Below are 288,358 nucleotides of genomic sequence, written 5' to 3'. Positions count from 1 at the left end.
GCTCCTCTCTTCTCTAGGCTCAGGCCTTGAGACTTGGCCTCCCTGCAGAACAGAGCCCGTACAGAGCCCCTGCTCCAAGTCTTCTTCTCTCTCTTTTCTCTCTTCTTCTCCCTGACTCCAAGATGGTGCCCACCTTATATACTCCTCCTTCCAGTGCACCCTGGATCTACTCTTCCCACCCACACACTACCGGGTTCTCCCTTTCTAGGTGTTCCTTCCCCCTCACTCCAGCTAGGGACAGGGGCAGTTGTGCTCACTCTTGGGAGCATTGTCGCCCTGCCCCCCGGAAATGTGGTGTAGTGCATGTGGGTGTTAGGGTCCTGAGCCACACTCCATCCTTACCTGGAAGTGAGATATCACACCTCTGGGTGAGATGCAATACCTCTGTAGCGACCGAACCCTCGGGGCGCTACACATGTATATAGAAAGCCCCATGGCCTGTAAAGATGATAGGTGTATCCATCCATCAGATGTAAGCTTCACGTGAAATGAAGTTCATATCGCAGGGACGATGTGTACTTCCATAAACAGTCGTAACTCCCATACTACAGATGTCAATAACATTGCAAAGAGAGAAGAGTTCCCTATAGTGAGACAAATATAACAGTTAAAATCAATCTCAAAGTGACTAAAAGACACAGTTAAAATAAATTAAACAGACCCTCCGGCTCTCTAGGCCAAGAAAGACTTGAAACTCACACTCTCATTGAGCCCAAATGGAGCTACTGCATCCAGGACAGTTATCCATTGTGTTTCCTTTTGTAATAATTTTTGATTTACATTGCCCCCTCTGATTCCTAAGTGGATATGGTCGATACCACATACTATTGTGCCTTTAGGGTCTCCCTTATGGACATCTAAGTAGTGTTTTGGAATGGTTTTCAATAGTTGCGGGTCAGGGCATGTAATTGAATTTTTGATATCCCGGATATGTTCCTGGATACAAACTTTTAGTGGCCTCGTGGTCAATCCCACATAAATTAATCCACAAGGGCAGGTTAAATGGTACACCACTGCCTCATTCTCACAGGATATGTGGTGTACAATTTTGTATGTTCTATTGTTTCTAGAATTACAAAAGTCCGAAGTCCTAGGGACATACTTGCAGATCGAACATCTGCTACAGGGAAAACTTCCCCAAGGTGGGCCTTTGCTTCCGAAGATGAACTTATTCCCTGGTGGCATGTAGTGACTCCTGGAAAGCAGATTCACTAATGTTTTAGATTTACACGAAGTGATAGTTGGATGAGAGCTGTCAGATTGTAACGTAAGTCCTTATCCGTAAGGAGGATAGGCCAGTGTCTAGAGATAATTGCTTTCATAGCTGACCAGTTGGCGTTAAACGTAGAAATAAATCGAGGGGTCGAATTGGATTGAGTGTTTCTTTTTCTACAGTACGGTTGTTGTGGTTTGTTCAGCAAAATTTGTCTATCAGTATGTAAAGCCCTAAGGAATCCTCTGTTGATGTCCTGATGTCTGTACCCTCTATCACAAAATCGTGTCGTCAGTTCCTGTGCTTGGTCCAAGAACTTGTTCTAATTAGAACAGATACGACGAGCTCTCAGGAACTGACCTATAGGTATGGAATTTTTTAATTTTTAGGGGTGAGACGAGGCATAGTGCAACAGTTGAGGTCTCCTTTCGGAAAATATCCGTCTCCAGGCTACCATCCAAGTTCCTGGAGATAAGTAGATCTAAGAAATCGATCTGCTTCAGACTGTACTTCCATGTAAGTCTAACATTCAAATCGTTAGTATTTAGACAGGCCAAGAAGTTCTCCAATTGCGACGTGGAGCCCTGCCAGATGAAGAATACATCGTCGATGTAACGCGACCAGAGGACAACCGCTTCATGTCCCGGAGTGTTCAGGACCGTATCCAAGTAGACAGAATGAATCATCAAAATAAACAACTTTGTCATATATCTTACCAGAGACATTTGCTTCTTTCCCCTTCTGGATTGATCTTTAACCCTTAATTTATGGGTAAAATTTGTACTCAGTGAAGACAGATTTTCTCATTACTGAAATGGGAGATGAGTATTGGTGCTTTTAAAATTCTATGGAGTCCAGGGAGGAGCTGGAGGCAGGCAAAGACGTTTTGCTACTAGTTCTCCTCAAACGACAGTTACAGTTTTCCATAGAACTTGATGAGCACCAACTGTCATCTCCTATTTCAGTAATGGGAAAATCTGAATTCACTGGACACAGATTATATTCGTGAATTGAGAATTTTCAGAATGAATGATTGGTCCAGAAGGAGAAAGATACAGATTTCTCTAATAAGATATATTACAAAGTTTCTTTTTCATGTGTCCCATCAATGAAGATAAGAATTAAAATTACAGTTCACCTTTGAATATCATTTTAAATATTATATACAGATATTTTACGCAAAAAGTTGAGTAACTTAAATACGTTCCATTACATATTGTATACACTGGTTATATCGGCTAGAGCGGCGTTTATTGGTCTGTTGGTTGGTTACCAAACTTGCCATTATTAACAGTGCTGACAAAGTCTGCTTTTTTTCTTTTTACAAAGGTAGAAGTAGAAGCAAATCAAGTATCTGATTCCTACTATGGCTAATAATTGACCCATCACCTTTATCTCTTACATAACTGATTCTTTAAACCAATCAGAACTTTATATAGAAGTCTCTTGGCTTACACAGATCACAGAATAATGTTTCATTTTTATATTTTAACAAGAAGAGGGCTGAACATATCTATTTTCAGCACACGTAAGATTTGCGGACCTTGTGTTTAAAATGGGGTTAGATCCAATCAAGAAAAGTTGGAAAACCTCAATTTAAAAAAAACACAATAGGAAGACACTGGCTTCTTAGTGTAACAGAAACATGGATGTGGTTACTGATATATCTTGCACAACACTTTTATTTATCTTACACAACCGATTCTGAAAAGATCACGTCAATTCATTGGCTTATGTCAACTAGAACTGAATGGAGGTCTGTATGGCAGGTGTACTCTGTAGGTATATGCCATTTTTTGCATAGATAATGCCCTGTGCAATGGTCCAAGGACAAGGCAGAAGTGCTTAGGTCCTGCACAGTGGAAGAATGTAATTAGCACAACACAAATAATATAACAAGTGGTTTCTCCAGATTCAACACAAAATACCACTTTTATTGACCACTGCAGTCTCAGAATTACACAACCCACTGAATAAAATCCCTCAAGAGAGCACATATTTGTCTCAAGCACACATAATGCTACTAATGGAAAGCTTCTTTATTATGTCATATATTGAGATAAGAAAACATCAATTACCTGGACTGGCTAGGGTTTTGTTGGCTGTGATATTTGATTGCATGTTATAAATATGTCTGGGATAAAGAAAACCAGTCATCAAGATTTTACACCCCAGACTAATGGCATGCATATACAGGAGCTTTAATGCTTTGGATATTCCTTGTGAACCGGTGCATACTGATTTTAATATCTCTACAAAAAAGATGGATTTTTACATAGTTACATAGTTAGTAAAGCCGAATAAAGACTTGCGTCCATCAAGTTCGACCTGTTAGTTCTGTAATTGCTAAAGTTGATCCAGAGGAGGGCAAAAACCCCAAATGATTTGGCCAATCTTCACCTGAGGAAAAATTCCCTCCCGACTCTGAAACCAGCAGTCAGAATAAATCCCTGTATCAACCTACTATTTTATTCTATTTTTAAGTATATGCAGAAATCTGCCTGGTATCTAGAAAAGCATCCAGTCCCCGCTTGAACTGGTTTAGTGAATCCGACATTACCGTCTCCTCACTCAGTGAATTCCATATTCTCACTGCTCTTACCGTAAAGAACCCCTTCCTATGCTGGTGCTGAAACCTTTTCTCTTCCAGTCTTAGTGAGTGCCCTCTTGTTACCGTAATATCCCTCCTTTTGAACAAATCCCGGGCAAGGTCTCTATACTGTCCCCTAACATATTTGTACCATTTATTATGTCCCCCCTCAACCTTCTCTTTTCCAGGCTAAATAGTCCTAGTTTTGCCAACCTCTCTGGGTATTGCAGTCCCTCCATTCCCCTTATTAATTTTGTTGCCCTCCTTTGTACCTTTTCAAGCTCATTTATATCCTTTCTATATATTGGGGCCCATAACTGAGCACAGTATTCCAAGTGTGGTCTGACCAGTGCTTTGTACAGTGGAAGAACAATGTTCTCCTCCTTTGCAGCTATACCTCTTCTGATACATCCCATTACCCTGTTTGCCCTTGACGCACCCCCTGGGCCATATTCTTTAGGGGGAATATCCGGAGCCGGATCAGATGGGGGTTGTAGTCTTCCGAGTGGCTGTGACCCGGTCCGTGCCCAGGGTGTCAAACTCAGTTGTATGTGGCAGTCCTACAGATGTTATTAAGTTCTTTATTGTCGACTACGCCACCCGTTGTATTACGGTCACTATGGCCGCCGCTGCAGCAGGGTCCACTGAGGCTGATGGTGTAGGTGCAGCTTGTGATGGTATAACCCCCAACGGGTGGGGTATAGCCTCAGGGGGTCAGGTGCAGAGGATGGGGGTTGTGGTGGTGCAGCATAGATGTTAAAGGAAGACAGAGTCGGGTTATGCAGTTAAGGGTATTTACTCACTGCTGATGTTCCGGTCACTCCAGCTTCAAGTGACCTCCCGAGCCGTGCTGCATCCACCAGGTCCTGGATCCAGCCAACCCCCAAGCGAGTCCGGAGCGTGACCCTGAGCTCTCCTTCTGTCCTTTCTCTGGCCGTCCCCACTAGTGATCCACCCAGGTCCAGCTCCCTCGGGCCTTCTGTTGGGAGACCCTTGGCCTTGGGTTCCCTGACCCTCCACGTGGTATGCCTTCGGGGTGGATGTGGTGGGTGGCCGTGGCAGACGCTGCCCACGGCCTCCGGTCTCTGGCTAGGGTGTGTTTTTGCCCCCACCAGCTTGGGTTCCGGTACCCTAATGCCAACTCTTCACCCGTGGATTGGATTTGGGGTCTCAGAGTCCTCTCTTCTGTTTCCCCCTCTGGGTCTCTCTTGCTTTCTCCTCTCTCTCTCTGGGGCTGCTCTGCTCCTCTTCCTCTGCTCTGCTCTGACAAAAAGGATGACAGACTGACTGACCCTGTTCTCTGATGGTGCCCACCTTATATACACCCTCTATGTGTGAGCTCAGGTGACCAGCACCCAATGAGCTCCTATCTTTACCCAGGCTGCTCCCCCTATCTGCCCCTACACTACTTGGGATGTTCCACCCCCCTCCCACTCCAGCCAGGAACAGACTCGGTCGTACCTGCACATTTCTAAGTGGGAGTACCGTCGGTCTGCTCCTCGGAAATGGGATGTGTGTAGTGCATGCAGCCTACCGAGCTCAGGTCCACACTCCATCCTTACCCGGGAGTGGAATATCACACCTCTGGGTTGAGGTGCAATACCCCTGTAGCAGCCGAATCCTCAGGGTGCTACACCCTTACAGCAGCTGCCTGACTTTGGGCACTCCAATTTAGTTTGCTATCAATCAAGATGCCCAAGTCCTTCTCCATCTCTGAATTCCCCAATGATTTCCCATTCAGTGAGTACTGGTGACTTCCATTTTTCCTTCCCATATGTATGACCTTACATGTCTCCTCGTTAAACCTCATTTGCCATTTAATGCTCCACCTACCCAGCTTATCCAAATCCCTCTGTAGGTCTTCACTATCCTCTTTTGTATTAATTGTTTTACATAACTTTGTGTCATCTGCAAATATTGATATTTTACTATTTATCCCGTTGACTATGTCGTTAATAAAGATATTAAATAACATTGGGCCTAGTACAGACCCCTGTGGTACCCCACTAGTGACGCTTACCCAATCTGAGTATATTCCATTTATAACCACCCTCTGCCTTCTATCCTTTAGCCAGTTAGCTACCCACTTGCAGACATTTTCCCCCAGCCCCATCATTCTCATTTTGTATACCAACCTATTATGTGGCACGCTATCGAACGCTTTTGAGAAGTCGAGATACACGACATCCACTGGTTCCCCCTGATCTACTCGAGAGCTAACCTCCTCGTAGAAGTCAATCAGGTTTGTTTGGCAGGAGCGATTCCTCATGAATCCATGTTGGTTCGGGGTTAATAGATTATTAGCATCAAGATGCTCCATGATTGCCTCATTAATAAAGCCTTCAAAAATTTTGCCCACAACGGACGTCAGACTCACCGGCCGATAGTTTCCGGCGTCACTTTTCGCTCCCTTTTTGAATATTGGCACTACATTCGCCTGTCGCCAATCAAGTGGTACAGACCCAGTCTCAACAGAGTCCTTAAATATAAGATATAACGGTCTGTCTATCACATTACTTAGTTCCCTTAGTACCCGTGGGTGTATGCCATCAGGTCCTGGTGATTTGTTTATTTTAATGTTACTGAGGCGTTTCTGTACCCCAGCTTGGGTTAGATTTGTCATACTTAGTGGAGGATTAAGCTTGTCACTTCTCATTTCTCCTGTTAGTTCTTTTTCCTTTGTGAAAGTTGCCGAAAAAAATTTATTTAATAGATTAGCTTTATCCTCATCTTTCTCTATGATTTTGCCTTCATCACTTTTTATCGGTCCAATATTATTCGATTTAATCCTTTTACTATTTATATACGTAAAGAACAGTTTGGGATTTGATCTACTTTCCCTAGCAATACGTCTCTCTGTTTCCTCCTTTGCTATTTTTATTTGTTTTTTACAGGTTCTCGTTTTTTCCTTGTAACACATTAGTGCCTCCTTACTGTTTTCCTGTTTTAATCTCTTGAATGCCTCTTTTTTGCTATTTAACGCCCCTTTTACGTTCTTGTTCAACCATATTGGTTTCCTCTTATTTCGGGCCCTTTTATTCCCATACGGTATATATCTCTCGCACTGAGTATTCAGAATTCTTTTGAAGGTTTCCCATTTACTATTCGTATTCCTTTGATTAAGAACTTTGTCCCAGTCTATAAGTTGAAGGCTTTCTTTCAGCTGATCAAACTTCGCCCTCCTAAAGTTTAATGTTTTTGTTGTTCCCTTATTGATAACCCTACTGAAGGGCATTTTGAAATTGATAATATTATGATCGCTATTACCTAGGTACCCACCTATCTGTACCTCAGTTATTCTATCAGGCCTATTAGTCAATATTAAGTCCAACACGGCCTTCCCTCTCGTTGGTTCCTGCACTAGTTGGGAGAGATAATTATCCTTGATATTTGTCAAGAACCTTTTTCCTTTCTGCGATCTACAGGTTTCTGTTTCCCAGTCAATATCCGGGTAGTTGAAGTCCCCCATTACAATCACTTCATTATGTTTTGCTACTTTGTCTATTTGTCCTAATAGCAGATTCTCATTCTCCTCTGTTATATTGGGTGGCTTATAGCAGACCCCCAGTAATATTTTATTATTATTTTTTTGCCCCCTCTATCTCTACCCACATGGACTCGACCCCCTCTTCTCCCTCTCCTATATCTTCCCTTAGTCTGGGTTTTAGACATGACTTTACATATAAGCAGACTCCTCCGCCCTTCCCCTGTTTCCGGTCCCTTCTAAATAAACTATAATCTGTTAAATTTACCGCCCAGTCGTAGCTATCGTCTAGCCAAGTCTCTGTTATACCTACGATGTCATACCTCTCCTCCGATATAAGCGCCCGCAGCTCATCCGCCTTATTGGTCAGGCTTCTTGCGTTGGTCAGCATGCAAGATAAAACTTTGGGGTTATTTAGCATCCTATTCTTCTCTAACGATCTAACTGTACTATCCCCACCCCCCTCTCCACCCTCATTATATTCACTTCTCCCCTTCCCCCTTGCTTGCCTCACATCCCACCTATTTCCTTGGTTTCCCCCCCCCGTCTCTAGTTTAAAAACTCCTCCAACCTATTAGCCATCTTCTTCCCCAGCACCGCTGCACCCTCCCCATTGAGGTGCAGCCCGTCCCTACGGTAGAGCCTGTAGCCGACAGCGAAGTCGGCCCAGTTCTCCATGAACCCAAACCCTTCTGCCTTGCACCAACTCTTTAGCCACTTATTCACCTCCCTAACCTCCCGTTGGCGCTCCTGTGTGGCTCGCGGGATTGGTAGTATTTCTGAGAAAACTACCTTGGAGGTCCTTGCCCTAAGCTTCCTACCTAGATCCCTGAAATCATTTTTAAGGACCCTCCATCTACCACTCACTTTGTCATTGGTGCCAATGTGGACCATGACCGCTGGGTCTTCGCCAGCCCCACCCAGTAACCTGTCAACCCGATCCGCGATGTGCCGGACTCGAGCGCCAGGGAGGCAGCACACCGTTCGGCGATCCCGGTCTTTGTGACAGATTGCCCTGTCTGTCCCCCTAATAATAGAGTCACCCACTACCAGGACCTGTCTAGCCTGCCCTACACTTCCCCCCTCCCCCTCATTACTGGAGCATACACTCCCCCGGCGGTCAGAGGATCTGTCGTGCTCCAATAATGCCGGTTCTGAACCAGCCTTCCTATACTTCTTCCCTCTATCCCTTCTAACTGTTACCCAGCTCCCTGCCTGTTCAGCCTGCGCTTCCCCACTAAGCTCCACCCCCAGTGTTGACCCATTGAGTGTCTGCTCGGTGAGCAGCAAACTCCGTTCCATGTTGTCGATGCTCCTCAGTACCGCTATCTGAGCACTTAGATCCAGGATTTGGGCTTCCAAGTGCACGATATGCTCACATCTCTCGCAGCAGTATGGATCCCTGAGCGGTAGCTCAGGGAATGCATACATTGCGCAAGATGTACACTGCACGGCTCCGGCCAACATGGATGTCATTCTAAATATGGGGATACAGTCAGTATATATGTACAAGTACAAAACACAATTATTTATATATAGGTGTATGGACGGGGATCAATTAGGGATGTGCAAGTGTATCGATTAGATATCGGCACAGGATCAGTTAAGTATGGACGGGGGATCAATTAAGTATCAATTAAGTATGGACTGGGGATCAGCTGAGTGGGTCAGGTGGATTAATTAAGTATGGACGGTGTGTCAATTAACTATGGACTGGGATCAATAAGTATGGACTGGGGAAATAATTAATTGTGGACTAGGGAATCAATCAATTAATTATGGACAGGGGGTTTAATTAAATAGGATGGGGGGTAAAGCAAATAAATAGGTATGGACGGTGGGTCAATTAACTAAGGACTGGGGATCAATAAGTATCAATAATATCAATAAATATGGACTGGGGAAATTAATTGTGGTCTGGGGAATCAATCAATTAATTATGGACAGGGGTTAATTAAATATGGTGGGGGATAAGGCAAATAGATAGGGACTGGGGATGAGTAAAAGTGGACAAGGGGAATCTATTAAATAGGACAAGGGGGATCAATCAATTATGGGCTGGGGGGGTCAATCATTTAAATGTGGTCAGGGGGATCACTTTAATATGGACGGGGGGTGGTCGGGGATCAATTAAATGAGGACGGGGGGGTCAATTTAATGTGGTCAGAGGGATCAGTTAAATATGGATGGGGGTGTTCAGGGGAATCAATTTAAATATGGACGGGGGTGATCAATTAAATATGGACGGGGGGGTAATCAATTAAATATGGACTAGGGAATACAATACAATTACAATACAGATACAAATACAATACAGTACAGTACACACTTGGGTTCAGTAGGGCCGCTTATCGCGGCCTCCTGCCCCTCACTCACCTCCTCTAGGGACGCTGCACGCTATCACAGCGCGCTTGTCCCTCCGGTCGCCTCTTACCGGTCCTCCTGATCACCTCCTGGTCACCACCACCTGTCACCCTCCGCTGGCCGGCACTGCACGCTGCCACAGCGCTCTCTTGCGCTCGTCCCTCCGGTCGCCTCCTACTGGTCCTCCCGGTCCGCTCGGTCACCTCCGCCTGACTCTCCTCCCTTCCCAGGAGCTCTCTCCACACACAGCACAACTCTTGCAGCACACGGCAGGCTCCGCCTCCACCACTTCCTGTCAGGCCTCCTCCCGCTTCCTGTTTTATTTTTTAACTGTTTGTGATCGCTGGAGAACCCTTTTTTCTTTTTGCATTAATGCTGAGTAAATCCTTACCTTTCTTGTACAAATCTGTTTTATTGTTTTAGAGTAATCCATAGGTGAAATTGTGTGCTAATGAGATGCAATTGCAGTGGGCGGGTCCTGCACTGACAGCTCCCCTGCTTTTATCCCTATTACCCACCCTCTGCCTACCTCTTTCTCTGATTGATATGTTACTGTAACATGAGTGACCGGTCAGTCACAGACAGGAGGCAGCGGGTGGGAAATAAGGAGAGAAGTAGGAAAACTGTAAGTGCAGGGCCCGCCCATTGCACTTGCATCTCATTAGTATGTAATAGTTGGGAAGGGCGTAGCCTTCCCTTGGCACTGAGATAGTTAAAGGAAGTGTTCCTGAAGTCAGACCTCTCTGAACTGTTGGTAGACCAAGCTAAGGGGTTAGCTTTAGTGGTCCAGTCAGTAGAGTAGAGGGGGAACTTAGTGCCCTGATCAAGCCTTGAGTGACATAGAGCTTGTTCCTGGCATAATTCCTTGTGGGCTGCAGTACCTGAAAACAGCCACAAGATGCCACTGTCCTGGGTGCAGATGTCAGGTTGAGTCTGCTAGCAGTGTTACAGACAGTGATGAGTTAATGCTGTGTGATGACAGCTCACTGAGGGTGGGCACATTAGGAAAATCTCTGTTTAGTTTCCAGAATCAGGAAGTGATTCTTCAGTAAGAGATAGGACAGAGAATCATACAGGCAGCCTGAGTATATATTGGCTGCTAGGGTAGATGGGAGCTCCATACCCTCAGACAGTGGGATCACCAGTGTGAAAGTCTCCCTACGCAAGAGCAAGAGTCCTGTTAGCCGGCCGGAGAAACTCATCAAAGGTAGTGAGGACCCGGGGGCACTTCTAGTCTGCAGGAAGTAGAGGAAGATAAATAGGACTCCAGGCTAAGATGTGGGGGAGAGATATCGGATCCCGATCACTGTTGGTATTGCAGAAGAGTCTCTTGGGCCAGAGATTAGAGTCACAGAGAAGCTTCACTCAGAGAGGGAACCAGGGCTGAAGAAGTTGCCAGCGCCTGTGAGAGAGATAATAACCTGTCGGGCCTTATCCATTATATCTGCCTGTAAATATTGTACATATTCCTCTTCCCCAAGTAAAGTTCAAGTTCTGGTTAAGAACCTCGTGTCCTCTGAATTTATTGCTGCCCTGGTCCCAGAAGAGAAATGCCTGGAGACAGCCGCGATCGGATGGTTTGAAGTAAGTGGAGATCCCCACATACACAGCCACATTTCAGAGGGAGGACACATATTGTCTGTAGGGTGCCAGAGCGAGAGGGGGCTACAGCTCGCCCACGACTACTTCGCTGGGGCACCTTACAAGTACACAATTTCAACTATGGATTTCTCAAAACAGCAAAAGCGATTTGTACAAGATAGGTAAGAATTTACTCAGAATTAAAGTGCCTTTACATGCATGACATTATTCTGGAACATAAAATCCTAATGACAGGTTTTCTTTAATAGAGTAGAACAGAAAAGTAAAGATCACCGCCTTGCACAAACAAGGAAGAGGATTAAAAAAATAGCAAATTAATTGAATTTTTCTAAAGATACACTTGAAAGTAGAGTTCACAAACTGCAAAGTTATAGGAACACAGGCTACACTACCTGGACATGGCAGAAAGCGGAAGATATCACTGGCTGCCACTAGATTCCTGAGGAGGCTGGTGGTGAAAAACCCTCAAGTGACTGCAAAAGACCTGCAGCAAGATTTAGTGTGAAGGGACACAGAATAGAGACTGTGTAGTGTTTGTATGTGAGTGGGGAGGTGGGCAACATGGAGGGACAATATGCCGATGAGGGGGAATGTGATGAGGGGCACAGTAAAGAGACTGGCCACTATAGGGGAGGCATAGTGTGACAGGACAGTGTGAAGAGGGGGCCCAGTATGGAAAGGAGAGGGCATGTACCAAAAGATGGACAGTGTGTGGGTCATATTTTGTGCAGGGAACACAATGAGGAGCAGTTATTTATCCAGGGGCACAGCATTGGTGCTAATTTTATTCAGGAGCATTATAATCATGCTGCTATTTTTAGGGGCATCTTGTGGGGATGTTCTGCAGAAGACCAGAGAAGATGGAAGTCTGAGGAGATGAGCTCTGATGTGAAAAGTCATTATGGCGTCTGGACAAGATGAACGCAAGAAAGAACGATTCCAATAAGAAATGACGTCATGGAGAAGGTACCTAGATGTAAATGTTTATTTGTGATGCTAATTCTCATTAGTACTGTGGTTCCTGTATGGTCCGCAGTCTGATGATGACTGATACCAACAACTCCCAGCATCTCCTTACCATTGTTTAGGACATATTGGGAGTTGTAGGTTCATGCGATACAAATGTATTTGAGTCTGACAGGACAATTACAATTAATGTACCATGAACTGATGGTGGTTCTGGTGATGTATTCATATACTAATCATGGTTCAGGTGGTTTACTCATTTAATGATTGTGGTTCTGGTGATGTATTTCAGTACTGATGGTGGTCCTGGTGCTGAATTCAAGTACAAATGGTGGTCCTTGTAATGTAGTAATAGTAGTCCCGATGATGTATTCATGTACTAATGATGATCCTAGTGATGTATACATGTACTAATGGAAGTTCTGGTGATGTATTCATGTACTGATGGGGGTTCTAGTGATCTATTTCTGTACTGCTAGTGATTCTGGGGATGTATTTTTGTACTGATGGTGATTATGATTATGTATTTCTGTACTGATGGTGGTTCTGGTGATGTATTCTTTTGCTGTTATTGGTTCTGATTCTGTACACATGTAACAATCCATAACGTGTGGTCACACGACGACTGCTCAGACTGCATGGGGGGGACACTAAACTGAACTATTGCCCCAGGTGCCAGAAGAAACTAGATACATCTATGAGCTATGCTGTCCAAAAAGCAAAAGAAAACATTTCTCTAGTATGCATAAACCATAAAAAAAAGTCATAGAAGTTTAGGGGTTCTGTTCTGTGGAGCGATGAAACAAAACTGGAACTTTTCGGGCCTATGAATCAGTGATATGTCTGGAGAAGGAATGATGATGTGTTACGGATCCGGATGGTGGAACCACTGTGCCATGGTACAAGGAGGGACCAGAGGGGCGTAACTAAGGACCAACCCGGACTGACCCTGGCTACACGGTGGCTCAGTCGACTCCGTGGACCAAGGAAGGACCGAGAGGGTGGACCAGGTGCCACTCTGGGACCGACCTCGTGTGAGAGCAGGCGACTCCCACATTACTGGCGACAGGTGCGGACTGGCACGACAGATAGACTCAGTAGTAGGCAGACAGACAAGCACGGCAGGTAGACAGGCTGGTGGGCACAGCTAATAGGCAGGTGGGCACGGCTGATAGACAGGCTGGCGATCACGGCTGATTAACTGGCTAGCGGGCACGGCTAGTAGACAGACTGGCAGACACGGCTGGTACGCAGGCTGGCGGGCACGGCCGATAGACAGGCTGGCGGGCACGGCTGATAGACAGGCTGGCAGGCATGGCTGATAGACAAGCTCTCAGGCACAGCTGATTAACAGGCTGGCGAGCAGCACGGGGACCTGAGAACTGACAGAAAGGTTAGGAGACCAAACTAACACGTTGCACAGGCACCTCCATATTGGGGGAGGTGCCTTATATATTACCTGTCCTCTGGCCATTGGCCGGGGACATCTTAGGACGGCGCGCACGGCCACTTTAAGAGACAGGGATCACGTGCGAGAGTGCCCTAAGCACAGTGCCCGGGGATATGTGCGCAGTACGCGCATCCCGGACACAGCCAGCGTGGGAGACGAGCGGCAGCGCGGAAGACACCTGGCCGGGGCCGCGGCGGTAAGGGGATCGGCATCTCTGCCGGACAAGAGGCAGCCTGCGCTACATGATGCATATGTTTAAAATAACATCGTGCCTACAGTAAAACATAGTGATGGCTTGTGTCACACTGCCACAGAATACTGGAGGTAGGGGGCCTAAGCTGACCCTAAGCTGGGGCCCTGACTAATCCCTCATCCTGGAGGTACTGTTAAAGGTACAGAGGTCCAGGCCGCCAGCGTAACCCCTACCTTCTGAGGATCCCTGCACCTAAGTAATCTAGTCCTGAGAAGGACCCCGATCACAACAATAGGGAACCAGAAATAATATGCCCACACACAGTATTTAGACGAACGAGACAGTACAAGGGAAAAACCAAAACCACCTTGCATACAACTTCTAAACAACTACAACAGAGGGAACACCAACGGGAAAGGAGATAAATGATAAAGCGAGGAAAGGGAAAACACACTTCCAAATACACTTATCTCAGCAACTCCAAACACCACGATCCGCTCTGTAAGTCTGAATGAAAAGCTTTCACCGACACCTCCCAAACAGACCTGCAGGAATATAAAGGAGTCTCACTAAAGAAGCATTGATTGCAGCTGGGCGAGGCTGGACCTCAGCTAGCCCAGAGAGAGAGAGAGAATTAACTCCTACACTGCCGAGAAAACACAAAGCACCAACAAGTCAGCTGCGAGAAGTCAGGCTGTGTGCTCGTGACGATCTTCGTGGCAACACACCCGTGACAGTACCCCCCCTTCTACGAGGGGCCTCTGGACCCTCAGGGCCAGGTTTATCCGGGTGAGTCGTGTGGAAGGCCCGAACTAATCGGTCTGCGTTAATATCCGACGCAGGAACCCACATCCTCTCCTCAGGACCATACCCCTTCCAATGAACCAAGTACTGAAGGGACCGGCGATTAAAGAGTGAATCAATGACCCTCGATACCTGGAACTCCAAGTTACCATTGACAACCACAGGAGGGGGAGGTAAAGGTGACGGTACCACCGGCGCCACATACCTCTTAAGCAATGATCTGTGAAACACGTTGTGAATTTTAAACGTAGGGGGGAGGTCAAGATGGAATGCCACCGGATTAATAACAGAACTGATTCTGTACGGCCCGATGAACCTGGGACCCAGTTTCCAGGAGGGAACCTTAAGTTTAATATTCCTGGTAGACAACCATACCTGATCGTTCACACTTAGGTCCGGACCAGACACTCTCCTCCTATCAGCCATACGTTTGTATCGGTTCCCCATAGTATTCAGATTCTTCAGCACCCCTCTCCATACTGAAGCGAGAGATGAGGAAAATCGTTCCTCCTCCGGAACCCCCGAAGAGCCCCCCCTACTGAAAGTACAAAACTGGGGGTGAAAACCATATGCCCCAAAAAACGGGGACTTACCAGTGGACTCGCTCCGCCTATTATTGAGAGCAAACTCTGCCAGAGGTAGGAAAGAAGCCCAGTCCTCCTGGTTCTCTGACACAAAACACCGAAGATATGTCTCCAAGCTCTGGTTCATACGTTCCGTCTGACCATTGGTCTGAGGATGAAAAGCCGACGAGAATGACAAATGCATCCCCCGCCGTGCACAAAACGCCTTCCAGAACTTGGACACAAACTGAGACCCCCGATCAGACACCACCTCGGAGGGTACCCCGTGAAGCCTCACAATCTCCCCAATGAACACCTGCGCAAGAGTTTTAGCATTAGGGAGAGCCGGAAGAGCGATAAAATGTGCCATCTTGCTGAACCTGTCCACTACAACGAGTATGACCGTTTTACCCGAAGACGGAGGGAGGTCAGTAATAAAGTCCATAGACAGATGAGTCCAAGGACGCTCCGGGATCTTCAAAGGTAAGAGGGCCCCAGACGGACGGGTATGTGAGGTCTTAGAGCGCGCACAAACCCCACAGGACGCGACAAAAGTTACCACCTCTTTATGTAAGTTAGGCCACCAAAACCGACGCGAGAGGAGATCCACAGTTGCTTTACTCCCCGGGTGTCCTGCAAAAACTGAGTTATGGTGTGCCTCGATCACCTTTTGTCGCAACTGATCTGGAACGAACAGTCTCACCGGAGGTCCAACAGGGGCGTCTCCCTGAGCCTCCAATATCTCCTCCTCCAGCTCAGAGCATACTGCCGAAACCACCACCCCCTCCTGAAGAATAGGAATCGGGTCGTCCGTATTCCCGGCCCCAGGGAAACTACGAGATAAGGCATCCGCCTTTACATTTTTAGACCCAGGACGATATGTAACGACGAAATTAAACCTGGTAAAAAACAATGACCACCTAGCTTGTCTGGGATTCAGACGTTTAGCGGACTCCAGATATAGCAGGTTCTTGTGATCGGTGATGACGGTGACCGGATGAACTGCCCTCTCCAAAAAATGGCGCCACTCCTCAAAAGCTAACTTAATGGCCAAGAGTTCCCTATTGCCGACATCGTAATTCCTCTCAGCGGACGACAATTTTTTAGAGAAAAAGGCGCACGGACGCCACTTACCAGGGGACGAACCCTGTGACAATACTGCTCCCACCCCTACCTCGGAAGCGTCTACCTCTACAAAGAATGGCTGAGACGCATCAGGTTGAATGAGTATGGGTGCCGAGGCAAAACATTTTTTCAAGGAGGAGAATGCTTGACAAGCCTTGTCAGACCACCTAGAAAAATCCGTCCCCTTTTTAGTCATGTCTGTGAGAGGCTTAACCATGGACGAGAAATTACGAATGAACTTCCGGTAATAATTAGCAAACCCCAGGAAACGTTGTAGTGCCTTAAGATTCTCCGGCCGATCCCACTCAAGAACTGCCCGCACTTTCCCAGGGTCCATACGAAAACCGGACGCTGAAACCAGGAAGCCTAAAAACTGGAGTTCCTGTACGGCGAACACACACTTTTCCCACTTGGCATACAGTTTATTATCCCGCAAGATCTGTAACACCTGTCTAACGTGCTCCTGATGAGACACCAGATCCGGCGAGTAAATTAAGATATCATCCAGATATATGACAACAAACTGTCCCACCAGGTGGCGAAAAATATCATTAACAAAGTGTTGAAACACCGCCGGGGCATTAGTCAGACCGAATGGCATGACAAGGTTCTCATAATGCCCCTCCGGAGTGTTAAAAGCCGTCTTCCACTCATCCCCCTCCTTCATCCTAATCAGATTGTACGCCCCCCTGAGATCCAACTTAGAGAACCATTTGGCGCCCACGATCTGATTAAAGAGATCGGGAATAAGTGGGAGCGGATACGGATCTCGGACCGTAATCCGATTAAGTTCACGGAAATCCAGGCAAGGGCGTAGGCCTCCATCTTTCTTCTTAACAAAGAAGAACCCCGCGGCCACCGGAGAAGATGAAGGTCTAATATGCCCCTTAGCCAGACTTTCAGAAATATAATCCTTCATGGCCTGCCTCTCAGGACCAGAAAGGTTATACAACCTAGCTTTAGGTAACTTGGCCTCAGGGAGCAGTTTTACAGAACAGTCATACACGCGATGAGGAGGTAGTTCCTGACACCCATTCTCCGAGAATACATCCTCAAAGTCCGCCAGAAATGGAGGTAAGACCCAAGGAGTAACCGCACCGATGACCGTGTTCATGCAGTTTTTATTACAGAATTTACTCCATTGGCTTATCTCTCTGGTTTGCCAATTAATAACCGGGTTATGCTTAGCTAACCAAGGAAGGCCCAACACTATAGGAGTGGGAAGACCCTCCAACACGTAGCAAGACAACAGTTCTTTATGTATTGCCCCCACTTGAAGTTTTACGCCATGCACAGCTTGCAAAAAACTTCCCTGACCGAGAGGTCTGGCATCGATCGAGAATATGGGGATGGGTTTAGCCAACTCACTCAATCGCATACCTTGAACCCGGGCAAACCGAGCATCAACCAGATTAGCCCCGGCCCCACTATCCAGAAGAACAGATATCCTCTCAGTTCTCGTACCCACCACCACCTCCGCCGGTACGAGAAACTGAGACGAACCTAGGGACGAAATACCTACTCCCAGATTGCCGTCCACCACACAACCTGGGATCAACAGTTTTTTCGACGACTCTTTACTCTGCAAGGGACGGGATGGACACCCCCCAATAAAATGTCCTTTTTTCCCGCAGAGAAAACACCTTCCTGTCTTATGGCGCACCACCGGTCCCCTTCCCCGAAATGATGTCCCTCCTAATTGCATAGGCTCCTCCGGACTGACCAGGGGAACCACCATATGAGGGGACCTTGTAGGAGGTGGAGACATTACAGGGGGTAGAGTTATCCCGCACCTCTCCCGAAGCCGTCTGTCAACGCGAATAGCAAGGGCCATAGCGGCTTCCAGTGACGCGGGAGAGTCATACTGTGCCAACACATCCTGTAATTTGTCGGATAAACCATGACAAAACTGGCTCCTAAGAGCCGGGTCATTCCACTGGGTGTCCGTGGCCCACCTACGGAACTCCGAACAGAATTCCTCCGCCGGACGATCTCCCTGCTGAATCCTACGTAACTTAGACTCAGCAAGGGAGATCCGATCTGGGTCATCATATACGAGTCCCAGAGCAGCGAAAAACCTATCCACTGACTGGAGAACCGGGGAGCTTGGGGGAAGAGAGAACGCCCAAGATTGTGGGTCCCCTTGTAGGAGCGAGATGACAATTCCCACCCTTTGTTCTTCACTGCCCGATGACCGAGGCCGCAGCCGAAAGTACAATTTGCATGCCTCCCGGAAAACAAAAAACTTGTCCCGCCCCCCAGTGAACCTGTCAGGGAGAGCTACTTTAGGTTCTGGTCCGGCTTGCTCCAGAGGATGCAAAACCTTGGACCTAACGTCCGCCAGCCCCATGGACAAACTCTGCAACTGCCGAGCTAGACCGGCTACTGGATCCATGGTAGCTGGAGAAAAACTAAGATGGTCGGTGAAAATGTCACACTGCCACAGAATACTGGAGGTAGGGGGCCTAAGCTGACCCTAAGCTGGGGCCCTGACTAATCCCTCATCCTGGAGGTACTGTTAAAGGTACAGAGGTCCAGGCCGCCAGCGTAACCCCTACCTTCTGAGGATCCCTGCACCTAAGTAATCTAGTCCTGAGAAGGACCCCGATCACAACAATAGGGAACCAGAAATAATATGCCCACACACAGTATTTAGACGAACGAGACAGTACAAGGGAAAAACCAAAACCACCTTGCATACAACTTCTAAACAACTACAACAGAGGGAACACCAACGGGAAAGGAGATAAATGATAAAGCGAGGAAAGGGAAAACACACTTCCAAATACACTTATCTCAGCAACTCCAAACACCACGATCCGCTCTGTAAGTCTGAATGAAAAGCTTTCACCGACACCTCCCAAACAGACCTGCAGGAATATAAAGGAGTCTCACTAAAGAAGCATTGATTGCAGCTGGGCGAGGCTGGACCTCAGCTAGCCCAGAGAGAGAGAGAGAATTAACTCCTACACTGCCGAGAAAACACAAAGCACCAACAAGTCAGCTGCGAGAAGTCAGGCTGTGTGCTCGTGACGATCTTCGTGGCAACACACCCGTGACAGCTTGGTGATGCTCTGGGGCTGCTGTGCTTCCTTTAGTGCTAGAAACCAATAGGACAATGATCCCAAGCATATCTCAAAGTCTACCAGGCTGAGATTCAGAAGAAGTCCTGGAAGATTCTGTGGTAGTCATCGCAGTCACTTAACCTGAATGCCATAGAAAATCGTTGATGGGATTAGAAGAAGGCAGTTGAAGCAAGCAAACTAAAGAATATTAGTGAACTGGAGGCCATTACCTATGAGGAGCTGGCTAAAGGTCCCCATGTACATTACACTAAGATTTTCCAAACTCACCGATATTGCCAAGATTGGACGACAATCTACTATGTCTGGGTACCTCCTCACTCTCCCTGGACAGATGATGTCAGGAGAGATAAGAGTTGGTTCCTAAAAACATTTAGGAACCAATTCATGAAGGTCTTTTCGTCAGTTTTCTAGCATAATACACCTTAAAATATTGCAAAATGTTTATGCATCTACAAGATAAGTGACATTTTTGCAGCTTTTGGTGTTTTTACACCAGTTCCAGCTCGCTTCACCAAAATAGGCAGAGCTGGAGCAAGATGAGACACGGTAAAGCCTGTCCGCCTAATTCATCAACATTTCACCAGAAATGACTGAGGTGCATGCCAGTTGTAAAGTTTTCCTTATTCATTAAGTGGCATGCACCTCTTTGTTTATCCTAGGGTATCACAAGAAAGAAGACAGACATCAAGTCAGCAGGGACAAGGAGCAGCATGGCAGATGTGACAACCTACATGGTGAGCTGCAACATGTGCTACATGTTCACAGATCGACCAGAAGCTGAAACCAACTTCACCTGCCAGAAGTGTAGACTACTGGCTCTTTTAGAAGAAAAGGTGCGGGGACTGGAAGAAAGAATTGCGACATTAAAACTCATCAAGGAAAATGAAGACTTCCTGGACAGAACAGAAGCGTCACTACTGGTCACGGAAAGTCAAGGAAGCATCAGAGAACCTCCAGAGGCAGACAAGTGGAGGCAAGTGACAAAAAGAAGCAAGAAGACCATGGAGACACCACCAACCACACAACTGAGAAACAGATTCCATGGACTTGTGGAGGACGAAGATGGCACACCTAATGACGCGCCCCTGGGGACTGTGTCGCGCTGCGTTGCGCACGCGGGAGCTTACCCGGAGCCGGATCTCTTGAGGGTTGTAGTCTCGTGGCGGTGACCCGGTCCGTGCCCAGGGAGTCAAACTGAGCGGCAATGTAACAGCGGTAGATGTAGGACGACTACGCCACCCGTTGAATGCAGCTATGGAGCTGCCGCTGCAGGACAGTCCGCTGAGGCCGGTGGATGGATGGTGCAGCGTAGATGGTATAACCCCCAACGGGAGGGGTATGGCCTCAGGGCAGCAGATGTGGATGATGGGGGTAGCAGGAACCACTCAGAGACGGTGCGGTGTAATTCAGGGTCTTTACTGGTAACAACGATAGACCCTCCCGGAGTACTTGCTAGTGAACGGGGCCTGGTCAGTCCTTGAGCAGATGGAATCTCCCCTGGCCAGGCGGAGTTGTAGGCCTCCCAAACTGACTGTACTCTTCTGGCTACCTTGCTAGAAGCGGATATAAGTAGCCCACGTCCCTGAGTGTACCGTGTGGTGCTCACCCGTATGGCCGGTGACTCGGGGCCTTCTAATGGCTTCCGCTCCACGATGGCGGTGCTGGTCCCACGCGTGTGACCGTGCCTTCGGGTTTCTGGGCCTGAGGACCTGAAATCCCCTGCCGGTCGGCTTCTGCTGCTGGGTAAGAGTTAGTCCCCACAGCCTCGGACGCCGGGTCCGGTAAGAAAGCTTCTCAGTCAGGGCGAGCTCTGCAGCTGCCAGCCCCTGACTCGTAGTAGTATTGCTTCTGCTGTTTCTTGTCTCTACTCTCCTTGACTGCTAACCCTGCTTCAGCCCCGGGTTTATATAGGGGAAGTTCTTCCCCTCCCAAGACTGGGCAGGAGGTGTGGCATGCACAGGATCCCTGACCAAAGGACCTCCCACCTGCTCTCAGACATAACATTACATTACTGTGGAAACCAGACCCCTGGGGTGCCACATTCCCCCCTAGTAAAATTTAGTACTCCGGGACTAAACACATTTTAGAAAAACATAACAAGATATAACAATAACAATACAATAAGAAACACATAAAGGTGGTCACGGCATGTCCGTAACCGGGTGCAGTCTTTGAAGAAAGCAAGGTGTCCATTTCACCAAAACAGGGAGACGTAACCAGGTAGGGGTCTGTCCTACCCCGAGTCCTTAACAGTCTCTAGTCCATCCTGGGTTACGCTCCAACTATGTACAAGGATTCCCGGTAAATCCACCAAGGATTCCTAAAAATAACTGGAAACACAAAATTATACACAAGCACCAATACACAGATAAACATAAATAAAACAATTTATACACTTCAAATCCTCCAGCGTGCGAGTAACTGGCCTCTAGTGGCCCTAGTGGACCTACGGAGCTGACTGTCTGGCCCTGAACTACAGGGTGTAGGAGCTGTCAAGGGTAAACTGGGCAGCTGTCTACCGGCTCTTTGTCTCACTAGGGGTACGGCAGGCTCACTATAAGCAGAGGGTTGATCCTCCTGTTCTGCTTGTGTGGAGTCTTCTGCCTCCTGGACCGGCTGTTCTTCCAGCTTTACCTGTTGCTCCGTAGGTGCTTGGGATGCTGGTTGGAGGAAGGTGAGTACGGGTACCACAACTGCACCATTGACTTGAGTCCAAGACCGAGGGAAGTCCCCGAGCACAGTACTAACCATATCTTCCCTTTCCTCTACGGGTCGATGGTCTTCTTGTTCCTCTTCAGGGTTCCTAAGTTGTTCGGGACACTTCTTCAGGTGGTCCCGGGATACAATGGCTGTGGTTTCCCCTCCGTCTTTACTGATGGTACAAACCTTCGGGTTCTCGTGGCTTGAGGGCAGTACGGTGTACGGGTCCTTCTCCCACTGGTCATCCAACTTGTGGAGCCGTCTCTTCCTCTTCAAGACCTGCTCTCCGGGTACCAGGGGAACAGCGGGAGCATACTGGTTGTAAGTTTTCTCTTGTCTTTCCCTAGCCTGACAGAGACTTCGCTCCACGCTCTCCTGTACTCTCCGGTACTGCTGCTGCCTCTCTGTGTCCCAGTCTGTTTCTGGTGAAGTGTCCTCGGGTGTCAGGACTCCCATTTCCAGGTCAACAGGTAACTTACCAGGTCTTGCCCTCATTAGGTAAGCCGGGGTACAGTTGGTGGAACCTACCGGGATGTGGTTGTATAGGTCCACCAGATCGGGCAACTTCTCAGGCCACAGACTGCGTTCTTCCAGGGGCAACGTTTTTAGAAGATCCATTACCACCTGGTTCATTTTCTCACAAAGTCCATTAGTTTGCGGATGGTAGGGTGTCGTCCTTATCTTCCGGCAGCCATACAGATTGCAGAATTCCTGGAAGACCTCCGCTTCAAAGGCAGGTCCCTGGTCCGTCAGCACTTGGTCCGGGTACCCGTGTGGACGGCAAAAGTGCTGCTGGAAGGCTCTAGCTGCTGTTTGAGCCGTTAAGTCCTTGACGGGGACGACAACCAGAAACCGGGAGTAATGATCCACGATGGTTAACGCGTAGACGTAGCCACTTCTGCTTGGGGTCAGTTTTACATGATCCAAGGCTACCAGTTCCAACGGTTGCCGGGTGACGATGGACTGCAGGGGAGTCTTCTGGCTGGCACGGTCCTTCCTTCTCAGGTTGCACGGGCCACAGTCTCTGCACCACTTCTCGATGGTTCCCCTCATGCCTACCCAGTGGAACCGCTCGCGCAGCAGGAACTCCAGCTTCTTCCACCCGAAGTGTCCAGCTCCGTCGTGGTATGCCTCCATCACCATGGCTGCGTCTCTTCGTGGCACCACTACTTGCCAGAGTAATTCATGCGTCCGGGAGTTAACCATTCTGCGGCACAACTTCCCTTTGTAAAGGAACAGTCGACTCTTCTCTGCCCATAGTTGTTTGGCTTCCTCCGGAGCGTCTGGTTCAAGGCGAGCCTCCGGCCGAGTCAGCATCTCCTTCACCAGTCGGACGGCAGGGTCGCTGTCTTGCGTTTCCGCCCAGTTGTAGTGGGGTAAGGGGTTCAACGTAGCAGCCTGCTTACTCCTTACCCGGTGGGAATACTGGATAGTCCCATGACGGTGGAACGCAGGGAGTTCAACTTCTTCCAGTCCCTCCGGATCTTCTCCTCCGTCCGGCAGGTTGGGCATCCTGGACAGGGCGTCCGCGTTGGTATTGGAGCGTCCTGCCCGGTATTTGATTGTGAACTCGTAGTTGGACAGACGGGCCATCCACCTCTGCTCCAGGGCACCGAGTCTTGCCGTGTCCAGGTGTGTCAACGGGTTGTTATCCGTGTACACGGTGAACCGGGAAGAAGCGAGGTAATGCTTAAAGCGCTCGGTGACTGCCCATACTACGGCCAGGAACTCTAGCTTAAATGAGCTGTAATTCTCGGGGTTCCTTTCGGTGGGTCGCAGTTTTCGGCTGGCGTAGGCGATTACTCGTTCCTTCCCCTGCTGGATCTGGGACAGTACGGCTCCTAGCCCGATGTTACTGGCGTCGGTGTAGAGGATAAAGGGCTGGCTATAATCCGGGTACGCCAGGATTTCGTCCCCCGTGAGGGCCATCTTCAGCTGGCGGAAGGACTCTTCTTCCAGCTCCTCCCATTTGAAGGGCGGCTTCTGGTTCTTGGCCTTCCGGGACTGGCCTATCAGGAGGTCCTGCATAGGTGCTGCCTTTTTGGTGAAACCGGGAATAAACCTTCGGTAGTAGCCTACCAACCCGAGGAACTGCCGCACTTCTTTTACGCTGGAGGGGCTTGGCCATTCCTTAATTGCGGTGATCTTATCAGGGTCGGGAGCCACTCCGTCAGCGCTCACCACGTGTCCCAGGTACTGCACCTTTGGTTTCAGGAGGTGACACTTGGAGGGTTTCACCTTTAGGCCGTAACTTGCCAGAGCTTCGAACACTTCCGCCAGGTGTTTCAGGTGGTCCTCATACGTCTTGGAATATACGATGACATCGTCCAGGTACAACAGGACCGTCTCGAAGTTTCTGTGGCCCAGACAACACTCCATTAGTCGTTGGAAGGTTCCCGGTGCGTTGCAGAGTCCGAACGGCATGCAGGTGAACTCGCTAAGTCCCATCGGGGTGGTGAATGCGGTCTTCTCCTGGTCCGCCTCTGCTACAGGAACCTGCCAGTACCCGCTAGTGAGATCCAAGGTAGAGAAGAAGTTAGCAGATCTTAAAGCAGCCAATGACTCTTCTATCCTTGGTAAGGGGTACGCATCCTTGTGTGTGATACGATTGATTTTCCGGTAATCTACACACATCCTCATGGTGTTGTCTTTCTTTCGGACTAAGACTAGTGGAGCTGCCCAGGGGCTACAGCTATCCCTGATCACCCCAGCCTCCTTCATGTCTCTAAGCATCCCCTTGGCGTGTTGGTAGTGGGCAGGGGGTACGGGTCGATACCTCTCTTTTATAGGAGGATGGTCTCCCGTGGGGATGTGGTGTTCTACCCCCTTGACTCGCCCGAAGTCTAACGGGTGTTTACTGAACACTCTCTCGTACTCCTGAACCACCCGATAGACTCCTTGTTTCTGGTGTGCGGGAGTGGAGTCAGTACCCAGATGTAGTTGCTGACACCAGTCCTCCATGTTTTTCTTAGAGCCGTTACCTTCCTCCGGGTGAGATGGAGGCAAGGGTTCCACAGATTGTATAGAATTTTGGTTAATGGTATATAATTTGGCTAGCGTGGCATACCGGGGCAGGTACACTTCCCTCTCCCCGATATTTATTATGCGAACGGGCACCCTCCCATGGCGTACATCAACCACCCCCCGTGCTGTCAAAATGGTGGGCCTACTGTCCGAGTAAACTGGTTCTACCATTGCCTGGTAATCTCTACCTCTCAGACCAATAGCTGCCCGGCACCAAATCATCATTTCACTTTTTGGGGGCATGGCAATAGGAAAAGGGTCACACATTCTTACGCTACCAATCTCACCGCCGGAGAGTTCCACCTGTTGCCGTCGCATCAGTGCCCGGATCTCTTTCTGGAGCACCCGCTGCTCGCCGGAGCTGGCGTTCTTGGCAACCTGCTGTAAAAGGAAAATCACCTCTGCAAGACAATTTTCAATTACATTAGTTCCTAGAGTTATTTTTGGGTGACTCTCATGTTTGTCAATATCTACAATGATCAGTCCCTGTGCTGCCAGTTCGACTCTACCGATTTTGATGGTCACCTCTTTAAATCCGATCTGTGGCACGGGCTGGCCATTGCTGGCGATGATACTCAAGTCGTCGTCAGGGTAGCGGGTAATATCCGAGTCATTCCAGTACTGCTTAAAGAGCACGTACGGGATGGTGGTGACCTGTGACCCGGTGTCCAGTAGGGCACTCATGGGAATGCCATCCAGTACCACAGGCAAGACTGGACGTCCTCCCACATATCTGTCGCGCCAGTTCGATGGGCCTGGTGATCTTTTTCCTGGGGGTTGGCCCTCTACCCCAGGTTGTGCCCGTTTAAAGAACAGTACCTTGCCATATGTCCAGGTTGATTGCAGCGGCGGCAGATGGGTCGTCCGTCCTCGCTGTATCGGTCACTGGGTCTTCCTCTGGCCGGTGGGGTCCTCCTTGGTCGACGCCACGGGATGTCCTCCGGTCCGGATGCCAGCTGGATCTTCCCTGGGGTGGAAGCCTGTAAAGACTGCACAGTTCGGGTTAGCGCAGCAACGCTCTTAGCTAGCTCTTGGACCTGACGGTGTTGGTCTGGAGCCGGGTCATTGTCCAAAGCCTGCGCATCAGCTCCCACAGGCCCTGCCGACAAGGGCGCCGCCTCCTGGTGGTAAGTGATAGCAGGGCGCTTGTGGGTCACAACGCCACCCGGTGCCGGTTCTCGGATCACCCGGATGGCTCTGTCCTTGAACTGTGCAAAGCCCAGATGGGGATCCTGTAAGGCCATTGCCCGCAACTGGGTTCGGTGGGTATTACAATACAGTCCCTCTATAAACTGTTCGGTCAACAGCCTGTCCTCGTTTCCCACTCCATCAGGGTCGGTCTGCTTAATGGCCCTCAGGGCCTCTTGTAGGTTTAGTGCATAGTCCCTTATACTCTCATGCGCTCGCTGCTTGCACCCGTAGAATCTAAGCTTAATCTCGGCTGAGGTGCGGGTATCAAAGGTGTCCTTCAGCCGGGTTAGTATCCCTGCGACAGTCTTCCTCCCAGGTGGCCAGGATTTTACTTCCCTTTTGGCTGCCCCGGTTAGTTGGGCCACCAGGATGCTCACTTTTTGCTCTTCTGTGAGGGGGTACACCTGGAAGAGGCTATCCAGCTTTTCTCTAAAGTCATGCAGGGTATGTGACTCCCCTGAGTACTGGGGTAGCCAAGCTGCTCCCGGGATATAGGGCATGGTGAAGGGCATAACTGCAGCAGCGGTAGCGCTGGCGGGGGTTGAGGCAGTGAAGCTCTCCTCCGTATCCGACATCTTCCTCCCCCCTAGTGGACCGTGGCCTACCTTGCGATGATCCTCTTCCGTAGGCCGCGGCTCCGCAGTGGATCGTCAGGGTTGAGGACCTTCCGTCGCGCTCCTGTGACGTCGGCGTCTGCTGGGCTCCTTCCAGGACCTTACGCAACGTCCGGACGTGAGGCGGGGCTTCAGTTCTCGCGCGCTTTCGGAGTCCACGCCCCTCTTCTTCCCGCGCGGCGTCCTCAAGATGGCGTCCAATGGCGGGAAAACTCCACGGATGGCGGGAAGAAGGCAGAAGATGGCGCTGGATGGCGGGAAACTTCACCGATGGCGGGAAGAAGGCTGAAGATGGCGCCGGATGGCGGGAATCTTCACCACAGATAAGTTTGAAAAGTCTCTTTTTCAGGCACGCAGTACCCGGTGGTTGCGGGCACGAAATCCTGCCGACTACGCCAAAGTTGACGCGCCCCTGGGCCTGTGTCGCGCTGCGTTGAGCACGCGGGAGCTTACCCGGAGCCGGATCTCTTGAGGGTTGTAGTCTCGTGGCGGTGACCCTGTCCGTGCCCAGGGAGTCAAACTGTGTGGCGATGTAACAGCGGTAGATGTAGGACGACTACGCCACCCGTTGAATGCAGCTATGGAGCTGCCGCTGCAGGACAGTCCGCTGAGGCCGGTGGATGGATGGTGCAGCGTAGATGGTATAACCCCCAACGGGAGGGGTATGGCCTCAGGGCAGCAGATGTGGATGATGGGGGTAGCAGGAACCACTCAGAGACGGTGCGGTGTAATTCAGGGTCTTTACTGGTAACAACGATAGACCCTCCCGGAGTACTTGCTAGTGAACGGGGCCTGGTCAGTCCTTGAGCAGATGGGATCTCCCCTGGCCAGGCGGAGTTGTAGGCCTCCCAAACTGACTGTACTCTTCTGGCTACCTTGCTAGAAGCGGATATAAGTAGCCCACGTCCCTGAGTGTACCGTGTGGTGCTCACCCGTATGGCCGGTGACTCGGGGCCTTCTAATGGCTTCCGCTCCACGATGGCGGTGCTGGTCCCACGCGTGTGACCGTGCCTTCGGGTTTCTGGGCCTGAGGACCTGAAATCCCCTGCCGGTCGGCTTCTGCTGCTGGGTAAGAGTTAGTCCCCACAGCCTCGGATGCCGGGTCCGGTAAGAAAGCTTCTCAGTCAGGGCGAGCTCTGCAGCTGCCAGCCCCTGACTCGTAGTAGTATTGCTTCTGCTGTTTCTTGTCTCTACTCTCCTTGACTGCTAACCCTGCTTCAGCCCCGGGTTTATAAAGGGGAAGTTCTTCCCCTCCCAAGACTGGGCAGGAGGTGTGGCATGCACAGGATCCCTGACCAAAGGACCTCCCACCTGCTCTCAGACATAACATTACATTACTGTGGAAACCAGACCCCTGGGGTGCCACACTAAGGATGAGGAACTACCAGCAAGCAAAAAAGAAAAGAGCACCCAGAAACACCCAGAAGCGACAAGAAAAAGGACAGCCAAGAAGGGAAGAAGAGTGGTGGTGGTGGGAGACTTACTACTGAGAGGAACAGAAGCAGCTATCTGCAGACCGGACATAACCGCAAGAGAAGTATGCTGCCTCCCAGGGGCGAAGATCAAGGATGTTACCGATAGGATACCGAAGCTCATCAGTTCCAAGGATGTCCACCCATTTCTTCTGATACAAGTTGGCACCAATGACACGTCAAAGAAGGACCTACCGACAATCTGCAAGGACTTTGAAGCATTGAGGAAGAAAGTAAACGAACTGGATGCGCAGGTAGTTTTTTCTTCTATCCTACCAGTAGACGGGCATGGCATCAGGAGATGGAACAGGATCCTTGATGTGAACAACTGGCTGAGACGATGGTGCAGACAACAAGGATTTGGATTCCTGGACCACGGTGTGAATTACCTCTATGACGGACTCCTTGCCAGAGACGGACTACACCTCAACAAACCCGGGAAACACACATTCGCCAGGAGACTCGCAACACTCATCAGGAGGGCGTTAAACTAGAAGAAGAGGGGATGGGAAGAAAAACGCCGGACACGAACATGCAACCAGAGAACATACTAATGAAAGATATGAAGTGCGACAAAGAAGGTCCAAGACAAGATGCTTGGAAGGGAGGTAAGAAAATTTCTAATACAATCCACAGGGAGAAGATTGGAACAAAACAAAATCGTGTAAACTGCGTGCTAGCAAATGCCAGGAGCCTGACAAACAAGATGGATGAACTGGAAGCAGAAATATCTACAGGTAACTATGACATAGTGGGAATAACCGAGACATGGTTAGATGAAAGCTATGACTGGGTAGTTAACTTACAGGGTTACAGTCTGTTTAGAAAGGATCGAAGAAGTCGGAAAGGGGGTGGAGTCTGTCTATATGTAAAGACGTGTCTAAAGCCTACAATACGGGAGGATGTATGGGAGGGAAATGAGGAGGTCGAGTCCTTATGGGTGGAGATACATGGGGCAAAAAACAATAATAAAATTATCATAGGAGTCTGTTATAAACCACCAAATATAGCAGAAGCCACGGAAAGTCTATTAATGAGACAAATAGACGAAGTAGCAAAAAATAACGAGGTGATTATTATGGGGGACTTCAACTACCCCGATATAGACTGGAAAACCGAAAGCTGTAGATCTCAGAAAGGAAGCAGGTTTCTGTCAATTATCAAAGACAATTATTTGTCACAACTTGTGCAGGAACCAACTAGAGGGACGGCCCTTTTAGACTTAATATTAACTAACAGGCCAGACAGAATAACTGAGGTGCAGGTCGGGGGGCACCTGGGAAATAGTGACCACAACATTATACAATTCCACATGTTCTTCAGTAGGGTGCCCAGCAAGGGAGTCACAAAAACACTGAACTTCAGGAGGGCAAAGTTTGATCAGCTAAGAGATGCCCTTCACCTTATAGACTGGGATAGTATCTTCAGTAATAGGAGCACGGATAGAAAATGGGAAATTTTCAAAACAGTCCTACATAGTCACTGTAGAAGGTACATACCTTATGGGAATAAAAGGGCTAGGAATAGGAGGAAGCCAATGTGGCTAAATAAGGAAGTCAAGAGGGCAATGAAAAACAAAAAAAGGGCTTTCGGTAAACTTAAACAAGAAGGCAGCGAGGAAGCGCTAATATCTTATAGGGAAAAAAACAAAATCTGTAAGAAACAAATAAGAATAGCAAAAGAGGAGACAGAGAGACTAATTGCCAAGGAAAGTAAAACGAATCCCAAACTGTTCTTTAACTATATAAACAGTAAAAGGATTAAAACTGATGGAGTTGGCCCATTGAAAAATAACCTGGGTAAAATCATAGAGGGCGATGAGGGTAAAGCAAACCTACTCAATAGCTTCTTCTTCACTGTTTTCACAAAAGAAAACAATTTATCGGAGGAAATGCAGAGTGATAAAGTAAACCCTCCGCTATATATCACCCACCTAACCCAGGAGGAAGTTCAGAAACGCCTAAATAATATCAAAATAGACAAGTCACCAGGCCCAGATGACATACACCCCCGGGTACTAAAAGAATTAAGTAATGTGATAGACAGGCCGCTGTATCTTATATTCAAGCACTCTTTATGGACAGGGACTGTTCCACTAGACTGGCGCCAAGCAAATGTGGTACCAATATTCAAAAAGGGGTCTAAAAGTGACCCTGGGAACTATAGACCAGTCAGCTTAACATCTGTTGTGGGTAAATTGTTTGAAGGATTTCTTAGAGATGCTATTGTAGAATATCTTAATGATAATAACTGTCTAACTCCATATCAACATGGATTCATGAGGGATCGCTCCTGCCAAACAAACCTGATCGCCTTCTACGAGGAGGTGAGCTCACAGCTGGACCGGGGAGAGTCAGTGGATGTTGTATACCTTGACTTCTCCAAAGCGTTTGATACCGTGCCACACAAAAGGTTGGTATATAAAATGAGAATGCTTGGTCTGGGGGATAATGTGTGCAAGTGGGTAAATAGCTGGCTGAGTGATAGAAAGCAGAGGGTGGTTATCAATGAAGTAAGCTCAGGGTGTGTCAGGGTTACTAGCGGGGTGCCTCAAGGGTCTGTCTTGGGCCCTATATTATTTAATATATTTATTAATGATCTAGTGGAAGGGTTGCATAGTAAAATAGCAATATTTGAAGATGATACTAAACTTTGTAAAGTAGTTAATACAGATGAGGATAGGGCACAGCTACAGGAGGATTTAGATAAATTGGGGAGTTGGGCCAAGAAATGGCAAATGGGGTTCAATGCCGATAAATGTAAGGTCATGCACATGGGAAAGAAAAACAGCAGTCACCCATACATATTAAATGGGAAACCGTTGGGGAAATCTGACATGGAGAAGGACCTGGGCGTCTTGGTTAATAGCAAATTAAATTGGAGTGCCCAGTGTCAGGCAGCAGCTGCGAAGGCAAATAGAGTCATGGCATGCATCAGAAGAGGAATAGGGTCATATGATGAGAACATTGTTCTTCCTCTGTATAAAGCGCTGGTAAGGCCGCACTTAGAATATTGTGCACAGTTCTGGGCTCCGGTGCTCAGGAAAGACATATTGGAGCTAGAGAGGGTACAAAGGAGGGCGACTAAGGTAATAAAGGGAATGGAGGGACTAGAATACCCAGAGAGGTTGTCAAAATTAGGCCTATTTACATTGGAAAAGAGAAGGCTTAGGGGAGACCTCATAAACATGTATAAATACATCAGTGGGCAGTACAGAGATCTCTCCCATGACCTGTTTATACCAAGGATGGTGACAAAGACGAGGGGGCACACTATGCGTCTGGAGGAAAGGAGGTTCCTGCACCAGCATAGAAGGGGATTCTTTACGGTCAGAGCCGTGAGACTCTGGAACTCTCTGGGAGAGGAAGTGGTGATGTCCAACGCACTTAATGAGTTCAAGAGAGGCCTGGACGCCTTTCTTGAGAACAATAAAATTACATCTTATGCTTAGTTAATTAATCCAGGGGTTTAATCGGACTGCCAGATTGGTGTCGGGAAGTGAATTTTTCCTCAATGATGTAAACTGGCCTATACCGCATGGTATAGGAATAGCGGAATAGCTGCAGTGCACAAGAAATAGGCTGAACTGGATGGACGCTTGTCTTTTTTCGGCCTTATAAACTATGTAACTATGTAACTATGTAACTCTTGAAGAGGACCTTTCACCAAATTTTTTATGTTGAACTGGACACGCTATGTAATTGTGACTGCAGCGCAGAATAAAATGTTTTTGTTTTAATTTTTTTTTCTTCGCCTCTCCATTGAAGATATATTAGCAATCAAATTAATTATCACCTAATGAGTTAACTCTTTTAAGTCCAAGGGGTCCTGATCAACACTCAAAGGAAAGTAGAACTTAACACACAATACCTTAAAGCATGTTCCTCCATGTGTGAGATGTATAATGACAGATAGCCCTGATCTTCTGGTCTAACCTCCTGCATGATTAGAAAGCATAGATGACTTACACCCTTCAGATAAGGTCCCTGTGCATGGTGTGGTAGGGCAGTTCAGTTTAGCTGTATCACATTACAAACCATTGCATCAGCTTTTCCTACCCTCCTAGCATGGTGACCTCTGCTGTACTCCTCCTTCCCCACACTGCCTCTCCAAAGATGTGTCAGTAATCAGTTATGTCTTCTTTGCTCATCTTGTAATTGTTCTGCAGTGATATCAGAGCAGGTTGTCATTACATCTCACACAGGAATAGTCCAGAACACACTACTCTTATATGAGATGTAATGACAGCCTTGATCCCACTGCAGAGTGAGTACAAGTTGCTTTAGTACAAAATACATTAGTGTGATTACTGACAGACTAAGTAATCAGGAGAGCGGATAGAAAGGTTTGTAATGTGACACAGCAAAATTCAGCTGCACTGCCTCCTCCCCCACACTGACTTATACAGAAGGTTAGACCAGGAGATCAGGGCTGTATCATTACATCTCACACACTGAGAAACTTGTTCTAAGTTGTGGTGGAGGTACAGTACAGACCAAAAGTTTGGACGCACCTTCTCATTTAAAGATTTTTCTGTATTTTCATGACTTTGAAAATTGCACATTCACACTGAAGGCATCAAAACTATGAATTAACACGTGGAATTATATACTTAACAAAAAAGTGTGAAACAACTGAAAATATGTCTTATATTCTAGGTTCTTCAAAGTAGCCACCTTTTGCTTTGATGACTGCTTTGCACACTCTTGGCAATCTCTTGATGAGCTTCAAGAGGTAGTCACCGGAAATGGTTTTCACTTCACAGGTGTGCCCTGTCAGGTTTAATAAGTGGTATTTCTTGCCTTATAATTGGGGTTGGGACCATCAGTTGTGTTATGCAGAAGTCAGGTGGATACACAGCTGATAGTCCTACTGAATAGACTGTTAGAATTTGTATTATGACAAGAAAAAAGCAGCTAATTAAAGAAAAACGAGTGGCCATCATTACTTTAAGAAATGAAGGTCAGTCAGTCCGAAAAATTGGGCAAACTTTGAAAGTGTTTTTTTTTTTTTTTTCCTTTGCTACCAGCTTATGATTAGTCAGCATCACACAGGAGGAAGAAATACACTTCCCCAGTGAAAACTGTCTGATAACATTCACTTAGACATAAAACGTTAACTTATTAGGTGTCAAATATTTTGATTACTAATATTTCCGGAACGGAGAGGCAAAATGTAAAAAATAAAACATGTTTTATTCCACTCTGCAGCCACAATTACATCCTGTGTACAGTTCAACATGAAAAATTTGATGAAAGGTCCTTGTTAATGAAATATGTACACCTTACTACAGCATTCACTTCATTAAGACTGGAGTGCAAAACATTTCAAAAAACCTAAAAAAAAACTCTGTGTGCACATAGTTACAAAATTTTAATTAAACCAAACTGTAAAACTTATTTTTAGCCTTAAATGCATGTATTTCAGTAAAAAAAAATATTCCAAAAGTGGACAAACTCTTTAAGATTCCTCAAGAGTTCTGCAAGTTGTTGTCTATACAGGGTTGTCCAAAAGTAGGTGGACAGAAAGTGTAATAAGGTTATGAAGGGGGAGATTTATCAAACATGGTGTAAAGTGAAACTGGTTCAGTTGCCCTTAGCAACCAATCAGATTCCACTTTTCATTCCTCACAGACTCTTTGGAAACTGAAAGGTGGAATCTGATTGGTTGCTAAGGGCAACTGAGCCAGTTTCACAGAGCTAGTTTTCACAGATAGATCTCCCCCAAATCTGTTTTCTTTTCAGATAACACATAATGGCAAATAATTTAAATACAGATCAAAGAAAATGGATTTTAACAGAGTATGGGAAATCTCAAAATGCTGAAACCGTTAGAGCAAATTGGGTTGAAACATTTGGTACTCATGCCCCAAAGAGACAAACCATTTACCACATTCGTGGCAAATTCAATGCCACTGGCTCAATCCTTAATGCTCCAAAAACTGGTCGACCCAAAACAGTCTGTACAGAAGATAATAAACAGCTTGTTGCTGAAACATTTGTTCAGAGTCCAAAAAGTCCACCAGAAGAGCCTCTATGGAATTGGGAATTTCATGAGCTTCTATCATGCGAATCCTGAAATCTATTGGGTGGAAAGCTTATCGTCCACGTCTAATTCATGGTTTATTGGAGGATGATCCAGACAGGCGGCTGCAATTTAGTGAGATTATGCTTAAAGAACTAGAAGAAAATCCAGTAATTTTAGATAACATTATGTGGAGTGATGAAGCTTCTTTCAAATTATCCGGCCATATTAACAGACATAATTGTATTTACTGGTATAATGAGAACATGCATTTAACATTAGAGCAACAACTAAATGAGCCTGGTGTCAATGTTTGGGGTGGTATTTCAAGTTTTGGTGTTTTAGGACCATTATTTTTTGATGGAACAGTCACAGGAGATAAGTATCTCAAAATTCTAATGAATCAAGTTGTTCCCCAGTCACAGCAACAGCCTAATTCAAATGACCTTTATTTCCAACAAGATAGGGTCCCTCCACATTATTCAAGAGTAGTCCGCGAGTATCTTGATGAAACATTTCATAAATAAATGGATTGGCCGAAGAGGCCCACTTGATTGGCCGGCACGTTCACCAGACTTGACCCCAATGGATTTTTTCTTTTGGGGAGTACTCAAGGACAAAGTTTATAGTCGAAAACCAAAAAGTGTCAGTGATTTGAAAAATTACATAAGAGATGCATTTCAAGAAATGAATACCCAAAGAGACTTGTGCAAAAAAGTTTGTTGAAGCATAAGAGGCAGACTTCAAAGCTGTGCAAATTGTAATGGAAAACAGTTTGAGCACCTGCGTTGATAAAATTTAAGGGCTTTTGTATTACATAGTTACATATAGTTACATAGTTTATAAGGCCGAAAAAAGACAAGCGTCCATCCAGTTCAGCCTATTTCTTGTGCACTGCAGCTATTCCGCAGCGTTGATCCAGGGGAAGGCAAAAAAAAACCATGCGGTATAGGCCAATTTACATCATTGAGGAAAAATTCACTTATTGTTCAGAATAAAATTTAATTGTCAATGTTATGCATGTGTTAGTAAATATAATTTTATATATAAATCAAAATAATTGTTATTATTTTCTGGCCACCTACTTTTGGACCACCCTGTATATGCATCACATTTGCAACAGGTCATAACAGCAACAGGTGATTTACTACAGTGTTGCTTGAAAGTTTGTGAACCCTTCAGAATTTTCCATATTTCTGCATAAACTTGAACTGCACTAGATTTTCACACAAGTACTAAAAGTAGATAAAGAGAACCAAATAAAATAAAAAAGTCTAATATATTAGACTATTGTCATTTTTTTAATGAGGAAAATTATCCATTATCCTGTCTTTGAGAGGCAAAATCATGTGAATCTTTAGGATGAGTAGATAATCTGAAGGTGAAATAAGAGTCTGGTGTTTTCAATCAACGGGGTGACCACTCATGTGAGTGGGTGACTTGTTTAAATTAAAGAACAAGGTTCTATCAAAATCTGCCCCCTCAGTGAGGATACACACATTGATCCTAGCTACAATCAACAATACCTCTATGAAAAAGAAACAGAGAGGGAAAAGTGGCAGCACTTACTCTGACAAGTATGAGCTACTTCCGTAGGAAGGTGTGTTGATTAGGCAAGCTTTACAGAATCACAGCCATCAGCTGTTGGTTGTGGCGTGGAAGTCCTCAGCCAGCCAGACCGAGCGCAAAAGTTCAGCTGTTGATGCGTGCTGTTACCTTACGTCCAGCTGAGTCTGTAGAAGAAGGACGGTGTCCTTCGAAACGCGTCAGTCTTTTTTTGTGGCCCACTGTACATCTCATACTTTGGGCTGTGACGTCACAGTGCCACGCCTCCACCAGCTCTGCGCTCACGCGGCCAAGCTTCCGGCCGGAGCACGCCGCGTTTGTACCAGCGCTACAGAGTGGGTAAAAGGCACGTTTTCGGGAGGATGCTCCCGCTTTACCCCGTCGGCTCATCAGTACAGACCCAGCTGGACGTATGGTAACAGAGCTCATCAACTGCTGAACTATTGCGCTCGGTCTGGCTGTCTGAGGACTTCCACGCCACAACCAACAGCTGATGGCTGTGATTCTGCAAAGCCTGCCTAATCAACACACCTTTCTATGGAAGTAGCTCATACTTCTCAGAGTAAGTGCTGCCACTTTTCCCTCTCTGTTTCTTTTTCATAGAGCTATTGTTGATAGTAGCTAGGATCAATGTGTGTATCCTCACTGAGGGGGCAGTTAGAAGTAGGATATCCATTTGGGTTGCACTTACATTTTCCTTTTTTTGTATTTATCTACATCCATCTAGTCAGAGCCACCAGCTCTGAGTGTACTTAGCGCGGTAGTATTTGTGGTTGTTTTATTATTATTATTATTATTATTATTATTATTATTATTACTACATTATGCAGGCAGATACACTCAGAGCCTGCTTACTACCAGCAGCTTTTTTATCCTGTGTGAAGCGCCAGTGTGTTTTTTAGTTTTATATATTCTATCAAACTCTGCTCTTCATAACATGTTTGAGAAAGTGTATCATGGACCAAACAAAGGAGATTTCTGAGTACCTCAAGAAAGAGTTGTTGATGCTCATTAGGCTGGAAAATCTTACAAAACCATCTCTAAATAGTTTGTACTAGGGATGAACGTAGAAGAGGAAAATTCCAGCATTCACCATGATATCAAATATTAAAACATGACTTTTAGTTATGTTTTTTTTAAAATATGTAAGAACAAAACATTTCAATAAAATCGGGGAGACAAAAAAAGGGGGAGATGGGTGGGGGAAAAAAGGGACACAAGTCTACACGTTTCGAGCGTTTTTTGTCTCCCTGCAGTTTTTGATGGAGGCATTTTTTCCACACTTGGTGAGCTGAACTTCCCCTTCCTCCTTTTCTCCCATTTTTCTTTTGTACTAGGAATGAGCAGACCCGTGGATGTCCGGCTTTGTCTGGTTCTGCTGAACTTTAAAAAAAGTTCGCTTTGGGTACCAGAATGGCACCCAAACTTGATCCTGAACCCCATTCAAGTCAATGGGGGGCCCGAACAATCTGGCGGTTCCCATGCTGTCCTCTGTGTGACAGCTTGGGGAACAGCGGCTCTGACCAGCGATAACCTTACTGAAGTCACTGCTGGTGACAGAAGCTGGGTATCGCGGTTTTGACGCTGTCACACAGACGACCGCAAACGAGCCAGCGGCTGTGACCAGCGGTGACAAGGTTACTGCCTGTTAGGATACTGGCATAGTACTGCTGCAAACCAGTGGCTGAAGGAGCATGAGCAGGAAAAGCAAGCGGTAGTACAAGGTCTTGGAGTTCAAAGGAGTTGTAGGAAACAATCCATAGATAAGTGAGAACAGTCTGGGTAAGAATGTTCAGGAGCTGGAGTCTGGAACTAGGCTAATAGCTAGACACAATACTCAAGCAATGAGTTAGAGATCCATGCGCCTTTAAGTAGGCCCAAACAAGAAACAAGTTGGATCCAACAGGTTCAGAATCTGCCATAGTAAAGGGCAATTGCAGAACATAACAACAGCCTCCAGTGGTAAGGATTGGGATTGTCGCACAATTATTAAAGTGAACAATAGCAAACACTAGTGGTCAAACTGTAGAAGCACAACAGGTGCTGGCTGATGACTACTATTCTCATCAGAGTCTCCTGCTCTTGCTGAAAGCTCCTAACCATGAACAATTCCAACGGATTAATATCAGCCAGCAGCTGTCTGGTTTTCCTTAGCTGGTTATTAAAAATAGGGGGGGACCACATAAATTTTTTTTTTCATTTATTTATTTATTACTAATAAATAAATAAATGAAAAATACTAATAAGTTAAAAAAAACTTTGTGGGTCCCCCTTATTTTTACTAACCTGCTGAGGAAAAGCAGAGGTTACCTGAGTTCACAGCCACCGGGTCTCGCAGCAGCTGTGAGGCCTGGAAACCTTAAAGTAGCCTTTAAGGGAGACTTTAAGGTTACTGGAGTTTCCAGCTGTTGGAACACATGGAGGCTGTGAACTAAGGTTACCAGAGTTCACAGCCTCCATGTGTTCTAGTAGCTGGAAACTCCAGTAAACTTAAAGTCTACTTTAAGGGTTCTGGGCCTCACAGCTGCCAGGAGACCCGGTGACTGTGACCTCTGATGACCAAAAGGGCCTCAGTTCACCACAGTTCACAGTGGCCGGTTCTCACTATAGCAGCATGAGTGTCAGACTGATGAGTGCCGGATTTGCGGTCACTCATTAGTCTGCCACTCGCGCTGCCCTCATGAGAACTGGCCTCTGTGAATTGATGTGACGTCAGTGAGGTTACCTCAGTTCACAGTGGTGCTGCCCTCATGAGAATCGGCCTCTGTGAACTGAGATAACCATACTGACATCACCTCAGTTCACAGCAGTCGGGTCTCATGGAACGCAGCGCGAGACCTGGCAGTGGCTGCTGCTCCTGTCTATGGAGCTGCGTTCTCTGAATGGAGCTCCATAGACTGGATGAAGAAGGTTGGGATCGTCGTGGGACCTCGATATTATGGATTATGGGGAACCCAGTGGATTATTATTATTATTTGTTTATTTATTTATTTTAAATGGGGGAAAGAGGAAAGTTGAGAAGTTTTTTTCAAATAAAGATATTTTTTCAGTGTGTTTTCTTTGCTTTTTACTTACTGGGTTAGTAATGGAGGTGTCTAATAGAAACTTGTCCATTACTAACCTGTGGGCTTGATGTCACCAGACATTACACAACTGACATGAACCGCACAATCCCATTACCCCAATTGCCACTGCACCAGGGCAATCGGGAAGATCCGAGGTTAAGCGCCAGAATTGGTGCATCTAATGGATGTGCTATTTCTGGGGCAGCTGAGGGCTGGTCTTATTAGGCTGGGAAGAGGCCAATATGCATGGCCCTTCCCAGCCTATTAATATCAGCACCCCACTGTCTGCTTTCCCTTGGCTGGTTATTAAAAATTGGGGGGACCCCATATAGTCTTTTTCATGTACTTATTTATTTATTAATGTTTTCATTCATTCATTTATTCATTTATTTATTAGTAATAAATAAATAAATGAAAAAAATGGTGGGAGGGGTCTCTCCTATTTTTAATGACCAGCTAAGGGAAACCAGACAGCTGCAGGCTATATTAATAGGCTGGGAATGTTTATGGTTATTGGGCCATTCCCAACCTACATATATCAGCCTGCAGCAGCCGCCAATTCTGGGGCTTAGCCTTGGCTCTTTCTGATTGCCCTGGTGCGGTGGCAATTGGTGTAATTGTTTTTGGTTTTGATGGCAGCAGCTGGCTGACACCAAGCCCAGGGGTTAGTAATGGAGAGGTGTCAGACACCCCCATTACTAACCTAGTAGTAAAAATAAATAAACACGTAGAAAAAAATACTGTATTTGAATAAAGACTCCCCCAAACACCCTCGTTTATCCATTTATAAATAAAAAATAAATTCAGGAAGTTCCAACGGTAATCCAATAGGGAAATGTCCTCCGACGCCCATCGAATCCTATGGAGTCTCATTGTGAGAAAGTTCTCATAACGAGACTTCATAGTTCATTCCCTTTCAGCGGCAGACACGGAAATTCTCACGCTCCTGCCTGCCGCTGGAGTGGCTGCGATGTTGCCAGAAGTGTCCACACTGGAAAAGCTTGTTGATTGGCTGTGCTACAGCCTTTCAGCAAGCCTTATTAGTCTGCCGAACCCGAACAGTGACATGGACGTACAGTAAGAAGTCCGTGTTCGGTACCAGACACTAGGAGTCCAGTACAAACCCCGACCTTTAAAGTTTGGGTTCGCTCATCGCTAGTTTGTACTCGACCAATTCATAGTCAGACGCACTGTGTACAAATGTAGGAAATTCATGATGATTAATACCCTCACCGGGAGTGGTCGACTAACAAATATCACTCCAAAACTAAGGCATATAATAGTCTGAGAGGTTGCCCGAAGTAACCTCTAAGCAATTAAAGACTTCTTTCACATTAGTTAATGTTAATATTCATAGATCCACCATCAGGAGAACACCGAACAACAATGGTGTGCAAGATCAGACCAAAATAGAGGTTTAAATGAAAAGCATTATGTTTTATGAAAGTAAAACCCTTGAATACAGCATAAAAATCTAAAAACATCATGCCACACGGTGCCATCTATACACAGCGGGAGGCTGCACGGCGTCCCTCCAGAGACAGCGGGAGGCCGCACAGTCTCCCCCGAGAGACAGCGAGAGGCCGCACGGCGCCCCCCCCCCAGAGACAGCGGGAGGCCGCACGCAGTCACGCACACACACAAACATATACAGACATAAACGCATAAACACATTTGAAACACAAAAATACATATAAACAGACATCACACAATGATATCTTGCTGCACACACACACTCACTCACTCACACACACACACACTCACTGACTCACACACTCACTTACCATCTCCCGGCTCGGCTCCCGTCGTCCTGCTCCTCTCCGGTGGTAAGTAGCAGTGCAGGGCGAGCACTGCGTGACATCACCCTAGCAGACACGGCCGCGCACAGGGCCGTGTTTCCTAGCTGTGACGCGGCTGGGCCAGCACACAGGGAAGTTAACAGGTGCAGTGCTGGCCCGGCCTAAGAAGAAGCAGCGGCCGTGCGCAGCTGCTGGGGGAGCGGTTTGGGGGCCCCCCGCCTCTGACTGCCGATATGTGCCGCGGCGCCGCACATATTATAATGAGGGCAATCTGGCCATGGGCCCCCCGGAGCCCCGGGGCCCCAGGCGGTAGCCCAGATTGCCCTCATTATAATCCGCCTATGCTGTCAGGGATAAAACGTCCCCATTTTTCCTCTACGTGCGTTTTGCAATGTTTGGACCCAAACAATCAATCAGTGATCACCGATCCTGTGGTTCTCATGGATCGGTGATAACTTGCTTTAACCAAAGAACCCCTTTAATGCAAACTACCGTAATTCTACATCCCAGTTATAGTATGTGCACAGTATATGTGCAGGAGCCGCCTGTGATTTACAGTCGACGCTCCACTATAACGGGGATATCGGCTAACAGTTATTTGCATATTGCTGTAGGGTGGGCTCTGAGGAGCAATTCCTCCTGAGGGCCCCAGACACCCCAATCCGACACTGCTAAGGTCAGTGCATATTCTAATAATTATAATTTATATACTCAGCCCACCCTATCTGCTAGTTATAGGGGTTTTTCACCCAGTGCACATTTTTTGTCAGCAGTGCAGCCCGCTGACTACTTACAGTGTCATGTTGGGATTTGGTTTTACCAGGTCGTTCAGCCAGTTGTCACATGACCATAAGTATGTGATCTGCAAACACATTCTCATCACTTCTCATCCAATTCTCTTACATTTCTATTGAGGGAAGCAGATGAGAATGTGTTTGGCACAGTGAGGCCTCGGTCACACTAGTGTATAACACGGCAGAGTGCTAGCCGATGTTTTAACGGATAGCACCGATGTTCAGTAGGCTGTGCACATCTGCGTTATTCTCTAAAGACAAAATTGGTCTGAAATTTGCAGCAAGCTGCGAGTGGCTCTGGGATTCGGATCACCCGTTCAAGTCTATGGGTCCGTGTGAAATATCGGACTGCACTCAGACGTCATTCAACTACAGTCTGATGTAATCGGACACAGATAATGAAGGAGATGGAGAAATTCAGCTCTCCGTCTTCTCCGCACCTGTGATACGACGCTTATGTGCAAGAATCAGATCACAGTAAACTGACACTGATCAAACTCTGATCAGAGTGTGATCAATGTCATTACCATAATCGATCTGATTATCTGGCAATCATCGATCGTGTGAACGAGGCCTTAATGTTATCACCACATAAAGAAAAAAAATAAAGGGGTTGTCCCCCTACTTAAAACGGCCAGTCCTTCAGCCAGTTTTGCACCAGGAGCTTGTTTGGCCAAGAAGATATGATTTATATAGGGACTGATTGTCCAGCACTTATAGAAATCATATGTTCTTGGACAAATAAGCTCCTGGTGCAAAACCGGCTGAAGGACTGGCCGTTTTTAGCAGGAAGAAATTGTAATCATCATCAGCCCCAAAAGTCAGCCACCAGCCAATTCTGGTCCAGAGGAGGGAAACATGAATATTTAAAGGGTTTGTGCACTACTTTAACACTAATAACCTATCCTTAGGATAGGTCATCAATGTCTGATCGGTGTTCGTGCGACACCTGGCCCCACCGCAGATCAACTGTTCTCGGTGCCGTTAGGAACTGCTCAGTTACAGAGCTGCACAGCTCCATGTACTGTATAGTGGCCATAACTGGGTACTGCACATCCGCCCCTTATTGATTGAAATAGGTGACGAATGTGCAGTACCCAGCTGCGGCCACTATACAGTAGACAGAGCTGTGCTGTGCCATAAAGGAGCTGTGAGAACAGCTGATCTGAGGGGGTGCCAGGTGTCACAGCCACACACATCAGACATTGATACCCTATCCTAAGGATAAGTCATCTTTTAATTTACTAAATTTGTCTCTGGGCTGGGATAGAACATGAACTCACCCAGTGACCCAGATTGCTGCAGATTGGGGCAGCAACGACAATACACTGCGGATGACTGCTGGTCTGGAGCGGATTAGGCGGCCACCAGGGGCGTACATAGAAATTATGGGACCCCATAGCAAAAGTCCGAATAGTCCTGCACATAATAAGATGGCCCCCACATATAGTCCTGTACATAATATGATGCCCCCACATACAGTCCTGCACATAATATGATGGCCTCACATACAGTTCTGCACATATTTAAGATGGCCCCACATACAGTCCTGCACATAATAAGATGGTCCCACATACAGTCCTGCACATAATATGATGGCCTCACATACAGTCCTACACATAATAAGATGGCCTCACATACAGTCCTGCACATAATATGATGGCCTCACATACAGTTCTGCACATATTTAAGATGGCCCCACATACAGTCCTGCACATAATAAGATGGTCCCACATACAGTCCTGCACATAATATGATGGCCTCACATACAGTCCTACACATAATAAGATGGCCTCACATACAGTCCTGCACATAATAAGATGGCCCCACATACAGTCCTGAACATAATATGGTGGCCTCACATACAGTCCTGCACATAATATGATGGCCCCACATACAGTCCTGAACATAATATGATGTTCCCACATACAGTCCTGGGGTCATAATAAGATGGCCCACATACAGTATTGCACATAATAAGATGGCCCCACATACAGTCCTGCACATAATTAGATTGCCCCGCATACAGTCCTGCACATAATAAGATGGCCCCACATACAGTCCTGCACATAATATGAGGGCCTCACATACAGTTCTGCACATAATAAGGTGGCCCCACATACAGTAATGCACATAATATGATAGCCTCACATACAGTCCTGCGCATAATAAGATGGCCCCAAATACAGTCCTGCACATAATATGATAGCCTCACATACAGTCCTGCACATAATAAGATGGCCCCAAATACAGTCCTGCACATAATATGATGGCCTCACATACAGTCCTGCACATAATATGATGGCCTCAATTACAGTCCTGCACATAATAAGAGGGCCCCACATACAGTCCTGCACATAATAAGATGGCCCCACATACAGTCCTGCACATAATATGATGGCCTCAATTACAGTCCTGCACATAATAAGATGGCCCCACATACAGTCCTGCACATAATAAGATGGCCCCACATACAGTCCTGCACATAATAAGCTGGCCCCACATACATTCTTGCACATAATAAGATGGCCCCGCATACAGTCCTGCACATAATAAGATGGCTCCACATAGTATGATGGCCCCCACATAGTATGGCCCATATAGTATGATGGCCCCCACATAAAATGTCTCAACATAGTATGATGGCCCCCCATAGTATGGCTCATATAGTATGATGGCACCCACATAGTATGGCCCATAAAGTATGATGGCCCCCACATAGTATGACCCATTATAGTATGATGGCCCCCACATAGAATGGCCCATATAGTATGATGGCCCCCACATAGTATGTCCCATATAGTATGATGGCCCCCACATAGTATGGCCCATATAGTATGATGGCCCCCACATAGTATGTCCCATATAGTATGATGGCCCCCACATAGTATGGCCCATATAGTATGATGGCCCCCACATAGTATGACCCATTATAGTATGATGGCCGCCACATAGTATGGCCCATATAGTATGATGGCCCCCACACAGTATGGCCCATATAGTATGATAACCCCCACATAGTATGGCCCATATAGTATGATGGCCCCCACATAGTATGTCCCATATAGTATGATGGCCCCCACATAGTATGGCCCATATAGTATGATGGCCCCCACATAGTATGACCCATTATAGTATGATGGCCGCCACATAGTATGGCCCATATAGTATGATGGCCCCCACACAGTATGGCCCATATAGTATGATAACCCCCACATAGTATGGCCCATATAGTATGATGGCCCCCACATAGTATGGCCCATATAGTATGATGGCCCCCATATAGTATGACCCATTATAGTATGATGGCCCCCACATAGTATGGCCCATATAGTATGATGGCCCCCACATAGTATTGCCTATATAGTATGATAGCCCCCACTTAGACCTATCTGCTTAAGGGTCACTTCCATGAAACCTCAGTGCATGGTCAGATGCTTTCTCTGCATCAACAGACAACAAACCAAGCGGTTTCAAGGAGGACCTAGCATTTGCTATAAGTGATAGAGTTTTGTTCACATTATCTCGCACTTCTCTTCCCCGTACAAACCCCACCTGATCGGAGTGGATCATTGAAGGGAGTAAGGGTGTAAGTCTATTGGACAACATTTTGGAGAATAGTTTGATATCAATATTTTATAATGAGATTGACTGGTAATAGGAAACAATAGATGTGTCTTTTCTAGGCTTTGGAATTACTGTAATACAGGTTTCGAGGGACTTTAGGGCAAAGAGATAGGAGTCAGAGCTGATCACCCTAGTAAGAAACGGAGTGAGTTGTCCCCGAATGACTTATAAAACATTGATGAAAAAACATCTGGACTAGGTCTCTTTCCTGCCGGGTGTTCTTTATAGCAGTGTCAATCCCGGTCTCTGAAAATTGACTCTCCAATTGTTGAATGGAGTCTTCAGCAAAAAGGAGGGAGAGTGGTATCAGCAATATTTCCTGTCAATATGTGTTTGTAAGATCTGAGGATCTAGATCTGAGAATTTTTATAGAGGTTACAGCAGTATGCTTTCATTAAATCTAATATTTCTATTGGATTGTATTTCCCATTAGGGATATATGTTATTTTATTGCACGGGTGTAAGAGACTTGATAAAGGGCGACTGCATTTATCAGAATAGTCATAATGAAATCTCTTGTATTCATTTTTATATCTCAAGAATTTCTCATTCAAAAGGGATCTAAGCTCCTTCCTATACTTTGTTAAATCCCTAATATTGCAATAAAGGTCATTTTTATGTACCAATTCAAATTCAGGAATGACAAGTACTAGTTTGACCTTGGCTAGGTACATACCATCCTGCAATAGTGTACAAGGTAGAGAATATTTTAAGCTAACGAATAGCATATCTACCATCAGTACCCATGCAGGTATCTACAACTGAATGTATCAAAGATTTATGCAGTGCAATAGAGACCCCCCTCCACTGTAAATCCAAGTTGGCTCTGTGAAACCATTTTGTGTAGTATCGATCCCTAATAGCAGGAACATGTTCTGTTTTAAAATGTGTCTCTTTAAGATGCAGTTATTGCACCTTTTGTTTATGCACACCATATAGAATCTGAGATTTTTTGGGGGATATTGAAGCCAATTGCACAAGTCCACAAAAAATGATGGGGAGGAAAGAAAAAAGAAAAAAGAGGAGAAGAGAGGGGATAGAGGTAAGTAAAGGTTGTGGGAGAGAAAGAAGAAAATAAAAGGATGTGAAATTGTGGAAGAAAAAAGTATGGAAAGTGAGAAAGGAAGAAGATAAGGTACCTGAGCAAGTTAGGTCTACTGAATTGGGGGTAAGTGTAAAGAAAAAAAAACTATACTACGAACAGTGAGGTATAGATCAGGATTTCCATGGAGTGAGCCTCCCTCTGAGCCGAACCAACACCATCCAATAAAACAAGTTAATAAGTAAATAAATATTAGAAAAATGGCAACTGTAGCATAAAATTAAGATATAGAAACTCTACTTACACGCTATGAAATGGTAAAGCTATAACCTATAACAAACCATAAGATGTCTTGCTTGTAAGATAGAGTGAAGGATTTTTATATTATCCCTATCAGGTCTGCATGATGATCCACTATCCAGTATGTGAGTAACTGATCTTGTATCCCACAATGATCCACAATGATATTTATGTAACAAGATCTCTGATAAATTGTTATAGTGCAGATCCCAAAGAGTAATACAAATAACTACCACAAGTTACCATTGTTTTAACATAATGCACATCTGAAACAGAAAGAAATCATCATCACAAAGGATACTATGTGTAATTACTTGAAACTGTGGTTACATAGAACATCTATCTGTCCCTTCATAGCTATGTAGGTGGGGAAAAATTGACATTGGAAATGGGATCAACTGTTTTCTCTTGCTCTAGTATGAGCTTGGTCATTTCTCTTTCTGGATTCCTTTTGTTTTTATGGATGAAATAGAAGTGGTACATCTCCTTGAAATCCATTAGGTAAATGAGGCCAGTCCAAGATCGTGACCAAAGAAATGTTGTATTGTCTTACCCTGATGCTGTGCATTGCCCACTAAATGTACTGTGATATTATGGCATCCTTTTGTTGTTATCCATGTACTCGGCATATCACATTTCTGGGGTGGTCCAAATCTAGAAGTTTAGGTCCCAATGATCTGGCGCTTGGTCAAGCTCCAAGGGAGATTCTAGTGTCTAGGGTAACACTCAATATAGAGTTGAAAAGATGTCAAAGTGGTTTGCTTGAATTGATTAATTAAATTGTTTCAAGAAGACCCCAAATTCTCGTTATTTCAGCTGCTTATTGTCACTGGTGTGTCAGATGTAACAGACAGTCGTTCTGCAGCTGGCTGCAGAAGGTCACTTCGTTTGGCATTACAGACGCCTTCTTAAATCTGTCTTACTTTAGGACCCAGCGGCTACCTCAGTCCTGCTCTGATTGACACCCTGGTCTGGGTGTTTAAATATTTTCAGTTTGCTGCAGGGAGGGGCTGGTGATATTCACATGTTCCCTTGTGTAGGCTTGGAGCTATTGCAGCCGGCTTACTTCCTCTTTGGTGCTCTGGAGGACGTTTGGTGTAATCTCTCTGAAGTCTGCTCAAGCTCAGTTTCTCCCCCCTGTGTTTGTCTCCCTTGTTGTCTTTAGTTTATAGTGGGGACTGACCAGTGCTCATCCCCCCTTCGCTATGCAGGACCTAGCTCCAGGGATATACAGGGCTTAGGTTTCCTGTGCGGCGATTGGTGAGGAACCAATATCGGGTCGGTAGGGGAGACAGGGTGATATTAAATCAGTCTAGGAGGTCTCCACTAACCCTTTCCCTAGAGTCTGGGCTCCCTTCCTCTCATTCCTTCATGTTGCACTTTGTCTTTCCTACACTGTGCATGACACTTCAGTTTTCTGCATTGTCCAGATTGTCCAGCAGATCGGCAAGGTATTGTATTTGGTATTTCCAGTTTAGGAAAGCAAAGAAACCAGCACCTCTGTACTCAAAAGCTTCTCAATATGCCAACATGCCACCTCTCCCAAAGACACTAGGTGCTTATCCGGAAAACAACCAAGTAAATATTTTAGTAAAGAGAAGGGATAGCACTCACCGGTCCATAAAAACTTTCTCCTTTATTGAATCACATTAAAAACGTGAAGCAGGGGAGATTGCGGTACACATAAAAGACGATGGCCGTTTCGCGGTAGTTTGCGCTTCTACGGGTCACCTTTATGTGTACCGCAATCTCCCCCGCTTGACGTTTTTAATGTGATTCAATAAAGGAGAAAGTTTTTATGGACCGGTGAGTGCTATCCCTTCTCTTTACTACAATTGTATTTGATATCAATGCAACGACAATTCGGTATCATGAGGGTCTATTTTGACAGATAAAGTAGATGATTCTACCTCTGTAATCCTTTTGCCCAATATTTGTATTTTTGTACTTCAGCTCTCAAGGATGACAGTTCAGTTCTATATGAATTTTCTAGGTCGTGAAACATAGTGTTCCATGTCCTCCCTTGTAGGGATAGATTAATCCAAGCACTAAAGACCCAGAGATCCATCATAGGCCCGGTGCTTTGTGCCCCTTGTTATCAACGATTTCACTTGTTACTCCATTGGTATGTAGCCTGTCAGGGGAATCCTGAGGACCACCACTTTGTAGTTGCATTGAGAGGACCGTACCGTCTGAGGATGTTCCCACCAAAGGAGCCCTGTTCCCTACACCAACAGAAGCCACAAAGGCGTTGGTTGCAGGATATGGGCTTAGTGATTATGTTCCCTTTACCTTAGGGTATGTTCCTGTTTGTTGGGTACAAGGAGATGCAGCCTTTCCTGTCATTTCCATTAAATGCTTCTCCGTTAGTGCCATTACAGACAACTGTTGTTCTACGTAAGGGGTATTTATCCCCTGTTCCCATGCCTCTGTTGCTGCGGTATCTTGCCTCTGCAGCGTGGACAGTGCCGCATCTTCCACTGTGTCCAAACGACCCGGGATGTAGTCCTGGGAGTCTCCTTCCATCTGGGCAACAGTCGCGACGTGTGTTCCTGTCTGTCGGGTCATGGCTCCAGCCACTTCCAGGTGGCCTAAATAGGGCAGTGGGGCATCCACCATGCTGGTAGTCAGCAAGGGTAAATCTGGTCAAAAAATATTCAATAACTTGCGGAGGTAATCCTGTAGTAGCAGAAGAAGTACTTTGGGTTCCCTTTGTCTTTTTCACACCCATTTGTCGTGTCTATGTTGCTGTTTATGTCGATAGGACAGCGGTTTCTTTGCCTCAGGGATGGGATGAACATGCGTCTCTACTCTTCCTTGGCCAGGCCACACCCCATGGCATGGTAATATGTTTATGGGTTAAATGTGTTGAACTTGTGGAGCAGGAGCTGTATTTAATGGTGTTCAACCCAAACTGCTAAAATTGCATTGAACTTGATTGAAGACGAGGTTTATTCTGTTAGCAATATTTTGCAGTCATAAAGAGTTCCCAGCAGATGTTTTGTAATAACCTTCTTTACTTTCACTTGGAGATATGTATGACAGGGAATCTGCTGGCTCAATGCCTGTCACAGCATGCACTGCCTCATCCTCTATGTGCGTGACAGTCCAACTGCTTTACAACATGATATGATTGGGAAAGTCACCCTTCTGATGTTTATTCCCAAAACTTCTATTCAAAAGAGATGCATAAACATGCCCAAACTTCTCAAATTTAACTTGTCTCTGGAGCAAATAATCTGTCTGTGTCCAATCGAAGCACAAACAAACAAGAAAAAAATGACAAAATATGTACAAAACAACTAAAGCCTGCGAACTTGTGAACAAAAAGCTTCACTGTAAGGTCAGTCTCACATGTCATGTTTCATTGTCAATGTTGGTTTGTGTTCCTTTGGCCCACCAGAGAAATTATTCTGATGGCATATCCCCTGCTTATATGGCATACATAACATGTATTCTGAACACCATCGCTCACTGGACTCATATGCACACAAACATATTTTATTTCAATGAATAAAATGTGAGGTTTACTGAATCTTTTCCCACAAATTGTATATCAAAATGGCCTGCTCCTCTTGCTCTATACCATCCTGCCTGCAGATCAGATACCATTTTCAATATGACAGGCTCAATTTAAGCAGAAGGAAAGCAGACAGAGCCAGACTGGCCATTGGGCAAATCTTGCTAATGCCAGATGGGCTGGTTCGGCTTTGGGCCACATTGATTGTGACACCGTTAACAATACCACCACGGCTTTCTGCTCCTTCACTTACTCTAGAAGGATGCTGGATACTTCCAGCCTGTGAGGTCCTGCAGGCAGCACCTTGCAGGAGACATTGGGTGGTGTGATGACATAATTGCATCACATCAGCTCACTGCAGGACAAGATAGAAGAGAAGACGGAAGTTGCGGTGCATAGAGAGCCTGAATTAGGTGAGTATAAGGGTTTTTTTTTGTTCTTTTTCTTATATTCTTGAGCCTGGGAGGTGGATGGTGGGTACATCATACAGTATGGAAGACTATGCAGTCATCATAATGTTTGGGAAGCTGTGGGGGCAATGTTATATGGGGGCTGTGGTAGACCGTGTATAGAGAGCTGTGCGGCCATCATAATATATGGAGGACTGTGGTGACCATCGTACTGTATAGGGGGCTATGGTGGAAATCATGCTGTGGTGACCATCATACTATGTCGGGATCTATTGGAGCCATCATACTTTGTGTGGAGGGCTGTGAAGCTCATCATGCTGTATTGGGTGCTCTGGAGACCATCATGCTGTATTGGGGCTGTGAAGGTCATCATGCTATGTGGGGGTCTATGACAGTCATCATACTGTGTGGGGAGCCTTGGGGGCATGTCATACTGAGTGAGGGGCTGTGATAACCATCTTACTGTGTGGGATTTGTGGGGCCATCATACATTGTTGGTGGAATTTGGAGACATCATACTATGTCATTCATACAGGCTGACTGGACCCCTGATTTCTGATCGAGTATGGCTTCAGGGTGCGGTTTACAGAACAAAGGGAACAAAACTATTACATGTTATATTTAATCCAGAACGATAGGCAGTGTTTCTAAAAAATATACAAAAGATTTTACAAAGAAGACAAAACAATACAGCATATACAATTACATAAAATAAACAGAATTAACAAAAGAAACTTACTACGCTGATCACAGAGATGATCCGGCTTAGCGAAAGAGAGCACTTCGATTGTAAACGTCCAGTGAACAGGATCATGCATACACTGATATGTATCTCTCTGTAGGAACACAGATCATAATTCACCTTGTCTTTTTATCAGCACTTAAGTTACACCCACACACCGAACCTTGAGTACCTCACGTGGGCCGGGTCGTGGGATGTTCTCAGCCCTTCAGGATTTTATGAAATTTCCAACAGTAATAATATCTCCACTTCTGATGATCTCAAAAGTTCAAGATCGCCACCATATTTTTTATTGGGATTTACCGTTACCCAGAGACCAAATATGACATGGCTGTTGTCAGCGATCTACTCACTATTGATTTGGGCCTTATAAGCAGGTATCACCATTATGAGAAAATATGCATGTTCTTTCCTGATTAATCCTGAAGTTGAAGATGTATGTCCCAGCAATATCGGATCTATACAAACCCCAATATTCATAACTTTGCACCGATGCCCGTGTGTCTGGTTGCAGGTGTAACATTTCCCCTGAAGGGAACAAAAGTTTCTTTTCACCTCAGGGTGTCTTACCTGGGGACAAAGTAGACTTCTCCACCTCCCTATCTATGCGTAAACACATGTCACTTTTGTTATCTGAACCTCAGAAGATCTATCCTGTCTAATTACCTGTACTCTGTAGGGAGTCTTGGCTTCAAAGGGAACTTCAATGGTTAACTCTTCCTATCTTAATTGTTCCCCCCCAATTATACGTAATTTACTCTCTTCCCATATGTTAAACTGTGTAATTCTGCTTCAAGGATTGTAAGCTTCTGTCCTTCTACTGGAAATTCTGTGTGAGAGGAGGGGGGTGGGTGAATGCCCCCTCACTGGAGTGAGTTATGGATCTTACTTTTTTCTATGACACTCAAGATCAGGAGCATTATTATAAGGAGGTAGACTGAAGGATTGTTATCATTATAGGGGGAGCACAGGAGGCATTATTATAAGGGGTACAGAAGGGGCACTGTTATTGTGTGGGGCACAAAAGGAGGGAACTATTACCATAGAAAGCATAGAAGGTGCATTATTACTGTCTAAAACATTACTTAAACACTATATGGTTTGTGTAGAAGTGGGGAATGAGAGGAGGGGGCTGGAAAACAGTAATCCATAGATGTCTCTGTGTTACATTTTGTAGAGGCAAGTTATAGTTGGAAGAAGAGGTCATGGCGGTGTGGGCCGAATGGAATAAAAAAATTGGAAAATTAATGAGTACGATGATTGAGAACGTCACTGGTGAAAATATGTACAGTACACACAGAGTGTATTTGGTCTGCAGAGCACAGTGGTTTTGGTTAATGATCAGTATGGCGGTATTATCACTATATATATGCTGGTAATATATTGTTATGGTCTAATTGTATTTGTTATATTGCATTATTATTGTGGTATTATTATTAAATCTTATATAGGGGTATTATTAGAAATATTGGTCTTGTAGTAAATCTTGCTTTCCTCCAGGCAGAGTAATATTAGGAATAGAGACCCCCATCTGGGGAAGGGGCGGGGATAGCATGGGCCTGTGTGCTTTTCAAATGCCAGGGCTGAATTTCAGTCCCAGTCTGTCCCTGGAAGCAGGGATATAATTGTGCCCTCTGCATCTGATAAAGCTTGCGTCACAAGGGACTGGTCTCTGTTCGCAGTTACATACACTGCTCAAAAAAATAAAGGGAACACTCAAATAACACATCCTAGATCTGAATGAATGAAATATTCTCTTTGAATACTTTGCTCTGTACAAAAAAATCACACAAAAATCATCAATGGAAATCAAATTTATTAACCAATGGAGGCCTGGATTTGGAGTCACCCCCAAAATTAAAGTGGAAAACCACACTACAGGCTGATCGAATTTTGATGTAATGTCCTTAAAACAAGTCAAAATGAGGCTCAGTATTGTGTGTGGCCTCCACGTGCCTGTATGACCTCCCTACAATGCCTGGGAATGCTCCTGATGAGGTTGCGGATGGTCTCCTGTGGGATCTCCTCCCAGACCTGGACTAAAGCATCCGCCAACTCCTGGACAGTCTGTGGTGCAACGTGACGTTGGTGGATGGAGCGAGACATGATGTCCCAGATGTGCTCAATCGGATTGCAGGGACTGCTGACACACTCCAGCCACATGAGGTCTGGCATTGTCCTGCATTAGGAGGAACACAGGGCAAACCGCACCAGCATATGGTCTCACAAGGGGTCTGAGGATCTCATCTCGGTACCTAATGGCAGTCAGGCTACCTCTGGGGAGCACATGAAGGGCTGTGCGGCCCTCCAAAGAAATGCCACCCAACACCATTACTGACCCACTCCCAGACCGGTCATGCTGAAGGATGTTGCAGGCAGCAGATTGCTCTCCACGGCGTCTCCAGACTCTGTCACGTCTGTCACATGTGCTCAGTGTGAACCTGCTTTCATCTGTGAAGAGCACAGGGCACCAGTGGCGACTTTGCCAATCCTGGTGTTCTGTGGCAAATGACAAGCGTCCTGCACGGTGTTGGGCTGTGAGCACAACCCCCATCTGTGGATGTCGGGCCCTCATACCACCCTCATGGAGTCGGTTTCTAACCGTTTGTGCAGACACATGTGACGCACCCCTGGGCCTGTGTCGCGCAGCGTTGCGCACGCGGGAGCTTACCCGGAGCCGGATCTGTTGAGGGTTGTAGTCTCGTGGCGGTGACCCGGTCCGTGCCCAGGGAGTCAGACTAAGTGGCGCTGTATTAGCGGTAGATGTTGGATGACTACGCCACCCGTTGAATGCAGCTTTGGAGCTGCCGCTGCAGAGCAGACCGCTGAGGCCGGTGGAAGGATGGTGCAGCGGGGATGGTATAACCCCCAACGGGAGGGGTATGGCCTCAGGGCAGCAGGTGTAGATGATGGGGGTTGTGATGGTGCGGTAAGGAGGCACAGAGACGTGGGATGCAGTTTCAGGGTTTTTACTCACTGGTGTTGCTTCAGTCACTTCGGCCGGGAGTGACCACCCGAGCCGTGCTGCGTCCACCAGGTGCGGGACTCGGCCAACCCCCAGGCAATTCCGGAACGTGGTCCTGAGCTCCCTTCTCTCTCTCTCTCTCCGGCCATCCCCACCAGGGATCCACCTTTGTCCGGTTCCCTTGGGCCTCTATATGGTAAAACCTTTTAAGGCTTTCCTGACCCTACTCGTGGTGTACCTTCCTGGTGAATGTGGTGAGGGTCGTGGCAAAACTTGACCACGACCTCCGGTTCCTGATTAAGGATGTTTTGCCTCCGTCAGTTTGGGATCCGGTGCCCTCTTCTGCCAACCCTTCACCCTTTTTAGCTCACTCGTGGGATCTCAGGGTTCCCTCTTGGTCTTATGCCTCTGGGCCTTTCTTCCTCTTCCTCTCTGCTTCAGGCCTGGCCCTGGAGCTGGGCCCAGCCGGAGCCACAGCTCCCTGTCAGCCCTCCTGGCTGAACTCCTCCTCAGAACTCTCCTGACAGACTGACCCTATCTCTAGATGGTGCCCACCATATATATTCCCTCTATGTGTGAGCCCAGGTGACTAGCACCCAATGGGCTCCTACCTCTATGCCCAGAGCCCCTCCCCTATCTGCCCCTACACTACTGGGATGTTCCTCCCCCCCTCCCACTCCAGCCAGGGACAGACGCTGTCGTACCTGCACATCTAACTGGTGGGAGTACCGTAGTCCTGTCCCCCGGAAATGGGATGAGTGTAGTGCATGCAGCTGTCTGAGCTCAGTCCCACACTCCATCCTTACCCGGGAGTGGAATACCACACCTCTGGGTGAGGTGCAATACCCCTGTAGCAGCCGAGTCCTCGGGGTGCTACATTCCCCCCTGGTAAACCACAGCACGTCCTCGGGCTGTAAAAGAGTAAAACAATATAAAACATACAAAAATTTTAAAGTGCACTTACATATAAAACACATTAACTTTCAATATAAAACATTCTCTTATAAAACACACTCTTGATCTTCTGGCCACGGGACACGGGGTGGTGACCAGGTAAAGTGCAACAGTCACAAAAAACAGTTCCTTATAAAACCGGTAGGGGGCGCCTTAGGAAGCGCAACTATTTACAGGGTGGCCGCTCTCAGTCCTCGGCCAGTGGGGATAAAGGGATGGCTGCTCACAGTCCTCAGCCTGGTTAGGGATAGGGACACACGGGAACAATTCACTAGTCCCAACGGGGACCATATTTTAATTAGCAGCAGTTCTTGTACCCTTACGGGTAACTATTTACAGTTCCGCTTTACCGTACTTCAGTAACGGCGTCCTCCTGCTCCTTCCTGAAGGTAATTTTCAGACCCGTCCGGGTCCTCTTGTTCTCCTCCATACCGCAGCTCTTCTTCCGTCAATCGGTGCACATGAAGGGCGTACGGTCCTTTGGCACACTGATGCCGGGTGAAGGTGACCTCGTCACCCAGGTAAAGGTCACGACCACGGTGTCCCTCCGGCAGATGAGACTCGACATCCCTGCGGGTGACAAAGACGTCGCCGGGGGTTCTGTGATCCCTAATAAAGCCCCAACCGTGCTCCAGTTGGAACTTGATGACAGTCCCGGTGGCGCGGGGACCGTGGGCCGCACGGCGGTCTCGCCGGGTCCGGCTTTTCTGCTCCGCGCTCTGGACCTGCAGCCGCTCCTCGTGGATCTGCCTCTCTCGCCGTTCCCTCTGAAAGACCTCCAGCTGCTGACGGCAGCACTCCGCACGCTGGGCTGCGGCCGCCCGGGTCTCTTGGGTGAACCCCATGAGGTTTTCGCCGGTGGGGTCCCATTCGAACTGCGCCTCCTCCAACAGGAGTGGGGTGATCTTGGCGGGCGCCGGAGCCGGGATCAGGGGCTCACATAGGGGTCTTTCCTTCCGGAGTCGGAGATTGAGGTACTCCGGTGGCCACTCAAAGGGCTGCCCATCCGGGCAAGTATGTTGCGTGAACAAGTCTTCACCCAAGGGTAGCACTCTGGAGGTCGAGGGCGCGGTGGTGGCAACGGCGCCCAGATTCACCAGGCCTTGCGACCAGGCCGGCGGCACCCTGAAGGTGAAGGGCGCTGTGGAGACTGCGGCGCCCGGGGGTTCTCGATCTTGCGACCAGGCCGATGGCTTAGTGGAGGTAGAGGGCGCTGTTGGAACTGCGGCGCCCGGGGGTACTCGACCCTGCGACCAGGCCGGTGGCGTTTACTGCTTGGCAACGCTCTGGATTGAGGCGCGTGACGTCACAGAGGGCGCGGCCGCGGCTCCTGCCGCTTGAGGCCTAGTTTGGAGCGGTGACGGTGCAGCAACGGGCTCGGTAAGGGGAATTTCGGGCTCTGCGACGGGGAGCTGGGGCAGGCTTACGGCTACTAGGCTTGGGGTGGTGACGTCCCCTTTACCTGCTTCCATCTCTTCAGCTCCTTCCACGGCGTCGTCTCCGGCCTTCGTCCCTTCTGCACCATCTTCAGGGGCAGGCGTGCTCCTCGTTGCGGGTGGCGGCCTTTGCTGGCGGGTTCCAGCTTGCAGGGCCATTTCTCTGCTCCACTCGGCCAGCACTTCTTGCTGCACTCGGGCCATCTTCCGAGCCAAGCCCTCCAGTGCGGTCTGTGCATGCTCCCGATCTCGGGGAAGCTGTGCCAGAATCTGCACCAGGCCTTCGGGGGTGGCGGCCTGCAACAGGCTCCTGACCACAGGGTCGGTGCTGCCTGACTCTCCCTCCATCTCCGGGTGCGATCTCTCCAGACTCCTCCAGGCTGCACCCATCCTCTCTCTTTTGTTCTTGATCCGCCCATACTGAGGGCGGTCCTGGGGCAACTTGGTGATTGTCAGTTCCAGGGGCAGACCCCCCACTCTGATGGACATCTCTATCATTGCAGTCTCTGCTGGTGGGGGCGGTCTTTGCTTTTGGCGCTCTTCTGGGACCAGGCCCACGATGGGAGGTGGCCTCTTGCCACCCTCTGGCACGCCCATAATGGCGTTCGCTCTGCCAGGGCGGGAAATCATCTCAGATGGCGGGAATCGTCTCCTAATGGCGGGAAACTCCGTGGATGGCGGGAAAAGGCTGCAGATGGCGGGCAAACGGCGGGAAACGATCCGAGATGGCGTCCGATGGCGGGGACCCTCTGGAATTGGCGGGAGACTTCTTCTTACGGTAACTGTGAACTTTTCTTCAGGCACGCAGTACCCGGTGGTGGCGGGCACGTGATCCTGCCGACTACGCCAAAAGTTGACGCACCCCTGGGCCTGTGTCGCGCAGCGTTGCGCACGCGGGAGCTTACCCGGAGCCAGATCTGTTGAGGGTTGTAGTCTCGTGGCGGTGACCCGGTCCGTGCCCAGGGAGTCAGACTAAGTGGCGCTGTATTAGCGGTAGATGTTGGATGACTACGCCACCCGTTGAATGCAGCTTTGGAGCTGCCGCTGCAGAGCAGACCGCTGAGGCCGGTGGAAGGATGGTGCAGCGGGGATGGTATAACCCCCAACGGGAGGGGTATGGCCTCAGGGCAGCAGGTGTAGATGATGGGGGTTGTGATGGTGCGGTAAGGAGGCACAGAGACGTGGGATGCAGTTTCAGGGTTTTTACTCACTGGTGTTGCTTCAGTCACTTCGGCCGGGAGTGACCACCCGAGCCGTGCTGCGTCCACCAGGTGCGGGACTCGGCCAACCCCCAGGCAATTCCGGAACGTGGTCCTGAGCTCCCTTCTCTCTCTCTCTCTCCGGCCATCCCCACCAGGGATCCACCTTTGTCCGGTTCCCTTGGGCCTCTATATGGTAAAACCTTTTAAGGCTTTCCTGACCCTACTCGTGGTGTACCTTCCTGGTGAATGTGGTGAGGGTCGTGGCAAAACTTGACCACGACCTCCGGTTCCTGATTAAGGATGTTTTGCCTCCGTCAGTTTGGGATCCGGTGCCCTCTTCTGCCAACCCTTCACCCTTTTTAGCTCACTCGTGGGATCTCAGGGTTCCCTCTTGGTCTTATGCCTCTGGGCCTTTCTTCCTCTTCCTCTCTGCTTCAGGCCTGGCCCTGGAGCTGGGCCCAGCCGGAGCCACAGCTCCCTGTCAGCCCTCCTGGCTGAACTCCTCCTCAGAACTCTCCTGACAGACTGACCCTATCTCTAGATGGTGCCCACCATATATACTCCCTCTATGTGTGAGCCCAGGTGACTAGCACCCAATGGGCTCCTACCTCTATGCCCAGAGCCCCTCCCCTATCTGCCCCTACACTACTGGGATGTTCCCCCTCCCCTCCCACTCCAGCCAGGGACAGACGCTGTCGTACCTGCACATCTAACTGGTGGGAGTACCGTAGTTCTGTCCCCCGGAAATGGGATGAGTGTAGTGCATGCAGCTGTCTGAGCTCAGTCCCACACTCCATCCTTACCCGGGAGTGGAATACCACACCTCTGGGTGAGGTGCAATACCCCTGTAGCAGCCGAGTCCTCGGGGTTCTACACATGCACATTTGTGGCCTGCTGGAGGTCACTTTGCAGGGCTCTGACAGTGCTCCTCTTGTTCCTCCTTGCACAAAGGAGGAGGTAACGGTCCTACTGCTGGGTTGTTGCCCTCCTATGGCTCCCTCCACATCTCCTGGTATCTGCTTCATGCTCTGGACACTTGTAGCACCCTGAGGATTCGGCTGCTACAGGGGTATTGCACCTCAACCCAGAGGTGTGATATTCCACTCCCGGGTAAGGATGGAGTGTGGAACTGAGCTAGTAGGCTGCATGCACTACACACATCCCATTTCCGGGGAACAGACCGATGGTACTCCCACTAGAGAAATGTGCAGGTACGACAGTGTCTGTTCCTGGCTGGAGTGGGAGGGGGGTGGAACATCCCAGTAGTGTAGGGGCAGATAGGGGGAGCAGCCTGGGTAAAGTTAGGAGCTCATTGGGTGCTGGTCACCTGAGCTCACACATAGAGGGAGTATATAAGGTGGGCACCATCTTAGATCAGGGTCAGTCTGTGAGACGTCAGTCAGTCAGTCAGTCTGTCTGAGAGCCTGAGAAGCAGAGCAGAGGAGAAGAGAGAGAGACCCAGAGGCGCAGAGGGGACCCCAAGAGCCCATAAGAGAGCTAATAGGGTGAAGGGTCGGCAACAGGGTACCGGATCTCAAGCTGGCAGAGGCTACAGCATACCTTAGTCAGGAACCGGAGGTCGTGGGCAGGATCTGCCACGATCACCCACTAAATCCACCCGGAAGGCAGACCAAGAATAGGGTCAGGGAGCCCAGAGGAGGCTTGACCAACAAGAGGCCCGAGGGAGCCGGACTTAGGTGGATCCCTGGTGGGAACGGCCAGAAGAAGGGAGAGACAGAAAGGAGCTCAGGACCACACTCCGGAGTTGCCTGGGAGTTGACCGAGTCCAGGACCTGGTGGACGCAGCACGGCTCGGGTGGTCACTGCTGTACACAGTGACCCGAGCAACACCAGTAAGTAAAACCCTGGAACTGCATTTTATGCCTCTGAGTCTCCTTGCTGCACCTTCACAACCACCATCCTCCACGGCTGACCCCCTGAGGCTATACCCCTCCCGTTGGGGGTTATACTACCTAAGCTGCACTCACATCATCAGCCTCAGTGGACTCTGCTGCAGCGGCGGCCGTATTGACCGCAATTCAACGGGTGGCGTAGTCGACACAAAAGAACATCTAGTAACATCATAAGGACTGCCACACACTGAGCTTGACACCCTGGGCACGGACCGGGTCACAGCCACTCGGAGACTACAACCCCCATCTGATCCGGCTCCGGGTATCCCTAACATCACTGGCCCAGGGGGCGCGTCAACTTTGGCGTAGTCGGCAGGATTACGTGCCCGCAACAACCGGGTACTGCGTGCCTGAAGAGAAGTTCACCGTTACCTTAAAAAGAAGTCTCCCGCCGGTTCCGGAGGGTCCCCGCCAACAGACCCCATCACAGGTCGTTTCCCGCCGGTTGTCCGCCATTTGCAGCTTTTTCCCGCCATCCATGGAGTTTCCCGCCACTGGGAGACGATTCCCGCCATTTCCGAAGATTTCCCGCCTTGGAAGAGCGGACGCCATTATGGGCGTGCCAGAGGGTGGCAAGAGGTCACCTCCCATCGTGGGCCAGGTCGAAGAATGGCGCCAAAAGCGGAAACCGCGCCCACCAACAGAGACTGTGATGCTGGAAATGTCCATCAGCGTAAGAGAACTGCCCCTGGAACTGACAATCACAAAGTTGCCCCGGGACCACCCTCGATGTGGGCGGAGACAGAACAAGAGAGCAAAGATGGGTGTCGCCTGGAGCAGTCTGGAGAGAGCGCACCCGGAGACAAGACGTCTGGAAGAGAGTCCAGAGAGAGCCTACCCGGAGATGGAGGGAGAGTCAGGCAGCACCGACCCAGTGGTCAGGAGCCTGTTGCAGGTCGCCACTCCAGAAGGCCTGCTGGAGATCCTAGCACAGCTTCCCCGAGACCGGGAGTGTGCACAGACCGCGCTGGAGGGCCTCGCACGGAGGATGGCCCGGGTACAGCGAGAGACGTTGGCGGAGTGGAGCCGAGAGATGGCCCAGCAGACCAAAACCCGTCAGCGGAGCACGCCGCCCGAGACGAGGAGACAGACCGCCTCTGAGGATGGCGCAGGAGGAATGAAGGCAGGAGACGGCGCCGAGAAGGGAGCTGAACGGACGGAGGCAGGTAAAGGGGACGTCTCTACCCCGAGCCGGGAAACCGCGTGCCTGCCCCAGCTCCCCGTCGCAGAGCCCGAAATTCCCCCTGCCGTGCCCGTCGCTGCATCGTCACCGCCGCCGACTAGGCCTCAACCGGAAACCGCGGCCGCGACCCCTGTGACGTCACGCGCTTCGACCCTGAGTGCGGCAAAGCAGGAAATACCACCGGCCTGGTCGCAAGGCCTAGTACCTCCGGGCGCCGCAATACCAACAGCGCCCCCTACCTCCGCGGAGCCACCGGCCTGGCCGCAGGGCCGAGTAACCACGGGCGCCGCCGTTCTTACGGTGCCCTTTGCCTTTAGGGTGCCCCAAGCCTGGTCGCAAGGCCTGGTCGACCCGGGCGCCACTACCATCAACGCGCCCTCAACATCTAGAGTGCCGCACCTGGGTGAAAATCTATTTGCCCAGCATACGTGCCCGGATGGGCAGCCCTTCATATGGCCACCGGAGTTTCACCATCCCCGACTCCGGAAAGAGAGACCCCTAGACGAGCCCCTGATTCCGGCTCCGAAGCCTGTAAAGAGGACCTCGCCCCCGCTGGAGGAGGCACAGTTCGAGTGGGACCCCACTGGAGAAGACCTCATGGGGTTCACTCAGGAGACTCGGGCGGCCGCAGCGGAGCGTGCAGAGTGCTGCCGCCAGCAGCTCGAGGTCTTCGAGAGGGAGCGGAGAGAGAGGCGGGTCCGGGAACAGCAAGCGCAGATAAGGAGCGCGGAGCAGAAGAGCCGGACCAGGAGGAATCCCCGTGCAGCTCATGGTCCCCCTTCCACCGGGACTGTGATAAAATTCAACATGCAGCACGGATGGGGCTTAATCAGAGACCATCATACCCCCGGCGACGTCTTTGTGACTCGCAGAGACGTAGAAAGCCATCTGCCGGAGGGACATAGAGGTCGTGACCTGTACGTAGGGGACGAGGTCACCTTCACCCGGCACAAGTGTGCCAAAGGACCCTACGCCCTCCATGTGCATCGCCTGACGGAGGAGGAGCTGCGGTGTGAGGAGGAGCAAGAGGACCCGGACGGGTCTGAAGAATCTAAAGAAGGAGCAGGAGGACGCCGTCGTTGAAGTACGGTAGAGAGAGACTGTACATAGTTACCCGTCAGGGTATAAAAACTGTTCTAGTTAAAATATAGTCCCCGTTGGGACCAGCCAATTGAACTGATGCCCGTGTGTCCCTAGTTCCTAATACTTGGCCGAGGACTGAGAGCGGCCATATCCCCTTGTATATAGTTGCGCTTCCTAAAGCGCCCCCTACCGGTTTTATAGAGAACTGTTTTATTCCAAGAGAGACTGTCGCACTTTACCCGGTCACAAGTTGCACCGTGACCGGAGGAACCAGAAACAAGAATGTTATTTATATGAAAAGTTTATTGCTGATATACAGTCATATGAAAAAGTTTGGGCACCCCTATTAATCTTAAGCTTAATGTTTTATAAAAATTGGTGTTTTTGCAACAGCTATTTCAGTTTGATATATGTAATAACTGTTGGATACAGTAATGTTTCTGCCTTGAAATGAGGTTTATTGTACTAACAGAAAATGTGCAATCTGCATTCAAACAAAATTTGACAGGTGCATAAGTTTGGGCACCTCACCAGAAAAGTGACATTAATCTTTAGTAGATCCTCCTTTTGCAAAAATAACAACCTCTAGTCGCTTCCTGTAGCTTTTAATGAGTTCCTGGATCCTGGATGAAGGTATTTTTGACCATTCCTCTTTACAAAACAATTCCAGTTCAGTTAAGTTTGATGGTCGCCGAGCATGGACAGCCCTCTTCAAATGATCCCACAGATGTTCAATGATATTCAGGTCTGGGGACTGGGATGGCCATTCCAGAACATTGTAATTGTTCCTCTGCATGAATGCCTGAGTAGATTTGGAGCGGTGTTTTGGATCATTGTCTTGCTGAAAGATCCATCCACTGCGTAACTTCAACTTTATCACTGATTCTTGAACACTATTGCCAAGAATCTGCTGATACTGAGTGGAATCCATGCGTCCCTCAACTTTAACAAGATTCCCAGTGCCGGCATTGACCACACAGCCCCAAAGCATGATGGAACCTCCACCAAATTTTACTGTGGGTAGCAAGTGTTTTTCTTGGAATGCTGTGTTTTTTTGCCACCATGCATAACGCCTTTTTGTATGACCAAACAACTCAATCTTGGTTTCATCAGTCCACAGGACCTTCTTCCAAAAAGAAATAGGCTTCTTCAAATGTGCTTTTGCATACCTCAGCCGACTCTGTTTGTGCGTACTTGCAGAAACGGCTTCTTTCGCATCACTCTCCCATACAGCTTCTCCTTGTGCAAAGTGCGTTGTATAGTTGACCGATGCACAGTGACACCATCTGCAGCAAGTTGATGCTGCAGCTCTCTGGAGGTGGTCTGAGGATTGTCCTTGACTGATCTCACCATTCTTCTTCTCTGCCTTTCTGATGTTTTTCTTGTCCTGACACTTCTGGCCTTAACAAGAACTGTCCCTATGTTCTTCCATTTCCTTACTATGTTCCTCACAGTGGAAACTGACAGGTTAAATCTCTGAGACAGCTTTTTGTATCCTTCCCCTGAACAACTATGTTGAATAATCTTTGTTTTCAGATCATTTGACAGTTGTTTTGAGGAGCCCATGATGCCACTCTTCAGAGGAGATTCAAACAGGAGAACAACTTGCAAGTGGCCACTTTAAGTAGCTTTTCTCATGATTGCATACACCTGGCTATAAAGTTCAAAGCTCAATGAGGTTACAAAACCAAAAAAAGTGCTTTAGTAAGTCAGTAAAAAGTAGGCAGGAGTATTTAAACAAGAAAATGATAAGGGTGCCCATACTTATGCACCGGTCAAATTTTGTTTGAATGCAGATTGCACATTTTCTGTTAGCACAATAAACCTCATTTCAAGGCAGAAACATTACTGTGTCCAACAGTTATTACATATATCAAACTGAAATAGCTGTTGCAAAAACACCAATTTTTATAAAACATTAAGCTTAAGATTAATAGGGGTGCCCAAACTTTTTCATATGACTGTATATATATGATGTTTTCTATGTTTATGTTTATGAAAAAAAAAAATTGTATGTTTTGGATGTTTATATCTTACAGCCCGAGGACGTGCTGTGATTTACCAGGGGGGAATGTAGCACCCTGAGGATTCGGCTGCTACAGGGGTATTGCACCTCAACCCAGAGGTGTGATATTCCACTCCCGGGTAAGGATGGAGTGTGGAACTGAGCTAGTAGGCTGCATGCACTACACACATCCCATTTCCGGGGAACAGACCGATGGTACTCCCACTAGAGAAATGTGCAGGTACGACAGTGTCTGTTCCTGGCTGGAGTGGGAGGGGGGTGGAACATCCCAGTAGTGTAGGGGCAGATAGGGGGAGCAGCCTGGGTAAAGTTAGGAGCTCATTGGGTGCTGGTCACCTGAGCTCACACATAGAGGGAGTATATAAGGTGGGCACCATCTTAGATCAGGGTCAGTCTGTGAGATGTCAGTCAGTCAGTCAGTCTGTCTGAGAGCCTGAGAAGCAGAGCAGAGGAGAAGAGAGAGAGACCCAGAGGCGCAGAGGGGACCCCAAGAGCCCATAAGAGAGCTAATAGGGTGAAGGGTCGGCAACAGGGTACCGGATCCCAAGCTGGCAGAGGCTACAGCATACCTTAGTCAGGAACCGGAGGTCGTGGGCAGGATCTGCCACGATCACCCACTAAATCCACCCGGAAGGCAGACCAAGAATAGGGTCAGGGAGCCCAGAGGAGGCTTGACCAACAAGAGGCCCGAGGGAGCCGGACTTAGGTGGATCCCTGGTGGGAACGGCCAGAAGAAGGGAGAGACAGAAAGGAGCTCAGGACCACACTCCGGAGTTGCCTGGGAGTTGACCGAGTCCAGGATCTGGTGGACGCAGCACGGCTCGGGTGGTCACTGCTGTACACAGTGACCCGAGCAACACCAGTAAGTAAAACCCTGGAACTGCATTTTATGCCTCTGAGTCTCCTTGCTGCACCTTCACAACCACCATCCTCCACGGCTGACCCCCTGAGGCTATACCCCTCCCGTTGGGGGTTATACTACCTAAGCTGCACTCACATCATCAGCCTCAGTGGACTCTGCTGCAGCGGCGGCCGTATTGACCGCAATTCAACGGGTGGCGTAGTCGACACAAAAGAACATCTAGTAACATCATAAGGACTGCCACACACTGAGCTTGACACCCTGGGCACGGACCGGGTCACAGCCACTCGGAGACTACAACCCCCATCTGATCCGGCTCCGGGTATCCCTAACAGCACTGGCCCAGGGGGCGCGTCACACTGTGCTGACAGACACCGCTACCCTTCTTGCCACAGCTCGCACTGATTCGCCATCCTGGATGAACTGCACTACCTGAGCAACTTCTGTGGGTTGTACTGTAGACACCGCCTCATGCTACTGTACCTCTAGGGGTGAGAGCAATGGCAAAATGAAAAAGTGACCAAAACAACAGCCAAAAAGGATGAGAACAGAGAAATGGTTTGTGGTCACCACCTGCAGAACCACTCCTTTATAGGGGGTATCTTGCTAATTGCCAATCATTTCTACCAGTTGTCTGTTCCATTTTCACAACAGCAGGAGAAATTGATTCACAATCAGTGTTGCTTCATAACGGGACAGGTAGATTTCACAGAAGTGTTATTGACTTGGAGTTACATTGTGCTGTTTAAGTGTTCCCTTTATTTTTTTGAGCAGTGTAGTTACATAATTAGATAATGTGGTTGAAAAAAAGACACATGTCCAGCAAATTCAACAGAGGAATGTGAAAGGAGAGGGAAATGGGGTTAAGGCAGTAGTGCAGCTACAAGAGCGGCAGAGGGTGCGGTCGCCGCAGGTTGGCCCCTCTGAGGTTGGCAGATTGCCGATACAGTTAAACTTTGTGGTACATTAGGGATACATAGTCTACCGGTCTGTAGGCTGCAGGTCGCTTTAGTTCTAGAACAGCAAGGAGACGTACAGGATGAGTCCCTGGCGTACATGATGACGCCATCGCTCTAGGACACTAACGTCCTCTGCGTGCCCCGGCGCAATGCTGTCACTGCGTTGGTCTGTCATGCAGCTGTGTGCTGGCGGACTCGTCAGGACTCGGGAATGGGTGAGTATGCAATTTTTTTTTATTTTAATAGCACTTATGGGGACTACTGGGGCCATCATAATACATGGAGGGGCTCTTGGGTTCCATCATGCAATGTGGGGGGCTACTGGGGCCAGCATGCAACATGGAGGAGCTTTCCGAGAGTTATCATACAAAGTGGTGGGTCTACTGGGGGTCAGCATACAACGTGGAGGGGCTACTGCGGGCCATTATACAAGTGGAGGGGCTACTGGGGGCCAGCATACAACATGGAGGGGCTACTTTAGGCCATCATACAATGTGGTGGATCTACTGGAGGCCAGCAAACAACGTGGAGGGGCTATTGGGGGCCATTATATAAGTGGAGGGGCTACAGGGGGCCAGCATACAATGTGAAGGGGCTACTGAGGTCCAGCATACAATGTGATGGGGCTACTGGGGGCCAACATACATTGTGAAGGGGCTACTGAGGTCCAGCATACAAAGTGAAGGGGCTACTAGGGGCTAGCATACAACGTGGAAGGGCTACTGGGGGCCAGAATACAAGTAGAGGGGCTACTGAGGTCCAGCATACAATGTGAAGGGGCTACTGGGGGCCAACATACATTGTGAAGGGGCTACTGAGGTCCAGCATACAAAGTGAAGGGGCTACTAGGGGCCAGCATACAACATGGAGGGCTACTGTGGGCCATCATACAATGTAGAGGGGCTACTGGGGGATAGCAAACAAGTAGAGGGGCTACTGTGGGCTATAATACAAGTGGAGGGGCTACTGGGGGCCAACATACAACGCGGAGGGGCTACTGGGGGCCAACATACAACATGGAGGAGCTACCTGGGGCAATTATACAATATGGAGGGCTACTCTGGGCCATCATACAAATAGAGGGGCTACTGGGGGCCAAAATTCATAGAGGGGCTACTGGGGGCCAGCATACAACATGGAGGAGATGCTAGAGGCCATTATACAATCTAGGGGTTTCTGTGGGGCCTCATACAATGTGCAGGGGCTTCTGGGGGCCATCATACAATGTTGGGCGCTACTAGGAGCAATCATACAATATGGAGGGCTACTGGGGGCCATTATATAACGGGGGCTACTGGGGGCCATCATACAAGTGGAGGGGCTACTGTGGGCCATTATACAAGTGGAGGGCTACTGGGGGCCATCATACAATGTGTAAGGGCTACTGGGAGTCAACATACAATGTGGAGGTGCTACTGGGGGTTAGCGTAAACCTTGGAGATGCTACTGGGACATAAAGTGTGTGTGGTGCCTACTGGGGCCCATCCTGCTTGCTTTCACCTTCCTGACCAGGCCAATTTTTTGAATTCTGACCAGTGTCACTTTATGTGGTAATAACTCTGGAACACTTGAATGGATCCCAGTGATTCTGAGATTGTTTTTTTGTGACATATTGTACTTCATGGTAGTGGTAAAATTTCTTTGATGACTTGCGTTTATTTGTGAAAAAAATGGAAATTTGGCAAAAAAATGTAAAATGTTGTACTTTTCATAGAAGTTTATAACGTTGAGCCGTTAAAATAATAAAAAAAAAATCTAATTTTTTCCCACAAAAATGTGGTTTTAGCCTCAAATCTTTTAATTTTCACAAGTATAGCAGGAAAAAATGGACCCCTAGATTTGTTGTGCAATTTCTCCTGAGTACGCTGATACCCCATACGTGGTCGAAACCTACTTTTGAGTCACAGTGCAAAGCTCAGAAGGGAAGAAGCAATATATTGGAGTTCAGATTTTGCTGGACTGGTTTGAGGGTGCCACGTTACATTGGTAGAGCCCCTGGGGTGCCAGAACAGCCGAATCCCCCATAAGTGACCCCCATTTTACAAACTACATCTCTCAATGAATTCATCTAGGGATGCAGTGATCATATTGACACCACAAGTGTGTGACAGCATATTATACCATTGGACAGTAAAGAAAAAATAATTACATTTTTACCACCAAGATTTTGTTTTAGCCCCAGATTTTACATTTTCACAGTGGGAAATAGGTAAAAATGGCACCAAAATTTGTCCCCCAATTTCAGCTGAATGTTGAAATACCCCATATGTGGCTGTACAGTACTGCTTAGCCACACGGCGAGACTCGGGAGGGACGGAGCGCTATCTGCCTCCTGAAGCACAGATTTTCCTAGAATAGTTTGCGGACTCCATATACAGAGCCCCTAAGTGCCAAAAGAGCAATATCCCCCCTCAAGTGACCCCATTTTGGAAATTATACCCCTTTGGGAACTTATCTACAGGTGTAGTGATCATTTTGACTCCGATTTTACCCGCATAGGACATTAGGGGAACTTAGGGACAGACAGAGGTTGGTGTCAGGAGGTGTCCCATTCCCCGCGGCCTACCATTAGGGCCTTCCTCTCCCTCTTTTTCATCCCGTTGTACCCGTGTGTTGTGCCGTCTGCCAGACATTACCCGTATCCGGTCGTAACAGCTGGCTAGTCGGAATTGCGGCAATGTCAGAGAAGCAGAGCAAAACGGCGCTGGATCCCAAAAAAAGGGGGAGTAGGCGAGTATATTACCACACTCACACTACACACTATACACATATTTAATAAAAATATATATATAGATGGGAGTGCTTCCTGAACTAAAATCTCTGTACTAGGACTGGTATTAGCACCATACAGTGACCATATAATAGTAATATCAGTCCTAAGCCAGTGCTCTGCAGACCATACTGTATATAAAGTATGTGTGTATGATTGTTGTCATTCATTTTCCCTTTTCTTTTTCATTTGGCCCATCCATCAATAACTTGTCCCAGCAAAATGTAACACAGAGACATCTTTGGCTTCCTGCTTTTCCACCCCCTCCTCACATTCCACCACCTCTACACAAATCATATAGAATTATAACCAGTGCCCTAGTACCCTCCTTTTGTGCCCTACACAATAACAAGGCCCTTATACAGTAATAATGTTCCCTCTGTACTTCCTCATAATAGTAATGCTCTCCTGCGCCTCCTTACAGTTAAGCAGATAAAAAACGCACATGCAGTTTAAGTGCTGTAAGGTGGCTAATGGTCGCATAGTCGATGGGAGGTATGTGTCATAGAGATGTCTGTCCTCTGTGATGTAACCTGGAGTGTTTCTCTAGTGCACGTAAGCACTGAGAGGTTCATTTGGTGCACCTGGGACCGGGTTATGGGTAGCTTGGAGAGTTGGGTAAGTCCAACTATCAACATACCTCACCTCTGGGTGTGGTTAACAGCCTTTAAAATGGATGTCATGGTTTGTGTGTTTGGAGAAGGCCTCCTGTGTGCTTTTTCGCTGGACTGAGCCAGTGAGCTGAACGCTATGCAGCCTGTGTGCCCACAGGAGTAGCTTAAGCAGAGACTTGCTTAATGGACATTTTACTTGTTTTGCCTGAACTAAAGGCTGTTTGTATTCCTTTACTTTTGCCGGGTTTATGAGGTAATAAACCAACATGAAGATTTAAAGGAACATGCCTCCTGTTTGCCTCCCATCTCACCCAAGTGAGTAAAATCCCTACAGTGCGTTTCAAAGGCAGAAATGCCTAAAAAAACGCAAGTAATCCGCACATGACTGTATCAATAAGGTTTAGTTAAAGACAAATACTAAGAAGTATGAAAGCCAAAGCAGCTCTTAAAAATGACATACCAACAAGAGGCAAAATATCAAAAGAGTCAAAAACACAATAAAAATGCATGTAAAACAAACACACACAAAAACTCAAAGAAAAAATGCAAGTAACCTAATTTACTTAATAGGTTCAGAAATGATGTAGAAAATCTGCAACATCAAAAACTCACCAAAAGTTTATTATGGGAACGTAGGCTTATAGGAGAATTTTCTGATTATTGTATTCTTCTTCTTTACAGGCAGATTGTACTGATACATAGAGCTATATCTGTATGTATCGATACATTTCTAGGTAACTTTATTCTAGAGCTAAAATACAAGTCGGATAATTTTTCTTCCTATGAAATAATAAAAAATAATGACAGTAATTACGTTTTTTCTCTGGGCTGTCTGCTGAATGTCTCTCATTGTCACCATTACACTATTACTCTCTGATTTTACCTCCTGACAGTGTAGAAATTGTAAAAGGGTGTGGCTGGGGGTATGGTCAAAACTTGCCACAGCGCACTATGCACACTGCATAATTTGTCCCTCTATCTCTTCTATAAAGTCAACAGGTGGTCTCTCCTACCATAACCTGCATACTTCACTGACTTGAGGACCTATAGATTTAGTCAAGTGATTACAGGTCCTGCTCACATACAACATAGCAGCACAGCACATATTATCTGTGATCGTCATCGTCAGTGCTACATTAAAATGTAAGCAGAATGCAGTAACTTAAAGGCACAGTGTCAAAATAAACTTTCTATATAACAAACCGCCCTGTTCATTTTCACTTTCCACCTGCGTTTTAGATGGCACAGAAGGTCAATGATCTAAAATGTAAAGCAAAATGTTAGGACTTGAGCTATTTGGACAGTCTGGTTTTCTTTGTGTTCATTCTGTGGCAATGGAAATATGCACAGATATACTCTCTATAGCACACGGTGAGGGGCCTGAAGAAATGTGGGTGGGATGACATTTACCAAAGGCCTATCATTTTAGAGATTGTGTGATGTCTCAGTAGCTTGAGCCCACTGATCAGAGTTTTTGAGGACTCGTGCAGATGACTATATTATTGGTCCAAATGCGATCCGACAAAACATCAGATCTCATCAGGACCAATGTTAAGCTATGAGGCCGTGCACATGTCTGATCCTTTTTTTTTTTTTCTCGGACAGAGTCTGTCCGAGGGAAAAATCATAGCATGCTCAATTTTCATCTGATATCCGGATTGCATTCGGCCATGCAAGACAATGAGTGCGTGGAAAGCATTGGACTGCACTTGGATGACATCTGAGTGCAGTCCGATTTTCACAGACTGACAGAATGGAGAAGATGGAGAAATTTTCATCTGAGAAAATCGGATCACACTATGACCAAAGTCTGATCAGAGTTTGATCTGAGTGTGATTAGCATAATAGACCCGATTCTCTCGGATGAGAAAATATACTGTTGTGTGACCCTAGCCTGAATGTGAGCTTTTAAACGGGTCTGTTTAGCTTTCAGACAAATTAATAAATTAAATAAGAATTGGGTGATACCATTCCCCTTGTCAATGGTGAGCATCTTACTAGTGCTGAGTGCTAGGTGTTAATATCCTTATTTCATTAATAAATGCAATTGTAATATTTCTGAAATTTCCACAGGTTCATTTTTTATATTCAGTACATCATGTCCTTGCCATTTATGATTAGTAAAAGCTCTGCACATCAGGAAGCTTGAAAGAAAGATTTCCTGATAGGAGGTAAACGTATCTAATTAAAGGCAACACCAGCGTGGGTTTATAATTTCTAAGTCTAGATAATGAGCCTGCTGTTAGCTTAATATACCTGCTATTAATGATGAAGCAAATGTATTTATGGAATATTTATTTATTTCTTACAAACAAATTAAATAAAGGTACATCATATTTTCAAATGATTACTAATAAAAGATGGACAGCTAGAAATCTGAGAGATCAATAGATAGATAGAAAGATGAAAATCATTTAAGGTTAATTAGGTTTATTGATGAGCATATGTGATTAGAAGGGGTACATTGTGTCACCCTGGCCTGGATGCCACTAAAATCAGCTAACTTCTTTTCTACTTTGGACCTTACTAGCGGATACTGGCAGGTTCCTGTGGCAGAGGCTGACAAGGAGAAGACCGCCTTCACCACCCCGATGGGACTGAGTGAGTTCAACTGTATGCCTTTCGGGCTCTGCAACGCACCAGGGACCTTCCAGCGGCTGATGGAATGCTGTCTAGGGCACCGAAACTTCGAGACGGTCCTCCTTTACCTGGACGACGTGATCGTCTATTCGAAAACCTACGAGGACCATCTAAAGCACCTGGCCGAGGTGTTCGAAGCCCTGGCAGGCTACGGCCTGAAGGTGAAACCATCGAAGTGTCACCTGTTGAAACCAAAGGTCCAGTACCTAGGGCACGTGGTAAGCGCGGAAGGAGTGGCCCCCGACCCTGACAAGGTCACGGCAATCAAGAGCTGGCCAAGCCCCTCGAACATCAAAGAGGTGAGACAGTTTCTCAGGTTGGTAGGCTACTACCGAAGATTCATCCCCGGGTTTACCAAGATGGCAGCTCCAATGCAGGACCTCCTGATCGGACAGTCTAAGTCCAGAAGTCAAAAGCCACCCTTCAAGTGGGATAAACCGGAAGAGGAGTCCTTCCGCCAGTTGAAGATGGCCCTCACGGGGGATGAGATCCTGGCCTACCCTGATTATGGCCAGCCTTTTATTCTCCACACGGACGCCAGTAATGTGGGACTGGGAGCCGTACTGTCCCAAAACCAACAGGGCAGAGAACGGGTGATCGCGTACGCCAGCCGGAAGCTGAGGCCCACCGAGAGGAACCCGGAGAATTACAGCTCCTTCAAGCTAGAATTCTTGGCGGTGGTGTGGGCCGTGACGGAACGCTTCAAGCATTACCTGGCCTCCGCGAAGTTCACCGTGTACACGGACAACAACCCGTTGACACACCTGGACAATGCAAGACTGGGTGCCCTGGAACAGCGGTGGATGGCCTGTCTCTCCAACTATGACTTCGTGATCAAGTACCGGGCAGACAAAACCAATGCCAACGTGGACGCCCTATCAAGGATGCCTCACTTACCTGAAGGTGATGAAGACCCAGAAGAGCTGGAGGAGGTAGAATTCCCCGCGTTTTACCGGTATGGAGCCGCTCAATACTCTCACCGCGTGAAGGAGGAGGATCTAACAACTGTGATGATCAACCCCCTACCTCACCACAGCTGGGCCGAGACCCAAGATAGTGACCCTGCTGTCCGCCTGGTGAAAGATCTGCTGACCCAGGAAGATGCCCGCATAGATCCGGATGCTCCAGAGGAAGCCAAGCAGCTATGGAAAGAGAAGAGCAAGCTGTTCCTCTACGAAGGCAAGTTGTGCAGAAGGATTGTCAACCACCGGACGCACGAGCTGACCTGGCAAGTCGTGGTCCCAAGGCGGGATGCAGCTATGGTCCTGGGGGCTTACCATGACAGAGCGGGACACTTCGGTTGGAAGAAACTGGAGTTACTACTAAGAGGAAGGTTCTTTTGGGTCGGCATGAGAGGAGCTGTAGAAAAATGGTGCAGAGACTGTGGCCCTTGTCACCTAAGGAGGAAGGACCGTGCCAGCCAGAAGACACCCTTGAGGCCCATCGTCACCACGCAGCCTCTTGAGCTGGTAGCTCTGGACCATGTCAAATTGGCTCCCAGCCGGTCCGGATACATCTATGCCCTGAAAATCGTGGACCACTATTCCCGTTTTCTAGTGGTGGTCCCGGTAAAGGACTTGACAGCCCAAACAGCGGCCAGAGCCTTCCAGCAATACTTCTGCCGTCCACACGGGTATCCGGAACAGGTCCTGACAGACCAGGGTCCAGCGTTCGAGGCTGAAATCTTCCAGGAGTTCTGCAACCTCTATGGCTGTAAGAAGATTCGTACAACGCCTTACCACCCCCAAACCAACGGGATGTGTGAGAAGATGAACAATATAGTCATTGATCTCCTGAAGATGTTGCCCCTGGAGGAACGCAGCCTGTGGCCAGAAAAACTGCCGGACCTGATAGACCTATACAACAATATCCCGGTGAATGCTACAAACTGCACCCCGGCTTACCTGATGCGAGCCAGACCAGGTAAGCTGCCCGTAGACCTGGAGATGGGAGTCCTAATACCTGAGGACACCTCCCCGGATGCGGACTGGGATACGGAAAGGCAACTGCAGTACAAGAAGGTACAGGAGAGTGTGGAGAGGAGCTTGGCCCAGGTGAGAGAAAGGCAAGAAAGACTCTTCAACCAACACGCCCCTGCTGGTCCCCTAGAACCTGGTGAGCAGGTCCTGAAGCGGAAGAGAAGGCTACATAAGTTGGACGACCAGTGGGAAAGGGAACCCTACACCGTACTGCAGTCTGACCACGACAACCCAAAGGTGTGCGTAATCACCAAGGACGGAGGAGAAACCACTAGTGTCGTCTCCAGAGACCACCTCAAAAGATGCCCCGAGCAACTCCGTAGTGCAGAAGAAGATCAGAGTGACCTTGAACCCGCAGAGGACAAGGAAGAAATGATCAGCACCGTTCTCGGAGAGTTCCCTCAGTCCTGGACTCGCATAAATGATGCCATAGTGGTACCTGTCCTGCATTTCCTGCGACCGGCACAGCAACAACCAACACCAGAGCCGGAAGGTGAAGAGGAGCAAGCGGTTCCAGAGGCAGAAGAGCCTGTACCAGCAGCCCAGGAGAGTCAACCCTCTGCTGACAGTGAGCCTGCCATGCCTGCGGTAAGCCAAAGGACCCGCAGACAGCTGCCTGCCCTACCTGTACACCCAGCTGGTAGCTGGACCCCTAACGCTAGTGGGGAAAGCCAGGTTGGTCCACCACCAGACAGTAGGCTACGTAGGTCAACCAGGAGCACAAAGGGGCAGATACCCGCTCGCTGGAGAATATAGGGTGCACTAAGATTGTAAATGACCCTGTTGCCAAATGTTGAATTGTTTGCCAAGTTACATGCTTGTTTGGTAATTCTGTGTTTCAGTTTCTTGCAGTTACCGTAAGGATTCAAAGGTTATGGACTTTTTATAACCAGGACCTTGTATGGACTGCGTTCGGAGCCTAACCAAGGAATGAACTAAGACTATGAAGGACTTGGGGTAGGACAGACCCCCACCTGGTTAAGGCTCCCCGTTGGGTTGGTGATATGGACACCCGGTCACAGGCCACACTGTGACCTTAAGAACTCAATTTGTGCGTCGTCTGTCTATTAATGTTTTATTGTTATGCATATTGTCTTTGTTTACTGTTTAGTTCCGGAGTACTAAATTTCACTAGGGGGAATGTGTCACCCTGGCCTGGATGCCACAAGTGTAATTAAAGCTGTGTCTGAGAGCAAGGGGGAGGTTCTCTAGTCAGGGGAACATTAGCATGCAGTACCTCCTGTCTCAGGCCAGTAGGGGGAGCAGGCTGCCCCTATAAAAGCTGGTGTTGGGGGCAGGGTTAGAGAGAACTTGATGGCCTGTCTCAGCACTGAGACTGGTCCCAGAGCAGAGCAGGGACAGACAGTTGCACTGCACCTAAGAGGAAGTGTGGCAGGAGGAGAGCCACAAGCCAGAGACAAGAGGCGAAGAGAGCCTGTCTTGGCAGAGAAAGGACTTAATTTACCAGACTTTGGTGTCTGAGGCTGGAAGGATTCCACATTCTCCAGCAGATAACCAGTCCACAGGGGACTGTATATTCCTTGGCCTAAGAAGCCTGGAGGCCCTGCCACAACAGAAGGGACCAGCAAAGCCGTACAAGGCTGGGAGCAGAAAGGAACCCACGTCGCAGGCCATACAGGCGAGAATACACGGAAAGCTCGGAAACGTGGGCTGTTACCCTATAACGAGGAGATAGCCAGAAGGAGCGCAGAAAGCACGGTAGGCCTACACCCTCACCCTGACCAGGGCCAATTTCCCCGTTGCTCTCAGACATCCAGGTCCCCTCCTAGCTGGGACTGTTTGTGGGTCAATTTACCTGTTCTAGTAAAGACCCTGGACTGCAACCTGTTGTCTGCGTGCTCCTTGCTCCTCCAGCACTATCAGCACTGGGACTCTCACTACCATCACTCCCAACATCCATTATACTGCCCTGGGGCTGCACTCTTCCCGTGGGGAGTCACACTACCCTAGCTGCACACCTCATCAGCCCCAGCGGTCTGCATGCAGCGGCGGTTCCTAATAACCGCAATCCACGGGTGGCGTAGTCGGACATTATCAATAGAGCATAGCAGACTACCATTGGTCTGACCACCCTGAGCCACGGAACCGGGTTGCCACTACTACTCCCATTGTTTCCCTACCGCCCGGATCTGAGTGCCCCACGGCCCAGGGGGCGAGTCAACATTAAATCTGTCAATCATTTTTATAATCATTTTATAATCTGTTTCCCCCATTTCCTGACAAAACAAATTGAAGTCATACAATTTAAGTTCTGTTTCCTGAACAATAAGAATATATATGATATATCTGAAATATATTTGGTATGGCTAACAGAAGGCAACAACATAATTGATTATCTTAATATTCCATCTCTCATCTCATCTGCATTTATCCATCCTGGTCTCCCGTCCTGTCCACCAATGATCTCTGGATTTCTCATTGGAATTCTTGGCAGCGCAGAAAAAAAAACATTCTCCTATTTCTTCTATTGTGGATCTTCATGCTGATCTGTAGCAGCAATATAAAGCATATTGTGTGTTGTGATATTGACTCGCCCCCTGGGCAGTGGGGCACTCGGAGCCGGGCAATAGGGAGACGATGGGGGTAGTAGTGGCAACCCGGTCCGTGGCTCAGACCAGTGGCAGTCCTTTATAAGTTTTAAGTAATGTCCGACTACGCCACCCGTGGATTGCGGTCAGTGCTAACCGCCGCTGCAGTGCAGACCTCTGGGGCAGATGTAAATGTGCAGCTCCGAATAGTACAACTCCCCACGGGAAGAGTAGGGCCCCAGGGCAGTGTATGATGGATGATGGAGGGGATGATTCCGACCGCGTTAGCCAGGAAACGAAGGCCTCTTAAACAGTTCAGGGTCTTTATTAGAACAGGTAAAATGACCCAGAAACAGGCCCGGCTAGGAGGGGGCCTGGATGTCTGAGAGCAAGTGGGAGGCTGGCCCTGGTCAGGGTGAGGGTGTCGGCCTACCGTGCTCTCTGTGCTCCTTCTGGCTATTTCCCTTCTGGTAATGTAACAGCCCACGTTCCTGAGCTCACCGTGTCCTCTCGCCCGTATGGCTTGCAACTTGGGTCCCTTGCTACTCCCGGCCTGGTACGGCTCTGCTGGTCCCTTCTGCTGTGGCGGAGCCTCCGGGCTTCTTAGGCCAAGGAACATACAGTCCCCTGTGGACTGGTTATCTGCTGTAGAATGTGGAATCCTCACAGCCTCAGACACCAAAGTCTGGTAGATTAGTTTCTTTATCTGCCAGGACAGACTCACTTCGCCTTTTGTCCCTGGTTCGTGGCTCTCCTTCTGCCTCACGTCCTCTTAGGCTGCAACACAACTGTCTGTCCCTGCTCTGGGACACCTCTCAATCCAGAGACAGGTTGTCCAGTTCTCCCTAACCCTGCCCCCAGTTCCAGCTTTTATAGGGGCAGCCTGCTCCCCCTACTGGCCTGAGACAGGAGGTATTGCATGCTAATGTTCCCCTGACCAGAGAACCTCCCCCTTGTTCTCATACACAGCTTTATTATATTTGTGGCATCCAGGCCAGGGTGACACAATATCACAACCTGACCAGGAGATCAATTGATCAATTTTCTGTATCGTAGCGTCCTTGCTACTTGGATAAGTAATATTGCACTATCGTTTTTTCCAGTTCATTCTTATTGAATATTCCATCTTTATCACTTTCTGTTTTCAACCAAGTTCTCATAAGCGTACACATAGAAGATCTGTGTCTCAAATTCTCAAATTATGTGTTGCAATGATATAAGAAACATGCTTGGTTGAAATCTGATGTTCACAATAGATAAACAAAAATGTTGGACCTCTCTAAACATATAGTCCCGATTTTTTTACTGCCTTTGCACATGTTTTTTTTGGGCTAGTTTTCTGTGTTTTGCACCTTTTTAATGTTTGTACCCAATGCATTATTCTATTTACATCTTTTTTTTTAAGTCAGTTTTATATGAGCTCACGGTTTTGTTTTTTTCCCCCAAAATTTGATGCAACTCCTGTCTAGTTTCCCTTAGTTTATTTTTGAATACACCAGTATTTTGGTGTAAATTTTGCGCCACTTTTTTTTCTCATCAGTTGAAAAAATTGATGAAATTCTGACCAAACTCTGATGACACTGACTAAAATTTGTTAAAACTCTGATGAAAATCACTGATGAAACTCGGTCTGTTTTTCTAGTACGTTAACTGACATCTAGATAAAGCCTAACTAAATCTAGAGGTTTGAAGGGGTTGTCCTCCACTACTAGGGCAAACCATTCTTGAACTAAATGTTTGGCCTGGATAAAATAAAAAAACCTATACTCCCCTCTGGTGCTGGTGCTGTTTCAGCACTCGTGGTCCCGGAACTCTGGTATGACACATGGTGCCAAATGCCCAATCAGCGCTGGCATCACTGTACGTACTGTAAGGTGGCTAATCGTCACGTAGTTGACGATGGGAGGTATGTATCACAGAGATGGCTGGTCTCTGTGATGCAACCTGGAGTATTTCTCTAGTGCACACATGCACTAAGAGGTCTAATTGGTGCACCTGGGACACAGGTTACAGGTTGATAGGAGAGAATGGGCAGGTCCAGCAACCCACATACCTCACCTCCAGGTGTGGTGACCAGCCTATATAATGGAGGTTGCTGTTTGGCACATGGTTTGCTTGTGTGTTTGGAGGGAGAAGGACTCCTGTGTGTGGTTGTTTCCAGACTAGGCCGTGTACTGGATGCTACAGCAGCCTGTGTGACCACAGCGCTGGCTAACCAGAGTGTTAGGGGTTGGGAATTTGCTGGATTCAAAATGGGTCTGACGCGCCCCTGGGCTTGTGTCGCGCTGCGTTGCGCACGCGGGAGCTTACCCGGAGCCGGATCTCTTGAGGGTTGTAGTCTCGTGGCGGTGACCCGGTCCGTGCCCAGGGAGTCAAACTGAGCGGCGATGTAACAGCGGTAGATGCAGGACGACTACGCCACCCGTTGAATGCAGCTATGGAGCTGCCGCTGCAGGACAGTCCGCTGAGGCCGGTGGATGGATGGTGCAGCGTAGATGGTATAACCCCCAACGGGAGGGGTATGGCCTCAGGGCAGCAGATGTGGATGATGGGGGTAGCAGGAACCACTCAGAGACGGTGCGGTGTAATTCAGGGTCTTTACTGGTAACAACGATAGACCCTCCCGGAGTACTTGCTAGTGAACGGGGCCTGGTCAGTCCTTGAGCAGATGGGATCTCCCCTGGCCAGGCGGAGTTGTAGGCCTCCCAAACTGACTGTACTCTTCTGGCTACCTTGCTAGAAGCGGATATAAGTAGCCCACGTCCCTGAGTGTACCGTGTGGTGCTCACCCGTATGGCCGGTGACTCGGGGCCTTCTAATGGCTTCCGCTCCACGATGGCGGTGCTGGTCCCACGCGTGTGACCGTGCCTTCGGGTTTCTGGGCCTGAGGACCTGAAATCCCCTGCCGGTCGGCTTCTGCTGCTGGGTAACAGTTAGTCCCCACAGCCTCGGACGCTGGGTCCGGTAAGAAAGCTTCTCAGTCAGGGCGAGCTCTGCAGCTGCCAGCCCCTGACTCGTAGTAATATTGCTCCCACTAAGCTTCTGCTGTTTCTTCCTATGCTGCTTCTCTGTCTCTACTCTCCTTGACTGACTAACCCTGCCTCAGCCCAGGGTTTATACAGGGGAAGTTCTTCCCCTCCCAAGACTGGGCAGGAGGTGTAGCATGCACAGGATCCCTGACCAAAGGACCTCCCACCTGCTCTCAGACATAACATCTCTATCACTGTGGCAACCAGACCCCTGGGGTGTCACATTCCCCCCTAGTGAAATTTAGTACTCCGGGACTAAACATATTTTAGAAAAACATAACAAGATAAAAACAATAATAATACAATAAGAAAAACATATAAAGTTGGTTACGGCATGTCCGTAACCGGGTGCAGTCTTTGAAGAAAAGCAAGGTGTCCATTTCACCAAAACAGGGAGACGTAACCAGGTAGGGGTTTGTCCTACCCCGAGTCCTTAACAGTCTTTAGTCCGTCCTGGGTTACGCTCCAACCATGTACAAGGATTCCCGGTAAATCCCCCAAGGATTCCTACAAATAACTAGAAACACATAATTATACACAAGCAACAATACACAGGTAAACATAAATAAAACAATTTATACACTTCAAATCCTCCACCGTGCGGGTAACTGGCCTCTAGTGGCCCTAGTGGACCTACGGAGCTGACTGCCTAGCCCTGAACTACAGGGTGTAGGAGCTGTCAAGGGTAAACTGGGCAGCTGTCTACCGGCTCTTTGGCTCACTAGGGATATGGCAGGCTCACTGCAAGCAGAGGGTTGATCCTCCTGGTCTGCGGGTGTGGGGTCTTCTGCCTCCTGGACCGGCTGTTCTTCCAGCTCTACCTGTTGCTCCGTAGGTGCTTGGGATGCTGGTTGGAGGAAGGTGAGTACGGGTACCACAAGTGCACCATTGACTTGAGTCCAAGACCGAGGGAAGTCCCCGAGCACAGTACTAACCATATCTTCCCTTTCCTCTACGGGTCGATGGTCTTCTTGTTCCTCTTCAGGGTTCCTCAGTTGTTCGGGACACTTCTTCAGGTGGTCCCGGGATACAATAGCTGTGGTTTCCCCTCCGTCTTTACTGATGGTACAAACCTTCGGGTTCTCGTGGCTTGAGGGCAGTACGGTGTACGGGTCCTTTTCCCACTGGTCGTCCAACTTGTGGAGCCGTCTCTTCCTCTTCAAGACCTGCTCTCCGGGTACCAGGGGAACAGCGGGAGCATACTGGTTGTAAGTTTTCTCTTGTCTTTCCCTAGCCTGACAGAGACTTCGCTCCACGCTCTCCTGTACTCTCCGGTACTGCTGCTGCCTCCCTGTGTCCCAGTCTGTTTCTGGTGAAGTGTCCTCGGGTGTCAGGACTCCCATTTCCAGGTCAACAGGTAACTTACCAGGTCTTGCCCTCATTAGGTAAGCCGGGGTACAGTTGGTGGAACCTACCGGGATGTGGTTGTATAGGTCCACCAGATCGGGCAACTTCTCAGGCCACAGACTGCGTTCTTCCAGGGGCAACGTTTTTAGAAGATCCATTACCACCTGGTTCATTTTCTCACAAAGTCCATTAGTTTGCGGATGGTAGGGTGTCGTCCTTATCTTCCGGCAGCCATACAGATTGCAGAATTCCTGGAAGACCTCCGCTTCAAAGGCAGGTCCCTGGTCCGTCAGCACTTGGTCCGGGTACCCGTGTGGACGGCAAAAGTGCTGCTGGAAGGCTCTAGCTGCTGTTTGAGCCGTTAAGTCCTTGACGGGGACGACAACCAGAAACCGGGAGTAATGATCCACGATGGTTAACGCGTAGACGTAGCCACTTCTGCTTGGTGTCAGTTTTGCATGATCCAAGGCTACCAGTTCCAACGGTTGCCGGGTGACGATGGACTGCAGGGGAGTCTTCTGGCTGGCACGGTCCTTCCTTCTCAGGTTGCACGGGCCACAGTCTCTGCACCACTTCTCGATGGTTCCCCTCATGCCTACCCAGTGGAACCGCTCGCGCAGCAGGAACTCCAGCTTCTTCCACCCGAAGTGTCCAGCTCCGTCGTGGTATGCCTCCATCACCATGGCTGCGTCTCTTCGTGGCACCACTACTTGCCAGAGTAATTCATGCGTCCGGGAGTTAACCATTCTGCGGCACAACTTCCCTTTGTAAAGGAACAGTCGACTTTTCTCTGCCCATAGTTGTTTGGCTTCCTCCGGAGCGTCTGGTTCAAGGCGAGCCTCCGGCCGAGTCAGCATCTCCTTCACCAGTCGGACGGCAGGGTCGCTGTCTTGCGTTTCCGCCCAGTTGTAGTGGGGTAAGGGGTTCAACGTAGCAGCCTGCTTACTCCTTACCCGGTGGGAATACTGGATAGTCCCATGACGGTGGAATGCAGGGAGTTCAACTTCTTCCAGTCCCTCCGGATCTTCTCCTCCGTCCGGCAGGTTGGGCATCCTGGACAGGGCGTCCGCGTTGGTATTGGAGCGTCCTGCCCGGTATTTGATTGTGAACTCGTAGTTGGACAGACGGACCATCCACCTCTGCTCCAGGGCACCGAGTCTTGCCGTGTCCAGGTGTGTCAACGGGTTGTTATCCGTGTACACGGTGAACCGAGAAGAAGCGAGGTAATGCTTAAAGCGCTCGGTGACTGCCCATACTACGGCCAGGAACTCTAACTTAAATGAGCTGTAATTCTCGGGGTTCCTTTCGGTGGTTCGCAGTTTTCGGCTGGCGTAGGCAATTACTCGTTCCTTCCCCTGCTGGATCTGGGACAGTACGGCTCCTAGCCCGATGTTACTGGCGTCGGTGTAGAGGATAAAGGGCTGGCTATAATCCGGGTACGCCAGGATTTCGTCCCCCGTGAGGGCCATCTTCAGCTGGCGGAAGGACTCTTCTTCCAGCTCCTCCCATTTGAAGGGCGGCTTCTGGTTCTTGGCCTTCCGGGACTGGCCTATCAGGAGGTCCTGCATAGGTGCTGCCTTTTGGTGAAACCGGGAATAAACCTTCGGTAGTAGCCTACCAACCCGAGGAACTGCCGCACTTCTTTTACGCTGGAGGGGCTTGGCCATTCCTTAATTGCGGTGATCTTATCAGGGTCGGGAGCCACTCCGTCAGCGCTCACCACGTGTCCCAGGTACTGCACCTTTGGTTTCAGGAGGTGACACTTGGAGGGTTTCACCTTTAGGCCGTAACTTGCCAGAGCTTCGGACACTTCCGCCAGGTGTTTCAGGTGGTCCTCATACGTCTTGGAATATACGATGACATCGTCCAGGTACAACAGGACCGTCTCGAAGTTTCTGTGGCCCAGACAACACTCCATTAGTCGTTGGAAGGTTCCCGGTGCGTTGCAGAGTCCGAACGGCATGCAGGTGAACTCGCTAAGTCCCATCGGGGTGGTGAATGCGGTCTTCTCCCGGTCCGCCTCTGCTACAGGAACCTGCCAGTACCCGCTAGTGAGATCCAAGGTAGAGAAGAAGTTAGCAGATCTTAAAGCAGCCAATGACTCCTCTATCCTTGGTAAGGGGTACGCATCCTTGTGTGTGATACGATTGATTTTCCGGTAATCTACACACATCCTCATGGTGTTGTCTTTCTTTCGGACTAAGACTAGTGGAGCTGCCCAGGGGCTACAGCTATCCCTGATCACCCCAGCCTCCTTCATGTCTCTAAGCATCCCCTTGGCGTGTTGGTAGTGGGCAGGGGGTACGGGTCGATACCTCTCTTTTATAGGAGGATGGTCTCCCGTGGGGATGTGGTGTTCTACCCCCTTGACTCGCCCGAAGTCTAACGGGTGTTTACTGAACACTCTCTCGTACTCCTGAACCACCCGATAGACTCCTTGTTTCTGGTGTGCGGGAGTGGAGTCAGTACCCAGATGTAGTTGCTGACACCAGTCCTCCATGTTTTTCTTAGAGCCGTTACCTTCCTCCGGGTGAGATGGAGGCAAGGGTTCCACAGATTGTATAGAATTTTGGTTAATGGTATATAATTTGGCTAGCGTGGCATACCGGGGCAGGTACACTTCCCTCTCCCCGATATTTATTATGCGATCGGGCACCCTCCCATGGCGTACATCAACCACCCCCCGTGCTGTCAAAATGGTGGGCCTACTGTCCGAGTAAACTGGTTCTACCATTGCCTGGTAATCTCTACCTCTCAGACCAATAGCTGCCCGGCACCAAATCATCATTTCACTTTTTGGGGGCATGGCAATAGGAAAAGGGTCACACATTCTTACGCTACCAATCTCACCGCCGGAGAGTTCCACCTGTTGCCGTCGCATCAGTGCCCGGATCTCTTTCTGGAGCACCCGCTGCTCGCCGGAGCTGGCGTTCTTGGCAACCTGCTGTAAAAGGAAAATCACCTCTGCAAGACAATTTTCAATTACATTAGTTCCTAGAGTTATTTTTGGGTGACTCTCATGTTTGTCAATATCTACAATGATCAGTCCCTGTGCTGCCAGTTCGACTCTACCGATTTTCATGGTCACCTCTTTAAATCCGATCTGTGGCACGGGCTGGCCATTGCTGGCGATGATACTCAAGTCGTCGTCAGGGTAGCGGGTAATATCCGAGTCATTCCAGTACTGCTTAAAGAGCACGTACGGGATGGTGGTGACCTGTGACCCGGTGTCCAGTAGGGCACTCATGGGAATGCCATCCAGTACCACAGGCAAGACTGGACGTCCTCCCACATATCTGTCGCGCCAGTTCGATGGGCCTGGTGATCTTTTTCCTGGGGGTTGGCCCTCTACCCCAGGTTGTGCCCGTTTAAAGAACAGTACCTTGCCATATGTCCAGGTTGATTGCAGCGGCGGCAGATGGGTCGTCCGTCCTCGCTGTATCGGTCACTGGGTCTTCCTCTGGCCGGTGGGGTCCTCCTTGGTCGACGCCACGGGATGTCCTCCGGTCCGGATGCCAGCTGGATCTTCCCTGGGGTGGAAGCCTGTAAAGACTGCACAGTTCGGGTTAGCGCAGCAACGCTCTTAGCTAGCTCTTGGACCTGATGGTGTAGGTCTGGAGCCGGGTCATTGTCCAAAGCCTGCGCATCAGCTCCCACAGGCCCTGCCGACAAGGGCGCCGCCTCCTGGTGGTAAGTGATAGCAGGGCGCTTGTGGGTCACAACGCCACCCGGTGCCGGTTCTCGGAGCACCCGGATGGCTCTGTCCTTGAACTGTGCAAAGCCCAGATGGGGATCCTGTAAGGCCATTGCCCGCAACTGGCTTCGGTGGGTATTACAATACAGTCCCTCTATAAACTGTTCGGTCAACAGCCTGTCCTCGTTTCCCACTCCATCAGGGTCGGTCTGCTTAATGGCCCTCAGGGCCTCTTGTAGGTTTAGTGCATAGTCCCTTATACTCTCATGCGCTCGCTGCTTGCACCCGTAGAATCTAAGCTTAATCTCGGCTGAGGTGCGGGTATCAAAGGTGTCCTTCAGCCGGGTTAGTATCCCTGCGACAGTCTTCCTCCCAGGTGGCCAGGATTTTACTTCCCTTTTGGCTGCCCCGGTTAGTTGGGCCACCAGGATGCTCACTTTTTGCTCTTCTGTGAGGGGGTACACCTGGAAGAGGCTATCCAGCTTTTCTCTAAAGTCATGCAGGGTATGTGACTCCCCTGAGTACTGGGGTAGCCAAGCTGCTCCCGGGATATAGGGCATGGTGAAGGGCATAACTGCAGCAGCGGTAGCGCTGGGGGGGTTGAGGCAGTGAAGCTCTCCTCCGTATCCGACATCTTCCTCCCCCCTAGTGGACCGTGGCCTACCTTGCGATGATCCTGTTCCGTAGGCCGCGGCTCCGCAGTGGATCGTCAAGGTTGAGGACCTTCCGTCGCGCTCCTGTGACGTCAGCGTCTGCTGGGCTCCTTCCAGGACCTTACGCAACGTCCGGACGTGGGGCGGGGCTTCAGTTCTCGCGCGCTTTCGGAGTCCACGCCCCTCTTCTTCCCGCGCGGCGTCCTCAAGATGGCGTCCAATGGCGGGAAAACTCCACGGATGGCGGGAAGAAGGCAGAAGATGGCGGGAAACTTCACCGATGGCGGGAAGAAGGCTGAAGATGGCGCCGGATGGCGGGAATCTTCACCACAGGTAAGTTTGAAAAGTCTCTTTTTCAGGCACGCAGTACCCGGTGGTTGCGGGCACGAAATCCTGCCGACTACGCCAAAGTTGACGCGCCCCTGGGCTTGTGTCGCGCTGCGTTGCGCACGCGGGAGCTTACCCGGAGCCGGATCTCTTGAGGGTTGTAGTCTCGTGGCGGTGACCCGGTCCGTGCCCAGGGAGTCAAACTGAGCGGCGATGTAACAGCGGTAGATGCAGGACGACTACGCCACCCGTTGAATGCAGCTATGGAGCTGCCGCTGCAGGACAGTCCGCTGAGGCCGGTGGATGGATGGTGCAGCGTAGATGGTATAACCCCCAACGGGAGGGGTATGGCCTCAGGGCAGCAGATGTGGATGATGGGGGTAGCAGGAACCACTCAGAGACGGTGCGGTGTAATTCAGGGTCTTTACTGGTAACAACGATAGACCCTCCCGGAGTACTTGCTAGTGAACGGGGCCTGGTCAGTCCTTGAGCAGATGGGATCTCCCCTGGCCAGGCGGAGTTGTAGGCCTCCCAAACTGACTGTACTCTTCTGGCTACCTTGCTAGAAGCGGATATAAGTAGCCCACGTCCCTGAGTGTACCGTGTGGTGCTCACCCGTATGGCCGGTGACTCGGGGCCTTCTAATGGCTTCCGCTCCACGATGGCGGTGCTGGTCCCACGCGTGTGACCGTGCCTTCGGGTTTCTGGGCCTGAGGACCTGAAATCCCCTGCCGGTCGGCTTCTGCTGCTGGGTAAGAGTTAGTCCCCACAGCCTCGGACGCCGGGTCCGGTAAGAAAGCTTCTCAGTCAGGGCGAGCTCTGCAGCTGCCAGCCCCTGACTCGTAGTAATATTGCTCCCACTGAGCTTCTGCTGTTTCTTCCTATGCTGCTTCTCTGTCTCTACTCTCCTTGACTGACTAACCCTGCCTCAGCCCAGGGTTTATACAGGGGAAGTTCTTCCCCTCCCAAGACTGGGCAGGAGGTGTGGCATGCACAGGATCCCTGACCAAAGGACCTCCCACCTGCTCTCAGACATAACATCTCTATCACTGTGGCAACCAGACCCCTGGGGTGTCACAGGTCCAGAACCTTCTGTGGTCTCCCATTCTGGTCCAGCCAGGGCTGATGCTACTCAGCATCATCATCAGTCCCAACGCCTAGCTGGTCCACGAAAAATACAGGTAGTCTCTTGGGTCTTTGTTCCTAGCAACATGAAGGATAGGTTGCGGAGGGAGACAGGGCTGTTAAAGCCTAAGTCCAGGATTCTCTGTACTGAGCATGCCCGTAACATGGCGGACCATGATTGGTGGTTTGGGAGTCAGCTGATCCGGTGACCTGGCACCGCCTGATTGGTCGCGGGTGACGTCACCAATGGTGCGATGGTGGGCAGGGCTTAATCTTTAAAAAGCCCGCCCACAAACATGGCGGCGCGCTCTGATCATTGAGCTGCGATGGTGTTGTGTGGACGCTTGGTCTCTTGGGCTCTTGGGCTCCACGTGTGCTTTAGTTTCTGGCAGGCAGGTTTAGTGGAAATAGGCAGGCTTAGATGAAATAGGCAGGTAGCTTCATCTGACAGTCTGGCTCCGACAAAGGGGTCGCCTTACACCCCGAGCAGTCTGCAGACACCCTATTCCCGGTACCACCTGTAAGCCACGTGGAGAGATACTCCTCAGTCCGGTAGCACGCCGGCTGGGAGCACGTATTCGCAGGCGTGAGTCACACACGCATCCTAGCGCCAACTGTGTAGTCCCTGTGCTGCAACAGGGCTACAGATACATTATTTATCACACATCTCCCGTGCAGTTAACGGAGATTGTGCGAATCCCTATTCCTGCTCCGGTGTGCTGTAACACGGAGGGGATTGTTATTTAAGTTGGTTGTTTTACCTTCTCACCTGGAAGGTGTTCGGCCGCAGTCCACCAGGCTGCATCGCGGACCCCGGGTTCGGTTGCTTTCCATTATTTAATAAAGTTATTTGCAACCGTCCCCTTAACAGTATCAGAGCGCCAGGGTCTTGCCGAACATGGCTGACAACCAGCTACTGCAGCACTATATACAGCAACTTGAGGCCAGACTTAGGACTCTGGAACAAGCTGACCCGGTAGCTGATATCACTGCAGTAGCTACCCAGGCGGCTTATCAAGCAGCCAATCTGGTTAACTCGGCTGCGGTAAATGCTGCGGCAGCTGCAATTGCTCCATTACCCCATTTTGCTCTCCCGGAAAAATTTTCTGGTGACAGCAGATTCTGCAGAGGTTTCATTAACCTATGCTCCATTCAATTGGAGATGATGGAGGCACGGTTCCCCTCCGAAAGGGCCAAAGTGGGTTATGACATCTCGTTACTCTCCCACAGGGCTCTGGAGTGGGCTACTCCTCTGTGGGAGCGCAATGACCCGGTAGTGGCTAATGCGGGTCTCTTTCTTAATGCCCTAAAGAGTGTTTTCCTTGGTCCTCATCTCACGCATGATACGGCTCTTAAGCTTCTTGCGTTGGTCCAGGGTTCGGTCACCGCCAGCCACTATGCCATCCAGTTCAGAACCTTAGCGGCTGAATTGGATTGGTCTGAGTGGTCTTTAATCCCAGTGTTCTGGAAGGGTCTGGCTGGGCATATTAAAAATGCTCTATCTACCAGGGAGATTCCAACCTCCCTGGAGGAGTTAATCTCTCTCGCTAACCGAATAGATTTGCGTCATGCTGAACACAAGTTAGAGCTGGAGGTCGCCAGACCTCAGTGTTGGTTGGCACCATCCTTCTCTAGACCCATTTCCAAACCCGCGACTCCCGACCCGGAGCCTGAGGCTATGGATATATCCCGAACTGAGTCTAGCTCTTCTCGTTCCCAACCTGCACATCTCTTGGAGTCCCCCGTTATTAAGGGTTCCAAGCAGTCGGGAAAACGAGTGTGTCTAACCACCGTTGGAGGAGGTGTGTTAGATTCTGGGGCTTCTTCCTCCAAATTATTGTATAAGGTGACATTGTCCTTCGGAGCATCCGCGTTTACAGCCAAGGCGTGGGTGGATTCTGGCGCCGATGGCAATTTTTTGTCATCTATGTTTGCCCAGAGGCATGCCATCCCTATAGAGTTACTGCCAACACCAATGAACATTAGGGTAGTCAACGGTTCACTCCTGGACACGCAAATCACCCACCAGTCGATTCCCCTCACTATGTCATTTCCTCAGAGTCACCGGGAGGTTATCTCCTTTCTTATTATTCTCGGTGGATTAGATGAGGTGTTATTGGGTCTTCCATGGTTACGTTGTCACACTCCACACACTGACTGGAATACGGGGAGAATTTCTTCCTGGAGTGAGAATTGTGTGTCTCAGTGTATGGTTACAGTCACCCGGAGGGTAGTCCTGACCCTTTTACCGATGTGGCTCCCGGCACAGATCCTCTGTCTGTCCCCAAGACCCAGGTCTTGTCAGATTATGTCAAAAAGAACCCTCGGGTAGACCTTTTGTCCCAGTCCATGGATACGGCTGAGGACAATGATGAGCCCAGGCTCACCGTTCCTTCGGGAAGTATGCGGAGGGTGGCTCCAGTGTTCTTAAAGCAGGTTCCATTGGGGAGGTCGTTCGTTCCCCCATATCTACAAAATGAGGTGCTCTCCTGGGCTCATACCCCTAAGATAGGAACCCGTTTTGGGGTCAAACGTACCACAAAGTCCCTTCAACGGTCCTATTGGTGGCCCCGGTGGCGGCAGGACGTTAAGGAATATGTTCTTGCGTGTGCCTTCTGTGCGAGAGATAAATCATCCCGTCAAAGTCCGGCTGGTCTTCTCCACCCGATACCCGTGGTGGACTCCACAGATAGTGAGTCGGCTGACACTCTTCATCGTCCTGCTCCCTTATTCTATCCGGGCGACAGAGTGTGGCTCACGGCTCGCAATACTAAAGTACTCAGGGAATCTGCTAAGTTTGCCCCCCCGCTTTATTGGCCCTTTCAAAATTTTGGCCAAACTAAACTCTGTAATGTACCGGTTACAGTTACCACGACACCTGAGGAGTCACGACACTTTCCATGTGTCGCTCCTTAAACCCGTTCACCTGACAAAACTCGCTGAACCCCAACCTGTTACAGACACCAGGGGTGATAATCTCGAGGTGCAGGCTATTATGGGGTCTAAGATGGTTCGTGGGAAAAAAGGTTACCCAGTACACTGGAGGGGCCATGGATCTGAGGATCATACCTGTGAACCGGTGGATCCCATTTTTGCTCCCCTGCTCGTTGAGGAAAATGAGCATCAAGTGGAGGGGGGATAATGTTAGGTGTTGGGCGTTTGCTGGATTCAAAATTGGTCCAGAACCTTCTGTGGTCTCCCATTCTAGTCCAGCCAGGGCTGATCCTGCTTTGAGCAGGGGGTTGGACCAGATGACCCAGGAGGTCCCTTCCAACTCTACCATTCTATGATTCTATGATGCTGCTCAGCATCATCAGCAGTCCCAACACCTAGCTGGTCCACGAGACGTACAGGTTGTCTCTTGGGTCTTTGTTCCTAGCAACATGAAGGATAGGTTGCGGAGGGAGACAGGGCTGTTAAAGCCTAAGTCCAGGATTCTCTGTACTGAACATGCCCGTGACATTGCGGACCATGATTGGTGGTTTGGGAGTCAGCTGATCCGGTGACCTGGCACCGCCTGATTGGTCGCGGGTGACGTCACCAATGGTGCGACGGTGGGCAGGGCTTAATCTTTAAAAAGCCCGCCCACAAACATGGCGGCATGCTCTGATCATTGAGCTGTGATGGTGTTGTGTGGACGCTTGGTCTCTTGGGCTCCACGTGTGCTTTAGTTTCTGGCAGGCAATTTTAGTGGAAATAGGCAGGCTTAGATGAAATAGGCAGGTAGCTTCATCTGACAGTCTGGCTCCGACAAAGGGGTCACCTTACACCCCGAGCAGTCTGCAGACACCCTATTCCCAGTACCACCTGTAAGCCACGTGGAGAGATACACCTCAGTCCGGTAGCACGCCGGCTGGGAGCACGTATTCGCCGGCGTGAGTCACACACGTATCCTAGCACCAACTGTGTAGTCCCTGTGCTGTAACAGGGCTACAGATACATTATTTATCGCACATCTCTCGTGCAGTTAACGGAGATAGTGCGAATCCCTATTCCCGCTCCGGTGTGCTGTAACACGGAGGGGATTGTTATTTAAGTTGGTTGTTTTACCTTCTCACCCGGAAGGTGTTCGGCCTCAGTCCACCAGGCTGCATCGCGGACCTGCTTTCCATTATTTAATAAAGTTGTTTGCAACCGTCCCCTTAACACAGAGACTTTTGCTAAAAGGACTGTTTACTTTGCTTATTGCCTGCACTAAAGGCTGTTTGCTTGCATTTTACTTTCTGGCCGGTTTATGAAGCCAATAGATCGTATTGGACATATAAAGGAACATGCCTCCTGTTTGCCTCACATCGCACCTGAGTGAGTACAATCCCTACAGTATAGATTGAACATGAAGAGGAAGTCAGAGATCAGCTGCAGCCCGGACTTCCTCTTCATGCTCAATCCTTACAAAGGCAGGGACAGTGACGCCAGCACTGATGGGGCACCAGCACGAGAGGTGAGTATAGTTTTTTTTATTTTATTGGGGCAAAACATTTAGTTCAAGAAGGGGTTGTCCTAGTAGTGTGTGTTGGCACCAGTTCTGGCTGTTACTACCTGAGCTTGGCTATCGGATAAGCCAATCTCCTTTGATAATTCTGCCAGGCATATGAGAGTAGGCACCATGATATATTGCTACATCCATCCAGCTCCTTCCCAACTAGGATGTACCAGTACGTTCAATGCGGGAAGAGGTTATAGTTATATGTAGAAACAAGTCCAGTATTACTCAGGTGCTCACTTATACATTTTTCCAACTTCCTTCTACATACATTTTTTTTACCACAAGGTCACTCTAAAACATAAATGGCCCCTCACACGTCATAAGTGCTAAAATGTCTTCCAGAGTATTCATTAAATTTCTTTTTTGACCAATAGGAATATGTATGAAATCACTAGCGGACACAGACAGAAGAGACCCCTGTGCAAGAACAATATATGGGCCCTTTGCAGTCCAATAGCTCCTCATAATGCACAATTCCTCCTGCTTTAGAGGTGGTAGTGGCCCTCTTACCTCTTGTTCTCCAGTGGGGCTGCACAGGTTGCACCATTGATATGTCCGCCCCTGTATGACATACCAGTATGTGATATTGTTGACAGTAGACAACAACATAAGATTGTGCACCTATAAGAGCCATGGCGACAATCTCAATTTGTCTGTTGCAATGAAATTAGAAATATGTTTGGCTGAAATGTGGCATTGTTAACCTGGCTAGAGCTAGAAAATGCCTGATGTCTTACATGGCTTTGAACTCATCAAAAGTCATTGTGCGATTTTTGCATTCTGGAGGAGTAAACTCAACAAAGCGTGACTCATAGCGGCTGAATATGGCACCCAATAAAAGCTAAGGCACCAGTTGGCATAGAGCTGTCATTTACTTTGAGCCTGACACCATTATCACACGTTCGCCATTCACGGACCGCAAGGTCCAGACTGGCCGGACCTCTCCAGATCTGAACTCAACATCAACAGATTTGCCTATGAAGCTGTTGAGTTTGGGTCAAGAGACTGACGGCAGGTTTGAACACTGCGATTCATACCTGGACCATGACTGTTGGATGAAACTTCAGAGATAATAGCTTTCAGTGCTACAATGTGCCATTTATACTAGTAATTTTTTATTATGTGGCACAGGGGTTTTTGGGTTCCCTTGGGCACCAGGGCATAGGTGGGAATACTGTGTCTTTGACAACTATAACTACATTGCTCGTCTCAATGCCTCTTTAAAGGGAATCTGTCAGCAAGTTTTTGCTGCCCCGTATGAGAGCAGCATGATATAGGGGCATAGACCATGATTCCAGTAATATGCCACTCACTGAACTGCTTGCTGCAGTTTTGATAATATCTTTGTTGTATCTGATGCAGATCTAGCCGTTCTTTAAATGCTGAGCTCTGTATAACTTCACCCACACCACTAGTTGGCAGCTTACTGTGTAATAGGCAGCAAGCACAGAATAATTGGTGGGGGTGGGGTTAATCAGAGCACATGAATATGGAGGACTACATGGCAGCAGGTTTACTAGTCTTCTAGTGATGATCTCCTACTGATAAAAGTGAATTTAGCACAACTATAGCAAGCTGCCCAGTAAGTGATAAATCACTGAAATCAGGGTCTCTGTCTCTACATCATGCTGTTTTTAGAATAGGTGGCAAAAACCTGGTGACAGATTGCCTATAAGGCTTTGTGCCCACGATGCAGAAATGAAGCAGAAAATTTATGCAGCATTTCTGCATCTCCCTGGCAGAAAAAACGCATGCAGATTGTGCATGTGTGGCACCCCAGGGGTCTGGTTTCCACAGTAACGGCAATGTTATGTCTGAGAGCAGGTGGGAGGTCTCTTGGTCAGGGATCCTGTGCATGCCACACCTCCTGCCCAGTCCTGGGAGGGGAAGAACTTCCCCTATAAAACCTAGGGCTGAGGCAGGGTTAGTGAGTAGAGAAGAAGTAGAGACAGAGAAGCAGCATAGGAAGAAACAACAGGAGCTCTGTGGGAGCAGTACTACAAAGAGTCAGGGGCTGGCAGCTGCAGAGCTCGCCCTGACTGAGAAGCTATCACCGGACCCGGAGTCCGAGGCTGTGGGGACTAATCTTTACCCAGCAGCAGAAACCGCCCGGCAGGGGATTTCAGGTCCTCTGGCCAAGAAACCCGAAGGCACGGTCACACGCGTGGGACCAGCACCGCCGTCGTGGAGCGGACGCCACTAGAAGGCCCCGAGTCACCGGCCATACGGGTGAGCACCACACGGTACACTCAGGGACGTGGGCTACTTATACCCGCCTCTAGCAAGGTAGCCAGAAGAGTACAGTCAGTTTGGGAGGCCTACAACTCCGCCTGGCCAGGGGAGATCCCATCTGCTCAAGGACTGACCAGGCCCCGATCGCTAGCTAGTACTCCGGGAGGGTCTATCTTTATCACCAGTAAAGACCCTGAACTACACGCATCGTCTCTGAGTGGTTCCTGCTACCCCCATCATCCACGTCGGCTGCCCTGAGGCCACACCCCTCCCGTTGGGGGTTATACCATCCCCGCTGCACCATCCTTCCACCGGCCTCAGCGGTCTGCCCTGCAGCGGCAGCTCCAAAGCTGCATTCAACGGGTGGCGTAGTCATCCAACATCTACTGCTAATAGACTCGTCGCTCAGTTTGACTCCCTGGGCACGGACCGGGTCACCGCCACGAGACTACAACGCTCAGCAGATCCGGTTCCGGGTAAGCTCCCGTGCGCGCGATGACGCGCGACGAAGGCCCAGGGGTGCGTCAACTTTTGGCGTAGTCGGCAGGATCTCGTGCCCGCAACCACCGGGTACTGCGTGCCTGAAAAAGACTGTTCAAACTTACCAGTGGTGAAGATTCCCGCCATCCGGCGCCATCTTCTGTCTTCTTCCCGCCATCCGCGAAGTTTTCCCGCCATCCGGCGCCATCTTCTGTCTTCTTCCCGCCATCCGTGGAGTTTTCCCGCCGTTGGACGCCATCTTGAAGATGCCGCGCGGGAAGAAGAGGGGCGTGGACTCCGAAAGCGCGCGAGAACTGAAGCCCCGCCTCACGTCCGGACGTTGCGTAAGGTCCTGGAAGGAGCTCAGCAGACGCCGACGTCACAGGAGCGCGACGGAAGGTCCTCAACCCTGACGATCCACTGCGGAGCCGCGGCCTACGGAAGAGGATCATCGCAAGGTAGGCCACGGTCCACTAGGGGGGAGAAGGATGTCGGATACGGAGGAGAGCTTCACCGCTTCAACCCCTGCCAGCGCCACCGCTGTTGCGGTCATGCCTTTCACCATGCCCTATATCCCGGGGGCAGCCTGGCTACCCCAGTACTCAGGGGAGTCACATACCCTGCATGACTTTAGAGAAAAGCTGGATAGCCTCTTCCAGGTGTATCCCCTCACAGAGGAGCAAAAAGTGAGCATCCTGGTGGCCCAATTAACCGGGGCAGCCCAAAGGGAGGTAAAGTCCTGGCCACCTGGGAGGAGGACTGTCGCAGAGATACTAACCCGGCTGAGGGACACCTTTGATACCCGCACCTCAGCCGAGATCAAGCTTAGATTCTACGGGTGCAAACAGCGGGCACATGAGAGTATAAGGGACTATGCCCTGAACCTACAAGAGGCCCTGAGAGCCATTAAGCAGACCGACCCTGACGGCGTGGGAGACGAGGACAGGCTGTTGACTGAACAATTTATAGAGGGTTTATATTGCAATGCCCACCGAACCCAGTTGCGGGCAATGGCCTTACAGGACCCTCATCTGGGATTTGCACAGTTCAAGGACAGAGCCATCCGGGTGCTCCGAGAACCAGCACCAGGTGGCGTTGTGACCCACAGACGCCCCACTACCACTTACCACCAGGAGGCGGCGCCCTTGTCGGCAGGGCCTGTGGGAGCTGATGCGCAGGCTTTGAACAATGACCCGGCTCCAGACCTGCACCATCAGGTCCAAGAGCTAGCTAAAAGCGTTGCTGCGCTAACCCGAACTGTGCAGTCTTTACAGGTTTCCACTCCAGGGAAGATCCAGCTGGCATCCGGACCGGAGGACATCCCGTGGCGTCGACCAAGGAGGACCCCACCGGCCAGAGGAAGACCCAGCGACCGATACAACGAGGACGGACAACCCATCTGCCGCCGCTGCAATCAACCCGGACATATGGCAAGGTACTGTCCTTTAAACTGGCACAACCTGGGGTAGAGGGCCAACCCCCAGGAAAAAGATCATCAGGCCCATCGAACTGGCGCCACAGATATGTGGGAGGACGTCCAGTCTTGCCTGTGGTACTGGATGGCATCCCTATGAGTGCCCTATTGGACACCGGGTCACAGGTCACCACTATCCCGTACGTGCTTTTCAAGCAGTACTGGAATGACTCGGATATCACCCGCTACCCTGACGACGACTTGAGTATCATCGCCAGCAATGGTCAGCCCGTGCCACAGATTGGATTTAAAGAGGTGACCATTAAAATCGGTAGAGTCGAACTGGCAGCACAGGGACTGATCATTGTAGACATTGACAAACACGAGAGTCACCCAAAGATAACTCTAGGAACTAATGTAATTGAAAATTGTCTTGCAGAGGTGATTTTCCTTTTACAACAGGTTGCCAAGAACGCCAGCTCCGGCCAGCAGCGAGTGCTCCAGAAAGAGATCCGGGCACTGATGCGACGGCAACAGATAGAACTCTCCGGTGGTGAGATTGGTAGCGTAAGAATGTGTGACCCTTTCCCTATTGCCATGCCCCCAAAAAGTGAAATGATGATTTGGTGCCGGTCAGCTATTGGTCTGAGAGGTAGAGATTACCAGGCAATGGTAGAACCAGTTTACTCAGACAGTAGGCCCACCATTTTGACAGCACGGGGGGTGGTCAATGTACGCCATGGGAGGGTGCCCGTTCGCATAATAAATATCGGGAAGAGGGAAGTGTACCTGCCCCGGTATGCCACGCTAGCCAAATTGTATACCATCAATCAAAATTCCATACAGTCCGTAGAACCCTTGCCTCCATCTTCCCCGGAGGAAGGTAACGGCTCTAAAGAAACAATGGAGGACTGGTGTCAGCAACTACATTTGGGTACTGACTCCACTCCCTCACACCAGAAACAGGGAGTCTATCGGGTGGTTCAAGAGTACGAGAGAGTGTTTAGTAAACACCCGTTAGACTTCGGGCGAGTCAAGGGGGTAGAACACCACATCCCCACGGGAGACCATCCTCCCATAAAAGAGAGGTATCGACCCGTACCCCCTGCACACTACCAACACGCCAAGGGGATGCTTAGAGACATGAAGGAGGCTGGGGTGATCAGGGATAGCTGTAGCCCCTGGGCAGCTCCACTAGTCTTAGTCAAAAAGAAAGACAACACCATGAGGATGTGTGTAGATTACCGGAAAATCAACCGTATCACACACAAGGATGCGTACCCCTTACCAAGGATAGAGGAGTCTTTGGCTGCTTTAAGATCCGCTAACTTCTTCTCTACCTTGGATCTCACTAGTGGGTACTGGCAGGTTCCTGTAGCAGAGGCGGACCGGGAGAAGACCGCATTTACCACCCCGATGGGACTTAGCGAGTTTACCTGCATGCCGTTCGGACTCTGCAACGCACCAGGAACCTTCCAACGATTAATGGAGTGCTGTCTGGGCCACAGAAACTTCGAGACGGTCCTGCTGTACCTGGACGATGTCATCGTATATTCCAAGACGTATGAGGACCACCTGAAACACCTGGCGGAAGTGTTCGAAGCTCTGGCAAGCTACGGCCTAAAGGTGAAACCCTCCAAGTGTCACCTCCTGAAACCAAAGGTGCAGTACCTGGGACACGTGGTGAGCGCTGATGGAGTGGCTCCCGACCCTGATAAGATCACCGCAATTAAGGAATGGCCAAGTCCCTCCAGTGTAAAGGAAGTGCGGCAGTTCCTCGGGTTGGTAGGCTATTACCGCAGATTCATCCCCGGTTTCACCAAAAAGGCAGCTCCTATGCAGGACCTCCTGATAGGCCAGTCCCGGAAGGCCAAGAACCAGAAGCCACCCTTCAGATGGGAGAAGTTAGAAGAAGAGTCCTTCCGCCAGCTGAAGATGGCCCTCACGGGGGATGAAATCCTGGCGTACCCTGATTACAGCCAGCCCTTTATCCTCTACACCGACGCAAGTAACATGGGGCTAGGAGCCGTGCTGTCCCAGATCCAGCAGGGGAAAGAACGAGTAATCGCTTACGCCAGCCGAAAACTGCGACCCACCGAGAGAAACCCTGAGAATTACAGCTCATTTAAGCTAGAGTTCCTGGCAGTGGTGTGGGCAGTCACCGAACGCTTTAAGCACTACCTCGCTTCCTCCCGGTTCACCGTGTACACGGATAACAACCCGTTGACACATCTGGACACAGCAAGACTCGGTGCCCTAGAACAGAGATGGATGGCCCGTCTGTCCAACTACGAGTTCACAATCAAATACCGGGCAGGACGCTCCAATACCAACGCGGACGCCCTGTCCAGGATGCCAAACCTACCGGACGTAGGAGAAGATCCAGAGGGACTGGAAGAAGTCGAACTCCCCGCGTTCCACCGTCATGGGACTATCCAGTATTCCCACCGGGTAAGGGGTAAGCAAGCTGCTACGTTTAATCCCTTGCCTCACTACAACTGGGCGGAAACGCAAGACAGTGACCCTGCCGTCCGACTGGTGAAGGAGATGCTGACTCGGCCAGAGGCTCGCCTTGACCCAGACGCTCCGGAGGAAGCCAAGCAACTGTGGGCTGAGAAGAGTCGACTGTTCCTTTATAAGGGGAAGTTGTGCCGCCGAATGGTTAACTCCCGGACGCATGAACTAATCTGGCAAGTAGTGGTGCCACGAAGAGACGCAGCCGTGGTGATGGAGGCATACCACGACGGGGCTGGACACTTCGGATGGAAGAAGCTGGAGTTCCTGCTGCGCGGGCGGTTCCACTGGGTAGGCATGAGGGGAACCATCGAGAGGTGGTGCAGAGACTGTGGCCCGTGCAACCTAAGAAGGAAGGACCGTGCCAGCCAGAAGACTCCCCTGCAGTCCATCGTCACCCGGCAGCCGTTGGAACTGGTAGCCTTGGATCATGTAAAACTGACCCCAAGCAGAAGTGGCTACATCTACGCGTTAACCATTGTGGATCATTACTCCCGGTTCTTGGTTGTCGTCCCCATTAAGGACTTATCGGCTCAAACAGCAGCTAGAGCCTTCCAGCAGCACTTCTGCCGTCCACACGGGTACCCGGACCAAGTGCTGACGGACCAGGGACCTGCCTTTGAAGCGGAGGTCTTCCAGGAATTCTGCAATCTGTATGGCTGCCGGAAGATAAGGACGACACCCTATCATCCGCAAACTAATGGACTTTGTGAGAACATGAACCAGGTGGTAATGGATCTCCTGAAAACGTTGCCCCTGGAAGAACGCAGTCTGTGGCCTGAGAAGCTGCCCGATCTGGTGGACCTATACAACCACATCCCGGTAGGTTCCACCAACTGTACCCCGGCTTACCTAATGAGGGCGAGACCTGGTAAGTTACCTGTTGACCTGGAAATGGGAGTCCTGACACCCGAGGACACTTCACCAGAAGCAGACTGGGACACAGAGAGGCAGCAGCAGTACCGGAAAGTACAGGAGAGCGTGGAGCGAAGTCTCTGTCAGGCTAGAGAAAGACAAGAGAAAACTTACAACCAGTATGCTCCCGCTGTTCCCCTGGTACCCGGAGAGCAGGTCTTGAAGAGGAAAAGACGGCTCCACAAGTTGGACGACCAGTGGGAGAAGGACCCGTACACCGTACTGCCCCCAAGCCACGAGAACCCGAAAGTCTGTACCATCAGTAAAGACGGAGGGGAGACCATAGCCATTGTATCCCGGGACCACCTGAAGAAGTGTCCTGAACAGCTACGGAACCCTGAAGAGGAACAAGAAGACCATCGACCCGTAGAGGAAAGGGAGGATATGGTTAGTACTGTGCTCGGAGACTTCCCTCGGTCCTGGACTCAAGTCAATGGTGCAGTTGTGGTACCCGTCCTCACGTTCCTCCAACCAGCATCCCAAGTGCCTACGGAGCAACAGGTAGAGCTGGAAGAGCAGCCGGTCCAGGAGGCAGAAGACTCCACACAAGCAGAACAGGAGGATCAACCCTCTGCTTATAGTGAGCCTGCCGTACCCCTAGTGAGCCAAAGAGCCGGTAGACAGCTGCCCAGTTTACCCTTGACAGCTCCTACACCCTGTAGTTCAGGGCTAGACAGTCAGCTCCGTAGGTCCACTAGGGCCACTAGAGGCCAGTTACCCGCACGTTGGAGGATTTGAAGTGTATAAATTGTTTTATTTGTGGTTACCTGTTTTTCTTGTTGCTTGTGTATAATTATGTGTTTCTAGTTATTTATAGGAGTCCTTGGTGGATTTACCGGGAATCCTTGTACATGGTTGGAGCGTAACCCAGGATGGACTAAAGACTGTTAAGGACTCGGGGCAGGACAGACCCCTACCTGGTTACGTCTCCCTGTTTTGGTGAAATGGACACCTTGCTTTACTTCAAAACTGCACCCGGTTGCGGACACGCCGTAACCATCTTTATGTGTTTTTCTTATTGTATTATTAGTGTTTATACCTTGTTATGTTTTTCTAAAAATATGTTTAGTCCCGGAGTACTAAATTTCACTAGGGGGGAATGTGGCACCCCAGGGGTCTGGTTTCCACAGTAACGGCAATGTTATGTCCGAGAGCAGGTGGGAGGTCTCTTGGTCAGGGATCCTGTGCATGCCACACCTCCTGCCCAGTCCTGGGAGGGGAAGAACTTCCCCTATATAAACCTAGGGCTGAGGCAGGGTTAGTGAGTAGAGAAGAAGTAGAGACAGAGAAGCAGCATAGGAAGAAACAACAGGAGCTCTGTGGGAGCAGTACTACAAAGAGTCAGGGGCTGGCAGCTGCAGAGCTCGCCCTGACTGAGAAGCTATCACCGGACCCGGAGTCCGAGGCTGTGGGGACTAATCTTTACCCAGCAGCAGAAACCGCCCGGCAGGGGATTTCAGGTCCTCTGGCCAAGAAACCCGAAGGCACGGTCACACGCGTGGGACCAGCACCGCCGTCGTGGAGCGGACGCCACTAGAAGGCCCCGAGTCACCGGCCATACGGGTGAGCACCACACGGTACACTCAGGGACGTGGGCTACTTATACCCGCCTCTAGCAAGGTAGCCAGAAGAGTACAGTCAGTTTGGGAGGCCTACAACTCCGCCTGGCCAGGGGAGATCCCATCTGCTCAAGGACTGACCAGGCCTCGATCGCTAGCCAGTACTCCGGGAGGGTCTATCTTTATCACCAGTAAAGACCCTGAACTACACGCATCGTCTCTGAGTGGTTCCTGCTACCCCCATCATCCACGTCGGCTGCCCTGAGGCCATACCCCTCCCGTTGGGGGTTATACCATCCCCGCTGCACCATCCTTCCACCGGCCTCAGCGGTCTGCCCTGCAGCGGCAGCTCCAAAGCTGCATTCAACGGGTGGCGTAGTCATCCAACATCTACTGCTAATAGACTCGTCGCTCAGTTTGACTCCCTGGGCACGGACCGGGTCACCGCCACGAGACTACAACGCTCAGCAGATCCGGCTCCGGGTAAGCTCCCGTGCGCGCGATGCCGCGCGACGAAGGCCCAGGGGTGCGTCACATGCATTTTCCCTGCAGAATACATGCGGATTCACATGCGTATCCACATGCGTTAACGCATGTGTTTCCGCATGCGGACTGACAAGCACTTTCCAGGCGATAGCATCACTTGGAAAGTGCTTGACAACTAGGTCACACTGTATAAATCCATGCAAACGGCATGCATTTATACAGTGTGACCGTAACAATAAAAAAAATAAAGCTATACTCACCCCCGATGCCCCGGCGTGTGCTGCAGCGCTCGTCCTGGCTTCCTCCGGGTTGCCGGCATCTCGCGAGACAGCCTGCGGTCACATGACCGCGACGTCATCTCAGGTCCTGGAAGAAGAAGCGCTACAGGGGCCGCCGGACAGGTGAATATAAACTTTATTTGTTATTTTATTCTTTTTTTTACAGGTACAATGGTACCCAGGTCTGGATGAGAGTCTTCTCTCCTCCAGAACTGGGTACCATCCGCACATTGAGATGCATATTATCCGCTTGTACAAATGTACAGACACGGATTCTATGCGTCTCAATGCAAGTCAATGGCCGCGCTTCCGCTGCGCTTCCGCAAAATTAATGATCATGCTGCGGATTTATGAGCGTTGCAGAAACGCTGCGGAAAAATCCGCAGCATGTGCATTGACATTGCGGAATGCCATTGGGGACCATGGGGTGCGGATTACCATGCGTTTTTGATGCGTTTTTTGAAACGCATGAAAAACGCATCGTGTGCACGCAGCCTAACACTTTGTATTATATGTTTAGTAACAACTGTTTGTTAGGATAATACTGGATATAATAGTAGATAGGCAAGGAAATATATAATCTTGCACTTTCAAAACAATTTTTATTTATTACAAGTAACCTTTTGGTCAGGTGAACTTTTTTCTTCACTTTTTAAATTAATTTTAGAGTTCTTTTGGAATTCATTTATTTTTAACGCTGGTATCAAATGTTACCTTCCCTTGGATGTTACCTTGAAAATAAAAGCCTGAACTTCTCTCAGCAAATGTTCAGTCGTTTAATAAGCTTACACGTGCTGCGGGTGCAGAGCTGGTAACTTTCCATTAACCTCACAAATGTCTAGAAGTGGAAAGCTTTACAGGCTCCATTTGAAGTCCAGTATCCTTAATATTTATATGAAAGAAATCCAAAGCAGGCCAAACACATAAAGTTTATTATACCTCTATTTATGCAGAGCTAGTGTCATTAATCCAATCCAAACAGCTGGTGACAAGTTGAAACAGAAAAAAAGGACTCAATGCTTTAAGTTGGAATTAGGGCATTGTATAGAAAACAAATCCTTAAGGGGCTGACCATTTTGGCCAAACTCTTTATAGTAAATGTGTTCGATAAGCTGATCAGATCAATGAAATGAAAAGATAAACTGTAATCTATGGGGGAACCTGGCAGCAACTGCTCTGTAGTGCCAACATAGGAGATATGAAGCATTACATTAGTATTAGAACTCAAACTGCCTGGTGTTTATAGGGAGAAGAGATTTTTTTTGGAGCTGCTTTCTGCTATTGCTAATACATGAAGGTACAATGAGGGTCCGTTCTCTATCAACTCCGACATAGTAGGGTGACGCGCCCCTGGGCCTGTGTCGCGCTGCGCTGCGCATGCGGGAGCTTACCCGGAGCCGGATCTGTGGAGGGTTGTAGTCTCGTGGCGGTGACCCGGTCCGTGCCCAGGGAGTCAAACTAGACGGCAGTCCATTAGTAGTAAATGGTTGATGACTACGCCACCCGTTGAGTGCAGCCAGGGGGCTGCTGCTGCAGGGCAGACCGCTGAGGCCGATGGTGGGATTGTGCAGCGTGATAGTATAACCCCCAACGGGAGGGGTATGGCCTCAGGGCAGCCGACGTGGATGATGGGGGTAGCAGGAACCACTCAGAGACGGTACGGTGTAGTTCAGGGTCTTTACTGGTAACAACAAAAGACCCTCCCGGAGTACTTGCTAGCGGATGGGGCCTGGTCAGTCCTTGAGCAGATGGGATCTCCCCTGGCCAGGCGTAGTTGTAGGCCTCCCAAACTGACTGTACTCTTCTGGCTACCTTGCTAGGAGCTGATGTAAGTAGCCCACGTCCCTGAGTGTACCGTGTGGTGCTCACCCGTATGGCCGGTGACTCGGGGCCTTCTAATGGCTTCCGCTCCACGATGGCGGTGCTGGTCCCACGCGTGTGACCGTGCCTTCGGGCTTCTGGGCCAGAGGACCTGAAATCCCCTGCCTGACGGATTCTGCTGCTGGGCAGGAATTAGTTCCCACAGCCTCGGACTCCGGGTCCGGTAAAAAGTCTTCTTAGTCAGGGCGAACTCTGCAGCTGCCAGCCCCTGACTCCTTGTAACTGCTGTTTCTTCCTATGCTGTCTCTACTTCTTCTCTTCTTCTACTCACTCACCCTGCCTCAGCCCCAGGTTTATATAGGGGAAGTTCTTCCCCTCCCAAGACTGGGCAGGAGGTGTGGCATGCACAGGATCCCTGACTAAAGGACCTCCCACCTGCTCTCAGACATAACATTACGTTACTGTGGCAACCAGACCCCTGGGGTGTCACATTCCCCCCTAGTAAAATTTAGTACTCCGGGACTAAACACATTTAGAAAACATAACAAGGCAAAACATTAATAATACAATAAGAAAACACATAAAGATGGTTACGGCGTGTCCGCACCCGGGTGCAGTCTCTGAAGAAAGCAAGGTGTCCATTTCACCAACACAGGGAGACGTAACCAGGTAGGGGTCTGTTCTACCCCGAGTCCTTGACAGTCTTTAGTCCATCCTGGGTTACGCTCCAACTATATACAAGGATTCCCGGTAAATCCACCAAGGATTCCTAAAAACAACTAGAAATACAAAATTACACACAAGCAACTATAGACAGGTAAACATTATAAAATAGCTTAAACATTTAGATCCTCCAACGTGCGGGTAACTGGTCTCTAGTGGCCCTAGTGGACCTACGGAGCTGACTGTCTGGCCCTGAACTACAGGGTGTAGGAGCTGTCAAGGGTAAACTGGGCAGCTGTCTACCGGCTCTTTGTCTCACTAGGGGTACGGCAGGCTCACTATAAGCAGAGGGTTGATTCTCCTGTTCTACTTGTGTGGAGTCTTCTGCCTCCTGGACCGGCTGTTCTTCCAGCTCTACCCGTTGCTCCGTAGGTTCTTGGGATGATGGTTGGAGGAAGGTGAGTACGGGTACCACAACTGCACCATTGACTTGAGTCCAAGACCGAGGGAAGTCCCCGAGCACGGTACTAACCATATCTTCCCTTTCTCCCACGGGTCGATGGTCTTCTTGTTCCTCTTCAGGGTTCCTCAGTTGTTCGGGACACTTCTTCAGGTGGTCCCGGGATACAATGGCTGTGGTTTCCCCTCCGTCTTTACTGATGGTACAGACCTTCGGGTTCTCGTGGCTTGAGGGCAGTACGGTGTACGGGTCCTTCTCCCACTGGTCATCCAACTTGTGGAGCCGTCTTTTCCTCTTCAAGACCTGCTCTCCGGGTACCAGGGGAACAGCGGGAGCATACTGGTTGTAAGTCTTCTCTTGTCTTTCCCTAGCCTGACAGAGACTTCGCTCCACGCTCTCCTGTACTCTCCGGTACTGCTGCTGCCTCTCTGTGTCCCAGTCTGTTTCTGGTGAAGTGTCCTCAGGTGTCAGGACTCCCATTTCCAGGTCAACAGGTAACTTACCAGGTCTCGCCCTCATTAGGTAAGCCGGGGTACAGTTGGTGGAACCTACCGGGATGTGGTTGTATAGGTCCACCAGATCGGGCAACTTCTCAGGCCACAGACTGCGTTCTTCCAGGGGCAATGTTTTTAGAAGATCCATTACCACCTGGTTCATTTTTTCACAAAGTCCATTAGTTTGCGGATGGTAGGGTGTCGTCCTTATCTTCCGGCAGCCATACAGATTGCAGAATTCCTGGAAGACCTCCGCTTCAAAGGCAGGTCCCTGGTCCGTCAGCACTTGGTCCGGGTACCCGTGTGGACGGCAGAAGTGCTGCTGGAAGGCCCTAGCTGCTGTTTGAGCCGTTAAGTCCTTGACGGGGACGACAACCAAGAACCGGGAGTAATGATCCACGATGGTTAACGCGTAGACGTAGCCACTTCTGCTTGGGGTCAGTTTTACATGATCCAAGGCTACCAGTTCCAACGGTTGCCGGGTGACGATGGACTGCAGGGGAGTCTTCTGGCTGGCCCGGTCCTTCCTTCTCAGATTGCACGGGCCACAGTCTCTGCACCACTTCTCGATGGTTCCCCTCATGCCTACCCAGTGGAACCGCTCGCGCAGCAGGAACTCCAGCTTTTTCCACCCGAAGTGTCCAGCTCCGTCGTGGTATGCCTCCATCACCATGGCTGCGTCTCTTCGGGGCACCACTACTTGCCAGAGTAGTTCATGCGTCCGGGAGTTGACCATTCTGCGGCACAACTTCCCCTTGTAAAGGAATAGTCGACTCTTCTCCGCCCATAGTTGTTTGGCTTCCTCCGGAGCGTCTGGTTCAAGGCGAGCCTCCGGCCGAGTCAGCATCTCCTTCACCAGTCGGACGGCAGGGTCGCTGTCTTGCGTTTCCGCCCAGTTGTAGTGGGGTAAGGGGTTTAACGTAGCAGCCTGCTTACCCCTTACCCGGTGGGAATACTGGATAGTCCCATGACGGTGGAACGCAGGGAGTTCAACTTCTTCCAGTCCCTCCGGATCTTCTCCTTCGTCCGGCAGGTTGGGCATCCTGGACAGGGCGTCCGCGTTAGTATTGGAGCGTCCTGCCCGGTATTTGATTGTGAACTCGTAGTTGGACAGACGGGCCATCCACCTCTGCTCCAGGGCACCGAGTCTTGCCGTGTCCAGGTGTGTCAACGGGTTGTTATCCGTGTATACGGTGAACCGGGAAGAAGCGAGGTAATGCCTAAAGCGCTCGGTGACTGCCCATACCACGGCCAGGAACTCTAGCTTAAATGAGCTGTAATTTTCGGGGTTCCTTTCGGTGGGTCGCAGTTTTCGGCTGGCATAGGAGATTACTCGTTCTCTCCCCTGCTGAATCTGGGACAGTACGGCTCCTAGCCCGATGTTACTGGCGTCGGTGTAGAGGATGAAGGGCTGGCTATAGTCCGGGTACGCCAAGATTTCATCCCCCGTGAGGGCCATCTTCAGCTGGCGGAAGGACTCTTCTTCTAGCTTTTCCCATTTGAAGGGCGGCTTCTGGTTCTTGGCCTTCCGGGACTGGCCTATCAGGAGGTCCTGCATAGGTGCTGCCTTTTTGGTGAAACCGGGAATAAACCTTCGGTAGTAGCCTACCAACCCTAGGAACTGCCGCACTTCTTTTACGCTGGAGGGGCTTGGCCATCCCTTAATTGCGGTGATCTTATCGGGGTCGGGAGCCACTCCGTCAGCGCTCACCACGTGTCCCAGGTATTGCACCTTTGGTTTCAGGAGGTGACACTTGGAGGGTTTCACCTTTAGGCCGTAACTCGCCAGAGCTTCGAACACCTCCGCCAGGTGTTTCAGGTGGTCCTCATAAGTTTTGGAGTATACGATGACATCGTCCAGGTACAACAGGACCGTCTCGAAGTTTCTGTGGCCCTGACAGCACTCCATTAATCGTTGGAAGGTTCCTGGGGCGTTGCAGAGTCCGAACGGCATGCAGGTGAACTCGCTAAGTCCCATCGGGGTGGTGAATGCGGTCTTCTCCCGGTCCGCCTCTGCTACAGGAACCTGCCAGTACCCGCTAGTGAGATCCAAGGTAGAGAAGAAGTTAGCAGATCTTAAAGCAGCCAATGACTCCTCTATCCTTGGTAAGGGGTACGCATCCTTGTGTGTGATACGGTTGATTTTCCGGTAATCTACACACATCCTCATGGTGTTGTCTTTCTTTTTGACTAAAACTAGTGGGGCTGCCCAGGGGCTACAGCTATCCCGGATAACCCCAGCCTCCTTCATGTCTCTAAGCATCCCCTTGGCGTGTTGGTAATGTGCAGGGGGTACGGGTCGATACCTCTCTTTTATGGGAGGATGATCTCCCGTGGGGATGCGGTGTTCTACCCCCTTGACTCGCCCGAAGTCTAACGGGTGTTTACTAAACACTCTCTCATACTCTTGAACCACCCGATAGACTCCTTGTTTCTGATGTGAGGGAGTGGAGTCAGTACCCAGATGTAGTTGCTGACACCAGTCCTCCATGTCTTTCTTAGAGCCGTTACCTTCCTCCGGGTGAGATGGAGGCAAGGGTTCCACAGATTGTATAGAATTTTGATTAGTGGTATATAATTTGGCTAGCGTGGCATACCGGGGCAGGTACACTTCCCTCTCCCCGATATTTATTATGCGAACGGGCACCCTCCCATGGCGTACATTGACCACCCCCCGTGCTGTCAAAATGGTGGGCCTACTGTCTGAGTAAACTGGTTCTACCATTGCCTGGTAATCTCTACCTCTCAGACCAATAGCTGCCCGGCACCAAATCATCATTTCACTTTTTGGGGGCATGGCAATAGGAAAAGGGTCACACATTCTTACGCTACCAATCTCACCGCCGGAGAGTTCCACTTGTTGCCGTTGCATCAGTGCCCGGATCTCTTTCTGGAGCACCCGCTGCTCGCCGGAGCTGGCGTTCTTGGCAACCTGCTGTAAAAGGAAAATCACCTCTGCAAGACAATTTTCAATTACGTTAGTTCCTAGAGTTATTTTTGGGTGACTCTCATGTTTATCAATATCTACAATGATCAGTCCCTGTGCGGCCAGTTCGACTCTACCGATTTTGAGGGTCACCTCTTTAAATCCGATCTGTGGCACGGGCTGGCCATTGCTGGCGATGATACTCAAGTCGTCGTCAGGGTAGCGGGTAATATCCGAGTCATTCCAGTACTGCTTGAAGAGCACGTACGGGATGGTGGTGACCTGTGACCCGGTATCCAGTAGGGCACTCATGGGAATGCCATCCAGTACCACAGGCAAGACTGGACGTCCTCCCACATATCTGTCGCGCCAGTTCGATGGGCCTGGTGATCTTTTTCCTGGGGGTTGGCCCTCTACCCCAGGTTGTGCCCGTTTAAAGAACAGTACCTTTCCATATGTCCGGGTTGATTGCAGCGGCGGCAGATGGGTCGTCCGTCCTCGCTGTATCGGTCACTGGGTCTTCCTCTGGCCGGTGGGGTCCTCCTTGGTCGACGCCACGGGATGTCCTCCGGTCCGGATGCCAGCTGGATCTTCCCTGGGGTGGAAACCTGTAAAGACTGCACAGTTCGGGTTAGCGCAGCAAAGCTCTTAACTAGCTCTTGGACCTGATGGTGTAGGTCTGGAGCCGGGTCATTGTCCAAAGCCTGCGCATGAGCTCCCACAGGCCCTGTCGACAAGGGCGCCGCCTCCTGGTGGTAAGTGATAGCTGGGCGCCTGTGGGTCACAACGCCACCCGGTGCTGGTTCTCGGAGCACCCGGATAGCTCTATCCTTGAACTGTGCAAAGTCCAGATGGGGATCCTGTAAGGCCATTGCCCGCAACTGGGTTCGGTGGGCATTGCAATATAAACCCTCTATAAATTGTTCAGTCAACAGCCTGTCCTCGTTTCCCACCCCATCAGGGTCGGTCTGCTTTATGGCCCTCAGGGCCTCTTGTAGGTTTAGTGCATAGTCCCTTATACTCTCATGCGCTCGCTGCTTGCACCCGTAGAATCTAAGCTTGATCTCGGCTGAGGTGCGGGTATCGAAGGTGTCCCTCAGCCGGGTTAGTATCTCTGCGACAGTCCTCCTCCCAGGTGGCCAAGATTTTACTTCTCTTTTGGCTGCCCCGGTTAGTTGGGCCACCAGGATGCTCACTTTTTGCTCTTCTGTGAGGGGGTACACCTGGAAGAGGCTATCCAGCTTTTCTCTAAAGTCATGCAGGGTATGTGACTCCCCTGAGTACTGGGGTAGCCAAGCTGCTCCCGGGATATAGGGCATGGTGAAGGGCATAACTGCAGCAGCGGTAGCGCTGGCGGGGGTTGAGGCAGTGAAGCTCTCCTCCGTATCCGACATCTTCCTCCCCCCTAGTGGACCGTGGCCTACCTTGCGATGATCCTCTTCCGTAGGCCGCGGCTCCGCAGTGGATCGTCAGGGTTGAGGACCTTCCGTCGCGCTCCTGTGACGTCGGCGTCTGCTGGGCTCCTTCCAGGACCTTACGCAACGTCCGGACGTGAGGCGGGGCTTCAGTTCTCGCGCGCTTTCGGAGTCCACGCCCCTCTTCTTCCCGCGCGGTGTCCTCAAGATGGCGTCCAATGGCGGGAAAACTCCACGGATAGCGGGAAGAAGGTCGAAGATGGCGCCGGATGGCGGGAAAACTTCGCGGATGGCGGGAAGAAGGTAGAAGATGGCGCCGGATGGCGGGAAACCTCCACGGATAGCGGGAATCTTCACCACTGGTAAGTTTGAACAGTCTTTGCTTTTCAGGCACGCAGTACCCGGTGGTTGCGGGCACGAAATCCTGCCGACTACGCCAAAGTTGACGCGCCCCTGGGCCTGTGTCGCGCTGCGCTGCGCATGCGGGAGCTTACCCGGAGCCGGATCTGTGGAGGGTTGTAGTCTCGTGTCGGTGACCCGGTCCGTGCCCAGGGAGTCAAACTAGACGGCAGTCCATTAGTAGTAAATGGTTGATGACTACGCCACCCGTTGAGTGCAGCCAGGGGGCTGCTGCTGCAGGGCAGACCGCTGAGGCCGATGGTGGGATTGTGCAGCGTGATAGTATAACCCCCAACGGGAGGGGTATGGCCTCAGGGCAGCCGACGTGGATGATGGGGGTAGCAGGAACAACTCAGAGACGGTACGGTGTAGTTCAGGGTCTTTACTGGTAACAACAAAAGACCCTCCCGGAGTACTTGCTAGCGGATGGGGCCTGGTCAGTCCTTGAGCAGATGGGATCTCCCCTGGCCAGGCGTAGTTGTAGGCCTCCCAAACTGACTGTACTCTTCTGGCTACCTTGCTAGGAGCTGATGTAAGTAGCCCACGTCCCTGAGTGTACCGTGTGGTGCTCACCCGTATGGCCGGTGACTCGGGGCCTTCTAATGGCTTCCGCTCCACGATGGCGGTGCTGGTCCCACGCGTGTGACCGTGCCTTCGGGCTTCTGGGCCAGAGGACCTGAAATCCCCTGCCTGACGGATTCTGCTGCTGGGCAGGAATTAGTTCCCACAGCCTCGGACTCCGGGTCCGGTAAAAAGTCTTCTTAGTCAGGGCGAACTCTGCAGCTGCCAGCCCCTGACTCCTTGTAACTGCTGTTTCTTCCTATGCTGTCTCTACTTCTTCTCTTCTTCTACTCACTCACCCTGCCTCAGCCCCAGGTTTATATAGGGGAAGTTCTTCCCCTCCCAAGACTGGGCAGGAGGTGTGGCATGCACAGGATCCCTGACTAAAGGACCTCCCACCTGCTCTCAGACATAACATTACGTTACTGTGGCAACCAGACCCCTGGGGTGTCACAAGGGCTTTTGGGTTCACACAGTTTATTAAAATATGAATCAATATATTATATATTTGTTACTAACGTGAACTGCAAAATTATAACCTCTTAGCTTTGCTTCCACCACAGAAGCATGAACACAGGTCACCAATGCAAGACATATGTGAAACCGTATTAACCAGAATTTCAAATTTACAGTGGGGGAGGTGAATTGTTCAGGAATAGTTTACCTAAGACACTGGCAGTGCATTGAGTTTGTATGACACTATATGCTTTTACACTATGGGGTCTACCATTCAGTTGCTCAGGGCATTGTTCAGTTTCACACCTGCCTGGGCCACAGGTATTGTTCAATCTCACACATAGCTCAGCTAATGTTTACACTTTACACATCACTAAATTAAATACACTGTACTAATAAAAACTACTATCTCAGTGACCAAGATAAGATGGTAAAATCACAAAAGTTAAGTGAGCTTCACATACTGCTGTACTTGCTTATTTTCACTAAAAACTCTGCAAAACCACTCAGCAAAACCTGATAGCTATGTTCACACTAGGCGTTTTTTCAGCATTTCTGCACTACCCAATACTTCCAATGGGTGAAAAATGCTGAAAAATGCCGAAAAAACGCTTAAAGAAGTGACATGCTCTATTTTGCAAAAAAAACATGCAAGGCACAAAATCCTGAAAAAAAAACTGATGTGTGAACTAAGAATTCTGGACTCTCATAGACTTTGCTGGTACTGCAAAACGCAGCTGAAATTTTGCATAAAAAGCGCGTCAAAAAACGCTGAACAAACATGATGTGTGAACATAGCCTTAGTCTGTGCACAATTTATCAGCTCTGGCCAAATTTAAACAGTGAACGGAGCTGAACTGCACAGCTCTGTCCACTGTGTATTGGCAGCCACCAGGGAGTGTGACTTCGCTTCTATTCTGTTAAGTGCTAGGTGTCGCACCTCCACTGATCCATTCATGACCTAACCTATATCATTAGCCTTGACAATCCCTCTAAGGGCGCAGTCAGACAGCCGTATAAATCAGACCAATATCGGAATGCAGTACACAAGTGGTCAGTGGCTCTCCTGACTCGAGCATGACAACTTCATGTATTTCTATGCAACTGCCATGCTCCGGTCAGGAGAGCCACCGGCCAGTCCGTGGACTGCATTCCGATCTCAGTCCCTTACCCTGGGAATCACCTTTAATTGCTCTTGTATATTTTTTAGGTTTTCCTTTTTCAACATTTTTTTCAAAATATCATTGTAGCCTACAAAATAATTATTTTTGCTCCTGATTCCAGTCTAAGGAGCCTTCAAAGATAGCAAGATAACCCTTATCATATAGACCAAGGACCCGATTCATTAAGAGTTGCAATTTTCTCGCCAGTCATGATGGAGAGGGCGTGTTGGAGTCAGACGCTCCTGATTCATTAATTCATCAATGAATCAGGAGCGTCTAACCAACGGCGTCCCCCTCCGTGCGGCACATTGGAAATCTTACTCCAGTCCCTTATTCCTGGCTGGACTTAGATTTCTGGAGTAAGGAATGCCACAGTTCGTCATGAATCAGATGAGCTGTGGAATTATTCCCTTGTTTAGAAACTGGTGTGAAACTCCAGAATTCTGGCAAAATTGCGGTGATGAATCGGGGCCAAAGTGCTTATCAAGTCCAAAAAGTACATTTCGACCCCTGAAAGTTGGATAATTAAGTTCATAGATATGTTGTATTAGCTGCTTTGAATAATGTACAGCCACCATGACAGAGCAGAAAAAGAAGAGCACTTTTCATTTTGTAGAATGGAAATTTAAATTTCTCATTTGTCCATTCACTTTGCAGTTTGTTGATAAAAATAAACTCTAAACACTACCACCTTTTAAAACATTCTTACTTTGCAGCATTTTTTATACTCCTGCTTAAAACTTTTACACAGAACTGTATGTAAAAATATTTTTTCTATGTTTAAGGTATAAAGATATTATAAAGTACAAGATGTAACCTGAGAATACATCACTAAAAGAAAAAATAACATCACAACATGAATATGTAGTGTCAGCATGCATTAGATGAAGGCTCCAGGAAAGCTAGAAACCTATGTTGAGGGACTCATTTTCTGTAGAAAATGGAAAGGAAAAAGGGAACAACAGAAAGGTAAAAAGGAAATGAAGGACTATGTCCACCTTCACAACCGATTAGTCCCAACGCATCTGTGTCACCCTGGCCTGGATGCCACAAATATAATAAAGCTGTGTCTGAGAGCAAGGGGTAGGTTCTCTGGTCAGGGGAACATTAGCATGCAATACCTCCTGTCTCAGGCCAGTAGGGGGAGCAGGCTGCCCCTATAAAAGCTGGAACTGGGGGCAGGGTTAGAGAGAACTGGACGACCTGTCTCAGGATTGAGAAGTGTCCCAGAGCAGAGAGGGACAGTCGTATTGCACCCTAAGAGGAAGTGTGGCAGAAGGAGAGCCACAAGCCAGAGTCAAGAGGCGAAGTGAGCCTGTCTTGGCAGACAAAGAACTCCATTTTACCAGACTTTGGTGTCTGAGGCTGTGAGGATTCCACGTCCTGCAGCAGATAACCAGTCCGCAGGGGACTGTATGTTCCTTGGCCTAAGAAGCCCGGAGGCTCTGCCACAACAGAAGGGACCAGCCTGAAGTAGAAAGGGACCCACGTTGCAGGCCATACAGGCGAGAATACACGGAGAGCTCGGAACCGTGGGCTGTTACCCTACCAGGAGGAGATAGCCAGAAGGAGCGCAGAGAGCACGGTAGGCCTACACCCTCACCCTGACCAAGCCCAATTTCCCAATTGCTCTCAGACATCCAGGTCCCCTCCTAGCCGGGACTGTTTGTGGGTCAGTTCACCTATTCTAGTAAAGACCCTGGACTGCAATCTGTTGTCTGTGTGCTCCTTGCTCCTCCAGCACTAACGGTACTGGGACGCCCTACACCATCACCCCCATCTTCCATTATACTGCCCTGGGGCCGCACTCTTCCCATGGGGAGTCACACTATCCCAGCTGCATACATCATCAGCCCCAGCGGTCTACCTGGCAGCGGCGGTCCGCACTGACCGCAATCCATGGGTGGCGTAGTCGGACATCACTTAAAACTTATAAAGGGACTACCACTGGTCTGACCACCCTGAGCCACGGACCCGGTCGCCACTACTACCCCCATCGTTCCCCTATTGCCTGGATTCGAGTGCCCCACGGCCCAGGGGGCGAGTCAAATCTAAACCATACTTCCCAACTTTCCAAGAGGAAAAGAGGGACATATTGTCATGTCATGCACATCGCATAGCAAAAATGATTTAGGCCATGCCCTTAATGACACCCCCTTGTCAAACCCATTTACCATTTCATTCTCCCCTGGCCACATAAAGAACATGTTAAAAAGTGATGAATGAACAGTGTATAAGCAATAAACACTGTAAAAACAAAAATCAATGGCCGAATTGCATTCTTTTCACCATTTCATTCAACTTGGATATTTTTCCCATTTTTCCATTGTATGGAAAAGTGGATTGTGTCACTGAAAACTACAACTCATCCTTCAAAAAAAACAAGCCCTCATATGGCTATGTCAATAGAAGGTGAACTGGTATATAGAGATGTATCTCAATGTACTCATACATTGTGCCTATAAAGAAGAAGAAAATCATTTAGAGATGCAAGCAGAGAAAATTTACATGTTCTTGACAATGAAGCCTGTGGCTCACACTGCTAAAGTTTCTTCCTCCCCAGCAAGAGATTGTGTGTTCAAATCCTGTGGAAGACCAAATATCAGAAAATCAGTGAATATAAAAAGTAGAGACTGATGTCAGCCCCTCCCCAAGGTCATTAGTCATAGGAGTCACAATAACAGGAGTATCTTAGCCTGCATTGCCAGAGTTGAAGTCGGGACATAACGCCAACCTCTCAGGACACTGGGACATCTTCCCAAGTTCAGGACTGTGCTGCTGGATTTAGGATGGTTGGATTGCATGTCTAAAGTGAGAAATTAAGCAATAATAACTTATCCTATGCAGACCATGTGATTCCATGGTAACATACAACTGACAGTCCTTGTGCAGTCTAATTATGCAGTGATATGCCTTCTTTTAAAAAAAAAAAAAAAAATCAGGTAGTTTTTATTGAACATTTAACAAGAAATTACAAACCTGAAAAAATCATAACATTAAAAACAATCTTAACCCTCCCTCCCCCACATTCCCGACACTTAGAACCCTAAAGATCGCATACCAAATAAATGTCCAATTTCTTAGCTTTCTATCCAGGAGTACTACATTCCTCTTTTCATTGTCCTCTAGGAAAAAGGATCCAAAAAATCCCCCAGTTACACGCACACCCACACACACACACACATATATAGAGAGAGACCTACCTCAGGTGATTCGTCACCTGACAATACATATACATAAGGCTTAACAACTGTTCCTTATATGTGAATGACATGTATCTTTGGTATCAGATGTAGCGATAGTGGATGGGAGATAAACCTGGAGTAATGCTTTAGTACATATAGGTCTAAAAGGGGTTACTTGGCCATGTGTCATGCAAGGTGTGGGAAAGACTTAGTGCAACACAAAGGGAAGAGGGAAAGGGAGCCCAGACACTAGAGAAAGGAGGGAGTAGAGACCTCCTAGACTGATCTAATATCACCCTGTCTCCACTAACGTCCCTATATTGGTTCTTCACCAATCGCCGCACGTGGATCTCGCCGTGTCTTTCCCTGGTGTTAGGCCTTGGCTAGGGAAGGGAGGGGGATGAGCGCTAGTCGATCCCCACTGACAACTAAAGACAACAAAGGGGAACAAACAAGGGAAGATAGCTTAGCTTTAGTTTACTTCAGAGAGATCAACACCTGTCCTCATAGCTCTAGAGAGGAAGAAGTAATGCACTTGCCCCGAGCCTTCACAAGGGGTAATGTGAGTATCGCCGACACCTCCCTCTAGCAGACAGCAGGCATTTATACAAGCAGGCCAGGGTGTTACTTAGCCAGAGGAAGGTAGGTGGGTCCTAGAGAGACAGCCTCTAAGAAGGTATCTGTAATGCCAAACGTAGAGATCTCCTGCAACCAACTGCAGGGCGATTGTCTGTCACTTCTAACACACCGGTGACACCATGACAGGTTGCTTATGGGCAGCTGAAGAGTTGGGAGAAACAGCTGCTCGCAATATCTCCACCCATGGGTGTGGTTAACTTTGTTAAATGAGGCCTGTTTGTTCCACACAAATCAGTGTGTGTGGAGGTTGCAGACCTCGTGAATTAAGTCCTTTTCTAAAGGACTAAGAAGCTGGACTCTAAGCCAGGCGGGCTAATCAGCACTATTGTATGGACTTTTTGCTTTATGTTGTACTTTGTGCAGGAAAAGGGCTGTATTTCAGTTTGTTGTGATGTGGTTTATGAGGCAATAAACCAGCCGGACCTTTTAAATAGAAACGGTTCCTTTTATATCTCATGTCGCTCCCAAGTGAGTAGCACTGTTACACGGAATATACATAGTACCCTTAGCCATATACCATCCAGCATCCCGCATGAAACCCTCATTTTACTTGAAGACCTTCCACAGAAAATATTTGGATCTGAAATTCATTTTAAACAATGATACACGTATCTGCTTCAACCTGCTATGCGCGATGACTGATCAATTGGTGACGTAGCTTAGTAATAGCCAGGACCACAACAGATTCAAAGGAACCAGGCCAAGGGAGTTCAGCCCATAAAGCCTCAAATTTAAGTGAGGTTCCACTCTTTTGAAACACAAATCTTTTAAGACGAAGCATAGTTAATTTTGGGCATTACTTCCTGTACTGTAGGACGAGTTTAGTATTTCCAATGTAGGACAATTAGATTCCTAGCTTGATAAAGGGTCATATGCCTTTCAATCTGACTTTTACTTCTTGCCAATGCAGAAAAACATGTTATATAAAGTAAGGAGCAAAAATAATTTAATGGCTGGATTAGACTATAATGGGTTTGTTTGTTTTCTGTTACCATGGAAACAGTTTTGTCTACATAGGAGCTATAGAAACAAAACTTAAGGAAATTTTTCATACAGAGGTTTTGCAAAGTTGACTCATTATTCATTTTAGAGGAAACAAGACACTAAAACAGACTGTGGACACTATTTGACTGTAGGCATTAGAGCAATATTTGGCTGTAAAAAAAAAATAGAAAAGGAAAAATCTGTGTGAAGGCCCGGGGTCTTCCATGGGCATAATACTACTCAGACACAGAGTGAGGGTAAAACAGCATGGCAATATTTTATTAAACCACCAAACAGACAATAAACACATAGAACAATCCCAGCAAATACCCAAGGTGATGCAAGTTACAGAGTCTCACCCTTCCGCTGGCCCGCCAGGAAGAGAGCATTGAGATATGTGGCCAGGTGACCTGATTGTCCCAACCTGGTTTTCCTCATAACGTCTCTGAAACTTCAGCGATATTCAATGGAATAGATCTGTATTCCTCTTGAAGGAGCCATGTGTTCTGGTTGCTGTCCTGAAGAGTCTCTGTTGGCTCTCTCTTTGTAAAGTCTGACTGCTACAGAGACCTATGTCCCTTAAATAGTTCACAATTGTCTTTTCAAGCAAACATCCACAGGTAAAGGATTAGGGGTGATATTATTCCACAGGGCTAAAATATCCACAGCTCAACTCCCAATGTTGGCTGGCAAACACCCTACAATGGTATTTACAATATATAGCAAACATCCATTGTTCAGAGTTCCTGTATTGCAAAATTGGCAGACGATATTTTGTAAGAGCTGATATAAGATGTGAATAGCAGATATTCATCAATTACTAATATCACCTCAAGTGATCAGCATTCAGGTTTATACGAACAATAGTCTGTGTTGAGCAACCAAAGAAGAACACAAGTTCAAAAGTCAACATAACAATAAAGGTGTATGGTTCTTGACCTGTGGAATGTACAGTACAGACCAAAAGTTTGGACACACCTTCTCATTTAAAGATTGTTCTGTATTTTCATGACTATTAAAATTGTACATTCACACTGAAGGCATCAAAACTATGAATTAACACGTATGGAATTATATAGTTAACAAAAAAGTGTGAAACAACTGAAAATATGTCTTATATTCTAGGTTCTTCAAAGTAGCAACCTTTTGCTTTGATGACTGCTTTGCACACTCTTGGCATTCTCTTGATGAGCTTCAAGAGGTAGTCACTGGAAATGGTTTTCACGTCACAGGTGTGCCTTGTTAGGTTTAATAAGTGGGATTTCTTGCCTTAGAAATGGGGTTGGGACCATCAGTTGTGTTGTGCAGAAGTCTGGTGGACACACCGCTGATAGTCCTACTGAATAGACTGTTAGCTGCTTTTTTCTTGCCATAATACAAATTCTAAGTAAAGAAAAACGAGTGGCCATCATTACTTTAAGAAATGAATGTCAATCAGTGGGAAAAATTGGGCAAACTTTGAAAGTGTCCACAAGTGCAGTTGCAAAAACCATCAATCGCTACAAAGAAACTGGCTCACATGAGGACCGCCCCAGGAAAGGAAGACCAAGAGTCACCTCTGCTTCTGAGGATAAGTTTATCCGAGTCACGAGCCTCAGTAATCGCAGGTTAACAGCAGCTCAGATTAGAGACCAGGTCAATGCCACACAGAGTTCTAGCAGCAGACACATCTCTTCAACAACTGTTAAGAGAAGACTTTGTGCAGCAGGCCTTCATGGTAAAATAGCTGCTAGGAAACCACTGCTAAGGACAGGCAACAAGCAGAAGAGACTTGTTTGGGCTAAAGAACACAAGGAATGGACATTAGACCAGTGGAAATCTGTGCTTTGGTCTGATGAGTCCAAATTTGAGATCTTTGGTTCCAACCACCGTGTCTTTGTGCGACGCCGAAAAGGTGAACGGATGGACTCTACATGCCTGGTTCCCACCGTGAAGCATGGAGGAGGAGGTGTGATGGTGTGGGGGTGCTTTGCTGGTGACACTGTTGGGGATTTATTCAAAATTGAAGGCATACTGGACCAGCATGGCTACCACATCTTGCAGCGGCATGCTATTCCATCCGGTTTGCGTTTAGTTGGACCATCATTTATTTTTCAACAGGACAATGACCCCAAACACACCTCCAGGCTGTGTAAGGGCTATTTGACCAAGAAGGAGAGTGATGGGGTGCTACGCCAGATGACCTTGCCTCCACAGTCACCAGACCTGAACCCAATCGAGATGGTTTGGGGTGAGCTGGACCGCAGAGTGAAGGCAAAAGGGCTAACAAGTGCTAAGCATCTCTGGGAACTCCTTCAAGATTGTTGGAAGACCATTTCCGGTGACTACGTCTTGAAGCTCATCAAGAGAATGCCAAGTGTGTGCAAAGCAGTCATCAAAGCAAAAGGTGGCTCCTTTGAAGAACCTAGAATATAAGACATATTTTCAGTTGTTTCACACTTTTTTGTTAACTATATAATTCCACATGTGTTAATTCATAGTTTTGATGCCTTTAGTGTGAATGTACAATTTTCATAGTCATGAAAATACAGAAAAATCTTTAAATGAGAAGGTGTGTCCAAACTTTTGGTCTGTACTGTATGTCTGGCATAATTAAGAAGAAAAGCTGGGTTGTTACAATACGGATTTTTCTTTATAGATGTTATTTGAGAGACTGTTTTTTAGATTTTTGTTTACTGCCCAACTAGCATGCTCAGCTGCACAAAGGCCCTCCACCTTCTAGGTGCCGGTCACAGACCTTCAATTAATATGCACATGTTAAAGATGCTCAAATCCTGCAGAAGAAATAAGAACAAAGCCACATCAGTACATTTGCACTATATTATAAATTACATGTATACTTGTAGCTCTGCCATCTTGTGTGAAGGTAAATTTGGTTGGAGAGGCAATCAAGTTAAAGTCGTTTGTTGCTTTGTTGCTTGATGCTAGAGATCAAAGTGCATGCATAGTGCGGGTATATAAAAAGGACACTTGGGAAATGTTTCTTGGGTTTCCGCCACCTATCCTGACTGACAGCTGGAATGGTGATCTTGCAGGTATGTAAGTTTCTTATGATTAGACTATTTGCATAGGCTCACACATGCCACCTTTCCTATACAGTGGTCCTTGAACTGTTTTTAAACCCTTCAGAATTTTACATATCTCTTCATAAATTTGAACTAGAACTACAATATATTTTCACACAACTCCTAAAAGAAGATAAAAAGAAACAACAATATTAAACTGTAATTTTTTTAATGAGGAAAATGATCTAATCTCACATGTCTGAGTAGCAAATTATGTAAATCTTTGCTTTCAGTATCTGGTGTGACCCCCCACCCCCCTTGTGCAGCAATAACATGCAACCAACTGTTTCTGGTAATTGTTGGTTAGTCCGGAACATTAGCTTGGAGGAATATTGCCTCATTCCCCTCTACAAAACAGCTTCAACTCTGTTATGTTGGTGGGTTACCCCCATGACTTGCTCAATTAAGGCACTTCTACGACATTTCTATAGGATTAAGATCGGGACTTTGATTTGGCCATTCCAAAACTTTATTCTTTGACCATTCGTTTGTAGAATGACTTGTATGCTTTGGGTCCTATCTCCAACATGACCCACTGTCTCTTTAGATTCAACTCATGGAAAAATGTCCTGATATTTTCCTTTAGAACTTGCTGGTATAATTCAGAATTCATTGTTCCATTAATAATAGCAAGCCGTCCTCGCCCAGATGCAGCAAAACAGGCAAAAACCAGTGTGTTTCACAGATGGTATGAAGTTTTTATGATGTAATGCAGTGTTTTTCTTTTCTAATTTAAACTAAAAAGCTCTATTTTAGTCTTATCTGTCCACAAAACATTGTTACAATAGTCTTCTGGCTTGTTTGGGGGATCTTTATAAGCTGGAGACAGACAGCGATGTTTTTTTTTGTAGAACAGTGGCTTTCTCCTTGCAGTCCTGCCATGCACAACATTGTTTTTCAATGTCCTACTGATGGTGGACTCATGAACATTAATATTATCTATTTTGACAAATGCCTTTAGTGGCTTAGAGGTCATCTTGGGTTCCTTTGTTACCTCCTGGACTATTATACACCTTGCTCTTGGAGTGATCTTTGTTAGTTGATCACTCCTGGAGAGGGTCATAATGGTCTTGAATTATTTGTACACAATCTGACTATAGATTGATGGCATCCAAACTCTTAGATGGTTTTGTAACCTTTCCTAGCCTGATGAGTATCAACTAGTTTTCTTCTGAGGTCCTCCAAAATCTCCTTTAATCATGCCATGACAGACTTTCATAGATCCCTTTCTTTAAATAAAACAGATCACTCACTCAACTGGATTGTCATCCCATTGATTGAAAACAGACTCTATTTATGGAGAAATATGGAAAATTCTGAAGGGTTCAAAAACTTTAAAACACCACTGTATGTGGCTGTCATATGGGGCAAAGTGGGGTCAGGGTCCCAGATGAAAAATTTGCTTTACTTATCTTCAGTTGTGGATTATTTTGCCTCAAGGCCTCCACGAACGTAATTTGGTTTTAGGATAGATACGTTTCCTGCACAGAAACTTCTGCAGTCTATATTCAACACTTCTACCAGGGACATGTCCAAGATGATAGTAATAGCTGACCCTTATATTTCCTTTCTTTAGTGGGGTTAAAGGGATAGGGCAACCAGGAGAGTAGTAGTAAACAAAACTACATTACAGTATTAAAAAATGAAGAAAAAAAAATTAAAAATGGGAAGAAAAAAAAGATTTTATATATGTTATATTTTTTTAGATATTTTTCTTTGGTCTGTCTACACTTCTCTAGATAGAAGGTAACACACTCTAAATAATGTGCAACTGTATTGTGTTATATAAAACTCTGGCAGCGAGAACAGATGTTTCTAAGTTTCTTCCAAAATTGTAATTCCTGTTTAGATTTCAAAACTGACAAATCAAACTTTTGTGCAATGTAATACTAGTCGGCTAAGCCGCCATTTACAACATATTCATTCCATTCTTCGAATTAAAAATGTTCTGTTTCTTTAATCAGAAGAATGGAGGACTATACATTCACTTAGCATACTATTTTAATGGAATAGATTTCAGTATATTTTCCCGTGAGCGTCTGGTTACGGCTCTGGCATGTCTGTAGAGACACTTCCTTCTGGAATACTTCATATCTACATGATCTGCAGGGAAAACATACAGTGGAATAGATATAAACAGTCGTATGCAGAATGTGCAGAAGATGAATACCTTAAGATTTAGCGTGTCAGTAAAAGATGATATAATGTTGAGGTTTTCATGGTAAATCATAACATTCATGTTTAAGTTCAACACACTTCATAGGCAGTAGGCTCTTTAAAGCTTAATTAATGATCTGGGGGAAACGCAAAGCTAAAAGACACACAGCCTGATTATTATGTATGTACTCTGCCTTGGCTTCCCACTGCTAAGCATTCGGAATAGTGGACAGACTGCTGTGACGGGTGAAATGGGCTCCATTTACTACATAGCGTTAATGGATCAGAGTTCAAAACTGAAAAATCTGATTCAATGTCTAAAAAATAAGCAACAATATGGACCTAACTTACTAGCATTATCTGGCCACTCATTAAGAAACAACCTACTTGTACATAGCGCTTTTGTATATATAGATTATTGTGGGTTCGGAGATTAGAAAGGGACAATTTTAGAAACCCTATTATGGTAAAACCTGGAGGGAGCAACATTAATTTACAGCTTCATTTCATACTATAATATACAGCTTCAATCTCTGATGAAATGATAGGGAAACCTTAATGTAGATAATTTCATTCCTAATGGCCAGGTTGAATGTGGGCCCTAAAGTGCATGTCCTATCCTCATGATAAGAGTGATTCCACCTGCATACTAACCTTAAAAGGCACTTACAATTGCTCATTTTGCCTTTCTACCCAGCCAATTCTTCACTTTTCTCTGCTCTATGTAGAAACAGGAAGTCTCTTGTCCCTGCAAACATCATTCCCCTCTTCAACTCCTAACCCAGTTGCTCCGCTCCTCCCCCTTTTTAGAAACTTTTGCAGCGACTTATGACTCATACAGGGAAAATTGACCTACTGTTCCTACATAGAACTTAGAAGGATTCAGCTAGTCAGTTTTTAATCTTGTGATGTCATAGACATAGACAGAATAATTAACTGGTTAGAAAGGCAAAATGAGCAACTGTAAGTACACAATGCTATATAATATGATGATTGCAATATATTAAGAGGAAAAAAACTTTGATGGGAGGAGTGCTTCTTTACGAATGCTACACAAATCTACTAATTTTAGCAAATACTAAACTCAACACCAATTAAAGATGTCGTCTTGTTAATGTTTTGCAAGCCTTGTTGAACTAGGTACAAAAAATATATAATTTATAAATAAACTCATTCAGAGCCCAGATGAGATCCCTAATCTCATTCGAACCCCTAAGAAGAACTCTAGAATTAATTCAAACCTCAGACCAGAACCAAAAAATTAGTTAGACTCTAGACTGGCTCCTAAGGGCCTTGCCTATCTTATATTTGGATATCCCATAACTTTATTATTTGTGGGGGTCCAAACTGTTTTTCCCCAGCAATCCTGAAAATTAAGCATTTGTTTAGCAATGCATCTCATTCACTTTTTTCCTCATCACACCCATTCTTGACAAATGAGTTCAGCACAGTGCGATAGTAAAAAAAAAATGAAAATGCATTAACTCTTCAAAGGAAACACTGCTTTCTTTCAAAGAATCTATGATGGCAGGTCTGGAGTTTGGACAGGTGGTGTCCAATATCAAAGCTGAGGACTGTTGCACTAGACTGCCAGACATATAGAGAAGAACTAGAGAGAAGGGGCACCTGTAGTTTTGTATATGGGTGATGGCTTAGCGATTAGTTGACTAACCTTTATAATTTCATAATGACTTACTGTAGACACAATTTTCCACATTCTTACAGGAGCAAAAGCTAAATTTTGAAATACAAGCTGCTGTTCTAACAAGTGAAATATTATACAAACTAAGAAGTTGGGATCCCTCCCATTCACAAACGCCATGATCTTTCAGCTTGAGCACACAGTTCTATTGAAGACTACATCTGGCTTGTCAACATTAACTTGGAGGTACTGAAAGTGTCGGACTGGGGTGCCAAGGGACCACCAGTAACATTGACTCTGGATGCCCACTGTTCAGCTACTTGCAAATATTAAGGTACCCTCATTCACAAATTTACCTATGGTTCTATATAATAATAAACTTGGTAGTTTGTTAATTGAATTACAAGATGCTTCCCTTGTCTGTGTCTTCATTTTATGGATCATCAAGTAGATAAGTAAAGCCCACTAGGGGTGCAACAATCAAATCAATCTAAGTAGGGGTAAGCAGGATCAGATTTCATAAATAAAATATAACTTTTAATATTCAAGATTAAAATATGGGTAGCCAATACCTCGCAATGATATACAGTATACACACATTAAAGTGATAAAGTGAACCAGTTCTCAATTAAAAAATGGTTGGATCGTAGTAGGGAACGTAGTTTTACCTGTCTGACTTTATTTCCCTTTTCTCCCTCCCGCATGATGTTTTTGCTGATTGAAAACTTCTAATGGTAAGATCCAACCATTTTTTAATTGAGAACTGGTTCACTTTAACACTTTAATGTCTGTATATGTCATTGCGACGTATTGGCTACCCATATTTTATTCTTGAATATTAAAAGTTGTATTTTATTTATGAAATGGATCATGAAGGGATCATCTCATGAACCCCACAGATACAGGCGTACAGTACAGACGAAAAGTTTGGACACACCTTCTCATTTAAATTTTTTTCTGTATTTTCATGACTTTGAAAATTGTACATTCACACTGAAGGCATCAAAACTATGAATTAACTCATGTGGAATTATATACATAACGAAAAAGTGTGAAACAACTGAAAATGTGTCTTACATTCTAGGTCTTCAAAGTAGCCACCTTTTGCTTTGATGGCTGCTTTGCACACTCTTGGCATTCTCTTGATGAGCTTCAAGAGGTAGTCACCGGAAATGGTCTTCCAACAATCTTGAAGGAGTTCCCAGAGATGCTTAGCACTTGTTGGCCCTTTTGCCTTCACTCTGCGGTCCAGCTCACCCCAAACCATCTCGATTGGGTTCAGGTCTGTGACTGTGGATGCCAGGTCATCTGGCGTAGCACCCCATCACTCTCCTTCTTGGTCAAATAGCCCTTATACAGCCTGGAGGTGTGTTTGGGGTCATTATCCTGTTGAAAAATAAATGATGGCCCAACTAAACACAAACTGGATGGAATAGCATGGCACTGCAAGATATAGTCATGTACCCATGCTGGTTCAGTATCCCTTCACTTTTGAATAAATCCCCAACAGTGTCACCAGCAAAGCACCCCCACACCATCACACCTCCTCCTCCATGCTTCACGGTGGGAACCAGGCATGTAGAGTCCATCCGTTCACCTTTTCTGCGTCGCACAACGACACGGTGGTTGGAACCAAAGATCTCAAATTTGGACTCATCAGACCAAAGCACAGATTTCCACTGGTCTAATGTCCATTCCTTGTGTTCTTTAGCCCAAACAAGTCTCTTTTGCTTGTTGCCTGTCCTTAGCAGTGGTTTCCTAGCAGCTATTTTACCATGAAGGCCTGCTGCACAAAGTCTCCTCTTAACAGTTGTTGAAGAGATGTGTCTGTGCTAGAACTCTGTGTGGCATTGACCTGGTCTCTAATCTGAGCTGCTGTTAACCTGCGATTTTTGAGGCTGGTGACTCGGATAAACTTATCCTCAGAAGCAGAGGTGACTCTTGGTCTTCCTTTTCTGGGGCGGTCCTCATGTGAGCCAGTTTCTTTGTAGCGCTTGATGGTTTTTGCAACTGCACTTGGGGACACTTTCAAAGTTTGCCCAATTTTTCGGACTGACTGACCTTCATTTCTTAAAGTAATGATGGCCACTCGTTTTTCTTTACTTAGCTGCTTTTTTCTTGCCATAATACAAATTCTAAAAGTCTATTCAGTAGGACTATCAGCTGTGTATCCACCTGACTTCTGCACAACACAACTGATGGTCCCAACCCCATTTATAAGGCAAGAAATGCCACTTATTAAACCTGACAGGGCACACCTGTAAAGTGAAAACCTTTTCCGGTGACTACCTCTTGAAGCTCATCAAGAGAATGCCAAGAGTGTGCAAAGCAGTCATCAAAGCAAAAGGTGGCTACTTTGAAAAACCTAGAATATAAGACATATTTTCAGTTGTTTCACACTTTTTTGTTAAGTATATAATTCCACATGTGTTAATTCATAGTTTTGATGCCTTCAGTGTGAATGTACAATTTTCAAAGTCATGAAAATACAGAAAAATCTTTAAATGAGAAGGTGTGTCCAAACATTTGGTCTGTACTGTATACTGGTTGGAGAATTATAATGAGAATGTAGTTCTGCATCTAAATACGTTACTGGCTCATGATCCCCACTGAAGTTAGCCCAACCACATTTGTAACAAGAATAGTTTATAGAGCTAAATACAAGCTACATGAGAGGTTAATTCTGACACACCACACATGGTTTTAGTTTTTACACGATACACTAGGCCAACCAATTTATTATTTCTTCCTTATCAAGAAAGCTCGCCTGCTCTGATGTTATTTATTTCTATTGTCATTGCCAAGCCAAGTAAGCCTTATTGGATAATTAGCTAATTCAGTGTAATGTGAGCTTAAGGACTACAAAGTGTTCTGTCCAAATCATGTTTCTATGAAAATTTCCATAACTTCCAAGGAAATCTGACATTCCAGGGACATCACAAAATATCAGTATTAGGCCGGGGTCACACGAGCGATGATTCTCTTATGCGAGAGAGTCGACTCGATTATGCTAAACACATTCGGCTCAAACTCTGATCAGGGTTTGAGCCAAGTGTCAGTTTACTGTGATCCGGTTCTGTCACATGAGAGAATTGTATCACAGGTGTGGAGAAGATGGAGAAGTTAATTTCTCCATCTTCTCCATTGTCTGTGTCAGACTGCACACGGATGTTATCTGAGTGCAGTCTGATGTTTTACCCACACCCATAGGATCACGCGCACTCATATAAGTCTATCTGCGGAGCCACTCGCAGCATGCTGTGATTGTTTTCTCAAACCGAATCAGCATGAGAAAGAAAACGCAGATATGCACTGCCCCATAGTATAACATTGGTTCGAGTGCTATTCGATAAAAAATCATATAGCACTTGTTCGATGTATACGCTCGTGTGAATGCGTCCTTACACAACAAAACAGCCACAAGTTTGCAATTATTGCATTCAGTGAAATAGTATTACTGGGGGTGTACTTATAGATAGAATTCAACACTTGTCCTAGTTGAAAAACTATGAAGGATAATGTGTAATGGGAGGTGGCATCAGCCTTATTATGGCAGATGGATGTCATAAAATGCTTGGGACCCCCATAAGGGATGGTCCAAAGATGCTCTTGAGTTCACCAATCACAATAGTGTATATACAGTATATTGCACATTGTACTGATGTGGAAGTGAACTGAATGTTTCATACCAGTAAATGTGGACATTGCTTGTAAGTTGATGGTTTATACACCCATATTGTGTTACTATATTGCTATATGCCCTATGCTAGTGAAGTGAAGTGAAAGCAAGCATTGTAAGCAATGTTGGGTCTCCTGAGTTATGTGTGTGCATGTAGTATTGGCGCCACATAGGCTCTGTTCTAAGATGAAGCTAGGTTATATGTTAAAAGATATGGACCTGTGTGTAACGGTGGGGGTAGGGGTGAATGTGTCACATTTAGACAAAATGCACAAATCTTTTTGTGTCAGTGTGGGTGGTTCTGTGTGTATCCTGACTGAGTGGTTTCAGACCCTTGTAAGTCTTTTTTTTTATTTATAGAAGAATACACTACAGGACACAAAACATAAGAACAAAACTGCAGAACAAAACGAGACGACAAAAACCCGACACAAATCACAGAAAATAGAAGAAAAAGAAATCAAACAGAAAGGGGAGAAGATTCGACCTAGGTTTCAGACGCTTGTAGGTGCTTCCTGAGTATCTGGTTGCAGATCCCCCTTCACTGCAGCTTACTGTAAGTTGATTGGCTGTGGACCACTTCTAGGACAATTGTTGTCATAGAATCATAGAATGTTAGATTTGGAGGGGACCTCCAGGGTCATCTGGTCCAACCCCCTGCTCAATGCTATTGGCTGCAGTGAATTCTTGTGATGGTGGATGGAAGCCACATTCTTAACAGCAATTGTGACCAGAGCCAGCAGTGTGCACAGTGCAGTTAGAGATGCTAGTGAAACCAATGACACTTCCCAAAGCTGAGTCATAGTGGAAGCCCTCTAGGCATTTAGTGCAGTGATGGTGAATATGCAATTTGATGGGAGTGGAGTAGAATGGGCATAGGAGTGGTTAAGTAGTTGAGGCTGCATTACAGACAAATGTGAAGAAGTACAGGGGGCCGATGTCTGTGGGAGAGGTATCTCTGAAAAGTCAATACCCAACCTAAAGGAGATAATGTCTAGGCTGAGGTAGTGAATTTGTATGGTTGCAACACATCAAGGGATAGTTTTATGCAAGTAGGTGGCTTGAGTGAGAAATGCTTTGTCTCCAGGCGGTCATCGAAGTAGGAATACAGGCCTCTGCCACAGCATAATCCGTGCGCTGGGTAATGCATCAAGTTAATTTTGATCCAGTGAAACAGTAGCAAATGGATGGCAAGTGTGATGAGACTGAAGAGATCCAGATAATAGGGACATTTGAACTAAAACACTTACGTTATGTTCACACAGAGTTTTTTGAGGGTTTCTTAAGTGGATTTTTGCCAAAATTCTACTGAAAAGCTATTTCAAAAACTGGTGGAAAACTCAAAACATTCATTTTTATGAGAAGTTCAGTTTGCTCTTCATATATGAGTTTTTTGAGCATTTTTCCTGAAGGTTTTGAAAAACACCTGTTGGAAAAAAATGTGCATCCAAAAAGAAACCGCTCAAAACTAGGCATTGTCCAATCAAAAGGCTGTAGTGTCTTCTTCCAAAACTGTTCAAAACAGCTTCAGAAAACACTTTAGCAAATGAAAAACTTCTCCAAAAACTCCTCCAAGAAGGAGTGTTACCTAAAGAAGTTACCCCTTGAAAAACCTACCATTTTTTAAAGCCTCAAATAGCTCTGTGGGAGCACACATACGTACACTCTACGTCTTATTCAGGCAGCCAAAAAACATCTTTCAAGCTGAAGACACTTCAGGAAACTTTACTTTTCTCTGGTATTGGCGTTTTGAAAACTTCATGTGTCTTTAGTTATTGTTTTTTGGTAGTTTCCTGAGCGATTTTTAGATGTTTTTGACCACCTACGTTTTTTCTGAGCGTTTTCAGGGAGTCTTTTTTACTGGCATTTCCCGGACTTTTTTTTAGCTTCATTCCATAATGAAGAAACTGCTAGAGATTTCTCAAGCAAAAATCAGTGACATAACGCTTTTCATGCCAGTTTTGAAAAGGGGGCAAGGTGGAGTGCAAGAGGCCTGATTTAGTAAGAGGTGCAAGCCCCTAAATGAATCAGGTGAGGAGTAAAGTATCCTGGACCTCCATATGCGCCTCGCCACAAATCTTACTCCAGTTGGTGACTGGAGTGAGCTTTTTGGTGTAAAGAATGCCACTTCTTCCCATATACTGAGCACCTCTGGCCATTATGTTTCAGCTTTGCAAAAATGGCTGAAAAACTTCCAAAAGTCGCAATGTTTTTGCGCAGCTTCGCATTACGCAAACATTTTGAGACTTTTTAAAGCCTTTATGCCAGTTTTCTGGAGTAAACGCTTTGATGAATCTGATGAATCGGGGCCTTAACCTAGCATTTACAAACTGTATTTGCTAAAGGGATATGGTCAGCCATCTAGCAGCCCCAGAATGGTTGTGTCCAGGCAGAGTAGTCAGATTACAATTTCATGTTCTGGTTCTGTAGGCCACACAAGAAAACAGAGGCAAAGAAGATCAGACAAGAACAAAAGGCAGAAGAGTGTTCAGAAGAGCCAATAATCTTAGATTTGGAAGGGGTCGAGCAGTTGAGAAATTGACTTGTGCTTCATTAAGTTCTTTTACAGACTTTTTGTTCTCTATCCAAAAGAAAAAAAAAACAACAGGATGAAATATGTTTGTTCTCACAAGCTTAGGTCAGATGTTATATAGCGTGAGTCACTGAGATGGAAAAAAAAAATTGTATGAGTTTTATAGTGACCTACGGTTACCTATTTGTTTATTCACGTTTATATCCAGTATATTGCAGTTAGAACATTTGTTCTCGCTACAGGTCAGTCCTCTCACCTCCCAAAAAAATTCTGACTCCAGGTCTGTGATATTGTGAGTCTGGAATTATGTGGTTGACATCACTTGGAGAGGTAGCCGCCTAACCCCTTAGATGCTACTAGGTGGCCGACCTTAACTTTTAAAATTAAACAGTTTGGAGATTATAGATATCTACAAATTGTGCCAATACTACATTTCCTCTGCAATGGCAGCTGAACCCCGTTGCTCTTATATTAAAGGGGTTATCTGTGGTAGGACAACTCCCTTAAAGGGGTTGTCCCCATTCATAATATGTTTGCCTCAAAGTTTGTTCATTAAAGCAAAAAACAAACTCACAGCAGTTTACTTACCCTCCCTGATGTGTGTCTGGGGTGGCTTTGTTGACTGTGTTTTGCAGTGACGTCACATTGACGGTTCTGCAGCCAATCACTGATCAAAGTGTCTCTGCTGATGTAGACAGCATGAGTCTCTGAACTTAATGATTGGCTGCAGCACCAGGGGCAGGACCAGAGATTTAGCTTTCGACCCGCAGACGAACTGAGCCAGCAGGCAAAAAAGATCTCTGAAGAGGAACAACCACATAAAAGGAAACCTGTCATAAAGATTTTACACCTCAGATGCATTGATTGCAGAAATTCGTCTTGTAGAGTTTGAGAAATCCAGTGTTGAAATTTTATGCAAATGATCCACAAGGGGTTGGACATTGCACTTGCAGCTCTCCTACTCTCCCCCACTATTCATTGCCCACCACCTGCCTCTTGTCTCTGACAGGTCACGCTTTTTTCAGTGACCTGTCACTCCTAACGTGTCATTCAGAACATATAAGGCAGGTGGTCATGTCCCGTGTGGTGATATCATGTCAAATGTACAAGAGTGAGCTGTCCGTCAGACACAGGAGGTGGGTGGCAGGAGGGAAATAGGGAGGGAGGGCAGGGGAACTGCAAGTGCAATGTCCCACCCTGAAGCATTTGCAGGTTATTTCCATATAATTTCAAAGTTCCTTTTCTCAGAAACGAGAAAACTGATTTCTACAATCAAAGTAAAGATTTAATTAACAAGGGAAAGCCTGTAAATACACGCTATTAGTTTGAGGTGTAAAATCCACATGACAAGTAAAGAAGCCATGTCAAATTGCATCAAACCTTTTTTTTTTTCAACGTGTCTGGTATTACAGCCAAACCCCATGTAATGATAACTGGCTGAAAGATGTTCCTGCTCACAATGAGGACGAGCAGATTTTCATGCACTTTAGTGACCAGGCCAAATTTTTCAAATTTGACATGTCCCTTTATGTGGCAATAACTCTGGAATGTTTCAACATATCCCAGTGATTTTGAGATTGTTTTTTCGAAACACATATTTTATGAGAATGGTAAGTTTAAATCGATATGTTTTGCATTTATTTATAAAAATATTCAAAATGTGACACATTTCTAAAGATTAGCAATTTTCAAAGTTTTAATGTTTATCCCTTTAATCCAGACAATCATACCAAACAAAAAAAGGTAATAAATAACATTTATCTCGTGTCTGCTTTACATCAGCACCATCCGTAAAATGTTCTTTATTTTGTTAGGACGCTGAAGCTTTAAAATTGTAGTAGCAATTTTTCATTTTTTCAAGGAAATTTACAAAAATTATTTTTTTAGGGACCTATTCAGTTGACTATGAAGTGACTTTGGGCGACCCATACATTGAAAAATGCCCAAAAGTGATACTATTTTAAAAGCAGCACCCTGCAACCTATTTAAAACTGCTGTCAGCTAAGTTATTAACCCTTTGAGTAATTTTCAGGAATTAATGCAAAGTGGCATGACAGATAAGAAAAATGTTATTTTTACCACCTAAATGTTGTTAACTTCTGAACAGGCCGCTATAGCCGGCAGACCCTAAGGCCATTATTAAGCCATTATTAAGCCATGAATTGACATGGTGACCATCAGGACCACACAACCATGATCTCAGGATGCCGATGGAGTTAAAGAGGGAGCCCATCTAGATGCTGTAGTCATACTGTAATCATCTAGATGCTGTAGCCACTATTGATGGCAGCATGTAAGGGGTTAAACGGTCATGGTCGGTGCCAACACTGATCGTGACTGATGCAGCAAGGTGTCAGCTATAGTGTACAGCTGCTGCATTTTGATCCTTTGGGGGGTGCTATTCACTTAAATCTCAGGTCAGTTTTAAGTCGTATTGGTGGTCACTAAGTCTATGTTTGTTAAAAATTGTAAGTGTGGCTGTATTATAGCGCCCCTAACTATCAGCACACACTCACAGCGGTGCTATTACAGTTAAAGGGGTTGTTCCACGAACAAAGTACATTTTAATCAGTGGATCTTGGAATAACAATTTTCACTATTAAATGTGTTAAACAAAAATGTTCCTGTGCTGAGATAATCCTATAAATGTGCCCCTGCTGTGTACTGTGTAATGGCTGTGTCTGACTGTACAGGAACATGGTCTGATCATACCACATCTCCTGGGCAGGGGAGGGAGCAAAAGAATATACTGACATTACAGCACCGGATCGCAAATTATTCTTTTTGCGAAATAAAACATTTCACGGCCTATTTTTAAGCAATGTTTTACCCCAAAGAAAGAATTATTTGCCATCCTGTGCTGTAATGTCTGTATACATGTGTACATGTTGTAGAGAAATTCATGTTTTTCATAATATGTAAATGAGATGTTAAGATCCCTGGTTGGGACAGAGATCTTCCTGAGAGTGCATTTCAAAAACTTGAGCCATGCCTGTTTATGTAATTTTATCACCTTGCAGCTTCTGTGACATCAGTCTACTTTCCTAAAATCTTGGGCATGCGCAGATCGCACCCTCTCTTTGCTTCTATGTATAATTATGCCCAGTGGTGTAACTAGAGTCCAATGGGCCCCGATGCAAAATTTGGACCTGGCCCCCACCTGCATATTCTTCAGATGTATGAGCCTTTGTAGCATTCCCGATCCTGTGAAGACATACGTGTTTGCGCTCTTATGTAACAATGTCCCCCATCCTGTAATAATGTTCCCCATCCTGTGCCACTTTCCTGTAATAATGACCCGATCCTGGGCCCTTTCTTTAATAATGTCCCCGATCCTGGGCCCTTTCCTATAATAATGTCCTCCATCCTAACCCCTTCCTGTAATGTGCCCCTTCCATCATGGGCCTTTTCCTGGTATAACGTCCCGCATCCTGGACCCCTTCCTGTAATATATGTCCCCCATCCTGGACCCCTTCCAGTAATATATGTCCCCCATCCTGCCCCCCATCCTTAAACCCTTCCAGTAATATATGTCCTCCATCCTGATATAATGTCCCCCATCCTGGGCCCCTTCCAGTAATATATGCCCCCTATCCTGGTATACTGTCCCCCATCTTGGGCTTTTTCCAGTATTAATGTTCTTGTTCTGCAGCTCCCCTCTAACAAATGTTAAAAAAAATAAACTATTCTACTCACCTTCCCCCACTCCCATGACGTGCAGTGTCCTCTACCATGTCATCACTACAAAAGCTGTTTATAGAAATGTGCTCACTTCCCCTATTTATTGTATAATCATATCTAAACTTAAATATGTTTTCATCTTATTCTCTCAAGTGTTTCCAAACCGGATTTACACCATGTATGTTCAGGAATGAGATATGTCATAATCACTGTACATCATATTCTGCACCCACCTGGGTTAATACAGTTATAACTACTTCTGTTAGTAATCTGGCTAATAAAAAAACACTTTGAGAAGATCAGTTTAAAGAAGCGCTAAAGCGAAGTTTATGGTGTGTATAAAAGTTACAGTTTATTAGAGGAGCTGCAAAGAAACCCAATAGTAGAATATAATAATGCTACTCTATTAGAAAATTCATAGACATCTCCCCCATTCAGGGCTTTTATCTATCAGCGACAGTACAGCATGGCTACAAAGAGTGTCATCGACTTAGGGGGACCTAACACGTCCATGGATTACACAGAAGCCCAATAGATTTAAATGGAAACTGAGTAATTCATTTTACTTGCAGTGATGTTGAAGGAGAACCCAAAATGTTCTGCTGGATTTACTTATAAATTACACCTGGGTACCTAGTCTAAGCAGCATGACAGCATGGAGGACAACAGCTCTATTGGTGGACTAAACAAAAGTAAAAATGCTCTAAGGCTATGTGCCCACGATGCAGAAATGCTCCGGATTTTTCCTGAGCGTTTCTGCATCTCCCTGGCAGAAAAAACGCATGCGGATTGTACATGCGGATTGTACATGCGTTTTTCCTGCCAGGGACATGCGGATGTGAAGCGTTCTTCACATGCGTTTCCGCATGCGGGTTGACAAGCGCTTTCCAAGCGATTTTAGCATCACTTGGAAAGTGCTTGTCAACTTGGTCACACTATATAAATTCATGCAAACAGCATGGATTTATATAGTGTGACCGTAAAAGAATGTTTAAAAATAAAAAAATAAATCTATACTTATCTTCCGATGGCCCCCGGAGTCTTGCTTCCCTCTGTCCTGGCTGCAGGCACATCGCGGTACACTGAAGGACCTGCCGACGCCAGCGTCGCGTGACCCGTCACATGACTGACATCAGCCCAGGTCCTTCAGTCCATCGCGATCTGCCGGCATGACCGGACGAGCGCACCGGTGGCCGTCAGAATATAAGTATATATTTATTTTTTATTTTATTATTTTTTTTTTACAGTTTTCTATGGTACCCGGGTCCAGAGGAGAGTCTCCTCTCCTCTTGACCTGGGTACCATCCGCACATTGAACGCATGTATTCCGCATGTGCTTATTTAGTGAAGCAGAATGCATGCGTTCTAATGCAAGTCAATGGCGGCGAAAACGCAGCGCTTCCGCAAAATAATTGGTAGTGCTGTGTTTTTTTCCGCAATGATAATCTGCAGCGGAAATTTCCGCAGCATGTGCACACATGCGGATTATCATTGGGGAACATGGCAGGCCTTCTATCATGCATTTTTAAGTGTTTCTGCAGCGTTTTTGCTGTTGTGGAAACGCTTAAAAAACGCATCGTGGGCACGTGCCCACGATGCATTTTTTAAGCGTTTCCGCAGCGGCAAAAACGCAGCAGAAACATGCCCACGATGCATTTATTAAGCGTTTCCGCAGCGGCAAAAACGCTGCAGAAACGCTTAAAAGACGCATGGTAGAAGGCCTGCCATGTTCCCCAATGATAATCCGCATGTGCTGTGCACATGCTGCGGAAATTTCCGCTGCGGATTATCATTGCGGAAAAAAACGCAGCACTACCAATTATTTTGCGGAAGTGCTGCGTTTTCGCCGCCATTGACTTGCATTAGAACGCATGCATTCCGCTTCACTAGATAAGCAATGCGGAATACATGCGTTCAATGTGCGGATGGTACCCAGGTCTAGAGGAGAGGAGACTCTCCTCTGGACCCGGGTACCATAGAAAATTGTAAAAAAAAAGAATAAAAAAAAAATAAATGTATACTTACCTTCTGATGGCCCCTGGTGCGCTCGTCCTCTCATGCCGGCAGATAGTGATGGACTGAAGGACCTGCGCTGATGTCAGTCATGTGATGGGTCACGCGACGCTGACGTCGGCAGGTCCTTCAGTGTACCGCGATGTGCCTGCAGCCAGGACGGAGGGAAGCAAGACTGCGTGGCCATCGGAAGGTAAGTATAGATTTATTTTTTATTTTTACCATTCTTTTACGGTCACACTATATAAATCCATGCTGTTTGCATGGATTTATATAGTGTGACCAAGGTGACAAGCACTTTCCAAGTGATGCTAAAATCCTTGGAAAGCGCTTGACAACCCGCATGCGGAAATGCATGTGAAGAACGCTTCATTTCCGCATGTCCCTGGCAGGAAAACGCATGTACAATCCGCATGCGTTTTTTCTGCCAGGGAGATGCAGAAACGCTGAGGAAAAATCCGGAGCATTTCTGCATCGTGGGCACATAACCTAACTTGTCATCATATTCATAAGGAGCAACATGTCATTCAGCTGGAGGAGGATAGGGAAAAGCGGGGACCTGCCTTGGACTAGTCAGCTGAGACACAGCTCCACGGTCAGTTTTTCAAAGCATGGTTACTCTGAAACGCTGCAACACTGGCCTCTGATTCCTGCTACCCGCAGCTTCGGCAGCATTAATTTGATGACAAAGTTACCTTTCCACTTGTTCATTGAAATTATTAAATTAGACAGATACACTCACAGTGGCTAGTTTAATTGATTGAAAGGGGTTGTCTAAACCTTTTTTTCCATGGTGGCCCTATGTCCCCTGCCTCCGTCCTGACTTCCTGCCTGCTGGGGTGGTCAGCACACTTCTGATTTATTCACAGTTTGGTCAAGTGGCAACTTTGAGCCATTGGCAGGAACTATATTCTCTCTGATGCTGCAAACTAAGGCAGCTTTGCCTCCTCCGTATTGGAGGAGTGCAGTGGCACTGAAGATGGCCGGATCCGGCTAGCTTCAGAGAGGTTCTTGCAAGCTCTATTGGAAAGAGCTAATGTGGCACCCCAGGGGTCTGGTTTTCCACAGTAACAGCAATGTTATGTCTGAGAGCAGGTGGGAGGTCTCTTGGTCAGGGATCCTGTGCATGCCACACCTCCTGCCCAGTCCTGGGAGGGGAAGAACTTCCCCTATATAAACCTAGGGCTGAGGCAGGGTGAGTAGTAGAGAAGAAGCAGAGAAAAGAAGCAAATATAGGTAGAAACAACAGGAGCTCTGTGGGAGCAGTGTTACAAAGAGTCAGGGGCTGGCAGCTGCAGAGCTCGCCCTGACTGAGAAGTTATCACCGGACCAGGAGTCCGAGGCTTTGGGGACTAACTCCTATCCAGCAGCAGAAACCGACCGGCAGGGGATTGCAGGTCCTCTGGCCCAGAAACCCGAAGGCCCCGAGTCACCGGCCATACGGGTGAGCACCACACGGTACACTCAGGGACGTGGGCTACTTATATCCGCCTCTAGCAAGGTAGCCAGAAGAGTACAGTTAGTTTGGGAGGCCTACAACTCCGCCTGGCCAGGGGAGATCCCATCTGCTCAAGGACTGACCAGGCCCCAATCGCTAGCCAGTACTCCGGGAGGGTCTATCTTTGTCACCAGTAAAGACCCTGAACTACACCGTACCGTCTCCGAGTGGTTCCTGCTACCCCCATCATCCACGTCGGCTGCCCTGAGGCCATACCCCTCCCGTTGGGGGTTATACTATCACGCTGCACAATCCTACCACCGGCCTCAGCGGTCTGCCCTGCAGCAGCAGCTCCTTAGCTGTACTCAACGGGTGGCGTAGTCGTCCAACATCTACCGCTGATACAGCGCCACTTAGTCTGACTCCCTGGGCACGGACCGGATCACCGCCACGAGACTACAACCCTCAAAAGATCCGGCTCCGGGTAAGCTCCCGCGTGTGCAACGCAGCGCGACACAGGCCCAGGGGCGCGTCACTTGTATGTGCTGTGCAACTTGCTAGACCAGTCACCGCTGATAGGCTGCAGTGGTGGCCAGTAACCCTGGCAATGAACAGTAAACAATAGAATTAAAAATCCTTTTGCTCTTGAGAACAGATAAAAAATGTAATAACAGGTAAATTGCAAAGTTAATTCATGAGAATAACCCTTAAATGAAAAGTTTTGGTATATACAGTAGATGGAAGTTGAAGAACATGGTTAAGAAGTTAGAAAATCTTGCCAGTTTCCAATGTACAACACCTAATAATTATGTCACTAATTCTAGCAAATTCCTTAAAAGGATATTGCATCAAGGATACACCAAGGACAACATCTGCAAGAAGTTTGTATGTTCTCCCCGTGTTTGCGTGGGTTTCCTCTGGGTTCTCGGGTTTCCTCCCATACTCCAAAGACATACAGATAGGGAATCTAAATTGTGAGCCCTAATGGGGACAGCGATGATAATATATGTAAAGCACTGCGGAATATGTTGGCACTATATAAAAATAAAGATTATTATTAATAAGGATAAAAACAAATTTGAAATGTCAAATAAATATAGGAGACTTATTACAGAGGAACACTGACTGTACAATAAAAGTAAAGCTACTCTAAAAATGGTGTAAGGATTTGTACTCACTGAGCCGCGTTGGAGGTAGGCACAGGTTCACACAGTGATGCAGTCCGTGGGTTCAAACAAACTGATGGTTTATTTAGTGTCCATACACCAGTGAGGAAACAAAAGCAACAGTCGTTTCCTGGCACAAAAAGGAATAACAGAACAAAGCTCAAAATAACAAGTCCATGCAGTACGGCCTCAGCCGTTTAAACAAAGTGCCTTCCTCTGCCTCCTGCAGAGTCTAAGAAGCACATGCAAGGTCTGCTCACCTTGCCCAACACACACTGACAGACTGAGACAGGCGCAGCTGTCTTAAATCAGCCTTCCAAGACCTGGACTGGAGGTAAGTGAGCTGCTGTCCCCCCCCCAGCTCTTTTAGCTGCTCGTGAAACCCGGTCCTGTAATCCGGGCCCATTAAATTCCTCTCAGCACTATGTGTGCTGGAGCCTGCTTCACCGAAGCTTGGTACTTGGACACATACCTCCCATCCACGACCTGTCCGGCAACCACCTTACATACCTCCCCTCCCTGCCCAAAACCTGGGGGCTTGGCACCTTCTGTCACCATACAATAAACCCTTGACAAGGCATCAGCATTCCCATGTTGTTTCCCAGGCCTATGCTCTACCCGGAAACTAAAATCTTGTAGAGCCAGGAACCACCTAGTCACTCTGGCATTGTTCCCCTTCTTTTCTCGCATCCACCTCAGTGAGGCATGGTCTGACACTAACCTGAACCTTCTACCTAACAGGTAATACCTCAGAGTGTCTAACGCCCACTTAATGGCCAAACATTCTTTATCTACAATGGAGTAGTTCTTCTCACAAGTGGAGAGCTTCCGACTGAGGTATATTACAGGGTGTTCTTCTCCGTTAATCTCCTGGGACAAGACTGCTCCCAGCCCGACATCCAATGCATCCGTCTAGACCACAAACTCCTTGGAGAAGTTGGGCGCCACCAAGACTGGCTGTTTACAGAGGACCAGTTTCAATTCCTGGAAGGCCGCTTCTGCTATCAGGGCAAAGTTAGGGACAAATCTTCGATAGTAGCCCACAATGCCTAGAAACACCCTGACCTGCTTCTTTGAGAGGGGCTGTGGCCAGTTCAAGATTGCCTCAACCTTATTTGTGGTTTTATTTCCCCTCTACCAACCACGTACCCTAGGTTCTTGGCTTCCTCCATCCCCATGGCACATTTCTTCGGATTGATAGTAAAGCCCGCCTTCCTTAGGGCATCAAGTATGGCTTGAACCTTGTCCAGATGACTTTCCCAGTCCTGGCTGAATATGACGATGTCATTGAGGTAGGCCGCTGCATACTTTTTGTGGGGTGCTAAGATCTGGTCCATGGCTCTCTGGAAGGTGGTCGGAGCTCCCTGTAACCCAAACGGCATCCTGACATATTGATAACATCCATCTGGCGTCGAGAAGGCTGTCTTCTCCTTGGCCTCTTTGGACAGGGGAATTTGAAAATATCTTTTGGTGTGGTCCAGAGTGGTGATGTATCGAGCGGGTCCTAGCCTTTCGATAAGCTCATCTACCCTAGGCATTGGGTAGGCGTCAAACTTCGAGACCTCATTCAGCCTTCTATAGTCGTTGCAAAACCGCCATTCCCCATCTGGTTTTGGCACTAAGACTATAGGACTGGACCATCCACTTTTGGACTCTTCAATGACTCCCAGGTTAAGCATCCGCCTCACTTCTTTTGAGATCACCTCTCTGCGGGCCTCAGGGATCCGGTGTGGTTTTAGATTGACTCGAACATGAGGCTCTGTGAGAACCTCATACTCTATGACTTAAGTGAGTCCAGGCAACTCCGAAAACAGGTCTTTATTTCGCTGTAGTAACTCTTTGCACTGTTGCTTTTGGGCACGTGACAGTGACTCTGCCACCTTGACCTCTTTCACATCGGCCTCAGCCTCAGCCACTAAACAGGGAGCTTCCACGTGCTCTCTATCTTGCCATGGCTTAATCACGTTAACATGGTAAATTTGGTAGGGCTTCCTCTTCCCCGGTTGGTGGATTTTATAGTTGACTTCCCCCACTTTCTCTACCACCTCATAGGGGCCCTGCCACTTGGCCATGAACTTGCTCTCTACTGTGGGCACTAGTACAAGCACTCAATCTCCCGGGTTGAACGATCTCACCCTGACGGACCTATTATACACCCTGGACTGTGCGTCTTGTGCCTTGAAGAGGTGCTCCCTCAAAATGGGCATCACGTGGGCAATCCTCTCTTGCATCTGGGCAACGTGCTCCACCATGCTCCTATAAGGAGTGGTCTCAGCTTCCCAGGACTCTTTCGCCACATCCAGGAGTCCTTGAGGGTGTCGTCCATAGAGTAGTTCAAACGGGGAGAAACCTGTGGAAGCTTGGGGAACTTCCCTGATGGTGAACAACAGATAAGGAAGCAGACAGTCTCAGTCTCAGCCATCCTTTTCCACTGCTTTCCTCAACATTGCTTTCAAGGTTTTGTTAAACCTTTCGACCAGTCCGTCCATCTGGGGATGGTACACGGAAGTTCTCAGTTGTGCAATCTGCAATTTTGTGCACAATTCCCTCATGACCTTTGACATAAATGGAGTTCCTTGGTCTGTTATGATCTGCTTAGGCAACCCCGTTCTTGAAAACATGTGGACTAACTCCCGGGCTATACACCTGGCAGAGGAGTTTCGCAGTGGTACGGCCTCCGGATACCGTGTAGCATAATCTAATACTACCAGGATATACTGATGCCCTCGGGCGGACTTGACCATAGGTCCCACTAGATCCATTGCTATCCGTTCGAATTGAACCTCTATGACAGGTAGGGGCACTAGGGGACTGCGGAAGTGGGCCACTGGGGAAGTTATCTGGCATGTGGGGCAGGAACGACAATAACTCTTTATTTCTCTATAGCAACCTGGCCAGTAGAATCTCTGGAGGATCCGTTCCTGAGTCTTGTCTGCACCCAGGTGACCACCCAACACATGAGAATGAGCCATGTCTAACACCCTGCGCCTATAGGGCCCTGGCACTAGCAACTGTTCTATTACCTCACCCCTTGGCTTGGTTACTCTGTACAGCAAATCCCCATTCACAGCAAAATGAGGGAACCGAGTGTCAGCCCCCGGTTCCTGAAGCACCCCATTTAACACAGTAACATTTTCAAAGGCCCCTTTCAGAGTTAAATCCCTGAGTTGGGCAGTTCCAAAGTTTCCCTTGGATATCTCCAGCTCAGGGATATTGGCCTCAGGGGATGTTGCCTCATCCTCATCGTCAACAAGCACACACATGGGAAACTCATCTACTATGTTCTGCAGATAAGTTTCCTTAGGGGCGATCTGGCTGTCGTCCGAGCAACCATGTGTCCCTGTTTTCCCCCACATTTCCCAGAATAATGCAAAGTCACGTCCAATTCTTATGGGATGCATCTTCATGAGATGTGGTGCCACAGTCCGTGTTTACATCCACCTGGGCCACAGGATAGTTCTTGGCGTCCCCATGGATACACCGGACACCTACCACCTTCCCAGGAACAAGTCAATGAGGGAGTGTGATCCTTATCAGGGTCACCAAACTTCCTGAGTCCAATAGTCCAGAGACTTGTACCCCGTTTACCGACACTGAGCATGCCTGAGGGCCCTTGCCATGTTGAGGAACCGCAGGTGGGGTAGGCAAAATAGGAGCAACGCCGGCCCATGTTGCAGTCCATTGGCTCAGAGTTCATGGGACACCGGGCGGCAATATGGCCAGGGGTATGATATCTCCAACACACTATATTATGGGGTGGGACCTTGGGCCGCAACTCAGACCCCTCCTGAACTCTAGGACGCCCCCCAGGAGTGGCGCTAGCTCCCTTCTTTTGGGTGTCCGCCGCCTTTTGGGAACCCCAGTATTGAGAGGCTACGAACTAATGTTTTCCCAACGGACTCTCAACCGCCTGGTATCTTTCCTCCAACCCCACCAAGTCATCGGCATTAAGGGGATCTCCCTCGGCAACCCAGGATTTCACCGACTTCGGGAGAGAGTGTATAAACCTGTCTATAACGACCTTCTTCACCATCTGTGCTGGGGAGGAAGTTTCAGGTTGCAACCACTTTTGGACCAGGTGTAGGAGGTCGAACATCTGGGACCGGGGAGGTTTGTCACTGCAATAGGCCCAGTGGTGCACCCGTTGCTCCCTGACAGTCAGTCACTCCCAAGCGTGCCAAAATATCAGTTTTCAACTTAGTGTACTCTTTCGCGTCCTGCAAGGCCAAGTCATAATCGGCCTTCTGCGGCTTGCCTGTCAAATATGGCGCCAGTACCTCCGCCCACTGCTCTGGAGGCAATTTCTCCTGCTCTGCCACCCTCTCAAAGACCGTCAGGAACGCCTTAACGTGATCACCCGGGGTCATCTTTTGTAATGCTCTTCTTACTGTCTTCCTGACGTGTTAGTCATCACCTGGATCTCAGGATGTGGCAGTCATCCTGTCACGGATCTGCTCTACCAAGATTTCCATTTGTCTTTGCTGCTGTTGGATCTGCTGCATCAGAAGTTTGTTTCCTGCTGCTGCTGCATGCACTGCTGGCTCTGCAGGTACTGCTGCTGGTGCTGCCATTGTTGCGCCTGCTGTGCCTGTAACAGATGTTTAAGCAGGTCCTCCATTTTGTCCGGCGACACTTGCTGGCTTATGGCCGACTTCACCCAGGACATATACGTCTTCTTGTAGCAGTCACACTGCCGCTTGGGATCTGTGCCCATGTTTCTAGCACCAATTGTAGGGATTTGTACTCACTGAGCCGCGTTGGAGGTAGGCACAGGATCACACAGTGATGCAGTCTGCGGTTTCAAACAAACTGGTGGTTTATTTAGTGTCCATATGACTCACCCAGGGGAATATGGGGGACTCGGTACCCGGGCCTTTACCTTCTTGGGATATCACGGCGGTCGGCTCCCGGGCCCGTACCCTGGGGTCACTCTTAAAAGGGGTTGTTGCTTGAAGGGATGATAAACGGTTTTGTCTCGTGACGCCACCTGTGGTTCCTGGTAATGGGTACCAGCGCTGCTGCAGACCTTCGGGGGTGATGGGATGGCAGCTGAGATGTCTCTGCTCCCCACAGGTGGAGCGGGCCCCGGGGCAGGGTTGATGGAAGGGATGCAGGTGAGAAGTGGCCCGGCCGGGTCAGGGGAGAATAACAGGCCCACACACAGGGGATTCACTTCAGTACCTTTACTGGTGTAGACGGCAGGTATGGTCCAGGGTACTTAATAGGAAGGGTGCACTTCTGGACTCTCCCCAGTGAGCGGGTAGTAGGCCTCCTGATCCGTTTCTTCCTCTCTCTCTCTCTCTGAAGCTTCTGACCAGCCTGGAACTAGGCCTAGCTTCCGTACTGTTTCACTCTCTCACCTGCCTGCTTGGTACCACTATTCCTGGACGCTGGGGCCTTCGTGGTTCCTAGTTCTGTAGATGATTGTAGCTTCAGGTTGACCAGGGGTCTGGAATCCTCCTGGTATACCGGATATTCCTACTGGGCGTGGAGGACCCTGTAGGCGCGGACCCGGTGTCCGGCTTGTGTTCTGGGGTGAGCTTAAGATGCTCCTCTGCCCCCTTAACTCCTCTTTCCTCTCCTTGCCTCCGGCCACACTCTAGGCCCTAAGGCTTCAGCACGTGCTTTAGGCCTTGGCCTGCCCTCAGCACAGCAGCTCAACAGGTGCTGCCTCTTCACTGATCTCAAGTGCCAGCACACTCTGCCTACCTAACTCCACCCTCCAGTATATATATCCCTAACAGGGCGTCCTCTGGTGGTATGAGGTGGAAGGGTGGAGGTGTCTGTGTGTACTAAGGGCCTCTTGTGGAGAAGTCAGTCCATGCACCCTTTTGGGTCCTGTGGTACCTGTATGTAGCAGGGTGCCACACATACACCAGTGAGGAAACAAAAGCAACATCCTTTTAATGGCACAAAAAGGAATAACAGAACAAAGCTCAAAATAACAAGTCCATACAGCACGGCCTCAGCCGTTTAAACAAAGTGCCTTCCTCTAAGGAGCACATGCAAGGTCTGCTCACCTTGCCCCACAAACACAGGCAGACTGAGGAGCAGCTGTCTTAAATCAGCCTTCCAAGACCTGAACTGGAGGTAAGTGAGCAGCTGCCCCCCCAGCTCTTTCAGCTGCTGGTAAAACCCGGCCCTGTAATCTGGGCCCATTAAATTCCTCTCAGCACTATGTGTGCTGGAGCCTGATTCTCCGGGTCCTACATCACCGAAGCTTGGTACTTCGGGGACACATACCTCCCGTCCACGACCTGTCCGGCAGCCACCTTACAATGGTTACAGGACTACAAAGTGATCATATAAGGCTCAGCCAAGGGTCGTAGTAGACTCAGTTACTACAGGGTCAGACTGGCAATAAGTTTGGGGGAATATAGAAAGGAAAATGCACCACAATTGTGCTGTCAAAACGTTACTTATTTTTTGCATAAGCACTCTTTATTTAACCCTTTTTCCACTGCCATCGACTCTCTAAGGAGTGGGAGGGTTTATCGAAACAGGGCAGGGCCACCCAAACCCAAAAGTAATAGATGATAATGCAGTGTTTTGTTTTGTTTTTTTTTTACTTTTGATGACTTGTGATCCAAGTGAAACTTTTGTAGACAGTTAGTCTAGTATGTTCCTTTTTTTTTTTAAAGTTAATTGAAGCTGTCAGGATGCAAAATTCCTATGAGAAAACTTTACAGTCCTGGGAGCAAGGAAGACCTGATCTAAGGTCACACACATTACTGTCAGTATGTCTCCTGTCACTAGTAGGAGTTAACTAGACATCCTGTTCTGGAGTGAGGATTGAAGAGGAGTTTTCTCCAAATATGAAGTTCTTGGAACATTGAAAGTTTTCTTGTTTATGAAGAGGCAATTAGTCATCACTATGTATTATGTAAATCTCTAAATGTAATATATCTTATCTTTATTACATATTAAACTAAACATTCAGATAACTAGTTCAGACTGAGAAGAAAATCTTGACTTTGAAAAGTAACTAAAAGGGCAAATCTACTAAGAAATGTTCTCTATGGCTAGTTCATAACAATAAAAATCCAATTATTGCTGCCTATCCATTACTTAGAGTGACCAAACTTTAAGGTCACGTCCACACGTTGAGTATATGTTGAGTATACGTTGAGTTTTTTACTTAAGTATTTGTAACCCAAAACCAGGAGTGGGTGATAAATACGGAAGTGGTGACGTGTTTCTTATACTTTTCCTTTGATTATTCCTCTCCTGGTTTTGGCTTACAAATACTGAGGTTAAAAACTCACCAAATATTCAACGCGTGCAAGTGGCCTTAACGGTTGTTTTTTTTTAATGTTATATACATTTTTCCATGTCTCCAGATTGGTGTGTTTCCAGGTCCTGAGACCTCCACTGATGGCTCAAAAGATGGATGAAATGTGTGCAGACCTTGAGGCAGGACCCCAAAACTCCTGACTTAGCCCATAGAGCAGAGTACAGATACGACAGTCATAGGTATGTATGCTGAGGCAGTAATAGTACGCTCCTGCCCCACAAGATGCATAATTTTCAGCAGTCCTTTGAGTGATCAGTGAGGGTCTCAGGACCCAGAATCCCACCAATCTGCAGATATCCTGCTGGTCAGCAGAAACTATTACAAGTCAAAGTTTGTCCGCCTATCAACTCACTTAAATCACATACCTACATCCTGTCACGGCCAGACTCTGGTATGCTTTTACCCACTTCCCAATTCTGAGATATGATCCATTTTGTAGTCACTACCCTTTCTGCCAGACCCTTGAATTGATTTACCAGATTACGTCTCCGATCCTGTCCTTCTTGTTTTCACACTAGTTATCCACCCGAGTATGTACCTGTCTTCCAATTTTGTCCTTAGTCCATTCTCTCCGATATTGACCCAACTACTCCTGCCAACTTGATTCGCCAGACAGCATCTACTCCATGGACATAACTCGTTGGCCTTTGGTGTGGAGGTCATATTCCTGTATAAGAGTGAAGAGGGAATTCTTTCCTTGGACTTACCAGGTGGAATGGCTATCACCAAGACTATCTATAGAAGCTCTTAAACTTATCAGAACTCCATGAACTGTCCCATAACACAAAGATAGTGCCATGCATAGAGTTAATATAAAGATAGTGCAATTCATAGTGACCATAGTGTCCCAATAGTAGGATTTCACACCTCAAGCTATTTATATGCTTATTTAGTCCCGCAATATCTGAAATTGCGTGCACATGCTGCTTATTTTTTCCCTACAGACTTTAAGCAGATTCAAATTGGCAGCATATCAATTCTTTCAGTGTTTTCGCAGCATTATTTACCCATTCTAATCAGTGGAAAAATGCATAAAAAATGTACCCTCAGTGGCACCACGTCCAGCTTGACTGACATCCTTAATGCTGTGTGAGTTCAGGCAAAAGAGTTGTCAGTCAAGCAGGATGAGGCATCACTGGGTGGGGAATAGAGCTGGAGTGACAAAGGTTTCAGATCTAGTATAGAGCGTCTGTCTCATTTGCATAGCAATTCAAACGCTGATTTTTCAGTAACAGAGGAATAGACTGACCAGTCAAAGGTATTGCTGGACTTGTCTTTGAAACAGCTACATGCACATAAAAAGTTTGCTTATGGATTTTTTGTCTCTGCTTTTAGGACAGCTTAATTTGCTCTGAAAGCTTTGTTTACAACAACTTTTAAAATTTCGTTTGACTTTCCATTCACAGCAATATGTGTCCACTTCTAGATATGATAACTCTTGTATGTTGCTTTTCAATTATTTAATTACGAGTTACTACAATTGTTAAAGAGTAGCTATCATATCCTTTTTAATTAAGAAAGCATACGGCAGCCACAAACAGGTGATTTTACAATAAAATACTTAATAGCAAAAATGCGGAAAATGCTGAGATGTAACCCTAGTTACTACTAGGCTAAAAGATCTGACTTTCTAGCAAAACTCATACACGAACTTCCGGATTGTGGCATGCAGAGCAAGATCCCACATCCACCCCCCTACTGTGAAAGCACAAGATCTTGTGTGTTATCGCGAGATACTCGGCTTTGAACTAAACCAGTTCTGCCACATCCTTTACTAAGCAGTTACTGACCGGTAACCAGGGTTGCCAACCATCCAGAAATTACAGGACAGTCCATAAAAATGGTGCACTTTTTTTTAAGGTGAAGAAAGTTATACAGATTATTTTGACTATAATTTAACAGTTTACAGTGAATGCAGTTTACAGTGAATGCAGCTGATGTCTTCATATCGGAATTATGGTCTGTAGACATGTATCACTTATAACCATAATGATTTATTATAGTTTTCCAATGTGTCCATAAAAAATATGGTCTGTGTGTGATTTTTTAATAAGCTGTCCAGAAAAAATAAAAACTCAAGTTGGCCACCCTGCCAGTAACATCATTAGAACCTTTATTGATCGGTATCTGCTTAGTGTGAGAGCTTGCTCTGCATACCAGGATCCTACAACCTGGAAACTCTGACTGGACTTTTGCTAGATAGTTGGCCATTAGGGACACTTTTCAATATTCTTGCCAAGTCTTACTTAGAGCTGTCATGATTTTTCTGTTTTCTTAAATAAAAAGGGCATCAATAGACAGGTGATTGGTACTCTTTAACATGTAACTAATTGCAAATCTATCCAATGAAACATTAACCATCATCACAATACAACACAATACAGATACTTGTGTTATCCCGCTAAGTATTGTTACTCCTGGAGTGGGAAAGGAAAAGTTTTCTCCACAAGATAGTGCTTCCTCAGTAATAAGCCGTGCATCAGGCAGATCCAGACACTTCTGTGAGGCAGGAGCCGTATTTTACATTGCTGATAATGGATATATAAATACTCTGAAGTGTTTGTGCCATCCTCATTCCAAGACTTTGTGGCGCATTGAATTAGAACGTATAAAGACAAGTAGCAACGCTGTTTGAATTCTTTGTTCTGCTGGAAACCGTATTTTATTCCTGCTGGTAGATGTAATAATTACCATCACTGCAGATAACTGAATATGTTCCTGTTAAAAGGGAACCTGACCGCTCATTTATGGTGTCCGTACCACATGCAGCATGAATCTGACACTGTCTCTGTCACTTCCGCCAGGTATATTTTACTCTGAAACGTTGCGGCATTTCACAGAAAACCTATATTTAAAAGTCGGCTAGTGACTATGCGGCTCGAGTGAGCTAGTCGAAGAGGCTGGTCCCTGACAGCTTCTCCTTGCCCGCTGCTCTTGACTGACAGGTCTCTCCCTATATGAGGGTGTATGGGAAAGTAACATTGCATTTCACCTTCCCTACACCAGAAGATACCCTTTTCTGGAGTGAGTGATATTACTATATACTGTTCTGCCTAGAATAATAAAAGGAGTGTTTAATGCTATAGGTGTCCTGGCCTTATCGTATATATTCTGCATTGAAAGGAGAGACTGTTTTTAATTGGAGTAAAGTTTAGCTGGATGCAATACTGCCTTAGCTCTTTGGGGTCTGGGCACACATGACTTGGAGTCCGAGCTAACAAAAGGGTTCTATTCGTGTTTGTGGATAGATTCACGTACTTTCATCAAATGTGTACAAAGAACCTGTTACGCTCGCGCCCGGACTGACTGGCGTGAGCGTGATTAGTGATCCCACTGTACCGTGAACCGAGGAGTGCCTGGAGGGGCGTAAACCAGGGATGGATTAAGAGTAGCAAGGGCCCCGAGCAGTTTTGAAGGCGCCCCCCCCACACACACACACCTGATGTATCACATGACATGTCACATGATCCCCTGTGATAGATCATGTGATAGTTAACGTGAAATTAATTTGGCACAATATTAATTATAATAATTTTTTTTAGGCTGTGTGCCCACTATGCGTTTTTTTTAAGCGTTTCCGCAGCGGCAATTCCGCTGCAGAAACACTTAAAAAACGCTTGGTAGAAGGTCTGCCATGTTCCCCAATGATAATCCGCATGTGCTGTGCACATGCTGCGGAAATTTCCGCTGCAGATTATCATTGCGGAAAAATCCGCAGCACTACCATTTATTTTGCGGAAGTGCGGCGCTTTCGCCGCCATTGACTTGCTTTGGAACACATGGAATCCGCATCACTGCATCTGTACATGCAGAATCCATGCGTTTCAATGTGCGGATGGTACCCGGGTTTGGAGAAGAGGAGACTCTCCTCCGGACCCGGGTACCATAGAACCTGTAAAAAAAGAATAAAATAAAAAATAAATATTATACTTACCTTCTGATGGCCCCGGTGTCTTTATTCGATGCGTCCTGGCTTGCCGGCAGCTCGCGATGGTCTGAAAAGGACCTGCCGTGACGTCATTTAGTCATGTGACGGGTCACGCGACCGCTGACGTCGGCAGGCCATCAGAAGGTAAGTATATATTTATTTTTTACCATTCTTTTACGGTCACACTATATAAATCCATGCCGGTTGCATGGATTTATATAGTGTGACCAAGTTGTCAAAGCACTTTCCAAGTGATGCTAAAATCGTTTGGAAAGCGCTTGTCAACCCGCATGCAGAAATGCATGTGAAGAATGCTTCACATCCGCAAGTCCCTGGCAGGAAAAACGCATTTACAATCCGCATGTACAGTCCGCATGTACAATCCACATGCGCTTTTTCTGCCAGGCAGATGCAGAAACGGTCAAAAAAAATCCGGAGCATTTCTGCATCGTGGGCACATAGCCTTACATTAATTGTATGACTCAATATTGAGCACACGTAGCCATCTATACACAGCAGGAGGCCGCACGTAGCCATCTATACACAGCAGGAGGCCGCACGTAGCCATCTATACACAGCAGGAGGCCGCACGTAGCCATCTATACACAGCGGGAGGCCGCACATAGCCATCTATACACAGCGGGAGGCCGCACGTAGCCATCTATACACAGCGGGGGGCCACACGGCGCCATCTATACACATCAGGAGGCCGCACGCCGCCATCTATACACAGCAGGAGGCCGCATGGCGCCATCTATACACAGCGGGAGGCCGCACGGCGCCATCTATACACAGCGGGAGGCCACACGATGCCATCTATACACAGCAGGGGGCCGCACGGCGCCATCTATACACCGCAGGGGGCCGCACGGCGCCATCTATACACAGCGGGAGGCTGCACGGCGCCATCTATACACAGCGGGAGGCTGCACGGTGCCTCCCCCTAGAGACAGCAGGAGGCCAGCACGGCGCCATCTATACTCAGCAGGAGGCCGCACGCAGTCACGCACGCAGTCACGCACACACACAAACATATACAGACATATACATACACGCATAAACACATTTGAAACACAAAAATATATATAAACAGACATCACACAATGATATCTGCCTGCACACACACACACACATACATACACACAGACACACTCACACTCACACTCACTCACACACACAGACACATACAGTTAGGTCCATATATATTTGGACAGAGACAACATTTTTCTAATGTTGGTTCTAGACATTACCACAATGAATTTTAAATAAAACAATTCAGATGCAGTTGAAGTTCAGACTTTCAACTTTCATTTGAGGGTATCCACATTAAAATTGGATGAAGGGCTTAGGAGTTTCAGCTCCTTAACATGTGCCACCCTGTTTTTAAAGGGACCAAAAGTAATGGGACAATTGACTCCAAGGCTATTTCATGGACAGGTGTGGGCAATCCCTTTGTTATGTCATTCTCAATTAAGCAGATAAAAGGCCTGGAGTTGATTTGAGGTGTGGTGCTTGAATTTGGAAGGTTTTGCTGTGAAGTAAACATGCGGTCAAAGGAGCTCTCCATGCAGGTGAAACAAGCTATCCTTAAGCTGCAAAAACAGAAAAAACCCATTCGAGAAATTGCTACAATATTAGGAGTGGCAAAATCTACAGTTTGGTACATCCTGAGAAAGAAAGAAAGCACTGGTGAACTCATCAATGCAAAAAGACCTGGGCGCCCACGGAAGACAACAGTGGTGGATGATCGCAGAATAATCTCCATGGTGAAGAGAAACCCCTTCACAACAGCCAACCAAGTGAACAACACTCTCCAGGAGGTAGGCGTATCAATATCCAAATCTACCATAAAGAGAAGCCTGCATGAGAGTAACTACAGAGGGTTCACTGCACGGTGCAAGCCACTCATAAGCATCAAGAATAAAAAGGCTAGACTGGACTTTGCTAAAAAAAACATCTGAAAAAGCCAGCACAGTTCTGGAAGAACATTCTTTGGACAGATGAAACCAAGATCAACCTCTACCAGAATGATGGAAAGAGAAAAGTATGGCGAAGGCGTGGTACAGCTCATGATCCAAAGCATACCACATCATCTGTAAAACACGGCAGAGGCAGTGTGATGGCTTGGGCATGCATGGCTGCCAGTGGCACTGGGTCACTAGTGTTTATTGATGATGTGACACAGGACAGAAGCAGCCGAATGAATTCTGATGTATTCAGAGCCACACTGTGTGCTTAGATCCAGCCAAATGCAGCCAAACTGATTGGTCGTCGTTTCATACTACAGATGGAAAATGACCCAAAACATAAAGCCAAAGCAACCTAGGTGTTTATTAAAGCAAAGAAGTGGAATATTCTTGAATGGCCAAGTCAGTCACCTGATCTCAACCCAATTGAGCATGCATTTCACTTGTTAAAGACTAAACTTCAGACAGAAAGGCCCACAAACAAACAGCAACTGAAAACCACCGCAGTGAAGGCCTGGCAGAGCATCAAAAAGGAGGAAACACAGCGTCTGGTGATGTCCATGAGTTCAAGACTTCAGGCAGTCATTGCCAACAAAGGGTTTTCAACCAAGTACTAGAAATGAACATTTTATTTAATCTGTCCAATTACTTTTGGTCCCTTTAAAAACAGGGTGGCACATGTTAAGGAGCTGAAACTCCTAAACCCTTCATCCAATTTTAATATGGATACCCTCAAATGAAAGCTGAAAGTCTGAACTTCAACTGCATCTGAATTGTTTTGTTTAAAATTCATTGTGGTAATGTCTAGAACCAAAATTAGAAAAATGTTGTCTCCATCCAAATATATATGGACCTAACTGTACACACTCACCATCCCCTGGCTCGGCTCCAGTCCTCCTGCTCTTTTCCGGTGCAGCACTGCAGGCCGGGTGCGCACTGAGTGACGTCACAGCTAGGAGACACGACCGCGCACAGGGCCGTGTCTCCTAGCAGTGACGCGGCCGGGCCAGCACAGGGAAGTTAACTGCTGCAGTGCTGGCCCGGCCGAAGAAGAAGCAGTGGCCGTGCGCCGCTGCTGGGTGAGTGGTCCGGGGGCCCCCCCGCCACTGTCTGCCGGTATGTGCCGCGGCGCCGCACATATAATGAGGGCAATCTGGCCATAGACACCCCGGAGCCCCGGGCCCCCTGGAGGTTCGGGGCCCCGGGCGGTGGCCCAGATTGCCCTCATTATAATCCGCCTATGGGCGTAACTAAGTATCAACTCGGTCCGACCAAGGTCACACGGCGGCTCAGTCGACTCCGCGAACCAGGGAGGAACTGAGCAGAGGGACCAGGTGCTACTCCAGGTCAGACCCCGGTCACAGCTGTTGACCCACACCGGGGAATGCAGGAACAGGCAGGTTAGGCTGGTATACAGACAGGTGGGTACTGGCTGGCACGGCTGGTATGAAGACAGGTGGGTATTGGCAGGCACGGCTGGTATGCAGACAGGAGGGGACTGGCAGGCACGGCTGGCATGCAGACAGGTGGGCACTGGCAGGCACTGCTGGTATGCAGACAGGCGGGTACTGGCAGGTAGGAACGCTAGCAGGATAGGGACCAGTACAGACTGGGACACAGGAATGGAGCCGCAGGTGTGGTGGATAGCAGAGCAGAGCGAAACCGCAGATGCGGTGAACAAGTAGAGCAGAACCGCCGGAGCGGTGAGCAAGCAGAGCATAGCAAAACCTCAGGTGCAGAGAACAAGCAGAGCGGAGCAAAACCGCAGGTGCGGTGAGCAAGCAGAGCGTAGCAAAACCGCAGGTGCGGTGAACAAGCAGAGCGGAGCAAAACTGCAGGTGCAGCGAACAAGCAGAGCAGAGCAAAACCGCAGGTGCGGTGAACAAGCAGAGTGGAGCAAAACCACCGGAGCGGTGAACAAGCAGAGCGGAGCGAAACCGCCGGAGGGGTGAACAAGCAGAGCGGAACCGCAGTTGCGGAGAACGAGCAGAGCGGAGCAAAACCGCCGGAGCGGTGAACAACCAGAGCGGAGCAGAACCACAGGTGCGGTTAACAAGCAGAGTGGACCCGCAGGTGCGGTGAACGAGCAGAGCGGAACCACGGGTGCAGTGAACAAGCAGAGCAGGACAGAACCGCAGGTGAGGTAAACAAGCGGAACAGAGCAGAACCGCCGGAGCGGTGAACAAGCAGAGCAGGACAGAACCCCAGGTGCGGTACACAAGCGGAGCAGAGCGGAACCGCCAGAGCGGTGAACAAGCAGAGCAGAACAGAGCAGAAGGTGAAGGCAGACAGGACAGGGCTCTGTTCACATGGAACAGACTGGAAAATACAGGAAGATGGTTAGAACACAGGAGGAAGATACGGAGGCAGGGAAAGGGGACAAGCAGTACCAGATACACACAAGGTACTTACAATGAAGTAGCGAGTGGACACAAAACTCATAAACAGAAGTACAGAGACAACGAGTTAGAGTTAGGTGCAAGTTCAGACACTGCAGGAAAAGTGAAGGCACGGACATAGAGAGAAACAAGTAACGGGCTAGGACACTGTTCAGACAGGAACTGAACCGGGAACAAGATACAGGAACGAGCCTGGGAACTCAGCCCCCAGGGAGGCGGAAACAGACTAGAAGTCACAGGTACAGGAAAAGGCCCTGGGTACTCAGCCCCCAGGGTAGCGGACAGACTAGAGTCAGGACAGGACCTGGCACCTCAGTTGCAAAAGACAAACTGAGTGAAAGTGTTGCTCAGGCACCTCCCACTGGGTGGAGGGGTTTAAGTATCCAGTGACTCACAGCAATAGGGTGGGGACGCATTAGGACTGTGCACACAGTAGCTATAAGAAACAAGCAGAAAGCCGTGCCGACGCCCTAAGCAATCAGACAAGAGACATGGACACAGCAGGTACTGGAGCAAAGAGTGCAGCATGGACTGACAGGTAAGATTGTGGTCTTGCATGGTGGGAGGTGGTGCACCATGCAAGCACGCCGCCAGGGATGTTACAGAACCCCACATTTTTATATGTGTAGAAATAGTGAAATTCAGGTGCTGTATATAATGTCTACAGCATGCTGAAGCATAGTGTTTCTATATATGCAATAAAGGGACTCTGGCACTTACTTGGCTTCTTGCTGCAATGGTTAAAAAACACTTTCATTTGCTGCAGCTGTGCTAGTCCTCTCAAGTCCTCTCCTTCTATGCAATCCTTGATATTCATGAGCTCTGGCTGTCCTCGCACCCGAAAGCTGACAATTTTCTATCTATGTAAATTATATATAGAAAGACAATCAACATTTAAGCAGCGTGGTAGTCAGGGCTCATCATTAAGAGGATAAAATAGTGATTTTAGCAAAACTACATCATGAAGCTCAGTAAGTGACATACTGTTCATGTAAAGATTTCAATGAAGCCCTCAGATTGGCAGGCATTTACCTGGCTACACATTTCTATTAAAGGGGTTGTCAGCCCCTGGATACTTTTTTTTTTAACCTAAATGCATGTATTTGGGGCTACAATCATTTTGCAATTCGGTTTAATTAAAAATGTTGCACCATTTGGCTTTTTCAGGTTCTTTAATTTTCCACACATTTAATTTTGATGTGGTCTGTGTTCATAAATCAGCTGAGAGGAGCTAAAAAAAAGAGAAAAAAAAAGAGTTGGGAACACTCTCATTGGACTGCTAGAATGAGCTCATTGACAGATTGTCCATTAACTTATTTTGCAGACAGCAATAGACAGTGCAACACAGAGGCCAACAGTGCAAAATTTTTAATGAAACCCAATTACAGAAAAATATTTTTTTTGCCAAAAATAAATAAGAAAAAAATTGTACCTTTAGATTAGGGGTAAGGAACCTCCAGTCCATGGGCCATTTACAGTCCATGATATCCTTTTCTCCATTCCCCAAGGCAGATTCCCTGGGAAAACAGTGCTCGGGCCAACCAATGCACTTTGCTGACTCTTTAATTGTTCCTTACAATGTGAGGAGGCTCGTTAGAGTCATGTGACCAGGCTAAGTCATGTAACAAGGCTCGTTAGAGAGTCGATATTGACTTTTAGGATTGCTACTTCCTATAGGTGGCACTAGAGTTCTAGTCCTCTTCCTATCTGAAGAGACAATTTGCATATTTCCCAGAGGAGCATTGAGGCCTAAAAGTCTCCTCACCTTGACATGATTAACATGTCGCTCTCAGCAAGGAGAAAAGTTACCCCTTGGATTCCGATGCCTCTCACCCAGCCAAACCAGATCTCACTTTGCACTGAAACACAGTGTCTACAAATTGAGATTCTGGTTCTGGCTTTTATCCTAAGTCATGTGACAAGGCTTGATAGAGAGTCGATATTGACTTTTAGAATTGCTACTTCCATTAGGTAACACTATAGTTCTACTATTCCTCTCTGAAGAGACAATTTGCATAAATGTATTAAAGTAATTGTCGTCATAAAAAAAAATTATGAAAAACACTTAATTCCTTTAATTTTGCATTGACATCAGCAAAATAAAAAGAAATAGACAGTGACATAAAAATGAAGCCCCAATTATCATAAAAAAGACACAAATATTACTTGAATATCCTAACGAGAATTTTTTTTAGAGCTCTTTAAACTGCATGTACAAAAAGAAACACAAAAATGTGCCTCGTCAGGAATGGGGGTAAATGGCCTGGTCTGGAACTGGTAAAAGACCTGTCTGTTATTTTCATCAGTTGTCCTCACAGGTAAACTTAGCTATTTCTTATTTATATCTGCTTTTGGAAAATCTGAGTGACAACCAATCTGACTAGGTAAACAAGGATTATCACTTACTGGACTGCTTACTGTCATTTTGATAAAAATCCTCGTTTTATCTGCTGCAGATCTAGTCCTCTAAATGCTGAGCTCTGTATAACCCTGCCCACACCACTGATTGGCTACTTTCTTTGTACACTGTGCATAGGAAGAAAGCTGCCATTCTAGTGGTGGGGGTGTGGTTATACATAGTTCATGAATATGGAGGACTACTAGGCCGCAGGTCTTCTAGTCCTCTAATGATCTTCTGCAGATAAAACAGTGATTTTATCAAAACTACAGCAAGCAGCCCTACAAGTTACACATCGCAGGAATCAGGGTCTCTGTCTCTACATTATGCTGCTCTCCGATTAGATGGTGAAAACCTCGTGACAGATTCTCTTTTAATTCCATTTTCCAAAGAGCTACGTAGCTCTGATTTGCCACTCAATGAAGTAATCTCTTTGTGAGATGTAATGTTGGTCATACTAATTGTCATTCAGCTTTCCCATGCTTATTACAGGCTCATTACTGTGCTGGATATTGACTAAAACTCACTTCCGATGTCTGTTTGTACATTTTAGGAACAAACGGAAGTTATGTACAAAAGTGATCCTTTACATAACTTATGCAAACGGAAACATAGATTATTATCAGATCCATCTGGGTTCCGTTTGGTTTAAGTTTTTAGTCTGAAAAATTCTGCAGATCAGAACGTGCACGAGACATAGCGTTAATAGGAAGAACTAGAGAGACAATTTTTCATGTATATGGTGGGGGGATAATTTGCACATCTATTTCCGCGGAGTACAGCCCAGTCTGTACTCTCCAGTCTGATGTCAACTGGAAGTCCGTTAGAACAAACAGTACTCCTTGAAATTAACTTTTAAATGTTCATTACTGGCTCGTTACAGTGTTGGACATTGACTTATAAGGTAGCTACCTCCAAATGGTAGAATTATAGATTTTCCTTCTTTCGGGAGCCAAGCTAATTTGCATACCTTTTCCCAGAGAGCATTACCTGGCTTTTAAGCCTCTTCTTGCCAGCTGGCGGTCTCCACAAGAAGAAACAGTGCCCTTCTGAGATCAGCTTTCCCAGAAACAGGAATTAAATAGCTAAATTAAAGTTGTTTTTTTTTCATTTCTAACATCTTTTCCATTTAAATGTACTACATAAAAAATTGACCGTCCTACGAAAATAATTTTTAAAACACCCCACTAGGACATTTTGAGTTTATAGAGGAGGATGCCTCATTGCACACCTCATTTTATTAGCCAAAGCAGAGAGATTCTGTAAAGAGCATTTCTCTCTGGTGGACCCAGTTTGTATGTACACAGCAAGAACAGCCGATTGATTTCAACTGGTACTAGAGAATAGGCTGAAATTCCATTTGTCAGATTCGCTTAAATTCAGATAGAAAATTTGATTGGCCGCAAATTTAGTCGAAGCGAAGTGTCGGTAAAAGTTGTACATTATCCTCTTCGGCAGGGGTGCATTTGAGTGCCAAATTTTGTGACTGTACCACCCCAATGACCACATAAAATTTGAAGGGGTATTCTGATCTGAGGTATAATTATGTATATATATATATATATATATATATATATATATATATATATATATATATATATATATGTATATATATATACACACACTGCTCAAAAAAAATAAAGGGAACACTTAAACAACAGAATATAACTCCAAGTAAATCAAACTTCTGTGAAATCAAACTGTCCACTTAGGAAGCAACACTGATTGACAATCAATTTCACATGCTGTTGTGCAAATGGAATAGGCAATAGATGGAAATTATTGGCAATTATCAAGACACCCTCAATAAAGGAGTGGTTCTGCAGGTGGGGACCACAGACCACATCTCAGTACCAATGCTTTCTGGCTGATGTTTTGGTCACTTTTGAATGCTGGTTGTGCTTTCACACTCGTGGTAGCATGAGACGGACTCTACAACCCACAGAAGTTGCTCAGGTAGTGCAGCTCATCCAGGATGGCACATCAATGCGAGCTGTGGCAAGAAGGTTTGCTGTGTCTGTCAGCGTAGTGTCCAGAGGCTGGAGGCGCTACCAGGAGACAGGCCAGTACACCAGGAGACGAGGGGGGGGCCGTAGGAGAGCAACAACCCAGCAGCAGGACCGCTACCTCTGCCTTTGTGCAAGGAGGAACAGGAGGAGCACTGCCAGAGCCCTGCAAAATGACCTCCAGCAGGCCACAAATGTGCATGTGTCTGCACAAACGGTTAGAAACCGATTCCATGAGGGTGGTATGAGGGCTCAACGTCCACAGATGGGGGTTGTGCTCATAGCCCAACACCGTGCAGGACGCTTTGCATTTACCACAGAACACCAGGACTGGCAAAGTCGCCACTGGCGCCCTGTGCTCTTCACAGATGAAAGCAGGTTCACACTGAGCACATGTGACAGACGTGAGAGAGTCTGGAGACGCCGTGGGGAGCGATCTGCTGCATGCAACATCCTTCAGCATGACCGGTTTGGCAGTGGGTCAGTAATGATGTGGGCTGGCATTTCTTTGGAGGGCCGCACAGCCCTCTATGTGGTAGCAAAACACTCATTTGTCAGGTGACTGTATGGTTCATACCGACATTAAAATCATAAAGATGAGGTCTGCTGCCGACAACCATGATGAGTTCTGCCCAGAAGAGCCATTAAATGACCGCCAATCGGCTTAAATATAAATAATCGGAAGTTGTTTTAAAGGGGTACTCTCCAAATTAGAGTACCCTGACTGTCATTAGGTACCGAGATGAGATCCTCATACCCCTTGTGAGACCATATGCTGGTGCGGTTGGCCCTGTGTTCCTCCTAATGCAGGACAATGCCAGACCTCATGTGGCTGGAGTGTGTCAGCAGTTCCTGCAAGATGAAGGCATTGAAGCTATGGACTGGCCCGCCCGTTCCCCAGACCTGAATCCGATAGAGCACATCTGGGACATTATGTCTCGCTCCATCCACAAACGTCACGTTGCACCACAGATTGTCCAGGAGTTGGCAGATGCTTTAGTCCAGGTCTGGGAGGAGATCCCACAGGAGACCATCCGCAACCTCATCAGGAGCATGCCCAGGCGTTGTAGGGAGGTCATGCAGGCACGTGGAGGCTGCACACAATACTGAGCCTCATTTTGACTTGTTTTAAGGACATTACATCAAAGTTGGATCAGCCTGTAGTGTGTTTTTACACTTTAATTTTGGGGGTGACTCCAAATCCAGGCCTCCATTGGTTAATAAATTTGAATTCCATTGATGATTTTTGTGTGATTTTGTTGTCAGCACATTCAACTTTGTACAGAACAAAGTATTCAATGAGAATATTTAATTCATTCAGATCTAGGATGTGTTATTTGAGTGTTCCCTTTATTTTTTCAGTAGTGTATATATAATAAATATAAAATATATATGCCATTTATATGGATACACCTAAATAAAATGGGAATGGTTGGTGATATCAACTTCCTGTTTGTGTCACATTAGTATATGGGAGGAGGAAAACTTTTCCAGATGGGTGGTGACCATGGCGGCCATTTTGAAGTCAGCCATTTTGGATCCAACTTTATTTTTTTCAATGGGAAGAGGGTCATGTGACACATCAGACTTATTGCGAATTTCATAAGAAAAACAATGGTGTGCTTGGTTTTAACATAACTTTATTCTTTCATGATGCACATCTCGTATCTTGATGGTTTGGTGTGGTATATGGAGTACAAAGATAGTGGAAACCTCAATGCCACTGGATATCTGAAATTTCTACATGATGATGTGTTGCCCTCTTTATGCACTGAAGGTGGCACGTTCCCTGAGTTTTTACAACAAGATGGTGCACCACCACATTATGTGTGTCAGGTCTGAGCATTCTTACATGAACAGTTTCCTGGAAAGTGGATTGGTCATCGTGGGCCAGTTGAATGGCCACCAAGGTCTCCTGACCTGACCCCCTTAGACTTTTATCTTTGGGGTCATCTGAAGGCAATTGTCTATGCTGTGAAGATACAAGATGTGCAGCATCTGAAACAACGGACACTGGAAGCCTGTGTTAGCATTTCTTCTGCGGTGTTGCTATCAGTGTGTCAAGAGTGGGAGAAGAGGGTTGCATTGACAATCCAACACAATGGGCAGTACTTTGAACACATTTTATATGTGGTCATAAACTTGTAAATAACTCATGAAAGAATAAAGTTACATTAAAACCAAGCACACCATTGTTTTTCTTATGAGATTCTCAATAAGTTTGATGTGTCACAGGACCCTCTTCCCATTGAAAAAAATAAAGTTGGATCCAAAATGGCCGACTTCAAAATGGCTGCCATGGTCAATCACCACCCATCTGGAAAAGTTTTACCCCTCCCATATACTAATGTGCCACAAACAGGAAGTTGATATCACCAACCATTCTCATTTAATTTATTAAGTATTCAGAGCCCTTTACATTTTTCACTCTTTGTTTCATTGCAGCCATTTGGTAAATTCTAAAAAGTTCATTTTTTTTCTAATTAAAATACACTCTGCACCCTATCTTGACTGAAAAAAATCAGAAATGTAGAATTTTTTGCAAATTTATTAAAAAAGAAAAACTGAAATATCACATGGTCATAAGTATTCAGACCCTTTGCTCAGTATTGAGTAGAAGCACCCTTTTGAGCTAGTACAGCCATGAGTCTTCTTGGGAATGATGCAACAAGTTTTTCACACCTGGATTTGGGGATCCTCTGCCATTCTTCCTTGCAGATCCTCTCCAGTTCCGTCAGGTTGGATGGTGAACGTTGGTGGACAGCCATTTTCAGGTCTCTCCAGAGATGCTCAATTGGGTTTAGGTCAGGGCTCTGGCTGGGACAGTCAAGAATGGTCACAGAGTTGTTCTGAAGCCACTCCTTTGTTATTTTAGCTGTATGCTTAGGGACATTGTCTTGTTGGAAGGTGAACCTTCGGCCAAGTCTGAGGTCCAACGCACTCTGGATATCTCTGTACTTGGCTACATTCATGTTTCCTTCGATTGCAACCAGTCATCCTGTCCCTGCAACTGAAAAATAACACCATAACATGATGCTGCCACCACCATGTTTCACTGTTGAGATTGTATTGGGCAGGTGATGAGCAGTGCCTAGTTTTCTCCACACATACCGCTTAGCATTATCACCAAAAAGTTCTATCTTCGTCTCATCAGACCAGAGAATCTTATTTCTCATAGTCTGTGAGTCCTTCATGTGTTTTTGAGCAAACTCTATGTGGGCTTTCATATGTCTTGCACTAAGGAGAGGCTTCCATCGGGCCACTCTGCCATAAAGGCCCGACTGGTGGAGGGCTGCAGTTATAGTTGACTTTGTGGAACTTTCTCCCATCTCCCTACTGCATCTCTGGAGCTCAGTCACAGTGATCTTGGGGCTCGTCTTTACCTCTCTCACCAAGGCTTTTCTCCCACGATTGCTCAGTTTGGCTGGACGGACAGATCTAGGAGGACTTCTGGTGGTCCCAAACTTCTTCCTTTTAAGGATTATGGAGGCCACTGTGCTCTTAGGAACCCTGAGTAATGCAGAAATTCTTTTGTAACCTTGGCCAGATCTGTGCCTTGCCACAATTCTGTCTCTGAGCTCCTTGGGCAGTTCCTTTGAGCTCATGATTTTCATTTGGTCTGACATGCACTGTGAGCTGCGAGGTTTTATATAGACAGGTGTGTGCCTTTCCAAATCAAGTCCTATCAGTTTAATTAAACACTGCTGGACACCAATGAAGGAGTAGAACCATCTAAAGGAGGATCACAATGAAATGGACAGCATGTGACTTAAATATGAGTGTCTGAGCAAAGGGTCTGAATATTTATGACCATGTGATATTTCAGTTTTTCTTTTTTAATAAATTTGCAAAAATTTCTACATTTATGGGTTTTTTTTCAGTCAAGATGGGATGCAGAGTGTACTTTAATGAGAAAAAAATGAACTTTTTAGAATTTACCAAATGGCTGCAATGAAACAGAGTGAAAAATGTAAAGGGGTCTGAATATTTCCGTACCGACTGTATATATATAATACTAGCTATTGAACCTGTTCTACGCCTGGGTGGCGAGCATTTTTATTGGTATATGGTCTCCCATGTTGGTATGTGCTGCCCCCCTCCTGGTATTTGCGCTGCCCCCATCCTGTCTCCATCATCCTATCCTGGTATGCATGGCACCCCTCCACCCCTCACCCCCAATCCTGGTATGCATGGCACCCCTCACCCCCAATCCTGGTATGCGTGGCACCCCTCACCCCAAATCCTGGAATGCGTGGCACCCCTCATCCCAAATCCTGGTATGCGTGGAACCCCTCATCCCCAATCCTGGTATGCGTGGCACCCCTCATACCCAATCCTGGTATGTGTGGTACTCCTCATCCCTATCCTGGTATGCGTGGCACCCCTCACCCCCAATCCTGGTATGCGTGGTACTCCTCACCACTATCCCGGTATGCGTGACACCCCTCACCTCCAATCCTGGTATGTGTGGCACCTCTCACCCCCAATCCCGGTATGCATGGCACCCCTCATCCTTATCCTGGTATGCATGGTACCCCTCACTCCCCAATCCTGGTATGCATGGTCCCATCACTCCCCAATCCTGGTATGCATGGTCCCCTCACCCCCCAATCCTGGTATGCATGGTCCACTCACCCCCCAATCCTGGTATGCATGGTACCCCTCATCCTGGTATGCATGGTCCCCTCACCCCCAATCCTGGTATGTGTGGTACCCCTCACCCCCCAATCCTGGTATGCATGGTCCCCTCACCCCCCAATCCTGGTATGCATGGTACCCCTCATCCTGGTATGCATGGTCCCCTCACCCCCAATCCTGGTATGTGTGGTACCCCTCACCCCCCAATCCTGGTATGCATGGTCCCCTCACCCCCCAATCCTGGTATGCATGGTCCCCTCACCCCCCAATCCTGGTATGTGTGGCCCCCTCATCCCTTTCACGCTGTACATACATAAAAAAAATAAACACTTATACTCACCTTTCTTTCCTGTGCTCCAGCGCTGCTGTGTCCTGTTCTGCCGGAGGCCGGGGGAGGAGTGCGGCGCCGGAACACCGTGCTGTCTGGCACCATTTTGCTGAAGACACACTGCAAATGTGTCTTCAGTAAAATGGCGCTGGATAGAGCTATGCGCATGCGCTGATCCGACGCCTCACTCCTGCCCTGGTCTCCGGTGAAGAGAGGTCCTGTGGCAACGCTCCTCCCGGTAAGGTAAGTATCTAAGTATGGCACCGGAGATTGCGGTATGCGTTCAGTGTCTACGTATACTGCGATCTCCGGCACCATACACACTCCTCTTACCTGTAACGGCTGGATGCTGTCTTCTGTCTGGAGCCAGACTGCGCATCGCGCATGCGCAGTCTAGAAAGGCTTCAGACAGAGAAACGCATCCCCTGTTATATTATAGATACACACACATCCAGTACTATATATTCCATAATCTAGTTAATGGGGGTTCCATTTTTGGAACTTCCATTATTGTAGATAAAGCATGTCCTCTGCTCCCCTATTTAGCACTCCAGAAAAAGGAGTCAAGATGACAATGCAATGAGTGCAGCTATCCCCACAGTATGAGATCTTCTGGACACAGAGGAGTCGTGGACCACATGTGGCCCTCGGGCCGCAGGTTGTGCACCCCTCTTCCAAGGTCTTCCCAGACCTCAGAGAATAAACAGAGGGGTTAAAAATTAAGAAAAATATTATACTCACCTCGCCGCTAACCTGTCCTGGCATCGCAGCTCCCTGCCCAATCTCCAGCTTGCCCACTTTCCCCCTCTGGCTACAGTTTACTCTTAAGTCTTCCTCAAGATGTCATCTGAGACCTAGTCTGTGCCGGATGAGCCAAGAGAGTGAAGACGGAAAAGGAGATCAGATCCAGCAAAGAACAGGGCAAGAAGCTGTGGTGCCAGAACAGGTGAGGAGCAAGGTGAGTACATTCAGGTTTTTTTTTACGTCTTCCTTGTCCCTAAAAAAAAATCCAATTTTTTTTGTGAAAAACTAAACGATTAGATTCACTTTGAAATTGATTTGCTCTTCTCTATCTGGTACTACATAATGCTTGATTTTTTCCATGTGGTGGTGTTGAAGTTAAACTCTATGAATTTCTTAAAATCGTCTTCTAAGATGGCTGCATAGGAATTAGTGATACGTCAATGACTAGACTCTGCTTGTTACTCTGCCACTTGGTTGCAATAAAAATATTCCATTCCAAGTCTCTTATAACGCATCTGACATCCATTAAGTAAGTAAAAAAACTGCCAGCTCCAAAGAATACGACTGAAATTGAAGATAACTGCATCAGACATTCACCTTTCTTTAATTTGAAAAAAATCCCCTTCTGTTTGTGAACACAAAATAGTAATAAATCTTATAGTCTACGTCTATTTATGAGGAGCAGATGAAAAGATAAAAATACTGCAGGGTAATAGATTTCAATACTTATAAAAATAACTTAAAAAATAAATGAACCTTAAATCACAGACCAGAGTGCAGTTATTTATACTGACCCAAAGCAGCCTTTGGATAAAATCAAAAGAATAAAAGAAGAATGACGCAGATGGAGAACATTTTTTAATAGAGGAAAGGACAATCATGCTGAGCAAAGTGGATTTTGAATGATATTTTGTATGTGGGTTGGTGGGATGAAGCAGGCAATTTGCTTCCCCGAATGAGTATAAGAATTATGGCCTCTGCAATATACTCTTTGAATTTCTATGTAGCATGGCTTATGGTATAATTTGTACCAAATACAAACATAAAGGGAATTTACCAAAAGGAAGTATACAAAAATCGCAAATTATGGTGCACGCTACATTTGCGCAATAATATTGGTGCTTCTTTCTCCACTTTTCAGTTTTAATAATAATTTGTGCTACAAATCAGGACGGGAAGAAACCAGAGTACCCAGAGGAAACCCACATAACACAGGGAGAACATACAAACGCCATGCACATGTTACCAGAGCTAACCCCTGAGCCACCATGCTGCAGATTTCGGAATCACGATGGCCATTTAGTTTTCTCCTTTAGGCAGAAATCATACATGACTGTATGACAAATAAATAATACGAGGAAACTGAGTAAATGTTGACTTCAATGCAAATATGTATTGAACATGATTGAAGACCAACATCGTAAAACAAGACAGACAGAGGAATATCCACCCAAGGTGCAGAAACACCAAACATTCATAGTAATAAATAGCATATGCTCATGAAATAGGTAAAAATTTACCCTAGTAATAGTCTAGAGGTATATATTGTGTTATGCACACGCCCGGACTGACTGGCGTGTGCGGGTGTTGTGGTTCCACTGGACCATGGACCGGAGAGTGCCTGGAGGGGCGTGACTAAGTATCTGGCTGATCCGACCAAGGTGGCACGACGGCATACGACGCCAGTGCACCAGGGAGAAACCGGGCAGAGGGACCAGGTGCTACTCCAGGTCAAACTCCGGACACGGGGGTTGACCCACGCTGGGATTACTGGAACAGGCAGGTTAGGCTGGCACAGACTGGTGGATGTAAGCAAACACGGCAGGTATGCAGATGGGTGGATACAGGCGAGTATGCAGGCAGGGAGGTACTGGCCGAAAGGACGGGCTGGAGCACAGAGAGGTTAAGACCCAATACAGACTGGGTCACAGAACCGCAGATGCGGTAGACAACCACAGCAGAGAGGGAACGCCCGAAGCGGTGGGCAAGAACAGAGCAGGACGGGGCTGCAGGAGCAGCGAGCACAAGCAGGGCAGGACAGGACTGCCGGAGCAGCGGGCAGAAGCAGGGCAGGGCGGAAACAGCAGAAGCAGTAAGCAAGATAAGAGCAGAGCAGAAACCGCAGGAGCGGCAAGCAAGGCAAGAGCAGAGTGAAAACCGCAAGAGCGGCAAGCTAAGCAGGAGCAGAGCGGACACCGCAGAGTGGTAAACAAGGCAGGAGCAGAGCAGAAACCGCAAGAGCGGCAAGCTAAGCAGGAGCAGAGCGGACACCGCAGAGCGGTAAACAAGGCAGGAGCAGAGCAGAAACCGCAAGAGCGGCAAGCTAAGCAGGAGCAGAGCGGACACCGCAGAGCGGTAAACAAGACAGGAGCAGAGCAGAAACCGCAAGAGCGGCAAGCTAAGCAGGAGCAGAGCGGACACCGCAGAGCGGTAAACAAGGCAGGAGCAGAGCAGAAATCGCAAGAGCGGCAAGCTAAGCAGGAGCAGAGCGGACACCGCAGAGCGGTAAACAAGGCAAGGGGATAGGACTCTGTTCACAAAGAACAGACGGAGAAGGAAAGGCAGGACCAGAAGCACGCACAGTACTTACATAGAAGTAGCGAGCGTACACTAAATTCACAACAGAGGTACAGAGACGACGAGAAGGAATTTAGGAGCGAGTTCAGACTCTGCAGAAAGATGCAGAAAACAGACATAGAGGGAAAAGGGAGACAAGGTTAAAGTAGAAACGAGGCACAGACAACAGGGAACAGAGGAACGGGAACAGAGACAGCAAGGCAGGAACACAAACAGGACTCTGTTCAGACGGGAACAGATACCGCAAGGCAGGAACACAAACAGGACTCTGTTCAGACGGGAACAGATACCGCAAGGCAGGGACACAAACAGGACTCTGTTCAGACGGGAACAGATACCGCAAGGCAGGGACACAAACAGGAATCTGTTCAGACGGGAACAGATACCGCAAGGCAGAGACACAAACAGGACTCTGTTCAGACGGGAACAGATACCGCAAGGCAGAGACACAAACAGGACTCTGTTCAGACGGGAACAGATACCGCAAGGCAGGGACACAAACAGGACTCTGTTCAGACGGGAACAGATACCGCAAGGCAGGGACACAAACAGGACTCTGTTCAGACAGGAACAGATACCGCAAGGCAGAGACACAAACAGGACTCTGTTCAGACGGGAACAGATACCGAAAGGCAGAGACACAAACAGGACTCTGTTCAGACGGGAACAGATACCGCAAGGCACAGACAGGCAGATCTAGTAATACGGCCCCTAGAAGGCGAAAGAACAGGCAAGAAGCGTGTTCACAAGAACAGACCACAGTTCAGACACAGAACTGGAAAACAGGCAGGAAAACAGGATAGGACCTGGCATGTCAGAGACAAAAAGCCAACTGACAAGAAACAATGCTCAGGCGCCATCTTGAGGAAGAAGGTGGTATAAATACCCAAAGATGGACAGCAATAGGCTGAAGGTGCAACAGGGGCGTGTCCGCAGCAGGTACAAGAAACAGGAAGTTCAGCGGGCGTCACCCTATGCAGCCAAAACAGACAAACAGACAGCAAGGAGGGAAGCCAGAGAGACATTCTGGACAGGAGATCAAGTGCGCGCTCTTGCACAGTGGGAGATGGACCACTATGCAAGGACGCCGCCAGGTATGTTACATATTGCAATTTGCCCAATGACCAGTAATCCCAAGTAAATAAAGATGAACTCTAGTAATAACCCAGGGGTATATCCTGTGTCTGCTCAGTGGCCAGTAATCCCAAATGGGTGCATAAAGGGGTTGTCTGGTCAAAAGTGATAAGTCTGCAGTCACTGTCACGGGTGTGGGTTTCAGCGTCATAGGTGAACGCTCCCAGGTTGGTTCGTTCATTCCACACCTCTTATCCTGAGAAACCCGGTCCTGACTGTCTGGAGGCCACTCGTACTCGTAGAGGGGGGGGGGTGTACTGTCACTGGTGTGTCAGAAGTGACAGAGTCGCACTGCAGTTGGTTGCAGGAGATCTCTTCGTTTGGCATTACAGACACCTTCTTAGAGGCTGTCTCTCTAGGACCCAGCGGCTACCTTCCTCTTGCTAATTAACACACTGGCCTGGGTGTATAAATACCTGCTGTCTGCTAGAGGGATGTGCCTCTCTGGAGCTATGAGGACGGGTGTTCATCTCCCTGAAGTCGACTAAAAGCCAAGCTATCTTCCCTTGTTTGTTCCCCCTTGTTGTCTTTAGTTGTCAGTGGGGATCAACTAGTGCTCATCCCCCTCTCTTCCCTAGCCAGGGCCAAACGCCAGGGAAAGACGGGGTGAGGTTCGCATGCGGCGATTGGTGAAGAACCAATATAGGGACGTTAGTGGAGACAGGGTGATATTATATCAGTCTAGGAGGTTTCCACTCCCCCCTTTCCCTAGAGTTTGGGCTCCCTTTCCCTCTTCCCTTTGTGTTGCACAGTCTTCCCACACCTATTGTTTTGGGTCTTCCCTTGGCTTGTTAAACATAATCTGTTGGTGGATTGGCAAGCCGGGGAGATTATTGAATGGGAAAATTACTGCCATGAGAACTGTTTATATATTTCCCTTGCTACTGTCTCTACAGAAATATTACCTGCTTTTCTGTCTGGTTTTGAGGACGTTTTTTCTGAGAGGGAGTGTCAGGATTTGCCTCCTCATCGTGCATATGACTGTCTTACTAACCTCACCCCAGGAGCTAAGCTACTGAAGTCCAAGCTGTGTAATCTTTCTGGCCTTCATAGACAAGCCATGAAGGATTTCATTGTGGAAAGTCTGGAGAAGGGACATATCAGACCCTCATCCTTGCCCGTGGCAGCAGGGTTCTTCTTTGTGAAGAAAAAAGATGGCGGTCTACGTCACTGTTTAGATTTCCGGGAATTAAATCAAATTACCATCCGTGATCCATAACCTCTTCCTCTGATTCCTGATTTGTTCAGCCAGGTTGTAGGAGCTAAGGTATTCTCCAAGTTGGATGTAAGGGGAGCCTACAATCTGGTTAGAATCAGAGGAGGGGACAAATGGAAAACAGCATTTAATACCCCTGAAGGGCATTTCGAGAGTCTGGTTATGCCTTTCAGTTTGACCAATGCTCCTGCGGTATTCCAGCATTTCATAAATGATGTTTTCCATCATTTGGTGGGGACGTTTGTAGTGGTCTATCTTGACGATATTTTGGTTTACTCACCTGATTTTGAGACACATCGGGGGCATGTTAGGCAGATGCTCCAGATATTAAGGGATAACAAACTTTATGCCAAAATGGAAAAATGTGTTTTCGCTGTTCAGGAGGTGCAGTTTTTGGGGTACTTGTTGTCATCTTCGGGTTTTCGGATAGATCCGGAGAAGATCTGTGCAGTCCTTGATTGGGACCATCCCGAGAACCTGAAGGCTCTACAACGTTTTCTGGGCTTTACTAATTTTTACCAGAAACCCATCCAAAATTACTCTGTAATTGTGGAACCCCTTACTGACATGGCTAAGAAGGGGTCTGCTGATTTTTAAAAATGGTCGGGTGCTTCCCTCCAGGCTTTTTCTTCCTTAAAGAATCATTTTGCCACTGCACCTATACTTAGTCAACCCGATGTTTCCCAACCCTTTATTGTGGAGGTTGATACATCGGATGTCGGGGTTGGGGCTGTGTTGTCTTAGGGTCAGTCCCCTGGTAAATGGCATCCATGCGCCTTCTTTTCTAAAAAAAATTGTCTTCAGCTGAGAGAAATTATGATGTGGGTAATAGGGAACTTTTGGCAATCAAATTGGTGTCATTGGTTGGAGGGGGCTGTCCATACTATTACTGTTATTACTGACCAGAAGAGTCTATCATATCTCCAGTCAGCTAAACGTCTCAACCCTAGGCAAGCCAGATGGTCCCTGTTTTTTACTAGGTTCAATTTTGTTGTCAATTTTTGTCCAGGGGTAAAAAATGTCAAGGCTGCTTTGTCCCAGAGCTTCCCTGGTGGTGGTGACCATGAGAACCCTGTCCCGATATTACAGAAAGTGGTGGTCATTTCGGCACTTTATCCTGAACTGGAGTGATAGGTGTTGGAGGCTCAGGGGGACGCCCCTGCCTCCTGCCCTTCAGGAAGGTTATTTGTACCATCTAATCTGCGCCGCAAGGTAATTAAGGTACATCATAACTCTGTGCTTGCTGGGCATCCAGGTAGTAAGGCAACCGTGGACTTCCTGTCTCGTTTTTGGTCGGGGCTGCATCGGGATGTGGTTGAACACGTATCTGCTTGTAGAATTTCTGCGCGTTCTAAGGTTTTGCATACCCGTCCATCTGGTACTCTTCTTCCGCTACCTATCCCTAGTAGGCCATGGACACACTTGTCCATGGATTTTATTTCTGTCCTACTGGTTTCTGCAGGCAAAGCGGTGGTCTTGGTGGTTGTAGATAGGTTCAGTAAAATTGTTCACTTTGTCGCATTACCTGCACTTCCAAATGCCAAGACACTTGCTCAGGCATTCATAAATGAGATCGTGAAACTTCACGGGGTTCCCTCTGATGTGGTGTCAGATCGGGGGACCCAGTTTGTTTCTAAGTTTGGGAAGACATTCTGTTCTCGACTGGGGGTGCAGCTGTCCTTTTCCGCTGCCTTCCAACCTCAGTCGAATGGACAGCCTGAGCGTGTCAATCAGAATTTGGAGACCTACCTCAGGTGTTTTGTCTCCGAAAATCAAGAGGATTGGGCATCCTACTTACCACTAGCAGAATTTGCCATTTATAATCGTCGTCAAGAATCCACTGGCAGGTCATTGTTTTTCGGTGCATACGGTTATCACCCACAGTTTGGTATCTTTAGTGGGGAAGGAGCTTCGGGAGTTTCTGAGGAGGTACAGTTTGCTTTGTCGCTCTCCTCGGTATGGCAGGGTGTTCTGAGTAATTTAAAGATCATGGGAGACAGGTATAAAAGTATGGCTGACAGAAAATGCTTGCCAGGACCAGACCTGAATGTGAATGACTTTGTGTGGTTGTCTACCAGGAATATAAGATTTAAAGTTTCTTCTTAGAAGCTAGGACCTAGGTTTATTGGTCCCTATAAAATAACCACATTCATTAACTCACCAGCTTTTTGTCTTGAACTTCCTCAGCCCCTTAAGATCCACAACGTGTTCCACAGTTCCTTACTCAAGAAGTATGTGGAACCTCTTGAGCCCTCACCTCTACCATTGCCCCCATTAATGGTTGATGGTAATCTGGAGTTCCAGATTTTGAGGATTGTATATTCTCATCTCCAACGTCGTTCTCTACAATACTTGGTGCACTGGAAGGGTTATGGTCCAGAGGAGAGGATGTGGGTTTCAGCGTCATACAGTGGTGGCCAAAAGTATTGGCACCCCTGCAATTCTGTCAGATAATGCTCAGTTTCTTCCTAAAAATGATTGCAATCACAAATTCTTTGGTATTATTATCTTCATTTAATTTGTCTTCAATGAAAAAACACAAAAAGAATTGTCCTAAAGCCAAATTGGGTACAATTCCACACCAAACCTAAAAAAGGGGGTGGACAAAAGTATTGGCACTGTTTGAAAAATCATGTGATGCTTCTCTAATTCGTGTAATTAACAGCACCTGTAACTTACCTGTGGCACCTAACAGGTGTTGGCAATAACTAAATCACACTTGCAGCCAGTTAACATGGATTAAAGTTGACTCAACCTCTGTCCTGTGTCCTTGTGTGTACCACATTGAGCATGGAGAAAAGAAAGAAGACCAAAGAACTGTCTGAGGACTTGAGAAACCAAATTGTGAGGAAGCATGAGCAATCTCAAGGCTACAAGTCCATCTCCAAAGACCTGAATGTTCCTGTGTCTTCCGTGCGCAGTGTCATCAAGAAGTTTAAAGCCCATGGCACTGTGGCTAACCTCCCTAGATGTGGACGGAAAAGAAAAATTGACGAGAGATTTCAACGCAAGATTGTGCGGATGGTGGATAAAGAACCTCGACTAACATCCAAACAAGTTCAAGCTGCCCTGCAGTCTGAGGGTACAACAGTGTCAACCCGTACTATCCGTCGGCGTTTGAATGAAAAGGGACTGTATGGTAGGATACCCAGGAAGACCTCACTTCTTACCCCGAGACATAAAAAAGCCAGGCTGGAGTTTGCCAAAACTTACCTGAGAAAGCCTAAAAAACGTTTTGGAAGAATGTTCTCTGGTCAGATGAGACAAAAGTAGAGCTTTTTGGGAAAAAGCATCAACATAGAGTGTACAGTAAAAAAAAAGAGGCATTCAAAGAAAAGAACACGGTCCCTACAGTCAAATATGGCGGAGGTTCCCTGATGTTTTGGGGTTGCTTTGCTGCCTCTGGCACTGGACTGCTTGACCGTGTGCATGGCATTATGAAGTCTGAAGACTACCAACAAATTTGGCAGCATAATGTAGGGCCCAGTGTGAGAAAGCTGGGTCTCCCTCAGAGGTCATGGGTCTTCCAGCAGGACAATGACCCAAAACACACTTCCAAAAGCACTATAAAATGGTTTGAGAGAAAGCACTGGAGACTTCTAAGGTGGCCAGCAATGAGTCCAGACCTGAATCCCATAGAACACCTGTGGAGAGATCTCAAAATGGCAGTTTGGAGAAGGTACCCTTCAAATATCAGGGACCTGGAGCAGTTTGCCAAAGAAGAATGGTCTACAATTCCAGCAGAGCATTGTAAGAAACTCATTGATGGTTACCAGAAGCGGTTGTTCGCAGTTATTTTGACTAACGGTTGTGCAACCAAGTATTAGGCTGAGGGTGCCAATACTTTTGTCTGGCCCATTTTTGGTGTTTTGTGTGAAATGATCAATGATTTGATTTTTGCTTCATTCTCTTTTGTGTTTTTTCCTTGCAAGCAAATTAAATGAAGATAATAATACCAAAGAATTTGTGATTGCAATCATTTTCAGGAAGAAACTGAGTATTATCTGGGGTGCCAATACTTTTGGCCACCACTGTAGGTGAACGCTCCCAGGTTGGTTCTCTCATTCCACACCTCTTATCCTGAGAAACCCGGTCCTGAGTGTCTGGAGGCCACTCGTACTCGTAGAGGGGGGGTACTGTCACAGGTGTGTCAGAAGTGACAGAGTCGCACTGCAGTTGGTTGCAGGAGTCTCTTCATTTGGCATTACAGACACCTTCTTAGAAGCTGTCTCTCTAGGATCCAGTGGCTACCTTCCTCTTGCTAATTTACACCATGGCCTGGGTGTATAAATACCTGCTGTCTGCTAGAGGGAGGTGCCGGCGATACTCACATTACCCCTTGTAAAGGCTCGGAGCAAGTGCATTACTTCTTCCTTTCTGGAGTTATGAGGACGGGTATTCATTTCTCTGAAGTTGACTAAAAGCTAAGCTATCTTCCCTTGTTTGTTCCCCTTTGTTGTCTTTAGTTGTCAGTGGGGAACGACTAGTGCTCATTCCCCTCCCTTCCCAAGCCAGGGCCAAATGCCAGGGAAAGACAGGGTGAGGTTCGCGTGCAGCGATTGGTGAAGAACCAATATAGGAACATTAGTGGAGACAGGGTGATATTGTATCAGCCTAGGAGGTCTCCACTCCCCCTTTCCCTAGAGTCTGGGCTCCCTTTCCCTCTTCCCTTTGTGTTTATCTTTCCCACAACTTGCGTGACATTCACTCTGTGTGTGACTGCAGACTTATGAATCCCCCCAGCGCAGGTACTGTGCTCTGCGGGGATTCGCCAGTTTGAGACCCAGTAACGGAGGGTATGTATGTGTTATACATACCCCCCGGCCAGTGGGCATAGGCTCGCTTTCCATAAACTTGCATTGAGCGAGGCCGCATCTTCTAGTCGGACGCAACCACTGGCCCGTCTGCGTCACTAGACGGAGCGTGGACTCGCTCCATACAAGTGTATGGAGCTAGATGGCGCTGAATAGCCGGGGGTTTGTATAATTTATACCTACCTTCTGTTACCGTGTCTCATACCGGCGAATCTCCGCAGCGCACAGTGCGTGTGCTGGGGGGATTCGTAAGTCTGCAGTCACACAAAGAGTGAATGCAGACTTATCACTTTTGACCAAACAACCTCTTTAAGCAGAAGCTGATAAGGATGATGCCAGGGTATATCTAAAGGGTGGAATCTTACCAGTAGGTTGCAGACCATGGTGAGAGGGTATAGATGGAGGACAATAGCCCAAAGCCCGAAGTGCTTTTTCCGTGTGTTTAATCCGCTTTCTCAAGGGTCGGTTGCACCCGCGAAACGCGAGTCCAGCTTTGGGCTATTGTCCTCCATCCATACCCTCTCACCCTGGTCTGCACCCAACTGGTAAGATCCCGCCTTTTTGATTTACCCTGGCCTCATCCTTTTCAGCTTCTGCTTAAGCACCCATTTGGGATTACTGGCTACTGAGCAGACACATGATATACCCCTGGCGGGGTCGGACTGGGGCACCGGGACACCGGAGAATTCTCCGGTGGGCCTGGGTGCTCAGTGGGTCCCTGAGCAGGATGCACGGGTCCCCTGGTTGACATGGCTGCTGGTGCTCCGCACTGCAAAGGTCCAGAGGGCCCTTGCAGTGCGGCTGATGAGGGCGATCTGGCTTCCTTCTCAGACCCCCAGGCTCTGGGGGGCCCATGGCCAGATTGCCCTCATCCTGTGCGGAGGGCAGGGACCGATGCCTCCAGCTCCGCTGCCAACAGGAGGAAAATAGCAGCTGAGCGGGAGGGATTTGTCCTCACCTCTACTTCCTGCCCGGCGCTTCCTCCCTGACACAGGCCCGCGCTGCTTGATGACATCATCATGCAGCATGAGTCTGTGTCAGGGAGAAAGATGCCGGGCAGGAATCAGAGGACGATGCTGCGGGGGAACATGCTGAGAGGTAAGTGTTTTGTTTTTTTTAACTAATACACTGGGCTGGAGATGGGGGGAAATGGGGACAACAATGGTGATTAAGAAGGTGGGGGGGTGAGGGAGAGAAATGGTGATTGTGGGGGGAGATGAGGTAGAGCAATGGTGATGTGGGAGGAGATGAGGTAGAGCAATGGTGATGGGGGGAGATGAGGTAGAGCAATGGTGATGGTGGGGGGAGATGAGGTAGAGCAATGGTGATGGTGGGGGGAGATGAGGAGAGCAATAGAGATGGTGGGGGGAAATGAGGAGAGCAATGGTGACGGTGGGGGAGATAATGGAGCGCAATGGTGATGGAGGAGGCGGGGGGAGAAGAGGGCGAGCAATGGTGATGGAGGAGGTGGGGGAGATGGTGAGAGAAAATATGGTGATGGAGGAGGTGGGGGAGATGAGGGAGAGTAATGGTGATGGAGGAGGTGGGGGGGTAGAAGAGGGAGAGCAATGGTGATGGAGGAGGTGGGGGGAGATGAGGGAGAGCAATGGTGATGAAGGAGGTGGGGGAAGATGAGGGAGAGCAATGGTGACGGTGGGGGAGATGATGGAGAGCAATGGTGATGGAGGAGGCGGGGGGAGAAGAGGGCGAGCAATGGTGATGGAGGTGGTGGTGGGAGATGAGGGAGAGCAATGGTGATGGAGGAGGTGGGGGAGATGGTGAGAGAAAATATGGTGATGAAGGAGGTGGGGGAGATAAGGGAGAGCAATGGTGATGGAGGAGGTGGGGGAGAAGAGGGAGACCAATGGTGATGGAGGAGGTGGGGGGAGAAAAGGGAGAGCAATGGTGAAGAAGGAGGTGGGGGGAGATGAGGGAGAGCAATGGTGATGGAGGAGGTGGGGGGAGAAGAGGGAGAGCAATGGTGATAGAGGTGGTGGGGGGAGATATGGTGTTATGCACACGCCCGGGCTAAGCGGCGTGTGCGTGTGATTGGTAGTGATTCCACTGGACCGTGCCGGAGAGTGAATGCCTGGAGGGGCGTAACTAGGTATTCACCCGATCCGACCAGGGTCGCACGACGGCATACGACGCCAGTGCACCAAGGAGGAACCGAGCAGAGGGACCAGGTGCTACTCCAGGACAGACCCCGGACACGGCTGTTGACCCACACAGGGGAATACAGGAACAGACTGGTAGGCTGGCACACAGACTGGTGGGTATAGGCAGGCACGACTGGTATGCAGGCAGGCGGGTAAGCAGGCAGGGGGGTACAGGCAAGCACAGCTAGAGTGCAGACAGGGAGGCACTAGCAGGTAGGAACACAGGCGGGATAGGGCCCAGTACACACTGGGACTCAGGAACATTACAGGCAGAGGGGTACAGGCAGGGCAGGACAGGACTGCCGGAGCAGCGGGCAGAAGCAGGGCAGGACAGGACTGCCGGAGCAGCGGGCAGAAGCAGGGCAGGACAGGACTGCCGGAGCAGCGGGCAGAAGCAGGGCAGGACAGGACTGCCGCAGCAGCGGGCAGAAGCAGGGCAGGACAGGACTGCCGGAGCAGCGGCCAGAAGCAGGGCAGGACAGGACTCTGTTCACACGGAACAGACAGGAAGGGAAAGACAGAGCCAGATACTCACACAGTACTTGCAGAGACAACAAGCAGGAGTTAGGTACGAGTTCAGACTCTGCAGAAAAAGGAAGGGAACGGACATAGAGGCAAAACAGGTAAAGGATAGGAGAGAGTTCAGACTGGAACTGAGTGTACGGAGGAGACCGACACTGCAGCGGGATACAGGAGCGGATCTGGGAATACTGCCCCCAGAGAGGCGGGACGAACAGGCAAGGAGCGTGTTCAGACAGGACAGACAAGATACAGGAGCGGGTCTGGGAATACTGCCCCCAGAGAGGCGGGACGAACAGGCAAGGAGCGTGTTCAGACAGGACAGACAAGATACAGGAGCGGGTCTAGGTAATCGGCTCCTAGAAGGCGGGAGGAACAGGCTAGGAGCGTGTTCAGACAGGACAGACAAGATACACAGAAAGGACTCAGTTCAGACATGGGAACTAATACCGCAAAGCAGGAGACATACAGGACTTAGTTCAGACACGGGAACTAATACCGCAAAACAGGAGACATACAGGACACAGTTCAGACACGGGAGCTGATACCGCAAAGCAGGAGAAATACAGGACTCAGTTCAGACACGGGAACTGATGCAAAAAGCAGGAGACATACAGGACTCAGTTCAGACACGGGAACTGATACAAAAAGCAGGAGACATACAGGACTCAGTTCAGACACGGGAACTGATACAAAAAGCAGGAGACATACAGGACTTAGTTCAGACACGGGAACTAATACCGCAAAGCAGGAGACATACAGGACTAAGTTCAGACAGGCCTGGAAATACAGCCTCCAGGAAAGGCAGACAAGGAAACAAAGACGGGACCTGGCACCTTCAGAGTGCAAGCACACACTGAAGGAAAACACTATGCTCAGGCAGGGATAGAAGGGAGCTGCTGAGCTATATACCAAGTGTCAGACAGCAATAGGCTGAGGACGCACAAGGGGTGTGACCCACAGCAGGTACAAAAAGCAGGAAGTGATCGGGCGCCGCCCTTAAGCAGCAGAGACAGACACAAACAGACAGCATGGAGGGAAGCCAGAGAGACATTCTGGACAGGAGATCAAGTGCGCCCTCTTGCACAGTGGGAGATGGACCACCATGCAAGGACGCCGCCAGGTATGTTACAGTACCTCCCCCCTTACGCCCCCTCTTCTTCAGGCCTGCCAGAATCTTCCGCAGGGAATTCGAGGACCAGTCGTTCACTGGGTTGGAGGGGGACAGAGACTTGAGGGTAATCTCTGCTTCGAGGTACATCTTGTCAAGCTCACAGGAAAAAATAGACGGGTTATCAGGTACATAATGAGGAAAAGTCACTGTCTCTTTGTTATCTGGTGGTATCCCGGAGGATTCAGGAAACAACTGGGGGTCCTCCGCCGGGTCAGAAGAGTGCAGAGGCTCAGAGAAAACAACTGCTTCAGAGTACACTAGGTCGGACTCACTGGAGGAAGCAGGCGAGGTATCGGGTACCGAGTATAGGAAAGTCTCTGTCCATTCACCACCAGGTGGCACCCCGAAGGGTTCTGAACACAACTGGAGGTCCTCCGCCTGGTCGGAGGGGTGTAGAGACTCAGGAGTAACCTCTGCTTCGGAGTACACTAGGTTGGACTCACTGGACGAAGCGAGCGAGGTATCAGGTACAGGATATAGGAAAGTCTCTGTCCATTCACCACCAGGTGGCACCCCGAAGGATTCTGAACACAACTGGAGGTCCTCCGCCTGGTCGGAGGGGTGTAGAGACTCAGGAGTAACCTCTGCTTCGGAGTACACTAGGTTGGACTCACTGGACGAAGCGAGCGAGGTATCAGGTACAGAGTATAGGAGAGTCTCTGTCCTTTCGCTACCAGGTAGCACCCCGAAGGGTTCAGGAGACAACTGGAGATCCTCCGCCTGGTCGGAGGGGTGTAGAGACTCGGAGGTAACTACCACTTTGGGGTACCCATTGTCAGGCTCACAGGACGAAGCGGACAAGGTATTGAGTACCGGGTGTAGAGAAGTCTCTCTCCATTTGTCATCGAGTGGTATCCCGGAGGATTCAGGAGGCAACAGGGGATCCTCCGCCAGGTAGTAGAGGTGCACAGACTCAGAGGTAACCACAGCTTTGGAGCATCCTTGGACATGCACACCGGTTAAAGAGAGAGAAGCATCTGATGCCGGGTGCAGGAAGTTCTCCTGTGTGGAGTCTGGATGGGCAGAAGTCTCTTCGGGCAGGAGAACTGGTGCACTACCCACGCACATTACCCATTGGGGTTTCTCCAGGATACAGGGAGATGAAGCTTCAGTAGGGACTTCAAGGTTGGGGTCAGGAGGTCTCAGGGAGGACAGACCCTGGCGTGACGGCTTGCCTCTACGTCTAGCACGTCTGGACTGCCTCTTGAGGTTGAGAGAAGTATTCCGGAAAGCGTAGTCACCCTGTGAGGATTCTGGGTGGGCAGTAGTCTCATTGGGCTGGAGGACTATTGCGCTACCCACACACATTACCCATTGGGGCTGCTCCGGGATATTGGGAGGTGAAGCTTCAGCAGGAGCCTCCGGGTTAGGATCATCGAAGACCATTAGAAAGGCCACCAGGAAGGCCATTAGGTCCCGGAGGATTGGATCCTGTGTTTCATATAGGGGGTTGATCCATTCCAAGGCATCACCCGCCAGGTAAGACATAATAAAGGCCACTTTAGCCCAATCGGAAGGAAAATAGAGAGGGTAGGCCTTAAAGTGTAGCATGCATTGCTCCACAAATGCACGACACTGTCTTGGATCCCCATAGTAACGTGGCGGATCCGCAGGAACGAGAGCTGATAGATCCATCTGGACGGTAAGTAATTCGCCTGGAACTCAGCTAAGGGAAAAAAAATTTTATTTATTTATTTTAATGCATATATTCGCTGGAAAACTTCTCAGAGGGCGAAGGCCGTGGGGCTCAACGGGAACCATGGCCTGAGCATGCTGTTATGCACACGCCCGGGCTAAGCGGCGTGTGCGTGTGATTGGTAGTGATTCCACTGGACCGTGCCGGAGAGTGAATGCCTGGAGGGGCGTAACTAGGTATTCACCCGATCCGACCAGGGTCGCACGACGGCATACGACGCCAGTGCACCAAGGAGGAACCGAGCAGAGGGACCAGGTGCTACTCCAGGACAGACCCCGGACACGGCTGTTGACCCACACAGGGGAATACAGGAACAGACTGGTAGGCTGGCACACAGACTGGTGGGTATAGGCAGGCACGACTGGTATGCAGGCAGGCGGGTAAGCAGGCAGGGGGGTACAGGCAAGCACAGCTAGAGTGCAGACAGGGAGGCACTAGCAGGTAGGAACACAGGCGGGATAGGGCCCAGTACACACTGGGACTCAGGAACATTACAGGCAGAGGGGTACAGGCAGGGCAGGACAGGACTGCCGGAGCAGCGGGCAGAAGCAGGGCAGGACAGGACTGCCGGAGCAGCGGGCAGAAGCAGGGCAGGACAGGACTGCCGGAGCAGCGGGCAGAAGCAGGGCAGGACAGGACTGCCGCAGCAGCGGGCAGAAGCAGGGCAGGACAGGACTGCCGGAGCAGCGGCCAGAAGCAGGGCAGGACAGGACTCTGTTCACACGGAACAGACAGGAAGGGAAAGACAGAGCCAGATACTCACACAGTACTTGCAGAGACAACAAGCAGGAGTTAGGTACGAGTTCAGACTCTGCAGAAAAAGGAAGGGAACGGACATAGAGGCAAAACAGGTAAAGGATAGGAGAGAGTTCAGACTGGAACTGAGTGTACGGAGGAGACCGACACTGCAGCGGGATACAGGAGCGGATCTGGGAATACTGCCCCCAGAGAGGCGGGACGAACAGGCAAGGAGCGTGTTCAGACAGGACAGACAAGATACAGGAGCGGGTCTGGGAATACTGCCCCCAGAGAGGCGGGACGAACAGGCAAGGAGCGTGTTCAGACAGGACAGACAAGATACAGGAGCGGGTCTAGGTAATCGGCTCCTAGAAGGCGGGAGGAACAGGCTAGGAGCGTGTTCAGACAGGACAGACAAGATACACAGAAAGGACTCAGTTCAGACATGGGAACTAATACCGCAAAGCAGGAGACATACAGGACTTAGTTCAGACACGGGAACTAATACCGCAAAACAGGAGACATACAGGACACAGTTCAGACACGGGAGCTGATACCGCAAAGCAGGAGAAATACAGGACTCAGTTCAGACACGGGAACTGATGCAAAAAGCAGGAGACATACAGGACTCAGTTCAGACACGGGAACTGATACAAAAAGCAGGAGACATACAGGACTCAGTTCAGACACGGGAACTGATACAAAAAGCAGGAGACATACAGGACTTAGTTCAGACACGGGAACTAATACCGCAAAGCAGGAGACATACAGGACTAAGTTCAGACAGGCCTGGAAATACAGCCTCCAGGAAAGGCAGACAAGGAAACAAAGACGGGACCTGGCACCTTCAGAGTGCAAGCACACACTGAAGGAAAACACTATGCTCAGGCAGGGATAGAAGGGAGCTGCTGAGCTATATACCAAGTGTCAGACAGCAATAGGCTGAGGACGCACAAGGGGTGTGACCCACAGCAGGTACAAAAAGCAGGAAGTGATCGGGCGCCGCCCTTAAGCAGCAGAGACAGACACAAACAGACAGCATGGAGGGAAGCCAGAGAGACATTCTGGACAGGAGATCAAGTGCGCCCTCTTGCACAGTGGGAGATGGACCACCATGCAAGGACGCCGCCAGGTATGTTACATATGGCAATGATGATGGAAGAGGTGGTGGGTGAGATATGGCAATGATGGAGGAGGTGGTTGGGTGAGATATGGCAATGATGGAGGTGGTGGGGGGAGATATGGCAATGATAATGGAGGAGGTGGAGGAGATATGGCAATGATGATGCAGGAGGTGGGAGAGATATGGCAATGATGGAGGGGATATGACAATGATGGAGGAGCTGGGGGAGATATGACAATGTTGGAGAAAGTGGGGGAGAGCAATGATAGGATGGGAGAGAGCAATGATGGAGGAAGTGGGGGAGAACAATGATGGAGGAGGTGGGGGAGAGAAATGATGGGGAATTATTTGGATGCTATATGCTGTTAATATCTGGTCTGGTCATGGTGTGGTGGTATTTCTCCCTTGTATGTGGTATTATTCAGTCACAATGTGGTGGTAATATGTGGTCTGGTCATGGTGTGGTGGTATTTCTCCCTTGTATGTAGTATTATTCGGTCACTATGTGGTGGTAAAATATGGTCTGGTCATGGTGTGGCAGTATTTCTCCCTCGTATGTGGTACTATTGGTGTTGGTATAGTGGATTGTGTTGTATATGGTGGTCATTTGTTCTCTCTGATATTAATTAGGAGAAGATTCTTTATTTCCATTAGTGATTAAATACTTGGAACAAGATGCACTTACAGGGATTCTCCGGGGAAAACAAGTAATCACCTCTCCACAGGATAAGTGATAAATTATAGATTAGGGGGGGTCTAACTGCTGAGACCCGCACCGATTGGTAGAATATGGAGCTTTTCTCCCCATTAGACTGGAGCTCATGAGCGACTTGACCACTGATCCATTCATTCCCTCAGTGGCTGTTCTTGTTTTTTTTCTGGAAGCCCCAAAGAGAATGAATGGATCTGCGGTCAGACGTCCCACCTGCTGCTTCATTTTAAAATGGGGATAAGTGTCCTGTCAGGGATAAAACTTCCCCATTCTTCCGATAGGTGCGTTTTCCAATGTTCGGACCCAAACGATCAATAAGTCATCACCAATCCTGTGGATCCCATGGATCGGTGATAACTTTTTTTTTTAGCAAAGAACCCCTTTAATGCAAACTACTGTAATTATACATCCCAGTTATGGTGGTGCACAGTATATGCGCAGGAGCTGCCTGTGATTTACAGTCGGCGCTCCACTATAACGGTGATATCGGCTAACAGTTATTTGCATATTGCTGTAGGGTGGGTCCTGAGGATCAATTCCTCCTGTGAGCCCCAGACACCCCAGTCTGACACTGACCCCTGGGCTATTACTAGAGTTCATCTTTATTAGCTTGGGATTACTGGCCATTCGGCAAAATTGCAACATATACCCCTAGGCTATTACTAGGGTGGATTCTTACCTATTTCATGAGCATTTGCCATTTATTATTATGAATGTTGGGTGCTTCTGCACCTTCGGTGCATCTTCCTCTGTGTCTGGTTTCACCATGTTTGTCTTCAATCATGTTCAATAAATATTTGCATTTGAAATTACCATTTACTCCGCTTCCTCCTATTATTAATTTGTATCTCATGGAGTTGGTGCCCTGTTTGGGTGATTCACAATAACCATTTGGTGTGGTGGTTCACCCTCCTGTTTTAGTATGTGGTTGGCAATTCTATTATGTGTAACATGACTGCATGACAACCTAATACAATATAGAATGGTGCTTCACAAGTTAGCAATTTCGTAGCTCACCACAATTAGGAAATATTGCTATCCATTAAGGGGCTGTCTTCCCAAGAAAACTAATAATGGGCATTCTGAGGTGCTCTATTTTTACTTTTCCAACTCTTGAGTTTTGGCTCTCTAAGATTAAGTTCCTAGCCTTGGAGCGCTGGGGTTCTGGCTTAAAATTCCACCAATGGCAAGATCTAAAAAGAGTTTGTATGTTCTCCCAGTGTTTGTATGAATCTCTGCACGTTACTCTCATGATCATACTGAATAAATTGGTACGTTTTGAAAATTTTGTTTCCATCTATTCATCCTTTGCATATCATTAACAACATTATTCATCCTGTGATTTCCAGAATTCCATGACTTTTCCATATTTGAATTTGCAAGTCTATGTTAAAGAGTGTAAGAAAACAAAACAGGCTAACACATACAAAATAAACTTTACAATAGGAGCAAATGGAAATACTAAAGACCTCACAAAATCAACAATGAGCCAGGCTCAGGCAGCACCATCTTTAAAAAAAAGCACGGCCATCAAAATTTTTATCCTCTTAATATATTGCAGTTATCATATTATATAGCGCTGTGCAGTGTGCACTTATAATTGCTCATTTTGTCCTTCTTTCCAGCTAACTCTCCTCTTTTCCATTAGGTCTATGACATCACGTGATTAAAAACAAACTAGCTGAATTCTTCTAAGCTTTCTGTAGAAATAGGAAGTCTATTTTCCCTGCATGAGTCAACACTGAAAAGTCCCCTGACAGGGGGGAGAAGCTGGATCAGGAGTTGAAGAGAGCCTATATTGTTCGAAACGTGTAGATTTCAGCTTTTGCTGAATGTGTCACTACTGTCCATGATTTATTTTTGTCCTTTTTTAACCAAATAAATAAGGAATTTTACTCACACATGCACTGGATTGCGTTTTGAAGTCTCCAAGGATCCTGGATGCTTCCTCCCTCTTTCTAGTTTCACCTGTGAGCCGGCAGGTTCATTGCACTGTGCTTGAGTGGGATGCTTAAGGAATTATACTGGTGAACTACATTTTTTTTTTTTCTGGTCAATGAATATAATGATGGAGGAGGGAACCGTCAACTCCGTCTTTCACTATTCAGCCTGTGAGATTGAGTGTCTCAGCACAACAGGTGAGATGATGACACTGCTGTGGAGCCTCAGCGTGCACAGCAAAGAACGGAGCAGCGTGCTGGGGTCACAGGGTCGAGGTGAGTAGCGTTTGTTTTTTTGTCATTCACTAGTGGGGGGAATAGAATGCGTCACTGGTTAGTTGGGGATATGTGGGGTCATTATTCTGTGTTTGGGGACTGTGGGGGTGGTCAACAAACTGTGTTGGAGGCTATGGGGAAGGGGAAGGATCATACTGCCGGGGTCGTCAAACTTTGGCGCACTCTGGGGGAGGGGCGGGGGGGGGTCAGAATTCTGTGTTTGGGGCTGTCGGGTATCATACAGTGTTGGCGCTGCTGTGAGGGTCATCATATTGTGTTGAGATGTATCATACTACAGGGAACAATACGGTGTGAAGACCATCATAACGTGTTGGTAGGCTAAGTGGAATCATGCAGTGAGAGTCAACATTCTGTAACTGAGGGCTGTGGGGAATTACACGGCCTAGGGGACAGTAGGGACCATCATACTCTGTATAGGGGCCTGTGTGGTGCCATCATAATGTGTTGGGGCATATAAAGGATCATACTGAAGGAGTGTCATCATTCTGTATGTGGGATCCTACTTTTTGGAGCCTGTGAGGTACATTATACTGTGTGGGCAACCATAGTTTGTAGGAGCCATCATACTGTGTCTGGTATACCTTTTAGGGGGCTATCATACGGTGTTGGGTGGCTGTAGGGGCATCCTACTGTGTATGGAAGGGCTGTGGAGTCCAGTATACCCTGCGGGAGCTGTGATGCCATCATACTGTGTGTGGGGGATGTGGCAACATCATACATGTTTTGGGAGAGCTGTAGATAATACATTATAAGGACTTTTTACAAACTTTTTAAAAATCAGCAAATTATATGGCTTTGATCTGCTCCACAATAAGCAATACAATTAAAATCTAAAATAATGTTAAGATTGAACAGAATTAATTTCAACTTATTGGTTCTCCACAACAGTTACAGTCTCTCATGTGGTCCCTTGAGAAAATTAATTGCCCACCACTGATCTAATCTATTCCGAAAAAGTGAATGGGTAGTGTGACAGGAGCCCTGAACAAGACAGTAATGGTGCAGATACCTGAGTAGTTGAAAACTATGCAAATTGCTGTACCTTTAAAGTTACATAAAGCAAAAATTTGTTGTGCCTAGTAATCATCTACAATTGGATTTGATTTAATCTATGATTGCCTTCTTTCTTAAGGAAGGGGAGCATCAAAATGGAAAATACCGTCCCCCAAGCTACATGCAGGGCCCAGCTCTAGTACATTTCCAGGACTTTTCTTGACCCTATGATTTTGAGCCAAGGTAATGATAGATGAGTTTGCACTTAATGCCATGTTACCACTTCCTGGGAATAGTAAGAGTAGTTTTGTTACGTGTCCTCTATTTTTAACATACTTTAGCGGTTTGTTGGAAAGTATATTTAAAGGAAATCACAAAACAATATAAATGTGTGACAAAACCAGAGAACATGCCTTCCTGCATTATATCTATTCGTGCTTACAGACATGACTTGAAATCCAACAGAACAAACACTGGCGAGTTTTCTTTTCTTGCAACAGATAACGAGAGTAAATGAGTAGTTTTGGTGACAACATAATAACACTGAAGTGTAAACATAGCAACATTTTCCCAAATTCCCAGTCTTTATTTAGCATATTTGAACTCTTCTGGGGAAAAAAATCTAAGTGCTTTTTTTCATGTGTAGTTCATGCTTTTTGATTTATGACATGAACATCAGGACATCTAATTTGTACCATCAGGCGCATCCTGGAGAAAGAGCTTGTTTTGTCCAATAAAAAGCAATGGAAGGGAGAAAATACTGAGAATAGTTGTGAACTTCCATAATGATAAAGTGGATAGAGAAGCACAATCTCAAGAAAAGCTCATATGGCTAAAGACTGGTGAGGGTCCTAATCTAACATTACAAGTAGAGGAGATGTAATAAAATAATGCATGTACGTCTCTTTAAATGACCCCCTCTAGGAGAAGTATGTTCACTTTTTCTAGAATATATCATTAATTATATTTACGGTGACAGATTTTCAGTTTTATCATTTATTAAGTTCTGTGGCAATCTTTGTCAAGAGGACCGCCACTTTCCAAAATAATTTTTAAGGAAATTTTGGGTGGTTGTTTGGGTAATTTCACAGTAATGCCTCAAGTGTCTAAAACCTTTATTCAGCTAAACTCTATGGGTGCAAAATAGAAATCATTAATGGGGTTGTTTAATACTAGATAACTCCTACTTAATTCGAAGCCCTTTAGAAAAGAAAAATCAATGCATACCCCCCTCCTACCAGAGGTGTGCAGCCGGAGTCATGGAGTCAGTATAAAATGGACCGACTCCAACAATATATAATAAATTGGGTACAGTAGTTCAACTTACTATGCGCTATAAATTTTTCATAAGAATTTCGGAAAGTTATGAAATGTCCTATAAATGTCTGTTCTGTTCCTGATCTCAGGATCTCGGCTTTTAGTTGAGATGAATCTGTGCTGCACTTTATGTACATGCTCAGTAATAGTAGTTACAGTGCTGTGGAATCAGAGGATCGGCTTACCAACTCCACAACTCTGCCTCCAAAGCAGCGTTGTTCCAGCAATGTTAATGCTGCCGTTCCCGGTGGATGACGTGACATTGCTAAGTCACGTGACCACTGCTGCCAATCAGCAATCGCTGAAATATCCACTCACATGTAATAATGTCATGCGAGAGCCAGGAGACCATGTGGACATGTCGCTGCAATGACACTGGTGGAGAGGGAGAGTACAAGGTTTTCTATATTACTCGGAGGACTTGGGTATTTAAGATGGGGTTGTCCAAGTAGGGGACAACTCTTTGAAACCAAGTAATATATCAAACTAAACCCTAGATTTTAAATGGTAATGTGCCTAGCCCCCCTGCAATCTTTTTAGATACATACAGGGCTATATTCAACATTTATGACATATCTATTAGATTTCCCATAAATTCCTCGTAGGTGCTGTCCCTCACTTATTAAGTGGATAATGGTCTTGTAACCCTATTTGTCAATTTATTGTCCCCAATGAAGTCAATTCAGAGGTTATGATATGCATCCACTACATTAAAGTCTATGGATTATAGAATAATTATTTTTATTTCTGTATCGCCAACATATTCCACAGCACTTTAACCCCTTAACGACCTTGGACGTGTAGGTCCAAGGTCGGACGTATAGGTCCAAGGTCGGATGTATAGGTCCAAGATTCTCCGCTGGTCTCCCGATTCATCCACTGGTGGACAGCTTGTGACTGCTTCAAGTTGGCCATTGGCTTCAACAGGCACATGCCTGTACCACTCGAATAGTTTTTTTTTTTAGACAATGATGTACTGTTTAAAAAAACAACAAAAAAAAAGAAACAAACAGAAAAATGATGTGGAAAAAAACCCTTTAAAGTGGGAATTTCCCTTTAAAACACAAAATCTATTTAATTTATAGTGGTCAGGTAAAGTTAGATATGAGAAATTGAAGTTCAAATTATTTTGATAAAGGAGAAAAATTTAATACATCTGCATATAGAATAAATTCTATCACTAGTTCCTCAGCCACTTTAGCTATAAACAGATCAGAAATGCAGTACCTTTACAAATAGTGAGTGGGTTTTCAGGACTGCGCCATATGCAATTTTTCTGTCCGTCACACAAGCAGAACATATTTAGAAGTAATACAGCACATTCCACACTGAACAGCCTGTGCCGGACTGCTAATCTCTAGATTTTTAAGATCAGACCGTTTATTCTCTGCAATCATTCTAAGATCTGCTAAACCCTATACAGCGCTTTGTGCAGACTTCTATTCAGTTAGGTATTTCCTCTGGATATTTTTCTTTCTGCTGTTGTACTTTTTTTCAGATCCTACATTCCTCCACAAATATTTTTTTATTTCATTCCATTAATCACGGTTTAAATTTAGATACAGATAAAAGTGAGATGCCTTTATGGAACAACTTCACTTTTGTTGTGTTTAGTTACGATCTCTCTGGGAGATTGTAAAGGGTTTTGTTCCAAGCCTCGAGGAGGAGGCAGAGTGAATGACTCTGATGAAGTAGTGTTACAAAGACCAGTCTCATTTTAGTTATTTTAAACAACAATCTTTTTCAATGTCAAGTTATAAACCAGTTTAAAAGGAGGCGAGGGCATGTCTCCCGTAAAAGCTTCAGGAGGCTCAAGTAGCGGAATGACTTTAAAACTATTTCAAAATTGCCTACAAACTTTTGTATGAGGGATTTTAAGATGACTCTGGTATCAATTGTTTGAGGAAAATGAATCATCCATCCTGGACTTTTTGCCAAACAATTAATTTGTCCCTAAAGAAGTAGTAGCACCTTAGGCAAACCCACCTGAAAAATGTTATTTTTACAAGGTGCACCTCCATTGGAATAGGAAAAAAAAGTCATTTTAAAAAGAGATTGTACAGAATAGGGCATATGAACAAAAGATGTTTTCATCGGACAAATAATATAAATGTGTCAATGATAGGGCTGAGAGCTTTTGATGTTAATTGGAGAGATGCAGACTCCTCAAAATGCGCCATATGACCAACCAAATCAGCAGAGCCAACAAGAATTGACGTGGCACTGAGCTAGCCTATACAGTGGCTTGCAAAAGTATTCACCCCTCCCTTGGCTTTTTACCTATTTTGTTACATTACAACCTGTGTTTAAATATTTTTGTAATCTGATTTGTGTGTGATACATCAGCACTAAATAGTCTAAGTTGGTGAAGTGAATTGAGAAAAATACAGGCATAAATTAAATTTATGGGATAACTAAAATTGGCATGTGCATATGTATTCACCCCTTTTGCTATGAAGCCCCTAAAAATTTCTGGTGCAAGCAATTCCCTTCATAAGGCACTTGCTTAGTGAAAGGAAGTTTACCTCTGTGCAATCTAAGTGTCACATGGTCTGTCAGTATATACAACCCCTGGCAAAAATTATGGAATCACCGGGCTCAGAGGATGTTCATTCAGTTGTTTAATGTTCTTGAAAAATTGCAGATCACAGACATGGCACAAAACTAAAGTTACTTCAAAGGGCAACTTTAGGGCTTTAAGAAACACTAAAAGACATCAACATTAAAAATGTGGTACTCAGTAAGGGTAATTTTTTTCAGACCAAGCAGAGGGAAAAAGTTATGGAATCACCCTGTAAATTTTCATTTCCAAAACTAACACCTGCATCAAATCAGATCTGCTCGTTAGTCTGCATCTAAAAAGGAGTGATCACACCTTGGAGAGCTGTTGCACCAAGTGGATTAACATGAATCATGGCTCCAACACGAGAGATGTCAATTGAAACAAAGGAGAGGATTATCAAACTCTTAAAAGAAGGTAAATCATCACGCAATGTTGCAAAAGATGTTGGTTGTTCACAGTCAGCGGTGTCTAAAATCTGGACCAAATACAAACAACATGGGAAGGTTGTTAACGGCAAACATACTGGTAGACCAAGGAAGACATCAAAGAGTCAAGACCGGAAACTTAAAGCAATATGTCTCCAAAACAGGAAATGCACAACAAAACAAATGAGGAACGAATGGGAGGAAACTTGAGTCAATGTCTGTGACCGAACATTAAGAAACCGCATAAAGGAAATGGGATTTACATACAGAAAAGCTAAACATAAGCCATCATTAACACCTAAACAGAAAAAAACAAGGTTACAATGGGCTAAGGAAAAGCAATAGTGGACTGTGGATGACTGGATGAAAGTCATATTCAGTGATGAATCGCGAATCTGCATTGGGCACGGTGATGATGCTGGAACTTTTGTTTGGTGCCGTTCCAATGACTGTCATTACATCTTCAATAAATGCCCAAGTTTACATTGATATTTTGGACATTTTTTTTTGTCCTGTCAATTGAAAGGATGTTTGGGGATGATGACATCATTTTTCAAGATGATAATGCATCCTGCCATAGAGCAAAAACTGTGAAAACATTCCTTGAAAGAAGACACATAAGGTCAATGTCATGGCCTGCAAATAGTCCGGATCTTAATCCAATTGAAAATCTTTGGTGGAAGTTGAAGAAAATGATTCATGACAAGGCTCCAACCTGCAAAGCTGATCCGGCAACAGCAATCAGAGAAAGTTGGAGCCAGATTCATGAAGAGCACTGTTTGTCACCCATTAAGTCCATGCCTCAGAGACTGCAAGCTGTTAATAAAGCCAGAGGTGGTGCAACAAAATACTAGTGATGTATTGGAGTGTTCTTTTGTGTGTTTGTTTTTCATGATTCCATAATTTTTTCCTCAGAATTGAGTGATTCCATATTTTTTTCCCTCTGCTTGGTCTGAAAAAAATACTCTTAATGAGTACCACATTTTTTATCTTGATTTCTTGTAGTGTTTCTTAAAACCCTAAAGTTGCCATTTGAAATGACTAGTTTTGTGCCATGTCTGTGATCTGCTTTTTTTCAACAACATTAAACAACTGAATAAACATCCTCCGAACCCGGTGATTCCATAGTTTTTGCCAGGGGTTCTACACACCTTTTCTGAAATGTCACAGAGGCTGCATCACCATTAAGCAAGAGGCACAACTAACAAATCACCACCATGAAGACCAAGGAGATCTCCAAACAAGTCAGGGACAAAGTTGTTGAGAAGTACAATTCAGGGTTGGGTAATAAAAAAAAAAATATCCCAATCTCTGATGATCCCCCAGAGCACCATCAAATCCATTATCATCAAATGGAAAGAACATGGTACCACAACAAACCTGTCAAGATAGGGACGCCCACCAAAACTCTCAGCACGGGCAAGGAGGGCATTAATCAGAAAGGAAGCACAAAGACCAAAGGTAGCCCTGAAGTAGCTGCACAGTTCCCAAGCAGAGACTGGAGTATCTGTCCATACGACCACGATAAGCCATACACTCCATAGAAGTGTCCTTTATGGAAAAGTGGGCAGAAAAAAAGCCTTTATTTAAACAAAAAAATTGTAAGGCTCAATTTCAGTTTGCTAAAAGACATGTGGGAGACTCCCCAAATGTATAGAGGAAGGTGCTGTTGTCAGATGATACCAAAATTGAACTTTTTGGCCACCAAAGTAAACGTTATGTCTGGTGCCAAACCAATACTGCTCATCACCCCCAAGAACACCATCCCCACAGTGAAACATGGTGGTGGCAGAATCATGCTGTGGAGATATATTTCAGCAGCAGGGACAGGGGAAATAGTCTGAGTCGAGGACAAGATGGATGGTGCAAAATACAGGGAGATTCTTGAGCAAAACCTGTTTGTCAGTGATTTGAGACTGGGACTGTTGTTCATCTTCCAACAAGACAATGACTCAAAGCATACTGCTAAAGCAACACTCGAGTGGTTTAAGGGAAAACATGTAAATGTTCTGGAGTGGCCTAGTCAAAGCCCAGACCTTAATCCAATTGAAAATCTGTGGTCAGACTTGAAGAATGCTGCTCACCAGAAGAAACCATCTAACTTGAAGGAGCGGAGCAGTTTTTCCGTGATGAATGGGCAAAACTCCCAGTGTCAAGATGTGGAAAGCTCAGAGACTTATCCAAAGTGGCTTGCAGCTGTAATTGCCGCAAAAGGACGCTCTACAAAGTACTGTCTTTAGGGGGTGAATAGTCATGTACACTGAAGTTTTCAGTTATTTTGTCCTATTTGTTGTTTAAATATTCACAATAAAAAGAAAAGCAAATGTTAACAGTTGCAGGCATGTTCTTCACATGAACTGATGCAAACTCGCAAAAAAAAATTAAAGGTTGTGAGGTAGCAAAACATGAAAAATGCCAAGGGGGGGGGGTGAATACTTTCACAGTCCACTGTAGCTACTGCTACTAGTCTGTAGGGAATAGTAGAAGGCACAGAGGGGGAACCACCCTCAGATATCGCTCTAGTTTCTTTAAGGAGACAACTATTTCGTGTGCAGATAGAAAAAGTTTTGTTAGGCCACATTCACAAGTTCACTGTTTAGTCAGTATTCTACATCAGTATTTCTAAGCCAAAATCAGGAGTCGGCGAATCAGAGGAAAAGTATAATAGAAACACGTCACCACTTCTGCATTTTTCACCAGCTTCTGGTTTTGGCTTACAAATACTGATGTAAAAAACTGACCAAATACTGAACGTGGCCTTATAATTTTAAGGGTAAGAGCAGACTGAGCAGTCAGTTCGCTTGTGTGGTGTAGAGTTTATGGCCACAAACCTCAAAGGCAATGAAGTGATTGCTTATTACACAATAGCCAACTGCAAAGTTTAATTGCCACCGAGGTTGGTGGCAGCGCCCTGGATGCTCCACCTGGCCTTACCCTGATTGTCATGGGTTTACCACGACAGAAGAGCCAGAAGACTGCAGCATCTGAGTTCACGTACTCTTGTACTGAATAGAAGCACTTCTCCCTCTTATTATATGGTGCTGATTTCTATTTTGCTGGTGCTGGTTTCTTTCAGCAGGGCAGGAGTTTAACTGCTCAGCTTTGAGTCTCTGCAGCTTCCTTCTTGGAAGTTTTCAGCTGTGCAGTATCAGCCACTCCCCTCTCCTATATTGTTCCTGCTCTGGCAATCTGGACTGCCAATGTTAAGTTTTGTAGTGGTGAGGAGTGGAGGATTCAATGATCGGTAGAGGTGTTTAAGGAGAGATTTTTTGTGACTGTTGCTTGGTGTTTTGGCTGTGTGCATAGTCCTCTTCTATTTTGGTTTAGCTTCCTTATACCTTCAGTGTTTTCCCTCTGTTGTCTGTGAATGCATATTTTGTATGTTTGATATTTTTTATTTATCCCTGTAAGTCTTTTCCTTGTTTGTCTGGTTTGTGTATCAGCATACACTATTTCTTCCCACTTCCCTGGGTGGGGGAGGGGACAGATAAGGGCTGATTCAGGAGTACAGCAAAGTACGTGTCCCCAGAATTTTCATCATCAGAAGTAACTTGGGGAGCAGGAATAGCTAGGGCGCCCCTAGCGTTAGGGACAGGGTAGTAGCCCCTGGTCCCAGGTTACCAGACAACAGTATTGTGACAGTAACACTGGTCCATACTATTTTTTGATCCATAATGGATCCTATTACTGCTCTGGCTGGGCAACTGCAGCAGCTCAGTCTAGAGGTGGCAGATCTTTGCTGTTGTTTTGCAGCAATTGAACACGTCCGGTTTGGGGACAGTGACTCTCAAACAGCACCTGCTGGAGCCCAAGATCGTTTTGCCTGACAGGTTCTCTGGGGGACATGATAAGTTTGTTGTCTCCAGGAAAACCTGTAAACTATACTTTAAGTTGCGGCCTCACTCCTCTGGTACTGAGGAACAAGTGGGAATAGTAATATCGTTCTTCCAGGGTGACCCCCAAGCCTGGGCTTTTTCTCTTTCAGACAACTGTCAGTCGCTACGGACGGTTGAGAATTTTTTTCAGGTGCTAGGTCACATATACGATGACCCCGACCACGTCTCCCTGGCTGAGTCCACACTATGTCAGCTTCAGCAGGTAGATCGGCCAGCAGAAGAGTATTGCCCTGAATTTCAGAGGTGGTCCACCGATACTAAATGGAATGAGCCCGCACTCCCTAGCCAGTTCATTCAAGGGTTATCAGTAAGGGTAAAGGATTCATTTGCCCTGCCTGAGACTCTGATCTCCCTGGAGGTGGCCATGTCTCTGGCCATCCGGGTGGACCGCCGTCTTTGTCAGAGACATAAGGAGACACTCGTATTTGCAGGGGGCCCAGAGTCAAAGAAACCTGGGTCTGAGGATACCATAGAATCCATGCAGTTGGGTCGGGCGGCACGTCCTGTGGGTGCAATGGTAGTTCGGTGTAAAGGAAGAGTGTGCTTTTTCTGTGGTGGAAAGGGTAATTTTGTGGTTATGTATCCTTCCATATCCCCCAGTTATCAGCTGCTGGAAAACTAAGCAGCCCGGGTTGCGGGGAGGTTGGCAATCCGGGTGTAGTTATTTCCTCCATTGGTAGATCTCAATTTTTACTACCGGCCGAAATCCATCTTGACGAATATAATGTGATCATTTCTGCCTTTCTGGACAGTGGGGTGGGGTTTAATTTGATTGACGCCAGATTCGTCCAGACCAGGGGCCTCAAACCACAAGTATTATCTAAATCAATACCCATTATCGCTATTGACTCTGCACCCTTGAACCAGGGGTATTTTATTCAGGTCATTCGGAGGTTGCATATACAAGTAGGTGCCATGTACTCTGAATTTATAGACTTATGTGCTAGAGGGCTTGCCCTCTCCTGTGGTTCTAGGATTACCCTGGCTTACGCTACACAATCCTGTGGTTGACTGGAAGACTCGAGAGGTGGTTAAATGGAGCGAATATTGCAATAACACTGGTACCCGGCTAGCCAGGGTGGATACCTAATCTCTGCTTGAATACCTGTTTGATTCTGAGAATGTGTTTTCAAGAACAGAGGTGTCAGCAACTCCCTCCACATAGTCCTTATGATTGCGCCATTAACCTTATTCCTGGGGCTAAGCTGCCAAAAAGCAGGTTATACAACATCTCTGGTCCAGAGAGGAAGGCCATGAAAGTCTACCAAAGGGTAATATCAGACCATCTTCATCTCTCGTTGCTGCAGGGTTTTCCTTTGTCAAGAAAAAAAAGACAGGGGGTTACGCCATTGCTTAAATTTTCGCTAACTCAATCGGATCACAGTCCGGATCCATATCCTCTCCCTCTCATCCCGGACCTCTTTAATCAGATTGTGGGAAATGGTTTTCTAAACTGGACCTCAGGGTGGTTTATAATCTCATTCGCATCAAGTAGGGGGATGAGTGGAAGACAGCCTTCAATACCCCTGAGGGACACTATGAGAAACTCATAATGCCATTTGGGTTGATTAATGCTTCCGTCGTCTTTCAACACTTTTCCAGTCCGGCCCAGGAAACTTTTGATACCTTGAAAAGATGTTTTGTGCCTGCGCCAATCCTTATACAGTCTGACGTCACTCAGCCATTTATTGTTGAAGTTGATGCGTCTGAAGTGGGGGTGGTGACTGTGTTGTCACAGGGTGCGTCTCCTAGTAAATGGTGTCTGTGTGCATATTTTTCTAAGAAACTATCATCTGCTGAGAAAAATTCTGACATTGATAACAGGGCACTCTTGGCAATTAAGTGGGCTTTTGAAGAGTGGCGTCATTTTCTGGAAGGGTCAGTACATCCAGTCATGGCAATCTCTGATCATAAAAATCTATTGTATTTAGAATCTGCTGAGTGTCTGATGCCTAGAAAGGCAAGGTGGTCTCTATTCTTCGCCAGTTTCAACTGTTTTGTGACTTATAAGAGTGGTGACAGTTTCCATACCAGACACACACACACACACACGCAGACACATTAAAATCAATGGGTCTGTGCACGTCAGTGTGTTTTCACGCTGACATGTCCATTTTTTTACGCACCACACGGATGACATCAGTGTTTCATCCGTGTGACACGTACCAGTGCCTAGGAATGGCGCTGTTCCCAAGCGCCGGTGCTGAATACTGCCCTTATCATGGTTCCCTGCCGGCGCTGCCAGCACCAGCAGGGACAATGATGAGGGTAGTAGTGTCTGCTCCCACAGTGTCCCTTTGTAAAAATAAGAAAATAATAAAAGCCTTATACTCACCTGTCCGAAGATGTCCCCCGCTGTAATCCATGCGACCACTGATACAGAGGAGCCGGGGAGAATGAGCCGCTCCAGCGAGCGGGCCCCGAAGCTGCAGTCAGGAGCGGTGTCCTGTCACTCACTGAGCGCAGCTCCGGAGCCGCTCGCTAGAGCGGCTCATTCTCCCCGGCTCCTCTTGTGTTAGCGGTCGGATGGATTACAGCAGTGGACATCTCCGGACAGGTGAGTAGAAGGCTTTTACCATTTCATTCATATTTTTACACAGGGACACTGTGGGAGCAGACTACTACTACCCTCATCATTGTCCCTGCTGGTGCTGATCACAGCACTGGCAGGAAACCATGATGAGGGCAGTGTTCAGCACCGGCTCTTGGGAACAGCGCCATTCCCAGGCGCCGGTACGGGTGATCCTGATGCGGCAGAGGGGCCGCACACAGATGCAACACATAAAACACAAACGGACATCTCCGGAACCAGAGATGTACGGACGTGTGAAACCGGCCTAAGACTTCTCATACTCTTCCATTTGCATCTCTCCAACCATTGGCGATTCCTAGTAGACCTTGGAATCATTTATCAGTAGATTTCATTACTGATTTCCCATGGTTCAAGCAAGATGTCTCATTTTATTGCACTATCTGCCTTACCCAACGCCAAGACCTTGGCGCAAATTTTCATAAACAAAATTGTAAGATTACATGGGATTCCTACCGATATTGTTTCTGACCAGGGAGCGCAATTTATTTCCAAGTTTTGGAAAGCTTTTTGCACTTGGTTGGGGATCAATCTGTTGTTTTCCTCAGCTTTTCATCCACAGTCTAATGGGCAAACTGAACACGTTAACCAGAATCTTGAGACTTTTCTTAGGTGTTTCGTGTCTGAGAATCAGGAGGATTGGGTTACTTATTTACCTCTAGCTCCGGTAAATAACAGTTGTTATGAGTCTACTGGTAAGTCCCCATTATCCAGAGCCTATGGTTTTCATCCTCAGTTCAGTTCATTTAATAGGGATCGTTCATCAGGAATACATGAAGAGGGACAATTTTCATCATCTATTACCTTTGTGCGGTTCTTAATAATTTGAATAATATGGTGTCCAAATATAAGAGTGTGGCTGATCAAAGACTTGTGGTTGGTCCGGACCTTTGTGTTGGTAACTTGGTGTGATTGTCCTCAAGGAACATTAACTTGAAGGTTCCCTCTTGGAAACTGGGTCCCAGGTTCATCGGTTCTTACAAGATTGTGGACATCGTCAATTCTGTAGCATTTTGTCTTGCTTTGCCACCTACTTTTAGGATTCATAAAGTGTTTCACCGGTCTTTGCTCAAAAAATACAGTACAGACCAAAAGTTTGGACACACCTTCTCATTTAAAGATTTTTCTGTACATTCACACTGAAGGCATCAAAACTATGAATTAACACATGTGGAATTATATACTTAACAAAAAAGTGTGAAACAACTGAAAATATGTCTTATATTCTAGGTTCTTCAAAGTAGCCACCTTTTGCTTTGATGACTGCTTTGCACACTCTTGGCATTCTCTTGATGAGCTTCAAGAGGTGGTCACCAGAAATGGTTTTCGCTTCACAGGTGTGCCCTGTCAGGTTTAATAAGTGGGATTTCTTGCCTTATAAATGGGGTTGGGACCATCAGTTGTGTTGTGCAGAAGTCAGGTGGATATGCAGCTGATAGTCCTACTGAATAGACTGTTAGAATTTGTATTATGGCAAGAAAAAAGCAGCTAAGTAAAGAAAAACGAGTGGCCATCATTACTTTAAGAAATGAAGGTCAGTCAGTCCGAAAAATTGGGCAAACTTTGAAAGTGTCCCCAAGTGCAGTTGCAAAAACCATCAAGCGCTACAAAGAAACTGGCTCACATGATGACCGCCCCAGGAAAGGAAGACCAAGAGTCACCTCTGCTTCTAAGGATAAGTTTATCCGAGTCACCAGCCTCAGAAATCGTAGGTTAACAGCAGCTCAGATTAAAGACCAGGTCAATGCCACACAGAGTTCTAGCAGCAGACACATCTCTACAACAACTGTTAAGAGGAGTCTTCGTGCAGCAGGCCTTCATGGTGAAATAGCTGCTAGGAAACCACTGGTAAGGACAGGCAACAAGCAGAAGAGACAAGTTTGGGCTAAAGAACACAAGGAATGGATATCAGACCAGTGGAAATCTGTGCTTTGGTCTGATGAGTCCAAATTTGAGATCTTTGGTTCCAACCACCGTGTCTTTGTGCAACGCAGAAAAGGTGAACGGATGGTCTCTACATGCCTGGTTCCCACCATGAAGCATGGAGGAGGAGGTGTGATGGTGTGGGGGTGCTTTGCTGGTGACACTGTTGGGGATTTATTCAAAATTGAAGGCATACTGAACCAGCATGGCTACCACAGCATCTTGCAGCGGCATGCTATTCCATCCGGTTTGCGTTTAGTTGGACGATCATTTATTTTTCCACAGGACAATGACCCCAAACACCTCCAGGCTGTGTAAGGACTATTTTACCAAGAAGGAGAGTGATGGGGTGCTACGCCAGATGACCTAGCCTCCACAGTCACCAGACCTGAACCCAATCGAGATGGTTTGGGGTGAGCTGGCCGCAGAATGAAGGCAAAAGGGCCAACAAGTGCTAAGCATCTCTGGGAACTCCTTCAAGATTGTTGAAAGACCATTTCCGGTGACTACCTCTTGAAGCTCATCAAGAGAATGCCAAGAGTGTGCAAAGCAGTCATCAAAGCAAAAGGTGGCTACTTTGAAGAACCTAGAATATAAGACATATTTTCAGTTGTTTCACACTTTTTTGTTAAGTATATAATTCCACGTGTTAATTCATAGTTTTGATGCCTTCAGTGTGAATGTACAATTTTCATAGTCCTGAAAATACAGAAATTTTTTTTAAATAAGGTGTGTCCAAACTTTTGGTCTGTACTGTATGTCGAGTCATCTGAACCATCACCACTGCCTCCATCTCCGCTCATGGTTGATGGGAATTTGCAGTTTCAGATAGCTAAGATTATGGATTCACGCTTGCATCGTCGGTCTCTTCAGCCTCTGGTACAATGGAAGGGTTATGGTTTTGAAGAGAGGATGTGGGCACCACCATCTGACATCCATGCGGTTAGGTTGGTCCGGTCCTTTCACAGGACACATCCTGATAAGCCTGGCCCTAAGGTTCCGAAGGTCCCTCTTAGAAGGGAGGTTGGGGTACTGTCACGGATTTACCGTGATAGAGAGGAGCCAGAAAACTGCAGCGTCTGAGTTCACAGACTCCTGTATTGAATAGAAGCACTTCTCCCTCTTATTATATGGTGCTGATTTCTATTTTGCTGGTGCTGGTTTCTTTCAGCAGGGCAGAAGTTTAACTGCTCAGCTTTGAGTCTCTGCAGCTTCCTTCTTGGAAGTTTTCAGCTGTGCAGTATCAGCCACTCCCCTCTCCTATATAGTCTCTGCTCTGGCAATCTGGACTGCCAGTGTTAAGTCTTGTAGTGGTGAGGCGTGGAGGATTCAATGTTCGGCAGAGGCGTTTAAGGAGAGTTTTTTTTGTGACTGTTGCTTGGTGTTTTGGCTGTGTGCATAGTCCTCTTCTATTTTTGTTTACTTTCCTTATCCCTTCACTGTTTTCCTTCAGTTGTCTGTGAATGCATATTTTGTATGTTTGATATTTTCATTTATCCCTGTAAGTCCTTTCCTTGTTTGTCTGGTTTGTGTACTAACATACACTATTCCTCCCCACTTCCCTGGGTGGTGGAGGGGACAGATAAGGGCTGATTCAGGAGTACAGCAAGGTATGTGGCTCCAGCATCTTTACATTCAGAAGTAACCTAGAGAGCAGGGATAGCTGAGGCGCCCTTAGCGTTAGGGACAGGGTAGTAGCCCCTGGTCCCGGGCTATCAGACAACAGTATCATGACACATAATTTACTTGGCAACCAGGCGATCTCAGTCAATGATTCACAGCCTTCTGTGTGTTTGAGAGAACATACAGAAAACGGTCAACCCACACAGGACTCATAAGCCCCGAGGGAGCAGATATTTAAATCAATCTCTTTTCCCACAAAAGTCTGCATAAACCTGATCACCATGTATAGTAGACATACAATAAAGTAAGAGCCCTCTGTTATGGAATATATGTAGTCATAGAGTGTAACTCAATATAACCTTAGGCCTTCACAGCTTCTAAATTATTTCATACTAAAAAGCTAAATCTTGAAAAGCCAGAAATACAGGCTTTATCCTGCTTAAGGCAAAGTGCACATTGCGTCTTTTCAGCTGCCAAGTTTTCCCAAGTGAAGCCGCTTCAGGAAAACATCAGCGGTTGTTTTCCTGGAGTGGCTTCACTGGAGGTTTTACCACCGTTCATGCGGCGAATCTGCCGCTGGCTTTTTTCATTCTACACGATGAAATATAGAAAGCAGGAACTTCCGAATCAAAGCCGCCCAAAAGAATGAGCATGTCACTTCTGTTAACTACTTCAGCGATCAGAAGAGGTTAAAAAAATGTGACATAAGACGGAACACGAGTACATCAATGTAGTTTTGACATTGTTGTTCACTAGGTTTATGTTATAACGTACTTTTGCAGCAGAATCCATCTGAGAAAGACGACATATAAACATAGCCTAAGGTTAGGCTTTTTGGTAAGTTTTAGAAGTTGCAGATATTCTGCACCTATTAAGTAAAATAGGTTACTAGCATTTTTTCAAAAATACACATCAATAAAAAAACTCACCAAAAACTCATAGTGAGAATGTAGCCTAAACGGTTTTTTGGTTTCCAAAAAAACGCCTGTCGTCAGGAACAATTTGTTTTAAAAAAAACAAATCAAAGAACAAACTGTACTCAACTTCTCCCAGGCTTATGTGGAGTCTCTGCCACTGCCCCAGCACCCACAAAATAAATAAAAAAAATAAATAAAAACACGAGGCCTGGGGACAGGGTTTTTTGGAAAAATGAAATAACCCTATCAAGTGAAGCTGTAAGCAAAAAAAAAAAAACCAAAACACATCACCATGACTGCAGGCAAAAAAATGTATTAAGCATGCTGATATCTAATTGGAAATGCAGCTGCAGGAAGAAAGTGAAGTTATTTTCTGACTGAGGGTGTCCGCTTCCAGATGACGAGGCGGTTATCTGTCACTGCTCTACGCAGTGCGCATGCTTTAATACGCCCAATGCTCCTTGATTGTCATCCTGTAATGCAGCGTGTCAAGAACTCTTGGGTGCAATTACAACTTGCACATTATGTAGTGAGCGGTGAGAGCCCCGATGACTGGCAGTGAACATCTGCAGGGAGAATTGAACTTCAATTTCTCCCTGCAGCCGCACTTTCACTTAGACTGCACGTTAAACAGTATTTACCTGCAGATTAATGGTAATTTGTTGACTGATTCCCTTTTAAAAGGGGTTTTCTGAGATTTTAGGAAAGTTACCTAACATCTCCCAATATGATAAAACAGATGTAATCATTACTTACCTTTCAAATCCTCAGCAATGCTAATACATAAGTCAGTGATTGGCTGCAGTGGTCTTAAGTAGTCATATGCTTTGCATGCCAGCCTAAATGCTGAGGCCAGTGACTGCATACAGTTGTCAAGTGAACAATGATCATGTCGTCACCGCTGCAGGATAAGAAAAGATCAGAGAGGCAGTGCTAAAATGGTGGGCTATTCAAAAAGTAAATTATTGTGTCATCATACACCCAGCTGCTAGGCAACGCTCATAAAATATTGGACAACTACTTTAAAGAAGATCTTTCACTCGAATTCACAAATTGCATAAAGTATTAGAAAAAAAATGCTAGAACCAATGATTTTGGTGTATTTACTTTGAAAATCTATGCTAAATGGCTGAATAATCCTAGTATTAAAATTAGCATTTTAAAATTCCAACTAGAGTGAGTCCAACTGCAGTCTGTTTCTGCCTGACTGACAGCTGTAGCTTGTACTGAGCTGTGCAAGAGCTCAGCAGCAGGAGGGACACTGAGAGCTGTCAATCATCTCAGGTGAGCAAAGATTGCATATAAACTTTTAAAAAAAGTATTCTATAGCTATTTTGACATGGTATTTTCAAAGTAAATACATCAGTCTCATTGAGTATTTATTTATACATCAGTCTCATTGAGTATTTATTTCATTACAGATCTATTGAGATTTATTGAATAACATATGCAATTTGCATTGGAGAATCTGGAATCTGGTGACACAACCACCAATTGAATATGTAGATTATTAAAAAGAAAACTAATTTTGCATCCCTCTTGGGCAAAAACACTTCGCCTCTTGCAATTTAACTCATGTTTCCTACATCACTAAACATTACTTGAGTCACTGAAGTAGATAGAAAATACATAGTTGCATCTTGATATATTCTTTAACAGTTCTGCTAAAAGAAATGAGAGCACTTGACTACACGTATGCAATCATGGATAGAAATGCAGGACGCTTAGAGTGCACAGAGAATCCGGACGTCATCTGACTTTAATTTGCTGTCCCATTAGATTCCCTAACCCATTGTGCAAGGTTTTCTGAAAATAATTTTCATTAGGGTACAATATAACATGCAATGTTATGCCAAGATTTGTGTGAAGAAGTATTTGTATTGGTGATGGGAGGTTCTGGGATGTCAATATTAAACTGATAAGTCCCCTGCTCTGTACCAGTAAGACAAACTGAAAATCAATTTGGAAAGCATATATGTCTTCAATGTCCTTGTTAAAGGAGTTTTCCAGTATAATGAGATTGATGATGAAGGATAAGTAAAAAATATCAGATCAATGGGGGTCTGACACCGCTATGTTACCAGCTCTGGCAGCGCTTAGATGTAAACATTGTGCGGAATACAATAGACCACCACACCATCACCCTATTAATGGGCCGCTCGCAGGTACTGCAGTTCAGCCCCTAATCATTTCAATAGGATTTGCTCTGCAGTACCTGGTAGCGGCCACTAAACAGTTTACAGAGTGGTGTTCTCTCCCCAATCATTGTAGAGAAAAATCCCTTTAAAACTACCTTTCACATTTTACATGGTCTATTTTCTTCACAGAAGTCCAACTTATCTGAAAATGTGATACTCATTCCAAGAAGAAAATGTTATTCAAGTTAAAGGGAATCATTTTAACATTAAATTATCCCAAAAGGAAACTCTCCAGGTGAAACCTTTTCACTATGTAATGTCTGGTGCAGGGCCTGAGAGGGGCAGTAAAGGTCTCAGACAATCAATGACCACTGAAGTTCATTCTTAATTATTTGAATGCCTGCTTCCATTTGGTAAATACTGCCCCCTTGTGGAAAATGTTTTGCTATTCCTAAAAGTGAAAGAATTATTAGAAAAGCACAAATTCATGAAATTTTATCAAAAAATCCACAGTTGTAGCTCAGGATTTTTGATCAAATTTACAAGTACATATTTTTTTTTCACATCCTTACGCTTTCATATAATTCATTACCCATCTGTGCCTTGATCCCCAGTTGAGAAGCAGTTAGCACTTACCACTAATTAGATTTACAGTATTAACTGTTTCCCATCAGCTGCGGGAAAAAAAATGTAAACCAAGATGGCAGAGAATAAGAAGATTACACACAACTGCCAGCCATAACTAAATGGGGAGCAAAAGGTTTATCAGAAGGGGTTCACCAAATAATATTACTACTTTCTAGAATCTGTTCCTCGGCTTTTGCAAGATCAATTATTTGTAACCTTCATTGTATACCTGCAATGGATAAAATCTGTCCAGGTCATGTGATGGATGTACAGGTTCTCGATCGTAACAAGACAAAGTTCTGATATCGTACAATAACCTTTCTTCTACCTGAATATCCATCACATGGACAGGTGTGAAGTCAAAAATGAAAACAAATGTTCCTTATTAGTATTATTTAAGTTCGGAGTATTTTATTGCTTAACAAACAAGTCATCTTTACAGTTTTAAAGTATTAGGAAGTGCAGTACATAAATAACAACAGCAATAAAGTCATTAGTCTTGACATATTTAAGGCTATAATCAATTACTTTCCATATTAATTTCAAAAACTAAATTAAAAACTAAAAATCACACCTGCAGTATAGAAATCTGAGTATAGCAGCGATTCTATAGATACAGCACACGTCATATGGCAGCATCTGTACAAGATAACCCAATGGTAATGTAATTGTTCGCACCTGCTCCCGTATTTTGTAAACCTTCTATTACACTAGGATTTGTTATGGTGTAGTGATTGCTGGAGAAATCACCAGGTGCCGTGAACTCAGTGCTGCTGTGTAATCGTCAGGCACGTGAATACTGCACCAGATTCGGATTAAAGTCTCTGTTTAAAAAAAACAAACAAAATGTCTCTCTTTAAAACAAGTACCAAATCTGTAAAAATTGTTTCACTAAAGTAAAAGTTGTCACCCATTCATCACCCATGATTCATCCTACAGAACGATCCAGAGGAAGGCAAAGAGCAAATAGAAGGACAGAAAACCAGCCTTAAACAGGAAAATGTTCACAACCCAAAGGGCGATCAGACTGAATCAAGAAACAATACTTCTACACAAAAAAAGTGCAGAACCAGTGTGATGTCCTTGCAAGAGAAAAAAAAAAGGAGTAGGACTCACAGGTAAATGTAAAAAACACTTTTTCTTGATCCATAGTAAAAACAGACAGGCAGGGAAGCATGTGATACACTGTTAGGCTATGTGCCCACGTTGCAGAAATGAAGCAGAAAATTTCTGCTTCATTTCCGCATGTCCTCTCCTGGAAAAACGCTTGCGGAATTTTGCAAGTGTTTTTCGCGCGTTTATGATGCGTTTGGGACATGCGGAATTGCCTTGCGTTTTTTATTGCATTGACAAGGCAATTCCGCATGCCTGTCCGCAAAATTAATGGACATGCTGCAGATTTTTGAGCGCAGCATGGGCATTGAAATTGCGGATTCTCATTGGGGACCATGGGGGGTGGATTAACAAGCGTTTCACAAGCGTTTACGCTGCGGAAATTCCGCAGCATATACGCTTGTACAAAGCTACGTGGGCACATACCCTTAGGACGATGGCCAATTCTCGCTCCGGCGCTTCAACGGTTCCTGTGTTACAGGAGAAATGACGTGGGTGCTATTTAAAGCTACCCAACGCTCAGCTGTGGGATCATTAACCCATACAAAACTAATCAACCCCAGGACTGACCGCTTTCAGATCACCTGCAAAAAAAGGCATCACTACCTGCAATGAAATTAAAAACAATACATCTGTTAACATAATTCTATAAAAAAACAGACCTATCTAACTTGTCATTAAAACAATAACACCCTGAGCCTGGGTCCACCTGGTCTCCTCCTTAGGAGTAATTTGTGGAGATCTCCCCCCTGGGTGAGCAAATGGACCTTTTCAATGCACGCAAATCTTAATACATTTGGATTACCTTCATGAAACTGCCAAATATGCTAAATGAGTCTTTGTGCTCCTTTTTTCATCTCAATAGAATTAAAGTGCTCCCGAAAACGAACAAATAATGGCCTAATTGTCTTGCCTATCATATGTATACCACATAGACAACGCAATTAATGCACCAGGTGATTAACTCATGTACTATTCCCCTATTCTCAAGGTTTTGTCTGTGATGTGAAAATGACAGGGATTACAATTACCACATCTGTGGTTTCTTTCTGGACTATTCAGTGGTAATCAATTTTTTGTGGGGGTTCTCAATCTGTTGTGCACCAGCACATCTTTCAGATTCTTACCCCTTCTACAGGATATAAGGGGACCTCGTGCTACTATCTCAGATAAGGCCCCGTCACACTTAGCGACGCTGCAACGATCCCGACAACGATACGACCTGTCAGGGATCATTGCTGCGTCGCTATGTGGTCGCTGGTGAGCTGTCAAACAGGCAGGCTCACCAACGATCAGGGGAGCAGCGACATCGTGGAACCCGTTGTTTATCATGGTTACCACTCTGCTATGGTGAGCGGGAGGTTACTGCTCACTTTAGCAGGCTCGTAACCATGATAAACATCGGGTTACTAGGTGTGCGTGTGCCCCTAGTAACCCGATGTTTATCATGGTTACCAGCCTGATCGCTGCTCCCGCTGGTCACACACAGCGATGTGTGCTGACCAGCGGGAGAGCAACGACCAAAAAAATGGTCCAGGACACTTTTCAGCGATCAGCGACATCACAGCAGGGGCCTGATCGTTGCAAAGTGTCACACACAGCGACATCGCTGGTGAGGTCGCTGCTGCGTCACCAAAACCGTGACACAGCAGCGATCTCGCTATGTGAGACAGGAGCTTTAAACTACTGTCCTGTTCTAGAATGTGCTAATTTTTGTGGATTGCCCATCTGATATGTTTATCCATGCCACTATATTTGAAACTAAAAATAAAACGTTTTTGCATCCTATCCTTACATTAATTACAACCTTTAAGTATATTAGAATGAGAGAAAGCACACGCTCTGTGGAAAGCGGTCTCTAATAGGGACTTGGGGCAACCCCTCAGACTAAATCTCTGTAATAAATCCATGGATTGTTCTCTAAACCGTATCTCACTTGAATTAATCCTCCTGAGCCCAAGGAACTGACTACAAGGCAAGGATTTTTTTTATGTAAGGAGGATGTGTGCTATTAAAATGTACAAGGGAATTGGTTGAGGATGGTTTTCTATATACCTCAGTAACAATAGAGCCTTCAATGACTGAAACTTTCACGTGTAAAAATTCCAATGATGACCCTCCAAAAGTAGACGTAAATCTCATGTTCAGTTCACAAACTCAAGGAAAAGACCTTGTGATCAAGCCCAAATCATGAAAACATCATCCACAAATCTAAGGAACAGGAACTAGGGATTATTTGGGGTATATATATAAATCTATCCTCAAGAGCTGCTAAAAACAAATTAGCGAATGTACATGCTACTGGAGTCCTCATTGCTGTCCCTGTTCCCTGGTTGTACCATTGCTCTGAGAATTGGAAAGCATTGTGTGTCAATATGAAATTTACCTCTTCACAAATGAAATTAATAGTATCGGCCCCTTTGTCCGTGTTGACCAAAATGGCTTTAATTGCTACTACACCCTCCCCTTGTGGGATCCTTGTATACAGGCTCTCCACATCAATAGACACCAGAGCAAAACCTTCCTGACAAGAGAAATCTTTAAGGGCAGCCAGGAAAGCACTGGTGTCTTTAATGTAGGAGGGAACATTATATAGCTAAGGTCTGAGAAGCTAGTCCATATATTGGGATAAAGGTTCTGTTAGAGCACCTATCCCCGAGGCTATGGGACATTCAGGGGGAACATGCATCGATTTCTGGATCTTTGGTATAAAATACCAGCGGGGCCTCTGTGGGAACAATTTCTCGGCTTTCTTTTTCGAGGGCACTGCTAACAACTTGACGTCTCAAAAAAGTCTGTAGTTCTTTTTTATATTTAATGGTGGGATCACCGACTAATTTCGTGTAAGTGCTGGTGTCTGCCAGTTGTCTGTTGGCCTCTTCTAAGTAGTATTCCCTGATTAGAAGGACAAGATTGCCCCCTCTTGTCGGCTTCTCTAATAATAACAACATCCTCTCACTTTTGGATTTTCTTAAGGGCTACCTTTTCCCCAGAGGTCAAATTGTCCGAGTTATATCAATGCCTCAATGTCCCTAATCCTTTGCTCCTGAAAAATGTCTATAACATTACCCGGGAAAACAGGAGGGACATAGGATTATTTAATATCCCCTAAGAATGGTTCTATAGATGAATCACCTGTGGGCTGATTCCCTGTCTTTCTTTTTTTCTCTTGCAAGGACTTTACCATAGACTTTCTTCACTGTAACACCCGGTTAAAAACAGGAGGAGATGAGTAATAGAATCTCACGGACATACTGTCATGCGGCAAGGGCTATGAATGGTGCAGAGATGCCATTATTTTTCTGCTTAGACTGGACCAGTCTGATGTCCCCTTCTCCCTAAAAGACAATTCCATTTTTCTGTAAAAGGCCTTTTTTTGGGGGGGTGGGGGGGGCGACAAGTTGTAGTTTAAACAACATCAGTTTACCTATACAATAAAAAGTGTTGTTATTTATGTAGTTAGCCGATGTTTAAATTGATACCATTTTGGGGTACATAGGTTGTTTTGACTGCATTTTTGGAAAAGGTGCAGCAGTCAAGAGGAGAAGAAAAAAAAAAAAAAAAAAAAAAAAAAAAACCAAACCGATCAGGAGTTTCAATTTTTTTGCTTTTACTATACAAAGTTAAATAGTTTGATTTATTGGACTTTTATGAATGTGGCAATGCCAAATGTTTATTTTATGTTTCTAATAGTGGAATGGGGGAGTGATGGGCAGTTTGAATTTTTGTTTATTTATAAAAATTTAAATTTATATGTATTATACCATGGCAACTCATCAGCATCTCACAATAGCAGCCCGAGGGATAATGGGCAACCAGAACAGTGTGCCTTTTGGGCTGTGCACCTTAATGCTGCTATCAGAAATTGCAAGGCATTTAAGGGGATTGATCGGAGCTTAGCACCAATTGCTACAGTGACATACATATGCCAGCAGGATTATACAGTCGTCATAAACCGGCTATTGTGCGGGCTCAGCTCCTGAGCCCGATCCATACACTTGCACCCAACGTGTGACGTGAATCTACTACACACGAGGAAAAGTGATAATGTTACTTTATAGTATGTAAAAAAATAAATAAAATCACATGAGCTTTTCTTTAAGTCATAGACTGTACTACTGTGGAGAACTCTTGATGTACACTGCTCAAAAAAAATAAAGAGAACACTTAAATAACAGAATATAACTCCAAGTAAATCAAACTTCTGTGAAATCAAACTGTCCACTTAGGAAGCAACACTGATTGACAATCAATTTCACATGCTGTTGTGCAAATGTAATAGACAATAGATGGAAATTATTGGCAATTATCAAGACACCCTCAACAAAGGAGTGGTTGTGCAGGTGGGGACCACAGACCACATCTCAGTACCAACGCTTTGTGGCTGATGTTTTGGTCACTTTTGAATGTTGGTTGTGCTTTCACACTCGTGGTAGCATGAGATGGACTCTACAACTCAAAGAAGTTGCTCAGGTAGTGCAGCTCATCCAGGATGGCACATCAATGCGAGCTGTGGCAAGAAGGTTTGCTGTGTCTGTCAGCGTAGTATTCAGAGCCTGGAGGCGCTACCAGGAGACAGGCCAGTACACCAGGAGACGTGGAGGGGGCCAACAACCCAGCAGCAGGACCACTACCTTCGCCTTTGTGCAAGGAGAAACAGGAGGAGCACTGCCAGAGCCCTGCAAAATGACCTCCAGCAGGCCACAAATGTGCATGTGTCTGCACAAACGATTAGAAACCGACTCCATGAGGGTGGTATGAGGGCCTGATGTCCACAGATGGGGGTTGCACTCACAGCCCAACACCGTGCAGGACGCTTTGCATTTGCCACAGAACACCAGGATTGGCAAAGTCGCCTCTGGCGCCCTGTGCTCTTCACAGATGAAAGCAGGTTCACACTAGGCACATGTGACAGACGTGACAGTCTGGAGACGCAGTGAAGAGCGATCTGCTGCCTTCAACATGACCGGTTTGGCAGTGGGTCAGTAATGGTGTGGGGTGGCATTTATTTGGAGGGCCGCACAGCCCTCCATGTGCTTGCCAGAGGTAGTCTGACTGCCATTAGGTACTGAGATGAGATCCTCAGACCCCTTGTGAGACCACATGCTGGTGCGGTTGTCCCTGGGTTCCTCCTAATGCAAGACAATGCCAGACCTCATGTGGCTGGAGTGTGTCAGCAGTTCCTGCAAGATGAAGGCATTGAAGCTATGGACTGGCCCACCCATTCCCCAGACCTAAATCCGACTGAGCACATCTGGGACATCATGTCTCGCTCCATCCACCAACGTCACGCTGCACCACAGACTGTCCAGGAGTTGGCGGGCGCTTTAGTTCAGGTCTGGGAGAAGATCCCACAGGAGACCATCCGCAACCTCATCAGGAGCATGCCCAGGCATTGTAGGGAGGTCATACAGGCACGTGGAGGACACACACAATACTGAGCCTCATTTTGACTTGTTTTAAGGACATTACATCAAAGTTGGATCAGCCTGTAGTGTTTTTCCACTTTAATTTTGGGGGTGACTCCAAATCCAGGCCTCCATTGGTTAATAAATTTGATTTCCATTGATGATTTTTGTGTGATTTTGTTGTCAGCACGTTCAACTTTGTACAGAACAAAGTATTCAATGAGAATATTTCATTCATTCAGATCTAGGATGTGTTATTTGAGTGTTCCCTTTATTTTTTTGAGCAGTGTAGTTTAGTCTTTACATCTTTTTTTTCTACAACTTGAAGAAGTGCCCCTTGTCTTGTGAGGGCGTGTTCAGAGAATGGCTTTTCACCATATTTTTTTAAATGAGCCATCAATTCTGTATATTTTTGATTGTGGAGTTTTCATAGACAATCAGTATGTTATGCTTACTCAAGACTTGTCTGACTGCCAAGTACGTGTCATTACACAGCTCTCTTCACAAAGCAGGATTACATTTTCCTACCAATTATGTTATGGCCATTTTACTCCTTAATCCCAACCTTTTATTCCCAGTTCTCATCTAGAGAAAAATACCTCCAAAACACAGTAAAACAAAATCTATACAGGGGGTACAGCAGGGCTTCGTACAAGTCTACAAGGGGCATATTACGCCTCCATTTATCCTGGAGGTTGTACAGAGCCATAATATATCTGTATGCCGGGGCCCCAAGTCTGGTGTCTTTATAAAGGAAGCATTGCCCCATCCGTCTTACAGTAATTCATGGGCTACGGTGCCAGCTGTAGGGTGGGGAAGCGCTTCCCTTAGGATTACACCGGACTCCAGTAAAGTCTGTTATATTCTTTAATAAATCCCATTAGCCAAACAGCACAGTATTTGGCCTTTTTGCAAATAGAAGAGATGCATAGTCTATAAATACACCTGCTGTAAAGTGTAGCTGTCATTTCAGAAAACATGTCATAGAACAAATCAGAAATTTAGATCCCATGAGGACACTGCCAATTTACCTTTTTTTTTTATTTTTATCTACACTTCTTCCCATAATCTACTTTATTTTTCCATTGACAGGCATAGGGGTTTGTTCTCTTTGCAGAACGGATTGTAATTTCAAACACCACCATTAGTTTTTCCATACAATATACTGAAAAACAGACAAACAAAATTCAACGTGAAGTGAAATGGTGAAAAAAAACAACCAGTATTCACTTGCACAATTAGGACAATGCCAAACTTGTGTATTCTTTTTATTTTAATGGCTTCATTTTTTTTTAAAATTGTTAAAAAAAATTAACAGTACGTCATGGAGTGGAAATGGGTTAAAGCATAGGCGACCTGGGTGCTGAGACAAAGGGAAGATTGCAGACGGAGGCAGAAGAGGAGTGCCCCTTCATTTTTCCTTGGCTCTCCAAAGAGACAAATGAGCAGTATAAGAGCTCATTGATTTTCTACATGATGGCAATTAGAGATGAACGAACTCGAACTGTAAAGTTTGGGGTTCATACCGGACAACCAGGGTCCAGTGCTGAATTCCGAACACGGACTTCCCCCGGAAGTCCATTTTAGAGTTTGGGAGAGGGAGATACATGTTCTGTGGGGTTACTCTGCTTCCTTTGGAAGCCCCCTAGCTCTTACAACCATTTTACAGCACCAAAGTTCGGATCCCACTGACTTCTATGGGGTGCTGGTTCAAGTTCGGGTAGAGATCTAGAACCCAAACTGAACTTTGGACTAAAGTTCGGTAGAACCCGAACATCCACGGGTCTGCTCATTCCTGATCGCAATGACGTGTTAAAGATTTTACAAAAATGACAGGTACACTTTAAGGGTGTCTAGAAAATGCAACTTTAAAGGTGCATGTTGGAAATGTGTACTGCAGCAATAAACATGGCCAATGACAAGTAGAACTGATCGTGTTATCCATCTTCACCCAACTCTGCTCCACATTTAACTTTGCTATTGCCATTACAACCCAAATGTATGTACAAAATACATGTCCATCCACAAAATTAGCACTCTGCAACCGATGGCGGGGGTCGTTTCTTCACTTATTTTTTTGAACAGTCCATATTAAAGTTCAGTTTCCCCTGAGTGTAAAGTGCTGTAGAATATTTTGGCACCCTATAAAAAAATAATTATAATATACTATATGCAGTGCACGAGAAATCATTATGTCTACGGTCTGCTTGAGTAGACAGCTTTTCTGCACTAAAACCAGCATTAGTGTTCATTATACATAGCTAAAAGTATCATTTTACCAACTAGCAGCCAAAGAAATCTCACATTGTGATGAGCTATTTCCTCCTATCAGTTTTTTAACCTTAATTGGGGATTTGCTATGGTCAAAATACCCACAATTGAGGATATCAGGCCACAAATGCCAATGAATCCAGGATTGGTTTTGTAAAATCCTAAACGATCAAGAGGACTAAAAAGATCACACACATTTTTGATTGTGTCTAATAAGACGGGAGAGTGCTTCTTTAAACTCAAGCAGAGGAAAAGTAAGAAGTTCTCAGGGCTTTTCAGTGAAGTATTGCTTGAATTCAGAGCAGGACCATTCTCATGATCAGCCCCGCGTCGTCCACATTTCCTCTCGTTCTCTATGCAGTTTATTATTACATACAAATCCCTGGCTAGATGAAAGAGGAGAGAATAGAAATAACACTGGCTGGCCCGATGCTGCCACTTCTCTTTGTTGAGGTCAGAAACTAGATCCACACTTCTTACCCACAGGACAGTGTCACAGGTAAAATACAGAATGCGGTTCAGATTGGCAGCAGTAAGGCAGTAGCACAGAACGGCATCTGGCAGCTGGATCGAGGCTTTTGAAGCTTCAATGGCATGCACTATGTTACCCAGCCGAAACACTAAAAGACAAGAAATAGTTGATTATACATCTGTCAGATCACCACTGTGACAAATATCAACCACATTATCACCAAGCATATTCTAATATAGGAAACCTAGAGCTGATCCCAATATTATTCTCTGCTTATCAATGTCCGTTTCTCCTACAAAAACAACAAGAACTTACAATGCCCCTTCTGAAATGGTGAATGTCCCTGAAACAGGATCCTGACCTTATCAGCAAGGGCATCATGTCGATGTCACCTATTGAGCCACAATGGGAAGCCACTGAATTATGTTCTGACCTGTCCATGCATTACATGGATGGCCATCTGCCATGAATTACTATTTTCCCTGCAGCAGAGACTGCAGGGGGAAGTTATGGTTATTAGGATGCATCCCCTGACATTGTTGATCACAGGGGTTTTATGGAGCTGGAACTAATGCAGTATTTTTACTTCTGCATGCAAGCATAGGTTAGACGCGAAGGATTGGACTAAAAATGTAAAAGATGGAAAGTTTACAAAAAAAAACAAAAAACAAAACTAAAAAGATTAGAGAAGGTCTGGACAATTATTGGTGACATTGAAAACAATATAATTTTTAATTGTACATCACCTTTAATGTGTTTCAAAATTAAAGGTACATCTTCAAAATCATCTTTCAGAATAGGGGATGCCCAACTAAATTTCAAACTGTCTGGGGTCTTTGGGTGGATAATCTCCTAACCCTTGACCCTCAAGTATCACAGTAGTTAAATGTCGTTCTTGTTATGTTCCTTTTCTGTTATACAGTCATGGCCAAAAGTGTTGGCATCTTTGAAATTGTTGCAGAAAATGAAGTATTTCTCCCAGAAAATTACTGCAATTACACATGTTTTGCTATACACATTTATTTCCTTTGTGTGCATTGGAACACCACCCCCCCCCCCCCCCCCCCCAAAAAAAAACAAAAACAAAAACGGCAAATTGGACATAATTTCATATAAAACCCCAAAAATAGCCTGGACAAAATTGTTGTCACCCTGAACTTAATATTTGGTTGCACACCCTTTGGAATAAATAACTGCAATCAATGACTTCCTATAACCATCAACAGGCTTCTTACACCTCTCAACTGGAATTTTGGTCCACTCTTGTGCAAACTGCTCCAGGTCTCTCATATTTGAAGGCGCCCTCTCCCAACAGCAATTTTAAGATCTCTCCATGGGTGATCAATGGGATTTAGATCCGGACTCATTGCTGGATACTTCAGAACTCTTCAGCATTTTGTTTCCATCCATTTCTGGGTGCTTCTTGAAGTATATTTGGGGTTATTGTCCTGCTGGAAGACCCATGTCATAGGAGGCAAACCCAGATTTCTGACACTGGCACTACATTGCGACCCAAAATACTTTGGTAATCTTCAGATTTCACGATGCCTTGCACACAGTCAAGGCACCCAGTGCCATGGGTGGTCAGCTTCTTGATTATGTTGTGCACCGTGGACAAAGGAACATCAAGATCTTTAGAGATGGACTTGTGACCTTAAAGCGCACCTGTCAGCAGGATTGTGCTCAGTAAACTACATACACTGTCAGGTGGGAGACATTACACTGATTAAAATGATACCTAGGTTGATGAAAACTGTTCTGTGGTTCTTGTGTAATCTTTCCTTTCAGTTTGGAGATAATGATATGCTCATTCTTTGGGGCGACCTGTAGGGGGTGCTCTATCTGGTGCTCTTCTTACATATTTATCTTTATGCTCTCATGACAGCTCACTGAGCCTTCACTGACCTGCCTCCTATTTTACCTAGCCCCGCACTACTAGGTGCATTATGTAAAATAGGAGGCAGGTCAGTGAACGATCACTGAGCTGTCATAAGAGCATACAGATGAACATGTGGGCAGAGCACCAGATAGAGCGCCCCCCACAGGCCGCCCCAAAAGCACGAGCATATCATTATCTCCAAACTGAAAGTAAACATTACACGACAACCACAGGGTGGATTTCATCAACCAAGGTATCATTTTGATCAGTGTAATGTTGTCCACCTGACAGTGTATGTAGTTTACTGAGCACAATCCTGTTAACAGATGCCTTTTAAAGTTTGTTGATACTGTTCATCAATTTTGGTTCTCAAGTCCTGAGACAGTTCTCTTCTCCATGCTTAGTGTAGTACACACAGACACACATTGCAAAGATTAAGTCAATTTCTCCCCTTTTTATCTGGTTTCAGGTGTGATTTTCATATTGCCCACACCTGTTACTTGCCACAGGTAAGTTTGAACGAGCATGACATGCTTGAAACAAAGTTGTTCACCCACAATTTTGGAAGGGTGCCAACATTTTTGTGTGGCCCATTTTGGGGGTTTAATGTGAAATTATGTTCAATTTGCCTTGTTTTCCCCCCTCTGTATTTTGTGTTGTTCCAATACACACAAAGGAAATAAACATGTGTATAACAAAACATGTGTAATTGCAATAATATTCTGGGAGAAATACTTCATTTTCTCGAACAATTTCAAGAACGCAAACACTTTCGGCCATGACTGTTTGTATCCTGTTTTTTAATTTCCACATCTCAGACTGAAGTGTTGTGGACCTGATACCGGCACTCCTCGGGGGTTTTGCTCATGGCCTGGGTCTCTGAGTCCTGATGTCTTATGTAGCTGGAGAGTCCTTTATATTTCTCGGGTCCATGTATATGTTCTCCCAAGCTGTAATATGGCTTCAGATTTGTATTTGTAACCACTTAATTTATTGCGTATCTTGTTCTAGCTCATAATATATATACTATACTCTTCATGACATTAGTTTAGCAAATGAATGTATTAGGTAGATTGGACAATGAAAGGGGACACAAGAAGTAGACAGACGAGTAAATAGCAGGGAAATAATTAGTGGATGATGGGAAGAAACCGCTACTAGAGACAGCCAATTCTAGTACTTACATTTACGGCCAGAACTCATGTTAGATTCCACTCGTTTGAGCTTCTTTACCACTTTCTCTCTGCCAGCCTTATGCTCTAAAACATAACTAAGCAACATGCATGCATACTGAGTAGCTCTGAAATGGAAAAAAATGAGTGTGATGGAGGTTTTATGAAGGAATAGAATGGGGATTCCTGGCTCTTCTCTTACACTATGGGGTGAAATCTTAGGAACTAAAACTAAACGTATCGCAGGGTGCATTGGTTACTATAGGGATGATCAAGTTAGAAAAAGTACCTGAAAAGTCGGTCTCTTCCCTGACTTTGGTTTGTGAACTTCACAAATGACTCCATCATTAGTGACATGCAGAGCTGCCTCTGAAAGAAAGACTGTTGGCAAATTATTAAAAATGATACTTTTCCCACATCATGGGTATTTAGAATATGGATATAAATCACAACACATGTAAATAAAAATTCTTACAGCAAGAAAAAAAAATATAGAATACAATGCATTCCTTACTGGTACAAAATGCTGAAGATATTCTTTTACACATCATAAAATAGAACCTACAAGTGGACTGCATTTAGGAGCAGCTAAATGTTTAAAATAGCTTAATAAAAGGACTTTACAAAGTGCAGGATTGTAGAATACTTTTCTTTTTTTAAAGGCATTGTCCACTAGTTTAATACATATTCTAAATTGATCCGTGTGGTACTGAAACTGAATATTTTGTACAAAAGCCTCTGTTGCTGATGACAGCTTCAAGACGCCTCCTGTATAGAGAAACTAGTCGCATGCATTGCTCAGGTCTGATTTTGGCCCATTTTTCAATACAAACACTCTTGATACGAGTCCACTGAAGCTTCAGGATTTGAACTCTGAGCTTTAGTTCCTTCCATAAATTTTCCATTGGATTCAGCTCAGGTGATTGGCTGGGCCATACTAGCAGCTATATTTTCTTCTTTCTCCGAAACCAATTGAGAGATTCCTTGGCTGTGTGTTTGGGATCATTGTCTTGCTGAAATGTCCACCCTTGTTTCATCTTCATGATCCTGGTAGATGGCAGCAGATTTTTTATCAAGAATGTCTTGGTACATTTGTCCATTCATTCTTCCTTCAATTATATGAAGTTTGAAAAGTTCCATATGCTGAAAAACAGCCCCTCACCATGATGTTCCCATCTTCAAATTTTACCGTTGTTCTGGTGTTTTTGGCATCTAAATGTGGTGTGTAATATGGCATCCAAATAGTTCAATTTTGGTTTCATCTGACCAGACAATATTCTCCCAGTTTTTCACAGGCTTGTCTAAATATTGTTAAGTAAACTGTAAATGTGTTTGAACATACTTTTTGTTCAGCAGTGGAGTCTTGTGTGGTGAGCGTGCATACAGGCCATGGAGGTTGAGTGCATTAGTTATAGTTTTCCTTGAAACAATTGTACCTGCTGATTCCAGGTTCTCTCTGTAGCTCTCCACAAGTGATCCTTGGCTCTTGGACAACTCTTCTGATAATTCTTTTCACTCTGAATGAAATCTTGTGGCCATGGCCAGTTTATGGTGAAATGATGTTCTTTCCACTTCCCAATTATGGCCCCAACAGTGCTCACTGGAAACTTCAGTAGTCAATCTGATGTTGCTCATATGTACAGTGTCCTCTGCACATCTGTTGACTGGTTCTTCTGACACAGGGAATCACCTGACCACATGCACCCAATCAATATCTTTGATCGCCCGCAGTCGATGTTTTCAATCAGACCGGGAACTAAGAACTTCTTCTGACTAGGACAAAATGTGAAGGCTACAGACAATCATGGACTCTGATTGGCTGCAATAGTCATGTGATGCTCTCCCTGTCAGTAGAAGCACTCAGAAATCTGATGGATGAGAGGTTTATGGAAGAACGGGGATGGTTCAGTAGTGGAGTATTGATTTTTTTTTTGACCCACCACGGCGGGCCCAATGTTTTAAAACAGTGGACAATGAAAGAAACATTATTGAACAGATGATTCCTCCACCACTCTGATTGCCAAAGGAGGTATTGGAATTTCAAGGTCATACTCACGAGTCGCACATGCAAACAATCATCGGCCAGAACAAGTATTCCCTGATGCGGTCATGGGTCATCATTACTGCTGGACAGCAGTGGATTCAACTGGTACATAATGGCCATGTCTTTATTTTATAGTAATCCCTAGTTTTAATTGCTACGAAATCATGGAAAGCCCCTTTAATGGCTAAACTGCACTTAACCATGTGCTTACTAACCAGCAAGCTGTAGACAGGTCAACACCGCTGCAATCCTATCAGCAAAGAACTCTGTGGTGCACTGGGGAGGAGGCGCTGGAACAGCAGGGACCTCAGTGTGTCTGTAATTGTTATTGTGAAGCAATACAATCCTGGGGCTCATTTCCTTGAAAAAGGACAACCTGTTTACAAGATTTAGGTGCTAGGTAATAGAGAATACGACTGCAGGGGGCTGTCTTTAATATCTAACCTACTCATAGGTCTGCAACGCTGCTGTAGATACAGAAAGGTAGAAGATTTTTATGAGCACTGTTTGAGGAGCAGCTTCATTTGCTATTTTAGATGCATTGATGCAATAAGAAATTGGCTTCTTCTTATGCAGCTAAGGCGAGGCTCCCATGTGTGTTAGAGAACTGTGATTTTTTTTTTTTTGTATGTTCTAGAAATACAAAAAGCGAACTTCAGGCGGAGCGTGTAAAGCATGGATCTGTCAGATGATGGACATCAAAAGCCTTAAAAAGACACCTTTAACTATATTAGGGTCTGTCCAATTTCAGTTTTTACTGGAAAAAAATTGTTTTGCACTGCATGCTGGTACCTTTTTTCATATAAAAGACACCTTGAAAGAAACATGAAGGACCCCCATAAATAGTCAATGGGGTGTTGGAGCCAAGTGGTGCTGATCATGTGACAGATCCGTCCCCTCCTGAGGACTATATTCCTGATGGTAGAACAGAACATAAACACTTTTCCTAGGGACAGTTCACACTTCTGACATGGACAATCCGAGTACGCCCCGTGGTGTGGGGCCAGAACCGGCCCTCCTGCCCCAAACTCATCAGCTTCCGAGGTTTATATGACGTTGTTGAGTTTAGGAAGACGGCGGCCAGTGCCCACATCATGGGGCGAACACGGAGCATGGGTGAATAGCAGGTGAGAAGGGCCGAACACAAAGGGGAGCCCAGCCGGACCCCGTCCACCCCCAGCCGGACCCCGTCCACCCCCATCTCTGGTGCCTGCAGGAATGTAATGACTTGGGTATAAATCTGTAAGAAGCCATTGCTGTATCCCAGTAATACCCCCAGTGTGCCCTTAAATGGGGACAGACAGAGGCTTTATAGCTAATCCTCCCACTATAGGTTTTACACAATTGTCAACAAAACATCATCTGTAACCTGAAATCTCCGGCTCCGGACCTGACACCCACCTCATGCCACACAGCGCTGCTCGGGCTCCGGCAGCGTCTCCTTCTACCACCTGCTCATTGCTGCCGGCCACTACTCACTGCAGCGCCGCCAGCAAGTGACTGACAAGTGACTGCTCACGTGACTGAGCTTTCTGCTTTCTGCTCCGCCGGAAACTACCGTACGCAGAAGGAATGTTCCGTCCTCTCACAGTCCCTAACCAGGGAATCCGCGACATAATCTCCAACCGTATACTCCCCAATGCCTCAGCTACTGACCCCACACTCGTAAGTGGCAGCGGTATATAGGAAAGAAAAAGCGGTATAGCACGCAGCCCTGTTCTATTCCGGGGCTGTTTCCTCCAGACTCTTCCTGTTTTTGGTTACTATGGTGACGAGAAGCAAGCGGAGCAAAGTGCAGGCACAGGAGGCTGGTACTAGTGACCCTGGAGGGCAGGAGGTGAGGAGGCTCTGACTATCTATATAGGGCACAGGTGCGTGTAGGGTGTATGTAGGGCACAGGGCATGTATGGTGTATGTAGGGCACAGGTGCGTGTACGGTGTATGTAGGGCACAGGGCATGTATGGTGTATGTAGGGCACAGGTGTGTGTATGTAGGGCACAGGTGCGTGTAGGGTGTATGTAGGGCACAGGTGCGTGTAGGGTGTATGTAGGGCACAGGGCATGTATGGTGTATGTAGGGCACAGGGCATGTATGGTGTATGTAGGGCACAGGTGTATGTAGGGCAAAGGTGCGCATAGGGTGTATGTAGGGCACAGGTGCGTGTAGGGTGTATGTAGGGCACAGGTGCGTGTAGGGTGTATGTAGGGCACAGGTGCGTGTATGGTGCATGTAGGACACAGGTGCGCGTAGGGTGTATGTAGGGCACAGGGCATGTATGGTGTATGTAGGGCACAGGTGTGTGTATGTAGGGCACAGGTGCGTGTAGGGTGTATGTAGGGCACAGGTGCGTGTAGGCTGTATGTAGGGCACAGGGGCATGTAGGGTGTATGTAATAATCTCCAACCGTATACTCCACAATGCCTCAGCTACTGACCCCACACTCGTAAGTGGCAGCGGTATATAGGAAAGAAAAAGCGGTATAGCGCGCAGCCCTGTTCTATTCCGGGGCTGTTTCCTCCAGACTCTTCCTGTTTTTGGTTACTATGGTGACGAGAAGCAAGCGGAGCAAAGTGCAGGCACAGGAGGCTGGTACTAGTGACCCTGGAGGGCAGGAGGTGAGGAGGCTCTGACTATCTATATAGGGCACAGGTGCGTGTAGGGTGTATGTAGGGCACAGGGCATGTATGGTGTATGTAGGGCACAGGTGCGTGTACGGTGTATGTAGGGCACAGGGCATGTATGGTGTATGTAGGGCACAGGTGTGTGTATGTAGGGCACAGGTGCGTGTAGGGTGTATGTAGGGCACAGGTGCGTGTAGGGTGTATGTAGGGCACAGGGCATGTATGGTGTATGTAGGGCACAGGGCATGTATGGTGTATGTAGGGCACAGGTGTATGTAGGGCAAAGGTGCGCATAGGGTGTATGTAGGGCACAGGTGCGTGTAGGGTGTATGTAGGGCACAGGTGCGTGTAGGGTGTATGTAGGGCACAGGTGCGTGTATGGTGCATGTAGGACACAGGTGCGCGTAGGGTGTATGTAGGGCACAGGGCATGTATGGTGTATGTAGGGCACAGGTGTGTGTATGTAGGGCACAGGTGCGTGTAGGGTGTATGTAGGGCACAGGTGCGTGTAGGGTGTATGTAGGGCACAGGGCATGTATGGTGTATGTAGGGCACAGGGCATGTATGGTGTATGTAGGGCACAGGTGTATGTAGGGCAAAGGTGCGCATAGGGTGTATGTAGGGCACAGGTGCGCGTAGGGTGTATGTAGGGCACAGGTGCGTGTAGGGTGTATGTAGGGCACAGGTGCGTGTAGGGTGTATGTAGGGCACAGGTGCGTGTATGGTGCATGTAGGACACAGGTGCGCGTAGGGTGTATGTAGGGCACAGGGCATGTATGGTGTATGTAGGGCACAGGTGCGTGTATGTAGGGCACAGGTGCGTGTAGGGTGTATGTAGGGCACAGGTGCGTGTAGGGTGTATGTAGGGCACAGGTGCGTGTAGGGTGTATGTAGGGCACAGGTGTATGTAGGGCACAGGTGCGCATAGGGTGTATGTAGGGCACAGGGCATGTATGGTGTATGTAGGGCACAGGTGCGTGTAGGGTGTATGTAGGGCACAGGTGCGTGTATGGTGTATGTAGGGCACAGGTGCGTGTAGGGTGCATGTAGGACACAGGTGCTCGTAGGGTGTATGTAGGGCACAGGGCATGTATGGTGTATGTAGGGCACAGGTGCGTGTATGTAGGGCACAGGTGCGTGTAGGGTGTATGTAGGGCACAGGTGCGTGTAGGGTGTATGTAGGGCACAGGTGCGTGTATGGTGCATGTAGGACACAGGTGCGCGTAGGGTGTATGTAGGGCACAGGGCATGTATGGAGTATGTAGGGCACAGGTGCGTGTATGTAGGGCACAGGTGAGTGTAGGGTGTATGTAGGGCACTGGTACATGTAGGGTGTATGTAGGGCACTGGTACATGTAGGGTGTATGTAGGGCACAGGTGCATGTAGGGTGTATGTAGGGCACTGGTACATGTAGGGTGTATGTAGGGCACTGGTACATGTAGGGTGTATGTAGGGCACAGGTGCATGTAGGGTGTATGTAGGGCACAGGTGCATGTAGGCTGTATGTAGGGCACAGGTGCATGTAGGGTGTATGTAGGGCACAGGTGCGTGTAGGGTGTATGTAGGGCACAGGTGCGTGTAGGGTGTATGTAGGGCACAGGTGCGTGTAGGCTGTATGTAGGGCACAGGGGCATGTAGGGTGTATGTAATAATCTCCAACCGTATACTCCACAATGCCTCAGCTACTGACCCCACACTCGTAAGTGGCAGCGGTATATAGGAAAGAAAAAGCGGTATAGCGCGCAGCCCTGTTCTATTCCGGGGCTGTTTCCTCCAGACTCTTCCTGTTTTTGGTTACTATGGTGACGAGAAGCAAGCGGAGCAAAGTGCAGGCACAGGAGGCTGGTACTAGTGACCCTGGAGGGCAGGAGGTGAGGAGGCTCTGACTATATAGGGCACAGGTGCGTGTAGGGTGTATGTAGGGCACAGGGCATGTATGGTGTATGTAGGGCACAGGTGTTTGTATGTAGGGCACAGGGCATGTATGGTGTATGTAGGGCACAGGTGCGTAGGGTGTATGTAGGGCACAGGTGCGTGTAGGGTGTATGTAGGGCACAGGTGCGTGTATGGTGCATGTAGGGCACAGGTGCGCGTAGGGTGTATGTAGGGCACAGGTGCGCATAGGGTGTATGTAGGGCACAGGGCATGTATGGTGTATGTAGGGCACAGGTGCGTGTAGGGTGTATGTAGGGCACAGGTGCGTGTAGGGTGTATGTAGGGCACAGGTGCGTGTAGGGTGTATGTAGGGCACAGGTGCATGTAGGGTGTATGTAGGGCACAGGTGCGTGTAGGGTGTATGTAGGGCACAGGTGTATGTAGGGCACAGGTGCGCATAGGGTGTATGTAGGGCACAGGGCATGTATGGTGTATGTAGGGCACAGGTGCGTGTAGGGTGTATGTAGGGCACAGGTGCGTGTAGGGTGTATGTAGGGCACAGGTGCGTGTAGGCTGTATGTAGGGCACAGGGGCATGTAGGTTGTATGTAATAATCTCCAACCGTATACTCCACAATGCCTCAGCTACTGACCCCACACTCGTAAGTGGCAGCGGTATATAGGAAAGAAAAAGCGGTATAGCGCGCAGCCCTGTTCTATTCCGGGGCTGTTTCCTCCAGACTCTTCCTGTTTTTGGTTACTATGGTGACGAGAAGCAAGCGGAGCAAAATGCAGGCACAGGAGGCTGGTACTAGTGACCCTGGAGGGCAGGAGGTGAGGAGGCTCTGACTATCTATATAGGGCACAGGTGCGTGTAGGGTTTATGTAGGGCACAGGGCATGTATGGTGTATGTAGGGCACAGGTGTTTGTATGTAGGGCACAGGGCATGTATGGTGTATGTAGGGCACAGGTGCGTGTAGGGTGTATGTAGGGCACAGGTGCGTGTAGGGTGTATGTAGGGCACAGGTGCGTGTATGGTGCATGTAGGGCACAGGTGCGCGTAGGGTGTATGTAGGGCACAGGTGCGCATAGGGTGTATGTAGGGCACAGGGCATGTATGGTGTATGTAGGGCACAGGTGCGTGTATGTAGGGCACAGGTGCGTGTAGGGTGTATGTAGGGCACAGGTGCGTGTAGGGTGTATGTAGGGCACAGGTGCGTGTAGGGTGTATGTAGGGCACAGGTGCATGTAGGGTGTATGTAGGGCACAGGTGCGTGTAGGGTGTATGTAGGGCACAGGTGTATGTAGGACACCGGTGCGCATAGGGTGTATGTAGGGCTCAGGGCATGTATGGTGTATGTAGGGCACAGGTGCGTGTAGGGTGTATGTAGGGCACAGGTGCGTGTAGGGTGTATGTAGGGCACAGGTGCGTGTAGGCTGTATGTAGGGCACAGGGGCATGTAGGGTGTATGTAATAATCTCCAACCGTATACTCCACAATGCCTCAGCTACTGACCCCACACTCGTAAGTGGCAGCGGTATATAGGAAAGAAAAAGTGGTATAGCGCGCATCCCTGTTCTATTCCGGGGCTGTTTCCTCCAGACTCTTCCTGTTTTTGGTTACTATGGTGACGAGAAGCAAGCGGAGCAAAGTGCAGGCACCGGAGGCTGGCACTAGTGACCCTGGAGGGCAGGAGGTGAGGAGGCTCTGACTATCTATATAGGGCACAGGTGCTTGTAGGGTGTATGTAGGGCACAGGGCATGTATGGTGTATGTAGGGCACAGGTGTTTGTATGTAGGGCACAGGGCATGTATGGTGTATGTAGGGCACAGGTGCGTGTAGGGTGTATGTAGGGCACAGGTGCGTGTAGGGTGTATGTAGGGCACAGGTGCGTGTAGGGTGTATGTAGGGCACAGGTGCGTGTATGGTGCATGTAGGGCACAGGTGCGCGTAGGGTGTATGTAGGGCACAGGTGCGTATAGGGTGTATGTAGGGCACAGGGCATGTATGGTGTATGTAGGGCACAGGTGCGTGTATGTAGGGCACAGGTGCGTGTAGGGTGTATGTAGGGCACAGGTGCGTGTAGGGTGTATGTAGGGCACAGGTGCGTGTAAGGTGTATGTAGGGCACAGGTGCATGTAGGGTGTATGTAGGGCACAGGTGCGTGTAGGGTGTATGTAGGGCACAGGTGTATGTAGGGCACAGGTGCGCATAAGGTGTATGTAGGGCACAGGGCATGTATGGTGTATGTAGGGCACAGGTGCGTGTAGGGTGTATGTAGGGCACAGGTGCGTGTAGGGTGTATGTAGGGCACAGGTGAGTGTAGGCTGTATGTAGGGCACAGGGGCATGTAGGGTGTATGTAATAATCTCCAACCGTATACTCCACAATGCCTCAGCTACTGACCCCACACTCGTAAGTGGCAGCGGTATATAGGAATGAAAAAGCGGTATAGCGCGCAGCCCTGTTCTATTCCGGGGCTGTTTCCTCCAGACTCTTCCTGTTTTTGGTTACTATGGTGACGAGAAGCAAGCGGAGCAAAGTGCAGGCACAGGAGGCTGGTACTAGTGACCCTGGAGGGCAGGAGGTGAGGAGGCTCTGACTATCTATATAGGGCACAGGTGCGTGTAGGGTGTATGTAGGGCACAGGGCATGTATGGTGTATGTAGGGCACAGGTGTTTGTATGTAGGGCACAGGGCATGTAGGGTGTATGTAGGGCACAGGTGCGTGTAGGGTGTATGTAGGGCACAGGTGCGTGTAGGGTGTATGTAGGGCACAGGTGTATGTAGGGCACAGGTGCGCGTAGGGTGTATGTAGGGCACAGGTGCGCATAGGGTGTATGTAGGGCACAGGGCATGTATGGTGTATGTAGGGCACAGGTGCGTGTATGTAGGGCACAGGTGCGTGTAGTGTGTATGTAGGGCACAGGTGCGTGTAGGGTGTATGTGGGGCACAGGTGCGTGTAGGGTGTATGTAGGGCACAGGTGCATGTAGGGTGTATGTAGGGCACAGGTGCGTGTAGGGTGTATGTAGGGCACAGGTGTATGTAGGGCACAGGTGTGCATAGGGTGTATGTAGGGCACAGGGCATGTATGGTGTATGTAGGGCACAGGTGTGTAGGGTGTATGTAGGGCACAGGTGCTTGTAGGGTGTATGTAGGGCACAGGTGCGCATAGGGTGTATGTAGGGCACAGGGCATGTATGGTGTATGTAGGGCACAGGTTCGTGTATGTAGGGCACAGGTGCGTGTAGGGTGTATGTAGGGCACAGGTGCGTGTAGGGTGTATGTAGGGCACAGGTGCGTGTAGGGTGTATGTAGGGCACAGGTGCATGTAGGGTGTATGTAGGGCACAGGTGCGTGTAGGGTGTATGTAGGGCACAGGTGTATGTAGGGCACAGGTGTGCATAGGGTGTATGTAGGGCACAGGGCATGTATGGTGTATGTAGGGCACAGGTGCGTGTAGGGTGTATGTAGGGCACAGGTGCGTGTAGGGTGTATGTAGGGCACAGGTGCGTGTAGGGTGTATGTAGGTCACAGGTGCGTGTATGGTGTATGTAGGGCACAGGGCATGTATGGTGCATGTAGGACACAGGTGCGTGTATGTAGGGCACAGGTGCGTGTAGGCTGTATGTAGGGCACAGGTGCGTGTAGGGTGTATGTAGGGCACAGGTGTATGTAGGGCACAGGTGCGCGTAGGGTGTATGTAGGGCACAGGTGCGCATAGGGTGTATGTAGGGCACAGGGCATGTATGGTGTATGTAGGGCACAGGTGCGTGTATGTAGGGCACAGGTGCGTGTAGTGTGTATGTAGGGCACAGGTGCGTGTAGGGTGTATGTGGGGCACAGGTGCGTGTAGGGTGTATGTAGGGCACAGGTGCATGTAGGGTGTATGTAGGGCACAGGTGCGTGTAGGGTGTATGTAGGGCACAGGTGTATGTAGGGCACAGGTGTGCATAGGGTGTATGTAGGGCACAGGGCATGTATGGTGTATGTAGGGCACAGGTGTGTAGGGTGTATGTAGGGCACAGGTGCTTGTAGGGTGTATGTAGGGCACAGGTGCGCATAGGGTGTATGTAGGGCACAGGGCATGTATGGTGTATGTAGGGCACAGGTTCGTGTATGTAGGGCACAGGTGCGTGTAGGGTGTATGTAGGGCACAGGTGCGTGTAGGGTGTATGTAGGGCACAGGTGCGTGTAGGGTGTATGTAGGGCACAGGTGCATGTAGGGTGTATGTAGGGCACAGGTGCGTGTAGGGTGTATGTAGGGCACAGGTGTATGTAGGGCACAGGTGTGCATAGGGTGTATGTAGGGCACAGGGCATGTATGGTGTATGTAGGGCACAGGTGCGTGTAGGGTGTATGTAGGGCACAGGTGCGTGTAGGGTGTATGTAGGGCACAGGTGCGTGTAGGGTGTATGTAGGTCACAGGTGCGTGTATGGTGTATGTAGGGCACAGGGCATGTATGGTGCATGTAGGACACAGGTGCGTGTATGTAGGGCACAGGTGCGTGTAGGCTGTATGTAGGGCACAGGTGCATGTAGGGTGTATGTAGGGCACTGGTACATGTAGGGTGTATGTAGGGCACAGGTGCATGTAGGGTGTATGTAGGGCACTGGTACATGTAAGGTGTATGTAGGGCACTGGTACATGTAGGGTGTATGTAGGGCACAGGTGCATGTAGGGTGTATGTAGGGCACTGGTACATATAGGGTGTATGTAGGGCACAGGTGCGTGTAGGGTGTATGTAGGGCACAGGTGCGTGTAGGGTGTATGTAGGGCACAGGTGCGTGTAGGGTGTATGTAGGGCACAGGTGCGTGTAGGCTGTATGTAGGGCACAGGGGCATGTAGGGTGTATGTAATAATCTCCAACCGTATACTCCACAATGCCTCAGCTACTGACCCCACACTCGTAAGTGGCAGCGGTATATAGGAAAGAAAAAGCGGTATAGCGCGCAGCCCTGTTCTATTCCGGGGCTGTTTCCTCCAGACTCTTCCTGTTTTTGGTTACTATGGTGACGAGAAGCAAGCGGAGCAAAGTGCAGGCACAGGAGGCTGGTACTAGTGACCCTAGAGGGCAGGAGGTGAGGAGGCTCTGACTATCTATATAGGGCACAGGTGCGTGTAGGGTGTATGTAGGGCACAGGGCATGTATGGTGTATGTAGGGCACAGGTGTTTGTATGTAGGGCACAGGGCATGTATGGTGTATGTAGGGCACAGGTGCGTGTAGGGTGTATGTAGGGCACAGGTGCGTGTAGGGTGTATGTAGGGCACAGGTGCGTGTATGGTGCATGTATGGCACAGGTGCGCGCAGGGTGTATGTAGGGTACAGTTGCGCATAGGGTGTATGTAGGGCACAGGGCATGTATGTTGTATGTAGGGCACAGGTGCGTGTATGTAGGGCACAGGTGCGTGTAGGGTGTATGTAGGGCACAGGTGCGTGTAGGGTGTATGTAGGGCACAGGTGTATGTAGGGCACAGGTGCGCATAGGGTGTATGTAGGGCACAGGGCATGTATGGTGTATGTAGGGCACAGGTGCGTGTAGGGTGTATGTAGGGCACAGGTGCGTGTAGGGTGTATGTAGGGCACAGGTGCGTGTAGGGTGTATGTAGGGCACAGGGCATGTATGGTTCATGTAGGGCACAGGTGCGTGTATGTAGGGCACAGGTGCGTGTAGGGTGTATGTAGGGCACAGGTGCGTGTAGGGTGTATGTAGGTCACAGGTGCGTGTATGGTGTATGTAGGGCACAGGGCATGTATGGTGCATGTAGGACACAGGTGCTTGTATGTAGGGCACAGGTGTGTGTAGGGTGTATGTAGGGCACAGGTGCGTGTAGGGTGTATGTAGGGCACAGGTGCGTGTAGGCTGTATGTAGGGCACAGGTGCATGTAGGGTGTATGTAGGGCACTGGTACATGTAGGGTGTATGTAGGGCACTGGTACATGTAGGGTGTATGTAGGGCACAGGTGCATGTAGGCTGTATGTAGGGCACAGGTGCATGTAGGGTGTATGTAGGGCACTGGTACATGTAGGGTGTATGTAGGGCACAGGTGCGTGTAGGGTGTATGTAGGGCACAGGTGCGTGTAGGGTGTATGTAGGGCACAGGTGCGTGTAGGCTGTATGTAGGGCACAGGGGCGTGTAGGGTGTATGTAGGGCACTGGTGCGTGTAGGGTGTATGTAGGGCACAGGTGCGTGTAGGGTGTATGTAGGGCACAGGTGCGTGTAGGGCACAGGTTCGTGTAGGCTGTATGTAGGGCACGGGTGCATGTAGGATGTATGTAGGGCACTGGTACATGTAGGGTGTATGTAGGGCACAGGTGTATGTAGGGTGTATATAGGGCACAGGGCATGTAGGGTGTATGTAGGGCACAGGTGTGTGTAGGGTGTATGTAGGTCACAGGTGCGTGTATGGTGTATGTAGGGCACAGGGCATGTATGGTGCATGTAGGACACAGGTGCGTGTTAGTAGGGCACAGGTGTGTGTGTAGGGTGTATGTAGGGCACAGGTGCGTGTAGGGTGTATGTAGGGCACAGGTGCGTGTAGGCTGTATGTAGGGCACAGGTGCATGTAGGGTGTATGTAGGGCACTGGTACATGTAGGGTATATGTAGGGCACTGGTACATGTAGGGTGTATGTAGGGCACAGGTGCGTGTAGGCTGTATGTAGGGCACAGGTGCATGTAGGGTGTATGTAGGGCACTGGTACATGTAGGGTGTATGTAGGGCACAGGTGCGTGTAGGGTGTATGTAGGGCACAGGTGTATGTAGGGTGTATGTAGGGCACAGGTGCGTGTAGGCTGTATGTAGGGCACAGGGGCATGTAGGGTGTACTTAGGGCACTTGTGCGTGTAGGGTGTATGTAGGGCACAGGTGCGTGTAGGGTGTATGTAGGGCACAGGTGCGTGTAGGGCACAGGTTCGTGTAAGCTGTATGTAGGGCACGGGTGCATGTAGGGTGTATGTAGGGCACTGGTACATGTAGGGTGTATGTAGGGCACAGGTGTATGTAGGGTGTATATAGGGCACAGGGCATGTAGGGTGTATGTAGGGCACAGGTGCTTGTAGGGTGTATGTAAGGCACAGGTGCGCATAGGGTGTATGTAGGGCACAGGGCATGTATGGTGTATGTAGGGCACAGGTTCGTGTATGTAGGGCACAGGTGCGTGTAGGGTGTATGTAGGGCACAGGTGCGTGTAGGGTGTATGTAGGGCACAGGTGCGTGTAGGGTGTATGTAGGGCACAGGTGCATGTAGGGTGTATGTAGGGCACAGGTGCGTGTAGGGTGTATGTAGGGCACAGGTGTATGTAGGGCACAGGTGTGCATAGGGTGTATGTAGGGCACAGGGCATGTATGGTGTATGTAGGGCACAGGTGCGTGTAGGGTGTATGTAGGGCACAGGTGCGTGTAGGGCGTATGTAGGGCACAGGTGCGTGTAGGGTGTATGTAGGTCACAGGTGCGTGTATGGTGTATGTAGGGCACAGGGCATGTATGGTGCATGTAGGACACAGGTGCGTGTATGTAGGGCACAGGTGCGTGTAGGCTGTATGTAGGGCACAGGTGCATGTAGGGTGTATGTAGGGCACAGGTGCGTGTAGGGTGTATGTAGGGCACAGGTGTATGTAGGGCACAGGTGCGCATAGGGTGTATGTAGGGCACAGGGCATGTATGGTGTATGTAGGGCACAGGTGCGTGTAGGGTGTATGTAGGGCACAGGTGCGTGTAGGGTGTATGTAGGGCACAGGTGCGTGTAGGGTGTATGTAGGGCACAGGGCATGTATGGTTCATGTAGGGCACAGGTGCGTGTATGTAGGGCACAGGTGCGTGTAGGGTGTATGTAGGGCACAGGTGCGTGTAGGGTGTATGTAGGTCACAGGTGCGTGTATGGTGTATGTAGGGCACAGGGCATGTATGGTGCATGTAGGACACAGGTGCTTGTATGTAGGGCACAGGTGTGTGTAGGGTGTATGTAGGGCACAGGTGCGTGTAGGGTGTATGTAGGGCACAGGTGCGTGTAGGCTGTATGTAGGGCACAGGTGCATGTAGGGTGTATGTAGGGCACTGGTACATGTAGGGTGTATGTAGGGCACTGGTACATGTAGGGTGTATGTAGGGCACAGGTGCATGTAGGCTGTATGTAGGGCACAGGTGCATGTAGGGTGTATGTAGGGCACTGGTACATGTAGGGTGTATGTAGGGCACAGGTGCGTGTAGGGTGTATGTAGGGCACAGGTGCGTGTAGGGTGTATGTAGGGCACAGGTGCGTGTAGGCTGTATGTAGGGCACAGGGGCGTGTAGGGTGTATGTAGGGCACAGGTGCGTGTAGGGTGTATGTAGGGCACAGGTGCGTGTAGGGCACAGGTTCGTGTAGGCTGTATGTAGGGCACGGGTGCATGTAGGATGTATGTAGGGCACTGGTACATGTAGGGTGTATGTAGGGCACAGGTGTATGTAGGGTGTATATAGGGCACAGGGCATGTAGGGTGTATGTAGGGCACAGGTGTGTGTAGGGTGTATGTAGGTCACAGGTGCGTGTATGGTGTATGTAGGGCACAGGGCATGTATGGTGCATGTAGGACACAGGTGCGTGTTAGTAGGGCACAGGTGTGTGTAGGGTGTATGTAGGGCACAGGTGCGTGTAGGGTGTATGTAGGGCACAGGTGCGTGTAGGCTGTATGTAGGGCACAGGTGCATGTAGGGTGTATGTAGGGCACTGGTACATGTAGGGTATATGTAGGGCACTGGTACATGTAGGGTGTATGTAGGGCACAGGTGCGTGTAGGCTGTATGTAGGGCACAGGTGCATGTAGGGTGTATGTAGGGCACTGGTACATGTAGGGTGTATGTAGGGCACAGGTGCGTGTAGGGTGTATGTAGGGCACAGGTGTATGTAGGGTGTATGTAGGGCACAGGTGCGTGTAGGCTGTATGTAGGGCACAGGGGCATGTAGGGTGTACTTAGGGCACTTGTGCGTGTAGGGTGTATGTAGGGCACAGGTGCGTGTAGGGTGTATGTAGGGCACAGGTGCGTGTAGGGCACAGGTTCGTGTAAGCTGTATGTAGGGCACGGGTGCATGTAGGGTGTATGTAGGGCACTGGTACATGTAGGGTGTATGTAGGGCACAGGTGTATGTAGGGTGTATATAGGGCACAGGGCATGTAGGGTGTATGTAGGGCACAGGTGCTTGTAGGGTGTATGTAAGGCACAGGTGCGCATAGGGTGTATGTAGGGCACAGGGCATGTATGGTGTATGTAGGGCACAGGTTCGTGTATGTAGGGCACAGGTGCGTGTAGGGTGTATGTAGGGCACAGGTGCGTGTAGGGTGTATGTAGGGCACAGGTGCGTGTAGGGTGTATGTAGGGCACAGGTGCATGTAGGGTGTATGTAGGGCACAGGTGCGTGTAGGGTGTATGTAGGGCACAGGTGTATGTAGGGCACAGGTGTGCATAGGGTGTATGTAGGGCACAGGGCATGTATGGTGTATGTAGGGCACAGGTGCGTGTAGGGTGTATGTAGGGCACAGGTGCGTGTAGGGCGTATGTAGGGCACAGGTGCGTGTAGGGTGTATGTAGGTCACAGGTGCGTGTATGGTGTATGTAGGGCACAGGGCATGTATGGTGCATGTAGGACACAGGTGCGTGTATGTAGGGCACAGGTGCGTGTAGGCTGTATGTAGGGCACAGGTGCATGTAGGGTGTATGTAGGGCACTGGTACATGTAGGGTGTATGTAGGGCACAGGTGCATGTAGGGTGTATGTAGGGCACTGGTACATGTAAGGTGTATGTAGGGCACTGGTACATGTAGGGTGTATGTAGGGCACAGGTGCATGTAGGGTGTATGTAGGGCACTGGTACATATAGGGTGTATGTAGGGCACAGGTGCGTGTAGGGTGTATGTAGGGCACAGGTGCGTGTAGGGTGTATGTAGGGCACAGGTGCGTGTAGGGTGTATGTAGGGCACAGGTGCGTGTAGGCTGTATGTAGGGCACAGGGGCATGTAGGGTGTATGTAATAATCTCCAACCGTATACTCCACAATGCCTCAGCTACTGACCCCACACTCGTAAGTGGCAGCGGTATATAGGAAAGAAAAAGCGGTATAGCGCGCAGCCCTGTTCTATTCCGGGGCTGTTTCCTCCAGACTCTTCCTGTTTTTGGTTACTATGGTGACGAGAAGCAAGCGGAGCAAAGTGCAGGCACAGGAGGCTGGTACTAGTGACCCTGGAGGGCAGGAGGTGAGGAGGCTCTGACTATCTATATAGGGCACAGGTGCGTGTAGGGTGTATGTAGGACACAGGGCATGTATGGTGTATGTAGGGCACAGGTGTTTGTATGTAGGGCACAGGGCATGTATGGTGTATGTAGGGCACAGGTGCGTGTAGGGTGTATGTAGGGCACAGGTGCGTGTATGGTGCATGTAGGGCACAGGTGCGCGTAGGGTGTATGTAGGGTACAGTTGCGCATAGGGTGTATGTAGGGCACAGGTGCATGTAGGGTGTATGTAGGGCACTGGTACATATAGGGTGTATGTAGGGCACAGGTGCGTGTAGGGTGTATGTAGGGCACAGGTGCGTGTAGCGTGTATGTAGGGCACAGGTGCGTGTAGGGTGTATGTAGGGCACAGGTGCGTGTAGGCTGTATGTAGGGCACAGGGGCATGTAGGGTGTATGTAATAATCTCCAACCGTATACTCCACAATGCCTCAGCTACTGACCCCACACTCGTAAGTGGCAGCGGTATATAGGAAAGAAAAAGCGGTATAGCGCGCAGCCCTGTTCTATTCCGGGGCTGTTTCCTCCAGACTCTTCCTGTTTTTGGTTACTATGGTGACGAGAAGCAAGCGGAGCAAAGTGCAGGCACAGGAGGCTGGTACTAGTGACCCTGGAGGGCAGGAGGTGAGGAGGCTCTGACTATCTATATAGGGCACAGGTGCGTGTAGGGTGTATGTAGGGCACAGGGCATGTATGGTGTATGTAGGGCACAGGTGTTTGTATGTAGGGCACAGGGCATGTATGGTGTATGTAGGGCACAGGTGCGTGTAGGGTGTATGTAGGGCACAGGTGCGTGTATGGTGTATGTAGGGCACAGGGCATGTATGGTGCATGTAGGACACAGGTGCTTGTATGTAGGGCACAGGTGTGTGTAGGGTGTATGTAGGGCACAGGTGCGTGTAGGGTGTATGTAGGGCACAGGTGCGTGTAGGCTGTATGTAGGGCACAGGTGCATGTAGGGTGTATGTAGGGCACTGGTACATGTAGGGTGTATGTAGGGCACTGGTACATGTAGGGTGTATGTAGGGCACAGGTGCATGTAGGCTGTATGTAGGGCACAGGTGCATGTAGGGTGTATGTAGGGCACTGGTACATGTAGGGTGTATGTAGGGCACAGGTGCGTGTAGGGTGTATGTAGGGCACAGGTGCGTGTAGGGTGTATGTAGGGCACAGGTGCGTGTAGGCTGTATGTAGGGCACAGGGGCGTGTAGGGTGTATGTAGGGCACTGGTGCGTGTAGGGTGTATGTAGGGCACAGGTGCGTGTAGGGTGTATGTAGGGCACAGGTGCGTGTAGGGCACAGGTTCGTGTAGGCTGTATGTAGGGCACGGGTGCATGTAGGATGTATGTAGGGCACTGGTACATGTAGGGTGTATGTAGGGCACAGGTGTATGTAGGGTGTATATAGGGCACAGGGCATGTAGGGTGTATGTAGGGCACAGGTGTGTGTAGGGTGTATGTAGGTCACAGGTGCGTGTATGGTGTATGTAGGGCACAGGGCATGTATGGTGCATGTAGGACACAGGTGCGTGTTAGTAGGGCACAGGTGTGTGTAGGGTGTATGTAGGGCACAGGTGCGTGTAGGGTGTATGTAGGGCACAGGTGCGTGTAGGCTGTATGTAGGGCACAGGTGCATGTAGGGTGTATGTAGGGCACTGGTACATGTAGGGTATATGTAGGGCACTGGTACATGTAGGGTGTATGTAGGGCACAGGTGCGTGTAGGCTGTATGTAGGGCACAGGTGCATGTAGGGTGTATGTAGGGCACTGGTACATGTAGGGTGTATGTAGGGCACAGGTGCGTGTAGGGTGTATGTAGGGCACAGGTGTATGTAGGGTGTATGTAGGGCACAGGTGCGTGTAGGCTGTATGTAGGGCACAGGGGCATGTAGGGTGTACTTAGGGCACTTGTGCGTGTAGGGTGTATGTAGGGCACAGGTGCGTGTAGGGTGTATGTAGGGCACAGGTGCGTGTAGGGCACAGGTTCGTGTAGGCTGTATGTAGGGCACGGGTGCATGTAGGGTGTATGTAGGGCACTGGTACATGTAGGGTGTATGTAGGGCACAGGTGTATGTAGGGTGTATATAGGGCACAGGGCATGTAGGGTGTATGTAGGGCACAGGTGCGTGTAGAATCCAAGAGAATCAGATCAATTATGGTAATGACACTCAGCTCAAACTCTGATCAGAGTGTCAGCATAGTGTGATCCGAGAGAATCATATCACAGGTGTGGAGAAGACGGAGAACTTAATTTCTCCCTCTTCTCCATTGTCTGTATCAGTGTAAATCAGTATGCCCTCGGATCTCATCCGAGTGCAGTGTGATGTTTTACACACTCATAGACTTGTATGGGTGCGGGTGATCCGATTTGCGGAGCTACTCGCAGCGCGCTGTGATTTTATTCTCGTGCTGCATTGGCATTTGAAAAAAACCCACAGATCTGCACTGTCCCATAGTATAACATTGGTCCGAGTGTTATGTGATAAAACATCTGATAGCACTCGGCCGAGTTATGCGCTCGTGTGAGCGAGCCCTAATACTGAATCTTATCTCATAAAAGTATATATGATCTGATCTCTCATCTCTTGCTGCTCTATAACATGGCGCCTGCAGCTTGGATGGCTTTTTTATGGTGACAGGTTCCCTGTAAGTAAATGTCCCTCTTTGTGTTTACATTTTTCACTATTCACTATATAAGATCTCTGCTTGCTGCCAGCAAATAAGACGATTCCAGTGATTATAACTGTAAAGCGGTACCCCTCACTGTCTAATGTCCGCTTAGTAAGTGCTTTGAGGGACAATCCTGAGGCATTTGATTACTATCGCCCTTTTCATTTTTGTTTCAGAACATGATCCCGTGTAATGTAACAAGCTATTATTACATAGAAAACCAATCTGATGGTATGTGTCACCAGGGAGCAACACCGTCTATCTACCGTTGTGGTGTAGCCCTTGACATATGGATGACATTTGGGATACCTAAGAGGACAAATCATTATCCTAATATTAATCTTATCATTTCGGTTTGAAAAAGTATTAGGGTTTGTTATTAGACTTATGTTGTCACATTTTAATGTCCACTTTTCATGTGGTTGGAAGTCATATAAAGCAGATGTCTCCAGCCTTTTGTAGTTTATAGGCTACTTTCATATATGGCAGGTGGGGTTTTAGCCACACTAAGGCCTCCTTCACACATCTGTATAAAAGATGTACGTGACAAAAACAATACCAGTAGCATCTGTATGTCATCTGTGGACATGTGAACAGCCCCATAGGTTATAATGGGTACGTGTGGTATCCGTGAAAGGAGTGGATACCGCACTTACTGGTAACATGACCGTGTTAAGGAGACCTTATAGGGGTATTGTGGTTGGAAGACGTTATCAACTATCTAATGTATAGGTGATAGCTTCCACTGCCAGAATGGGGCTCTTTATCCCCGTTAGACCTTAGTGCCAATGCACATTCACAACCCCTCTCCATTCATTTCTTATGGGACACTCTCGTAGTCCCATAGAGAATGAATGAGCCGGCGGTCAAGCATGTGCACTACTGCACTGCTGCTCTGTTCTAATGGAAATAAAAGTGGCCCATTTTGTTGGTGGGGGTCCTATAGGTCGGACCCCACAGATTTTGAAGCTGTCAGCTATCCTATGGATAGGGGATAACTTCTTTCAGCCGGAATACTCTCCAAAAGGGAATGTATTAATAGTTTTCACTTTTGTTGCTGAACATGCATCAAGTAAAAATCATCAACCACCATGCAGTGCTTACTACTGTTGTGCCCTTGGGCTTCAGTGATGCAGTCTCCACAGTTCTGAACCACCTTATATCTCCTCTCTCATCTCAGTCTATCGTCCTACACGTGCCCTCCATTCCACAAATGACCTAAGACTTTCATCCCCCATAATCCGAACCTCGCACCTCCATCTCCAAGACTTCTCTCGTGCTGCGCCAGTTCTCTGAAATGCTCTACCCTAGACGATCCGATTGATGCCTAGCCCCGATGTCTTCAAGCGTGCTTTAAAAACCCATCTCTTTAAACAAGCCTACCACCTCAAATACCCAGTAAACTAACTTTCCCCTGTCCCCTCCTTCTAAATATTATTCGGAATCTGCTCCCTACTGTTCATCTGTCTCTACACCATCCATGCACACGATAACTGCACTCGGTAATTGAGTATTGCACTTGAACATACAGGCTGATTACCGGATCATACAGCTTTATGTGATAATCCCGACTTATTATAATTGCCAGACCTGAAATAACAAGCACTTTTCACCTATTGTGTCCCCCCTTTTCCTTGTAGAATGTAAGCTTTCGAGCAGGGACCTCACTCCTGATGTAACTGTTTAAACTGTCTCACCTTGTATTGAATTTATTGTTTGTACATGTCCCCGCTTAATTCTAAAGTGCTGCGGAATATGTTGGCGCTATATAAATAAAAATTATTATTATTATTAGTGCACATGCTTCAGTTTCTGCTGCGCTACATCCAAGGCTAATACTGTACTGGATCCAGTACGCAAAAAATAATTCCATTACAAATTAGGGAAAAACGGATGGCTGATTAATGGACTCGTTTTCCATAGACTTCAGTGTTAAAAAACAGATCCAGCAGAGATCAGTTATTTAAAAACGGACTAAAAAGTTGTGTCCGTACAACATTTTGCCAATGTATTGCTGCTGGATCCCTTCTAACTGATCACTACTGGACACGTGAACATAGCCTTACTGATCAGCTGCTATAACCTTCATTGTATAGAGCTGAAGAGCACAAATATGTTCACTGTGTTATGGCGAGTTGTAAGGTAGTACCTAGTACTAAAAGTAGTGGAAACCCCTTTAAGCGATCAAGCTAAAACAAAAAGGCCAGGGTAAGACCAGCTAGTAATTAGTGGAAAGAAAAACAAAGAATTGGGACTTTCAGCTCTCTTTGTAAATTATCTGTATAGCATAGTCCAGCAAGGCCCCGATTCATCATTGCCTTTGCATCTGTTTTTTTGTAAATTTTTGTGTGTTTTGTACGTTTTTTTCTTTGCATTTGATTCATTATTCTATTTATGCCTTTTTTAAGTCTATTTTATATGCGCTTGTATGTTTTTGTTTTTGCTTTACATTTTAAGAGCGGGGTTTATTGATTCCAGATGTTTTTGCCAGATTCATCAATTGCAACTTTTTAAAAAGACAGACTACCGCCCCCCTGGTGTATTTTTGAGTACCAGTATTTTGCTGCCATTTTGTGGTGCAAAAAGTTGCAAATACAGTTCAAAACATAAAAAAGCCCCTTTTTGACTTTGCACCAAATTAATGAAACACGTGTACCATTTTGAAGAATTTGACACCAAAACCTCAAATAATGTAACAAGACAAAAGGGAAAAGTGACTTAAAAAATACCAACGACTGCTGCTGATGAATTAGGGCCTACGTTTCTGCTGTGTTTAGAAGTCTGAGTATGATAAATCCAAGGAGCCCAAACTCAGAAATATATCAAGGGCAATCAGCCACAATGAATGTTAATCTTTCTAGTCCCATGTGACCACGGAGAAGTTCAGAGGGTTTTCCTTCCATGCATAAGCAATTGGTTGGTTTAAGGCAAGGAAAAAGTAGGAAATTAACTTCAGAAAGTGTGGGGTTATATTCTCAATTTGTTACATTTGTGTTTTTTTTCTTAGGTGTTTTGTGAGGGAACAGTTCTTCAGTTAATTAGACAAGGAGGCTGGTTACCAATATTTTGCTCCCACTTACCACAGCTTACACCATGCCTGTGTACATAAGAAAGGGGCCCTTAGAAATACCTCCAGGGTCCGAGAAAGAATGGGCCAATGAAGAAGAGGAGGAAAAATATTTTCTAAGGGATCCGGAGCAGTCACGAGACTGTCTACCACAGCCATACAGGATGATTGCCAAAGTAGTGGAGCTTCTCATAGACCAGACTATTCAAGGGATCAACGTACGGCAGCAAAATCGAGAAGAGGAGAAACTCAAGGCGAAAATGACCGTCCTCCAGCCAACTGCTGAAATTCACGTAAGGATGGTGACACGTATCAGTATGTTGAAGGAGGGTTCCTATCATCTATATGTTTTTTACTACTACATGAATCTTTATGGGAAGGGGGAAAGGATGTGAGCAAGTAAATTGTATGTGTTGATCCTTATTGAAGAAATTGACAACTAAATGCAGGTGTTATTACCAGAACTAACAGTATCATAGCTATCTATGATGCCATTAGTCCTAGTTGGTATAGAGGCTGAAATTTTTCTTCGCTAATTAAGGCCTGATGCAGAGGTCACAATAATGTCTGTAGAAGTGTCATAGATGCCTGTGCAGGCTGTTTTATGCTTTTAAAAAAAAGTCTCATGCTTATTACTGCGCATGAGACTTCTGCTGCACTCAGGCACAGGCTGGTATTTAAATCAGGCGGCTGATGCCATGTAAATGCTCTCATCACAAGAGGCACTCCTTTCCTCTGCTGCCTGACCCAGCACTAACAGCCCTGGTGTCTCCTCCGCTTTCCTCTACGGTGTGCACGGAAGATGGTATGACATTTGATAAAAAGCAAATACTTGAAAAAAAAAACGGCATAGAGCTGGTCATCTGTTTAGTCTGTGCATCGGAATAGTTGGTCTCCCTGCAGTCTAATGCAAAGCCACAGAGCTGAAAACGTCATGACACCACAATACATCATCATCTGAAGAGGACTGAAGGTAAACCTGCTGCTGACGAACTCAGCTCTGCTACACTGTGAGTGTCATATATTTATGTGATAATACATCATGTAAAAAAATAGTGTGCACAGATCTAGCAGAGCCGAGTTTGTGCTTCAGTTCAGCTACATCTGGCCACCATATGATTTTACAATATTTCTGCTTTCACCCTGGAATAGCACACACTGAATTCAGTCACATCTATACACTCTGACTAAGGCAACGTTCACATCACGTTTTACCTTACGTTCAGTGACTCCGTCAGGGCTTACGTCCGAATCCCAGCAAAATAGGATTTGGGTGTATGCAATGACAGGGCCATTATAATGATGCTGGCTGAGTCACAGTGTGCTCTGTCAGACATCGTTTGTGGCTGTATATGTCTAGTTGAGGTGGGCATCAAGACATATTCACTAAGTCTTGCTGCCAGCCTCTAATAGGTGTATATGGCCAAAAATGATGTACAGCGACAGTGCACACTGTGACTCAGCCTGCATCATCATAGCCAATGGCCTCGTCCTTGCATACGCCTGAATCCTGATTTTCGAGTGGTTTGGCCGTAATCCCCAACGGAGCCACTGAACGTAGGGTAAAATGTTATGTGAACACAGCAGCACAAACTCCGCTCTACAGAAAACTGAAGCATATTGTAAGATGTAGCAGAGTGAAGTTTATTCTGAAGTCCTAGAGGAAACCATAAGTATTGTACAATAATAGCCTGCAGATGTAGTGTCGGGTTTGTCAACAGTTTACTATGTGTTAGGATAAGGTAGTGGGGACTCTCTGCAGTCCAATGTAAAGCCGCATATATCTAGCACATAGTGTATACAGATGTAGCAAAGCTGAACTGGCACAACAATCTCATGTTTCCCAATGTAGCCCCAGAATTAATTGTCAAGTTCAGCTTTGCTACATTTACGCAAAGACAATGCAATCTCTATGACTGCACCTTGTTATACACTTAGGGCTTGTTCACATATCAGTTTTTCACGTACGAGTGTTATCCGTGCTTTTCATGGGTAGCACTCGTACCTATGATAGTCTATAGGGCTGTTCACATGTACATGATTTTGTGCGGACTGAGTGGTTCGTGTAAAATCGCGGACGGAGAAATGTCCGGTATTCATCTGAGTATTGCATCAAACTCAGTAATGAAACTCTATGACTCTGTGAAAGAAATTGGACAGCACTTGGATGTCATCTGACTGCTGTCTGTTTTTCACGGACTAATAGAAGAACAAGGAAAAACTAGCAGCCCGAGTTCCGAAACAACTACGTTTCAGAAGCTAGAAAAGTGTGCTCTACCTAATAAAAACTAACTCAAATTACCCATGTCCATGTACTTTCAGCCTTTTTACACGATAAACAACAAAGTTGTCATAATTAATAAATTGGTAAATGGCATTACGGAAAACAAAAATAAGATTTATAAGATTACAGAGACGTTCGCCAATTCAAAAAGTGAATTGTCCAGGGCAGACCACGTGGAAATCTCTCTATAAATAACATAGGGTACTTAGTTTTTACTGTTTTGATCAATAAAGCGTATAAGCCCTCCCACCGTGTACCCACTCAGGATGGTCCTATCTCTAAAATAAAACCTCTCCATGTGTCAGCCGGCCTCAATCGATACAAGCAGAGCAGGATCCAGGTCTGATGGTTTAAACACATGTCCTTACAAGATCCCTACATATTACACTCATATCAATGTCTCAATTTTTTGGTGTTGCTTTAGATTTTTGTACTTTTTTGGGCTGTGCATTTATCTTGTATAGCTTTCCACGGTCAGGTTTTCTTACCGTCAGACCTGGGTCCTGCTCTGCCCGCATGTATTGAGGCTGGCGGGCTCATACGGAGGTTTTACTTTAGAGATGTGACCATCCTGATTGGGTACACATTGTCGCGGTGGGATGGCTTATATGCTTTTTTGATCAAAACAGAAACAACCAAGTACCCTATGTTATTTACTATTACTATTTACTTACTGCAGGGTATTTGTTCATTTTGTTTTATTCTAGGTTATGTTTGTTAATGGCCACCGTGTGACTGTCACCTACACATTACACTTACATCAATATGTGTTCCAGCTCAATATAATAGTGTATAGTTTGCACTCTAGAGTGACATATTCGATATGTGCTTATCTGTAGGGTGAAGTTCTTTCTTTGATGAAGGGTACTTTTACTCTAGGAAATAATCTATACATAATGAGTGTCAATAAACGATATACTGTATCGATTTGCACAAAGTAATCATCTGCCTATGCAAACTGTATGGGGATGAAAGATCATTATTTCAATTGGCCCCTATGCAATTTGCATATTTGGACCAAATGCTGACAACCAGGTATAAAGATATAACTTGCTAATATAACAAGCATTTGCACCTTTATTGGGTGATTGCTGGCATGTTTATGGGCAGTGATCGAGACCGTTCGCTCAGCCAATCATCGGCCTGTGTAAAAGGGCATTATCAAGATAAGCAACCATAAAGAGCCATTATTGGAGACTAGGTTTGGGGCTAACTGCTGTCATACCTGACATTTCAGGTTTTAAGTGCAGTTAGATTTTGGCTTTGACTGAGTGCAGTAGTAATGTTCTGTTTCATGTGATGTGAATTAAAGTTAGAATTTGTTATAAATATATAATGTCCAATGGATTGCATTTTTCTTTGAGAATCTCTCACCAGTTTTTTTCTACCCCATCTGAGAGCAGCATAATGTTGGAAAAGAGACCCTGATTCCAACGATGTATCACTTACTAAGCTGTTTCCTGTCATTTTGATAAAATCATTGATTTATCTGTTGCAGATCTAGCAGTGCTCTGAATGCTGAGCCCTGTATAACCCCACCCACACCAGTGATTAGCAGCTTTCTGCCAATGCAGAGTGTGCAGAGAAAGCTGTCAAACAGTGGTGACGGCGGGCTTATACAGAACTCATGAATATGGAGGACTACATGGCAGCAGGCTTACTAGTCCTCTAATGATATAATCTCCTGCTGATAAAACTGTGATTTTATAAAACCTATGACAAGTAGCCCAGTAAGTGATACATCACTGGAATCAGGGTCTCTGACCCTACATCATGCTGCTCTCAGATTAGGTGGCAAAAACCTGGTGACGGATTCCCTTGAACTTTTTATTCTTTTTGTGCTTTGCTAGGTGTCTAAAAGAGTTAATTGTATGGCCGTCGGAGGATCATACTTATTTATTGGTCTTTCCGGAGGACTGGAAGTGTACGCCCTAGCTGATCATGACTGGATTTGTGGTTGGGAAGCCAATAAAGTAGAAGTTTGCACGCTCACGGTGTGCCCGTTGCAAAATCAAGTCTACTTCCTTGGCACAGTGGATGACATGGGTAAGGCATCTGAATTGCCAGTGACATTCTGCACATCATTTTCATTCATGTGGATGGGTGATTGTGTGTTTTATATAATGTTCTGCTCTCTTTTTCTCTAGGTATCGCGCGTCTCTTTTATTTTTCTGATGAAAACCTCAGTTTTCTGAAGACCCTCAATGAGCCGGTAGGAGCTATTTTTATTGTGGAATCAGGGGTGATTTTGATCCATAATTGTAAATGTAATGATTTCTACATAGGAAGATGTCAGTAAGAGGACCAACTGCATCATGTTTCAGCTGTCCCAAGGAGGTGATTATGCTGGCATTCTTCTAGAAGGTGGGCACAATGTAAAAATAACTTGCTTTTTTGTCCTTTTTTCCTACATTTTTTGCATGTCTGTCACATTGAATATTTTCTGCTCTGTAAAGACTATGTAATGTTTTTACCGGAATATGCACCTCTGAAACCATATTTTACTGTTCCAATATCTCTAAAATGAAGCAACCTTACAAATAATATTTGCTAAAGAGACATCCCAAGCATTCTGTTTCATGTGTGCATCTCAGCTGGTGACGTAGACGTGAAACAATACAGTGTGGGACTGACTCATCCAACTTTCATGCCAAAATTCTGGTGTAAAAGCTTTGAAAAGTTGCCAAATTTTGGCAGCTAAAATTTGGGCCAGTCTCTCCCAGCTCTGCCAAAATGGGCAGAGCTGGGGCAGGACAAGAGTGTGGCAGACGCGGGACACAACAGCTTGTCTCATGAAGATTTCCCTAGCCCAGAAATCTCACTCTAGTACCTGACTGGAATAAGATTTCTGGTGTGGCGCCTGGAAGTGCACACCATTTGTCAGACACTCCTCCAGATTCATAAGGAGGCATGCACCTCTTCCTGAATCAGGAAAGTCTGACTCCAGCACGCCCCCTATGAGTCTAGATTATAAAAAAAACTCATTGTAGTCTAATCCTTCAGTTATATTACCATCTATCTGTCCTCAACTTCTTTTATATTACTGAGATGTGGGTTGCAGGTGCAAGGCATGACGACTATAATGTCAGACTACACATTAATTGTTTGTAGTCTGTTACCATGGAAACACTTGTCTGCATAGTAGCTGTGCAACTAAAATGGCCAAATGCTATGCACATATTTACTTTTCAATTTACCAATAAATAATAAGCTGGAATCGTGCCCTGATACACTACTCTTCAGGCAAATTAAAAAAGAATACTCCAATCCTACATCCAAAGCATCCTGGATGTGACTCATGCATGTTTTAAATACCAGTAGAGACAAACTGGTACACTGGAAAATGGGGCATACATTGACTTGTCTTTATCACTGCCGTTGATTCTCCTCAGGGAAGAAATCCATCAGTTTTCTGAAACGTGCTGGACTGTGTTCATCGTATTCAGTGAAGACAAATTTTCCTGTTTCTGAAATAGTAGATGACAGTTGATGCATTTAACCCCTTAACGCAATATCACTTATGTGATTGGGCGAGTGATCGCGTGTGAAGGGTGCTGAGGAGCTCTCTCCACACATGGCAGATACAGCTATATTACATAGCCGGCATCTGTCTCTAACAGTCGAGGCCGGAGATGAGCGCTGTCCCCGGCTGCTAACCAATCTCTGAAGCAGTATTTAAATGGAACGCGGGCCACTGTTCACGCTTACCAGATCCCATCGATGCCCTGTGATGCAATTGTGGGGCGCCAGTCGGCTTCTATGGCAGCCGAAGGCCCCCGTTACCTCCATCTTAGTACTCCTCTGAAGCTCAGCCATATGCTGAAGTTCAAAGGAGACTGAGATTTACACTATATACTACAATACTGTGGTATTGCAGTGCTTAGTATAAGTGATCGAATGCTCGCAGATTCAAGTCCCCTGAGGGGACTCGAGAATAAAGTAAAAATATTTAAAAAGTTTAATCATATAAAAAAAAATATAAAAGTTCAAATCACTAACCTTTTCCCACATTGAAACTAAATAAATAAAAATAAAAATATTTGGTATTGCCACATTCATACAAGTCTGATCTATCAAAATATAAAATTAATTAAACTGATAGGTAAACGCCATAATGAGAGAATAAAATCAAAACTTCAGAAATGTCTTTTATTGGTCACTACGGCTCTCTAAAAAGATGCAGTAAAGGTAGATCAAAATGATATATATATATTCAAAAATAATCAATAAAACTGCCAGGTCATTATGCAAAAAACAAGTCCTCACCCCATCTCAGTTGATGTAAAAACAAAAAAGTTATGGGTCTCGGAATAAGCAGTTGAAACCAGAAGTTTACATACACTATATAAAAAGACACAAGATATGCATGATTTTCTCAATATCTGACATGAAATCAGAATGAACCTTTCCCATTTTAGGTCAATTAGGATTACCATAATTTTTAATATTTGCCAAATGCCAGAAAAATGGGAGGAATGTTTTATTACTTACTGCAAAGTGAAAAGTTTACATACACTAAGATTACTATGCCTTTAAACAATTCTGGACTGCCCATATGATGATGTCATGTGTTTGGAAGCTTCTGATAGGGTTTTTGGCAATATCTGAGTTAATTAGTGGATATATTTTAATGCACACCTGAAACACAGTGCTTCTTTGTGCAGCATCAAGGGAAAGTCTAAAGAATCAGCCAAGATATCAGGAAGAGAATTGTGGACTTGCACAAGTCTGGCTCATCCTTGGGTACAATTTCAAGATACCTGAAGGTGCCTCTTTCATCTGTATAAACAATTATACGCAAGTACAAACAAGATGGCACTGTCCAGCCATCATACCGCTCAGGAAGGATACAGGTTCTGTATCCCAGAGATAAACGTGCTTTGGTCCGATATGTGCATGTCAACCCAAGGACAAAAGCAAAAAGACCTTGTGATGATGATGGCGGAAGCTGGTAAGATTGTGTCAATATCCACAGTGAAACGAGTACAGTATCAACATGGGCTGAAAGGCCAATCTGCCAGGAAGAAGCCATTACTCCAAAAGAAACATAAAAAAGGCAGATTAATGTTTGCAAATGCACACAGGAACAAAGACCTTAATTTTTGGAGACATGTCCTGTGGTCTGATTGTAAAAAAATACTTCTTTCTGTATAATTTTCTCTATCGAGGACTTCTCAAAGTATCAATATCAAGATATTCTTATAAAAAAATGTATCTATTTATTCTCGGGTTGTCCATTAAAAAGAATGATTTCAGAAGGTACATACAATAATTAGTTACAAAGTGATTGTCCGTTTGTCCATAATTAGCTTAATTGTTGAGATTCACCAATCTTTCCCTGGGATCCTGGATGGTAGATTGCGTCTGTCTGTGTCCAGCACGTGTGTCAGGATGACACCATGTGTCCCTTGGGCCTACATCAGCAGCTGGTTTACACACAGAACCTCGTCCTGTGTCCTGCGGAATGGCAAGAGACCCCTCTATTTCTAACATGGGCTTTTATTTCACCTGTTATTCCGCATATGGTAATGAACTAAAAATGCACACACAAATAGCGCATGTCATCTAGAATCGATGGCTGATACAATCTTATGTATGGTACAGAACTCAGAATTAAGAATAAAATGAATATCCATAATTAATATTTAACACTGATGAAACTAAAATGTAACTTTTTGGGCATTATGACCATTGTTACGTTTGGAGACAGAAAGGGAGAAGCTTGGAAGCATATAAACACCATCCCAACTGTGAAACACGGGGGTGGCAGCATCATGTTGTGGGGTTGTTTTGCTGCAGGAGGGACTGGTGCACTTCACAAAATAGATGGCATCATGAGAAAAGAAGATTATGTGGCAATACTGAAGCAACATCTCAAGATATCAGCAAGGAAGTTAAAGTTTGGGTGGAAATGGGTCTTCCAAATGGACAATGACTTGAAGCATACTGCCAAAATGGTAACAAAGTGGCTTAAGGATAACAAAGTCAATGTTTTGGAGTGGCCATCACAAAACCCTGATCTCAATCCTATTAAAATTAAAAAGCTGAAAAGGCAGGTGAAAGCAAGGCGACCTACAAACCTGGATCAGTTACACCAGTTTTGTCAGGAGGAATGGGCCCAAATTCCAATCAACTATTGTGAGAAGCTTGTGGAAGGATATCACAAAAGTTTGACCCAAGTCATTCAGTTTAAGGACAATGGTACCAAATACTAATGAAATGTATGTAAACTTTTGACTTTGCAGTAAGTAATAAAAATGCCTTAAAACATTCTCTCCTCTCTCATTATTCTGGCATTTGGCAAATATTAAAAATTATTGTAATCCTAATTGACCTAAAACGGGAAAGGTTTATTCTGAATTCATGTCAGATATTGAGAAAAACATGTATATGTGTCTTTTTATATAGTGTATGTAAACTTCTGGTTTCAACTGTAGTGATACAAGTCCGCCAATTTATTTATTTTTAAAAAATTTCTTAATATATTTTCTCCATATAAAGGGGTTGTCCCACGAGCAAAAGTATATTTTAATCAATAGATCCTAGAATAATAATTTCCACAATTGGATGTGTTTAACAAATGTCACTGTGCTGAGATAATCTTATAAATGTGCCCCTGCTGTGTACTGTGTAATGGCTGTGTCTGACTGTACATGGTCTGATCATACCACAGCTCCCGGGCAGGGGAGGACATAAAAGAGAGTATACAGATAGCACAGCAGGGGATCAGAGATGATTCTTTTTGTGAGATAAAACATTTCCCTGTTGTTTTTTAAACACTATTTTACCTCAAAGAAAGAATCAGCTGTGATCCCCTGCTGTAATGTCTGTATACTCTTTTGTGTCCTCCCCTGCCCAGGAGATGTGGTATGATCAGACCATGTTCCTGCACGGTCAGACACAGCCATTACACAGTACACAGCAGGGGCACATTTATAAGATTATCTCAGCACAGGAACATTTTATTTAAACACATCCAATTGTGGAAATTATTATTATTCCAAGATCTATTGATTAAAATTAACTTTTGTTAGTGGGAAAACCCCTTTAAATAAAAAAATAAACTAATACAAGTTTGGTTTCGCCATAATCTTACTGACCTGGAGAAACATGATTCAGATTAATTTTTACCACATAATGTATGCTGTAAGAGCAAAATACAAAAAAAAACATTGCAGAATTTCATTTTTTCCCATTTCTCAGCAAATTGTAAAGTGAATGGCGATATTCAAAACTACAACCAGTCCTGCAAAAAACAAGCCCTCATTCTTATTTATGGACGGAAAAATAAAAAAGTTATTGCTCTTGGAAAAAGAAAAAAAACACAAAATTGGCTGCTGAGGGAAAGGGTTAAAAGTCTATGGTGGAACGAGCTAGAGACAGAAACAAACATTCTACTGCATTTCCATAGAACTGTATGAGCACCAACTGCCATCTCCTATCTCAATAATGGGAAAATCTAGATTCTTTAAAGACACATTTCACCTGTGAATTGTACATTTTGAAATTGATTAGTCCAGGAGAAGAAAGAATAGGACATATTACAAGGTTTCTTATTTTCACGTGTATTATTGATTCATGGAAAGTAATTTAAACCAGTTATTCTTTAAGGAAACTATCCTTACTGTATCTAATGCTGCACTAAAATGCCAGCTGGTTGACATGTTTTCTGCAGGTGTAGGAGACTGTTGTTTGGAAGTGTATAAGTTGCCAAAGGAAATCTGGATAAAGGAGTTGGAAACTTCGCCGGCTTCTCTACCCACACCAGCTGTATCCGACTCCCAGGTGAGTGCATCTGTAGAAGAAGAAAGTTATTGTTTAAAACTTTTCAGGACCAGACATTTAGGGTAAGGCCACACAGTGCAGATCTGATACAGTTCAAAACTGCATGCAGTTTTTTCATAAACAAGCATGGTGGACGGTTGATGGTGCAGTTGGTGCATTTTTTTTACTACAAGACCCAATTACAAAAGGTTAATTTATGTGGAACACCTGTGTTAATGATCCTATTGAACAACATGCATTCAGAAATCTCCCTGTCTACACCATTCTCATTTATGCAAAAACTGCACTATGTGGCCTAACCCTTAGGTTAGTCGATAATAAATGCTGAAACATGTTTTATATTATTTAGATCTGTCACTCTCCTCTATGGCATGCCCTGTAACGTCATCTGAATTTGCTACTTCAAATAGGTAGCACTAGAGTTCAAGTCCTCTTCCTTTCTGAAGAGGCAAATTTACTTATTTAATTTCCCAGAGGAGCATTGCATGACCTATAAGTCTCCTTACACTGGCATGTCACTCTCCACTAGGAGAGATGGTACACCTTAGACCTCTGCAGGAAAGGGAAGTGAATGATTGAAAGAAATGAGTAGATTAAGTATGCTGACATCCCCTATATACCATATGAGCCCGCACACAGCCCCATATATACCATATGAGCTCGCACACAGCCCTCTTTATATCATAAGAGCCCACACAGCCGCCTTTATACAGTATGAGCCTCCACATAACCCCTCTAGATACAGTATGAGCCCCCACATAGCATCATACATACAGTATGAGCCCTCACATAGCCTCTCTATGTACAGTATGAGACCCCGACATAGCCTCTATACAATATGAAACCTCACATAGCCTCCTGTATACAGTATGTGCCCCAGATAGCTTTCTATATACGGTATGAGCCCCCATGAACCAACTGTATATACAGTGTGAGCCCCCACATAGCCTCTTATATACAGTGTGAACCCCCACATAGCCTATTATATACAGCATGGGCCCCACATAGCCTCCCATGTACAGCATGAGCTCTCCCAGCCTGTTATATACAGTTTGAGCACCACATAGCCTCCTATGTACAGTATGAGTCCCCACATAGCCTCCTATGTACAGTATTGGGGATTTCTGGTTTTAGAAAACCTCTGACCCAGCTACAGTTTGTTTTAAAAACTTTATTTACCCTCCCTGGGTCCAGTGCTGAGTGTCCGTCACTTCTCCGGTGTCTGCTATTGTCTGCAGCACAGACATCATGTTGACAGCCCTGCAGCCAATCAGTGTTCTTGGTGACTCTGAGCGGCTCCTGCTTTTAACTCGGGCAGAGCAGCTAAACATGTTTAATGGCTGTAATGCTGTCTATGTAATTTCAGTTCTTCATTCAGTAACAGACTCACTCAGGACTGATTACGCAGTGGGAGAGTAAAACTCAGCATGTTTTTTAAAACCGGCTGGAGAACACAAGTTTTCTGAAACCAGAAACCCACATTAAGCCCTAAAAATCTTGTGGTCTTTCAATGGAGTCTTGTTAGTCTTGTTGTTGGGAAAGTTCTCTGTAAGAGCATTTGGGAAAATTACTGCTGAAATATAAAAGGGTAATCAAGCATCTATTCATCTATTTAATACTGCACATGATTGTCAAATATTTCATTCACCAAGCGTTATTGGCTTTTAAGCTCTGAGGGGTACGTCCAATGAAGCTTTTAAAGCTTTCAAGCCTGCAGTGTGTTAGTCGGGTATATTTACTCTGTATGATCAAATTATTTTGGACCCCTTAGTTACTATTTTGTAATGGTGCTTTCAATGTAGCTTATATTGACACTGAAAGGTTTTATGTCTGCATTACAGACAGCTACTATGCCAGTGACTGACCCAAAGATAACACATCCAGCACTTTTAATGAAGATTCGACCACCTAAGCCACTTGCAGGTAACATCTTACGATCTATCTTGGATATGCAGTAACCTCCTATCCGCTATAGCTGCACTGTGTATATTTCTTCTGGGGTACCTTCTCCGTTACAATTAATGAAAACTCTTATCTCATTGTAATGTGCAGTTCCCATTCTTTGTACTGTCAGCATTTTCAGAATTTTTGGTTTTGGGGTCTATTTATAAGGGGCAGCTGTCAAAACTGTAACTAAACATGAGATTTGCTGGAAAATCATAGTTATACAGTACAATCATTCATTCTCACTACGATCTCTAAATCTATAACCAGATTTACAAGACCTTATAAAGACAGGATGCAATATTTAGCTGACTTGTGACTGGTTGTAAATCAGCATATGGTAAACTCTATTCAAGGCACTCCACGAAACGAAGGGGTCACCTGATGAACCATTTTAGGTGGCGATACGTGTGAGGAGCTCTCTCTCTCTCTCTGCATATTTGCGATCTATTAATAATTCTTGCCTTATGTACATCTTGCTTTTCTTTCTTTATCTGCACTAAGAGTTATCACTTTTTACAATGTTTTTTGTACCTTTAATAGGTGTAATGTGTATTTATCCTATATTTTTCACTGCACTATTCACTTCATTAGGCTGGTGTCAAATTGTATATGTATATCTTTGGGGAAATAACAGTATCATGTACAGTACCAGTCAAAAGTTACAATGGTATATTTTGTTCTTATTGGAATGTGCACATTGTAGATTGAAACTGAAGACAACAAAACCACAAAGGAACGTGCATGGAAACAAGGAGTAAAAAAATACTTGTGCGACAAACTAGAATATGTGTTAAAAATTAGATTCCGCAAAGAACCCCCTTTTACTCCAAATACAACTTTACACCTCCTCGGCATTCTCTCACGCAGCGTCTTCAGGTCGTCACCGGGAATTTCTTTCCAACAGTCTGCAAGGAGTTCCCAGAAGATCTGAGAACTTGCCGGCTGCTTTGCCTTCTCTTTGTGGTCCAAATCATCCCAAACCATCTCAATTGGGTTGAAGTCGGGTGATTGTGGAAGCCATTTCATCTGAAGCAGCACTTCATCCCTCTCCTTCTTGGTCACAAAACCCTTTAAATTAGGCCGCTTTCACACGTCCGTATATTTCCGATACCTGAGATATCCGTGTCCATGTGTGTCACACTTGTGGCAACCATGTGCCGCCCGTGTGCCGCATCAGGATCACACATACCGGCGCTTGGGAATCAGTGTACAGTTAGCGCTGTTCCCAAGTGCCGGGTGCTGAATGCTGCCCTCATCATGGTTAACTGCCGGCACTGCGATCATCACCAGCAGGGACAATGATGAGAGTGGTAGTGTCCACCTGTAAAAATAAGAATAAAATAAAACATCCTTATACTCATCTGTCCTTATTGTCCCCTGCTGTAATCCATGCAACCGATCAGCAGAGGAGTTGAGTAGAATAAGGCGCTGCAGCGAGCGGCCCCAGACCTCTGCTGAGCTCAGGAGCGGTGTCCTGTCACTCACTGAGTGCAGCGGAGGTCCGGAGCCGCTCGCTGCAGTGAGTCATTCTCCCCTGCTCCTCTGCTGAGCAGTCGTATGGATTACAGCGGGGGACACTTAGGACAGGATTTTTTATTTTATTCTTATTTTTACAGGTGGACACTGCAGGAGCAGACACTACTACCCTCATCATTGTCCCTGCTGGTGCTGATCACAGCGCAGGCAGGGAACCATGGTGAGAGCAGCGTTCAGCACCCGGCACTTGAGAACAACTGTACACTGATTCCCCAGCGCCGGTACGTGTCATACGGATGACATCCATGTGCGGCACATGTTTACACGGACCCCTTGATTTAAATGGGTCTGTGTGATCCGTGCTGTCGTCCAAAAACGGACATGTCTATGTGTGGATCACACCGACACACGGTCCGTGGAAACACACTGACATGTGCACAGACCTATTCATTTGAATGGGTCTACATGTGTCAGTGTCTCCGGTATGTGAGGAAACTGTCACCCCACGTACAGGAGACATGGACGTGTGAAAAAGCCTTTATCCTGTAGGTGTGTTTAGGTCATTGTTCTGTTGCAACACAAATGATGGTCAAAATAAGGTCAAACCATATTGGATGGCATTTTGTTGTAGAATGCTGAGGTAGCCATGCTGTGTAAGTGAGTCCTGTTTTTGTTACCAACAGTGTCCCCAGAACAGCACCCCCACACCATCACACCTCCCCCTCCATGCTTCACAGTCGGCACAATACATGTAGAATCCACACTCTTACCTTTTCTGCATTTCACAAAGACATGGCCGTTGGTACCAAAAATCTCAAATTTTGACTAATCAGTTCATAATGCAGATTTCCATTGATCTAATGTTCGGTACTTGTGTCGCTTGACCCAAACAAGTCTTTTTGTTTGAGGTCCTCAGTTGTGGCTTCTTTGCAGCATATAGACCATAAAGGCCTGCTCATCACAGTCTCCTGTACAGTTGATGTTGAGATCTACTTATTGTTTGTGCATCACTTATGAGGGCTGTTATCTGAGGTGCTGTCAATTTGCGTTCTCTGAGGTTGGTAACGCTGACAAATTTGGTCCTCCTTTCCTGGGCCAGTCATCATGATAGTTTCATCAGAGCAATTGATGGGTTTCATGAATGTACTTAATACCTTCAAGGTTCTAACAATTTTCTGGATTGATTGACCTTCGTGTCTTAAAGTAATCATGGATTGTTTATTCACTTTAGTTAACTGAGTGGTTCTACCATATTCTGGCTTAAAAAAAAGATGTGGAATAAGGTACAGAACTGAATTAAACTGCCTCTGTAAAACACACCTAATGGTCACAAACACTTTCTGATGGCTACTGATTCCACAAATGAACTTTTGATGAGACATACCAGTTCATTGGAGGCCATTCCAGCTGACTACCTGCTGCTGCCTGAGAAAATGCCAAGTGTGTGTAAAGCTGTCATCTGAGTAAAAGGGGTGTACATAGAGTCCTCAAAGATTTAATAGAAATTCTGGTTTGTTTCACATGTGTTTCTTTACTCTTTTTTCCATATGAGTTCATTTGTTTTGCTGTCTTCATTGTGAATCTACATTGTGCATATTCCAATAAGAACAAGGAAAATCATTGCTTTTTTGCAAATTTTAACAATCACGTTTTCAGTCTAAGTGGGACAATGTTTCCAAAAACATTCATGTGTTTTTTACACCATTGGCGGTTTACATGATTAATAGAGAGCTTGAAGGGGATATCTTGGACTTTGTTAAAAAAAATGTGCCTAAATACTAGCAGGCAGGTAGTTACTATCTACCTGCCTGTTGTGCCCAGCGCCGTTCTTTGCCGGCACAGAGTGGTAACAGACTGCTCCTGCTAGTGATTCATCTGCATTTGCTGATGTCTCATCCATAGAGCGGCGGCTTCTTTTCTGCTCTGCTCTGTTGACAGGGCGGGACTGCTGACATCATGCTGATTGACAGCCAGATCCCCGCTGCTTAATTGGGCAAACAATTACACAGATTTCAAATATTCACGACAATACGCCCAATATAAAGTACATGAATAGAGTATAAGACGTCACACAGAGTGGATTAGACATGGAACACCTGGACACTTTGGGGTCATGATCCCTTTCTCAAGCATCGAAACATCCAAGTGTGTGGTTTCATGCCTAGTCCACTCTGCGGGATTAGACATGAAACCACATGACTTTTTATTTGGCGTATTGTGGTGAATATTTGAAATCCAGCTCTGTATTTGTTTGCCATGGAGAGAATTTGTGATATAGCTTTGAAAAGAAAAAAAAAATCACAATTGAATCATTAGTGTACATTAATGATTGCTACTTCGTGGATTAGAGCTGGATCTGAGGGTTCCCAGTGGATGCGATGACTGATTACTGCAGCCTAAAGTAAGTTTGGACTATACGTTTGTAAGGATCTTCCATGAAGGCAAACACAAGTGTACTAAGATAGCGGCAGTGGGTTCCTACAGTACTCCGCCGGCTGACATATCAATTCATTGGCTCGATGGATGTCAGAACAGACCCATCCACCCTTTTATCTCACACGACCTACGTACTACTGTTAGAGATTAACATCAGCGATGGAGAGCTAGCACGTACCGCTGCTATTATTGGCAGGTTCTAGCTTTCTAACTCTGCATTTATCCAACACGTATAGAATGGGGTCAACTCTTGAGCCTGGCCCATACACGCTGTCCCGACGTCCCCTGTACATGGATGGAGGATGTGGAGAAAGGGATTAAACAGCTATTGCAGTACTATTTATTTTACTTACCATATACCTTACCATATACCTTTAGGCCCCATGGACAATCAGTGGAGCAGGTACAGCAAGTGCATAGTTACCCCCAAACAAACAGGGCTCCGCAGAACGCTGTTTTCAGGAAATGTTTTGATACCAGTGGCTGGACCTCTAGTGATTAGTTAGTCGACTTAACCCCATTAATAACACAAAATATGCTTTAAATAGGTCTAAGGGGCCAATTTTGTGCTTTCATTTTACTTCCACTGCTCCTCTGACTTTTTATTTAGTGCTAATTTTTGTGGTCTTTACCGAGGGGGCGGTGCGCACAGGATTCCTCAGGGCATGTCTTTAGGCTGCTCTGCATTATTACCCTGTGATCCACGCCCTTGGTCAGACTAAGAGACCAGAAAAATTAGCACAAAATGATAAGGCCAAGATTTCTGGAACCATATGGCAGATATAAAAGAAGAAAGGAAAGAGAAAAAATGAATACTCAGGGAAGCAATGGGAATAAAATAATGGCAGAAACTGTTCACTTTAGACTTGGTGACAGGTCCTATTAAAAATTGCTATAAAGTTGCGATGAAAAAGCCAGCCTTGTATTGTGACATATGCCCATATGAACCTGACTTTATAGTGATGTTTTCTCTCAGGCAGCATCTTCAGAAGTGTGCAGGAGGCTGTGCAGAAGAATGAAGACTGCAATGTGTTTGGCACTGGACAGAATCACTTGATCAGTTCTCATCAGTGGGATCAACAAGATTCAATATTTATGGGAATGTTTGAAAAGTATCTGATGTTAGACTTGCCAAAGACCCAAGATGGAAGAATGTCAAGGTAAACGAGATGACCGATGGATAGGAGAACACCTTTATATGTGCTGTACATCAGTGTCCTCATAAGGCTATGTGCCCACGATGCAGAAATGCTCAGGATTTTTTCCTGAGCGTTTCTGCATCTCCATGGCAGAAAAAAACGCATGCGGATTGTACATGCGGATTGTACATGCGTTTTTCCTGCCAGGGACATGCGGATGTGAAGCGTTCTTCACTTGCATTTCCGCATGCGGGTTGTCAAGCGCTTTCCAAGCGATTTTAGCATCACTTGGAAAGTGCTTGTGACAACTAGGTCACACTATACAAATCCATGCAAACGGCATGGATTTATATAGTGTGACCTGAGAGAATGTCAAAAAATAAAAAAATAAACCTATACTTACCTTCCGATGACCCGCGCTGTCTTGCTGCGCTCCTGTGCTGGCTGCCGGCAGTACGCTGTACTGAAAGACCTGCCGTCACATGACTGTGACGTCAGCGCAGGTCCTTCAGTCCTGCGCGATCTGTCGGCAGCCAGCACAGGGAAGGAGTCCGGGGGTGAATATAATCTTTATTTTTTATTTTATTCTTTTTTTTACAGCTTTTAATGGTACATGGGTGTGGAGGAGAGTCTCCTGTCCTCCACACCCGGGTACCATCCGCACATTAGAACGCGCCAATTATGCAAGTACAGATGCAGTCTTGCGGAATTTGCGCGTTCTAATGCAAGTCAATGGCGGCGAAAATGCCGCGCTTCCGCAAAATTAATGGACATGCTGCGGATTTTTGAGCGCAGCATAAACGCTGCGGAAAAATCCGCAGCATGGGCATTGAAAGTGCGGAATTGCATTGGAGACCTTGGGGGAAGGTTTAGCAAGCCTTTCCCAAGCGTTTACGCTGCGGAAATTCCGCAACATAAAGGCTTGAAAAACGCATCGTGGGCACACAGCCTAAGTCACATGAGGTTCTCCGGCTCCCTGCCTGCATCTCCCCTGCAAGCTACCAATGCTCTTGTTCTGCAGTGGCATCTTGGATGCCAGAGCATAATTAAATCTTTATATCTGGATCAGAAACATAGTGGGAGTTTATTAACAACCCTACCAGTGAAGCTCTTGGAAAGTCAGGCTCATATAACATGCAATAGGCCCAGTTTGCCTGTAATCTCATAGTAAAATATACCTATTAAGATATTTTTTCATTTTGGATCAGTTTTTTATAAACATTTAATTTTCTAAGACGTAAAGTGGCTCAGAATGATCTATTTTCTCTGAATGTGGCTCTATCTAAGATTGCATATCTCTCTGTACGTGTATAGTGTATATAGTAAGAAGTATGCATTAAAATAAACCATGACTTTGTAGATGTTAATAGATGAAGAGTGCCTGTGTGAAGAGACTTTTTTTGGCCATTTTTTCTTTTTAGTGATGGATCTTACCTTGTGACACATTTGAACAGGATCATTCACCAGTTTGAGCAGCTTAAATTGGCCACTTCATGGAATAGTGGCTGCAGAGCTGAGAGCGGAGATATTATCTTCTAAAGTTTCGAATATATTTTTCGTTATATTTCATCTGAGCATTACCAGAGATTTGCCTCTGGGGGCGTGTACTTATTCCTCTCCATGAGGATGACCAATCATAAACAGGCAGTGTCATGCAGGGGTGAAAAGAAACCACCCTCCTCTCCTCACTGATCTCTGCAGGTACTATATAGAGAGATACAGAAGAGCTGAGTTATGCATCATTACAAACACTTCCAGATCTCATTCCACAGTGCTGTCAACTGTCACCCTCCCCCAACACTGACTGCCATTAGATGAGATCTCAAAATATTTGTAAAAATACATAACTCAGTTCTGCACAGATTAGTGAGGAGACGAGAGTGTGTTCTTTTCCCCCCTACACAATGTTGTCTGCTTATGATTGGTCAGTTTCTTGCAGGGGAAGAAGTCCACACCCCCAGAGCCAAACGACCCATTGAACTGTCAAAAATTGTAACTTAAACTTTACATTCTAATATCTTAGCAACAGAGAGGAGAAATTAAAAGATAAAAACTGTCTTACTCAGCTCTGCAGCTACTATTCCGTGTCCAATTTAACATACAATACTGGTGAAAGGTTTCCTAAAGAAGAATCTTGTTCCTTTTAATAGACAAAAATTTGCCACAGCAAATTCACTGGCAATGGCTTATTGTACCAGTGTTTTGGTGCACAATGCAGCTTCATAGAGCAGAGAAATATGTCAAATTCAGCTCTGCTGCTTTTCTACAGAATTATCTCTAAATTTTAAATCTATATGATGTAAATTTGTCTTCTTGTAGCTAATGTGAAAAGCATTGACTGTAGCTTTGTGCATGTGATACATGCCACTAGGGTAGGAATTGACAATATTCTGTTTTATTAGGAACACCATGTTTCATTTTCTTCAGCGTAATAAAATGATGCACAGCCATTCAGAACAGATGAATGCAGGTAAGTGTGCAACATATTAGAGTCGGTTAAAACTGATGGCATCCGCTGCTCTTCTTTTGATTAGCCGGTCTGGTTCAATGTTCTTGTTGTGGCGTAATGCACATGTGATGTCACATCAGGCCAAATAATCAAAAGAAAATCCATGGATGCCTGAACGTAGGATGGGGTTCTCCGGGCTCCTGTGCAGCAGCCACTGCTTACTGACTTGGATGCTGGACTGGATCCTGGAATCCATTCACACCATCTCTAAATATTATGTATAAGTGTGGAACATTTAGGTCTCATTGAATATATTAATGCTAAAGTGGTAAAATGTTGAATAAAACATGTGAGGATTGGGGAAGACCTCTGGGAATAGGGTAAGATGGGAGGGACTGATCATTAGTTTGTTTTTATTTTTTATATTTGATATTATATGATCAATGTTCAGGGACGAAAAGTCACAAAAGTTGAGAAGGATGACTATTGTATAGATCCAGAAGGAAAGTAGTAGAAAACTTGGACTGATTCGGAGAGCTCCAGAATATTGGATCTGACTGAATATTATATACGGTGTATAACTTACTTGGTGTTTTGTAAAATAATCCTTAGCTCAACAAATAAAATAAGTTAAAAAAAAGTTTTATTCAGAATAATAATGTTTGGCTGTAATGATTGTGCACTGTTAAATTCCTTTGATCTGCCCTTCAATCATCCAGAAATTCTCATAATTCAGAAGATTAACTTGAATTTCAGATTATCTTGAAATTAAAACCACTAGGTTGCCCAATATTTTCCAATTTTCTGACCATATTATAATCTGTCACATATCAGGTCGCAGAAGTTTTACAGTATTATACAGTGTGCAGTTGTAGCCAAAAGATTTGAGACGGACACAAATGTTGGTTTTAAAAGTTTGCAGCGTCAGTGTTTTTAGATCTTTTAGTCATGTTCCTATTGTTATTGAAGTACAATTATACATATTTCAAAAGTTTTTGAACTTTAATTGACAAATACATCTTATTCTTCAAAACTTCTCCATTTTGCCCTGGCAAGCTGAATAGAGATTGGAGAATGGATTTGCAGGACTCTGGTACATCGGCCAGGTCAGTAATCTGTGATCCCTGGACAGGAGGTAAGTAGATTGGCAGAGCGCCCGTCCTGAGCTGCCAATGCACTGGAGTCCCGCGAATTGATTCTCCCATCTCTAATGCTGTATATCAGCTTCTGGGTCAGATCTTGACTGTTGACAGCCCATTCTTGTCTAATCAGGGCTTGGAGTTTGTCACATTTTATGTTTTTGCTTTTCCACCGACTTGTTTAGGATAGACTACAGGTTCTTAATGATGCCGAGATCTGGGCATCATGGAACTCAGAAGCTGATATCCAGCTGCCAGGGACAACCCTGTAAATATTGCGACTTTATATAAACTTGATGTATTTGTCAATAAAAGTAAAAACGTATGAAATGCTGATAATTGTACTTCAGTAACCAAAGAAACATGACTAAAAGATCAAAAGATACTGAAACAGCAAACTTTGAAAATCAAAATGTGTCAGTCTCCAACCTTTTAGCCACAACTGTATGGTTCTGGTGTGTAACACTACTCATGTCCACTAGATGGCGGCATGACCTAAATCTACTATTCAACTGAATGTAATGGGATAATATAGTGATGATCTGTTCCTAATTGTTTCTTGTTGTAGCTGTACCTAATGCTATAATCGTGCACTGGGATGCATGCCAGAATCATCTCTTCTACCTACTGGGCAAACAGACAAAGGACAAAGCAGGTACATACTGTAAATGTTCTAAATAAATGAGGGTTTTCTGTGTATATAATAAGTACAATGAAAAATCAAACACCTACAATTTTTGGAAAATATAACAATGCAGTGATATTTCTAAACCATTGTGCTATTAAAAAACAAAAATCGTCATAACTTTACAAAATAGCATTGAAGGGAGATTTGGAGCTCCTAAATGATTGTGCACGTATTAAATAGGGTCATTCTCTAATGTGAAATGAAGCTTTTAACAATTCTGTGTTCTGGATATTTAGCCAGTATTTATTTGGAGAAAAAAATTAACCCCTTAAGGATGCAACCAATTTTTTTTCACCGTAGACAGAGGTATAAAGGTTTGAATTTTTCAGGACAAGTTGTACTCTTGAAAGACATCATTCATGTAATGTACTGAAAACAGGAAAAAAAAAGTTCCAAGTGTAGTGAAAAAAACAAATCACTTACACCATTGTTTTATTTTTACAGGTCAGTACAATATACCAAACTTAGAGGTTTTTTTTTACTATTGTAGTGGATTTAAAATAAAAAAAAGTGAAAATATTGTTTGTGTCACCATTTTCCGAGACCCATAACTTTTCTATTTTTCCTTCAATGTGTGGGTGCTGGCTTTTTTCATTATACACTTTTAGGGTCATATATTGATCAGTTTTCATTGTTTTGCTTGTGAAAGATGCGGTGACAAAAAAGTGCAATTTTGGTGTTTTTTTTTTTTTTTGAGATTTACCTTTTTGGGTTAAACAATTCTATATTTTGATAAATCTGACTTTTACCAATGTGGCAATACCACACACACACACACACATATATATGTATATATACCGTTGTGCTCAAAAGTTTACATACCCCGGCAGAATGTTTGCTTTCTAGGCCTTGTTTCAGAGAATTTGAATGATAACAAAAAAACTTTTTCTCCTTTTCTCCACTCATGGTTATTGGTTGGGTGAAGCCATTTATTGTCAAACTACTGTGTTTTCTCTGTTTAAATCTTAATGACAACCAAAAACATCCAAATAACATTGATCAAAAGTTCACATACCCTGGTGATTTTGGCCTGATAACATGCACAGAATTTGGCACAAATGGGTTTAAATGGCTACTAAAGGTAACATCCTCACATGTGACCTGTTTGCTTGTAATCAGTGTATGTGTATAAAAGCTGAGCGAGTTTCTGGGGTCCAGACAGATTCTTGCATCTTTCATCCAGCCACTGACGTTTCTGGATTGTGAATCCTGGGGAAAGCAAAAGAATTGTCATCGGATCTACGGGAAAAGGTAGTTGAACTGTATAACACAGGAAAGGGATACAAAAAGATCTCCAAGGAATTAATAAAGCCAGGAAAATGAGTGGCTCTCTAAAAACCAAACCACGGTCAGGTAGACCAACAAAAATTTTGCCACAACTGCCAGGAAAATTGTTCGGGATGCAAAGAAAAACCCACAAATCGTTGCTGCGCTCTTGGGGGAATTTTAGTCAGTCGGCCACTCCTGGGAAGGTTCACCACTGTTCCATGCTTTCTCCATTTGTGGATAATAGCTCTCACTGTGGTTTGCTGGAGCCCCAAAGCTTTAGAAACAGTTTTATAACCTTTTCCACACTAATAGATCTCAATTACTTTGTTTCTCATTTGTTCCTGAATTTCTTTAGATCGCAGCATGATGTCCAGGTTTTGAGGATCTTTTGGTCTACTTCACTTTGTCAAGCAGATCCTATTTAAGTAATTTCTTGATAGAACAGGTGTTGCAGTAATCAGGCCTGTGTGTGGCTAGGGAAATTGAACTCAGCTTCCCAAAGATGTGATAAACCACAGTTAATTTATGTTTTGTGGATGTGTAGGTCTGGATTTCTTTTTCCCTTAATAATAAAGACCTTCATTTAAAAACTATATTTTGTGTTTACTTCTGTTATCTTTGTATAATATTAGACAGCAATTAGTGTGAGAATCTAAAACATAACTTTTAATGTTATCAAATAAAAACAAAAAACAAATGCCACCCATGAAAAGAGGCAAGTCTCAAAGCCAGAGTGATTATTGCCAAGAATAGTAAAATCTTCAGGTGACTATCTTGTGTCCAAAAGTAAGGTACTAAAGTGCTAGCTGCATAACATAGATATGGGTCCCTACACTCTCTGTCCTGATCTGCAGATAGTCCCCTGAAGATTTTACTTGGATGAAACGCGTAGGGACACTTAAAAGGGAAAGTGAAGGGTCTCCATACAGGGCTAGCTGTGGACTGCCCTTGTCAGGGCGGGAGTTTTGTGGGGATAGTATAAGCTTGAGCCAAAAGGGATTAACAGGGCCAGCTTATATCTCTACTTGGTTCAGAAGGAACTCTCTGGACAGCAACCCCCATCCCTGAGAAGAAAGAATGGGTGAGAGCATTCCATTTTTTTCGGTATAATCATGTATGAACTATGATAGATATGTAGGGTCTGCACTCAGACCTCATATTATGTTTATTATGTTATAAGGAATCTCTATTTCTCTTCTAATTACCTTGATTCCTGGACACGGAAGTAAATCATTGATCCATGGAATAAAATTAAAAATGGAGATTTCCCTTCATTTTAGTTCTTGTATATCTAGAAGGTCTATATATTATGGAGTTGGTGTTTGAGGGAGGGTTGCTGCATGGATCCTCTTTACTCACTCTCTTCCATTTATAGACTCTATCCATAGCTTGGTCTTCATACTGCAGGATAGACCTCAAGTTTTACATATCTCTTTACACATATATAGAGACGGTCTCTCAGCTATGTTCTTGGCAATAATCACTCTGGCTTTGAGACTTGCCTCTTTTCATGGGTGGCATTTGTTTTTTGCTTTTATTTGATAACATTAACCGGTTCCCGACCGCCCACTGTAGATAAACGTCCGCGCTGCCTGGGCTCTGTGCAGCGCCGACTTTTAAAAACGGTGGGTGGTCTCGCAGTGCTCAGGACCCCCAGGGTCCTGCAAGCACTGCGATTCCGGTGCAGAGCGTTAGCTCTGACAGGGTACATCATCGGGACCTGATTAGATCAGGTCCCAGTGATGTTAACCCTTTGCTGTCTTCTATATGCTGCGATCTATCGTGATCGCGGCATATAGGAGACAGCAGGAAGAGAGGGGGTCGTCTTACTTACCTCCGAAGACCTCCGTTTCGTTTGAGGACCTGGGGTTGCTATGGCAGCTGAAGGTCACATGACCGCCTATGGTATCCTTCCTGTCTGGCTTCAGCCTGTATGTAGCTGATGCCAGACAGGAGACTGACTGAAACAGTCAGTGAAGATCTCATGTAATGTAATATATGTCTATTACATTACATGAGATCAGTGATCAGAAAAATAAAAATTAATGTTCCATACAGGGACTAAGTAAAAATGTAAAAAAAAGTAAAAAAAAAGTTTTTAAACTATTAAAAAAAAAATCACAAAATAAATAAAAATAAATAAATAAAATATTAAACCAATAAATCCGTATATTATTACAAAACCAAAAAAAGTACACATATTTGGTATCGCCGCGTCCGAAACAACCCAAGCTATAAAACTGTCACACTAATTAACTCCTTCTGTGCACACCGTAATAAAAATAAATAAAAAACGGAGCAAAAAAAATATGCTTTTTCATCATATCGCCAAACAAAAAGTGGAAAAAAATGCGATCAAAAAGCAGAATAGAAATAAAAATTGTACCACTGAAAACTTCATCTTGTTCCGCAAAGAAAAGCCGCCATACAGCTCCATCAGCCGAAAAATAAAAAAGTTATAGCGCTCAGTATAAAGCAATCCAAAAATAATATTTTTTTTTCTATAAAATTGTTTTATTGTGTAAAAGCGCCAAAACATAAAAAAAAAAAAAAGTAAGTGTAGTATCGCTGTAAACGTACTGACCCGAAGAATAACGCTGCCTGATCACTTTTACCACACGCAGAACGGCATAAAAAACCCCTCAAAAAACAATTACTGAAGTGTTTGTTTTTGTTAACTTTACCTCCCAAAAAATGGAATAGAAAGCGATCAAAAAATGTCAAGTACCCAAAAATGGTTCCAATAAAAATGTCAACTCGTCCCGCAAAAAACAAGCCGTCACATGACTCTGTCGGCCGAAATATGGAAAAATTATAGCTCTCAAAATATGGTGATGCAAAAACTAGATTTTGCAAAAAAAGCGTCTTTTAGTGTGTGACAGCTGTCAGTCATAAAAACCCGATATAAATCTGGTATCTCTGTAATCGCACCGACCCGAAGAATAAAGTAATCTAATCAGTTATATCACACTAGGAACGGCATAAAAAATAAATAAAACAAATATTATTCACCTGCTACTGATTTGTTTATTATGTCTCCCAAAGATCCCAGTAAGGCTCTGCTCACATTTATCCTGTGCTCTGCGCTGAGCACTTACACCAGAGTTTCCGTGTAAATCTCTGAAATACGTGATTCAGCCAGAACCCATGATGGAAGATTCCCTGTAATGAGGCAGATATAGGCCACTGTGGACGCCGTCTAGCCTGGGATCCCACGGTGTCATTTGTTTTAGGCGTGCATAAAAGTGCGGTTGGCCACAGTTTTGTGCACTTCTGAAAAAAAGGACACCACTAAACAGAGGCCAGACGGAGTCCAGAGTAACTCTGCTGCCTCATTATAGTGAATGGATCCTGCAGGGGTTTCATCTGAATTACATCACTTGGAAATTTAGATGGAAACCCCGATGTAAGTGCTCAGCCTAGAGCGCCGGATAAATGTTACGTAAAATGTTCCCAATAAAAGCTTCAACTCAGTCCTCAAAAAAAGCTAGTCCCCACTCAGGTCCATCATCTGTTAAAAATATAAGGGACTTCCAAGTTACTGGTAGCAGAAAGGCTCTGGAAAAGCAAAATGGTCCTTGCCCCCCAAAAGAAATTCAGAAAATTTTGTGGTCCCAAATCCAAATGCCTATTCTACAATAATTTGTTCTCCAATTGTCAAATAGCACTCCTTCCCCCTCAAATCTCACCGTATGGCTAAGCGGTACGATACAGCCACATATGGGGTATTGACACTTTTAGAAGAAATTGTGTGACACATTTCGGCACCATTTTTACCCATTGCCCTGTGTGAAAAAGTAAAATCTGAGGGTAAAACATTTTTTTGTGGTAAAAATATAATTATGCTTTTTTCACTGCCCAATGGTATAAATTTAAAAATTAAAAAATGCTCACTACTTCCCTAGATGAATTCCTTGAGAGGTGTAGTTTACAAAATGGGGTCACTTGTGGGGGTTTCTGCTGTTTTGGCATGTCAGCGACTCTTCAAATGTGACATGGTGTCTGCTGCCTATCCCAGCCAACATAGCGCTTCTTTCTCTTCCGAACCCTGCCGTACACCAAAGCAGTGGTTTTCCCCCACATATGGGGTATCGGCGTACTCAGGAGAAATTGTACAACAAATTTCATGGTGTAATTTATCCTGTTACCCTTATGATAATGCAAAATTAGGGAATGAAAAACATTTTTTATGGGAAAAATGTGAAAATTTTATTTTTACGGCTCAATATTATAAACTTCTGTGAAGCAGCTGGGGGTGCAAGGTGCTCACCACACATCTAGATAAGTTCCCTAAGGGGTCTAGTTTCCAAAATGGTGGCACAGATAAGTTCCCTAAGGGGTCTAGTTTCCAAAATGGTGTCACTTGTGGGGGATTTCCACTGTTTAGGCACATCAGGAGCTCTCCAAACGCAACATAGCGTCTGCTAATTATTCAGACAAATTTTACATTCAAAAAGTCTAATGGCGCTCCTTCCCTTCCGAACCCTGCCGTGCGCCCAAACAGTGGTTTTCCCTCACATATGGGGTATCAGCACGCTGAAGAGAAATTGCACAAAAAAATTTGGGGTCCATTTTTTCATGTTACCCCTGTGAAAATAAAAAAAATTGGGTCTAAAGTAACATTTTTGTGAAAAAAGTTAAATGTTAATTTTTTTCTTCCACATTCCAAAAATTCCTGTGACGCACCTGAAGGGTTAATAAAGTTCTTAAATGTGGTTTTGAGCACCTTGAGGGGTGCAGTTTTTAGAATGGTGTCACTTTTGGGTATTTTCTGTCATAAAGACCCCTCAAAGTGACTTCAAATATGATGTGGTCCCTAAAAAAATGTTTTTGTAAATTTTGTTGGAAAAATGAGAAATCGCTGGTCAACTTTTAACCCTTATAGCTCCCTAACAAAAAAAAATGTTGGTTCCAAAATTGTGCTGATGTAAAGTAGACATGTGGGAAATGTTATTTATTAACTATTTTGTGTGACATATCTCTCTGATTTAAGGGCATGAAAATTCAAAGTTTGAAAATTGCAAAATTTTCAAAATTTTCGCCAAATTTCCGATTTTTTCACAAATAAACACAAGTTATATCGAAGAAATTTTACCACTATCATGAAGTACAATATGTCACGAAAAAACAGTCTCAGAATCAGGGGAATACGTTGAAGCGTTCAAAAGTAATTACTTCATAAACTGGCAGTGGTCAGAATTGAAAAAATTGGCCCGGTCACGAAGGCAAAAACAGGCTCTGGCGCGAAGTGGTTAAAAGTTATGTTTTAGATTCTCACACTAATTGCTGTCTAGTATTTGATATATAGTGAGAACATATCTCTTTATTGGTGGGTATTACTCTCACTTCTTGCTTATTTCATATCTTTGTATAATATTTCAATTTGGTTTGTGATCTTGTGATCTGAAACATTTTAGTGTGACAAACATGCAAAAGAATAAGAAATCAGGAAGGGGGCAAACACTTTTTCCCACCACTGTGTACTATAGTTTGCAACAACGTACTCAACTTTGCTGTTCTAAACCTCCAGTATCCTGTAAAACAATGTATGCATTAAACATATGCTTTTTTACAATATATCCTTATAGTGATGTACTTTGTTGCATCTCTTGGAAACATACATTAATATATATGCCTAGCCACACATGTTAAAGGGAATCTGTCACCCCCTGGGACTTTTCAGACCTCTAATATGGGCATACAGGTGATAGAAATGTAAGTCTATACCTTACCTGTATGTCCCATATTAGAGGTTTGCTTGCTTTGAAATTACTTTTTATTAAACTAGTTCTGACATGCTTCCCGCCCGGGGGACGCAAAGAAATCTCCACCTATTAACTTAATTTTCATATACCCCCCCCTCCCCTGCACGTCACAGTGCCCTGTGACGTGCAGTTCCCATGGCTGGATCCTACGCAATTTACCTTGTACACAAGGCGCAGTAATCCTCGCCGTCTGTGTAGCCTTGTGGAGGAGGAAACTTGTGCGCAGGTGATAGGAAGGCAGAGTGACTCACCTGCGCCTGCGCACAAGTTTCCCGCTCCACAAGGCTACACAGCAGGGATTACTGCGCATTGCGTACAAGGTAAATTGCACAGGCGCGGGATCCGGCCACGGGAACTGCACCTCACAACCCCCTGTGATGTGCCGGGGAGGATATATGAATATTAAGTTAATAGGCTGGGATTTCTTCCCGGGGGGTGACAGATTCTCTTTAAACATGCAGTCATGGCTGAAAATGTTGGCACCCTTGAAATTGTTCCAGAAAATGAAGTTATTGAAATTACACTTATTTTGTTTTACATATATTTATTTCCTTTGTGTGTATTAGAACAACACAAAAAAAAAACAGATTTAAAAAAGGCAAATTGGACACAATTTCACACAAAACCCCCCAAATTGGGCTAGACAGAATTCTTGCCATCTTTCCAAAATTGTGGGTAAACAACTTTGTTTCAAGCATGTGATGTTCGCTCAAGCTCACCTGTGCCAAGTAACAGGTGTGAGTAATATGAAAATCACACCTGAAACCAGATTGAGTCAACTTCTTCCGTTTCTATCTTTGTATTGTGTGTCTGTGTGTGCCACACTAAGCATGGAGAACAGAAAGAGGAGAAGAGAACTGTCTAAGAAGTTTACAACCCATGGCACTGTAGCTAATTTGCCTGGACGTGGATGGCAGAGAAAAATTGATGAAAGGTTGCAACGCAGCATAGTCTGGTGGAAAGCAGCCCCATTCAAGTTCCAAAGAAATATATACCAGAGTGATTTCACATTGTACATAGAGACAGGCTTGTGAGGAAAGAGAAAAATAATGGCAATAATTATACATGTCCAGATATTCCTGAACAATATAGCTTAAATTGTTGCCAACAATGGAGAGGTAAATAAAGGTAAAGAGGTACCAGAAATCTCACCACATCCGACGAGCATCTCGCGCGGAAGATAAGAAAATGTAAAAATCATTTTGCACAGAACCAACAACTAAATCTCATGTATCAATTTGCTTTGACAAGTATTTGTACATATGCCCGGCCATCAGAATATCAAGTGGTGGATGTAAATATTCTACTAAGTACACAGTTTTGTTATTTTTTTGTTAGTAATTTAATTACATGTACCTGTTAGCAGGCCAAATCAAGCCAAGTGGATTATTGCCAGTGTTTACCATGTCGGGAGTATCCCTTCCCAATATGGCGGAAAGCACCAGTGTAAGTCACTCAGACTAGGACAGGTGCACAGGGAAACTGATGAATTCCCTGGAAGGCCCATGTGCAGGAGTGGGCCACCCAGTCACCTACCTAAGCAGTTTTTGGCATACTACTTTTAATTCCACATGTACAGAAAAGGGCAGCATCTCGCCTCTTCCCAACTTATTATATAGAAACAAAGTCAAATTTGTGAACAAAGGTCAGGTAATATTGCATGTAGCTAATCAGTGGGCCCCCAGAATCTATTCCACTGGTGGGCCCACAGCAACAATGATGACACTGTATAATAATAAGCAACCTATGTCTCCCACTGGCCACAATGTTAAATACATATATTTGGTGTGACTATCTGTATAGGATTTTTAACTTTTCATTACAAAACAGGAATTAATTATATACTTTTGCTTCTTAGATGCAGACATAAAACCTGATGTGGTTTGGCCGTGTGCAGCTCCTATAAAAGTCTCCGCCATCAGTTCTTGCTCCTCATACTTGGCTTTTGGCCTTGAAGATGAAACACTTACCGTTTGGGACATGAAACCTTCTGGTGGGTCGTTGTGTTTGTCTTGGGCACGTTTCTTTGTGACTTGGCCATATTTCCATAGAAATCCGATGAGAACCTCTTTCTTCTTTTTCAGGATTCCCATTAGGTGTTGTTGTCTTGCCAGAGGGAAAATCTATAGGCAATCTTTATTTCTTGGAGCACCTGCCTTCTAATGGAAGTCCTCTAGCACTACCAAGAGCCCGGGTCATGGTGTGGTGCACTGATAAGTCTCTGTACCTTGTGACTGCAGCTGGGGGAAAGGAGTCCAGCCTCGTTCTTCTTCATGACAGGTGAGTCCTAGACTAATGTTTTGGTCTATAAATATTAATTTCACTAGGTGCCAGTAGTTGGCTTTGACCACATTTTACTGTTCCAGATTACAGAGTTAGTCCTAGGATTTACCTTTTTATTTATAATTAGGCCTCCTGGTTGTTAATAGCTGCATTACTGTGTCTGCCATTATTACTGATTGTTTGGTTGCTTGTAACTCATTCATCCTCATAATTGCCTTTTTAGTGAACAATACATATGATATTGTACATTATTTAGGGTTCGACCATTATAATATTTATTTTCTAGCAATAATTTAGATGGAATTGTGGACTTTAGTTATCTGGGGGTGTATAATATATGTGTGCAGGTAATACAGTAAATGACATTGTCTTTCTTCATTTGTATAGCGCTGGCTCGTCAGATGACCTGATAAGTGCAGTGGTCCCAGTCTCCTCACTTCCTAATGGTGTGAGTTCTAGTTTATTACTACTAATCTTTTATATGAATTTTCACATCTTTGTACTTATAATTTTGCATTACTTTACCATGTAATCTTTGTTCCTATGTTTTACCTCTCATTGCCCCCATCAGTGTAATATCAGTATTCTCCCCCATGTTTCCCTGCATGTCACATGAGATGTGGCGTTTACCTGTTGTTTACCTGTGAATCATATATCTGTGCTCCTCTGTATTTCAATAAATATTGATATTTATCTTTATACTTTGTAATCTTGAATGTCATTTTCTTGTGTTCTAATTTTTTTCCCTGATTCGTGTCCCTTCTTCTATCAATATCTAAATGTCAAGTCCCTGCGCTCTCCTATGTTAACTGTATCCTTTGGCAGACGTGTCTTCTCATATTTACCAGCTTCCCATGTCAGTGCCTGTGGTCTCATTGTGTATATTGGATGCATAGTAATGCAGACCCACTACTCTGACATATGTACTGTTGTGCCATACTATTGTAGATTAAAGTAGTAAGGAAAATCCAAGTAATATACGGTAAGTCTTCTGGCTGGTTTCTATTAGGCAGTTGTCATTCTGTTTTTTTTAAACACAAGATCTAGTATGCATGGTGGCCATATATATTGGATAGCTGCCAGCCGGATGCTTATTCAACTCACACCTATTCCTTTCAATAAAAAGAGATGAGAATCTGCCTCCAGGGCTTATTATATATATAAAGGGAGTTACCAGTGTGATGTGTAATGGTTCCCAGTGTTCCCAGTGTGATGTGTAATGGTTCCCAGTGTTCCCAGTGTGATGTGTAATGGTTCCCAGTGTTCCCAGTGTGATGTGTGATGGCCGCTCTCTGCTCTCCTGATCTCACTGCAGAGCTGTGTGTGATTATACCTGACACATCTGCAGGTTCCTCTCAGCTTCCATCTCACAGACAGACAGTGTTACAATACAGCAGAGCTGTGAGAGCTGCAGCAAAAGTTTTGTAAGAAGACAAAGATCAGTTCTGCTGTTCTGTGTTAGTAACTTCTCTCACAGGTAACGGCCCCTTTAATTTATAATAATCTCTAGAGACAGATTCTCATGCAGATCAGTTTCCGGGCCATTGTCCTGAGCAGCTCATTTACATATAAGAAATAAATGGATTCCTGTAGAATATGACATCGGATCGCAGGTATCAAGGTATCATTTTATTTATGAAGAAATTAAGTGCATTCTGCCTGTATTTGGAGGGACACCATGAACAGCCATTAGTTAACACGTGGTCTTGCAGCAATGAGGTCCTGGGTCCAAATCTGGTCAGGGCAAACAACTGACTACAGTCTGTATTCTCCTCATGTATGTGTTCATAGAAGGTACATACTGATTTGCTTTCTATAAAAATGGTCCTACTGTGTGTATGTATGTGTCAAATAGGGAAAAGTGAATATGATCCTATTGAAATAAGCGACAGAAGTTATGGCGGTTACTGGATTATAGCATATGAGATAAGCTAAAATAAATTATATATCCATATATTATGACAGCAGTATTTTACAAATTGTGTGTGTAATATATTGCAATAGCTGAGTTGATAATCCTTCATTATTTTTTCTAGGTTCTCCTATTCCATCGCAGCGGTATGGTAAAGCTACTAGGTGCTGCAGAATGCCAACCAGTTTGCCAATTTGGTCTCCCTTCTTCCTATAAAGTAGCATTTCCCTGGCAACCAGTGTATGCTCTTGATGCAATGACCCACTGTTTTTTTCTCAAAGGTAGGTAATAATCTCTAACATTGCATAGCTCAAACCTCTAGTACTAAGATTTAATTCCGCTAGGACTTTCTTCTATTTTTTCCCATTATTCAAAATGCATTTCAATTATTATGACTTTGACTGTAGATCTGGCACCAGGCATATTACATTGTTATTACTTGATTTAAAAACTCTGTTTCAAGTCCCTTTCATATTATAGAGAATATTAAACCTAAAATATCTAGTGTCACGTTCAGAATGGCTTCTTATTTTACTCTGTATAATGCATTTGAGCAGTTAAAAAAGTCATTTTTTTTCTCTGAAATGAAACAATTTGAGCTTCTTTTTAGGATATCCCTAAGAGACTCGTCTTCAGTGCTTCACACAGTCTCTACAATCATTCTGCACAATCACAGTTACATATTATTTTAAGTACAGAGCAGTTCACTCTGGATGGACTCCTTAGGGAAGAGAGTGGAAGGATTGCATTGTATACAAATTGTCATTTTACTTAAGTGGACTTTTATGTAGATATATGCAATACGATGACTGCTGATATACAGGCTAGCTTAATAAGTAGCTCATGGAGAAATAGTACGAACGAGTGTCAATACTTCAGTATTCATAAATTATGAATATATGGTTTTGTTTTTTTATTTGAACTTTTGCAATGGGGTTCACCGAAAATGTCATAAATATGGCCGCCGTCACATACTTCAAACTGAAACCCATTATAGTCACATGTCAGTAAAGGTTGCTGCCTGAAGAAACACTGCTCAAAGCATGTCTCAACTGTCAGAGGAGCAGCATCATGAAAAAACATGCCATGCGGCAAGGCTGAATGAGAAAACAAAAGAAACACACAAGCTATTTTTTCAGCTTTAGTCTCCTTGCCCTGCTGTACAGTTGTCAAACTGATTTTGCAGAAATGGTTTACAAATGAGCACAGAGCAGCAAGTTAGAAAAAAAGCCTGTTGTGCTCAATGAGTTGAGGAGTATGTTTTTTCTACTTCAGCCTTGCTTATTGGCTGAGTGAGCAGATCAGGTAAGTTATTCACAATGCTGCTCCTTCAGCAATTGAGACATATTTCTTGAGCGGTGTTTCTTCTGGTTGCAACCCGTCCTGACCCGTCTGGTTGGCATGTGGACACCGAAGAATCCTGACAGCATGCGGTGCATATGCTGTAGAGATTCAGAAGTCTGCCGTCACATAAAATGACTGTAGACTTTTAGCAAAAGTCCGGACAACCACTCTAACTTAAAGGGATTGAAATGGATTTTCCTATCTTGCACATATTTTTCATATCCACAGGATGTGACAAATCATAGAAAAACGGGAGAGCATGGAGTTCAAGCTACATATTATAAAATTCTTTTATTAAAGGAATGATTAGTACATACACACCATATGTTGCCAGATATTACAGACTATACATATCTAATTTTGCAGATTATATCACTGACAATAGCAATTAGTGCAAAGCAAATTTTTCCTCTTTTTCAGCAGATCATGAACACATATGCAGGGGATTGGACTCATGGCTTTTATTCTGGGTAATCTTTGAAAGAGAAAGAATAAAATAATTAGTTAAAAACCAAAATATAACCAATAAAATAAAAACATGAGACAAAAAAACAAATGTTAAAAGATTCACTCAAGGGGGGAGGCAGAGACATTCCCAAATCATAGAAATGATGCGAATCCTAAGGATTCATTCAGACCTTGCGGTACCATAGTTCCCAATAAAGTGATCCACCTGCATTCATTTAGAATGTTTTTTTGCTCCGTATCTCATTGGTCCAATATCACATCCGATATGTCTGAGTCTTCTGTTCATCATTCACAAGTTTTAAAGAGACACTTGGGATCTGTCTTCAAAAAAGCTATTTCTCATGGCATTATTAGAGCGGAGATATCCAGTGTGTGGCTATTAGGGCCTATGATGTCATCTATAATATGCTGAGGGGCTTCCCTGGAGAGAGAATGTAGTCTAGCAGAGCAGAAAGTTTACCTTCATGACATACAGATAGTGTTTGCTGTCTATATCAAATGTAGCCATGATCTCCCTGGGAAAGATTTCTCTTTTATTCAGGGTGCATAATATTTCCTGATCTCTTTAGACTTTTACTTTTTGTGAAGATCCTTGTACAAGTTGTAGGTAATTCCCGATTGGCATATATTTAGATATTTTAAAAGGAAAATTGAACACTATCCTTATCACTCTCCAAGAAGCTATTGTATATTGCAATCAAAGGGTTGATTTAATATATTGTGGTAGCTTATTCATTCATGTATGAGTTAGGATTAACTTGTCCCATGGGGCTGCTATATTACTTTCTGGATCACAATTAGAATAATTATTTAATCAGTCCACTGCATGATGAAATAAACTGAACACATTGCATGCCCTAATATTCGGGAACTTTGGGACTCCTGTACAGCATCAATTTTTGCAGAGCAACTCTGGGTTTCCTCCTGGCCCAAATAAAATAAGAAAACTCCTGGTTAAGGCTATGTTCATATTAAGCGTTTTTTCAGCTTTTTTTCTGCAGCAAAACCTGATCTCTTGGCAGGAAAGAAGCTGCATCAAAAGCGCAGGTTTTGGTGCATTTTTTGTTGCATTTTTCATTATCCCAAAGTTCAGCTTTGCTTCCACCACAGAAGCATGAACACCGGTCACCAATGCAAGACATTTATGAAACCATATTAACCAGAATTACATATGTAAAAGTGGGGGGGGTTAATTGTTCAGGAATAGGTTTTCTAAGACATTGGCAGTGCATTGAGTTTGTAGGGCACTATTTATTTTCACACTATGGTCTGCCATTGAGTTGCTCAGATATTTTTCAGTTTCACACCTCCGTGGGCCACAGGTAATTAATCTCACACCTAGCTCAGCGAATGTTTACATTTTACACATAACTAATTTAATTAAACTGTCCTAATCCAAACTGCCATCTCAGGAAACAAAGACAATATGGTAAAATCACAAAAATAAATAAGATTCACATACTGTTGTACTTGCTTTTATTCACTAAAAATGCAGCAAAGCCTGATATCTATGTTCACACTATGCGTTTTTTCAGTGGTTTTTCACCACCCATTACTTTCAATGGGTGGAAAAAGCTGTGAAAACGTTGAAAGAAGTGACATGCTGCATGCAAAACATGCAAAGCGCAAAACACTGATGACACAAAAACCAATGTGTCTGCATGAGATTTCTGAAATCTCATAGACTTTGCTGGTACTGTAAAACGCAGCTGAAAATTTGCATAAAAAATCATTGAAAAAACGCCATGTGAACATAGCCTAAGCATATTTATGTTAGAGTGCCTTAAAGTGTTTTACCGGATGTCAAGGAACGTCAGTGATGACACCGGGCAGATCACACATTATCCCACCACTACCACCAATTTGTCAGGGAACGACAGTGACGACACCGGAGAGATCACACAATATCCCACCACTGCCATCACTCTGTCAGGATTGAGCAGGGCACACGATCCCGATTACTCACTACTTAGGTATCGGCAAGCGCGCAGTGAGCGTATGGCGTACGCACCTCCGGATTCCAACGCATGGAATATGTGTATACACCCCAATATGGTCCCTGCCAGCTTCAGGATAACCCACTTAATATTATTCGCTGCCACCACCGACCAAATTTGAGCTATAATACAGGCCTGGTCGGACGCCTGCTTTCTGGTAGCGTATGGCTTCAGGGGAGGGAACGATTACAGAACAAAAGAAACAGAACTATTAAATTTTATATTTAATCCAAAAGGGAGGCAGTGTTATGAAAAATATACAAAGATTTTACAAATGGAGACATTTACAGTACAGAATATACAGTTACACAAAATAAAAGGGGTTAACAAAAGAAACTATAAAGATCACAGAGACGACTCAGTATAGCTGGAGGCAAGTGGTCCTATGACCGTTCAGCGAACGTGACCCGTGCTACACATAAATATGTACTTCCAACATGAGTTCTGACCCATCTTCAGTCAGGTCTTTTATGCCGAAGGGGCGACCTGCCCACACACTCCCCTGTGATGACATCATGTGGGCTGGGCTCCAGCCTTCATATTTTTATTAAAAATATCTGGCTTCTGCGATAACTTCTCGTTGGTTGATCGCAGAAGCCCGAAAGTGATACCATATTTTCCATTATGAATTTGCCTTTCCTAAGAGACCACACATGACAACGATGTGGTCTGTTATTTTGTACTTTTGCATTACCGCTCTCCTGAGGGGCATACAGCTACGGAAAATTATGCATATTGTTACTTAGCTGACCCTGCCACTAAAATATGGGTCCCATTATTATCGGAGGTATAGAACTTTAGATATTCCATATTTTCGTCGGTGCCGGCCAGACTGAAGACTGCTGTTCAGCAAAAGGGGGAGGCCCCGGGGGGGGGTGACAGATAATTGTTTTGAAGCCCGGGAGCACATGCTTCTCACCTAGGTGTAAATTTATCATAAGCCTGTGCCACTAGGAGATACACTCGTATGTTAATTTTAATGGGCTATTGAGCTTGCCACCTCTGGCCTGTATACGGAGATTTGCATAGAAGCAACTGGCCAGAGTGTCAGCTCTTCTCCTTTGACAAATGGTATACAGGAGGGGGATCGTTAATATTTTCTATGACACCGGACTATTTTATTTTTTGAACTATGGGTCTATGAACTAACAGGCAGGTAGTTGCTAACTACCTGCCTGTTCTACCTGGCGCTGGCTTAGACTGATTGTGGACCTCTCCTGTTTGCGATTCTGCTGCTCCATGTCAACAGAGCATGTCTTCTGCGCTGCTCTGTCAATGGGTCATGACTGTCGACGTCATGCTGATTGACAGCCAGCTTTCTTCAGTTCGGCAGCAGGGAACTGGCTTTCAGTCAGCATGGCATTGACTCTTCACACCCCGGAAGAGAAGCAGCTACTTTGTCGACGTAACGTCAGCAGAAGCTGCAGAATCTCCTTCAGGAGCGATCTGTGACTGCTCTGAGCCGGCAGAGAGTCAGCGACGGTGATTAGAACAGGCAGGTAGGCAACTACCTGCCTGTTAGTATTTAGGCCCATAGTAAAAACAAATTAAATTAATCCCAGTGCCAATGGCTGGAGCTGATAAAGAAGCCTCGCAAAGTTGATAATTTTGATCAAATCATCTGCCTAGAAAAGATAATGGCATGTGATGCTACCTTTTTAACTCACCTATTATTTTGTCACCAAAGGGGTTTAGTTTCAAGAATATAATTTTTTTGTGTTTACCCTCTTTGATTCCTAGATGGGTGATGTAACTTTTTACAGGACGTACGGTATATTTAAGACCAGTGATTCACACAGATCTAGTGGTTACTTGTCGCCAAACAGGAACTTGCTCTTTGACACAGATTTTTTTACCCTGAAAATTCCCCAAAACACGTTATGAATTGGAAAATGAACTCAATGTGTACCATAGGGTAGGGACAAAAATAAAGTTATGTCATCCACAAACAATTTTTGATGTTTGCACTCCTACTTGAATTCCGGTGAATAATTCCGGTGAATAAGTCTGAAACTTCAGGCCAGAGGTTCCAATGCTAGGTGAAACAAAACCAGGACACTGGACAACCCTGACAAGTCATTTTACATAAATAAAAAGGATCTGATAAAAATCCCAGTTTGTAAACTCTAGCCTTTGGGTTATCGTAGATCCACTTTTAAAACAGTCCTGAACATCAATGTGTTCCATATCAGGAAGAATCTCACTCTCTTACCCCAATATAGAGATAAATGCTTCCTACTTTTCTGGAGCATATGGGATTAACTGATATTTGGAGGTGGTTGCACCCTGATTCAAGAGAATTTACTCACTTCTGTCATGTAGACAGATCGTGGAAACAGATGAACTATTTTTTAGCAATACCCCAATTACTAAACCGATTGAAAAAAATAAAAGATCCAAAATCTGGTCATATTTGACCATGCATCGATTGCCATATAAATGGCCAACAATATTCCAAGATGTTCTAAGAAGGCTCCCAGCTTTTCTTCTGAAAGATGATGGTTTTTGGTACATGATGCGTGGGAGGTGGCAGGAATTTGAATGAGACACTAAAGAATCGAATCCAGCTGTATTTTGGGCCGCTTTCTTCTTTAGATAGTGCTATTTTTATTTAATCATTTTCCTCCTGGAGGAGGACAGTATATTGGGAAAAATGCTTAAGAAGGCTCTTTATTGTATGTACAATCGTGTTAATAGTATATCTTTTTGAGATTTTTTTTTTACTCATTTAGCGCCATTAATTCTAACAGTTATTTAAAGAGATTATCACTATGCCCATTAGGAATCACAATCTAAATTCCCTATCTGTATGTCTTTGGAGTGTGGGAGGAAACTGGAGAACCGGGGAGAACATACAAACTCCTTGCAGATGTTGTCTTTGGTGTGATATAAACCCAGGACCCCAACGCTGCAAAGAAAAAGTGCTAACCACTGAGTCTCAATTTATTCCTCTTCAATAACAAAAAAAAAATACCTAAGAGAATAAGCTCACAACCCCAAATATTTCACAAAATGCATTTAGCATTGCCTAGAAATGGAATTTGCACCACTAAAGGTGTTTCGAATCTCTGTTTTTTGTGGTCTAAAGAAACTATATGAAGGAGAAGAGATATCCCGTCTCCTCGGAGTTATGTCTGCAGCATATTACATATTATGTTACTTGTACACTAAGAAAGAAGAATGTTGCATCTACCCTATATAAAAATATCAACTAAACCATTAAACATTTACATTGCTGTAATACAGTAGTATGTGGAATTTGGAGAGTTCCTATAAAAGGGAGAAATATTTAATAAGTTATTAGGCTGGTGATTGAGTCCTCACTAGACCACCAAGTTATGGTAAAAGGATCCCCTATAAACAAATAATGTTTGTACCCTGTCATCAGCAGTGGTAAGGAGTGGAAATGCAGCACAATTTCACAAGTTTCTCAAGTTGTATAATAGCAGCCACTAGTGGTCAATCAGCAAAAGAACAGAATCCTGACAGTGATTATTGATATCTGAAGGTTTTCAATCCCGTTGATTCTGTCTTCACCTAGGGGGTCTCAGTATTGTACGACAGTTCTGCCAAATCTTCTTCCACATGATGAACTGATTTCTTAGAATACCTTCAAGATGGCTGGGTATTGTCACTTGAGTCTCCTTTTTCATTGAAACAAAGCTGAGCATATTTTGCTAAAAGTACTCCTTTCTACTGTAATGTCTATTGAATAATCTTCAAGCAGAAGCACTCCTATGCATTTTATCTCCAGGGGACAAGATCTCTTTCTGTATGCAAATGCACTCATAATATCAACTTTATCATTATAGTCTAAGAACTCCATAATGACTTTGCATGACCTTAAGTGGCATTCTTTCAGGCCTTTCTGGTGGGAATGAAGGTCTGGGTCTACTAGATGTGCTCTCTCAACTTTAGAGCTGTGACCGAATCCCAGAGGCAGATAAATCTCTCGCAAAGTCGCTATAGTTCTGTTGCTGAAACTAGCTCCTTTAGCCACACCAGTCTCAAGTTACTGCGCCTCAAGTCATTTTGTAAGTTTTCCACCTTACTACTAATGCGCTTTGCCTCGAACATAGAACTGGAGAACGAATATATGCAAACCTGCCTTAGAGAAACTAAATAAACTGTGCTCTGTGCCAGCTGGGGTAAAAACTAAAATCTGTGTACACAGGTCATTGCATTTTTTATCTGCATTCCCTTTTAGGTTCCCATTCACATTACTGTAGATAAGTATGGGCCAAACAATCGTTCAGTCAAAAGCTGTCTCCCCTGACTTCCCCATACACAAGAACATTCCTTTGTTCTCTATGAGAGCCCCTTCCATCTCCCAGAGAGCAAAAGGTTTAACCTCTGAAATTCAACACACCGGATTTTTCTATTCCCTGATATCATCTGTTGGAGGAGTGTTGGGAGGCCCTCATACACATTAGATGGTTGGCCAATCCTTCATTGATCAGGTTTTACCTGGCAGTGTGACAGCGCAATGCTGCTGATGGCTTGGTATATAGCAACTTGTGGTGCAAAAAAAACAGCCAATATATTAAAGGTCTTGCGTCACGGGGAACAGTCATTAGCACTGAAATTTCCATGGAGTGAGCAAGAAGCAGTTAATAAGTGAGTCCCTTTCATTTTGTTATTTGTTGCACTTAGGCTCTTAATATTAGTTAAGCTTTTTGAAATAATTTAACATAGCTTGTAAAATGAAGACATAGAAATCATCATTTACAGCATAGCTCTTCCTTACCATCTCATCCGGCCCTTGTCTTCTATGTACTGTATTATTTAATGAAGACACATCTATCTGATGACACAGGGGTTTCTGAGAGGATGAAAGTAGGAAAAGGGGATGACCTGCTGGGGAAGGTGAAGAAGATGCCACATTCACCTAACATGATGTATTACGGTAGTTTCATATTTTCACATGTATTTATTCCTGCAGGTTGTAACTCCTATCTAGCATATTTGTATCGTATTATCATGTAGTCATGTCGCTAATCTCAACAGGCAGATTCCAAAATAATTCATATTTTATGTCACTGGTATGTACAGCAGCACGGTCAGATCGATGGGGTTGTGTATAAGAGATCAGCATCTTGCTCCTCAGCAGGTACAGTGTATTTCCCATTCTCTATGTTTATCTTGTAGCTAATGAGGACGCGGCTTCTGGAGAGAACATGAACAGTGAAAATTCCACTTGTTCTCTATTTGTGTTCAGTCTGGAAGGTTTTGGATCTATGGTAAAGTCTGAACCACCGGCCGCTCTCCATTCACAAAGTTTACCCTGGGAAGAAAGATGCAAGTCGTTGTTTCAGATCAGGTGTGTTCATCCAATGTGCCATACATACAGTTAATTTACTTATGCGGAGGAAACTGTTATCTTATCTGTATGTGCCTTTTGTTTTCCTAAGGTCACAAAGTTTTTCTGAAAGGAGAAAGCAGATTTCGGAATCCTGGTCGCTTCTCAGAACGCAGGCATCTGATTTTACCAGAAGTAACACCCTCAGCAGATGAGAGAAAAATCACTTGCAAAGACCCTAAATTAGAGTATAATTTATTTTTTAATTCACCAACAAGGAAAAGTACCAAGATGATATTGGACTGCAGGATCTTCCTGCTACTCAATTAAAAGTTCAAGATTAAATGCATTGTCCAGGACTTAGATATTGATGACCTGACCTTAGGATGTGTCACCCATATCAGGTCGGCTGTTTGTAGCTTCCATTGGATATATATAGTGCACATAACCAGAGCAGCATAGTTCCGGCCTAGTTGTAGTACATGGAAGTTGCCACTACACAGCGTACAAAGCTGTGCTGCTCCGGTTCTGTGCACTGTGCACACCTGGCCGCCGCAGGAGCTTGTGTTTTGCTGTTTTTTACAGGCCTTTAGTATGTTAGATTAACATTAATTCTGTATAGTATAGCTTTTGCTGTTAAAGGGAAACTGTCACCGGGCTTATGCTACTTCATCTGAGAGCAGCATGATGTAGAGGCAGAGACCCTGATTTCAGCAATTTATCACCTACTGGGCTGCTTGCTGTCATTTTGATACAATTACTGTTTTTTTCTGCTGCAGATCTAGCAGTTCTTTAAATGCTGAGCTCTGTATAACTCCACTCCCACCACTGATTGGCAGCTTTCTGCCCATATACAGTGTAAACCGAAAGCTGCCAATCAGTGGTGGGGGTGGTGTTATACTGAGTTTATGAATATGCTTGACTACCTAATAATCTCCTACTGATAAACTACAATAAACAGGTCAGTAAGTGACACATCATTGGAATCAGTATTTCTGCCTCTGTATTATACTGTTCTCAAATTAGGTGGCAAAAACCTGGTAGGTGACAGATTCCTTTTTTAAGGGGTTGGTCGCCTTTAGGGACAATTTTTTTCTACTTAAATACATGTAATTTGGGCCAAAAATAATTTTTTCAACTGGGACTCATTACATCTGTTGCACCGTTTGGCTTTTACAGGCTCCTTGTCTCCAAGCACATTCAACTTTAAAGAAGTTGTTTACTACCTGAACAACCACTTTTTAAATAAAGCAGCCACCCTGTAAAAATGAAAATAACATATGCTCACCTACCGTTGCCATTCCAGTGATGTTGGCACCGAAATTTCCTTGACCACTATTGGCTGCTGCTAGCTCACTTCCTTTGTCCAATACTTGGACACATGGATGTAGTGAGAGCACAGCAGCTTAATAGCAGCCGCTGATTGGCTGCAGGGCTCTCGTAACATAATGTCATGTGAGTCCTGGGAGATTCAATGCTGGAACGGCATCGGTACAGGGGTGAGTATCGGATATATTTATTATATAAGGGGGATTACTTTATTTAAAAATGGATTGTCCACTTAGTGAAAAGCACCTTTAATGCACCTTTATTGTAGTCTGTGACAATCAATCAGTTGAGAGGAGCTAAGAAAATGAAAAGGCATAAAAAAGAGATACAAACGTTCCTGCTAGACTGTCAGAACGAGCTCACTGACGGATACTCGGGTAAAGGGGTCTGATGGTGCAGCTAATGGAGGAGTAGTGACCAGACCAGTCTATCAGCCTCCTCCAATTGTAAAACACCTCACATGGGAAAACTATTGGTGCTGAGTTTATGAGGAAGAATTGTCAGAGAATCTGATAGCAAGTTTATTCTGACGGTCTAACAAGAAATTCTGCAACTCTTGTTTTATGTCTTTTTCTGACCCCCCTCTCATCTGATTTGTGGCCACTGAGCACATAAACCCCTTCACCCCCGATCCTGTTTTCTCCTTCCTGACCAGGCCAAATTTTAGAATTCTGACCAGTGTCGCTTTATGGGGTAATAACTCTGGAATGCTTCAACGGATCCCAGTGATTCTGAGACTGTGTTCACGTGACATATTGTACTTCAAGATAGTGGTAAAATTTGTTTATATGACTTGAGTTTATTTGTGAAAAAAGCTGAAATTTTGTGAAAATTTTTCAATTTTCAAACTTTTAATTTTTATGCTCTTAAATCAGAGCGTTATGTCACACAAAATAGTTAATAAATAACATTTTCCACATGTCTACTTTACATCTGCACAATATTTGAAATATAGTTTTTTTGTGTTAGGAAGTTAGAAGAGTTAAAAGTTGACCAGCGATTTCTCATTTTTCCAACAAAATTTACAAAACCATTTTTTTAGGGACAACATCACATTTGAAGTGACTTTGAGGGGCCTGTATGACAGAAAATACCCAAAAGTGACACCATTCTAAAAACTGCAATCCTCAAAGTGCTCAAAACCACATTCAAGAAGTTTCTTAACCCTTCAGATGCTTCACAGGAATTAATGGAATGTGGAAAGAAAAAATAAACAAAAAATTTACTTTAGACCCCAATTTTTTTATTTTCACAAGAGTAACAGGAAAAAATGGACCCCAAAATTTATTGTGCAATTTCTCCTAAGCATGCCAATACATGATATGTGGGGGAAAAGTACTGTTTGGGCGTACAGCAGGACTCTGCAGCGCCATTTAACTTTTTGAATGCAAAATTTGCTGGAATTATTAGCAGAAGCCATGTCGCGTTTGAAGAGACCTTGCTGTGCCTAAACAGTGGAAACCCCCCACAAGTGACACCATTTTGGAAACTAGACCCTTCAAAGAATTTATCTAGATGTTTGGTGAGCTCCTTGAACTCACTGATAATTCAAAGAAGTTTATAAAGTTGAGCTGTGAAAATAAAAAAATCAAATTTTTCCCACAAAAATGTTCTTTTTGGCCCCAATTGTTTTATTTGTACAAGGGTAACAGGAGAAAATGGACACCAAAATTTGTTGTGCAATTTCTCCTGAGTTCACAGATACCCCATATGTGGGGGAAAACAACTGTCTGGGTGCACTTCAGGGCTCAGAAAGGAAGGAGTGACATTTTGGAATGCAGACTTTGATGGAATGGTCTGCGGGTCGCATTTGGTGAGCCCCTGATATACCTAAACAAACCCCCCACAAGTGACCCCATTTTTGGAAACTAGACCCCTCAAGGAATTTATCTAGATGTGTAGTGAGCACCTTGAACCCACAGGTGCTTCACAGAATTTTACAACTTTGATCTGTGAAAATGAAAAAAAAAACTTCACGGGTGTTTTCCAGAAACAAGCAGCAGTAGATGTTGCTGAGTGAAAATTGCAACCTGCCGTTGTAGTCCCCAGTACGTTGTAGCGACCAGTACGTTGTAGTGACCAGCGCATGCTTCTGGAGACATGCACCCTGTAAAATAGGCGGGCTCTCAATGCTACCGAAATGCCAAACATGTGGATGCTAAATGTAGTTTATACACACTGAGGCTCAGAAGAGAGGGAGGCATTTGTATTTGGGAGCTCAGAATTTGCTGAATTTCTATTTAGGGGGCGAGAAGCAATTTCACTTTTCCAGAGCCTTTGTACTACCAGTAATGTGGAAGCCTCCCTATTTTTCCTTTAACAGACAATGGACCTGAGTGGGGACTCGCTTTTTTGTGAATTGAGCTGAAGCTTTTACTGGGAACATTTTACATAATGTTTGGGATCACATTTATGTTTTACTCTATGCTGAGTACTTACATCGGGTTTTCCATCTAAATCTCCATGTGACGTGATTCAGATGAAACCCCGAGGGATCCATTCACTATAATGAGGCAGCAGAGTTACTCTGGACTTTGTCTGGCCTCTGTTCAGCATTGTCCTTCTTCTCATAAGTTCACAAAACTGTGGCAGACCTTGGAGCGGGCCGGGAGGAAGATGGTGGTCCCTACTAGGTGACCTTCCCCCCCTTTTTTTTTTTTTTTTTTTTTAGGGGTTGACCCCGTCTTCTACACAGTCTAGGACCGGACAGTGCGGGAAGGAGGAGTTGCCAGTATCCCCCCTTTACCAACAGAGGATCTCCTGATGTCACCCTCAGAAGCAGAGAAGAAGGAGTCGTGACTTACAAAAGGCGGGGGTGCAGGTGCAGCAGCGGTCCCGACGCCAGTAACAAGGACACCATCTTAGCCCTTCTTCCTCGTCCCTGACTCGCTCTTCCCCTCCTGCTTCAGGGCGCTGCAAACTGCTGCGCTCTCTTTTCTCCCTATCGGATGATCTCTTTCTCTTGCATTGCAGCAGGCCACGCACCCAGCCAGTGCGCACCATCCTATCAGCGGGCGGGTATCTTCCTGCCACACTAACCACACCCCCACTGATGGTCAATCAGTGTGCGGCTCACACATATGCCCCCCTTTCTTCCCATCCTATCGGAAGTCTTCTCTTACAATATCACAGTGTGCCCCTTCCTCTCCATGTTTCTGCCTTGTCAGTAGCTCCTGTCACAGCTCAGGTCGTCTCACCACAGCGCTTCTCAGCACGGCGCCATTGGACTGCTCAACAGGACCTATGCCTTTTCACATTCTATGCTGACGTTCAGGACCGGGTAGGGTCTGTCCAGGCTGCAAGCTCCCCTTTTTTATACTTAAGTATTTTCCAGCCCTAGGTGCTCTCTTCAGCAGTATCCCCCTGGCCCTGGCGCTCTCCTCAGCAGAAGCCTCCAGGTCTTGACATATGCCCAGACCTAGGAAGCAAACCTCTTGTCCCTCCCCCACCATCATTCACTATGCCTGTGCCCTCTGCAACAAGATGTGGCTCACAGGTCAGACCTCAGCCTTCTGCCCTACTTGCAGCCCTTCCACCATGCTGGCATTACAGGAAACTCCTCTCTGCTTAGGATGAGAGCACTCCCCAGCTGTTGCCATGTCTCAGTTTCTGGAGCATCCCTCGGTCCGGCTTTTGCCTCCACATGGGTTGCCAAATATGTCTCCGCCTGGGCAAAACTTCTCCGCCAGGGGGTCCTGTCATGCCCCCCCCCCTGGAGGAGCTCGTTGACCTGGCGGATCAAATCGCCCATGCAGGGAAATACTTGCTCTCTGTGTCTCTAGAAGCTGCTGGCTGTTCAGCCCCCGTCACTGGCAATATCATTGCTATACGGCAAATTCTCTGGCTTAAGGCTTGCAACGTGAATCCAGCTTCCAAGAAGTCCCTTACTAATCTTCCCTTTCAGGGTTCAAGACACTTTGGGCCAAAGCTGGACCAGATCATTTCGGATGCTACGGGCAGCAAGAGCATCTCCCTCCCTCAGCCCAAACCAAAGCGCTCTGAATTATGAATAAATAGGAAGTGAAGGATCACTGTTTTGAATTGAGGAGCAGCCATGAAGAAGATTTCCCAAGAAAAGAGAAACTGCATCATCCAGCTCATTGATAGCGGTCTCTCAGCCAAGAAAATTGCCAAACTGCATCATGTGAGTGCCATGACAGTTGAAAGAATACGAAATTAAGTCCATCCTTCATTCAAAAACCAAGAGCTGGATGTCCAGCAAAATATTGGAGTCAACAAGTTGGCTCATCACAAGGTGTATTAGTTCTGGTGAAACAAACACGGTAGTGGAGGTGACTCGTATGCTTCGTAATAGTGAGATCACAGACATCCATGCCAGCACCTTGCAATGAAATGTTACACAAGTCTTGAATGGTGGCTCAAAAAAGGTGAAGAAGCCTCGACTTGAATATCGTCATAAGAAGCATTGGCTTGAGTTTCCAAAAAAGTACGAAAGGTGAACAGTAGAAGATTGGAAACGGGTGATTTGGAGCGTTGAGACAAAAGTCAATAGACTAGGCTCTGATGGGTGCAAATATGTCTGTAAGAAACAAGGGAAAAAGGGGCAACGGATGGAGAAATTGAAGGATCTGTCAAGTTCGGTGAAGGAAGCCTGATGATATTGAGTTGTTTCACAGCCAAAGGCATTGGATACTTGACCAGGATCGATGGTGGTCTCAATGCTGAGCTGTATGTGAGTATCCTACAAAACAAATTACTTTCTACACTCGAGTACTATGAGTATGAAAAGGATGACATAGTGTTCCAGCATGACAATGACCCAAAGCATACATTGAGATTGGCGAAGAAATGGTTCAATGACAATGAAGTAGAGGTGCTGGATTGGCCCCCACAGTCCACAGAGCTCAAACAGATTGAACACTTGTCGGTAGAGTTGAAGAAAGAACTCTATAAATACCTAAGTGAGTCTATCAGTATGCACCAACTTTGGGAACATGTAAAAGAGACCTGGGATCAGATGTCGGTCGAGACATGTTTTAATCTGATCGAGAGCATTCCCAGAAGGATTCAGGCAGTGTTGAACGCTAAAGGTGGATTTACAAAATACTAACAAAATAATAAAAATTTAAATTTAGATTTTAGGAGCGAAACAGTAACAATGCAGTGACATGGCTGAATCTGCATAACTAATTATATGCTGAATGGCTGCAAGTCAAATTTATGTATGAGATAGCCAAGATGATTGTCTATAAAACGATGGTAGTCTTACATTCAAAACAGTAGTGGATGGTGAGATATGGAGCCTGAAAGTCAAAAGTTCAAAACATTGTTACCCTTTTGCTCTTCACTTAAGGGTATGTGCATACGGTCAGGAGCCGCTGCAGGTTTGATGCTGCGTGTTATGCAGCGTCAAACCCGCAGCGTCCTGATGTTACAGCATAGTGGATGGGATTTCTAGAAATCCCATGTCCACTATGCGTCTGCTGCTCACCCGCGGAAACTGACATGAGGCGCGTCTTTCCAGGCCGCAGCATGTCAATTTCTCCAGCGGGTCCGCATGCGGGCTTTCCCCATAGACCTAAACTCTATGAGGAAAATCCGCAGGTGACAAAAAAATGGCGCCGCTCATTTGCATAAAATGAGTGGAAGCCACCGCTGGCCATTCTGCTGTGTCGGGGCCACAGGCGGCTTCTACCCTAAGAAGGACATAGCAGAACTAGAGCAGAAGCAGAGAAGCGCAACCAAGGTTATTAAGAGAATGGGTGGACTTCAATATCAAGATAGGTTATTTAACTTGGGGTTATTCCGTTTGGAAAATCAAAGGCTTAGGGGCTATCTTATTATATGTGACAGTACAGAGATCTTTCTAATGATCTTTTACACTTAGGCTGTGTGCCCACTATGCGTTTTTTAAGCATTTCCACAGTGGCAATTCCGCCGCGGAAACGCTTAAAAAACGCTTGGTAGAAGGTCTGCAATGTTCCCCAATGATAATCCGCATGTGCTGTGCACATGCTGTGGAAATTTCTGCTGCGGATTATCATTGCGGAAAAATCCACAGCACTACCATTAATTTTGTGGAATCGCGGCGTTTTAGCCGCCATTGACTTGCATTGGACCGCATAACATCCGCATGACTACACGTGCACATGCGGATGTTATGCTTTTCAATACGCAAATGGTACCCGGATCTGGAGAAGAGGAGACTCTCCTCCTGACCCGGATACCATAGTACCTGTAGTTAAAAAATAATTTAAATAAAGAAAAACCTTATACTCACCTTTACGGTGCCCCCCGGTCTCCTCTGAGCGGCGCTGCTGTCTCCTTGGCTTCCGGCGGTGGTCTGCAAGGACCTTACGTGACGTAATTTAGTCATGTGATGGTAACGCAACCGCTGACGTCGGCGGTCAGGTGATGGTCGCGTGACCATCACCTGACTAAATGACGTCATGGAAGGTCCTTTTTAGAGCACTGGGAGCCGCCAAAGATACCGGACGCATCGCTGAGGAGACTGGGGGCCATCTGAAGGTGAGTATAATGTTTTTTTTTATTTGCAGCATCTTAACTTGGTCACACTATATAAATCCATGCCAGTTACACTTTCCCAAGTGATGGTAAAATCGTTTTGAAAAGCGCTTGACAACCCGCATGCGAAATCGCATGTTCAAAACGCTTCACATCCGCTTCTACCTGGCAGAAGAAACGCCTGTAAAATCAGCATGCGTTTTTTCTGCCAGGGAGATGCAGTTGTGACGCCCAGCTGCGCTTGGTATCACAGATCCTGGAAGGGTGTATTAATGGATTCCTCTACAAGAGGCCCCCATAACCATTCACACATCTCCACCTTCTACCTCAGACCACCAGAGGGAGCCCGTTAGGGATAGATAAATAGGGAAGGTGGAGCCAGGCAGCAGTTAGTCTAGTTCAGTCTAGTCTAGACTGGAGTCGACAGAAAGCCAAACCTGTTGAGAGAGTTCCTGCAGTCAAGAAGCCTGAGAGAGGTCAGTCTGCAGTGGAGCAGAGTCTAGACTCAGTGTAGCTCAGAGAAGTGAGCTTTAGGTGTGACGGCGCCATAAGATTGGTGAAGCGCGGCAAGCTGCCGTTAGTGTGAGTAGCCTAGTGAGGGCCCGAACAGGCCGAAGGCTAGTGGAGAGTTAGTACATAGGGGGCAGAGGAGCTTAACTAGCTCACCCCAAAACAGTTACCGGACACCGGGTCCGAAGTTTACCGGGATCTCTATGACCCAGTAAGGCATAGCCAGAATCCCTGGGGAACTACAAGTCCCAGGATCGCTAAAGAGCTGATACGTAACAGAGCCAGGAGACACATGGGCCCCACAAGCTGAGGAGCGTGTACTCCAAGGAAAGGCCCTACCACAAGGTCAGCCAGCGCAGGACAGAGACAAAGTTAGGCCTAGCTCCAGGCAGGTCAGAAACTTACTACGCAGAGGCAAGAAACAGGAGGCCCAAAACCCGCTCATTGGGGAGGGTCCTGATATGCACCCTTCACCCTACAGTGCTCCGGGATGTGCCTGAATTTCCATCAGTAAAAGGTACTGAAGTGACTATCGTGTCTGTCCCTGTTGCTCTGACCCGGCTGGGACGCGCCTGTCCTGCATCCGCCTTCACACACTGCCCTGAGGCTTAGCTCCACCTGTGGGGAGCTATACCATCGAGCTGCCTTATCATCGGCCTCAGTGGACTGCGCAGCGCTGGTGATCCTCACCAGAAGCCACAGGTGGCGTCACGAACTTTCTTAAAATGAATAAATATCAACGCTTTTAAAGAGGGACCCCAGGGTACGGGCCCGGGAGCCGACCACCGCGACATCCCTAAAAGGCAAAGGCCCGGGTACCGAGTCATCCCAATCCCCTGGGCTAGTCACAATAATGATTGATAAATATAATATTACAGGTTATGGGTACTGGATTCTGTGATGGGGCGCTGATCCAGGGAACTAGTCTGATTGTCGTATGGAGACGAGAAGGAATTTTTCCTCTAATATGGAGCTAATAATGTCTGCTCTACTGCCCTAATTCTTAGGGCAAAAGTCATACATTTTTCAAAATGGTGGAAAGATTGTGCCAAATAACTGGTCTACATAAAATTACTTCATATATATCGTATATTTGCGTCAAATTTTGAGACTTTTTTAAAAAATC

The 288,358-nt window shown here is 46.1% G+C and overlaps 2 protein-coding genes across 14 annotated transcripts; one reads left to right on the top strand and one right to left on the bottom strand.

The window, feature by feature from the left end:
- The first annotated feature begins 153,599 nt into the window (after positions 1-153,599).
- WDR93 (WD repeat domain 93) lies at positions 153,600-281,515 on the top strand. Of its 11 annotated transcripts, none has more exons than XM_073653238.1 (17): positions 231,989-232,115; positions 234,337-234,391; positions 237,168-237,520; positions 241,362-241,557; positions 241,659-241,723; positions 241,797-241,875; positions 247,187-247,296; positions 249,138-249,219; positions 254,132-254,315; positions 256,697-256,764; positions 258,451-258,537; positions 267,463-267,597; positions 267,689-267,884; positions 268,275-268,335; positions 269,924-270,080; positions 278,757-278,928; positions 279,020-281,511. In XM_073653238.1, the coding sequence occupies exons 3-17, from the start codon at positions 237,254-237,256 to the stop codon at positions 279,120-279,122; spliced, it is 1,962 nt and encodes a 653-aa protein (XP_073509339.1). In that variant the 5' UTR covers positions 231,989-232,115; positions 234,337-234,391; positions 237,168-237,253; the 3' UTR covers positions 279,123-281,511. The 11 variants fall into 11 exon arrangements, with proteins under 11 accessions (XP_073509342.1, XP_073509338.1, XP_073509344.1 ...); XM_073653240.1 differs by having other exon boundaries at positions 231,989-232,149; XM_073653241.1 differs by lacking the exons at positions 231,989-232,115; positions 234,337-234,391 and adding an exon at positions 153,600-153,670.
- Positions 202,762-240,028, bottom strand: PEX11A (peroxisomal biogenesis factor 11 alpha). 3 transcript variants are annotated; one of them, XM_073653248.1, is made up of 4 exons: positions 240,000-240,028; positions 214,962-215,053; positions 214,685-214,800; positions 202,762-211,769 (listed from the first exon to the last, which is right to left on the bottom strand). In XM_073653248.1, the coding sequence occupies exons 2-4, from the start codon at positions 215,027-215,029 to the stop codon at positions 211,207-211,209; spliced, it is 747 nt and encodes a 248-aa protein (XP_073509349.1). In that variant the 5' UTR covers positions 215,030-215,053; positions 240,000-240,028; the 3' UTR covers positions 202,762-211,206. The 3 variants fall into 3 exon arrangements, with proteins under 3 accessions (XP_073509349.1, XP_073509348.1, XP_073509350.1); XM_073653247.1 differs by lacking the exon at positions 240,000-240,028 and adding an exon at positions 218,118-218,487; XM_073653249.1 differs by lacking the exon at positions 240,000-240,028 and adding an exon at positions 218,118-218,487 and having other exon boundaries at positions 214,962-215,041.
- Positions 281,516-288,358: the final 6,843 nt, after the last annotated feature.

Source organism: Phyllobates terribilis, unplaced genomic scaffold (genome assembly GCF_046119375.1).
Source record: "Phyllobates terribilis strain yellow unplaced genomic scaffold, ASM4611937v1 Scaffold_11__3_contigs__length_659146591, whole genome shotgun sequence".
NCBI lineage: Eukaryota > Metazoa > Chordata > Amphibia > Anura > Dendrobatidae > Phyllobates > Phyllobates terribilis.
The sequence above is the reverse complement of the archived record's forward strand: the minus strand, read 5'-3'. Positions and strand labels throughout refer to the sequence as shown.

Excerpts from the sequence above, each read along its gene's own strand:
- WDR93 (XM_073653241.1), top strand. The coding sequence starts at position 237,254 with ATGCCTGTGTACATAAGAAAGGGGCCCTTAGAAATACCTCCAGGGTCC. Across the intron at positions 241,724-241,796 it reads TGAAGACCCTCAATGAGCCG|GAAGATGTCAGTAAGAGGAC; the intron begins GTAGGAGCTATT and ends ATTTCTACATAG. Across the intron at positions 254,316-256,696 it reads CAAGATGGAAGAATGTCAAG|GAACACCATGTTTCATTTTC; the intron begins GTAAACGAGATG and ends CTGTTTTATTAG.
- PEX11A (XM_073653248.1), bottom strand. The coding sequence starts at position 215,029 with ATGTCACTAATGATGGAGTCATTTGTGAAGTTCACAAACCAAAGTCAG. Across the intron at positions 214,801-214,961 it reads GGAAGAGACCGACTTTTCAG|AGCTACTCAGTATGCATGCA; the intron begins GTACTTTTTCTA and ends TTTCCATTTCAG. Across the intron at positions 211,770-214,684 it reads CATGAGTTCTGGCCGTAAAT|TGTTTCGGCTGGGTAACATA; the intron begins GTAAGTACTAGA and ends CTTGTCTTTTAG.